The sequence below is a fragment of the Neopsephotus bourkii genome, unplaced genomic scaffold (assembly GCF_033783945.1).
Source record: "Neopsephotus bourkii isolate Nb327-2 ecotype Australia unplaced genomic scaffold, CSIRO-AGI_Nbou_v1 NB_1183, whole genome shotgun sequence".
Taxonomy (NCBI): domain Eukaryota; kingdom Metazoa; phylum Chordata; class Aves; order Psittaciformes; family Psittacidae; genus Neopsephotus; species Neopsephotus bourkii.
The window spans coordinates 2894252-3182609 of NW_026901668.1; the positions used below are offsets into that span (position 1 = coordinate 2894252).

At 40.3% G+C, this 288358-nt stretch overlaps 2 protein-coding genes across 13 annotated transcripts; one reads left to right on the plus strand and one right to left on the minus strand.

Moving 5' to 3' along the window:
- The first annotated feature begins 32992 nt into the window (after positions 1–32992).
- On the plus strand, positions 32993–41851 carry LOC133217994 (aldo-keto reductase family 1 member B1-like). Of its 2 annotated transcripts, XM_061363979.1 has the most exons (10): positions 32993–33132; positions 33856–34023; positions 35045–35161; positions 35906–35983; positions 36793–36915; positions 38611–38717; positions 38923–39004; positions 40110–40193; positions 41078–41160; positions 41497–41851. In XM_061363979.1, exons 1-10 carry the CDS (start codon positions 33064–33066, stop codon positions 41537–41539), a joined length of 954 nt encoding a protein of 317 aa, XP_061219963.1. In that variant the 5' UTR covers positions 32993–33063; the 3' UTR covers positions 41540–41851. The 2 variants fall into 2 exon arrangements, with proteins under 2 accessions (XP_061219963.1, XP_061219964.1); XM_061363980.1 differs by lacking the exon at positions 35045–35161.
- Positions 41852–43520: 1669 nt separating this feature from the next.
- CALD1 (caldesmon 1) lies at positions 43521–240988 on the minus strand. Of its 11 annotated transcripts, none has more exons than XM_061363960.1 (16): positions 240717–240980; positions 162262–162353; positions 140013–140124; positions 76246–76392; positions 72695–73745; positions 71980–72063; positions 67077–67225; positions 61384–61639; positions 59636–59776; positions 52563–52606; positions 52394–52472; positions 51044–51181; positions 49885–49980; positions 47311–47391; positions 46941–46974; positions 43521–45218 (listed from the first exon to the last, which is right to left on the minus strand). In XM_061363960.1, the coding sequence occupies exons 3-16, from the start codon at positions 140081–140083 to the stop codon at positions 45187–45189; spliced, it is 2403 nt and encodes an 800-aa protein (XP_061219944.1). In that variant the 5' UTR covers positions 140084–140124; positions 162262–162353; positions 240717–240980; the 3' UTR covers positions 43521–45186. The 11 variants fall into 11 exon arrangements, with proteins under 11 accessions (XP_061219944.1, XP_061219949.1, XP_061219946.1 ...); XM_061363965.1 differs by having other exon boundaries at positions 43521–45215; positions 240717–240979; XM_061363962.1 differs by lacking the exon at positions 240717–240980 and adding an exon at positions 199952–200010.
- Positions 240989–288358: the final 47370 nt, after the last annotated feature.

Genomic DNA, 288358 nt, shown 5'->3' on the forward strand with positions numbered 1-288358 from the left:
CTGTGCAGTAATTGAGCGGCATCAGCAGCATTTAGAAGCCATTGGATGCAGGACCTTTTGTTTTCGTTTTCAGGGCCAGGAGCCAGCTCCCATCCTAGCCAGTAAGTGTAGCTGTCAGTTGCAGAAACTCAGAACTATAGCTGGCTTAAAATAACACCCATCCTCTCAGGAGCTGGTACAGCATCATTCCCCACTCAAAAGCTGTTCACTAGCTTTGGGAAAAGAGCAAACACTATTTGTATGAACTTCTAGAATGTGGTTTAATTTATTTAATGTTTTGCTGGTCTTTTTGAGAGAAAGGGCAGCAGAACTTGTGGAAGTTCTGGAAGCATTTTGCAGTATGCGTCAGGTTGGGAATAAGCATAAGGAAAAGCTCCTCTTTCAAGATACCTCTCCTTCCTTTCTGCTATGATAACCATGTCAGCTGAAATCAAGTTAAGAAGGTATGATATAGCTCTCACAGCTGGGGGTGTTCAGATCTGAGATATTGATAGGCAGTTGCAGAGCTAAACTACACCTACAAAATCAGAAATAAGGTTCATGCAGCAGCATCCATCACTTTGGGTTATTCTGATTCAGCCTTCTGCCTGAGGATATCTTTAATCTATGATTCTAAAGTAAAAAAAAAAAAAAAAAAAGGAAAAACAGACAAGGCAGCCCCAAAGAAACATTCCCACCCATTGCTTTAATTCTTCATAACTTACTGCAAGTCTGAACTACTTTTGGGTTAAAAAAAAAAGAAAAAAGAAAAAAAAATCAATGTTTCAATACATCTGACACTTGCTCCTGCTTCCATTATGTGCACCACTGAAAAGCAAAGAAGACGTGCCAAAATAACACAAAATGACTGTTCTTCCTCCCATGCTCCCAGCAAGGCAGGAAGCACTAGCCTCATGAGAATGTGTTTTAAAAAGCAACTCTGTCTTATCCTCCACTGAACTCCATGGAAACATCAATGGAATACATTGCTGGACTGTAGCCTAAAGCTGGGGTTTAGCTCAGGTTTTTTGAATTTGTTCTTATTTTGTCCAAACAGCCTACACATCTCTGGTGCAGCTCTACTGGCCTGTCAGGAGCTAAACTGAGTTCCCAAACTTCTTTTTAAACAAGATACCAAGCAACCATGAAATGGTATTGACTTACAGTATTTGACCCGGTAACCTACAGGAGGAATGCAGGTAAAACTTTGTTGACTAATGCTGCATTATGTAAAGCCAGTATCAGTTAAGTGCTGGTATTTTTCCTATGCTTGCCATGATGACTAAAAGCACACAAAGCTTTATTTCAAATATAAATGAGGTTAGACTGAGCAATTCCTGTAGCTCTTTTAAAAATTACACAGTTGGAAAATGAATTGTCAATCAATTTTATAGGGAACAATGAATGCTAAACCTCATTCAAGGCTGTTTCTGTACTGGTCTTATTTTCTTAGTATAGAGCGCATTATTGTGATGCACATATCAGATGGTATCTTTATGCGCTGTTTTTTGAATGATTTCATCTTTTGTACATAAAGCCACAAGAGAATCCTGAAAAACCTTTTCAATTTGTTGATCTGAAAGAGTATTTGAAAACTGGAGAAGCCTAGTTATTGCATATCCTTGACTTCATTATTTTTACACAGCTACATGTGTTCCATTTTAACCAATAAGTAGGCTCCTGAAAAGTATAAATATGCCACTCAGTATGCAGGGTTTTTTCCCTGTCTGCAACAAGATGTTCTGCCAACTAATTCACATTTGCATGACATTGTAATATTTCCATTAGTCTGGCTGATGAAAGTTTTGAGAGTCTGAACATGTTGGCAAGTTAAGGAACTTTAGCTCTACCTCTTATTGAGAAGGAAAGAAAGAAAACAGTTAAAACACAGCACTGAAACAAATTTTCATGACTTAGAAAAATATAAATTTTAGTTAAATTAGCTTCTTACGTTTGTTTTAGGTAGGAGAGCAATTCAATTTTTTACTGTTCTGCTGTTTGAAATGTTTTGAGGAAGTCAACATTTGAAGTGAAAGGGGCATAAAAGTTGGTCATAAAGCCAGAAGAATAGGTCACATTCATGAGTGAATGCAGTCCAGAACTCTGCTATCTTCAAAGACAAGAAATGAGTCAAACACTGAAAGCATCCAAAGGCCAGAAGGATGAGATAAAGGATAGCAAGGAGACAACCCTGAGCAATTCCCTACTTTCTAAATCCTAAGAGTAGCTGTCAGACCTTGCCCACCGAAACCTTACCTTGGATAGGCAAATAGGGTCTACCAGAACAAGTCTCCTCCATTAAATGGCAAGAGGCCAAAGCACTAGAAAATAATGTAATACAGGAGACAATAAATAAAGAAATACATACCTCTGACTGAAAGCAGGCAGGTAATTAGGATGCTAAAGCCTCTGCTGCTCTGAGAAATAAGGGTCAAAGAAATCACATAGGCTCACAGGCTTTTCAAAGAGAAAAGCACTGTTCTGTTTGTATCCTCAGAGACCCATGTGAAATTCAAGCCCCCCCTCACCTTATCTGAGAGAGAATCACAAGCCCTGGAATAGGGAATTACCTTTATTTTGCTTCCTTACATTAGAAAAACCCAGCAAACAAAAACATAAAGGTTGAATTATAAAATATGGCAAAAATAATAAACTTAGATCAATAATATTGGACAAGAACCCACAGCTCCAGATCCTGCTGCTGGGGCGAGGGGAAAAGTATATACCCCCTAACCCTCCCATAGGTTTCTTGTTGTCAGGCAACACTCCTACATACTTTAATGCACTCATTAACCACTGATTAAGGAACTCACAATTTACCCTTAATTAGCTCATCAGCATCTTGCAGTCAGTGATGTGTGGCATACACATTTCTAATCCTACTCCACTGAAAACTAACTTGATCCTGCAGATTATTTTGTGCATCACTATTCCTCAGTGCAGGCTGTTTTCAAAACTGATATTATAAGCCTTACTATGTGGTAGAGCTGGAGGGTTTTCTTCTCAGGTTTACACTGAAATAACATTTGTGGCTTCCAGAAATGTTACACAGATGAGGAATCCAGCCTATCTCAGCTCATAAGAGCTGCTTTTTGATTTGTTTGGGTTTTTTTTTCTTTTAACATGTTAAGGAATAGACATTCATAAAGTCCTTTATTAAAAGTCCAAGTGCCGAGTGCTGCAGGACATTATTTACCTGCAAATTCTTGTGCCTGTGTATTGCTCCATGTAACATTGCAGAACCTCAGACAAGAACAACTGAACCTACCACACTCTTGTGTCTTATGTCAAGCAGTCTCTTTGAGCCTGAAGCCATGTTTCAACTCCAGTAAAAATGTTAATGGTCTACAAAGCTTCCTAGCCAGTGGAAGAAAGCTTTATTTGCTTCTTTTCCACAGGCTCTCCATTATAACTCTCCAGCTGTCACTGGGATCATCCCAGGGATGACTGTGCTGCTGCTGCATTAAGTCCTTTCTTAAGGGATAGGAATAAATGCAATGCCTTCACTTGGATAAAAAAGCCACTGGCAGAAAAAGCAGGATCCAGCAGATCTCTGATTTGTGGTCCTGCAAAACCTCCAGTAGGAAGAAGTTCAAAGACACACATTCTCCTCATGATAGGACAATATAATGCTCTTGTTAATTAAAGCCACCTTAACCTTTGGGTTCACAGTTCCTCATGATCTTGCCACTAGCTTGTTCACACTGTTCTTATGAATTGAAAACAAGCCTTTGAGGGACCATTTCAAATGTCTTTACGTTTCCATACCATAAAATCAGAGCAAGAATAGGTCCAATCTAGCTAAGTGCAGTCTTGAAAATCTGTAAACAGCAAGTGAGAGCGAGCTGTGCCTAATGATCCTCAGCCCACTAGAACATATGTTTGTCAGTACCACAGACTAAGTGCCAGGATTTATTATGTAAATTATTGTACAGCCATTTCTTAGGGCTCCAATACTAATGGTGTGGTGTGAAAGCAGATTACATGCAGAAAAGAAAAATGAAGAAAGAAAACACATTATTCAGATCTCTGTTTCTATTTCTGCCATTTCCCATCCGTTCTCCAACATCAGCCAGACTGGTTCTTGAGATAAATCTTTTAATCCAGTAGTGACTGCCAACGAGTTCCTATGTTTGTGTCTGCAAAGGGGTCTAATAATAGTAGAGACATTTTGACACACACTGAGAACCAGAAAGGGAAATGAAAAAAATTTGACCCAAAAGACCATCTTACTTTGTACCCTTTGGATTCCACCAGAAAGTCTGTTTACACAATTCATGACGGTTGCCAGCATTTTTGTGGTTGGTTGTGTGTTGGGGTTTTTTTTTTTTGTTGTTGTTTTTTTATTATTATTATTTTTCTTTATTGTTATTATTATTTGTTTTGTTTTGGGTTGGTGTGGGAGTTTCTTTGGGTTTTTTAGGTTGCAGGTTTGGGTTTTTTTGTTTTGTTTTGTGATGAGGGTTTTGTTGTTGTTGCTGCTGCTGTTGTTGGTTGGTTTTGGTTGGGATCCCCCCCCCCCGATAATAAATAAATCCTATTAAAAAACCAACCTGGGACTCTGACGTGGCTTGATGCTTCATTGACTGCTGTTCAGAAACTTCCTCTTCAAATATCCCAAGTTCTGTCACGTTCTGCAGCCTTCTGAAATGATTGGCCAGAAATAAATGGTTCAAAATACATACTTGCAGCACCAGTCCTTCCACAGGTGCATAAAGGTAGGTATCACGAACAACTATGGAAAGAACACTTTATAGTGCCACAGCTCCTTGGGGTGGAGCCAACCCCTCCCAGAACACCATAGTCATAATTCTGCATCAGTGAGTGCCTAAAACAAAAACCACCCTTTTTTTTATTGTTTCAGCTTTGCAGTAAAGGTCTCAGTATCTGCTGTAAGAACAGTCCCAGTTGCCTTTCCTTTAGTTTAAAAATGGAAAAAATAAGAATCCTTCTGACCTCTCTCAGAAAGACCCATTTTTCAAGTTAACAAGTTACCTTTCAAGAACATCTTAAAAGTGACTGACAGACAAGCAGTCCCCAGCTCCCTATTAACTAATTTTAGGCACTTGAGGAGAGTTACCCTGAGCATCCTAGGAGATAATGAGGCACTTACTGACAGCAATTGAAATCTTAGTGGTATAAGCAGCTTGTTTCTCTGTACTGACTACAGGGGAGACTTGGGACAATTATTTTCCTAAGTGAAGTGCCTCAAGTATGTACCTGAAGTTAGGCTAGATGAATGCAGACCTACAGAGCCTAACATTTACAGAGAATCAGTGCACCTAAGGTGCTTCTGTGGACAGGTCGTTCCTTTAAAAGGTTTTTAAAGTGTTACATTCTTAGGTATGTAATTTGCACTGAATTCACTCGAGTTGGTGAATAAATACTTTCAAAAGACTCTTCCCCGGGCACATTTGAAAATATTACCTCTGTTTTTCACCTGTTTTGAGTGGCTGTGCACATCAACAAGGCAACTGAATGCCTAAGAACGGTTATGAAGTCATGGGAGGAGGTACAGTTGAGGAAGAGAAAAAAATTGTATAGCCTTGCTGTTATTTCTAGCACTTCAGAGGCTACTGCAGAATCCTACCACCTTTGTGTGATCAATGTGATTCATGAGGGTCAAACTCCATGAGCAGCAGCCATAGCTGATGCCACAGCTGACAGCATTCCTCTTCAGTGGGAACACATAGGGGCATGAAGCAGTGACAGCATGCAGAGTCTACCTCTGTGATATGCACCACTTTAACCCTTTATAAAAGCATGTTTAGTAAGGACTTCTGTATTTATTACAAGATAAAAATACCCTTATTTTAGCAAAAAGAATCCATTACAATCCAAACAAAACCTTCATTAAATGTAAACAAATGGAGCCTCAAAGGAGAAAAGCAGCACACACATGAAATTGCTTGGTTTTATTTAGCATGCAAAAAATCCAAAGAGAGTTGAGGATTTGCCAGAGCAGATCTGATAATATCCCATATGTAATCAGAGAAAAGAAAACAAATACATCAATGTATCTAGCAGACCTTCACTTCTGTATGCTGCAGGAAGAAGTAAATTCTTGTCTCTTGAGATAAGCCATTTAAACCTGAGATACGTCAGTTGTGTTTTAACATATTTTCACAATAAGATGCACAATACAAAAAACTGAGAAATATAGGCAGACAAAATTAGTTAGGAACCTCCACCTCCACTCTTCCCACTGCTTCCATCATAAAAAGAAGAAAACACTTGCAGCACCAACCCTGGATCCTTTCTTATGACTGACTTTGAGAGAAAACAATACCCCATTGGTGTTAATTTCCAATACATCGCCACATAATCTGCTCCTTAGTTCTAAAATACCCAGTTTCCAAATGCCAGGCTTCTGTTCAGACACAGCTGACAGAATTGCAGGTTTTACATCAGTACAATCCTCTTGCACATAACATTACCCAATGCAAACCACAGGCTTTCTGTCTGCTATGTCATCCACTTGGTCCATTTTTATACAGCTAGTGACATGGCAAAGTTCATCTTCCTAAAACTAAGACAATATTGTTCTGCTTAGAGGAGGTACTTTCTTTTTCAAAGGAGTATGTGGAAGAGTCAGCAACAGTAACAGCAATCAAGGTGGACAACATAGCCCAAATACACTGTCATCAACAGTTTCCCACTAGTTAACCCATCTTACTATCATGGACAATTATTTTACCAGTGGTACTCATGTCATTGCCTGCTTCTGGTATTTCCTACTACACTGTGCTCTCTGTGATCACACAAGTACCTCCTAGATCAACTCTTCAATCTGGCTTTGTCATCTTAGCTGCAGGCCACAGATTTGCACATTCAAAATGTTCCATCAGAAATGTCAACCATCATGAAGAACGGAAAGGAGTGAGAAAAAGAAAAAACAATCACTGGTAACATCTAAACCATGTATTTTTGACTCAGATCAGTGCTATTAGTAACTTTAAAAATCTGAGCCTACTTAACAAGGTTTTGATCTGTTGACTACACCTTAGCCAGACATGCCTCCTGTATAGGGTACTAAAATGGGACTCTACTGGGTAACATGCCCTAGATCACACTGCAAATCAATATGCAAGGTAACATGGATGGTAGACTGGAAAACCTCGAATAGCTGTTGCCAATATTCACTGGTAAAAGTGATAAATAGAGGATTTCTATGGAGAAAAGCCAAATTTGTATTACATAATTTTTCACAAAGTGTAATATAATTCATTTACTCTTATCTAGGACACAGCAGAATACACTGCATTGGGTACACAACTAAATGGAGTGAAAGGTGGAATGGGTATCTTCCTCCAGTTGAGATTTTATTTAATTATGGTTTTTATTCTGGATGAAGCCAAATTCCTGCACTCAGCCACACTGCAATAGACTTCCTGATCCTACCACTGTAGCATTACAGTGAATATGGTTTATAAGAAGCTCAGTGAACATCAGAAACCTGTGTCAGCTCCAGAAAAAGAGTACTGCAGTGCAAGGCTGTTCACTGTATTAAATAAAGACTGAAATTTAAGACAGTTGTGGTCCATTATCTTCATTATAATATATGTGATCTCTGAGCCTAGTGAATAAAAATGCTATAAAATCTCTGGTCCAGAGCAGGTTATGCTTTTACAACAAGAATTAATATTATCTAATAATCTGTGAGTCGGTTAACCTCTGGACCTAATATTTTCACTCTGTGAAACAGAGATATTGTATATTACCCTCACAAAAAAAAAAAAAAAAGTCACTATTATGATGAAAAACATTTCTTCTTCCTTCTTCCCAGTGAATATTTCATTTTAGAAAAAGATAAAAACCTGATGGATACATGAGCTTGATATAAGCAACATTTTCTTTCGTTACAGAAGGCATGAAATGTATGCTCACATGGGACACAGGTTAAGGCCTTACTTCTAGTTTCTCTTCATAAATTTGCTCTCTGCTAGAAATTAGATGCTTTTTAGTTCTTTACTGAGCTTTGTCGTGGCCTCTAGTGGTGGCTGTCAGGATGGGACATTTCCCTCATTCCAGACTGCCAGGCTAAATTATGGCTATGAGCAAAAAATTTGTGTTGAGAGTTTTGCCTCCCACTCTTTCATGCAAAAAAGGTGGGAAAGAGCTTGCCAGCAAAGCTCTTGTATAGATGACATTTTGGGATGACAAATATAGACTCTCATATTGGGAAGAAATAACTCCGTTTGCTCACCAACTCTTTACAACCAGCTAATATAAGCCTTTACCCAATATTTCTTAATGTTTCAGCCTAGTGCCCCAAAATAGCTCCTCTTTCCTAAAGTTTGCCTCAAAGCCTTCAGTATCTTTGGTTTTTAAGGTATGCCCAACTTCACTCTTGGTCCAGTGGAAAAGAAATCTGAGAACAGTCTTTCCTAAGGGGGACACACAGGTTAACTTTTAACACCCTTGGAACACAGTCTGTCTAACCATGCTGCAACAACAAGAAACCATAATGGCAGTTTTAGGATCTGATTTTCTCACAGAAGAAATATTTCTGAACTTCATTCCTTAAACTGTCTTTTGAATATTCCTCAGTTGCATTTCAAAAGCATGACACTACCCCCTGTTGAGGGAAGCATATGCATTTTTCCTCACATACAAGAAAAAACTTCTGCCTGCTATGTCAGCCGTAAATGGCTTCTTTGCTAGCTGCCATTCATCATTTTTACCCACCCCAAAATCATTCTCATAAAAAGACTTCATCATCCAAAACCAAGAGTCTTTGCGAAATACTGCAAAAGTCTTTTAATGGTTTCTGCTTTTCTTCCTACTCCTCCTCCTTCAGGTCCAAAGACCAGACCTCACTAACATGAGAGGCCCTAAAACGAGCAAATCACTGACACAAATGTGTAGCAGCAATGGCAGCATTAACTTTAGATGCCACATTATCTGTGTTTAATGGATATGAGATAATCAATTCCCAGCACACTTACCAGCAGAAACCAGGCTTTGCAGAGTGCTTGTCAGAGATGTTTGAACTAGACATGCTCAGGAAAGGCCAAATGAAAGGTGAATCTATTTAAAATATGTCGTCAAGGTCTTGTACAGAATTCTCCTTAGTTTTTAGTTCCATCTGAAACACAAAATCCTGAATAGCCAAATAAAATAACAACATCCATTTTCTCATTCAGGTCTTCAGCTGGGTTACCAAAAGAAGATACAGCCCTCAATGGAGGAGCCCACAGAACAGCTTTGAAGTGAGTGCTTACATGTGCTGGGAAACTGAGGTACAGATAGAAGATCACACAGATAGGACATGACAAGGTCAAAAGTAAACCCCGATTTTCCCAGTTCCTAGGACCCCATCCTAATGCCTGAACACATTCCTTTTCTTGCAAAGGGCATTTCATAATGAACCATTAAATCCCACCACCGATCTCATCTTTCTCTGGCCAGTGATATCACATGTTGCTTTCATTATTAGCTTGTGCTACCCTTTGGCTCTCCCGCTCCACTCCAGCTCTCTTGGCTTGGCCCACAATCTCATCAAAAGCACAGTGCAAGTATTATTTCTGTTTCATGCAAAACTCCCCTAAATTTGTGGCAGAGAAAAGGTTGCAGAAGAACTGTATCGTGTGACTTCCCAAATGAAACCAGCTGCCTATTATTTACATGTCTGTAACTTTAGACAAAATTATGTGAGCTGGAAAGCTAATCTTTGGCCACCCTTTGACAAAGAGAGTTCTTTATTTTTATTTATATTTTGTACTGTTAGCATAGAAATTTGATCACAGTTGTGACCTTGTTGTTATCTCCTCTCAGACAATTTTGCTGCTAAGCTAATTACAGTAGTGATATGGGATAGTTGACTTGATGTCTTTAAATTGTAGCTGCCAAGTCTACTAATAAGAGGCCAACAATAAGTGACATCAATTTCCACAGGTCATCAATGTCCAGGTGCTTGTGGCAATTCATAGCAATTACAAAGCTCTCTTGCAGTCTTTAACCTGCTTCCTGACAGGGTGTAAAGACTTCAGACCAGGTTCCGTGTGACTATAGACTGTCCACATCTGTTAATCAGAACACCTAACCTAGAGCTAATTTGAGAATACCTATAGAGGCCTGCGTAGGTATAACTTTAGTTTAGAGCAGAAAATCCATAGAATCATTGAATAGTTAGGGTTGGAAAGGACCTTAAGATCATCAAGTTCCAACCCCCCTGACATGGGCAGGGACACCTCACACTAAACCATATCACCCAAGGCCTCGTCCAACCTGGCCTTCAACACTGCCAAGGATGGAGCATTCACAGTCTCCATGGGCAACCCATTACAGTGCCTCACCACCCTCACAGGAAAGAATTTCCTCCTTATATCCAATCTAAACTTCACCTGTTTAAGTTTTAACCCATTACCCCTTGTCCTATCACTACAGTCCCTAATGAAGAGTCCATCCCCAGCATCCCTATAGGCCCCCTTCAGATACTGGAAGGCTGCTAAGAGGTCTCCACACAGCCTTCTCTTTTCCAGGCTGAACAGCCCTAACTTTCTCAGCCGATCTTCATATGGGAGGTGCTCCAGTCCCCTGATCATTCTCGTGGCCCTCCTCTGGACTTGTTCCAACAGTTCCATGTCCTTTTTATGTTAAGGAAACCAGAACTGCACACAATACTCCAAGTGAGGTCTCACGAGAGCAGAGTAGGGGGGCAGGATCACCTCCTTCGACCTGCTGGTCGTGCTCCTTTTGATGCAGCCCAGGATACGGTTGGCTTTCCAGGCTGCGAGCACACACTGAAGCCGGCTCATGTTCATTTTCTCATCGACCAACAAACTGTCACCATGGTCTTACCAAGAGTAGCTGAGAGTCACTGATGCCATAAGCTTATCTGCAAGTTGAAGATTCCATACCTTTCAAAAATCAGTTATCACACTGTGAAACAGTGAGTGCAGAAACTGTGTCACTTTTAAGCCTATATATTAATGAGCATTCATCTTTGCAGCTGCCAGCGGGGAGGAATGCCTTGACTTATTTTACCTCAAGCATTTCAGAAATGACGTTCAGTCCCCTAAGCTTCTTTATTCTTGTGGGGAGGCAGAGATCAGGAGAAATTGATATTTTTCTCATATTCTTCCTGGCTTACTTCCTACAATCTTTTCATAGTCATTCTTCCTGCTTGAGGTCTTGCAAGTGAAAACACCTGACAATTAAGTGGCACTGGTAAGTATATTTCCCAAAGTCAAGCTCTAGTGAGTGTGAGGGTGAGTGCATAAAAGTAGTCATAACACACTTAATGGTTTTAACCAAAATGACAATTTTAGTGCATTCAGAGCATCTCTTCCTTGAACATCATTGACAACCAAGCTATCATACGTTTTACCCTATGTACTCTTAAGTGCAGATGGACTGTGTTTATGGCGCATCAACAACATCTAATCTGCTTCTGCATTCTGGGTTTAGATCTTTTTTCTCCACTTAATATTTCAAAAACCAAAGTTCAAAGGCCCACACAGTCAACCCTCAAAAATATAAAATGGCTTATGCAACTTATTGAGAAATACATAACTATTTTCCTGAATAAAGCAGCAAATTTCATAGAGCTCTTGATAGAGATGGTACATGGCATGAGATATCTTCTTCCTTTGGAGGAACTGATGATAATGCTTCAATGGAATATTGTGCAATAAAATATTTACCACTGATATTATGGAAAATCTGAAGATCCAAAAATAGGAGGTGGCAGGAGCAGGATGCGTCAGTGCCAGGTCTGAATTCTTATGGTCTATTCACAGCCAGCATTTTGAGGCTCGGAACAAATCCTACAATATACCTTCTTCTAAAAAGAATTTATGGTCAGGAAGAAAGCTGACTAGTGGTATGAACTCACAGTAAAACAAACACATACACAAATCCTGGTACTCTTCAAAAGGTAATAGATTCAAACCTATTTCCATCCAATTATTTCTTCATTTTCAGAGAGCACAGAGGAATGAAAGTATTCAAGCTTTATCTTAACCCTGCCAGATCTGCATAGCAGAAACAGGCTTGTAGCTTAAGGCAAACCCATACTTATTTCTAGAACCTTTGGCTCTCTGGCAGCACATCTCATGGACTGTGAGGATCCCACACATCCTCAGTTTGCTTAAGTCTCCATTTTAACAGATCTTTAGTGTAACACATTAATGAAAAAACATTAACTAACCAACAAGTTAGGTATGTGGCAAGTTCACTGTCTCTTTTGACAACAATGAAGTACATAAGATGTCATTGGCCTTCCCAAAATAATTTTCATTTTTTAACGTTGAGAAAGTTGCTTTTATTTCTGAATTTAATTCAAGTTCAGGGCAATGGCAATTATGTGAAAATCCTAGATCTTATGCAACACTAGTCTAACCATGTCCACAGCTTTTGTCTTACAGTGATAACACAGAAGAAAGGTCCCAGCTTTTCATAATTCTACAGATTTCATTTTCCTGTATAGTTTTGCAGTAGTTAGGGTTTTAGAATTTATTTGCCAGCACATGACTCTTTGGGATATTCTGCATAATGAAAGTCCCCCTTGTAGTTTTAAATTAATATATGTATATTTGCACATTTTTCTATATGTATATATATTTACCTAAGTGTCAACATAAGCTGATAAATGTCCAAATAATGGAGAATGTAAATTATAGCATGCATGTAGCAGAGTCTGTTATATTTGGGTTTGTCTACTGATTTTCATTTTAATTCCTTGCTCTTACATACTCATTACTTCTAAAAGACTTGCTTTTATTGTTATTGTTACTATTTGATGTTACAGCAGCACTTATTGGCTCGTGCCTTGTTTTTGTAGGTATTATGTAATAGACAGAAATGTTCTGTGATTATTTTCAAAGGTCTCTCAGCTCTTGACATGATCCATAGTCTGGCTGAGCCATGTGGGTTAGCAAAACCCCAGACAACCCTTCCTACTGGCTGTGCAGACAATGCAAGGGACAGAAGCATGGTGAGGCGTTGGGATTTTGGCAGCTTACAGTACCTAGAATATACACGCTACTTCCAGATTCACGGATTATTTTAAAGGTAATTTCCCAAATGCTTCTAACTCTGATTTTGTCCAAGTACAACTTCTTCAACCATTTAAGCTTGCTTAGACTTTCTAAAATTATTCCTTTATGCTTCTTTTTATATCTTGAAAAAATCATAGCAAGTCTTTTAGTTAAAAAAATATAACACATAAGTGGCTGAAGCAGAAGCATTTTTCATTACAAGTTTGCAATTACGAAACACTTTGAAAAATCAGGATTTGATTTACAAGGTCTAACCTTGTATAAGATACTTGATTTCTGCATGGAGTGTAAGGGCCCTTTCTTCAGGACGGATACAGTGTTTTCAAGTTTTGAGAGTGACTTTCTAACACACTTACTTGGCCATTACTATTTTGACTGCCACTGGGAGTTTACTTAGGCTAAAGCTACTCTAAATAGCAGTAACTTCTAATATGTACTTTTGTGTGTATTAGCTCTATCAGGGTTACCAATTTCATTCACTGACAACAAATTATAAAGGTCATGAATCCCTGCTTAATTGTGATAATTTTGGTCTGTGAGGTTAGAGGAACTGATCCAGTTAATAAGATAAATTTGCTCAGCTAATAGACTTGCTTCCTAAACCTTAACTCACCTTTGACACATAGCACATTAAGTGTAGGCAAATGCAAATCTATCCTGGTGTCCTGCTTTGCTGTTGCTCACAGCAGAGGCACTCAATTTGCATAACAATCAGACTTTGATAATTACAGGAGGAAGCTTCTTAGTATATAAATTACAAGCTGATGATCCAGATGAACTCTCTTACCCAGCAGTCAAACTCTACCTCAACATGAAAAGAAATAAGTCCAATTTGTACTTACTACATAGAGGAGCCACTGCTCTCCTCTGGTGCTGTAGTGTGATGGCGGGAGCTACAGAGGGTCCATATGCCAAATTGCATCGTATATAGTTGGAAAGGTTAGGAGTACTGGATCTACCTATTGCTTGCTTCAAAGACAGTCTCACTGCAAACATTTCAAGAGAGTGTTTGACCACAGTATTACTTAACTTGAAAACTCTGGCCTTGCACTTATCATCCCAGCCAAAATAACACTTTAGAAGAGACAAACTTTTAGTTTGATGGCTTTGCCTAGAAGTGAGATGGAAGCAATTTGCTGCAAATCAGTTATCAAACCCAATTTCAGTGAGACTGAGATATGCAAAGTTTTAGATGTATTATTCTTCTGCATCACTCCACATAGAAAGGTGGACACTTGTTTTTTTCCAGGTTCCTTAAGGAGAGAAGGAATGCTTTTCATTTTTTGCACATGCTATAACTTTCTCACATCTACTCCTCATCAAGACCTCAGGCTTCTTGCCCTCATGTAGCCGCACAGCACTACAAAGCACTGTTGTTTAGAGCATCTCAACAGAATCATGGAGCCAGGGGCTTTGGCAACCCTAAGTTACCTAAGGGGTTTTGTGCCTGCAATCACTTAACCCAACCTTTGCAGCAAGATGCCTTGGTGAAGCTTCACAGCAGAGGTGTTTTATTGGGTTTTGGTTCTTTGTTTTAAACTGTAGTAACAATCAAACTTTGGTAAGTATGAGAGAGAAGTTCTCAGTATGTGACTCACAAGCTGCATTTTGGGCGATTATGTGTACTTTGTGAGATCTTTTTTCCGACTGGAGAAAAGCACCTCACTATTTTAGGCCAGAGATTAATTGGTGACTGTGGCAACACAGAAATCATAGCCCATTGCTGCACACAAAGGTGGTGGGGCAGTTTCTGATAACTCTACTACCCAAGAGAGGGTAGATGTGAAAGGAAGACGTGAAAAGAGCACTTTGAACTGTTAGGACTCAATAGCAATTTGAATGCATTTTTCAGTTTGGTGTGACATAATACCATAGCATCAGCACAACTCCAAATCAGCAAGATTCCTGTATAGGAATATTTACTGTAAAGACAAAGCAACATAGGATAACAGCTTTTATGGTAGTTGACACAAAGAGGATCAAAGTCTATATCCCAAAGATTTCTAACTTAAGGACAGAGAGGGAAATAAAATCATTTGGTGAACTTAACTGAAGGATTTTCAGAGAGCAGCCACTGTCTATTTTTTCTTGCCATGACTACTAAAACAGCTTGGGATTCTATGCTGATCATGTCTGAAAAGATTAATTTACCCTGAAAATTAAGATATTTATGAATTACATGCCACCTCTTTAAAATTATAAATAAATGGACAGAGTCCATTTTACAGCTATTACGTCTCAGTAAAATATGCTGGAAAAAGTATGAGGTTTTGGGTGAAACTTCAAGCTACCTGAAGATGTCCATTCACTTAACAAGGCCAAGTACTTCCTCGTTTCCAATTTCCTTTTATTACTATTTTTTAATTATAATTTTCTACTTCCCTTTGAGCACACAAAACTACTATATGTGTTTTTATCACAAAAAAAAAAAAAAAGATTGCAGCACTGCTGAAATCTGCAAGAGCAAGTGGGCATGGAAATGCCTTTTATTTTTTTAATAAAAGTTTTAATAAAGATGTATATACAAGCCTTGCAGCTTTTCAATAACAGCCTGAGCCTGCATGTTGCTTTTAGACCTCAGCTTCCCCTGAAGCCAGTGAACTATATTTTTTTTTACAGGAAAAAATCTCGTGCCAGCCCTAAGGCAATGAACAATATTATCTAATATATCTTTTCCATCTTGAACTTCCATGATTAGGTTTTTTAACTATATCAGAGAATACCTATGAACACAGGAGTGCAGATACACAGATCCCAGCCATTTGCTCTCCTGGTGCAAGAAGGGGTACATGCTCCCTCCCAGCCTTGCACAGTGAGTGTTGGAAGGAAAGAATGCTCCCAGGGTCCCCAACTGCTCTATCTTGCCATGGCCCTGGGGCCAACCAGAGGCCCTGTGCTGCAGCAATGCTTCAATTGCTGGCTCTGTTACAAGCATATAGCAAAGGCCTTTATGGCCAAAAGGTCTGATTGCCAGCAATAGGGCTAGGACCCAGAAATCATTGCAGTCTCAGAGCTCCTTGGTGTCCAACCACCAGCACAGGCAGCTTGGGTACAGGTATTTCCAGCACAATGAGCAACTCTGATCAGAGCAAATGTTGGAACAAAATCTAGTCCCCTGTTCCTGACTTACAAACACATTCTGTTCAAAATGCAGCACTAGAATTTTCAACTTTCCTTAGACGGCTTCTCTGAAGCATCTTATTTCTGTTTGTACTCAAAAATGTGCTCAGAGTTGATTTACACTGTAATAAAGAATATAATTCCTTTGGCAAATATTACAATTACTTATATATTCCAGTGAGAACATTGCTTTAATGAAAGCAACAACAGTAAGAAAAGCATACAAACAGGTCTTTCTGCCTGTTGAACTGTGACAACAGCCTTGCCTCCTATCCACCCTCATTAACAGTGAAAATAGTTTTCCCCAACAAGTATTTGTAATAAAAGATGCAGGCAGTTCCAAGTTTGTGGAGATTAGCACTTTGAATTTAATTGCAGAAGCTTTCAGATGCCTGCTATGGGATGCATCCAGTTAAAGAATAGAACAAACCACGAAACCAGCTGTTTGCCAGGAGAAGGGCTGATTCTGTTTTAATGCTCAGTCACACTTAACACCAGTATAAATAGTACAATATACAGACTTACAGATCTAGGAGGGCAGACAAAAAGTATGGAACTGAAACAGCAATTGACAGGAGATGGCATGGAGACACACACACACACACACACACACACAAAACCAAGGACAACAAAAAAGAGAATGAAAGAAAGAGGAGTAAACTCTAGCTGTCATTCCATTTCTTCCTAGGAGACCATAACAAGACAGAGAGTTTTGCTGCCTGGCATTTTCTCAAGCTGCAGGAGCACATAAAGGAGCAGAGCTGATAACACATTGGGACAATAATGAAAATGGATTTTAGAAGCAGACCGGCCCAGCCAATTGCTTGCTGCTCAAGTCACTCACTCAAACAGCCACCATAAACCAGGCATACTTTGAGGTGCAAGACAGAAACCTGGAACTCTGTAGCTAGAGAGGAGCTAAAATCACTTTTGATTAAGGCACAGGAAAAGTTACAGAGACTTTAATTTCTAAAGTCTGACACAATATGTAACAACACATCTTCCCCACTTTCTCCTTTGTGTCCCAGTGTTACCAATACTCCCAAATGATCAAAATAGCTGAAACTGCAGAGAAAGCACAGAACAGTTTTTATTAGGCTTTCCACCTCTAACCTGACCTTTTTTTTCAACTCTCTTTTGATACCCTGCATCATGTAACATAGAAATTAAGTCCTGTTCAGGATACTGGGCAACAGGACAGAAGACAGAACCAAAAAGAGTCTCTCAAGTCACCAGCTCCTTAGTATCTACTCTCTGAAGTCTAAGAGGCAAAGTTACAGACAAAAATTGAAAAGCATTACAATCCAAAAGCTGTGGCCAGAAGGTATCATACCATAATAAATGGTCACACTAATAGGGACAGATAAAAACCCAGCATTAACTAGAAAATTGCTACCTATGCACTCTGTCTTCCCTGAGCTATGTACCAGTTAGAAAACTTATCTACTATCCAATATAAGCTGAAAAGGCTTGTCTACTTTCTGATACGGGATTCCTGCAGCAATAGTTCACCAGCCGGTACATCCACTATACCCAGTTTATGGGTAGGAAGATGCTTGTGTCATGTGTGAGGTTTCTTTAAACACAGTAAGTCAGCCCAGAGTATAGAAAAGGTATAGCTATTTTATGAAATATTATTGGAGATAAAAAAGAAGAAATAAACAAAGAACTACTTAACTGAATTGTCAGGATCCTGATGGTAGTAAAAAAATCATGCTGTCCCTGACCAACCTAAGCCATTAAAAGCCATATGCTTAAATGGGAGGGGTGGTGGTGTAAGGAAGGCCCCAGGTGAGGCTGATCAGAGCAACTAAGGCTTACGTGTGCTCATAGAGCCCTGACCTAAATGTCTCAAATGACCAATTCTCCTGCCATTTGGTGTATCCTAAGATAATTGCAAAGGAACAAGTATTGCCTTGAATTTCTGAAACACAAAATCCATTCTGTATTACAGCAGAGAAGTCCCTGTGTTCTCCTGATGTAGGAGTTTATTTGAGCATCACAGTTACTTAGGAAAGAACACATTTTTACTTGTGTTGTGTGAAAAAAACACCCATGATACATGTTAAGTTACTTTTTCAGCTCTGGTGACTCACAGCAACAGGGACTGCAAATGACGCATATGCTGAGGCAATTTGGATCTTCAGAGCCACAGCAGCCAAATGAAAGGAAAACAATGCCCACTGGAGACCCAGGCCAGTAATCAATCTTTAGAAACATTCAGCATTTCAAGTAAGTTTGATCTAGAAGATGACTAATTTCTCAGGTGTTTCTGCAGAAGTGCAGAACAAGACAGAAAGAGAACAAGAATATGCCAGAAAAGAGAATTTTCTGGCTGCTTTGAGTAGGAAGACAAGGCAGGGCTTGATCTCCCCACAACTTGTGTCTTCCAAGAGTGAATCTACTCTCTCAGAGCCAGGCTCATAACATGACCATCTCCCTGCTTTTACTTTTTCAAACAAACAAACAAACAAACAAAAAAAAAAAAAAACCAAAAAACCCACCCAAACCAAACAATCAAAGCTGGGGTATTCATTTCTGGCACTACTGCTTTTAATTAAATCAGTGGAAAAGCGTATGATACTGATTTCCATTGTGGGTAGGAACAGAAGACTGGCTTCATGATCAAAGCATCAGTTTTATGGCACACAACATATACTTTCTGTTAGCTGTGTTGCATTATAAAGCTAAAAGAAGCAGAAAGTGAGTCCTGGGCAGCAAAGGTGAAGCAAATGGGACTAGAGGAGGTGAGGGCAACTAGTAGGAGAAGGAAAGTGAGAGGAGGTAGGCAGCAAGGGGGAAGGCTAACAAAGGGCTGTGCTGGTAAGAAAAGCGATACGGCTCATGGGAACTAACTGCAAGAGTAGGCAATAGAGAGTCTAATTCCAAGGGTACCTATTCCCGCCAACTGACAAGCTCTTCACAGCTGGTTTGGATGCCCCCCTTATGAAAACTTCTGCATAGGAAGGGCATGTAATTACATACAGGGTATGTAATTAAGAGTGTTAACCAAAGTACGAATTGAGAGGAAAAAGAAATTATGCTAAAAACTGGGGTGAAAGTAGCCTGTTTTAAGTGGCAAGAAAAAGGTTTGTATTCTAGAAAAAAAATCAAGGAAGGACCCTGATCACCAAGATTATTTAGTTTACCCTCCCCTGAAATGAAATTTGAATAGATTGGGAGTGACCCTCTTGTGTAAAAAGAAAATGCTTTGAATGGAAGCTGCAGGCTGTGCTGTAGTATTGTGGATCTAGGGATCAAGAAAGACTCTTACTGACTTCAACTAGTTAAGAATCATTTTCTCCCTCACCTTACTTACCCATCTACCACATGGTAGTTGTCACCTTTGCAAATAGCTGGCTTGTGTGCGGTGTTTCACAATCAAGGTTGCCATCATTAGACATGAAATGCACAGATTTTTTTATATTCTCTATGGGTCTGACTGCAGGGATTTGGACCAGACAAATATTTAAATAAATAGTAATAATTTCATCCTGGCACATATCATGAGTTCTTACAGGAACACTGGAGAAACCTGGAATGATTTTCAAGGGAGCGATATTAGCATTAAAAAAAATCATTCTGCAGTTGACCATAGTAAGGCAGATCGTATAGATACTACAGAATTATACTTTAAGCCATTAGATCAAAGAACACATTAGCCAGGAGAGAAGATTTGTGATTTATAGTGACAGGGCAAGAATTTAAAAACAGTAAGTCCACCACAATAATAAGAAAGGAAGACAAGAAAAAGGCAGTTTCAAAAGTTTCTGTAAATTAAAAACCCAGAGTCTTCCTTTCTGTGTGCATTTTCATGTGACTATGAGTAAAATTCAGATAACCAGGCTATGAAAATCAGTGAAATGGAAAATGTAGTAACGTATACCGCAGGTAAGATACAACAGCAAAATAACAAGCACAGTTATGGTGATGTGGTCAGTACTTTAGAATCACATTAAAAGAGAATCCATTTACAAAACGTCACACCGTCCTCTGCGTAACATACATTAGTGTATGGATGTTTTCTAGAAAGAAACAAAACACTTGGAAGCAGTCAAGTATTTTATGTTGGCTTAGTTTCCAATTTTCTTGTGCATGAAAAATTAGCAATCTATTTTGTTTGTAAATTAGCAGCAGAGAAGAAATGAATTTCACATATAAACTCAGCTAGTGCGAAATAAAGACAGCCAAACAAAGCTTTAATGAAACTGCATCCAGCATCTGGGGAACTATTTATGGAAAAGATAGACAAGCTTCTTCACAAGAATCAGCAAAATATCATTTGTAATGCTCTGATAAAATGTGAAGAACAGTATAATCTTCCTTCAGCTTGCTGGAGCATAAACCAGTAACATTTTTAAAAATCATTATAATTTCAACAGTTGATAGTAAGGAGGCTTGTAAGCATTGTGGGTTTTTTTAATTGACATAAGTTGTTAAGAGCAAGATGGAAGTTTGATGAGGATGCTAGTATTCAAGTTACTGTCTCTACTATCAAGACAAGAGGATACAAGAAAAGCCTCCACATCATCTGGCAGCAGCTCAGTGGAAACAAGTTCTTCTCAACCCTGCCAGAGCACACAACTGAGACCTCCCATTCAGGTGATACTCAGGAGTATCAGGGAGATAAGACACAGAGCAGATCTAAATATTCAGACCATTTGCATGCACTCTGCTTATTCCTTCTGTTTTGTTTTTTTTTCCCCTTGAGCTGCATATGAAGTGATGAAGCAAATGGCTTCTCTTTCACACAACAATCTTTTCCTATGGAGTTACTAGAGTGCATGAGAGAAAAATTATTACCATTTTAATAAGTAAAATCTATTTTAAAGATGTAGCAAGGCTGATTCCTATGCAGTGTTCAAAACTTGACAGCTGTGAACTTCGATTATTCAGAGGGGACATAAAGTACCAGCATGGGTAAAGGCAGCTTTTCCTTCAAAAGCTTAAGTTTCCTCATTGGTTTTTAGAAAAACTCTCAGTTGATACTGGTGGTTACTTCTGCTGAGAAAAAAAAAGGTATTGTGTGTGATGGTTGGAAGTAAACACGCCCAATCTCTTGTCCTTATCTGAAGACAATACAGAGTTTATATTCACAAACAGATAAAATATACTTCATTCTAGATAGCTAGTTCAGTGTAAAAAATCGGTGAAAATTAAAACCTGTGTTGCTTTTATGTGAGCTATTTAGCTAGGATAAGATCTACAAAGGACATGAAGGTTTATACTGACTCTTTGACTGAAGTGAAAACTGCCATCTGCTCTGCATTAGGATTTTACCACCCAGTCATTCTGAAGTTATTTTTTTCATTAGCAAATCCACTGCCAAGGGGATTTTCTCTCTCTCTGCAATAATCCAGTTTACTTCCTCTCCCTCAAGTCTGACAAACAGCTAATGATAGCTACATTTGAGCATATATTTCAGTTCATCTGATCATTGCAACTGGACTGACATCTACTTGCTTTTGGGCTACTCCCTTTTTGGACTAGTTGTTGAAAAAGAACCAAATAACTTTATTCAAAAGCTGTCCTCCAATAAACTTTAAGTTAATAGTTATTACTCCCTCCCTGGCATGTCACTCAGTTTTATTTGTCTCTCTTTGGATTGCTTAAAACAGACGGGGTCTGTAATCTCCTCTAGTAATACAAGTCATGCTTCCCACATCTTCTTCGACTTGATTCCACTTGGACCTTTCTAAGCCCAGGTGACTGAATGTGTAGGTAGTGTTTCAGATAAGGACTTACTGTGCTCTTTAATGGCATTAATACTCCTTCAAATCTTAATGAAAATACCTCACCCAAAACATCACAGATTTTATTTATAGCCAAAATGCATCGGTGAGTATAGACCATACACCAGAAGGCTAGTGAGAGGATTCCAAATTAGCAGAGAATTGAGATAGTGAAGCCTAAAATTCTTCTTTGAAGGGCTTTTACATTTAAGAAAAGATACTGAAGCCTAATGCAATCTTTATTTTTGAGAGTATTCTCTCAAAAATTTTCCCAGAGAAAGGTCAAATTTCACCTGAGACATCAATGGACATCAATACAGATGCCATGATGTAACTCATCAATATGTTTTTTGTGCATTAAGAAGTCCAGGTGGAGAGAGAATCTTAAAGGACCAGATTGGCACAGGATTGAGTTGCTTTGAGCCATCTTTGATGCTACAGTAAACAAGTGAAATTTCTGGATCTGAGCGAAAGCATATTCAACACAGTGGAAACATTTGCCCTGATTTTCATAGGGTTTCAGTCAGGCCCAGGGAGAACTAAAACTCAGCTTCAGATAAGCCTTGTAACAAATGCAATGCAGATGTTTAGGAGCTGCTGCATTTTCAGCTTCAGATACCTGTGAATCTGTTTCTCAGAGAGCATTTGGATTCTAAAGTTAAACAAAAATGAAAGTTTGGAAAAATATTATTGTAGCTCTGATGAGAAACCCCTCTTAATTCCTTTTTTTATTTGGTGAAGGTTTGAATATCCTGATATTATTAAAATTCATAGGTATGTTGTGCATAAGAAACACCTTATAAGGGTTTCAGCTTCTCTTTATGAGGAGTCATTGGTTCACATAGCCAGAAAGAAGCATTCTTCATTTAAGGAGGACAAATTCTTCCTTTCTTTCTTTCCCTCTCTGTCTCTAGAGATAAATCAGGAGTTTGGTCCTTCTCTACACTCAATTCTTTTCTGCAGAAAGAGCCAATATTATTTTAATTTAAGATGATGCTTTATTCATTGAGGATTTGCCTAAAGCCCTCATCTGTATCAAAGAACAGCTCACATGGAGGATGACCTGATGTATCTAATCTGAAGCCAATGAAAGGATTTCAGGTGTCTAGAGCTTTCAATATAATTTCTTTCACAAAAAAAAAAAAAAATTTAAAAAAGAGGCATGCAGCAAACTTCTGTTTCTTTCCTATTAAAAGATAATGAAACTGAAACCTCCTAGAAACACAATGACTTATTAGTACCATTTGTAAGTCAGAAGCTAATCACAGCTACTACACCAAACAGAATAAGCAATCCTGTTCTGAATTGGTTTCCTTCACCTCTGAAATACATCCATTTATCTCCTATTTCTTTGTGAAACCATGAGGAGATAGCAAAGTGGCAAAACAAGACTTTTTATTGACAGATGGGCAGAAGGAAGAAAGGTCCAGATCCATAATGAGAAACTGGAGATTCCCAAGTGCATCTCTGCACTCCCTCTTCAGTCTCACTTGGGCTGTATCAAAACTCTGATCTGTGGCTGGAGAGATGCTGACTTATTTCTATCAGCACTCCACAGGGCTTTCTGCCTTGTAAGACAGAGATCCGTGCATGTGCCTTCCCTCAACAGTGTGTGGTCAAAGCCTGGAAATTATGATTCCCTGTATCACTTTCTAAAGTAGAAACTGTACACACACCAATAAATCTTCAAAACACATCACAGTTCCCTTGATAAGAGGTTAAATCACTGATATAATTTCCCTTGCCCTAATAGGTGTTAAATAATTACAGGAAAATAAAAGTTGGCGAAAATTAATGATGATATGGAAGACAACTGTCTAGAAAGAAGCAGGGGGTATTTGCTTCCTACTTTTTAAGACACTAATAGTGTCCTGTTTGCTAATAGAAATTAAATGAGAATTGAATGCCATTTAAAAGAAAAATCCTCCTTCTCTCACTCTGACCATATATTGACTTTGCAGGCTGCAGGGTCCTGGCTGAAATCTTGCCTGGGTTTGCCTACCAGAAATATTAGAGCTTCTTTCACTTCTCATTCAGCGAAATGACATTTTAAAAATCCATTTAATCCTTTCCATTTATCCAGTGATTATTGGATATTGCACGAGCTCTACTTGCCAGAGGCAGAGTGACACTTTTTTCCTAAACCAGCTATTCCTGAGTGGAACCAGTGTGAAACTGTGCTCTCCTTACAGAGCCAGCATCCTGCAGGCAGCAGTTGCATACGGGAAGGATTCTACTGCCTTGTAAGAATTGACATTATCTGCATATACAAGAGAGCCCACATACAGCGCTGAGTAGCTTATATGGGAGGTAGAACACAAAAGCTAAAGTTCTTAATGAAGCCAGTTGTTGGAGAAATGCAGTATTTAAAAGCCTGTCCACATTTTGTGCTTGACACCTACAAAACTGAGTCCCAGAGGCACCGCCCTCCACAAGCCCAACAGAATTTCTTCTACGCATCATTATAAACTATACAGGCACGAAATCTGTTAAAAATCTTACACCTAAGGAGCCTCATCATGCTCCCATTTTAGTCAATGTGCTTTTTAAAAATGAGTTTAACAATCTACACAGTGACATGTCTGTGCTTATAGCTGCCATTAATAACACTGGGGCTCCAGTTGCAGCAGCACTTGTCTTACATAAGGTTGCCTTTGCAGGGCCCTTCCCCATTCATTCTCCTTCATAAACACAAGTGACTATGAAACAATGGGTGTTTTTTCAAATAGTCAATTCACTGCAGGACCACCACTTAAAGTACCAGAAACCTCTCTGCTTTTATAAATAATTTCTCGTAAAAAGAGCTTTGTTGCTTTAAGTCCCTTGGAGGGAGCACATTTGGAATGGACTGCAAATTAAGACCTTTATTTTCCTCTGTCTTTTTCAGCAATCCCTCATATATCTTTTTTTTATTTTTAAATTCTTATTTATCCCTGTTACTAATTTCAATTCTTATGGATGTCAGGTTGTCAAATTTGTATGAAACTCTATCAGTCTCTTTATTAAAATGATACATTTTTAATGCAGAAATGAAAGAATCAAAGACATCAGCAAAATGGACTAAAACAAATGTGGTACTTTTTTCCTCCTGGCAAGGCCCTCCATCAATTCTCATGCCTTAGGATACATGAGAATAAAATTAATGCTGTAGCCAGATTTCTAAAAATGTTAGCTCATAACAAAGGATATTATGATAATATTTTGAAACAATAAATTGTCCTACATACAGAGAAAGGCTTCTCAACAGCAAAGATAATCCCTATGGCTTCCTTCTTACTACTTTGAGCTCAATAAAGTCTTAGTTATTACACTATTGATACAAACAGATATTAAACTTTCCCACCAGATCAGGCTGGAGTTGTATCAAGCTCAGATCTTTTCATTCCACTGGCCCTGCGTGCCTCATCACTGCTGTGGGAGGGTCCATACCAGGCTTCTGCACTGCACCAGTTCCTTCCGACCAGCCATCCCTGCTACCCATATTCAGGACACAAGCCAAAAGAAATGCTTTGCTACTCAGGGAGGTGATTCTCCTACAATCTCAGCTTGGCATGTAAATAAATCTGAAGGCACTATTTTATTCTTCATCACTTGTAGCTTTATCTTAGGCTGTATATAGGCTTTCCCGCATACTCCCCTAACCTGTGATTAATGAGCAAGGAAATCTGCAAAATAATTCCTTGATCCTAAGGTCTCTATTACCTAATGTGGCATGGATTACAATAAGGTCTATCATTAGTGTTTCTTCCAGGACACTGTATTGCATTGCATGCCCCTTTGAGTAACTGCACGTTATTACAACTGGGAACACGCAGCTTTCCAATCCTAGGAGGCCACCATATTGCAAAAGGGTCAGCAGCTACTCATAGATCTTTCTCTAAATTATTCAAATATAAATATCCCTGGTTTATAAGAAATCTGCAAATAGATACATATTAGGCTCCAAGCCCCTAATCTTTCATTTGTGAAGAGTAGTACTCCTCTTCCCTATCAAATCATATCACTGAAGCTGTGTTCTTTATCAGATCTAAATCTTGTGCTTGAAAACAAGAGGGGCATTATGATGTTGACACAGCAATTATAATGTTATCCTAATATCTTCAACTCAAACATCTTATTTACAATTAATCATTTTCATCTTAGAAAACTGCATGTACACAAAGTTATTAAAAATTTTCAAACATAAATTATACTATACTAAGCAACAAGTTTTGAAACTTCTGACCAAAAGAACTGCAGTGGCTACATATCAAAAATTATGAAATTTTTCAGAATATCAGAAATATGAATTTTTCCTCATACTTTGCTATTTTCATATCAATTTATAGTTTTATAAGAAACAATTTTGTTAGGTATCAGATAGGCAAATAATTCTTCGCATGTAACAAATTATTTCTCAGTCCTTAAAACAGAAGCTGAAACACACTATCAAGTACATGTTCACCCTTATTAAGTAAAGCTTTAAAGCACCTCTTAAGTGCTCTCCCTGGGACACAAGCCAAAGGGAGTCGTTAAATATCCTTTAACTTAATATATTTTATAAAAGACACAAAAAGATCTATCTCTCTCCTTCTCACAATATTTTGTTATTAAAATCAGTTTGTACAGATCTATCCTTTAAATGCAATGGCTCAGCTTCTACTGCCTTTCAGTGGGATTAGGGTTAGGCTCAAGGAGATTTTTCTATTCTCTCTGGTACAAGGAACTGCACTAGACCTTATTTACCATAAGGATACCCAGTTTGCCACTTGATACCCATGTTGATTTTTTTTTCCATCAATCCAAAAATTACATATAAACAGGTCATTGCAAAAGAAGTTTTTGTCACAACCAGAAAACTAATGTAACTTGCGGTAAAAAGAAAAACAAACCAAACCAAACCTAAACTACAGAAGTCTGTCTTGACCAAATACAGAAACCCAAACTTAAGTGTCCATTCATTCCTACACAAAGACTCATCATGAAAATCTTAACAATCCTAGAGGCTGCTGTATATCCACCATATTGTAACTCTCAAAAAAATCAGCTGAAACCCAACTCTTTCAAAGCTGGAATGGAGCCAACTATAAAGTACAAAACCAAAAACAAACAGAAAAAAAACCCCACCACAAACCCAACCCAATCAAAACTTCTTATGAAAATGGAAAGTTAGACAAGTTGGACAAGTTTTACCACCATACTCTAAAAACTTTCCTGCACCTCCCTTGCCAGGTATTTTCAGTTTGAAGGTTTTTTCCTAGTAATAGTGTTCTAATCGAATAGTAGCTAAGTATGTGTTTTGGCTTGCAGAAGAGAATGGCTTTTTCTCTAATCATTGGCTTCACACATCCTCACATTGAAGACCACTGGTAAATCTGTGAAAAACAGTGAAGAAATCATAATACTGTCTCAGATGTTTTATTCTGCTCTTCTATGTACTGTTTAGATCATGTGAAAGTAAGATGTGTAGCCAAAGCCATATAGTTGGCCACTTACCTCCACCATGCTCACAGTGTTCACATAGAAGTCTGAAGTGCAACAGAAAACAAATAAAAAAAAAAAAAACAACAGAGACAATGCAGAGGAAATTATATTATCAGCCAAGAGAAAAGACAACAAGGGACCAAATAACATTAGGCTAGAGAGATTGGCTGAAGCTATAGGCTTAGACATCGAAGAACAAAAGACTTCTGCAAGTGAAATGGCAGTAGCCGTTCTTGCCACAACAAATACTTCCTGAGTAAATGCATAAATGCTGCTGATAAAGTGTTCCCACAAATTATCAGAGAAGTAAAACATACAAGGAGAATGAAGAAGTAACTCAGTTTCTTCTAAGGCAAGTTTCATGGAGATTTTGCACCCTCTGCAGGTCCAGGAAGATATAATGAAACCACAAATATATCCATCCTATAATAAAATACAGTAGCTATGGGCATAATTTCAAGTTCCAGCAACAGAGGACTTTGTAGGGGTTTTGAATGTGATACTTATGAGTTCTGCATTTATGGGGGAACAGCTGTTTCCCCCTTTTCAGACCTTCCTGAGTGCTCTCCGTCAAGAATTAAGCTGTATATGATATTTATTTTTCCTTTTTCAGTCCAAATGAGAACAGAGCACTAACCTGCTAGCTGGGTTCAGGACACATGCAATAACCACAAGGTTTTTTTAGTCAAAATCATTTTGTTCATTATTTGGAAATAGTAAAACGAAAGGGTTTTAAAATGACCAAAACCTATAACATATTCAGCCTCACCTAAACACAATCACCTTGTACTTCAGTATATATTGTTAATCTTTCTACTTGTACTTGTTCATATTCTTTGAGTTTCTCTGCATGAGACACTTTGTACCACACATGCTAAGATTTAAAAACCGGTAGAAATCATACAATTTTTTGTAGAGAGAAGATGATTTCAAGTAAAACAAAATTTGTTCTGAAAGGATTCAACAGAAAGTTATTCTGTATTTTAAAAAATGGGGGTCAATATTGAAAGTTAGCAATATATCAATGTAATAATGTAATGAAAATAAATGGTGCAAAAATCATTCAACCTAATACACTAGCACAAAAATCAATATCAATAGAAGAAATTAAATCAATGAAGTTTGGAATTTATTTCCTCAAAAGAAAGTCATCCTCTAAAACGTTAAAAGAGAAAAATCTTGACAGTGGCTGACAAAAGAGCAAAATAAATAATATTGTATTTAAGAGGGAAGTGAGTTTGATGGATTTAGTAAAACCAGTTATATATTATAGTGCACCCTTATCTGATACATCTGCCCTACTACATGTTACACTGCAACAAATATAAACAAAGTCAGTGATTGATGATAAAATTTGTGATGAAAAGACATTTTGGACTAGTATCAAGTGTATTCCAGGGAAAGACTGTATACCACTTCTCCTGATGACTTCAATATGTATTTAAAAGAGACAGCTGCTTTCAATTGATTTTGAAACCTCCATTGACGTCAAGAAAACAATGTCAGCAAAAGATCTGTGATAAAATCTGATGAGCTTTAAGACCAACTGTACTTTTGGTTATTTATTTTTTAAGTACTTCGTTGCTTTCAGTGGGACTCTGATGAAAAACATATTTAAATTTAAGAGTATGTCACCCTACTTTCCCCACCACTCTCCTTTCTTACTACAGCTCTCATTTTGCATATCTAATCTCACACCCCGCACCTCCTACATAGTTGGCTAACCAGGGAATGACTGGTTTCCCACCAGTTATACTTCCATTTCCTCCCCAATTTACTAAAGGTCAGCAATAAAGCATTGTCATCCCAGGCACAGCTACTGGTTGGGTGGAGAAGTGATTCAGAGCATCCCTGCAGAGACCTTGAAGCTGGTGGATGAGAAACTGAACAAGAACTGAACTGAGCTGGCTTTAGTGTGCGCTCACAGCCCAGAAAGCCTACCGAATGCATCAAAATGAGCGTGACCTGCAGGTCAAAGGAGGTGATCCTGCTCCTCTACTCTGCTCTCATGAGACCTCACTTGGGAGTATTGTGTGCAGTTCTGGTGTCCTCAACATAAAAAGGTCATGGAACTGTTGGAACAAGTCCTGAGGAGGGCCACAACGATGACATGAGGACACGTGGGGGCCTTGAGTACCTCCTGTATGAAGACAGGTGGAGAAAGTTGGGGCTGTTCAGCCTGGAAAAGAGAAGGCTGCATGGAGACTGCTGGGTATCAGTCACTCAATGGTGAGCAATTGTATTGTGCACCACTTGTCTTCAGTTTTATTCATCTCTCTTTTTGTTATCTCCTTTTTCATTATAATTTGTATCAGCTTTATTAATATTAGTAGTAGTATATTTTATTTTATTTCAATTATAAACTGTTTTTATCTCAACCCACAGGTTTTACCTTTTTCTGATTCTCCTGCCCATTCCACTGGAGATGGGGGGTAAGCAATTGCATGGTACTTAGTTGCCAGCTGGGGTATAGGGGAGGCTGAGAGACCTGAGGCTCTTTAGCCAAAAGAAGAGAAAGTTCAGATGTTATCAATATATATAAAAAACTGAGAGGAAGGTGCAAAAAGGACATATCCAGGCTCTTTTCAGTGGTGGCCAGTGACAGAAGGAGAGGTAATGGGCACAAACTGAAACAGAGGAAGGTCTCTATGAACATCAGGAAATACTTTTTGACAGTGAGGGTGACTGAGCACTGGCATAGGTTGCCCAGAGAGGTTATGGAGTCTCCCTTCTTGCAGATATACAAAAGCTGTCTACACATGGTTCTGGCCAACCTACTTTAGGTGGCCCTGCTTGAGCAGGAGAGTTGGTCAAAGTGACAAGATGTCCCTTCCAACCTCACCCTGCTGTGATTCTGTGGGTATGGCTGTCTTCACCCATATTGAATTCTGCAAGGATGCCTAGGAGGCTTTTAGACTCAAAGGTTAAAAAAGGTTTCATTAAGATACAAGTGACAATACTTGCCTTCCTGCATTTGTTATTTCCGTATGCTGCAATGGAGAGTATTGCACCACATTTTACATTTCCACTCTGACACAGCTGACCCGACACATCTTTCTTAAAAAAAAAAAAAAACAATCCACAACCAAAATCCACATCCAGAACACATTTCTGATCCCCTTCCCTTACTGCATGTAGCTATTCACTTGGTCAGCCCCTCATGTTTGCGACAGGCTCCTTACTGTTACTTCAGGAAAGTAATACATATTGCTTCCCCAAGGAACACTAACAGCAAGGGCTTTCTAAGTAAGTACTTTCATCTGAACAAAACTATTCCCAGTAACACTGGACTAGTCACAGAAGAGACTTGCTTTTTTGTGTTTCAGTACCTTAACAAAGGCTAACCATGAAGGAACACCACTACCTTCTGGAAGAGTCACTCTAAAGTAAAGACAACTCAGAATCAGACACTAATAAACATCAAGAGAGGTGATAGCAATGCTTGCAAAACCACGGCCATGCTTAACAAAGTTGCAGGCAAGTCACCTCCTGCATCTGTACGCTCTGATTCATATAACAGTGTGGCAAGGTGCTCCTGGGAGCTGCAAGGATTTCCAGGGAGTAAAATCACTGTGACTCAGCTAAAACACTGAGGTGGATGGGTCATACCCATCACCCACATTGTCCCCACAAAAGTAAAAAAAAAAAAAAGGAAAAAAAATAAAAAAAACCCTTTCAAACTCCCATAAAGTCATAAAGTCAGGTTTTATACAGCTACAAATGATGATAGTCATCTTTCTCCATGCAGATAATGAAATCAGGTAAAAAAAAGAACAGAAACACCCAGCCAGAAAAGCCTGTACGTGTAACTGTGTCCTTCCAGCACATCTTCCCTGCCAGCCCATTCTGTGGTTCATCTGTCAAAATCTCTCCCTGCTCCCCCCTGGCCCCCAGGAAGTTCACTCCAAAATCATTACTGTCTTAGATGAAAGGTTTACAGGGAGGAAAACGGTTGAGGATTGTTTAAGCACCTGGTTAAAAAAAGGAGAAAGAGACAATTATGGTTAGGTTTTATACCTTTCACACCAAGGTTTGATATTTTTAAAGGTAATTTGTCACTCAATCTCAACAATTTCTAGTCTGTTCTTTACATTATTTTCGTCAACTCCTACTGCTGCAGCACCCAAGCAGCTTTAATAATGAAATAAGCAATAAGTAGATGTCATAGGCTTGGTAAAAAACTTTGTCAGTGTAACAAGAAGTCAGCTCAGAAGAGTAGTATGGTGCTTTCTGGCCTTAAAATCAATGTACCATTATTGTTTTTACAAAACCTCTACAGATTTGTTTCTGTCTTTTTGTTGCAGATCTTGCTCTCTCTTTTGTGTCAAGTTTCTCACATCTCTTGCAGTAGCTTTGGGGTTTTTTCTTTTTTTGGGGGGGTTTCTTGGTGTATTTTTTCACCTCCTCCAGCTGCTCTTGTGTGCATTCTGGTGTTGTCATGTTAGCCTGAAAAGATGAGCAGAAAGATGACAATGAAGCTCATTCAACCGATGGCTTAGAAACCAGATCAAGCTGAGCAAGAAGAAGTTTTGTTCAAATGCAAAGCCAGGACATGAATCACCCAATCAACTGAAAATACTGTCCTGTGAAAGCACCTTGAATCATGCAGATACACAAAATATTTTAACGTAGCACATCAAACATTGTGATTAGAATGCACTAGTGGCACAAAAACTCACAGCTGCCACTGTATTTTGACAGACAAACATTATCAGTCCAAGCATAAAGCATTTGCCTCTCACTCTCACTGTAGAACTCACAGGATGACACCAGTGGAACCTGCACAACATGCAATCATGGTAGTCAGGGGTCAGCAATGAGCAAGGAGGACTTTACAGCAATATAAGCAAAATTAAAAAAGAAGACTCAAGAAGCAGAGAATCCCTACTCTGATAAACACAAAGCCTAGGCTCTGTGACATGTGAGATTCCCAAGGTAGGGTGTGAAATTACACCAGCTTCCTAACATAAAGCACCTTTTCTTCAAGACTGCTGTCAGCCAGCTATCCCAGCCCTTCCAAGCTTATGGCTCTTGATTTCTCAGCACTATCTTCATATAAAGTTTTGTGCAGCCTTTAAATGTCATCCCTCTCAATGTATTTGATCCTACATAAAACGGTGGGGGATTATTCAGAGTAAAGCACTACCTGTAGACAAGCTGTGATCACAAATCCGTTTTGCAACCTCTGACACCCTACTGATGCTGGCTGACATTTTAACTGAGCATTAGGAACTGACGCTTTCACACACAGTGCTACAACGTTCCTGCGGAGAGCACACTGAGCATGCAAAGATGGGGAATGCAAAATTGATGTAAAGCTAAGACTACATCCTCGTTTTTACTTACTCTGCGAACAGCAGGTGAGTGTAGTATTTTCTAGGGTAAAAGGTGAAAATTTCAGTCCATTTGTCACCACTTAAGTGTAACTGAGAAAACGGCCCAGGGAACCTCATCATGCAAGTTTCCTGTCATCCTTCAGGCTCTCTCTGCTGCAGAACACATGAAAAGTACCAAACCCATCATCACTGTGGCAGTTGCTTTTAGTTTATTCAGTGCAAAACCAAACAAACTCTCTTAGTATCATGTTTCTATAACAAACCAAAATCTCTCAATCACGGGCACGTTGTGTCTCACACGTAATGAAACCCGGCGGAGGCGGGGAGGGATGTGAGGGAGGGGGGTGAGAACGGACGGACGGCCCCAAGCCTTTAATCGCCTTCTATCCGCCTTGAACACGCACAGACAGACGGACACCCGCGGACAGCATGGCGAGCCCTTGCGTGGAGCTGAGCAACAAGATGAAGATGCCAGTCCTGGGGCTGGGCACTTGGCAGGTACCGGGGCGGGCGGGAGGACGCTGCTCCGGCGGCCGCTGCGAGCGTGGAAAGGAGAGAAAACAGACGAGCCGTGACCACAGCCGGGGCTCCCGCTGCGCGGCGGAGGCTGCCGCGGACCACGGTTTTCTGCCCGGGGACCGGAGGTCCGGTCTCACCGCCCTCCCGCAATCGCGGCCGCTTGTATAACCGGGCGGGCTGCCAGGCGGGGCCGGGGGGAGAGCGGGGCTCGGGGAGCAAACAGCAAAGGGAAAAAGGGCAAAACAAAAGGAGGAGGGGGTGAGGAAGGTGGAGGGAGGATAAAAACAAAAGAGGGGAAGCAAAAGAGGAAATAGACAGGAAAGAAGCAAAAGTCGGTTACGAGAGGCTGCCTGGGTGCTGACAGTTCGCAGCCCGCCGATCGTGCGCGGACAGATAAGACTCCTGTACCACGGGACTGCTTTCGTGGACAGGGTTTGGCAAAACTGCTGGGGCGACACTGAGAGTAAAGGGGAAATGATAGTGGGCACATGCTGCCGGAAATAGCAGAGTCAAGATGTGTCGCAGGAACTAATTCCTTTCTGCTCTGTGCCATTTTCCTACCAAAATGCTGTTTGCTTGGAAAGTTGAAACTCGGGAAAGTCCATCGGCAGGTGGAAATGGGGACTGTGCAGAGCTATCATAGCAGTGAGCAGTGGCAGAAAACCATGGAAGAGCTCATGGTTTGGTTGTGTTTGCTTTCAGGCTCCTCCAGGAAAGGTGGAAGAGGTGGCAAAGTGTGCTATTGATGCAGGCTACCGCCTCTTTGACTGTGCCTATTTCTATCAGAATGAAAATGAAATAGGGAATGCAGTCCAGCAGAAGATCAAGGAGGGGGCTGTGAAACGGGAAGACCTCTTCATTGTCACCAAGGTACAAGGATGCAGGATTATTGGGATATTTTGCTTTTCTCAGAGAATGCACACTTGTTCCATTTGTAAAGTAACATGAGGACCTATTCCCTTCTCTGACCTTCACTTCATGGATGTCATGCGTGCTATAAATTCTGTCCTTCAATTGTAATTTGCACTGAGCCTTATTAGGAGCCATTGAGAACTTAGGAAATATAGCATGGCAGTTGCTAATCTAATAATTTCCTCGTGTCTATTCAGCCATTTAATTACACTGGTGGTTCATTTGCTTGCACCCTAGAAAGAACAGGAAGAAAAAGACAAATCAGATGTCTGAATTCAGAGGTGTTGTGCTACTTGTATTCAAGACCCTTGAAAATGGTGTCATGTACAAAATGTAAGCCTAAAAGGAAAGAGATATTAAAGTATAACTCCACTGCTTTCTCTTCTCCACTTGCCTCAGCAGTGCTCTTTACCAGAAAATAGGAACACTTCAACTAAAAATTATTAATTGGGGTTTTCATTAGCAACATGGTAAAACTTTGAGTATAAGTAGGCTTTTGCACATACTCTTCATTTTTGTTAAAGAACAGGTTTTAATTTCAATAATACTTTCAAGTTCTATTTAAATGACTTGGATTTTAATTTCAGAAGTTAAGTAAAATGGACAACAGTTCTCACTGTGGGCAGTAAAAAGGGACAGAACGTGGGTAGCTGTGAGCTGCTTAAGACTCAGAATTTAAGCTGAAAAAGCAAAATCTAACACTAACAGCCCTGCTGGGTCAGATACACCTTGTAAATATTTGTTATATTTATTTCTGAGAATCTCTTTTCATAAGTAGGAGTACTGACTGCCCACCTTCATGACTGACTCCTTATTTGTGGTATGTTTGTCCTGCCTTACCATGAAGATGTTGGCATCCTTGTCTTCAGTGTGGACTGAGTAGGTGGGGAAGGAGTTTTCCTCCCAGACCACCAAGGGAGAAGCTTCTGTCCCCTGGATGGTGGAAACTGTAGAACCACAGTTGGGCTTCTTCCCACAGTTATGGAACACGTTCCACGAGAGGTCCTTGGTTAAGGTAGCATGCAAGAAGAGCCTCACTGCACTGCAACTGGACTACCTTGACCTCTACCTGATACACTTCCCTATGGGATACAAGGTAGTACCTACATCCCTCTTCTCCTTATCTGGCTAGAAGCATGGTGCATTCTCTCATCTGTGTTGTGACCATCTTCATCATGCAGATGGGATATGCTGTGGTTCATTTGGCTCTTCCCTTACCCTTGTGGTAGCAAGAGTTCAACCACTAACTAGCTGGTAGTATGTTTTAGCCTGTGGGTCTGGATTTACGCATTTGTTGGGGTGAGATAGTTGTACATATGAACACTGCTAACAAGCCCGCTGGGTTTTCAGGGAAACTGTAACCAGCACAGAATTGTGCAGTTTGGGATCATGGCCTTCTGCTGGGCCAGAACAGTGTGAACATCTCAGCTTTTGGAGATGCTGGCTTGGTTTGGAGTAACCAACAGTGGGGGATGAATCACAGTGCAGCAGCCCAATACTTTCACCGCCTCCACACACTCCCCTCTCCCCCCCGAGTCTACACCTGTATAAAAAATAAAAGCTCTAGAATAAAGAGGAAGGGGATGGTATTTTTTGCCTTCTGCCTAGATTTGCCTAAGTTACGTAATTACTGCTAATTCCCACTTTTTGTGTGCAGGGTTTGTTTTGTAGAAATATGGCCCTTGTCCAAAAAATATGAGTGTTTGTTTTTTTCAGTTATGTAATATGTTTTAATAACCTGCTAACTTGCTGCCTATCAATCCAGTCAGAAGTGCTAGTAAACAGTAGGAAATTCAGCTCTTAACAAAAAGTATATGCATTATCTGCCTTGAAATAACAGGCTGGTGAAGAACTGAATCCTGTGGATGAGAAGGGTATGAGTATCCCCAGCGATACAGATTTTCTGGACACATGGGAGGTAAGTTAATGTTTGCTCTTGGGAGCAGGTGTCACCACTAAAGATGGAGCAGAGATCTGTGTGCACGGTGAAATTAAAGAATAGGTTTGGGTATGGAGGACAGTCACAAAAAAGTTGCATTTCATGATCAAAGTGAGCAGAGCTGCTGCTATCTCTTGTTTTGAGGAGCAAGAGGGGGATGTCTTTGCTAAGACTGAAGAGGAGGAAGCTATCAGCACTGCAGGTGCTGTCATGAAAAGTTGAATACATGCAGTGGAAGAATCGAAGCCTGGATTAATCCGGGTGTGGTTGTTGATTTAGTGGGTGTTTCATACAGGTATGGAATTCTCACGCTTTTCAGTGTTGGCTGTCAGCACTTCTGGCTGTCCTTCAGTCCTCCTTTCGCTGTGCACTGGGGCCTGCTCCTACTACCTGCACCTCCGTGATGCTGCAGCTCTGGGAGTTAAGTTTTCTCTGCAGCAGCAGACTATAGGTGCAAGGAAGTATTTTGAGGTAATTGAGTGTAAGCTAACATCCTCCCTGCTATGTTCTGCCAAATCAGAGGCAGTGTGCAGGTAAGGGAGGAAATGGAGGGTCACCCTTGCTTTTTAAGCTCTTGTAAAATGACCCCCAAAGAAGCCTACTACAAAAGGGTTGGCCAAGCCATTCTTATATTACTTTCCAATCTGCACTGTAAAGCATACAGATAATACAAGTTGCAATCTAGTATGAGTTGTTGATTGGTTTGTCATTAGCTTTAGAGTAATAGAATAATGTAGTTGACAGTATTATCATCTCATAAACACACATTTGTTGACTTTACTCATTAGGCCATGGAAGAGCTGGTGGACTGTGGCCTGGTAAAAGCCATTGGTATCTCCAACTTTAACCATGAGCAGATTGAAAGAATCTTGAACAAGCCAGGACTGAAATACAAACCAGTAAATAACCAGGTAAGATTTTTGTTTCTGTTGATGTCAGCTAACCTTGAAACACTCATGCTACACTTCAGCTCTAAAACTGACTTCTGCCATGATCTTTGAATAGCTTTGGTGCCATCAAAAGGTCTGGCAAAGCCCTATGGATACCTCTAGTTGTCTGAAAGACTAAATCAGTGCTGCCTGTGATACGTAAGGGTTTGGTACAGTGTCAGTCTTAATGGTGTTTAGTTGACAGGGATGTCAACAGAAATTTTTTTTGTAGACTTGTGTGTATATATGCAGTAGTGATTTGAGAGCACTATCATAGAAACCAGTATGGATTATGCATATCACAGTAATATCAAACACATGAGAATGTATCATTTTTAGATAGTGTAAAACAGTGAAAATATCCATTACCTTCTATAAGACCTTGTGTTTTTCTGCTGTATATCCTCTGTCAGACTCTCAAGTATGACTTGGACTTACATGTCGCAGCCAAAGTTGCCACAGGCCCATTTTTTTCAACCCTGGGATAACAAGCATAATCCCCACTGCGAGCACAGGCATGGGCATGTACAGAAGTGCTCTAACTCATTCACTGAACTTGGGCACAGAAGGGAGGGTTGAAGTATGCAGTTACATAACAAATTCTTAGCACATACCTCATGAATGAAAGAAATTGCAGGACAGCAGTGGCATCAGGACCTTCTTCCATATAAGACTTCTTTGCACACAGCTGAGGGTGCTGAATACCAATCTCTGCTGGCTTTCCAATATCCAGGAAAATCCCCACACTGGGTCCTATGCAGGCACAGTACTGCCTGTGCTGTGATGCTGGGCTTGGGGCTAGCGTGTGTGCCAGCCAGGCTTAGGACAAGGGGAACACAGAACTTGGAAAGATTTTGTTGAGGGTTATAAAGTTCTGGTGGGTAGGGACCCAACTATCCCCATGTTAAAAGCTGCACCAACTTCAACAGTTTAAAGAACTTCAGGCTTTGACTTCAGTTTGCTTCTTGATGGGTGTGCCTGTGCCACACGCTGTCTTTGCAGTAGCAGCCTAATCTAGCTCAGGACTAGATAAACTACTGTACGTGGATTTCACATCACCATACCTGGTAGCAAAGCTATAGCATTTACAAATAGGTAAGTATGTGCATGGCGCCACGTTATGCAGTACAGACATAGCCCTGTGGTCATACTATGGCTTGTGGCAACTTGAGCAGCATCCCCGTATAGGCTCTTTTTGTTTCCATTTAAAGGATGTCTTGCCCAAATGGCTGGTCACAACATGATCTGAGCTAACCTAGGGAAACTCAGATTCCCAGGGTTCTTTAGGAATCAGGGAGACTCCTTCAGGAGAGGTTGGGTGACTTGGAGCAGAAACTAAACTTTGGGTATCCTGAGCTGCTTCTCTGAAGATGCAGTCCTGCTCTGCAGTAGTTAAGGAAGACTGATTTCCTCAATTGCTGACCAGATAGCACTTTCACTCTTCTCATCTATTTCTCACTATCTTAGCATAATATGGAGCATGAGGAAGCCCTGTTCTCTGTGCTAGGCCTCTAGATACTGCTGTGAAGTGAATGCTGTTTTTATAAGGTAATTTTAACCATGATACTTGGAGTCTTTCCTTCATATTTTCTGTGACCCAAGAGGAATTAAAATGTTATCCTCAGGAGCCCAGTGCAGTCTGCCTCTGTATCAACCACCATGTTTCTGTGCTTGCAGATTGAATGTCATCCATACCTAACCCAGGAAAAGCTGATCAACTACTGTCAATCCAAAGGGATTGTTGTGACTGCATACAGTCCTCTTGGCTCTCCTAACCGCCCTTGGTAAGAAAATATTCTTCTGAAGCCTTTCCATACACAAATCCATGCATTTGCAACTTGAATCTTTGAGCAAATGATATAAATAATGTAGGTATAATTGGAAAAGTATTGTTCCTTTGCTGCAGATTGATTCACACAAAATGTCAGGCTTCCTGCAGGAAAGCTAACATCTCTCTATCATGAATATCCTGGCTTTTGTTTTTAATAGGGCCAAGCCAGGGGAACCTGTGCTGCTAGAGGATCCCAGGATTAAAGAGATTGCAGTTAGACACCATAAAACCCCTGCCCAGGTCAGTGGGTCTGTCAGGGCAAACTATTCCTCCTCCTCTGACATCTTTACATGACTGATGGCCAGTCTTAGCACATGCTGCGTTCTCTAGAGATACGGTATGACAGAGCTGAACTGCACTTAACTCCTCACACTGACCAGCATTCTTACCAGCATTTGTACGAATTATCAGGTATCTTCTAAGAGGTCCTGACTCTGAGTTTGGGGGTTGGAGGGAGGCGCTGATCAGCAGTGGTGCATGCTTACCTCAGGTGTTCCCACTTCTGGGGAGATTTCTTCTGCTCCCAGAGAGAAGTGCTCTCTGCCAGAGAACCCCTTTCCCCTGAGATTTGCCTTCAAATCATCAAGCTAACTTGTCATTCCTTTCTCCAGTTAAATTCACAAAGTTATTCTTCAGAGAGTCCTGGAATTTGCAGATTAATTGATTGCTCCCCTTTTGCTTGTATTTACAAAGAACCATTGAAAGCTTCTTGATTATACAAGATGATTTTTTTCGCTGTTACTTACTAGTCACACAGATGAGTTCTTGCCCAGGGTGTGCAGAAACTGCACTTCAAACAAACCCACAGGTTCACAAGCAGCCAGCCACAGTCCTATTTTAAGACAGGCAGAGCAGCACAAAAAAAAACATACTCAACAGTACTCTTTTGAAGGGACACACACACACACACACACACACAGTGTTTAAAGTCTATAAGTTTATTTTTCCTTTTAAGGACTTCAGAAAATCTTAACCCAGGTGAAATACCCGTGAGACCGAAATTATCTGCATGATTATCACTGGGGTCTGAGCACTCAGATAATGCAAGCCAGAAGCATCATCATTTCTCTCCCCTTCTATCTTAAACGAAAATAAAATCCTGGAGAAGCCAGGATGAAGAAACAACATAGGCCAAAAACAATTAGCTTGTCAGTAGACCGCAAGCAAATCCTGGCACATCAAACTCCTGTGTACAAACTGGTAGAGTCTTCCAAAGAGTGAACATAGTTGTAGAAAAGGAAATTGGTTTCTGAATGAAAAAATAGTGGTAAGAGAGAACACAAAATCCATTTTTAACAGATTTCTTGGTACCTCTGTGTTCATGCTCCTCCTTGTCCTTTGCTAGGTCCTGATCCGGTTTCTTATCCAAAGAGAAGTGGTTGTCATCCCCAAGTCTGAGAAACCTCAGCGTATTGAAGAAAACATCAAGGTGAAGTTTCCACTGGGAACTGATGCTACTTTTTTACACAGGATAGGCACCTAAACCCACATCTCCTCCATGTTTCCATGGAGCAGCGCTTAAGAGGCATTAGAAAGGGAGTGCAGAGATGTAAAGATGAGGGCTCTGCGCTACCTAAGCATCCTCACTTGTTCTCTGCAGAAAAGCATTTTGTTCCTGTCAGAAGAGAAATGGGTTACCCCAGGGCAGTCCAAGCTCTGCAGTCCAGAAAGGCAATCCAAGTTTTGGACTTGCTCCCTGGGAAATGCTTAGTGAGCCTCTCTTCAGGATGTAAGGAACAAGTTATAAACACCAGACCCATTACAGTTTGTCTCACTTTGAGGCTGTGCTTGCCCTTGGCAGGAAAGTTCAGGTAGACGTCTCCTCATAAGGCCTGGCATTCTTAAATGATATCTCTGTGTTACTTTCAATTCACGCTGCTAAATTTTGGACTTATTTCTCCTATGAACCACCAGCAAGAACTCTTAGATAAATGACTGAGGCAACTATTTGCAGTTGGTACCAAGTAGTCCTCTGTTGTAGCAGAAATATTTACCACTGGTTCTAGTATTTGAAATACATTGAGTAATCTGCCCTTGGCATCTTAAGTTTTTGTTCTGTGTATTACAGCACAAACTGCATTCAGCCACCCAGAACTGTAAGACATTACTATGAACAGCACCTCAGAGAGAAAAGGGCTATCTTGATTACTCCAAGGGTAGATTGGTATTTGGCTAAGAAATAAGAGGATTTCTTAACTGCTTAGTGTGGATGCAATATGTTCCTTTCCTCAAGTCATGAATACCTGAAGCATATTAGTAGCTAACTACTCATGAACCTAAGTAAAAAGGGCTGTTCTTTTGTTTCCTTGTTAGGTGTTTGACTTTGAACTGTCTAAAAAGGAGATGGACGTCATCCTCAGCTTTAACAGGAACTGGAGGGCAGTTCCAGTGCCCCAGTAAGTTCCTTTTTATTGTTGTTATCCGCTAAGCCTATCTGTATTTTCACCCCCCATGTCTTGAAAATATACATGACCAAGACAAGGGAGAGCTCGTATCTTCAGTCTTGCACCACAGGTAACGATGTCCTGGAACTGATGTCAGAAGGGAGACTGATTCAGGACATTCTCTTCAGCATCTTTGTGTATTATGTGCTTGCTCACAAGACTATGTTAAAATTAATGACAGAAGCAAAACTTTAGTACATTGGCAGTGGGGCAGGAAGACTGCAGTAGGGAAATGCTGCTGGAGATACTTTCTACAATACTTAAATAACCAGTTATTTTTCTTCTCAGAGCTGTCAATCACAAGGACTACCCATTCAAAGCAGAATATTAATGCCAGTGGTTTCTGCAAGACCTCCATGTAACTCCTTCCAGATTAGAAGATGTACTCTGTAGCTTGGTCTTGATTTCTTCTTTTGTACTTGACTGTCATTATGAGCAGTTACTTCTCCTTTTTTTGGGAGAAGGCCACTAGCTGGTGTAAGAATGCATCAGTACGGATGGAACTTTTGTAAAGACTGTTAGCAGAAATCTGGTTTTCATTAAGAGTAAAAGACAATGTCTCTTCATTTCCTCTTTTCCTTGTTTTCCTTAATTAAAGACATGTTTAACAGAAAACTCTGGTTACATGATTTTTTTTATACATTATTTCAAGTGCAGTCAGTCATACAGGCTCATGCGTTGCTGTAAAGGAATGTTCTCTTTATATACTTTGCTTTTTACATAATTGTGATTTTTATAGTGTGAATCTAATGTTTTGGAATTTTATATGAATTTTGAATAACAACAATCAGTGCAGTGTTTAAATTGTTTCATAAAATTAGTTATGAAAACGTGCCTGATATCTGTTGTTTTTTAATCTCAATACGGACAGAAATGGGCTTCTATAATTCCTGTACAAGAACAACACATAGAGACTACTTTGTGGCTTAAGCATCAAACCGGGTTGTGCTCTAGCTAATGCTAAAGAACAAAGTTGTACCTGTTACCTCATGCAGCTGTCTTAGAAGACCTAGAAACTGAAGTCTTGAGTGATTACTGGTGAAAGGTTGAAGACAGCGCCATATACAATGATAACACACACCAAAATCAACCCCACTGAATAAAAGGACTACCTACAAAATCAGACAGACTAGCTCTAGTAGTCTCAAACATAACATTAGGTTTCTGCAGTTCTGCTGGCAGCATTCAGAACAGCCTGTCCAGACAAGGGTTGGCTTTATCTAGGGAAAACATAGAAAATATTTTCTTTAAAAACACCAAACCCAGAGGTAGACTCACATTTGTTTTAAGTTATTTCCAGGGAGGTATTGCCAGGCCAAAGCAACAGCAGGTTTGAAAAAGGCTGTTGTGTGGCACTCCACACACGGACACAAGAAAGCCTGGCTAGGATGCTGAGTGAACTGCGGGACACCATGATCAGAAACTAAGATGACAATTTGGTATTGTCTGAAAAATTGTCACCTCATAATGGTATCAAAATGGCAAAAAACCTGCTGAGTCTGCCACTAGGGTATTTGTCGTTAGTGAATCCTGCCAGGAGGTGGTGCCAGCTGGTGGGAACAAACCATGACCACACCACTTCATGGTATTAGGGTATTGACCCTAAAACAGCATGTTTTCATGCTCTCACAAAAGGCAGTAACCAGGAGCAGAAGAAATTTCTCTACATCAGCAAGGAAAAGTGTCACTTCACGTGAGGCAGAACAGGCACACTTCCAAGCGTACAAGATCTTTTCAGGTTAAATTAGGCAGCGTCTGATTATTTCTTCCCAGCTGCTTGTTGCAGCCTTCCCATTGCTTCCTGTGGAGCTGGCAGCAGCCTATGGGGCCTCTTTCAGATGACCATGACCAGGTTTAGAGTAGGGCATTACATGCTATGCTGCTGTTAGAGCAAAAGTAAAGCACATAGGAGCCAGTAGCTCCCAAGGCTTGGTCCCTGTGATCATGCAGAGCCTGGAAGCACATCATGCTGAGGTAGACAGAAGAAACAGGCTGGTTTTCACACAGAAAACGTTTTTTGAAACAGGGAAGCAGAAGGCTGTACTGCTAGGTCAGAACTTACTTCGACAGGCAGTCTGGCTTCTGGACGATGCACAGCTCCCATCGTGTACTGATAAGCAAAGCAACTAAGTTTTTATTCCCTCCCCCAAGAATACGTAGGTTGAAATTGCTAATTTTACCACTTGGTTGCCTACTGTAGGATAGTGGATCAGGAGAGACACCCTTTGAGCTTCTTGTCAATGACACAGCCTTTGCACTATTCCTATCCCAGTTACAACTGGCTCATTCCTACTCATTAAAAAACAGGGGGCTGCTGATGGAAATATTCCATTTATTGTGGATGCAGTTTCAGAATACATTGTTTGAACAAATCATTTTTATTGCAGCTATCAGATGTATTTGAAAGACTCAGAAGAGTGTTTACAAAACCCCTAAACAAAAAGCATGACAACTCACAGACAATGTCAGGCACAGTTTCACCCCCTACAGATAACTACGTGCATCTCTATATGTAAACAGGATGTTTCAGACAAGCAGGGGATCTCATCTCTGGGTTGAAATAAAACATTATTCTTCTTTAGGAAGGAGTCAGATGCTGTAAGAGATGGAAGTGGTGAAAAGGGAGATCCTGGTAGTTCTGGTGCACAACATAGCTGTTAACGATATGCTCAGGGGCTACTTCAGTTGCTCAGTTTATGCCACCCATACACTGTAGGATGTAAATGCTGAACTGCATGTCATGTAAATTCAAAACAAGCTGATGTCTTATAGCTGTGTGTTTACTATATACAAATGAAAACATCTGTAAATAAGATATTTGGGAGAGAGAGTTAAAAAGAAGCACTATAAAGATAGAGGTTTACTTCATTTTCAGTGGACTTAGTGTACGGCACTGATGGATGGCAAGATCTAGTGTACAGTCATTTGAAAGAAGCTCCAACTGTGGTTAGGTTTTTTTTCTTTTTCATTATGGTAGCTTTATATAAATTAAACTACAACGTTTTATACAAGTGACCTATTTTTGACCCTCTATACCCTTACCTTTTCTTCTTTTAAAAACTATACTTTCTTTTTACTTACCCATTACTGGGCAACTGACATTTAAAATTTTTTAATACTTATCTCACCATACCTCTAATGGCAATTATGAAATCTTACTATAGAAAAGTGTGTGATTCTGTCTTTATTTTTTTTAAAGCTGTGATATTGGCTAATTATGTATGTTTATTACTAAATATAATACTCTAGCACGTATTAAAGCATTCTACCATTAGTAGTGCCTTTAGGCTAAACTTTGTAAAGCTATGTGTGTATATATTCTAAATTGCATTCAATTACTAGTCACTAACAACAAAAAGAAATATCAGTACCGCTGTCAGCTAACATAATCATCCAAATTTAAGTATTAACTTAAACTAGAATGGAAAAATTGATGCTTAAAAAAGTATAAAACAAAAAATTAAAACATGTTATTGATGCAGTATTTCTCATGACATGGGCAACTTACAGAAAATATTACATTGTCAACTAAAGATATTTCTTCCATGCCTTAGTCTAAAGTGCAGAAAGAAAAGACTTCTGTATTACAAAAGTAACCGTTGTTTTTATAGGTTTACTGCACACCTTTCTTAAGCAACTTCATTTTACACACATTTTGGGCTGTCTTCTTTTGCCAGTTGAAATCACTGTTCAGATACATAGTTATGACTATCAGTAGGAGAGTCTATATATTTCACAGCATGGGTTTCTTTAGGAATAAAGATCTTTAGGAATAAAGGCTCTTGTGCAAAGGCAGTACTATGATGATGAATGTCTAGACTGATTATTAAATACAGTGCTAATATACATGGTTTTAACTGGGATAATGCAAAAAGACATTTTGGTAAATAAACATAAATATAAAAAGAACAATTTAGCACTTTTTCCTTTTTTTTTTTTTTTCCCCCAGCTGATTGGTCCAGCGTCTTTAGTGGCCTTCTACGGTTCTTTCTCAAATTGTCTCAAACCTGCTGAGAAAGAGAAAGATTAAAGACCATTTGAAATAACCCAAACACACCCCTAAAACAGAGATGGCATGGCTCTAGATTAACACCATGTAAGAAAGCAAGACACAAGCTGGATGGTGCTGTGGGTCACGGACTGGGCTTGCTCAGAGCTGGCCTCCAAGAGGACATGCAGGATTTCACCTCTTTCACCTCCAACAGCCCCTGGAAGCAGCTCAGGAGCTTCCCACTCAGAAATGTGGTGGTTGCTGCACCTAGTGCTCAACCCAGCTGCATGCAGGCGGCTGCTGTGCTAAGGTGAGCTGTGCTGCAGTGCTTGACGCACACACTCCGAACCCATGACAAGTCTCCTGAGAGCCTCTTCCTGCAAAGCCCTCATCTCGCTCAGGTTTTGAGTGTCTGAATCACTCAGCTGGGTCTGCAATGACACATGACTGCTGGCACCTTCCACAGCAGTAGAGCTGTGCTAACACTGAGTGAGCCCGAAAACCCCTCTCCTAACACCTGAGTTTGAAAAAGGAGAAGGGCAGGGGGAAGGAAAACTATCCTGTTCTGCATGACTCCAAATTGATGAGTTCACAGGTATACCATACCTCCGGCTTCACATACAGATGTGCACTCATTTTTCTTCACATATTAATGTATAGCAAACCAAATGTTTTTCTATATTTTATCATGTCATTCCTAGTGAAGAGTCAAGGGATGTTGCAAATCATCTATAATGCTATTAAATTAATCAGTAAATTTCCATTCTTCCCCACTGCTCCTTAGAATCATAGAATCAACCAGGCTGGAAAAGACCTTTAAGATCGAGTCCAACTGTTATCCCACCGCTGCCAAACTCACCACTGAACCATGTTACTAAGGACCTTGTTTACACTGTTTTTGAACACTTCCTAACACATAATTCCTTTAGTTTGATTTGGAGTGGTTTAGATTAAAATACAATTTAAGGAAGCTAGGAGGGCAATTTTGCCTATTTCTTTCTGCACAACTAGGTTGTCTTTCTTAAACTAGCAGTTTTAAAATGACAGTAGTGTGCCTTGTGAATACACTAATGCACAGCTTCGGTAAAAACAGTGCTGCTGCTGAGTGCATTTGAACTCCAATGCAGTCTGGGTGTGCAGGAGCACATGGGGCTCACAACCAGCCAGAACTGTTTTTCAGAATCAGCACTGCTGAGTTTTCATCAGGCTTTACCATTACCCAGTGGCAGTGTTCAAAATCAGATGCAGGGCTCATTCTCAATAATAGTGCTGAGATCTTCCATTTCTGCTTGAATAACGTTGCTGCAATAGCCTCATTTTCTGGGTTCTCTCTGCTCATGAAAGGCGTATTAATTGCTGCTGCAGCCTTAATAGAGCCTTTCCCAGAGGCCTTGCATTTGCTGTAGTTAAATGACCATCCCATTTGTCAGACCTCACACAGTTTAACATTACTCTCCAGCTACAGCAAACACGCTATGCATGTAACTTGAACAAGGCTTTGCAATCATGGCTGGAACACTGCTAACCCTTAGTCTCCCTAGAAAGGTGATTTAGGTTTATTTCTCAGACATTCATGTTTTGATGATATTGCAGTGGAGCTGTTGAAAGGCTAAAGACAGAAAGGTGTGTGGGGGGTTGCATCAATATTAACAGCTATAGGGTTTTGAAACATGGATATGCCTGTGTGAAAATACGGCAGTGTTTCTATTTAACATGGAGGTGTCTTATCAGAATTACTTACCATTAGTCTCTGATTTTTTCCCCATAGCTGATACCTGTTCGAAAAAGTCATAACCCATTATTAAACTTGAATATGTGAAAACAAAGCTATTTATAACAAGAAAAAAAAAATCAACTCCATGCAAAGGACTGATTTCCACTCACAACACAGCCTTAAAAGAGCTGCTAAATAGGAATGAATATAAGAGTTATATGCTGCCCTTGGCTTTCTGTATGTCATTGTACTTTCTTGTACAGATAAAAAGGCAGGATAACAAACAACATGTAAATGCCTAATTCCAACTGACTGACCATATGGAGGTAAAAGGCACCTTCCTCCTAGAAAGCACCCTTAAAGCTATTATTCTCTTAACAATACACTGAAGTGTTACCTTAGAAGAAGGAGCTGGCTTTTCAACTGACTGCTTCTCCCAGAGGTTGCGTTTGCCGGACACGTCTCCTGGTTTTAAATCCTGTATTTTAAAATTAATGTCAGAGAACAGAAACCAATATTAGTTCAGGTTTACTTTAATTTGTTAGAGAAGAAGTCAAAATGTGACTTCCTTATGAAAAAATTTGAGGAGCATCCACAGAGTCTACCAATGACACTTTACATAATGACTCCACATGCTTTATGGCAGAAAACAGTTCTGCTGCATCTATTCTTAGTACTGCATAGGCTGACCACAACTTATTATGTTCATCCTAAGGAGTAGACTGAAAAATTACTGCACATTTGGATCTTTAAGACAGACAACTCCAACTTCTGCAAATGAAAAAGATTTTTCTTAATATAAAGAGTATTTCTATCAAGGGAGAATTCAAAAGCAGCTTGCCTCATTATTTTAGATCAGAAATAAAACATTTACTTAAAAAAAACCCTGTAAACCAATGTTGTAGGAATTCTCATACCACAGAAAAGCGGATTCTCCCTTGCAGTCTTAATATAGGTTTCAGGATTTAACACTTCAGTCCTTCATATTCATTTGAATTTATAATGTATCCTTTCAAACCTTAGCATGTACCAATCACTAGCCCAACAGAAAAAAAAAAGCAGGTGAATTAAAGTCATTAGTAAATAGTCTCTGAAAATTAGTGTATATGGAGACTTTAACCAAAACTTGATGAAAACGTCAAACTGCTTGAGGAACAGCATGGCTACAAATCAAGATGCCATATGCTAGGCTAGTAGCAATGCATCTGCTTAAGGACAGCTGCGCTGATATCTACCTCTGTGGTTAGCAAATAAAAAGACCCTGAAAACAAATTTAGACATGGGTACTCTCCTTTTCAAAATGTTCAAATCATGCACAGTTTCCAACTCTTGCTCTTGCCATCCATAGATAGGTAGTTTTCTGCACATAAGAATTTCTAACTTGGGATAGAAAATGCCCAGTGATGAATGGAAATGTGATTTCTGCAAGAGGTAGAAATCATGCAACCAACATAGATGCTCTAGACTTGATCATAATATACAGCCAAAGAGGGTTGCTGATGGTTAAGACTTTAAGCCAATGTTGTACTTCAAAAGGAAAGTTCAGCAGTAACAGAGGAAGAAACCAGCAAAATTGCAGTGGACCATTCCATAATCCTGTAATAATTTGGGATCTGTGATATAGGTTCATCATAAAGGTACTTGAGAACTTTGCTCCCTCTACTTTTAATTGAATGTTGTTCCCAAACACGTAAGAATCTTGATGGTCATAAAAACTTCAGTTCTTTATTTTGGTGGTATGTGGTGGGGTAAGAATTTATTTGCTAACTAAGAAAATCTAGGTTTCCATTTGATTCATCCTGGCAAAGAAAAAAAAAAAGAAAAGAAAAGAAAAAAAGTACAAATCACACATTACAGATATATGTCATTCTTCACAGTCAATTATAAACAGGTTTACCTGACCAACTTAGCAAACACACCCTCAAAGAAGAATAGGAGGAGGTCAGGTTCCTTCAAGCAGACATATTGAAAGAAGAAAGAACAATCTATTGAGAAAGAGGGAAATGAAGACATAGATAGAAACAGTTGGCTGAGGAGAAAGCAAGATGTTAGTTTTACATTGCTTAAAAGATGTAACTTAAGAGAGAGGAAAATCTGGAGGCAGATACTGTGCCACAATGACTTCTGTTTTTATATTTATGTCCACAAGGGCACAATCTCCATATAGCTACCAGTATATACCAGCATTAGGGACAGCACTGCAAATCTCAAGTTCCTCTTGAGCAAATAGGAGTGTGAATTAGGAAAGAGTTTTTCAGGCTGCACCTTCTATAAAATGCAAGTGAACTGGCAGAAAAACACTACACAAGGATATGGGGAAGAAACCAGTTCTTGAATTAAATCCCAGTTAAATCATTAACTTGCCATTCTCCAATACTGGTATCTTCAGCTCTCACTCCTCATCCCCAGCCTTCCATTACAATCCTCAGAATTAGCTGTTCTGCACCTTTCTACATCCACACTGCTGCTTCTCAGGCTCCCATTTTATTGCATTGATAACATTTTCTGCTTTGAGTCTTGCTGAAGTAATGGGCATGCTAAAAGGCCTTCATTAGAAATCCCATTTAGGTTCTTAAAGGATTAAAGTATTGTGCTTAAAAATACACTTGAAAGATATATACAGGCACGGGTCAATCCACAAGTATTTCACCCAAGGTCTATGGCTGGTAATTTCTAAATCATTGGCGGGCCTTTCACAGGTGGTAGATTAACGCACTTCTCTACCTGAGAAGTGCTAAAAGAGGTCTTTTTAGAGCACCTCTAAGCTTTAAGGTGAGAACTGCCTCGCTTCCTCTCCCGCTTTTCTGACTATACAGGAGTCAGCAGCCAGAGGGCCTCTGTGAGCTTCCAAGAGAGGACATGCAGCAAAGTTCCTCCAAAGACCATCAGCTGCGTGAGGAAGCACCATCACCGCCTCTGCTGCAGGAGAGAACCCACTTGCTGAAGAGACTGTTGTTGTAAGTTTACTTACAGAAGGTTTTGGAGCAGGTGATTTGTTGCTCTCGGGGGTCTTGGTTAACCACTCATTGATACGACTGGAGACACCAACCTTCAGTCCAGCAGTTTCCTGAAAAATGATAAAATCTAATCAGACTTTCAGAATAGCTTCTGCTATGTTTTCCACAGCTTAGATTTAAAAACAAAGCCAACCCTGAGTTTAATATAGATGTCCTCACTGAGACTATGGCTAGATAAGTGTCACCCCATGTATTCTGAAGATATTGTCCCTATAAACCACACAGTACTACTAGCCTCTAGTTTTCAATACTGATAACTGTGAAATGACAAAATTATTTCCACTTTAGTGCTAATCCAGGAATAAACATTAGACATAAACTTGCTGTTTCTGTCATAACCCCAAATTCCAAGGAAAAAATAAATAATCTTTAGCCAACAAGAAAAGACTCCAGTCTATTTTTGTTTTGCTAAACTAAAATTAAAAGAAAAAAAAAAGAAAAAAACAAACCCCCAAAACACAAGAATAACAACAAAAAAAAAAATAAAACCAAGAAACAAACAACAAAGCCACACAGTAGAAGAGTTAAGGAAGTTAAGTGGGCTAAATTTTAAATCATTAAAATAAAACTTTAAAAGATTAGTACAAGTTACTGAAAGTTCATGGTTATCTGTAATAACCCCCTTCAATCCATGGCTCAGTTCTTTGTTTCTGATAAATGATTATCAATTCACATAAATTTCTAGAAAGGAAACGTTGCCTTAAGAATTCACATAGAAAAAATAAAAGTCTCACAAATGCTTCTATGCATTATCTATAAAAACATCATCGTTATCTTGCCTATATAACTCTCCTCTGCCCCCCAAAAGAATGTTTCCCAACACAAAGGATTTCTTTGTACTCTGCTTGAACTACTCAGATATATTTGTCTAAGACACCTGATGTGGCTCTGGAATGTCTCATAACTTAGCTCAGTATGTCACTAAATTCTTTCGTTATACTCAGTATTGTAGCCACATCATTTTGTGGGTTTCTGAGGACCTCAGGATCCTTTGGGATATTCTTTACCAGTGATGTTAACAGGAACAGCCAGGCTCATGAACAAGAACATGAAAGGCAATGTAAGGCACATAACATAATTCTTTGTAATCACTATGTAAAATTAAATACATACCTTATTTGGTGTTCCAGTTCCAGAGGGTGATGAAAAAACATTCCCTTTCTCCCACATGCTCTTGATATTACGGACACCCTCAGCTGGAACTGGAAGGTCAGAAGCTGCTGGCTTAGCTGGTCTTGCAGCCTTTGTGCCCTGCAGAAGAATTAAGGCCAGTTGATTTTGGTATTAAGAGCTGGAGTTGCAGAGTGGTTTGACTCTGGGCAGTGCTGAAGAATGCAGCAGTTATAAGTGGTTCAAACAACGATCATGGGAAGGAGTAGCCAGCTCAAGAGGTGCCACTGAGACTCTTCCCAGTTTGATTTGCAGTTATACCCTTGACATGACCAGCTATGAAAACTGCAATCACTCAGATTTTTGCATCTAAGTGATTAGATTTTACATCTAATTTTAAGGCTTATTGCAAACCACAGCTCAGCACACAACTGCTCCAAGGCTTTAATTTGTCCTCTTCTAAGTCTTAGCACTTGCATCCTGTGCTCGTGGCTCTTTCAGGGACGCTGCTAAGGAAATCCTTATGCAGAGACAGGGGGAAAAGACTGCTCTGTCATTCAGCATCAGACTCTGATTCTTCTGTCACAGACAACTTCATATCACAACTCATGATTCTAGGGGTAAAATCCAGCAGTTATAGTATATTTTGAATGAGGTAGTATTTTAAAGAATAGGGGACTAAGCTACATTACCTAGTAGCTTCCACATTGCCTATACTCACTCCTTTATGAAAACAGTTTAAAACAAAAAAGCAAGCATCTATTTTTGTTTGGACTATGAAAAGAAAAATCCCTCAGTTTTGTCTTCCAGGCACATTATTAGCCACAACTTGTCAAAATCACCTGGGGTCAAATTCAGCATTTTGTTCTGACTCTGTTTTTTCTTTGTCACTACTTATATCCCTAGTTTACTGAAGTGTCTTTCTTTGCCAAGGAATTTCACTCTGAAGTGGTAGCCAGCAACACAGGCCCAGTTCATTGCTCTCCTAAATAAGCTGCTAAGTCAGCTTTGCTCAGGATGACTATCAGCTCTCTGCTGATAGTACTCTCAGCAGCCAAAAAGAGGATGCAACTGTCACTCAAGAGATGCTGACTGAGTCCTTCAAAAGCTGCTCCAAGCTTACAAAGCAGAGTAAATTATAGCATGAAAGGGAAGACAGGAATCTGAGGTTTTATTTAGATATATGCCTAAATGTTAGTTATAGGTGTGCCTCAAGCGTTTTGTTCTTGAAGTCACATTGAAAAAGGGCTTGTGACCAAAAATGCCTGCAATTCTTGAACAGTAAAACATAGGCTGATGAAAATCTCAAAAGCCGTTACTAACTAGAGCCATCAAGACCTGGAATTAACTTACCTCAATTGCGCTAGTGTATTGCTCAAGCCTGCTGTCAATTTTTGAGACAACTGCAGTTGTATGGGTGGGTTTCATACCACTGTACAAGTAGAAAAAAGGGAGAAAGAAATATTAATCCCTCCAATTGAACACTGCTGTTTTGACTGAACTTATTGTTTCATTGCGTTACCTCTTCTGAGCGGATTTGTTCAAAAATTCTGCTCGCTCCTCTATCTAGAAAAGAGAGAAACAAGAGCTGTATGGTTAAAGTTAACAAAAAGGCAGCCTGTTCAAGGCCAGGCTAAAATGTCATTTCAAATGTCAAAAGGCCAATCTGAAAGAGATGCATTCCAACAGAAACCACCACAGACACAAACACAGGATTTATAGTTAGGAACCTGTTACGGACATATTTTCTGCATTAATTTTTTGCATCCTGCATATTTCTTCAGGGCCTCATTTGTAACAAGAGAATAAATGACCAATACAGAAAGGAGAAAAGAAGTTCATATTGTGCAAGAGGTTGATATTCACAAAATCTATGTAAAATTTCCTCATATCTCCCGCATTTTCTGAGTTGAGCCATCAGAGTAGGCCAGGTTTGGGGGTTAGCTACATATCCTATCTCATGCATGTTTTTGCAGGATACTGACAATTGAATTTGAGCTCTAAAAAAAACAATCAGACTGTACCCTGCTCATATTCAAGCAGGGTCATTGCTGAGTCAATATTTACCAGCTGTTATTATACAAACTACTATCTCATATTTCATCATTATTTTCTAGTCTGTGTATAGGAAAATATTGTCATGTTTCCAGGGAAAAATAACCATGAAGGTCTCATATGACTTAGGGCAAATGTCTCAATCATTTGAAAACAAAAAGACTCCATCCCTGAATAAAGTTTTAAAATATTTAATGATGAGGGCAGTCTATTCGCAAACCTCCTCAAGTGTCTTCCACATTGCATTGTTCCCGTTCTTGTCCCAGGATCTACAGTTCCACTTAAGAGTAAAATATACAAAAGCAGCTCCTGGGGATAGAAATGACTATTAATTAGCCTGGCTGGTTTCCTGGGGATTCCCCAGCCTCAGTATGTGTTATCCATTTACAAGTGACTTGAACAGTGACTGCTGAGGCATTCACGCTTTTAAAATTAGGCAATGACAGCCATTCCTTTAAGTGGCTCTCCTCGGTGCCTTTAGCACGCTAATACCAGAATACTAAATCCCACAGTAGTCCCATCAGTGCATGTTTTATTTCTCAAGCCTGTATAAGCAAAAACTCCAGCAGCTCACTTCAGTGCAGAATTTGGCAAACAAGCTCACTGGAGGAACTCCAGCTATCATCTGTCCAGCTCAAGGGCACCTCTAAAGCACCAATACATGTATACACACAATTTACAGAGTACTTTACATTAACAGTTTTAGTTACCAATACCTGATCTAAACACAGCCGTGAGTGGAAAGAGGGGCTTTGCTCGGGTGTGTACCAAGTGCCTCTACGCACTATTGTCACAAGGCGGCAGCAGTACACTAGGCAGGAGCTGAAGAGCCGCCATGCACACAAGTCGGGATCTGCGGATCTTCTGCCAGCTTCAGCAATTCACAACTTAGTTTCACCCAGAGCAAATACAGTCTTCATTGCCATAAAACAAGCAAGTTAATTATTAGATGAAAAGTGACTAGGCACATCTAACTTAAACTAGTCACCTCTCCTCGAATATGGTATAGGAGGAAAATTTTCCCACAACACTGAGTTCTGGGCCACAAAAAGCTTAGAAAAAATCCTCATTGAAATGATGAGTTATACCAACAACAAAAGTCACTGTTTTCTCCTGCTGTGTATAAACAGGTAATTCCCCAGCTACGTCAATGAAACCCTGGCTGGCAGCAAGAACAAACAATATGGATTGACTCAAAGGACCTGGACTAATGGTAACTAATAATTTATTGACAGTATATTATAATTCTAATGAACTGAGAATCCACTTGAAATCTTACAAGAGGGACAGCTCTTCAGAGGCTAACAGTAGACTCTTTCTAGTCTTTCTATGTTAAGGAGGGAGAGATGTCTCCACACAGCAGGAAAATCTGGCTTCATTAGGCATTGGTGTAAGAGGGGGATAGGTTGTGATGAAGAGGGACATGTATTCTTGGGATCTTAGTAAAAAGAGATGGGGTCATTTTTATCTGCTGGAAACAGCAGCTCTCAGAGCACCTGCCCTCCTGAGTCATTTTGGGAATGTGTCATGGATTGTTCAGAACAGGAGAATGAGGAAGCAAACCAGAAAATAAGTTAAAGAGGAAAGCAGAGTTAGGAAGCGACCCCCAGATCTGAATCAGGTGCCTTGTGTGGACAGATAACACATTTTCTGCACATTTATATGAGAATCTGTTCTGGAGCATCTTCCTCAAAATACAGCATGAGTGAAACAGAAGCACACTTTGAATGCACTTAGAGAAAACACACCTGTATACACACATATATTCAAAACATAGGTCGACTACACTCAGACTGCACAGCAACATCTAAAGGTCATATATCTACCACACACCACACAAACTCCATGCATAAACTTTAAAATGTTTGGCACATACTGTAAAGAGTATTACAAAATAGATCTGTAAGAGAAACAGGCAAAGCAAGGTGGTTAGTGCAAAATGAAAGATATTTTCTCAATTTGAGACCAGGAAATACAGATTATTTTTTTTAATGCATTCATTTAAACAGGATCTTATTAAAGAGCTTGGACTATGTTTTTTCACCATGGAATTATTTCCAAACCACTGACACAAGACACACATACTCCAAAAATGCAGCCTCTAATTAAATTATGACCAGAGAGAAAAAGCACAGGATCTTGGGCTGCACGTCTCCCACGTAACCTGAGTTGCTTGAAAGTTAAGCATTTAGTCAAAATTACTCATTTTGGTTCCTTTTGCAGCCAGTGGAGAGGCAGAGAAGCTCACCTCACCCTAGGAAATGTGGTGTTGCTTGTCCACTGAGGGTGGCTCCCACTCTGTTAACTACTGAAGAAGTTCAGATTAGACAACAAAATGCTTAGATGGACAGGTACCCTTCTGCTGGTAAAGTCAGATGAAATGAAACCAATGGTTCAATTCTCACACCCAATTACAGCCTTACTCTGCAGGGTCAGTACATATAGATGGCAAGGAATAAATTAAGCAAGATGTTATACAGAGATATATGTATGCATTTATCCACATTCAATATTGCACAGACATGATTTGTTCACTGATTGTGCAAGAAATGCCTTGCCTATTAAAAATGCAGTTGAAGTGTGGTTCTCAAAGAACACTGACTTCCATCTGTATATTCTCCAAGAACAGACACAGAAAAAGGAATGAATTAATACACAATTTGAGCCAATGTCTCAGAAAACTAAAAACATCTAGATATTCCCAGTAAAACTTGTTTCATACAAATGTATTAAATGATTCTTGGGACTTTTAAACTGATTGTTAGCTGTCATGTGACAGAAAGTGTTGTAAACTGATACATAATAAAACTCTTCTTAAAAAATAGGTCAAGAATGAAAAGGAGTAAGAAATGCACACAGAAAACAGAAATCCCTCTATTATAATTTTGCCTCATGCCCAACACGCGGAAGAACCTAATGGAAAGCCATTTGTAGTGGCAGTACCTAGGAGTAAAGAGGCTTTTCCTCCCCAAGTGGCTTATGTGTTCTTTTGCTTCATTAAGCACAGTTGGGCTTTTACCTGCGATCAGCAGCACCTGTGCAAGAGTGCACCAATTTACTCCAGTTTACCTGGCAGACTAGAGGTGCTGCTGTCAGCATCGAAGAGGGGGAAAAACAAATGTCACAAATTGTGTTCTTACCACTCTCTCTTCCCTCTGCTGCAAGAGTTGCTCATCTAGAAAGAACTGATTGTGTGCAGTCTCTTTCCAGTCACTGCTCCAGCTGTCAGGTATCGAGAGCATAATGAGATAGGACAAGACAGGTCTCTAAGAAAAAAGAAATCTCAAGCCCTGAAAGGTCCTATCTTCTGGCCCAGCTGTCAGCATTGCCTTGCAGAGAGTGCAGGCTGCCGCATCAGCCCGCTTCCCAGGAGACTTTTTCTACAATGACAGGAGATACCGCAGGCTCCCACCGTCCTGCCGTGCTTCCCCTCCTCAATGCCTAACGGCTTTTGCATTTCTGTAATGGTGGAGCTCGCCCCCCAGAGGAGACAGTACTGAAATATCCTGTGATTAACCTAGAGAATAGTTAGACAAGTCAGTAGCTCTTCTTCTCAAAGAAAATATGAGGAATGAACTTGTCTAAAAAGGAAAATGAACAAAGATTATGCAGGAAATCTCATTCTTCTACTGCAGCACCATTTGTGTGAACTAAACCAGTGAAAACATGAGCTAGAGCAGGATGGGAGAGCAGCAGATGTTGTTCCAGTCTTTGTCCTTATAAAATAAACCAAGAGAGAGGGCAGAGGTTGAATAGAGGTTTGGTACTGCTTCTGTTGCCCACAGGGACCCCACCAGTCCTGGGAAATCCAAGCTACTTCTGTCCCTGAGCCAGTGATGAACTTTCCATGCTTCCTTTTCACTGTGCCCTCAGAAGGCATCAGCCCCCATGCTGTCACTGGGAAGACTTCATGCTGATGTGATAGTTGTGCTGAAGTAATGTCTCAAGTTTCAGGGAAATACTGTCTTTAACAGTTAAAACAACAGGACTTGTCAACACTGTGTAGGCTGTGATTTATTAGAGGCCTGGAAGTAGTTCTTTCTAAATATATGCATATTATGCCTGTGTTTTTATACCTACATTTATATAGGTACATCCATGAGCCATGCAGTACATGGAGATGGATTGCACATCTTGGTCTCTCAATTCTGAGTCTGCATGTCCTGCTGGGCCATGCCCTGCCTGATGGATAAATGCAGTGTCCATAAGATGTTAATATGCCACACTGCTTTTTAGTTTATCTCCCTTTTTTCCTTTGTTCTTCTAGTTCACTTAGTAAACAGCATGCCCTACTTTCCTTATCTAAGTTAATCCCAGGAACTTCTTTTTCTTCCCCAAAACTTATCACATCAGGAAGGACAAGGAAGGAGAAAAAGATGCTCTGCCAGATCGTGATCTAGAAGAAGTCAGAATGTGCACATGTATCATACAATATTTTAATACTGAGCCTCCCTTTTTCATTATTAATTCCACCCACCCACAGTTGTGCATATAGGGCTCTCACATGACTCATGACACATCTAACCAGATGATAAATTCATCAAGAGAGAAAATATGTGCCAGATGCTTTACAAGTCAAAAGATAACTTGGGAAGCGCATAACAGACAATGAGAAAGCTGTGCACCAATCAGGTTAGACCAGCCTGAGAAGTCTGTCCAAATGAAAGGTAATGAAATATCCTGTCTTTTAAAAACTGAAGTTTGACGTTAAATTTGACATTAGGTTATTAAAATGATATTATTCTCTCCTGAGCGATTGATCACAGAAGGCCAAGAAACAGTTTAGGGTGTGAAGTTCAACAGCATTACATATCTATTCTGGCCACCCACAGACACTGGAGGAAACACATATAGTGTGACCAATTTCCTAGAGATAGAAACACAGAAAAAAATGTGTACAGTTGCATGTATCAGTTTTTGTAACAACAACCTTCTACCTAAAAAGCCATAAAGCCCAGCATCAGTTATCACCATAAAAAAAAAAATGGACCTTGGATGTTTAAAGACATTTGGAAAATTCCAGTTTTCCTCTAAAAAAAAAACCTTAGAATAGTAGGATAGTATAGCACTGGTCCAAACATTTTCTGAAAGCTATTAACCTCCTGCCAAATCATGTTTTTCTCACTCTCCCCAAAATTATGATCTATATATTACATGTTTTCAAGTATCATTTCCTTTCTTATGAGTCATCTGTGAACCAGAGCTCCAAATATATGTCATAAATGGCATCTAAATGAACAGAAAGAAGAAAAGAAAGCCTTCCCAGGAGGGTTGGGAAGAAGCTGTACATTTATAGTGTCTGTTATTGACACCATCTTTTGCAACCAAACTGACAAGACCATTTGTTCCTATTATCCAATAGGAGCATGTTATAAAGCTTGGCAATGTTCATTTAGAGCTATATGCATTTTGCCATTGTATTTCAGGTTCGAATGTATCTGAGAAGTCAAAGGCAAGTTCCGGTCAAAAGCATTTGGACACTGACTGCATTTGCTAGAACTGAACCCAAACCAGCATGGGCCTGAAGCTCCAGATTGGTTCAAAGTGTAGCTCACTGTTACCAGAAATGTGATTTTGACCAAATGCAGTCTGTCACTCAACAAATACAGTTCTTAATCCCATGGAGATCCACTTCATGATTCAACGAGTTCCTACTTGACAACCTCCTGCCTGACTCCTTTTTCTCATCATGCCCACAAAGGGGCCTTTTTTTGACAAACACTCTGGATTCTTAAATGATTAATGACACAAAATGAGAAAAGGAAAAATAGTTGAAAACAATTAATAGATCTGTAGTTAGAGCTTGAGCTGAAAAGGCAAGTGGACTGAATACCAAAACAAAGTTCCCAGTAATTTCAGTGGGGCCAGGATTCCTCTTCCATGCTGAAAGGCCATTTAATTGATTTATCTGACTTTCAATATAATACAGGCCACAGAAGACCACTTAGAAATTCCTGCAGCGATAGAAGTTTTGGGATTTTTTCCTGTTATGTAAGAAAATGAAATCCAGCCCAGTACTTCTAGATGTTATTTTTAGAAGAATTAAACATAAACTAGAACTCCCACATGGGGCAGTTTCAAATAATGATGATTAGGCTGCATGCATTTAAAGACAAAGTAAGCTGGCAAGGAAGAAAGTAATTATGGATGTGGAAGGAGAGTGAGAACATTTGTGATCTTTATCTACTCCAGCTCATAAAGTACTCCTATAATAAATTAACATGGAAAATTAACACAGTAATACAGCTCTAAGTTTCCAAAATAATTTTATCTTGAAGGTAAAGATCCTTTCTTTTGACATTTTTCATCAACAAGAACAGGTAAACAGTCTAGATTCTGTTTTTATCAAGGATCTCTAATTTTCAATCATCCCAGTGAACGAAGTCTTTCAGCAAAACATTTCAGGCTAAGGTTTATTTCAGAGCATTGTCTCAGATCTGATTTCAAGTATTTCCACACTGCTTTGATTTTTGGCTGTTGGTTTGGACTGCAACCCCCATTACCTTTTATGTACTGTATAGAAATTAGCGGGGAGGTTACCTTGAGAGATGAACCTTTAGGACTGAAACATTTAAATGGCTTCTTGTCTTCAGATACACCATCTTCTGGCATTTTTTGACGTTTCTCAGCAGCTTCAGCCCTTCTCCTTTCAATTTCTTCCTTCATCCTCCTCTTTTCCTCCTTATAAAAACATGAAAGGTCACTTACTCTTTCAGAAACTACATTACCATTACACAGCTTTGTAGTCCTGCAAACATTTGCCACATTTTCTAAGAACAGATTTTTATGCCAGTCAAAGAAGTTCAGTGATCTATCTAAAACCTAGCAATGTATTGCTACTCATATATCGCAGCGTTAAGTAAGTAGGAAAGACAGCTAGTCGGTGCTGCTTTGGTGTCTCCTCACAGTGAGGTCACCACATTTTTGCGATGTAGTGCTACCAGTGCCATATAAAGAGATAAAAAAAGCACATTTATAAAACCACTCAAATTCAGTTTCTCTATATCCTCATGTATCATCACTTTACTGTTCTGTCCATCTACTCTAGCACTTGTGCCAAAGTTAAGAATATATCACAAGGAAAAATCAATCAGTACCCAAAAAAAGTGAAGACTAAATGCTTACATCTTTTCTTCCAAAGACAGAACATTAATTTTTACTTCATAACTACGAGTCAAACCACAAGCCCTCAAAGCATAACCTTTGTAACCAGTGGCCAGCAGGATCTGACCCGCAAGGTACAGTTTTACTGCAAATATCTTAGCATATTAAGAAACAATTGGCATTCAGCTGCCAAACACTATTATTTTCATCTACTATTTGTTTTTCAAACAACTGAGATTCCTAAATGATGCACCAGAGATTTGGAAATCCTATTTATAGGGTCCCTTGGCAGAGGAAGTACAAGTAAACAGATGTGCTTGGGTACTCAATATTTAAATAGACAAGAATGTCTTCCTACTGAGATGTAGCCCATCATACCTATATATAACATTGGTATTACAGCTCATCTGCAGCAGATAAACTTTTATATGTGCTTTGTAATTCGATTTGTGTAATGTCAAAAAGACACCCCAAATAAATTAAGAACTCTGTGGCTATAACACTGCTCCCGACATTTTGCAACCCTGATAGGATAAAAAACTGACAGCTATCACAGATTAAATCCTGACTCATGAAGACATATATTAGAGCCCTGTATTTCCTGAAGCTAGAACTGTTAAGCTTCTTTCTACCCTGGATGATTGCATGTTTTATTTTGGGTGTGACTCATCTATGTGATGTGGTCACTTGATATCAAATATGGTTTACATCTAGTTAAATCTGAAGGTTAGAAAACAGGATGGTTTTAATGCTGGGTAGTATATTCAAAATCAAGGTCTGTTGCAACAAACCATCTCCTGACAGATGCTAAGAAACAGCAATGCTCAGAAGGGAACAAAATCCAGAGGGCCCAGAAAATGGGTACAATTTGAACTAAAGGTTCAGCAGCAGCTCCCTACACAGCAACATTAGAACCAAGAAGCAGCAGCACACTTTGGCCTGTACGCATGGTTGTGTTTGGTCTTGCTTCCCTTGTTCCACGCTCATTCCTTGACCATGAAGAGTCTCCCGTGGCCTCATTCTGCCCTTTTGTTAAATACAGACCCATTGACCTACAGCCCCTTCTTTGCTTTAAAGTGTCTTTAGACACTGCTGTAGTGTTACTAACTAATGCAAGGCCAGTGGAAGTAAAGCAGTAACGAGGGAATAAAACCAGAATCCAGTACTTCATATTTTATACTTACCTCCTCTCTGACTTTCCTCTCAGCCTCCTCCTGCTTCTTTTTCTGCTCCTCTTCCTCCAGGATTTTTCGGCGCTCCTCCCGCCTTTTCTTCAGTTCGTCCAGCTCTGCTGCCGCCTCCTGCTGCTTCTCCTTCAGCTTCTCAAGCTCGTCGTTCTCGCCTCGGCGACGGCGCTGGTCTTCTAGCCGCTTTGCAACCTCAACCTGAGAGCCCAGCTTTGCTTCCTCGGCGTTTGTGGTCCCTTTCAAATTGGAACGTCTGGGAAAAAAATGAAATGGAAGGTGATGCAACATGGGTTTTGCCTTCCTCTGGCCAGATCCACCCGCTGCCATGCACTCAGAAACAACATGAGAGCCTGTCACTCAAAGATATTGTCTTATAAGACCTTTTGTTCTTTGCAAACTATGACAGGCCCCAAACATTTTCATCGGGAGTTAGTAAGCAGAGGTACTGAAAGGAGCACCTCTGCCACCCACTGCCAGTGAGGAAAGAGTCTTTCATGTGTTTGTGTGCACAGGAGTTGCACCACCCTGCCTGAGAGCTCAGGCCAGCTCCATTTTTAGGAGAATTCAGTAACTGAGCTTGAAATAATTAACATATCATGTAACTTCAGCAAGAGGAGTTGTATCTCATCAGCATCTCTATGGTATACAGTAAACCGTAAGTTTCACACCTTTGCTGTGCAGTACACAGAAGAAACACTTGATGTACTCTAGGTTACCCTGCTCTTGCAGGGGGGTTGGACCAGCTGATCTCCTGAGGTCCCTTCCAACCCTTGGGATTCTGTGATTCTGTGAAAAGCCTATTACACTCCATACAGACAAAGCAGTGGAAAGCTATAACTCCTCTCTGTTGATTTTAAATGAGATAAATTTACATATAAAAATCACATAGCAAAAATATGCTATGTTCTGTGTGATGAAAGCCACACTCACTAATCCTTTGCTTTCAAAAGTGAGTATTTTTTTATAAACCCTGTAAAAAAAGAGAAGCATCTTTGGGGATGAACAAGTTACTTGGGGAAAGCAGGATATAAGAGCAGGAAGGGAATCTTACAGCTTCAACAATGTTTTTAAAATCTAAAAAGGGTCCTCCCTAACCTGTAAAAATCGCTCTAACTCTCTCAGCCTGTATGAACAGAAAGGCTCATCAAACATTTTCCAGGGAAAGTATGACTTTTTATTAAGGAATTGGAAATTATTCATTAATGGCAACTTTCTACAGGAAAAAACCAGAAGTTTTCAACCAGCTTTAATATCTGAGGCAGAAAGAATGAATACCTAAAAACCTAAACCCCAAAGAACTTAAATAGGTGAAGTACATACTTTCAACAGAGTCAGATTGCATCACCTAGTTAAATAATTACCACACCAGTGTTTAGGCAAATGGCTTCTCCCTGACTGTATTTAATATACTGCTGACAAGGAGATAGATACCTAAGAGACATCAGCTATTCACAAGAGAGAGAAAGCGAATGTACTTATGGATTAAAAAACCCCACTTTCTTCTCTGTTCTGTTAGCATTTGAAAAAGCTGGATATTAATGGCTTCATTAATGCAACCAGAGGGTGGCAGAGTATAATATCACAAAATGGTACAAATTAAGCATTCCAACAATAACAATAACTTTCAGAGACAATCAGATTAGAGATGACAACACGAAGAACAAATATCATACAAATTTGCAATCTGGTGAATCATACCCAATCCTACAAAAGAGCTCTTCATTCAGATAGATACCTTATCTAGATGGAATTAACCATAAAATACAGGCTGTAGGACCAGAGCTGAATTACCTGTGTTTTTTATATCACAATAGAATATACTAACATAGAGTTCTTTGCCCCCACATGGTGTCACCAAATTGGTTTAAATTCATTTCTAGCACAACATGCATGATTTAGGAATTTTATCATTAAAAAAAAATATGGCAAAATAGCATAACCAGATTGATGCTATTATAGAATTCTGCTGCTTTACTTCAGCAGTGCAAGTTTATAATTTCAGTAGTAGGACCGGGCAGTTATTTTGCAATGTGCTTACTTTGTTTTCAAAGTCTTTTCTATGCAAGAGTGCAACATCACAAAGCAAAGCTACGGAAAAAATTGGTGCAGAGGTCTGAATGTATGTACTTATGGATTAAAAACTTACCTCGAAGGAGGTGATCCTGCCCCTTTACTCTACTCTTGTGAGACCTCACCTGGAGTATTGTGTGCAGTTGTGGTGTCCTCAACATAAAAAGGACATGGAACTGTTGGAACAAGTCCAGAGGAGGGCCACGAGGATGATTAGGGAGCTGGAGAACCTCCCATATGAAAATAGGCTGAGAAAGTTGGGGCTGTTCAGCATGGGGAAGAGAAGTCTGTGTGGAGACCTCATAGCAGCCTTCCCGTATCTGAAGGGGGCCTATAGGGATGCTGGGGAGAGACTGTTCATTAGTGACAGGACAAGGGGTAACGGGTTAAAACTTAAACAGGGGAAGTTTAGATTGGATATAAGGAGGAAATTATTTCCTGTTAGAGTGGTGAGGCACTGGAATAGGTTGCCCAGGAAGGTTGTGAATGCTCCATCCCTGGCAGTGTTCAAGGCCAGGTTGGACGAGGCCTTGGGTGAGATGGTTTAGAGAGAGGTGTCCCTGCCCATGGCAGGGGGGTTGGAACTTGATGATCTTAAGGTCCTTTCCAACCCTAACTATTCTATGATTCTGTGATTCTACTTCCAGTACATTTTTATGCCAAATTTCTTCACTTAGAGTTACAAGTACACAGTATGTATTTCCCTAATATCACCTTATCACAATCCATTTCTGCTCTAGGTCCTATTCCCAAATGTGTTTTTGCAGTGAAATCACTTGAAACATGAAAGCAGAACCTCAGGATCACCCTCTGTCATAAGCATCAAGTTAATTTAAGTGGCCATGAATAAGAGCTTGCATCAGGTAATGACACCTAATTAAAGAAAGGAACTCATGCTTTTTGGTGAAAAATACATATACAATTAACTAAATCATTGCGAGAAAACATTCAAAACTTAATTTGAAATTTCATTTGGCCCATTCAAACACAAAGTGAGTACCAGTACCTGAGGTGTGAGGTATGATTTTTGGTGTCCAGCCTGAAATACCTCTGATTCGGTTTGCAGAGGTACTGAGAAACCAAAATGTTCCACAAGCCTCTAATAAAGCACTAAATATTTCTAAGGTTCCAGTGCATCTATCCTTCACAGGCCATGAGAAATCCCTGGCTATTTTAAGGCCTTCCTGATTCATTGCAAGGGAATGGTCTTTATAGCAAACATCCTAAGAACTTCATTATCCTTTTTCCTTTTTTTTTTTTTTTCTCTTGGTCTCTGAAATCTCTGTTGCCAGCCCAACCAGACCTGCAAGATCTAGGCCCAAAGAAGATGCAAGAGCTCACTCCTGATAGACATAATGATATCTCTGGTGAGAGCAAACACTCAGCCTCAGAATTAAGAGAACTAAAACCATAAGATTTACCAAGACTTTCTTAATAAATAGCCACCCTGGTTTATATCAGCACAGAAAAAAGGTTAGTCCTCAGTGACTTCAGTGCAGGCAACCTCAATAAAATTAACAGCTACTCTCAGCTTTCTACTAATGAAAGCCAAAGGTAGAATCTAGTCTTAACATTTTTGTTTGGAGACCTCAGGTCTTACAAAGAAGGACATTTAAAGTTTATAGCTTATTTTATTCTAATGCTGCTTTATTCTCATATTTTATTCCCAGGACTTCCCCTACTGCTTCTGCACAAGCCAAAATAGCAAACAATAAACTGGCAGTAATTCTCTTTATTTTCCTCCACCTCCCAAACTCTTATGTTTTCAACAGATTCTGGGAATCTCTGTTCTCTACTGTAGACATTGGGAAATTAGTATTGAGATGCTGGGTGGAGGAAGAGTTTCGTAAGCACCTCTTTGGTGCTAAGAAATAAAGTTGGTTGCCAGCTTTCAGACAAAGAGGAAAAGGAAAGAAGTGGTTTGTGGGAGCCAAAAATGTTGTAACAATGTGAAAAAAACATGTTACATCATATTTAGGACTTTTGCGGTGCTGTATGAGAATAGGGAGGAAGGCAGGTGGGAGGGGAGATGGGAAGGGGAAGCCATAAAATGAGGGTTTATTCTGTATTTCTCTTACTGACTGACGTATAGAAACAAGACACAGATAAGAATTTTCTCTAGCCTCCACTATCCTATTCAGTTCTTAGTTCTCACCACTGAGAGTTGGCCAAGTTACATGCTTCCTAACTAGTATCTGATACGTTCATGTAAAAACAAGAAGATAGTTCCCAACAAAGCCCAGCGACGTGGGTGCCAGTCATTAGAAAATAAGCCAAGAGCCTTAATTCATACCTAATAACACAGCAAACAGTAGAGCCTCTGCTGATGTTGCCAGCCCAAGCCTTCTACTCAGATGATAAAAGGCTATTAAAAAGGCTTCTTCCCACATTTGGGAAATCATAGAAGAAAAACAGAAAAAGGAAAAAAAAGGAGTGGAAACTCAAACCTGCATGTTGCCAGTAAGGCTTCTCTCCCACAGGAAGTAAAGCAAACGAAAACACAACCAACATATTTTTAGAAAACCATTCTCATGTTATTGATGATGTGACCCAAGTCATGAAGCAGGACAGTTCTGAGCAAGGCAAATTTCCTGCTCTTCCATGTCTATCTCTGTCTGTCTTCTGGCCTTAGGTCATGGTATCTCCAGGGACTTTTGAACTGCATTTTATTCTGAGAAAGTTTGTTTTCCCCGAAACAATCACAAAGGGAATGCTGAGATACAACAGCAAATCCCATGCGTAGATTTCTCAAAGTCTCTGGAGAGCTTAACCTTTTCTTTGCCTCTGTCAGTGTAAAAAGAGGGAGAGAGGTGCAGAAAAAGAAAAAAATCATATCTCTAACCTATTCTTTCCTGGTTTTCTGCTAAAAATAGGAACTTTTGCTCTGCTTTGTGTATCCCTTCCTTTTTGCAGGCAGAATCTTTCTTTAATAAAATTTTCACAAATTTGCTCCCTTCATTGAATTTCCCAATATAGCCATAAAGCCATTTTTTTTTATAAAAATAAAAATCAAACTGTGATAGATCTTATAAAAAGACAGAAATTAGAACATTTTGGCTAGGATAGGATTTCACCTAACTGAAAAACCACTTCTATAGAGAAGCCATTAATTGCAAGTTTTGCCTTGAAATCAATAGAAAAGCTCTTTCAGGTGTTAGGAACTGAATTGTTCTCCATATTGATATGAAGTCTGATTAAAAGCAGGTGGGAAACTGGAAATACTTTATGTCAGTAAAGGTTGAGATCTGACTTAGAAAGTTAAGAGAGCACAAAATCTGAGCTGTTGTCATTATTGGCCTCTGTGAAGATATTAGAAATAAATGTCCTTCAAGGAAGGAAAACCACAACAGAGCAAAAATCAGACAGTAGTCTCTACTGAGGGAGCAAGGCTATTCACATCTGCTTTCTGTACTTCGTTTTGTTACCACAGCAATGTGCAGGCAGTTCATTATAAAATAGGCCAAGAGCCTTACTTCATACCTAGCAACCCAATGAACACTAGAGCCTCTCCTGATACTGCCAACCAAAGTCTTCTACTCAGCAGCTACAAAGCAGAGACCCAGAGATGCCCCCCTGCCCTGATATAGCATAAGCAAGACTAATGCTTACTTGGAACTTACCCAAAAGCATTCTCAGTAGATTTAAGTTTTGAGGCAGTGAGTTCACGTTCTCCATTCTGTGCCTTTTGTTCAGGAACTCCCTTCTTACGATCCCAGATGCTTTTAATTTCTTCTTTGGGTGCTTTTCCTTTATCTTTGTCATCTTTTACCTGCTCAGGAGATACCATGAATCATAGAACAAAAACAAAAAACAAACAAACAAAAAGTCACAATGAGGCACTCTAAATAAGAGCTGAGGAATACAAGTTTCTTGGTATTAATGATTAACTAAGTGGATGTCTTTAAGATGTTTATGGGGTTTATGGCAGTAGTAGTCTGTAAAGCTCTAAACTGACCAATCACCACCCTGCTGTCCTGATCTGAATTCAAGATGTAAACATATTGAATAAAATAGTCTTCTGGGAATATTTATTGTGGCCATGGGACTATGCTACGGTATTGCTTCATGCTGTAACTGCACCCCACTGTGGGAACCCAACCATCTTCCCTTCTGCTGCAGCATGATTCACTTGTTGCCTATTAAGATTCTGCATTGCAAAGTCTTTGGGACTATGCTTGCCCATACACTCTTGGTGCAAGTTTTAGGGCACTGGTGCAACAGAAATGACATATAACCTTCACCAATTGTCAGGCTTGCTCGACAAAGTTCACACCCTTTCCACTGTCACAGCAGATGGATACTTCATTATTGCACGAAGAATGGTCAAAACGCAAAATTATCTTCACATCATAGTAAAAGTCACTGGCAGAATCCACAATCCTACCATGGGCCAGCCATGGATAGTAAGCTTTTTCCTATAAGTCTTAATAGTAATCAAGTATTAGTGCCTAGATTTCACTCTCCAGTATTCCTTCAGAGTTATGAGCTTGAAGTATTTACAAATGCAACAGATGGCCTGATCCAAGCAGGATGAGTCACGACTAGATACTGATAATAGGAGGAGAATATGGATTGATTTAAATTCTTTATCCTCAGATGGAATTATTCCCATTCAGACTACTAGCCTAAATAAACTTTCAACAGCAGCAGATGAAACATTTACCTCCAAATTTATTTTTTTTACCTATATCTGCCATGTTGGAGGAACATTCCACCTGGCAAGCAAGAAATACCTTCTGGGAAAAATCATGTGAAGACCTTTAGAAAAAAATAAACAATTTTTTCCCTTGCAAGTCAGTTGCCATCCCATTTGCTAGCTAGAAAGAGAATGAACTTCCATAACAGTCCTATCTGCAACAAGAATTTCTGGAGATGTAATATCTTTACCAAGAAAGGATCAGTTCAAATTTGCCAAAGTCAGTGTCCTCCTCAGGCTCTAAATTAAGCTGCTGAGTGAAGTTCCAGAGTCAGTCAGAGGTGATGTGACAGACAATGCCAAAGTGGCACGCACTACAAGGTCATACTGGGTGGTTAAACTACTTGAGCAAATTTGCCGCTGCTGAGGGATGCTGGACACAACTGACAGAAGCATTTGCTCTGTCCTGAGAATCTGGTGCAGATTTTCCCCACCCTCTCCTGCCAGCAGGCTTTAGCCTCGACCTGGCAGAAGCACCCTGACAGACAACAAGGGAGTTCAGTTTCCATGACCGTGCATTCTTTGGCTATGATGCTGTAACTGCTAGCAAATAAGGCCATTATTGCTAGTAGCCTCAAGGAATGGTTTTCTGTTTTCTAGGAGCTGGGCTGAGACAACCAGGGCTATTCATCGGGCCTAATGAATGCCATTAGACAGCAACATCTTTTGGGTACTCCCAAATAGGGGCAAGATTGCAGCTAGTCATCATGTTCATAGCAAAAATCTCTGCTGCCTGTTAGCAATCTCCTAACCCTCCAGTCCCAGTCTTGGTGATACCGAAACCAGCAATGCTGACTGTTGCAAGGTTTTGCATGCCAGGATGTCTGTGTTGGGATTTTGAGAGCATAGGATTTCCTTTGCTGAGATTTTCATCTAGACCATTCTAGGTCTCATTAAAAAGCCAATACTTCCAGCTGCCTGATGCATTGAAGTCCACTGGGGAGAGCCATATCTCTTACATCTTGATTGAAATCAGTGAGAAAACTAATATTAAAACAATATAGCTTAAAAAATAACAGTTTAGGAAATAACATTTTAGAAGCCAGTAGGACTTATGGTAATGTGTCTGCATTTGAGAAAATAATTAATACAGCTTGGCCTCTTTGTTCAAAAAGATCATAAACCAAGATATCTCAGAAACATTTCACAGCTTTTGGGCCCAATCTGTCTACTAAATTTAATGTCAAAACAGAGATTGGTTGGCACAGAAGCAGAAACCATTATGTCCCATTCCCAAGGCAGGCAACAGAAAAAGTCACTTCCCTTGCCTCAGTGTTTCCTTAAATTAAAGGCTAGTTTAGCAGAAGCTGCATTCAGTAAACAGGACTAGACTGACTACCATTGGAGTAGACAGGTGGTATTACCTGAACTGAAGACAGTTCATGTGCTCTCACAGGTCTTGACCATCAAGTCAAGACAGAACATGACCAAGATCATGTTTAGCTAATTTCCACCTTTATCTATTTATATTTTTATCTTTCCCTACACTGCTTCTTTCCTGTTATGGTGTTATGCTAATATTTGAGAGTTGAGATTTCTGAATCTAGAATTTGAACACCTTCAGACCACAGTGAATCGGTTACTGAGTTTGGGGCCATTTGGCAAATTTGTTTCTTTATTTGGGCTCAATTACTTGGTGACTTAAAAGATGTGGGCATCTGGGTCTGGGGCTTCCATTTAGAACCAGCTGCCATACCCAGATACCATGAGAAAAGCAACTGCTGCAGCGCGTCTAGCCAAACTGGAAGCAGGAAATACCAGGAGTCTCACATCATGAGAAAGATTGTTCTTATGAACTTTCCAGGCCACTTTTGAGAACCAAAAATTGTGGGGCAGTTTAGAATAGGAGACAGATTTTACTTGCTAATTTGATAAAAACCTGAATTTTGAGGGCCAGATTTTGGTCACATTAAGAAAGGACATGTGCTTGTGCTGCACAACTGCAAAAGCAAAATCTGATTATGTAGGTACATTGTGTCCCCTCAGGTTCTTGTTCATGAATACTGCCATTCTTGTGACTGCACACAAGGTTCAGAAATAGGCCTCATTGAATTTGTATGTCCTTGAAGAGGTGGAAGGAGTGGAAATGGGAGCCTGATCTTGACTTGGAGCCTGAGGTTGTCAGTTTTTCTTCACAAGCCAAGAAGCAAAAACTGAGATTTTCAAAACTGAGCAAAACACTTTGAATGCTCAGTTTGATGTGTATGTAGATTCACCTTTCAGTGGATGGGTATTCAGCAATGTCCTCAAAGTGGGACTTTTAAATTGTCTCAGCTTGAGCAACCAAAAATAGAAGCACTAAAATAACTATTAAAAATCAGTTTCCTGGAACAATTTAGCCCTGTTGCTTCAGTTTTAAAGCATGATGAGGGCTCCAGTGAGGGTTGACTGAGCTCCACATAATCACAAGCAGGATGATTGTGTCTCAGGTGACCCCTAAAATCAATATTTGGGGTTAGTTACAGCCTCCTTTTTATATTCAGTTCTAATATTCAAAGATCCTGTTCAACAGTGAACTGAACTGAAATGAAAGCCAATTCTGTCTTACGAAGAACTCTTAATATAATCCATTCCTTATTATTTGCACAGCTCTTCTCTCTGCTTTTGCAATTGGCTTAATTTAGAATGATTGCTTAGTTTTTCTAGTGGACTGTTCTGAAGCATCTCCATTAGGTCTTACAGGTCTTATTTAAATCCTCCCCTTTCTAGAGTAATTTATTCTAGTACTCCAAATCTCTCTCCCTGTTCATTTAGGAACATTTATTCTAACCATCTTCATGACTTCATTTGCCTTTTCAACCTCACGTGTACCTTACTCAAAATATGATACTTGGATGATCAAAACAGACAACTTGACATAAAACCTTGTGACACGATTTGTCCTCATCACTCGCTCAGGGTGAGCTAAGCATCTACACCACTTTCCAAATTTATCCCAAAACTAAAGACCCTGGACCAGATCCTCTACAACCCTCAATGCTCCCAAGCAGCTGGACAGCCAGCAAGCTGCTCATTGCTAGATCTATGTACTGTGGCTCCCTTTATGCTATACAGACCTGGCTGAACACAAATGGGTCTAAACCTCCGAAAGCCTGACCAATCTGTGTCTGATTAGAATCAGGGAGTATTTTGATACCTGCTGCACTGAGCCAAAAGCACAGTTGCTACACAATATCGAATATAGCTCCCTGTATCCAGCTGCAACCTGAAGAGTAAATGGTCCCCAAATCTTATCTACTTACCATACAGTAAAACACCATGGCACCCGCTCCTGCGTTTACAGTGGAAATGCAATGCAGTAATTTTTGTAGGTTTTCTCTTTAAAACAAAAGAAGAATCTTGGGTATGCACAGTTTGTATCATGGGGCATTGCAGTTTTGGGGGAAATCATTAGTTAAGGTAGTCAGGTAGCCAAAGGACCTAAATTTTATTATTATTATTATTATTATCAGAGTAGATCTCAGTCATAGGGAAAAAGTTCACAGTAAAGTGAAGGAGGAAAACCAGAAAGGATGATTAGTTGATAATAGCCTTGAAAAAATCATCCCTAGGGTGCAAACTATCCTTGCATTATTGACCAAACTGACTTTCCTGAAGTATTTGTTCTAAGACAAACAGGACTGGGTTCTAAAGTCCCAAAAGAATAAAATACTTAAGCATTTACTTCATTTTAAGCACATAAGTAGCTCCATCCCTATTTATTTCAGTAGATTTACCCATGTCTTTGGAGTGAAGCAAATGCTTAAGTACTTTGCTGGACAAGCAACTTACTTATTTTCTTATCTCAAGTTTCCCTTCAACACCTAAATCAAAGGTTTACAAGTTACCTGATCTTTTTTGGAGGTAGGTTGGAGCTTCTCATCTGGCAACTTTTCCTTTTTATCTTCCACTTTAACCTCTTTTTCTTCCCCCTTTGTTTTTGGGGTTTAAATAATTTATTTCTTTTAATATGAAAACATAGCTTCTGTTTGTGCTTCTGTTTCTCCACACTGTGTTCATATACCAATCCTGTGTGCACATCTTCATCATATGCTGCTGTGTCCACATCTCCATGTGCAGTTGTGCTCCCCCCACCCTCTCCAAATGCTTCCATTCCCCCATATGGGCCTTTCTCCCTTGTGTGGCATCATGCTCACATGTCCCAGCAGCGCACCCTCTCTTGTGATTGCATTTAGCACACACAGTTTACCAGGTGCTCGTAGTATTCTGTGCCAAGATGTGCCTGCCTCCATTTCGTGTGTTACTGCATTAGGCCAGTTTATAGCAGCTGAGAAAGAAGGCAGCAAACATGCAAAGGTCTGAACATGCAAGGCTTTCTTTCAACAACGGAGTGAGGTCAGGCACGTTGTGCACTACATTACTGGAAAGCAGAGGTAAGGAGCTTATTTTAAAAGACAGATAGCACAAGTATTAGTCATTTCAATGCAGGAATAGATCTGTGAGGAAATTCCAATTCAATCTTTTTTTTTTTTTTTCTTTAATTTGCATTACATTTCTCACAAGCCACAGGTGTCTTATTTTGGTGCAAAATGTTTACTGTACCTGTTTTCTTATCAAAGCTGCTTGAGGTTTTTCCTCTTGTGCTTTCTTCTCTTTTACCTGTTTATCCTCTATTTCCTTTTCTTCCAACTTTTGTTTTTCATTTAATTTCTCTGCTTCTAGCTTAGCCTTTTCTTCAGCTGCCCTCTTTTCCTCTTCTGCCTTAGCCCTCTCCCTTTCCTCAGCTGCCCTCTTCTCCTCTTCTGCTTTAGCCCTTTCCTTCTCTTCTGCTTTAGCCCTCTCTTCAGCTGCCCTCTTCTCCTCTTCCGCTTTAGCCCTCTCCTCAGCTGCCCTCTTCTCCTCTTCTGCTTTAGCCCTCTCCTCAGCTGCCCTCTTCTCCTCTTCCGCTTTAGCCCTCTCCTCCTCTTCTGCCTTAGCCCTTTCCTCAGCTGCCTTCTTTTCCTCCTCTGCTTTTAACCTCTCCCTTTCTTCTGCCTCAAGTTTCTCCCTTTCTTCTGCTTTCTTCCTTTCTTCCTCAGCTTTTTCCTCATCCCTAAGCTTCTCTTTATCTACAGTATCACTTATACTCTGCTCCCCTTCTGATACAGCGTTTGTATCATTCTCTGCTTTGTGTTCCTCTGCATTTATAGCTAGACTTTTTGTTTCTGCTACCTCTTCTTTATCTGTGGATTTTTCTGCTGTCACATCTACCTGATTTTCCTCTACAGAGGCCTCCTTTGGTTTCTCCTCCTGTACCTCTTCCTTGACTTTTTCTTCTTTTTTTGTCTCGTCTTCCCCATCTTCCCTCCAGTTGTTCCTTTGGTATGATTTGGTAACTGTTTCTGTTTCCTCAATCTCATAGCGCCCTCGGCGTGTTTCAGCTTTTTCCTCTTTTCCCGTGATCTCGTTTTCTTCCACATTGTTTACTTCTCTCCTGCTGGGCAGTGACAAGCTCCCATCTGTGACTGTGGGATCAAATTCCTTTTGACGTTCCAGGGCTTCCTGAAGGCGCTTTTGACGTCTCTCCTCCCGTCTTGCCAGTCTCTCCAGCAATGCAGCTTCATCATCTGCTCCCCTTGTGGTTATGGTACTCTTGGTTTCCTCTTCTGCCACACTACATAAAAGTGATAACTTTGCATTAAAAGAAACCCAACAATAAAACACCTTTCTAACAGCATAAGCATTTAGCTGTTTCTAGAAAATCAACTTGCTGTAACATCATTCCATGGTTTGAAAACACAATAGGTTGCATACTTTGAAATTTAGCAAAATGCTTCTGCAGATTAATTTTGGCATTTTTATGTGTATATGAACCTGGTGCTTCTCAATGTCAGAGCCTGGAAAAGCTCCTTTCCAGGCCATATCCAACAGCTACTGAAGCCCCCAGGAGTGATACTGAACTCAGTAGGCACTGGAATAGTCCTGACACTTGAAACATCTGAAAGATGAACAGCCCTGAAAACTTCAGCCTCCCCCCTGCATCCTGCAGCAGAATACTTGGAGGACTTCAGCTTGCTTTAAGCAAGAAGAAGCTACTCCTGTTCAGCACCAACATCCATAGACACAGTGCATAACGGAATAAGCTGGTCATTAAGAGTGCAGTGAAGTCGTAGTTGTCCGTACAGAGATAAAGTCTGTTAGAAAACTGAGCGAGCATAGCACATAATTTCAGAGATGCTATTCAACACCTATAGGTGCCAGGACTGAATCCCTTTCTCAGTCCCTGCAGGGTTTTTGACTCCTTCAGAATTCAGCTAATTCTCCTGTGTGCAGGTTTCTTCCCTCTTTTTAGCTTCCCCCCACCCCACCCTTGTAAAAAAAGTTTATAATCTACAATGGGAAATGTTTCTGTTTTCCTGTCTATACCCATTTTCCTTGTCTTTAATAGAATACTACTTGTGCTCAGTATTTATTAGCTTGATACCACAATGTTTATTTTTAGTCATAGAATCATAGAATCATGGAATAGTTAGGGTTGGAAAGGACCTTAAGATCATCAAGTTCCAACCCCCCTGCCATGGGCAGGGACACCTCACACTAAACCATCTCACCCAAGGCTTCATCCAACCTGGCCTTGAACACTGCCAGGGATGGAGCATTCACAACCTCCCTGGGCAACCCATTCCAGTGCCTCACCACCCTAACAGGAAAGAATTTCCTCCTTACATCCAATTTAAACTTCCCCTGTTTCAGTTTTAACCCGTTCCTCCTTGTCCTGTCACTACAGTCTCTAATGAAGAGTCCCTCCCCAGCATCCCTATAGGCCCCCTTCAGATACTGGAAGACTGCTATGAGGTCTCCATGCAGCCTTCTCCTCTCCAGGCTGAACAGACCCAACTTTCTCAGTCTGTCTTCATACAGGATGTGCTTCAGTCCCCTGATCATCCTCGTGGCTCTCCTCTGGACTTGTTCCAACAGTTCCATGTCCTTTTTATGTTGAGGACACCAGAACTGCACACAGTACTCCAGGTGAGGTCTCACAAGAGCAGAATAAAGGGGCAGGATCACCTCCTTTGACCTGCTGGTCACACTCCTTTTGATGCAGCCCAGGATATGGTTGGCTTTCTGGGCTGCAAGCACACACTGAAGCTGGCTCATGTTCATTTTCTCATCGACCAGCACCCCCAAGTCCTTCTCCACAGGGCTGCTCTGAATCTCTTCTCTGCCCAGCCTGTAGCTGTGCCTGGGATTGCTCCGACCCAGGTGTAGGACCTTGCACTTGGCATGGTTAAACTTCATAAGGTTGGCATCAGCCCACCTCACAAGCGTGTCAAGGTCCCTCTGGATGGCATTCCTTCCCTCCAGCGTGTCAACCGAACCACACAGCTTGGTGTCACTAGCAGACTTGCTGAGGGCGCACTCAATCCCACTGTCCATGTCACCAACAAAGATGTTGAACAAGACCGGTCCCAACACTGATGCCTGAGGCACACCACTTGTTACTGGTCTCTTCTATCAATTGTGTTACGGCTACTGGGAATCTAGATATATTATTTGTGATTATATGAAACTGAACAAATGATGGACAGACTGGAAGGCCAGCTCTGCCCACTCAGCTTGTGACAAGTGGTGTATCACTCACTCCATATGTATTCCTGCTGTTTATAGCTGTATGACGCAGACAATGCCCTTACCCACGTAAGGGCTGAGGTCTAGCGCTTACTCCCAAGTCCTTGCAGGCAGGTTTCAGCTGCAGCTTGAGGCACCGATCCCACATGCCTTGACATGGCATGTCATCATGGCTTCTATACTATAAGTAGGCCAAAAGATGTAGAGGCTTGTGAGTCCAGATGCAGTCAAGCCTGAGGGAATCCGACAGCAGGATGCATCAGAAGTATTACCCTCAATGAGCCCCATCTAAGTTACCCATAGACCATTCTGAGGATACCCTGGGGATGTGTCATGAGCATGGCTTCAAGCCCAGCTTCAGTGACACTCCCATCCCACTCTGTAGACACAGCCATTTGTGATCCTCACTGTGCTAGGTCCTTGTCAGAGCAAAGATGTCCTAACCTGGTGCTTAGAATTTAAAACAGACCTCTTCAAGATACTTCTCTACTCTGAAAAAAAAAATATTACTGCTGACTTGTCAGTAAACAACTTCAGACGTTTACCTGTTTTGGGCATTAACTTCTGATTTCTCCGTTACATCTCCGGATAGATCTCCCTCTTCCTTTTGCCGCAGTCTCTCCTGCCGAGCCCGTCGGCGACGTTCCCTGGCGGCCTCTTCCTCATCATCGTCATTCCTCTGGTAGGACAGCCTGCAACAAAAATAGGGAAACAAAATAAAGGGGCTATAGCATATAGGATACTGCCACTGAAAAATTACAGAAAGCAGTTGAGCAGGGCACAGTAAGTGTGGCTGCAGTGCCTGCTCCATATGCTGTTTAGAAAATATGCTTTGATGTTGATATGCATAGTTTCAAAGCTTGGTTTTGTTTTCTTTTTCAGAAATGAATTTGACAAAATAGTCACAGTGAAGGCACCAGCCATACCACACTGTCAGTTTGCTGCTACAAAAAATACCAAAGCCATAAAAGCTCTGTAGCTGAGCAAACACCCAGCCAGCCAGCCAGACTACACCATGATCCTGCCAGAATGCACACAGCAGCACTTGAGCAGATTCACTCAAGCCCATAACTGAAATAGGACTTAGCCTAGAAGCTTTTCATTAGCCTCTTCTAAAAATCACATGCTGAAAATGGTGACAGTATTCTAAAACTGAAAGCCTAGAAAGCAGAGAGACATAAGTATGACAACAGCTCTCAGTTGTTGATTCTGAGTGCCAAACATCTGACACCTACAAAATTTTTGTGATCCCAGAGCCCTGCCATGCCAAATCATGCAAGATCACTGTTGTGATGAAAGCCTACAGCTGAGAACCCATTGTGTTCATCTAACCCAACAGATGATTGCATTTAGCTTCATCTTACTTGAAAAGGAAAGCAAGACATTACAATCCTAATAATCCTGTAGCCCATTCAAATCTTTGCTGAAGTGCATTGTTACTGTGTGAGATAAATGCAAAGGCCTGCATTCCTCTTACCTTTTTGTGCAGGGAAAGTGAAATAGAAATCTAACATGTCCCAGACCTTGTCAGGACCTTCATTTACTTTGCTTATGGTCTGATACGTAATGGTTAAGAAGTCACCCTTCCATAAGTAACGTTTAAGCTGCACAGCCATGCGTGTAGAGAAAAAAAGAGCTCTGAACAGTGAAAGCAAGCACAGTTAAAGCCTCCATTTCAAGGAATTTTTTAAAAGTAAGGGCAACTAAAATAGTCATGAATCTGGCTCTTTGGGTCAAAGACTCTCCAATCACCTTTTTCTGGTACTACTTTTCTCCTTTACTGAGAGAAGGGTGAAAGTACAGGTTCAGCAGACATTCAGTTATCACAATTTTGCTTTAAAAATTTAAAGTGCATGTTAAAAACAACATGGCTAAGCCACTTGCCAGACCTAGAGTGCCATTTGCATCATCTCTGTACTGAAGTATTTCGTTTTCTACTTCCATGCTCCACTTCAAGAACTTGCAACCTTTTCTTTGTAGAAACAGCTTCTCTCAAAGAGGGTGAAACCCATGAGCAGCATGACCATGAAGGATCACAACAGAGGGAAGAAGAAGAAAGGAAGAAGAAAATCAAAAGCACTACAGGTGATGCAGGGAAGGTAAGGAAGAACACTTCCTGTCATTTATAAGGAATCTAAAAGGGATCAACATTTCATTTAGGTCTAGAACAGAAAGCATATAAATACAATAATAAACCAATAGGGTCTTTGATTTGCAGAAGAAAGAGATACTCTGGAATAAAACTGCATTAGCAAACTGACCACTGAAAGCCCACTCATTAGTAAGATGTTCTGGCTGCAAGAAGCCTATGATCTTTTTAGCTCTGAAGTCCAAAAATAAGGCTGCAGAGAGAGGGCACACTGCTCCTAGCCTCTGGATAATGGCCACAGCTGATTCAATTCCCAGTGCCTATGATTCAGGATTTGTCTTTGCAGGGACACCACAGGAGGAAGTAGTTTATCCTGCTCTGGTTACCCACACAGAACACTCCTACACAGCAAAGAGAACAACCTCTTTTAAGAACCTCTTTAAAATGCCTTCTTAAAACCACCACTTGCTCAGAAAACTAAAAAAGGAAAGAAAAAGAATACCCTAAGCAAAAAAACTCCCTCAAAATGGTATCCATTAAATATAAGTCAAACGAAAACAGATATGTATTTCCTGTTCTTGGACACTTAACACATAGATCATCTGATAAGAAAACTGACAATCTTTCAATATCCTTTGAAGTATATCCACTACCTTACTGCATATCATAGCGGTTTCTTACATTGAGCAAGTACAGCAGGTATGGGTTCCATCCTTAGGGACCACCTTAAATATTCAGTTCTATGCACCAGCACAGATACATGAAACATCCCCCAAAACATGGAAATAGTCATATCAACAACTAATAACAGTATTTTATGGATGTGCATAATACTTTCTTTACAACTGTGGTAACACTACTTCCCAGATTATACTTCTACAGGCTTGTTTGCTTGCCTTGGAAATACAAGCTTTGCTGGATGTGCCTGACTAGCCAACAGAAACTGACAACAGTGGGCTGAAAATGCAGATTCAGGTTGGCTATGTTAATTAACAGGCTAATGACCATACTGTGAGCAAATTGACAGCAAGATCATTTATGAAACAATCCAACATGATCACCCCAACTGCCAATGACTTTGCATAAGAAATTCAGTCAGAAAGATAGTGCAAGTTAGACAAATGCCACTTCTGCCCATGAAAAATACACTTCTCTGACTACACTGTTTATCTTGCTACGCACTCAATCTTCATACACTGAGCTCATTCACCCTAACTCACCTAGCACATCACTCCCTTCTCCTTAGTTGTCTAAGTAGCTCCTCCTCCTTTGATGTCTAGGATGTCCAACCAATTTCATATAGAAAATAAACTACAGGCAGTAGTTTACATGCAAACATGTAAACTACTGCCTGCAAATCCATGTAAACATGTAAACTACATGTTTTTGCCATGCAAACATGTAAACTACAGCATGCAAATCCATGCACCCACCTTGGGAATGGGAAGACTGACCCTCATTCTCCTACTGTTAACAGCTCTGCATAGCTATGCACCACAAGCAAAATGAATTTGGGAGCTCTTAAGAGCTTATCTTTCACTTGCCTGCATCTTCTGACATTCTTTAGACCAAGAGTAAACAAATAATAGAAAAAATAACTCCAAGATTTCTGCTCTCTATATCAGACAGATGGAAATCTGATGAACCCCATTGGCCTGCGTTGTTTTTCCACCCTTGGAGAACAGCCTTGCTGCCCAGCATGCATACACACCCCACAACTAAATTAAACTAACCTTACATCCATTTTTCACCTTCCACATAGCTGTTCGATGTCTTTACAGGCAAGTGTCTCTCTATAGTTAGGTGTTCCAGCTATCTCAGGCAATGAGAGCACAGCACAGCATGATCTTAAAGTGGTATGCCAAGCCTTCTGATAAATGACACCTCTTATTAAATATTCAGATGAAATGATGATGACTTGGAAACCATCCTACACCTTGTTACCAAACACAACATGCTCTTGGTCTAAATTTCAACTAGAATAAAAATAGAAGAGTGTTAGCTGCTTCTTCTATTACCTTCTCTAGGTTTTGAAATGAGAAAAAACAGCATAACCTCTATGCATCGTTGGTAAATTGTCCTAGTAAAGCATTAATGCTGAGTTTATCATACTTCCCATGCAGCACAACTCAAGTACCAGAAACTGAGCATGTCATCTATGTGAGAGGACATTTCCCATCATGCTAGGTAGGGATAACAAGTAACAACAGACATTCTGCTCTGTTGAGTGGTTAGGACAGATTTGTATCTCCAAGACTGAAATCTCAAACCTCCTGAAGTCAACAAAAACTTTCCTGATTATTTCAGTAAATCCAAACTGAACCTATCCTCAGACCGAATGGGGGGTATTTTACAGCCTAGAGTGGAAAATAGCTCTTCTGGGTTGGGAATATAGCGAATGAGGCCCTTTGCCTCAGAACTTCTTCAGAGAGATTCAGCATTTCAGTCTCTATTTTATGTCAAGAACTGAATCTGAATAAAATTATAACCCAGTAAAAAACTTAGCAATAGCTAGGATGATTATGGGGCTGAAACCATTTCATACAATCCAGCTTCAACTGGTTTCCATTTGAAACTGCAAATCAGTTCAAACATTATCTAACACACTTTGGTTTTAGAGTTTCTTGCCCAGTACTACATTATTATTATTATTCTTGTCTGAATTACAGCAGCACTGAAATTTCCTGATCAAGTTCAGGGGTTTGCAGTGGTAGGCGTTTCATAAAGACAGGGGGAAATCTGCTCCCTGTTCTAGACACTTTGCTTCCTGATTAAAGAGAAACTGTATAATCTGTAGCACCACATGCTTTAGTTATAAGATAAACCTGATGAACCTAATTTTTTTTTCATTTTTCACACACATAGAAAAAAGCAATGCCTAATTTAAGCTGGATCACACCACTCCATTCTAGAGAAGGCAGGGAGAAGGAAGAGTTGTGGATGGGAGTTTTGACTGTGCCTTAAGAGTGTCAGAAATATGTGAAAAATTTCCAAACAGAACAAAAAAACTTTGAGTAGATTTTTTAACTTAAATAGGCAGCCCTGATCTGCTTCTTCTTTCACCCATGATTCATACAAATGCCAGTCTATCTTCCCTTTCCCCTGTCTGAGAAAGGCCTTGTATTTATAGCATTACCCTCCCAATACGTAGCTCAATTAGATGTAATTGTAGCTATTCAGACAGCTCTTTTCCACATGGTTTTGTTATTTGGAAACCATTTCCACCTATTACAGATTGATTTTCTCCATGGTCCATCCCAAGAAACAAGGTCATTCATCCTGTATCAAGCTGCTCCACTTGCAACCTAACCTACCTCTAAGACCTTCATCCTTCATTACCTAACACCACAGCAGTTGAAGTGACATCTGCTGATTATTATATCTGCAAATTGATGGCAGATGGAGGACGTCAGTAAAATGTCCTTGATGACAAATTTCACTGCCAGGCTCAGCCTATAGAAGCTGCATTTGTTGGCCTCCTGTGCTCTTAGAATGCTTTTCTATTTACCCAGGCTCTTCCTGAAAGGATGGGTGGGGTGAGGATGGACTGTGTTATAATACCCACTGGGGAGTGCTCTTTGTGTCACTGTTGATATTCAGTCCCTTGCTATTTATGACTGCACATGTTTTTAGTTTTCTTATTGTTCATTTAATATGTGTTATGATAGGCATGCTTCATAATGTGGATATAAACAACTGATCAATCTTCACCTCAAAAAAACATAACAAATGCATGTGCTTCTAGAGGATCATGTCTCTATCAAGCTTTGCGTGTCAAGTATCATCTGTATTTTGTTCAAGTCATATCTAAAATGTGGTGAATGGTGGGGGGCAGTTATGGGGAAAACTGTTTCTGCTAATCATTCCTCCTTAATTCAATGACAGCTGCCAGCATTCTGCTCAGACCTGCTCAAGAAGATTCATTTTTATGAGGGAATGAGCAGAATTTCAGTCCAAAATGTTCATGTTTCAAAAAGATGTAGTGAGTGAAAACAGGGCATTATGCTGGAGACATGCAGACATGCCACAGTGTTCTCAGTCCAATGTTGTGCATGAATGCTGTTATTAACACCCATAATTTTCACATATTTCTCAATTTGACATGCACCATTTTTTTTCACTTTGTATGTAGGAGAGACAAGTGGATAAAATTAACCAATGGCTGGAAATTAAACCCAGGCAAATTAAAACTGGAAATGAAGCACATGTTTTTAACAGTGAGGGTGATTAAATATACAAGAACTGATGGAACATCCATCTCGTGAATCTCCACATTGAGAAGGATGCCTTTTTGGAAGTTATACTACAGTAAAATACGAATTTGGAGGCTCATTATAAACCCAATGTGGTGAAATTCCGTTATCTCTTAGGTGTGGAAAGTTAGACTACATTATACGGTGACACCTACCGGATTTAAGCACTACAATCTTCCTTTTGAGAAGGTACATTACTTCTCATTCATGCTCCTCAAAATTTATCTCTATCTTACAAATATTTTTACTCTTTTCACCCACAAATTCTGCAGAGCTACACAGCCTATACTTCTGAGTGGGAAAATTACCCAGATACACACACAATTCTTTGGGAAAAATAAAGACACTGGTATTCAATGTATTCCCTTCTCATTTACATAATTTTCATAGTGTATGTTTCTAATAGCCTTTCTTGTTTTTCATAACTTGAAAGAGTTCAACTATTATTTTTCTCCTGGGTAGCCACTTATTCAATGAGTTAGAAGAAGAATGTTCTTTCTGTCAAATCTGGCATCCTTCATTTCCTACCATACATTTAGAAGCCTTTCTCCTACTTTAAACACAGATCTAAAATGCCTAAAAGATAAACCAATGAGCATTTTAATAACTAGTTTTCGTTTCAGCTGAGGAAAATCTTTGGATTGTTTACTCTGGTTAAGAATCTGGCTGTAAGATTGCTATTTTGTTTGCATGACAAAATAGTTAAATATGGGAAAGAAAAGTTCCTCTGAGAGGTCCAGCTTGTGAACATTTTTCTTTATAGCTTCTTTCCTTTTGAAGTTTTTGACACTTAGGTTTTTTCACAGGTAAGAAAAGAGCAGTTACACTTATCCTTTTAATGGTTTGGCTCTAAAAAAAATAAGGTGCAAGCAATCCATATTGAAGAATTAAGTATAAACAGTTATATGCAAGCCAATAACCACAAGGGAAAATGACTCCACAATTATGACAAAAATACTTGTTGACTACCAAGTAGTCCATGCCAAAGGTAGCCAGGGATTTTACTGCATTGCTGAAGATGGCACTGAAGCCTTTAGGACAGAACCTGGCTTCCCAAATTACTGGTTTCTGTTGAAAATGTAAGTTTCAATTGCTTAGATGTCAAAGGTTTTCAATACCTTTTCTTAACGCCAGCACTCATTTCTTGCAGTTTTCTGCTCATAGTAACACCATTACTTTGGTTTTAGATTCAAGCCCTAAAACCTGGGCCTCATAGTTAGAGCCGGTCTGTAACACCATGGCAGCATTCTGCACAAAGGCAGAATGACTCATGCATGCACCTATTTTGGGGGGGTTTTTTGCTTTCCTCATGGCTGAAAACTGATGATCTGTTTCGTAATATGAAATGCAAGCAGATTCTCCAAGCACATTCAAATAACTCTGCTGAATCGCCTCTGAGTACCTCAGCATAAATCACACGCAGGGATGCTAACATAAAGGGTAAAAACCTTCAGCTACTGAAACAATGTCAAATTTGTCTCTGACATATATTATATTTAGATAAAAGCACTTGTTGGAAATGTCCCAGGGAAAAGCATGTAATTCTCTCAACATGTGAAACCTGTAATGCTCTGCAATTTTACTTCATCCACAATAGACCTGACATTGACCTGTCGGTGAGCAGTGCAGTACATTTAACTTGTTTAATTTCAAAGTTTCACATGAAAAGAAAAGAAAAAAAGTAACTGGGAGAAAAACAATCACTGGCCAAGTGCCTGCTAGCTGATAACTATTACTTTTTTACTGCTTTCTTTGAAGCTTAGTGGAATTCACTCAGAATTCTGTTTCCCTGGCAGATGAGAAACATCCAAAAAAAGTGTACAAAATAAGCTTAATTTCTCAAACTTGAAAAAGTGGGAGCAAAACCCAATCGCTGTGCATGCCACTGTGGTTGATTTGGAATTTGTTGACTTTGTAGCAAATTGCTTTCTGCTTGCTGCCACCGCCTTCAGTTTCCAGTGCTTTATTGCATATAAAATCTAAAATAATTTATGCCACAGCTTTACCCAGTAATGTTTCAGACATATGACTTGAGAATAATGGGCATTTTGCCTAGCTGAGCCATAAGTAAGGACTTAGAGGATTTGCCTCAGAATATACAATCCACAACTGCTATAAAGCCAAGTCAGAAATCTTTCTTGTGTTTTTGGGGCCCTATACTCGATATGGCTTTCAAGGCACTTCTATACCTCAAATTGCTAGCTTACTGAATGTATGCAAAGTTAAGATCTAACTCCTTTTCTTCTATATTTCATTGTAAATGAAACTCCAACTGGCATAACTAAGAGATATACTTAAGAGAGAAGGAATTAAAAATGAAGACAGACATGAGCATTTGTGTCATAGTTTAAGCATAAAATACAATAGATTTAGCTTATTTGTTAGACTGATATAAGGACCTTCTGGCTGAACTGCACTTCTGGATTTCATATACATAGGATTAGGGTGCAGTAGCAACTTCAACATCTTTTATGCCAGGCTTTTTACATCGTTTCAGGTTTTTTTTCCAAACAGTTCAATTCTAAGGGCAGCAATGGCAAAAAGCAGATTTTCCAGACATGCCTCACTACTGTAATCACCACATCAGCTAGGTGAGCTAAAACCAGATTTACAGGACATGGTGCTCAGAGTACAGACCACCTTCACCCTAGTGTAGCTATAGCAGTGACAGAAATGAGGGATATTTTAGCAAGATTTTGCTATAAGCAGACTGGATGGAAGGAGAATTGGCTTTCACTCCTCTTTGCTCAGTGTCCTGTTTAGCCCTGTAATTGAAGCATGCAATGTTTTCTGAAGAAGAAAAAAAAAAAAGTTTTAAACTTTTTCCTTTTTTTCTATATTATTTTTGGTGTTATTTTTTATTCCAAAAGAGTATGCTGCATCCTCCCAAACTGGCAAACAAGAACAAATCTACAATTCCAGGAAAGCACTAACTGAATTATTATAAATTATGCATGTATCATTGACCTGGAAACCTAGCCTTCAATTCAATCTGCTTCTCTACTTTCACCCTGGATACCTGCTTTGAAAGCTTGCTTAATGCAGCACATTAGGAAATAGAGAGCCTCTTAACAAATCAACGCTTGCATTTCATTCCCTCCACAAAGATTAATATGATTGCTGCATTTTAAGAGCACTGCACAGTAAAAGGAAGTGCATAACCATGAGGATAGATCTCAGGCACAGGAAGTTTCTTGGGTTTCAACCCGTAATTGCTCCACTGAATATCTTCTAAGGACAAACACTGAAAAAGTTAACTCAGAAAATCATTGGATTCATTAACATCCAAACCAATCTCAGTCACACACTGTAATCCTCCACCACCATGCCCAATCTACTCGCAATCAACTCCCAGCATATATGTATTCATCATCTACCCTGCCAAAACAAGATGTGAAATTTGAGATGAAACATGGCTTTGCTTTTCAAAGCTGACAAATCTTTATGAGCAAAATCCCCTTTTGCATTTGTAGTTTTTCTTCACTTGCCTGCCAGGTTTTGCAGGGTGTAATGAGGAACCAGGTGCCAGGACTCTCCAGTGCATGAATCCTAACAGGAAGTTTATGGCATCCCATTGATTGATATCAGGAACAACACACACTAACAGTGTTGCACCCATTTTGAAAGGAGTTAGTTCATCTCTCACTGAAATGCAGCTGCACCCAGGGTGGATCAACATGTAGCCTATGGCTATGACTCCATAACCAAAACATCAGCCTCTGATTTAGGACTGACACTGAAACTGTTTATAGATTTTAACAAGATTGGGACAGAAAACCAGTGAGGCAGGAAGAAGTAATGTGGAAGCATAGATCAAACAGGGACCAGGGCCATAGGAAGGGGCCTGGAACAGGACATCTTCCTTGGGCTGGTGATGAGGGTAAAGAGAAAACAGCAACAATGGATGAGGAGCATCCTTCCCTACAGGGCACAAGATGGAGAATGGAGAAAGGTTTACAGAGAAATATTCAAGGACAGGGAAGAGGAAAAGAGATCCATTGGAGAGTAGCAAGGACTGAGAAAGCACCAGGACTGGGTAAGTGGCTCAGCCGTCAATATTTAGCACCAGAACAGGTTCACATGCTGTCCAAAGCCTGGCAAGCCAAAACCCAGCATGACTTGACAGAATGGAAACTCTAAGAGAGCAGGTCATGATTACCTGGACTACACATCACTCAGGAACTCCTTTGATCGTGCATGAAATGTTACATGATCTAAAATGCCAGCAGTTAGAACCTGCTATTTTTATTGGTCGATTCATCAAAAGTGTGGGTTAGTGTTAGCCTGGTCTCTGTGAAGCATCAAAACTCCTCTGTATTTCCCAGGGGATTAGAGATTGTAACTAAATTACTATTGCTCAGAGACAGACAAGTCCCTGAAGTATCTATCAAAGCCTTCAGAAATAGAGCAAAGACTGTGCTGATGAACAAAGTACAAGGCATGTACTTACACAGAGTAAGCCTGCAAAAATAGTTTTACCAGATAATCATTCAGATAATCATAGAATAATCTTTTTTTATCAACTCTTCCCAACACAAAATACGCAAGAGAAGGACACAGCCTTAACATAGCTCAGCAGACTAAATATTGAAATAAATGCTGCAAACAGGAAAACAGCTGAAATGCAAGAGCAGAAAATGCACCAAAACAGAGTGGGTTGTGAAGCCTTATGCTAACTGAAATAAACCACTTTAGGGGGGATATGACATTACAAATACATCCAGTGCTGTGCTACAACATATGGTGAATGGGAAAAAAAGTAATTAAAGTCAGATGTCTCCAAGTTTTCTGGTACCGATTCCCCATGCACACAACTCATGGATGCTGTGCAGGTGTGGATTTGGTTTCAAGGGAAATTCATGGCTGTTCACTTTTAACATGGACAAGCATCTGTCTCTTTCTCAGGTGTTTAAGAAACCACCTGTCAACAGCCAAGGTGATTAGGAGACATTTTCAGTGAGACAGCAGAGGAATTATGAGTGCAGATCCTGTCATTTGCTAACAGGATTAGGGGCAGACACAGTCCATGCATCTCTCTGAAAGCTAATCCCAATGTGTCTTTCACCTTCATGAAAGGTAAAAAGCCCTTCCATAAAACAGACCCATACAAATATGCAAGGTCACGTACAACACTTTGAACAGCATGCTCGTGTTACAATGATTTGCAGACATCGTATAATGGTGCTCTGCAGTTTAAACAGCTGGAAGTCTGAAATGTGACCGTTGCAACTACACCCACATAAACACGAAAAAGTACCCTGGCTTTACCACTGTGATCCTTATTCCAAGAGAAGTTATTTGTAAGAAATGACCAAACAACTCAATCAGTTTAAACTATTGGAGAAAGCCTTTGGAAAGCTGACTGAATTCATGAAAGCTGGTCAGTCACACTGAAAATGTAAATCTAAAAACCACTGCTCTTTAAAAAGCATTGAAAAAAACAAAAACAAAAAAAAAACCAAACAAAAAACAAACAAAACAAAACAAACAAAACAACCCAACCCCCCAACTTTTCAATTTCAAAGACTCGGTAACAAATTATCTACAATTTATGTTATTCAGAACAGAAAAATACCCTGATGAAAAGTAGGAAATGGAAGAAGATAACGATTTGCTTATCTTAAAAGTGCTTATGGACTTCCAATGGGGTATATGCAGCTGTCAGAGGCATAAGGCACCTAATGTAAGCTGCCGCAATATACAACATGTTTCCAAATCACAGCAATTATTATGGTCTCTGTTGGGTTGTTTTTTTTGGTTGGTTGGTTTGGTTTTGTTTGGTATTTGTGTGGGTGTTTGTTTGGTTTCTTTGGTTGTTTGGGTTTGTTTTTTTTTTTCCCATTCTGGAATAGCCAGCTCCACATAGGGAGCCAGTCTGTAATAACTGTTGGAAAATGCTTTATAATGTGGCATCCCCACACAGATATGTTCTTCATGGACACAAGAAGCTAAGTGGTAGTGCCATCTGTACATTCACGGCAACTTATTGATCAGGTCCTGTTGTTTCTTTGGCAAACCATCCACTGACAGTCAGTCATCCTCCTCCCTATCTGGTTAGCCACCCCCCACAACGCCTCAGTCCTCACCCCAGCTCCAACCTGTCCAACAGGCAAAATACATTCATGATTCTTCTGCACTGGCATCTGGGTTGCAGGAGAGAGTGAGCAGCACTAACCTGGACTGGACCTATGAGCTCTGAATTGATTCCAGAAAACAATAAGTATGCCCTTGTTGGAGAGCATAACATTATGTTGTGTTGTGATTGTTCTTGCCTTTGCACACCATAAGCAAAGCAATAGTCCACAAAGCAGCGATTTGATGACACACAATATACACTGGCTTTTATCTGCACTTTATCATACTGCTAAAAGAAATGGCAACTGAGTCCAGGGAAGCACAGGTGAAGGAGCAAAGCAGATGGGACTATGTAAGAGAGGAGTGTGATCAGCTGTAGAAGGAAAGTGAGAGGAGGTGGCCAGCAAGGTGGTAAGGATAGCAAAGGGCTCCTGTGGCAAGAAAGTGATATGACTAAAACAAACAGAGTGCAAATGCAGACACAAGAGAATCTAGTTTCAAATGTTTGAGGAGACAAGAGATGATAAGTTTTCACCACCAAGAAGAAAAGCCTTTTTAGAGATTCAACTGCCATTTTTAAAGAGAATATAATAAAAAGAAAAAATCAAACACACACATACAAATTGTCTGGTATAATCCATTACATTCCAGTAGTGAATGCAGACCAATGGTTATTTTCCCATCATTGTTACATTAGTACTTGGCACTTGCTAAATTCATTCCATTGAAAGATCTCAATGTGCCTTACAAATATTTATCAATGTTAACGATCCTTGCACCCCCTTCTGACTTCTGCATGGTGGGTGTTATTACTACTATAATGCCAGTTAACAGGATACAAAACAGAGACATAGATGAACAAACTTCTTTTAGCCTAAACTAGATTAGGATTAGCAGATAAGATTCTCGTTTTGGGTGCACTACTTCATGCCTGCTCAAAAACCTGTTGAAGCTACCAGCTGCATCGTGCTGACTTCCATCGCTGCGCCCGAAAGCGTGTGAAAGCCACTGGCAGAATTTATTATCCTGGGACCTTTCTTTGCTGGCATAGTGAACAAAGACACATCCTCCCCTGAGCTCTCTCTGAGCAAGTGATAGCCTGCCTCTTCTCTGTGTAATGCCCCTGTTGCTAGGTACTTTCAAATCAGTAGTTTACATTTTAAAAAGGGTTATGCCTGCTGGGAAATGAGAAAGGAAGGGTGAAAAGCTGGTTTAGCCCAGGGAATCCTGCAGCTGTGTCACTATGAAAGAACCTCAAGCTTTGTGCAGGGGTCAACATGCCTCAACACAGCCTGGCACCTTTTTGAAGCACTGGGATGTGAACTGATATAAACTTAGGTGCCTGGAAGTATGGAAAACAGGGTGCAGGATCCTCACCCTACCATTGGGAGACAAGGAGTTAGCTTCTTGTCAAACCTTTCTGTTTCTCAAGCTTCAACAGGTGCAGAAAGCCAGCCTGGTGAGGTGCGACTTCCAAAAGGTGACTGAGAAAACACCAGCTGTATACCAGAAAGATTCTAGTCCTAAAGGAACTTTAGACAACATCACATGGGAAGGTTTCTGTGCACCACAACTGTTTGTACCCTCTTCAGTCCCACAGTGTAGATGGCACTGACCTCAGTGTCAGCAACCCTTCCAACACTGGCTTTTGCAGGACTGTGTTGATTCAAAGTCAAAATGTTTCCCATCTCACCTGCACTGCAAGAAGACTGCTTTAGGAAGCCAAGGAGACTCCTATAACAATGCATTTGTACAGCAGATGGTTCCTTAGAAATAACACCAGAGAGCAGACTTTAGTCTTGATCCAAACATGCCACTTGGTTCGTCCAAGTATCCTCTTCCCAGTAGTCCATTGTAACTATTCATACATGCACTCCCAGGCAAGGAAGATACAATTCAATTTACCCTTTTATGAAAGTTCTTACAAAATTAAAATATGCATCCTGGAAGGCACTGGAAAGGGCCAAAAACCGAGTACTAGATAGCAAACCTGTGTTTAATATACTTTTGTAAATATACAACATTTGGCAAGCAAGGATTTGGCAATGTAAATTGCAGAATATTTGGTATGATAAAGACTTAAGGCAAGCATGAAAGAATTTGAATTCCTGCTCACAAAGAGTGTCGTCCAACCTGCTACCAAAACTCAATCTACTGAGATCAGTGAGTAAGAATAGGGTAATCGTGTTTGAAGAAGATTAGCAGCAGGTAACAAAAAGGTCTAGAGATCAGCAATCCTTCAAATTGGAAAAACAAGTTAAGCCTACTTCAAGCATGACAGTGGTTAGGTATGAGATGCTGTCCTAGGTTCAGCAGTAGCAGTCATTTTTCTCCTTCTTAGTAACTGGTACAGTGCTGTGTTTTTGACTTTCAGCCTGGGAACAGCACTGATAACACCAATGTTTTTAGTTGCTGCTCAGTAATGTTTACTCTGACCAAGGACTTTCTGAGTCTCATGGTCTGCCAGGGAGGAGGGGAAGCCAGGAGGAAGCAGAGACAGGACACCTGTCCCAAACTAGCCAAAGAGGTATTCCATACCACAGCACATCATGCCCAGGATATAAACCAGGGGCAGTTACCCAGAAGGGTTAGATCACTGCTCAGGTGGGGCTGTGTATTGGTCAGCCGGTGGTGAGTGGTTGCATTCTCTCCCCTTGTTATTTCCCTTATCATTATTAGTATTGGTGGTAGCAGCAGTGGTTTGTGTTATACCTTAGTTACTGGACTGTTCTTATCTCAGCCCGTGGGAGTTATATTCTTTCAGTTCTCCTCCCTATCCCTCTGGGAGTGGGGGGATGAAGTGAGGGGAATGACCGAAGGGCTGCGTGGTACTGAATTACCGGCTGGGCTTAAACTGCGACAGATGCTTAAGCTCCCAGGTGCATCAGTTCCCACCTGACTAATGCACAAGAATGTTCAGTGAAAAAAAAAAAAAATGCATTTGAGGGAACCAGAGACTAGCATGATGAGTGTTAGCTATATTAATGAGGTTTTGTAAGACTAATAAGTCTAATGCATGCATGAAATTTAAACACTAGCAGTCCTTTGCCAATCTCATACTTATAGGTGCTTCTGCCTTCTCAAGATGAGTGTAAGACAGACACTGGCAGTGTTAGTGCGTAGCTATAAGCATATATAAACATTTTTTCTGGACCTTTGCCCGAAGTTTGCTCAAAATAACACCCACCAAATTCATCAAATTACCAAAGATCTGGAAAGCTCCAGGGAAGGTCCCACAACCTACTTTATGTTACAGAGAAAACTTCCAAAAGGTTTTCTCCTCTATTTCAGTTCCACAGAAGCTTTTCCAGTTCCTTCTCCAGTTTCTTCTTGCATTCTAGGCAGTCCCTGTTATTAGCCACCTAATGGCATTTTAATGGGTGCCTCCATCTTCTTTCTCCAAACCTGCAAGCCCTGAGCCTTACATTCTCCCAAGACTGAACCTCTCTACTGCAGTGATGTCATGCATATTGAGAAGTGCTGGAAGTGACTGGAAGCCAGGCACTAAGCATTAAACAGCAAAACCTCTGCTAGCTTTAATATTGTGAAAACCATAATTATATCCTTTTTCTGGGGAAAGTAAGCACATTGGCATGATTGCTAGGGCAGATCAGCACAAGAAACAAGTAGCACACGGAGAAACATAACAGAAACAGGTACTGTTTCATAGGTCCAGAGCATTCACCTTCCTAAATTCAGAGGTTATAAGCATAGGACTGGATGGGAGGTAGCAATAGTACCTCCATGGATGTCTCCTACCTGATCACTGGCAGCGTGTTGGGTGAGTTTAAGAGAGGAGAAGAATCCAGGAAATCAAGCAAAGAATTAACCTCATGGCTACTCAAAGTGGCAAAGGACCAAATGCAGTTCTCAGATATATATCTCAGAATGACAGAAATATTTGTCCTCAACTTGATGGGCTGCAAATTATGCACATGCTGTCAGTGGGAAGCTTTCACAGCCATATAGATAGGGACTGACAGCAATACCAGGATAGCATTGCTACAGTGTTAAGAGAGCTTTTTAACATGTTTTTGGTCTTGAGGGAAACCTGCAATTGCAATGAACTTCAAAACTGCTTTCTTACAGCCTTTATGGCAAATTAATTAGAGGAACCAGAAGAAAGTTAGTCCTCAGCCTTAATCTTTCTAACTAAAGCAAAAGTTCAGCTAGCTTTGGAAGCAGATGTAACCTCTGCTAATTAGGCTTTGGGGCTTTGTCAAATCCTGAGAAAGAAAACTGCTGACACAATGTGCCTGACCACTCCTGTTCCAGGAGGAGGCAGATGACTAAGGCCAAGATGCACACCACCATTGCACACACCCAGAATGATGCCAGTGATTTCCCTTCTGCAGGAGAAGCGTGATCCTAAAAAACTTCTGCTTCACCCAGGAAAGATGGGTGTTAGACAAAACGCAGAAGGCTGTTATTCAACATTAATTTAAAAATGGAGGTTTATTTTGAAGAAATTGGCATGTGAGAGAACATGTGGGGTTGGAACTTGCTTCATTCAGGCTTTACAAAACCTCATACAATACAGTAGCAAGAGAAAGCTGAAAGGAAAGAACAAAAGAAATACGGACAGGAGCCACATGACAAAAGTGAGGCCACTGTAGCTACAGAAACTGGAAAGCCAGGAGCAACTTGAAAATGAACAATGAGACTACAAAGGTACCACCATGGCCATGTCAGTGTGTGAGGATGGTCCACATCATTTGTGGATGCTGAAACATACAGTGTATTGATGGTTCAAACTTAAACAGGGGAAGTTTAGATTGGATGTAAGGAGGAAATTCTTTCCTGTAAGGGTGGTGAGGCAATGGAATAGGTTGTCCAGGGAGGTTGTGAATGCTTCATCCCTGGCAGTGTTCAAGGCCAGGTTGGACGAGGCCTTGGGAGATATGATTTAGAGCGAGATGTCCCTCACACTAAACCATCTCACCCAAGGCTTCATCCAACCTGGCCTTGAACACTGCCAGGGATGGAGCATTCACAACCTCCCTGGGCAACCCATTCCAGTGCCTCACCACCCTAACATGAAAGAATTTCCTCCTTACATCCAATCTAAACTTCCCGTTTCAGTTTTAACCCGTTCCTCCTTGTCCTGTCACTACAGTCTCTAATGAAGAGTCCCTCCCCAGCATCCCTATAGGCCCCCTTCAGATACTGGAAGACTGCTACGAGGTCTCCATGCAGCCTTCTCCTCTCCAGGCTGAACAGACCCAACTTTCTCAGTCTGTCTTCATACAGGAGGTGCTTCAGTCCCCTGATCATCCTCGTGGCTCTCCTCTGGACTTGTTCCAACAGTTCCATGTCCTTTTTATGTTGAGGACACCAGAACTGCACACAGTACTCCAGGTGAGGTCTCACAAGAGCAGAATAAAGGGGCAGGATCACCTCCTTTGACCTGCTGGTCACACTCCTTTTGATGCAGCCCAGGATATGGTTGGCTTTCTGGGCTGCAAGCACACACTGAAGCTGGCTCATGTTCATTTTCTCATCGACCAGCACCCCCAAGTCCTTCTCCACAGGGCTGCTCTGAATCTCTTCTCTGCCCAGCCTGTAGCTGTGCCTGGGATTGCTCCGACCCAGGTGTAGGACCTTGCACTTGGCATGGTTAAACTTCATAAGGTTGGCATCAGCCCACCTCACAAGCGTGTCAAGGTCCCTCTGGATGGCATTCCTTCCCTCCAGCGTATCAACCGAATGCCAGTTAGGAATTATTTTATGAATAAGGTTTTAAGGTGTCTGGAACAAGAATCATCTTTTTTTTTTTTTTTCTGCAATACAACCACCTTTACCTGGAAGACCTACAACAAGACCAGATCCTCCGAAGCAGTAGCGTAAAGCAGACTGAAAGTGATCTGAAAAAGATTCAGAGTTCAGAATCAAAACTGCCTGCACGGAGTTAATCCTCCCTGACTGGCATGCCAGGTTCTGCTGGAGTCATTTTTGCTCACAAGAATCTGAATATTTCTCACTGTTTTTTTAGTCAAAGTACATGCAAAAAACTGTGGATGGAAATTAAAAAAAGAAAACAAAGTTAGCCAAGTCCCTGATCTTCAAGAAGGGTTCTGACTTTGAGGAAGAAGGGTCTGAATACAAACAGGCATTAGACAAAGAAACCCTACCAAACCCATCAAGAGTGGTTGCGCAGCAAGCTTTCAGGAGTAGCCTACTCCTAACAGTGCACCTATACATTTTGTTTAATGTGAACTGGTACATCCAATTCCTGTTACCAGTGTTGTTTGTTTTCCTTTTCTGCTTTATTAACATCAAACTTTATCTTTTTCATCTTTTGCCTACAGTAAGCTAACCTCAACAATAACAGGATACGTACTCTACAATAATTATGGGGAGTTGGGAAAGGGAAAAATTGCTTCACAAGTGACATAATCAAGCTTACAATACTCAGAAGAAAGTAAATAAACAAGTGACAGAGAAAACTGGGCATAGTGACTAGGTTAACTGTTATTTCTCCTACAATCAAAGAACTGCACTGGAGCACTGGGTGGGAGGAGGGCAGCCGCTTTATGTCGCTTCTGATTTTGTGGTACAGCATAGACTGAATTTAAGCATGGACAATACTTGGCTTGATATTTCAGTTATCAAGAGGCAAACAGCAACTGAGGTAAAAAAGAATTTAAATATCAGCTTCTGTCCTCTCTTGAAATTTTGCTCATTGTAACTCAGTTTAAAACCCAAGAAACTTCATTGACTTCAGACCCAAAGCCTGTATTTAAGCCTAGAATGGGTTACTCATCTCTGGAATTCAGCATGTGCCTTCAAAGCACTTTGAAAGAAAAATAGCTGAGCAATATAAAGCATCAACTAAACCTTGTAGTCGGTACTTTTCTTCAATAAAAGACTGAGAACAGATCATATACTTTGGATTGAAGTGTGATTTTTCCGACAACTTCACATGATGTTTAAATGCTTTAGATGTAGAACAACCCACATGGATCACTGTGTTTCAACTTGTCCATTGTTCCCTAAAAAGGTGATTATATTATGGTACTGATAGACTTCCGTAAGTATCCAGTTTGTGTGTCAGTGAGATTTCATGGCAACACTTACGAAAAAGAGAAGGAAGAAGGGAGAGAAAGGCAAAGGGGGTGTAAAGGGGGAAGCCCTCTCCGACTGTCTACTCTGCAAAGGATATGAACTGCAGAAAAGAGGAACCATGTCAGCAAATGCCAAACCAATGTGATACCTGCCAAACCACACCTTATCCTTCTCAATCAGCAAAAAAAAAATATCCGCTGCCTGATTTCTCTTACCTCACCAATAAAAGGCTAGGCTTTTTTCCCTTATTAGGACAGTCTCCATGCTGTAAAATTCTGGCTCTAGTAAGTGGCTTTAACAATATGTGCTGCACATCAGCACAAAAAGAAAGCAACTAATAAAAATAAAACACAGGAGGAGAATAAAAGGGCTGAGTCCTAAATTAAAAGGGACGACATCAGCTTAGTTTGAGCTCCAAAATTTGATCATAGATTTTATGAAATGGAGAATTAAAATTGGAATGGATAAATGCATGAAGGCTAACATTATACAGATATATAATTATAAACTTGGCCTTGCAGCTACTTATACACGTAAGAAGACTTGCTGAAGTCAAGGAGACATTTTTACTACACAGTTCAAAACATACATCAAATTTCAGTACATGAAAGCAGTGCAAAGAAAGGGGGGGGGTATGTTTTCTTTAACAAAATAAAATGTGAAAAGTATGAAAAGTTACACTCAGGTAGGTAACCATGTTTCAGTTATTTCAACTGATTTGTGGAAGTGGTTTTCTTGGTTGGGTTTTTAAACATATGGTTTTGGATTATCTAGTTTACCGCATCTGCATTATACGGACATATATGCATATATATGGCCAGAAGAACACAGAGGGCCTAAAATAATCACCAAAGAATTGGTCCTTTTGAATCTCTTTGTTTTACTCTGAACTGGGAACCGAGTGAATGGGAAGGCCTGGGACTGCAGGTTTGCAGGAAAGGGAATGACAAGGGTATGAAGAAGCAGGATGAACTTCTGCCACCCCCATCCCACACTAGTTGAACACCTATGCCAACAGTGTGACTGTGGAGGAGCTATCTGAGTTTAAGATCTGCACTAGCAATGAATTCTGTAGTTTTGCTGAAGCAGAAGAAAAATCCCTTGTCAGTGTGAAGTGGCATGGAAAATGTCCAGAGCTGTTTTATTTTAATACAGAGTGAAGCAAGAAGGCAAATCCTACAATATTTTTTTTAATTTTAACTTTTTTCTTTAAAATGTAGGTCGATTTGAATCAAAATATAAAAAAATAAAACAGAACGTTTTATTTCAAATTTTAAAGTATTTCCTTTTCATTTATAGAGAAACCTAACATGAACTCCCAACCAGTTCTGCTCTGAACTCCCAATTCTGCCCAGAACTCTGACAATTTTTCTTGGTTTTGCTAAGTTTACCTTCAGTCAGAAACATTTCCCGTAGCTCATTTCAGGTATTTAGATTACAGAAAGCAGTACCAGGTTGAGTCTGGTATCTCTTGCCACTGTCCTGGCTTGAACCAAGGCTTGCACAGGGTAGTCAGGGTTTTCATTAAACTCTCCAGAGTCACTTGTTTCTGACAAAATACTAGAAATTTGATTCTCACAGAGTCATGACTTCAGGTTCAGGTGGATATCTAAAACCTCACACAGATCAATCCATCTTCATGCTCTCAACACTCAGTGCCTTCGTTATGCTGGAAGAAAGAAAAGCATCTTTCACTGTGGTAAGAAAGTTGTGAAATCTCACAGATGTTTCCTTATACATCTGTCCTTTCTCTGCCATAATGTTTCTTTCACTGAAGATAATCTCACTCAAAAATGTTTTAGTTTTTCCACTAAATTTCTTCTGATCCATAAGAAGAAAGTTCCTAAATCTAGCAACAAAATCTCGAACTGGACATTCAGTCTTCAATAACCTCTGTTTCTGTTGTTGTGTAAACCAGACACAAAGCACATGCATTGCATTCAGGTGGTGACAACTAATACATAAAGAATGCTTCATATACATAGAATATTGTTGTTACAGTATTTAACATAAGTATGTGGGTCCACCCACAGACAAACATATTTTCATCAAAACCCCTCACCATCCCAAGTGATTCAAACTTCATTCCAAGACAACAGGCATTGAAGTGCAACATGGATATAAACATTACAGCTCACAAACGGACAGGGCATTGTTAAGAAAACTGCCTGTTTCTTGACCCATGGCACACTTGTCACTGTTGGGGAAGTGCCACTTTCAGAAATTGACTGAGATTCTTACCTTTCAAAATGTAGACAAATAGGGTCACTACAGGCCTTGTGCATCTGGTCTATAGTTGCATTATGCCCATCTTATATATATCAGTAATGTAAGTAAGCTTTTACAAACTAAGAATTCAGGCCATTGCCCACTGGGAAACTGAAATGAAAAGCATGACCAACAGAGAAATCAAGAAAGAAGGAAAGAAATGGCTTCAAGTGAAAAGGAAAAGCATCAAATTTTGAATCAGAATTAACCAGATAACATACTATCACCAAAACTGCTGCTGTCTGTGGAAAAGTGTCCCCTTCAACACTTCTTCTAACAAGACCTATTTGGTTATCCGTATTGAGCATCCAGCCAAAAACCAGAAAAGATAACTTACATCATAATGAGAAGACTGAACTTCCGACAATCAAACTGCCCATGAATAACCTGTGAAGTCTGAAGGAAGGTTCCAATTTGCTGGGAGAAAACATTCTACCTGTTAGCAAAGACAATTCTGCTTTCCCTAGAAACTTGCACAGTAAACACTTTAGTGTCCAGCGAAGTGAGCCAATTCCATCCCTATACATTTATTAAGCAGTCTTTAAATTTTCAGGCCAACCGGAATGATTTCTTGGCAGTGGTGAGAGCTTCTGCTTTTAATTTCTAGTGTATCAAATGCTAACAGGATTATATCCAGCTATTAAGCAATTACAAATTTTTCTACAAATACTTTAAGTATGCTGAGAGCATAGAGAGTATCTTTAAAGGATGCAGCTGAAACAGTCATATAAAGGGGCCATTAGAGGACATTTGCAGAAAGTTAGCAATCGCATTGCACCTCATTCAAAACAGTGCATAACAGCCTCCTCCTTTTCCTTGGAGAGTCTTCAGAGAGTTAACTTATAAGGATTTTAATACTCCTTTTCTTTTCCATTACAATTTCCTGAGAAGACATGAGCACTTGGAATGATTACGTTATGCCTCAGCCTGGGAAGGGAGGTATTTCATCATGTATTTCACTGAGCAATGCTTTGAAGAAGCCTTTGTGGGTAATGCTAAAGGTGTCTTCCCTGCTTTTGGCCTGAGGTCACAGAGATGTTTGTTAAAAGGGAATAAATCAGTTTCCAAATTTTGGCCACACATTTGATTTCTGTTAAAGAGTCCTACCCAAAGAAAGCCTTGGTTTTTTTTCCCCAAATATGCTGCTGTGAGTCTTGACAAAAGAAAACACATATCTGATTGTCAAGGTGTGATTGCTCGTTTAAAAGTTGCTACAGGACACAAATCTCCCAAGGTACAGGAGACCAACTATATAGTAGTTAATCATGCTTCTAGAGAAGAGGATTTAATTGTTTTCACTCAAATATAATTTCACGGACTGCAGTGAACTCAATTCACATAACATAATTGTGAGTGTAACAGTGTATGCAAGCTAGGGCATTCCCCGTAGCACTTGCTCAATGCTTCAGAGATACACTAGGCATAAAGTCAGCACACTGCTGGTTACCTCTCTCACCCAAAAGGGAGTGGAGGAGAATCTCTCTCAGTAAGTATATCCAATTATTTCTAATTTTTTAAACAAAACAGCCAGACCTTAACATCTAGCTAAACCAGCCCCAGTGCAGACCAGTGAAAGGGTCTGAAGGTTTCAGCTTGGGTCACTGAACCCAAAACCAGTTCCCCACTGTAGGTATCAAGAATCAAGGCTTCCATCATTTATATCAGCACTAAAGTGCCCAAACCTAGCCCACTTTGCCCTGTCTCCTCTCTTCCTTTTCCCTCACACTGGCTGCAGAGAAACTGATGCTCTGCCACGGCTGCTCCCAATTCCCGTACAGCAGTATGGGAGGGCTGGCAACTGTGGCTTGTGTCTGTATTCCACCACAAACCAACACAAAACAAACCCATTTGACACTCTCTTAGTTAAATTATTATTTATTGCCCAATTTCTGAAATCATGATGAAAGATTTCAGATTCCTGGAAGGGACTTCTTGGAGGGGCTGGGTTTCAGAAATCCCTGAGCAACCTCTCCCTCCAAAAGCACAGTATTTCATGCTGGAAAATCAAGAAACAGGCACCGAGGAGTCCCAGTTGCTTTTCAAAACCTCACCCAAATTTTAAACAAAACCCTGACATAAATAACAGCATTTTAGTGACTTAGTAGTGTCCTGTTTCCCACCCCTCAACACATAAAGCAGACAAACAAAACAGCAGCACAAGATCCAAATAAAGCAGATAATTTCTTTGGCTGTGTTACAGAGACTAATTGATTTTCTTCCACTTCCACAGTCAGAGATGAATGTGCCATGAGGACTTTTGCTCAGTGAATTAAGCAATCTCAGTTATCTGAAAGCTTACATACAAATTATGAAACTTCTGCAAACTTCCCATTAGCAGAACTCCAATTAGCAACCAGTCTTTCCAACATATCCTTCTGCTACTGAACAAAGCAATTAAAATTCTACAATTCAGGTAGGAGAAATGCATAAATGCAAAGGCTTTTCCTTTAGACAATAGAGCGCAATCTAGCAAAAAGAAGAGCAAAAGAACACAGTCTGCATTCAATACTTATTCCCCAGTTCATCCAGCTTCCCAACTTACTACACCATTCTGTTCCTGTTTCCCATCGCCAACATCCAGCATTTCCTACACAACACCAAAAGGCTAAATCCATACAGATATCATAATAAATAGGCAACTCACTTGGAAAGGCTTGACAAGTTCTGCCTGCAGTATGATCTGCTGATCATGTCTGCAGCGTATGAATCAGTGCAAACTGCTGCCAGCTCCAGGGAGCAAATGGACGGATGATCAGGGCGTGGAATGAGATAATAAAAATGCCATTATCCTTTCAGGCATGCGAGACTCATTGGATGCTCTTTCCACCCCACAGGTTAACCATTTGGTCGGTCCTGTAGCTCCCCTAATGACACTATTTGCCTATTGTCAAGATCATAATCTATCTTGTATCCTCCTCCTCTCCCTTCACTTGCCTTTGCTCTGTGATCGTATGACTCTTTTATTTGTTTTTTTTTTACTGTATTCTCTCTAATAGATCCTCTTTGCTATGTCTGGGTCCCCATCACAGAAATTCCTGCAGACTCTCAGCTGCTCAAGTTGACCAACAAATGCCTGCTTCCTGTTCAGCTTTCATAAGAAGCACTGCTGTTTAGCAAGCTTGTCTGAGCACCAAGCAGCCTGAGCAGACACTGCACAGAGATGCCTTCACAAGTATTTCTTGTAGGAAGCTCACATTCCAGCCTGCCAAGAGATGATGAGGGGCAAGGATCCAAATATAAAGCAATGGTCCAGGAAAGAGTCCTCCTTTTTGATCATAAGTCATTGCCTAAGCATTTTGCAGGCACTTGAACCCAACCTAACTTGTGAAAGGTCAAGCCTGATCAGATGGCTCAAAAGACTGGAGGGTGATTGCCAAACAGGAGCAAATTTAGGGAGGTGAGAAGCAGATGCAAGATCAACTGCAGTCCAGGTAAGAACATCTTGTATCTGCAAAGGGATGAAAACCAGGGCTGGAGCTAAATCCAACCTAAGAGACTCTCCTCAATGCTCTTCCATCTAATCCAGTGAATGAGGCAGGAAATAGAAATGCAAAGTAAGTAATTTAAATACAGGCATCATCAGTTACCATGATTTTACATGCTTGGCTCTCATACCCCTTTAAGCCTACATATGCGAGTAAACTGAAACAGCTTACTATGCAGTGCTGCAGCCATTACACCCTAGGATCTGATCTTGTTAAACCTCATAAATTACAAGAGTGGGTGTGGATGGATTAGTACTCCAAAGGGAAACCTCTGCTGCAAGCTCGCCCTTCTACGGGAAGGAGTGTGGGGGTTCAGTAGGTGGCACTCTTACCTTGACATGAGCGCCAAGGCAATCCTCTCTGCAGGAAACCAGGGAGGATGCTGGATGTCAAAGAAATGTCAAACTTGACAGGTTTTTTTTCTCAGAGCTTGCAAGAAACCAACATCTGCATGCTTGAGGCATTGATACTCATTTATGTCCTGCTCAAGTCCTGCAGTCAATAACCAAGATTTTTAACTCCCAAAATCTCCCTCTACATTTTCAAGGAGATAGATTTTTTGCGAAAAGGTATGAATTCTGTGCTTTATAGATAGGTGAACTATTCACATGTACAGGCTCAGTTTCTTGCACACTCAGAAACAGGTCTGAAATACTCCAAGAAGTTGCTATTTCTTCACGTAAACCTTCTGCAGCCCCAGCACCTTGTTCTAAAGTACATGCAAAAAACCTCAATTTTCTAGTGTATAAAATATACTGGAATTCTGGTCTGAAATAGTGCTGACTGCAAAGAATGAAAACCATGGATTCCATTTCTGTGATTGCAGAGAGATCTACAAGTGAGATGACAGATGGTATAGCAGGCAGGCCATCTCCATTTCTTCTTACCTCAAGGGAAAGAGGACATGTAAGGCAGTGCAAATGTGTACAGTCCTTAAAAAAAAGCTGGTGAGAGGGGAGTCATTTTTCCCTCTGGAACAGCATTAGTAAAAGAAAGATTATATTGTCCTGCCAAAATACATATTTTAATCAGATGTCAGATGTAAGAGTTGATGTTTCACCTTCACTGCGCCCATCAGTCATAAGACCCATTCAGCTGAGGAACATCACTGTTGTAACAAGAGCTATAGGGACATTTGTGATTCAGTTTGCAGCAGAACAAAGGCTCCTCCAAAGCCAACACATGCAATTTCAAGCATTAGCAGAGTTGGGTGAGGAGCCAGCAGCTCCGTAAGTTTACATCAAAGCAGAAGTGATTCCCCGAAAGAGTCTGACATAGACAAGATTTTTCTGTGCTTACCTGTGAGGGGAAAAAAAAAATAAAAGAAAAATGTAGGAGGAGGATCTGAGTCTCTCCTAGATCTTTGCACTTAATAATCTATTATTTCAAAGCCAAATGTTTGCTGTTTACTTTTTTCAGTACCTTAACGGAGAGAAATACTCTCAGTACACTGTAGCCCTGAGATGAAGGTCTTGAATATGGAGCAGGAAGAGGCAAATCACCTTCCCTAGGTCATTTCAATTATTCACATGGGCATCTAAAGTATGAAAAATGATGGGAGCAGGAGATGAGTGTCTCAACCTGCTTTCATTGTATATTCTGATGCTTCAGAGATTATTACTTGGTTCCAGGACACCAAAACCCCTAAGCAAGACACTAAAAAGAGCAACTAACTAAACTAGGGCACTTGAGAGATGCCATTCACACCAATGAATTTAAGTCAAATGGCCTCATAAGAATGTAGGCTCATCCATTACTACAAGGAAAGAAATTATAATGCCTTTCCTAGCTTCTCAACGCTAAAAGCAGCAAGATGAGGAGGAGGAAGGAGCCATGAGAGCTTTCCAAAGGAAGTTATTACTGGGAGGTTCCAACATCTACTCATACTAACAATAGGAATGTCCAGAGGTCATCCAGAGAGCCACTTAATGTTTTGTTTGTTATTTTAACCATTCCATATGCAAGTCAGACTGTTCAGTGAGCTGATCACAATGGCCTGGGAATCTTTTTTCCTTTGAGATTACAGTGCATTTAGAACCTGACAGTCACATGCACTGTCCAGCCCATACTTTTCCATGTGTAGCCTATACCTTTCTGTACCTGCTTTTCAACAGTGCATTTGCTGTGCCAGTCACTGTTTTTGCCCTGTTATTCAAATATCTTCATGCTTCTTTAGCTCTTTGTTTAGTCCTTTTCCAAGTTGAGACAGTTTTAAAATGGACAGGCACATAACTTACAGAAATATATCTGATTTGTTTCAGAGACAGTAAATAGCTCACCCTGCACTGCCTCTCCTCTGTGCCACTAGTCTGAAATAAGTAGGCAGACTTGTAGTGAATTTTGCAAAGCTACTGGCATTTTGCAAGAGAAACACAGCTCTGTTTTTTATGAAAATCCATTCTAATGACATGAACATCTGCTTCTTGTTTGAAGAATATTTTTAACTGTTCCCTCCCTGGGAAAATAAAAGATGCCACAGTCTCTTTCATGTTCTCATGGAGTAGACAAACTCAGTTGGCTTTTTTAAGGTCTGTTCTGAAATGCCCCAGTAGAGTTCATTGCAGGGAATTCAGTGTATACATCTCACAAGGCAAAAAGCGTCTGCATTCACCCTCCTGTGAGATTTCACTGTAGGACATTGGCATGAGCAGGTACTTCATTTCACAGATGAACAACACTTGGCACATTAAATTGTATGCAGCAGGTAAAGTCTGGCAACCCCTACATAAGGTCTTGGAGTAATCTCTTGGGTACTCATAAAAACAAGGCTATGTACTTCATCATTAAATAATGCTGGCTTGTCTCTTACTATGTTTTGTGTGTTTTTTTTCAAGTCCAGTTCTAAATATCACAAGTTCTAAATATCACTAGGAGATTCTGCCATTTGCCAGTGGTAAGTCTTCTATTCTCTTACAGGGTTCAGTACTAAGAAACTGTCCTATGGCTATGACATCTACTCTTCCCTTTATTTTTTAACTGTAACCTGTAGTTATATCCATCTGGATACCTATTAAGAACAGCAGCACAAAAACTTTTAATGCATTCAGTGAAACCTGCTATTCAGTGAAAATACTTACACAGCCATATAAGTAGATATCTGTATTAAAAGACTTACTTGGATTGGAATATGTAGTTGTGGGGTTGGACATATGCGTATGCAAATCACGGAGTCACATGCAAACAGAGTTTGCATGCTCACAAGGACACATTATCATGTAATTAATGCCTTAGCAGACAACAGAGCTACTTTTTGCATAGACGAGTTCTGCAGGATTAGGAACACAAACCTGTTACGTTAAAACTCAAAATCCTAAAGCCTGAAATTGTAAACACTTGCAATAATGCACTTCCAGGTACTGAAGACCCATATAGAGCCCATGCAGAACTCAAACGTATCTGATGTCTGCTTTGGTGGGACAGGCTGGCCTTGGACGCACAGGCAGAAGTTTGGTCCTCTGCAGGGAATTTTCTCTGACTGTCATCAATTTTTGACACACTAATATTATCTCGCTTCTCACATGGAAAAGTTACTGACTGTATGTATGGCTGTAGCAGTAAACAAAGCAAACTCTAAGACAAGCATTAAAATGATATTCCAAGGAGAACTTCCACTGTAAAATGAAACCTGATTAGAAAAACATATTTGCTGGTGCTTGCATTCTCTACCAGTTACTTATAGGGCAATGCACAATCCAGAAATAAAGCAGCATAATATTTCAAGGGTGTGATAGACTATTTCAACCAAAGCATAGCTTTTGTTTTATGCCATGTTTTCACCTCTTTCAAATAAATACTAAGATCCAAACGATAGCCTCCATATAACAGCCAGGATATAGCTACCTTCTGGTAATTTGAGCAACTGAAATAGAGGAAATTGGATGAGGGAAGCAATCACAAAGGCTATCTTTGCCTCCTCTCCCTATGCTCTGGCAGTGTCTCTAGTGACAGTCAGACTCTGGTCCCCTCCTGCTCTGAGCAGGAACCCATTTCTCTCCATGTGCCAGCAGCAGCAGAGTTAAAGGCCACCATTTCTCCATTCACTTTTGCACCCATTCTTTCGTGCTTTGTGTATTTCAGGGACACATGCCAATACTCACAGCAATAAAAAGCAATCTATTATTTTGGCTGGCAATTTTTAAAATTTGCTGTCTCTCTTGTGCCTAAACTGTAGCTTGCTTGGAGCGATAACTGCTATTAATAAATTTCAGCTTTAGCAATGCTAAGGATAGTACCCAAAGCTCAGAAATGCATGATTGGAGTTGTAGGAATTCTCCTCATAGCAATGTAGGATAGCACTTGCAGAGTCCACTTAGCCACAAAGGCCAGAAAAACCCACAATGTGGCAAGTGTGATACAAACACAAAGGATAGATGCATCTCTAGCTGAAAGAGGTTATGCCTTAATTTTGCTGCTGCGCAGGCATAGGTAAAAGCCTAAGCCAAAGCTCCTTAACAGACACCCCAGTAAAAACTAGTAAATTCATGAAGTGTGAAGCATGGGATCTATTCACCCTTGTGTGTCACCACACATTAGCAAGAGCATCCACTGTCTCACTTCAGCTTGAAGCTGTGGTCCAAGTCCAGGCTTCAAGCCTGATCCTTCTCTGCTGGAAGAGTTTATATAAATGTGTGTACAGGCACACATGCACGCAGCTCTGGAAAGAGAGGAGCATTTCCTGCTGGGCCAATTTATGGACACGTTCCTGTACCAAAACCTCCTATCTTATGATACTCTGAATTTTACTGGTGAACAGCATCCAAGCCCTGCTCAGGATCTCACTTCACAAACAACACAATAAACTGAGCTAACAAAAGCCATCCGAATTCCACCGAAGGCAGCGACTGTTCAACAGCTTATGCCACTTGAACAGCTCAGAGGTATTCCAAATACAAACCTCAGCTAGAAATACTGAGTTTAGGCCTTTCTTATCTCTGAATTTAGCTAAAAAATATTAAGTTGGAGCCTTGACCAGGACCCTGCCTCATGCAGATTGATGATCAGTTATATCCCTATCTCATTTTTCATATTTGTTTTAATGTCTGGTAACGGCCCATAGCTGTTTTGGAAGGGGCTTTATTTCACTAGTTGCACAGGGGTTACTGACTAACCGGATGCTCCCAGGAACTTTTGGAGAGCAAACAGTGTCAGTTTATTTAATAACTTTCAAAGTGAAACTAAAATCTTGTCCAAATCATGTCTCCTCTGATTTAATTAAAACGCACCACACATACTGCACTGCTCTGTTAATCATTAACAAAGTTAATTCAAGGCAGAAGATGAGTCTTTTCTTTCCTTCAAAAGCCTCCAGCCAGAAGAAAACTTCAAAAAACGTTCCAAAAAAAGGACCAGTACAGTATGATTTTTGTTAGAATGGTCAACACACCAGTGTGTTTCTTCCCCCTTCCTCTGTATTTCTGATCCCTATAGGAATGCATGTTAGAAAGGCTGGTTTTTTCTTGCTTGGAAAATACCTTTCCTGAATTTTCTAAATATTGCCTGGTATTTGCGTCAGTATGACAGTCATTGGGTTTGACAGGAATCAGATTGCTGAACCCACACAAAAATGCTTTGGAAATTAGGGGCTAGTTATATGTTCAGTTTCATTCAAATTCACTTTAACAAATTGGCAAGGAGTGAATCTGAACCATCCCTGTCACCCCTTCACTTCTATGGTTCATACAGAGGCTTCTTCAGCATGCTAATCTCTATCCTAACTTTTAGACTCACTCACAACTTCTGCTGTCTGATAAATCTCCTTAGCACTCCTGTCCCAATCCATTTTCACTTCCAAGATGACCTAGCAACCCATGAAAGTTATTCTCCCTGTGCAGCAATCCTTTCCAGTTTCTTCCAAGGAGGAACCAAATAGGAAATGAAATAGTGTTAGAAGTGTAACATTTTGTTGACTATTCAAGAAACAGGATACATCCAACATATTTTTCCAACAGATCTCCTTTTTTGAAGGAAAAAAAAAAAAAAAAAAAAAAAAAAAAAGAAAACAAAACAGAACAAAACAAAAGGAAAGGAAAGGCTTTCTTTCTTCACTTTCTTCTGGTCTTACGGAAACCTAAACACAAAATCTTCCAGCCTCACTGGTGCTGTTGTTACCTAATGGGATTTCCCTCTTGAAAGCAACAAAGGATCAAGGCTGAACACTTCCACAAGGCCTGTCATATCAGATCAGGATGGCATTCCATCAAGGATGGATTCTTGCCTCCAGCCATGGCTCACGCCTAATGGTTTAGAGGAAAGCAATGGGGAAATAAAAAAAGGCAAACCACACTGCACCTGGTCCGCTGAGCAACGATCTCCCTCTCACAGCAGAATTCCCTCTGCCCCCTGCAGGCAGGCAGCTGGGCCTCTGATACATACAGGCACTGCTGTCTGCACTGCAGGCTCTTATTGTGGGGTAACACACATAAAAGGTTATCAAGCAGTTAAAATTAAATCCCTATAGATGTTCATTATTCACATAACAGCATGTGCATAAGGACATAATGATGTGGGGACTTAAATTACCCCAGCGTAATAAAAAACCCAGCTAGATTTTTGTTATTTTTCTGCATACTCAAGTGCTAACACTTATTTCTGCACTGAAGTACCTGGAATCTATCGGGATTTAGTAACAAAGACACTGTATATCTACTTCCTAGCTCCTCCTGTGGCTCTAAGGTCACACCTTACACTATCAGGATAGGCCAAGCCTGAGCAAAATCTCAAGACCATATTTCTTCCCATTTACACTGTAAACCTCCCAAGTCCGCATGAAGGGGCTTGACCTGTTTGCAAAAGGACAACCCAGTGTGCTTGAGCCTCCAGACTTCACGCATGCTACCCAGAGGCCCTGGGTGAAGACAAGTGCATGCACTGTTACAACCATACCCCATCTGAGTGCCTCCTGAGCACAGCCCAGAATGGCAAGAAGCGAGCACCATGGATGAAAAGCCTTGTACCAGAGGCCTAAATGCTTTAGCATCTGAGCTCTTAACCAAACAGGTGAAACGATGTGAAGAAAGCCTTTCAGCTCTGATCTTCTGCTGAGCACGCTCAAGCCCCCAGCACCTATGCATAAGCCCTGGGCTCCTCTGCCAGCTCTAAACCTTGAGCAGCTCAGGAGGCAGACCCACGGGAAGAAAGAAAATGGGCAGATGAAACCCTTTACACTGTACATGGGTTGGTTTTTTTATTTTTATAGGTTTGTTTTAATTTTTTAACATCTTATTAAGGTAGCCATAATTAAATGCATTTTTAAACAAACATCTATGTAGATGAAAAGTCTGTCTCAACTCTTCGCCATTATTGTTCATGGACATAGGACAGCATCGTCATCTGCTCAGCAGCCAGTGACCGAGGGATGAAGCAGCGCCATGGGGTGACAGGTAAAGTCCCCAAGCTGTAAGACTGCTTATCACAGTAGGGTTAAGTTCCTCCTTCAAAACCTACCCATCCACCATCACAACATCCTAAAGATTTCTGGGCACAGACTGGGGAGATGGGTCATATGATGAGGGTAACCTCAGAGACACGTGAGCAGGGATAGGGTGGCATGTATTCCCCATACCTTCTTTTCTGTGGGTGTAACACAGGAGCTCACATGAGGGCTTTAAACATGTGCCTAAGTAAACATCCAATCAGTTTATCAGTCAGCTCAGTAAGAGACTGAGAAAAGCCTCCCAGATTTGATAGTAGGAAAAGCAAATAAAAGCATTCACTTGTGTTTAAGGGAAACTTATGAATACAGAACTATTTCCTTCCCACCATCTTTAAAACTCTATTGTTGGACCACTCTCACAGGGATTGGCACCCCTGTACAACTGTCCTGGATCTGTCATGTCACTGCACAGTGTTCACTGAGGCTTGATTTGGGTATGAAAATACACTTTTCCTAAATTTGCACTACCCAGTCAATTTTTTCAGCATGCTGCAAGATGCAAAGAAAGGGCCTGAACCTCACCTATTCTTTTGCTAGGCAAAGAACAGGCAAATCTTCTTTGACATTCCTGAGCACAAAAGAAGCCTTTACCAGCTCACATTGCTGGGGTGGTCTTGCATCCTCTGCAATATACCACATTTCCCATTCAATTCCTCATATTATGATGAAAAAACGGTCAATAAATGGCTTAAGAAAAATGTCGCCTTTTCCACCAAACAGCTGGCAGACTTGTCATAAGGAGATTTAAATATCATAGCTATCGAAAGGGTCAGTAATAGTCCAACTTGCATAGACAAATATCGACCACTGACTACACAGAAAAATAATTTTCACTTTCAAAAGGAAAATCAGCTCTCCAGATCTGCCAAAAGCTGCAGCCTGGGATCTAGAGCTGTGGCTATAGTTTCATAACAATGTTTTGTGCCCTTAGAGAAAGCTTCAGAGCATCATGTTTTATGAATAAACTTCATGGGATGGGAAGGGTTCCAGGAACTCCTTCTCCACAGGCTTGTATGGGATTTAGAGGTTCTGAAGAGATTAATGCATATGCAGTATTACAACCTTCCTCCTGAAATAAGTCATTATAACAGGGTCTTACCTTTCTAGTCTAAACAACTTACATTTGGAAAGTAGGCATTTTCATCATTCCAAAATGCAGGCAACTGGAGATAAACCCATTCCTAGAGCACCATCTTTGCATTTACAGAGCTTCTGACCAACATTTCCAGGTTTTCAGAGTCATAACTACCAACATCACACTAAAACGGCCACTAGACACTTTTATTCACTAAAACTCTTCGAAACTATTAAAATAATGTTTCCAATAAACATTGCAGAAAACTGTGAAAGAGAGAAATCAGAAACATTTTCAGAAACTTGGCAGAGTTTCAAACACTTTTAATACTTGAGAACAATCTTTTTTTCCTTTCAAAAAAGGCTTGCAAGCTTTTTCACCAGCATTCATTCATTTACACTGAAGCTGATGTGAAATTCTAAGCTTAAGACTAAACAAGGACTTCAGGATTTGTCCCTGTAGAAAGCAGAAAAATCCCATCAGCTCCAAATGCCAACGTAGAGCCTAAAAGCAGAATGGACACATTAAACAGAATTTGTCACAGTCTGCCAACAAGTAAGCTAACTATTGATGAGATGTTCTGTGATAAAACTGAGCTCTTTTTTAAAGTTGGAGTTCTTGAGAAGACTGTTTCAGGTGCTGATAAGCCAGATGCTATCTTAGCAAGAGCTTCTAAAGCCTCCAAGTAGCTCAGAAATCAATCAAGGATCTTTGGACTTTCCCAACGTGTTTAGAGAGGAGAAAGGGAGCCAAGATGCATACTTCTGATACGCTCATTTAAACTGTCAAGGACACTGATACTTGTTCGAAGTACACTGCATAATGAAGTCCAAATCGATCTTGTGGTGGGTGGTTAATGGGTTCATGTCTAGTATAGTGACAACATGGGATTCATAACAGGCGACCAGGTTTCTTCCTCATGGCCAGGTTGGGCAGCCTGTCTGAGGTCAATGGTGTAACTGAGGTGGTGATTACAAAGGGATGCTGTTCACAGGGCATCCTGCTCCCCTCCTCCTCACCCACGTGTCCCATCCACCCATCCTTATATACAAGGAGGACCTGACAGTGGTGTGTGCAGTTCATGTGGCAGCAAACCAGCACCCTGAGCCACACGATGGGAGTGTGGGTGCTTAATGTAACTAAGACAGATGGGAAATACGCAACTACAAGAAACACATGTGGTTATATGGGTTTCACCCTGCACTGTGGCTCCATGTGTCTCAAGCAAGCCTCAGCAAGGCACCCCTATGCACTGTGGAAGAGACCAACAATAAGTAAGTCCTGCCTGGCCAAGCACCATCAAGGGCAAGGATTACTTCTGCATCACTTGATAGGATTTAAATGTACATCTGTAACACTTGGGATCTTATACAAAACTAGCTGGCCTAGACCAGTTCCGAACCCAAAGAATAGTGTATAACAGACATTTTGGGGGTGTAAGAAACTATACAGAAAAGAAACAAGCATAATGTGATCCTTCAATGGTATTTTATTCCTATCAGGATTATTTGATAATACATTCCTCATAAATGCAATCCCTTTTCAAAAGCCAACTTTGTCCACACCCTTCTATTTGAATCCCAAATACATTTTTAAAAGCGTACTTCTCAAACCCCAAACCCTAGACACTCTCAAATAACCAAATCAAATTATGGTATGTTTTCTTTCTCCATTCTTCCTTAGGAGGAAAAATATGAATAATAATAATAATCTCTAGACAGGAGAATATTTTATATTTACATTTTTATAATTCACAAAATCAAATAGGGACACTTTTTGAAACATCATAACATTTTTGTTATTTTTTTCCTCTAAAATCTTCCCAGAAAAAAACTCATCTACAGTAATACATAACATACAAAATTTCAGGGGATACAAAATTCTTTAGAGAACGTCAAGGGAAATAGATTCAACTGGGAAGATAAGCCTGATCCTTAATTGTGACCTGGCTACTCCTGATGCATGTGACAAGGCTTAAGAGGTTAAATGTGGTTCTGACAGGAGTACAGTGAGTTTTTGTTTTTAGAAACTCTACATTTAATTGAAATGAGAGATAAAGAAAATGATTCTTTGATGAAGGATGAACAGGGTCTGGCTTTAGGCATTTTCTTATCAAGATGGCCATGTTCAGAACCCACCCACCAACATACCAGAATCCACTGTTGGCAAATGCTACATGCAAAGGCATTTCCTGCGTTCTGACTTTCTAGCTGAGTGCCAGATGCTTCATGATCTTTCCTTAAAAGCACAGTTAAAAGAGTGGGTGTTCAGAGCCTTGCCCAATCTTGCATGGCCTATGTAAAGACCAGGCAGCATCCCAGCCATATGCTCAGCATCAATCAGACAGTAGTCTCTTCTTTATTCTCAGGAGTTCCCTGGCCCAGTAAAGAGAGGGCCAAAGGACTACTCTTTCTACCTTACAAGCTGCATTTGTAGTTTGTAAACTAAACCTGATAAATTAAGTAGCAATTATTGTGGTCCCCATCCACGTGATGTGCCAAAATATCACAATGAAAGGAAGAACAAACGTTATTTTAAATAGTAAACAGCAGATGAAATGCCTAGAGAGAGCATTGTGGTTTCCTTCAACCTACAGTATTCTCTACCTACACCACTTCCAACAAGTTACTTCCAGCTTTCTCTCCTATTACCTTTAATATGTGATAAGATAATTACTAATGTGAAATTCTCCAAAAGCACTTACCTTCACTTAATAGTGGAATACTGTTTCAAAAGTAGGAGTTAGAACCTACATAAAAGGTTTTCTGTCTAAACACTTCTACAGGCAAAAATTACAAAAGCTATAAGTATTCAGTCCCTACCCAACAAAACAACCGAAACAAGCACAGGCTAGCAGTTTTGAACCTGCTAATACTGAATAAAGAAGGATAGCTTTCACCCAGAGGTGAAACACACAAAGCTCAAGTGCAATTTGCATGAGCAACTTAACAGACAGATCAGAAATAATTGTACAGTATGGCTGGCTAGCAGTATAACAAGCTCTTTTCATATATATATACAAAATCCCTACTTATAATAGTAGCCTTTGCACGCACATTCCGTATTATTTTGTGTCAATCTGACATATGTTATTGTACATGCCCATCTACAAAAATCAAGCACATAGAAAAGGAGAAAAACATGTTATGGTAAGAATATACCTCCAACATTCCAAAATCAGTTTGCCAAAGCCTCCTTAATTCTGCAGTCTTGGCCCTATGCATTACAGTCGTTTGCTACCTGATGAACCGAGATGCATGCAGCATAATGGATTGGAAGAATCAAGACTAAGGGAAAGACATAGCTCCTCTATTCACTGCCTTTCTATGGCAGTGTAATTTAGAACAGGTTTTTCACAGAAGTTACCTCAAAGCAACAGCTTTTTTCCTTAAGACATCACTGAGATCAGAAAATAATGCACTCTAAACAGTGACTGATCTTGAAAACAAATAGGGAATGCCTATCAAATTTTTCAACAATATAATTAAACTTCTGCTAAGGAAACTAGAAACTCTGCATAGAAAAAACTAATTTGTTCCCATCTTTCGAATGCGTCTAAGCCCCAATATCTTGGCTGCATATGGCCAAGCTAACCAAAGGGAACTGCCTGCAATAAAGACATCATTTGATCATTATTTATTTAAGTGTCCTCTGTTGTGGGAATTGCGACACTAAATCAGGATTAAGGGAGACAGGACCAAGATATAAACAATGAGCATAGTATTTACTACCTTATGTTAAGAGTCACTATTTGTTACCTCATAAGAGGCTTAGACATCTCACATAAATTTAGAAAAGGTCCATTTTTTAAAACAAGGGGAAATATTTCCCTATACACTGCTTTACCTTTCTTCATTTGTGAACAGCCTACTCACAAATACAGGTTGGGAAAGAGAGACTGCTTGAGTAAATCAAAACAAATTACTTAGCTATCTCCTCCCATGTGAAGTGGCTCTTCCCTAAAAGGTACACTGGACAAAGCCATTTCCAATCCACCTCTCCACAAAGCCACAATTATCAGTTAGATGCCATGCCTTATTTCTACGTGTATACACTACTGTATCTGACAACCTCCATTCAAGAAAAACATACCTAGTGCAGGTAAAATAAAATAACTGATACTCTTAACAGCACACAAAATTTGCTTGGACTGTTTACCAGCTGAATAAATATATGACACTAAAAAGTTAGGATACCTACACACACACATGTACATTTTGTCCCAGTCAGTCCCAGAGCTCATGTTTAGAGGCCACTACCCACTCTACAGTCTCAGACTAAGACCTAAGAATAGCAACTGGGTTTCTCTGCTCTATGCATTCGTGGCAGGAAGAGCAACACTGCCAGCTTCAGAAAAAGAAAGCAGAGGATGGCCTCATCACCCACAGATATGCACATCAGCTCAAATCCTGCCAGCAGTGATAGGGCTGAGAGCAGTCCCAGGTGGACTGCTGCTCTGGTCTGGGTGAATGATTTTATCACCTCCCTACCAGCCTGAAGGAGCACACAAAGCATTTTACTAATTCTGTAACTTCTGTTTATTCCTCTAAATACAGCAATTTCTCTTGGTCTGTTTTTAAGAATGTGTTATTGATGGGGAAGAGCAACATGAAGAAAGGTTCTCTAATTCGGTCTATATTCCACACCTAGTGTTAGCAAACCACCCTGCAGTAACCAGGTGCTCCAGCTCTTGTCTATGGGTCTATTTAGCCCCAGTTTAGACCTCATGTACACCTCTAAATATTTATACAAGCCACATGCCCAGCACAGGATTGCTACCTCCAAATGGTATTCTCAGAAACAAACATCACCTGGTGCTTATTCCCCCTGAACCTGGATGACAAATGTACCCAGAGTACATATTCTGAGAAGTGTACACAAACCTGGGATCTCAAATCACTGTTTGTGTCCATTTTCTTCCTTGTATCTGCAGAAGAAAAAAAAAAAAAAAGCATCCTTCCTTTTGTTGCTTTGTTTTTTTGTTTGGGTTTTGGGGTTTTCTTCCCTTTTTTTTTCTTTTTTTCTTTTTTTTTTGTGCTAAAGTACTAGCCACTCAAACAAAACAGTTTTTGATGGACAAGCAGTTATTATTATTCCATTGCTGGTTTTTGCCTACATCTGCCCTATACTGATCTTGGCTCCAGCCACACTCCAGCATGAAAAAAAAAAAAAGGAAGCAAGAGTTAAACAAAGATTCTTTAAGTACTAGCAAAACATTTGGATTCAGACTCTTATTTGTGCCCTTTAAAGCAATTCTTTTAAAAAATGTCTATGCAGCAAAGGCATTTCTCCTACACATAAAAATTCTTGAAAAACAGGAAAAGGAAATTAATGCTTCCTTCGAAATTAACCACTGTTGGCACAGCCTTGAGTCTGTTACAGTGATACTCTACTGTGTTTTTACCTTTGTCCATACTTACAAGATCTGGCATTTAATTTTGAAGTTAAGCTACCCATAAGGCTTGAAGTATAAGCCCAAGTATTTTTACTGATGTCAAGCACCTTTTTAAACTACCATCAAATTACACAGACTATTATAAGCATTTGTAGTCACCAAGAGTGTGTCTTCAGAATTTAACCCAGAATTTTAAGAAATTCGCAGGGTCTCAGCAATGCACTAGGATGGCACAGTCAGGCATACCTTCAACATAGGCCAGTTGGCAAAATCTCTTTTGTTCTGGCAGCATTTCTATTATCTAGCAATTTCCATCCACTGCATAGTATGCTTCCATCTTGCTGTATTATGGGAAGAAGACTCTCCTCACCTTACGCCTCTTCTAACATACCTGTGTACGAGAAATCATACACCCTCCATACTTCCATCAGTTGAATTAAACAGTGCCTATCTTTATGAATACAGGCTGAGCAGACTAAAATTTAACTCTAATCTTGCGCAGATTTCCTGCAGAAATGCAAGGGGACACTTCAAAACCACTCAGGCCCCAACACAGTAAAGCTCTTCAAAACTCCCCTAAATCCTGTTGATAGTAGTGGGTGTGTATGTGTCGAAGCGGTGTAGCCCACAGAGACAGATTAGAAGCCACCATATAAATTCTGAAGGCATCCTTAGCCAGGGAAAACATGGTAATGATACTGACATTTCACAACATTGCAATCCAAAGATGCACACATCTACTTCTGCTATTAAATGCTGGTATTTTTACAAGAGTAAAAGGCTCCATCTGTATTAGCAACAGCAGTAGAAGAATTCTAACAGACTTCTAGACTGTGCTGATGGGACCACTGCTACGTTGGCAGTGAGAACAGAAAAAAATTGCAGGAACACAGCTGTTACAGCTCATTCTAAAGAGATAACACTAAAATAGCAAAAGACTTCTCTTTGCCCTTCTCCATACAGGCTGGGCACAGAATAATACCTGCAGCATAAATTCTTCCCCCAGAAGTGTTATATCAACTATTAGCAGCCCTAATTGCTCATGAAGTCTCTAAACAAAATGGTTAATTTCTTGATTAGATCTTTGGCTATATTTTGTGAGCTCTTAAGTGTCTGATGAAGTCTTCAGCAAGCAGTGATGCAAGAATGTCCATGACAAAGACGAAGCCAAATTCGATCTTTGTAGAGCTTCACTGGTGTCGGTGTCTCCAGGTAATCACAACCTGTGTTCATTTCACTGGGGGGAGCCCATAAGCAACAAGTGAATAGACACGGCTCTTCAATGTACATTTGAATATAGAGGACTTAGTTACAGTCATGACCAGAGAATGACGACTTGCTTGAATAGGAGGTCCCTTTAGTAGCAGGATCTTCATTCAGTGAATCTGTGCAAAATTTTTGTCCTGACATTCTCTGAAAACAGTTATGTATGGCCTCACAATTTTCAAAGACAAAATACTTTCCCAGCCATCCTGAATAGAGGGCAAAGAATATCAGGTATAGAAAAATATGAATGATGAAAACGCCATGAGTTTTTCAGCTGGTCAGCTTTCCCCTAGATCATCATTCCTCCACCCACGGTGAAACCAAAAGCACACTGAAGCTTTTCCTGTGACATGAATAATTCCTGGGAGGATGACTGAGAACTGGAAATGGAAGACTCTGTTGATGAGAAGACAGTGGAGAGGAAAGAGAAAGAACTCAAGAACAAAACATCTCTGAGAAGATTCTGTACCCCTTCACATACACTTATTTTTTATTTCATGACACTTCAGATTTAAAGCCCCTTGACAGTATGTACAGAACAGCAATATCAAAGAAATTATGCAGTCCATTATGCTCTGAGAGAACAGCCCACGTACCCTTTTAGTTCTACCTTATAACTAAAAAAATGAAGGTATGAAACAGCTCAATGCAATGAGCCTAAAAATGGCATTATCTTTCATGGACCAAGTCTCAAGGAATGATGTGTGCAGTAGCAAAATCCTGCAAAAAGTCCTGCTGGGTCATTTTTATTTCCATCAGTGCAGTCCTACTGAGGGAAACAGATTCTGCTATGATTACTGTGACCCTGAATATTATGTAACTACAATCTGGGACAGATTTTATTGTTGAAAAAATCTTCACGTAAGAAGAATAAGCCACTAATGTTCATGACAGAAGGGGGAAATTTGATCTATCTGCATTCTAGACAACAGAGAAAAGCGAAAAATACTAAGACTGAAGCAAGCCCCAGTTTCATCAGATAAGAAAAGCAAGGTAACTGCGAAAGAAATCTTTTCACTAAACCCCATAAACTAAGAACGTGAGAAACTTGGTGGTCTCCAGCCAGGTTTTTGTGGACACATTACGCCTGGCACCTTTACAGGCTAACTCAGCAAAACCGCCTCTCAGTGAAGGCTACAGCACATGCAGAAAACTTCCATTCATGACACACCCTGCCGTCTTTGGCCTGGGAGTTGGGACATCAATGTGGCTGCAATCCATCACCTTTCTTCTTGCTGACCTCCAATGTTTATTGGCTTCCTTGCTAGAATAGCATGGCCAGCACTGACGCTGGGGTAGCCATGAAACCAAGTCTTTGTGCCCATCTGATTGCTGCTGTTCCCCCTCGGTTTTGTTTACACTGGGCAGGAGTACTCCCAGTGTAGCTGAGCTTACTGCATACTCATTGTACTTCCCAGAGCTCTTTCCCCAGTTGATTGTTAATGGTTTTCAGCAAAGACCTTCCAAAACTACAAATAGCTGCCTGGGTAGGTTATCAGATACCTTTGGGCAGAAAAACCCAGCCCTTTTGCCTGGATACCTGGCATATACCACATGTTTCTCCAGCAAGGCATATCTAAGGATTCAGCCTCTCTCCACTCACCAAGCAGCAAGAGGATTTCCCTAACATTTACATAGTCTCGAAGGTCAAATTTTCTGTTTAATAGGAATGTTTAATAACCTGTGATCTTCAGGCAAACAACACTGCAGATTGGATATTAAGCTCTGATCTTTCTGAATATTACATGGTTCACTTGACAGATCAAAGCAAGATGCAGTCTGGACTGAAAAGGGTTTGTGTGAATTTTCCTGTCCTCCCAATTTCTTCTCTCTTATCATTAACACAGGGAGTGGGCTCTGTGGCTGCCAGCCCTAGCCTCATATAAAGCAATGTTTCAAAACTACATATTATGCATACACATCTATCTCCATATTTTTGTGGCAAACATGAACATAATAGCCAAATTAACATTAACATGAGCTCTCAAAAACACAAATACAATTCCCATGAAGTGAAGAGCACTGTTTTACAAGAAGGGTGGGGGTAAGCTACAAACTACAAATCCTGTCCTTATCAACTCTACAAAGCTATCCATCTTTCACCTCCAAAACCACCATCCCTTCTCAAAGGGGTAAAAGGATGCTCTGGGGCTGCTGGCAGTGGCAGGGAGCTTGGGTGACATTTTTGAGAGCACTCACAGACTGGCTTCTGCAGAGCCCCAGTAGAGATCAACACTGTCAAAGACAAACCCACAAGGTATTGAAAAGCTTTTTAAAATCTGGATCTCCAGTCAGTACATATCTCATCTAATTTTAGCTGTGGAATAATTAGCTAAACTTCACCCTGATTATCTAGGGTTTCACTGTCTAGAAGCTGCCTAATTCCCATTGACTGTGATGCTTTGCATGTGTCAGTCACTTTCAAGATTAAAAGCCGTATTTTTAAGAAATCAAGCCCTGACTAGATTGCAGGTCAACTGTGAACTTCTCTCAAAGGCTTCATTTTAAACTGTGTCAGCTTATACCTCTTTTGAATGTGGCCCACAGTCTACAAAGTTAAAACAGTGTTTGATGAGTTTGTAGATTGAAATTATTTACTGACTTATGTGAGAACAGGCTTTATTGGGGACTGTATTTTAAAGTTAGAAGTATGGTTCAGCCTACTACTTTTTTTTGTCCAGCATTAACTTGAGTATTGGTACAAGTAGCTGCTCTCACAAACTTGCCAAAAAAAGTGGAATACTTTCTCTGGGAATATAAAATAGATTGGCCACTGTTATTCTAACAAGCACATTAGTTCAATGTGCAAGAGAAATAAAGTGCTCATTCATTACCCAAATTACGGTGACAGCTTAGTGAGATATCTCGCTTACATTCTGATAGCCCCATGAAATGAATTCCCACACAGTCGCAAAAGGCCAAAGTTAGCATTTTCCTTAAAAAAAATAATAAACTCAAGCCTGCCTCTGGAGCAGATTGGCTGTAACCTTGAAACATGAAAGAAATGAGAAGGAGAAAGAAAGAGAGGAATACATCATAAGAGGCTGTGGAGAAAAACTAATAGCATCGGGAATGGAAAATGTGGGCATTAAAAGAATTTCCTATTCTAAACAATGTGCAAAGTTAAAAATACCTTCTCCTGAGATTATCCTCAGCATAAATACTCACGATGGCTATTTATAGCTGTCTGGTAGTCTACGACAAAGATTTTTATTCCAACAAAGGAGCTGTATATGAATGCAGTATCTGTTTAAAGAACTATTAAAATGGAAAATAAACCACTCTTGCGTCAGCTAGCCATAATGGTACCTGTTTCCATTGCAGTCTAAACATGGTTTTCCTGGATGCTGACAATTAAGCATTAAGTACTAAAGGGAGGGAATTAAAAAAAACTTTGGTACATTTATCACAAGTCAAATACCCATTCACATACAGGCCAGCAGCTGAAGACCTGCAAGGTGAGATGCTAAGCTGAAATAAGGAGTGTGCAAGTTGCTCATCACCTCCATGGGTGCCCCTGGGCACCCACACAGCAAGAGCCTAGAGCAAGAAGTGCCTAGGACAACACAAGGAGGGATGGACTGTGCTGGGGCCGCCGTGTGAGCCAGGTGCCCTGGGTAAAATCCTGCACCACTGGAAAACCAACTGAGGTAGAGTCTTGTGGCACAGTTTGGCAGCAACTCATCTGATGGGAGATGTTTTATAAGTTTATTCTTTTTCCTAGTCTGTTCTTCTATTTTTAAATATTTCACTAATGTTGGTCTTTGGGAGTGGAGGGCTGAGAAATACGTGGAACATGTTTAATTTAGAAGAAAACAGAACACAAAGCACCAAACATCTTCAAAAAGGTGAAGATGGTCATATAAAAGTAAGCATTTGCTGGCTCATGTGGAGGGCTTAGATGCTGCTTCTGAGAGTCCTGAGTGGTTTTGATATTCAAAACACAATGGGAACAGAGAGGAAGGGAATGGCAGGGATCACATGCAGAGCTTGAAAGAAAGAGGAGGCTGATTACTCCCAGTACGCTCCAGCATATATTCTTACTGTTTTGGTAACTTGTTAATATACTTTTGAAATCCATGGGAGGCTTTGCTGAGATATGTTATGATATCAGATTGCACATAGTGCTAGTATGTTCTTTCAAGGTAGGATACGCCTGTGATACGAACGGGGAAGCGGTCTGTACACCCATCACATGCACATGATAAAGTGCATGTGTCGCATTCGATGAGTCTAACAGGATGACCAATGGCCAAACTCTAACATACCCCAGGAACTATATCCTTTCTTTTTATCTTCTGGTCCCAGGTAACCAGTTGCATCCTGGGGAGTCAAGGCAGGTGAGAGAGATCCTGTTTTGTAAGATCTCCCTAAGAAGTTTGTCTTTCACTGCAATCACTGAGAATGGGTCACATATGCTGATCACTACACAGTTAATTAGCTGAGTTGTGACCACAGTTGGTGTTAATTATAATTGCCTGACTATGTTCTGCAACTTCTCTGTCAATCAGCTGTGCATACCCTGTGTTAATTAAGACTGCAAGAATTTTGGAGCAGAGGCTTTTCTCTTCACTGCATACATGTAAGAGACTTTGCAGTACAGTTCTAATCATAAAGTTCAAGTAATGTATTATTTCTCAGCTCAGATTTTTTTACTTCAGTTTGGCTCTTTCTGTTCAAGATTTGATTTTAAAAGAGGTGGTTTAAGGTAACAATTGGGACTGAGCTGCAGTTCAAGAAAAGAATAAGAGCTTAAACTAGTTTCGAGTTCACATTCAGCTTAAATCTTTGGTTTCTAATTTTTTACTCCAGCTAGTATTGAAACACTGCTGATTTGAAGTTACATACACCTAGCAACAAAAGAGGAGTTGCTAAGCAAGATTTAGCTAATGCAGAAGAGATCAGCCAAGCACCAAAGCAAAATTCATATTGCAGCAGCACATTTCACAGTGGTAACATAGACTCCTGTGCCCCCCACTAGAAACAGAAAGCATTCTGCCCTGCTCCCCTTGCCTCTCAGGACACTCAAGTTCACAGCTCACTACTAGGATGCAAGGCCTTTACCATTATTTCTTAATGGAACAATTTACCACTTCAGAGAGTGTTCTCCATCTGGAGAAAACATGGGCTGTTCATTGTTGCCTTGAAGGAAATGTAGAGCTTTTCTTCTTTCTCCTTCTCCTCCTCTTCCTCTTCCCCAGTTTCATTTGTAAAAAAGGATTTGGGATAAACTTTCTCAGTTTCAGCACTCTTTTTTAGCTCCCTGTCACCAAAAGTTTCTACCAGTACAGGTTTTCCTGAAAAATGTGCATACAAGCATTTCAGCCATTTTTTTGTAACAATTAAATCAATAAAATTTTGCCCACAGAAGGAATAACAAACAGGAATCTTTGACTGCCTCAGTGACAAGACTCTCTCCACTTGCATGCAACTCTGTGTGGAAGCAGAGAAAAGTTAGCACAGAAAATAAGCCATTTTGAGACATGGAATTTTAATTGTAGTTTAATCTGTTGCACATAGTTTAGTGACATAATGAGAAGCCTATAAACCACACAAGTGCTACAGACTGACATCAACATTTCAGTCATTGTATATGGTTTTAGACACAGCAACAACCATAGCTGGATAGTACAGTACATTCTGTTCTACCAATGGCAACTCAACAGCTTCATCTACATCTGACTCTCATTCTTTCTGGTATCCAGTATTACAGCTTTTGGAACTGGATAATAACTGTTATCCCACCCCATCCCCAATTCTGTGGTCAGCAGCTCTAGCATACTCAATTGATAAATAGTTAGGAGTGGGGCTAAGGGGGAAGAAGTCTAGAAAATGGAGTTATGTTACATAGGCAGCATTTTTTTCTTCTAAAAGTCTTAATTTATTATCTGCTCACAATATTCACTAAATGAACAAGCTCGGCTGCCACGTTCCCTTCCCCTGCATAAGCAAGGTGGCAGGAAATTCTGTCTTTTGATGCTCATATTGCTCTTTATTAAAAGGTGAAGTTGCATTTGCCCTAGTTTATAAGATGCTTAAAACACAGCTTGCAAGCAAATTGCAGAGCAGGCTGCTCTATAAGAAAGCTCACAGCTGTTCTCTGCGTTAGAGAGATGATGCGGTCCTGTGGCTGAGACATGGCTTCTATTCCCAGGTCTGCCACTAAGTGATTAAAGATGGAGCTTGAGGTAAAATATGTTTTGACAGCCTAAACACATGATGACAAAGGCACATTTACAAGAAATTTGGATGTGGTTCTGGTTTAAGGAAAAAGAAAAATAAAATAAGAAGACAAAAACAAGGAAAAAAATATAAGCTGATATGGCCATAGCTGCTGTTCCAGATGGTGAATCTAGTTCACAAATGGCAGAAAAGTACCTTCAGTCAAAGGCTCTAGTATTGCTCCTGTCCTATTTTCTGACTGCTTTCCCAAAAAATCAGCATCATGTTTGTTAGTTTTGGCCAGAACAATTCTCCAGATGTCTTCCATGTCCTCTCACACAGATGCTCAGCAAAACATTAAAGTTCCCTATCCACTGACCATCCAAGATGTGATTCTAAAGCTTTCATAGGCATCTGAAAGTCTCCTAAGTCTACCCTTAAACAGAAGCTATACCAAGTGAAATCTCAAAAATCCAGTGGAAAAGGGTTATAAGAAGGTGCTATTACACCTCTCCGGCTTCTGGGAAGTGTTTATTGCACTAAGAACAGAGCTGCTCTGCCCAAACCCTATAGGTTGTGCAAATCAGCTCATGCCATCTCAGCACCAACTGCCTAACTGCTAACAGGACCAGCATTATCAGGCTGCCCACCTAATTATCTTCTCTTGCCAGGGAAAATCATCAACACATGCACTGCAGTATCTCCATACCAACACCTGAGAGTCAACAGTGAGTGCGTGGCAGAGAGAAACAAAGCCTCCACATCCAATTTGCTATGCAACAAAATATACACAAAGTTCTTACTGAATGTAACCAACAGAGGTGGGACAACTTCTGATCTAACGACCCTAAAACTTATGCAGAACGCTCCTCCTTCTAAAAATGTCCATACCAAAATGTTAGTGCAGAAAACTGGGCCTGGGTAATTTCTACATCACTCTCCAAATTCTGTAGCTTGCAGCTTGGAGAAGATCTAATAAACAAATAGTCAAACAAAAAGGATTCATGCATCCCCTCTGATAGGTTTTTGGGGCATCACTGAGTCCCTCTTCATTCCCTGTTAGCAAAGCTAAAGGAACAGCACTACCAAGCTACAAGGATGATGCAGGGATATATACATTTAGTAAACAATTGACAAGATCTCAGATGCTCTGGTTATGGGGATGAGCAAAACAGCTTATAAGAGTCACTACAGTAGTAAAGGCAGAAGTAAAAATCATTAAAATGGGATACTATTCCCAACAGAAGTTATGATTTTCAGCTTCTGTTCAAGCAGACTCCTCTAGCCAAATTTCTTTGTTTATGCCCTTATGCTTACATCTTTACTTCATCTAATTAAGTACTTAAGGTTTAAATAATCTGCATTCTCCTTAACATGGAGATTATCCTATTATAAAAAGTCTTCATTTTAACCCCCTTCTGCAATTCTGTTTATCCTGCCCTGCAGAACAACTTGAAGGCACTGCAGAAGTGGGCCATGAACCTCCAACCCATCCCCTGTAAAAGCTGACAGTCCACATGATAATAGCTTACATTTACAGTATCATCTTTTGTTTCCAAAGCGTTTTACAAACTAGAGACACACATCTCTAACAAAATGCAGTTACTTCTTGAATGAAAGGTGGCAGCCTACAAAATCATTCACTCCAGGAGGACAGAGACACTTTAGCTATTAACTCTCAATGTTGTCCATAAAAATGACATATTCTTTACCTCAAAGCAGTGAAGACCTCAACATTTACCATATGTAATCCAAATAAAGAGAACATTCAGAATATTTTTATTAAAAACAATTGTCTTGAATACAAATGGCCCAATTTGCAGTATGTTGGGTAGCTGCCGGATGTCGGTTGAAAATGAACATATGCTGTGTATTCAGTGCTTGGTAATTAGGAAAATGTGCATGTTTCCCATGTCTGCTTCTCTGTAGGTAGGCCTAAAGGGCAACATTATGTCATTTCCCTTTGCGCAGGACTCCCTATTGACTTCCATAAAGAATTTGGCTTAAAAACTGATGACAGAGTACAGCCCAAGTTGAGGGAAGAGCAACCAATAAATAAAGGAAGATGGGTTGGTGACGGAAAAGTCGTTCCTAGTCACCAAGACATCTTACCAATATTTTCTTCCGGCAGTATAATGAGGACAGGACAGCTGATCTCTGCTTTCAGTTATACCAACCCTTTAAATACAGAGTAATTGCTAAATGTGCACAACCACTGAAAACAGAATTCAGACTGAAATGAGTGAAAGCAAGCCTTGAAACACTGAATGCAACATAACATGGGACAGCTATGAAGGTATGACACAGCCTGTTAAATGGGTCCTCCGAGTTTAACTGGGGCCCAACCCTTTCCTCCTAGATCTGTCCTGCTTTAAAACATATTCATTAATAAATGTTAGTACTTCAGAATTTTTCTGTTATCAGCAAGCATTGATAAGAGTTTAAAAGCTTTCATCAACCAGACTGCATGTTTTGCGATATTTGTTCCGTCTGTGTATTTATGCCTTTATATCCTCAAAGCAAGATACTCTATCCCACAAAACCATGCAGCCAGAAGACTCAGAAGTCACATTCTCTCCAAAGCCAGAATAACCACAAGCATGCAAGACCTATAATGATATCAAAGTCGGTACATCAGGATCTCATTGTAAGTATGATGTGAGCACCATAGGTAAAATCAGGATGGAGCCAGTGAAGAAACAGGGAAGCAGATGAAAAGTTAGACTTTAAAATGTGAGTCACCACAACAATACCTTCAAGCATTCTTTTTTCTCAAATAGCATCATAGCTGGTGACACAGTTAAGGCTTTTCATTGTCTTCGTAGATTATTAGGGACTGTATTAGTCCACCTGACAATAATCAGTAAATGAAAAATTAGATTACAGGCCTATTGAATATGCTCACACATTTCTGGTTTGCCTTGAAGATATATTTTCTTCATTCAATTTATATATATCCTGTACATATATTTGGTCCTGACAAAACACGATGAGATTTTCACTACTTAGTACGGGTTTTCCTCACATTAATCACCAATATATTCCTTCTCTTTAGAATATTGAAATGACTCAGCCATTCCATGAAAAATTGTAAAAAATAGGACAATAGCCCTGAAGGAACTTATGCAACCCTCCAGAATAAAAAGATTACATATTAATGAGAGAAAAGACTCACCAGCTTGAACAAGAGAGAAGGAAGGGAATCAGACCTTTTCCCTAAACAAATTCATCTTGTGGCATTCCAGCACAGACAACCCCTCCAGCCATCATAACTCACTGGTTTGAAAAGGTCATTAGCACTCTATCCCTTTTTGTTAGGAGAATGAAAAGGCAAATTCACAGGCATGACATGAAAACTTGCCCTTGGTATTGCTGTGGGATGACCTGAACCCTGAAACCATACTGAGGAGTTTCTTAAGGGGCATTTTTCATGAAATATCCACCCAGCACAAGCATATATACTCTCTACATGGTATTCACAACTACATCCAGCAGCCACAGTGAGCACAGCAAAAGCATTAATGCAAAATGCACAGCACTGCATGCTCTGCTTTATTCCCCTCTTGCTACATTTCCCTACCCAGCTATTTCTTATTCCTGCTTCTCAGAGCAGGCTGAACATGTGGCACGAGACATGTGATGCCTGTGCACAAAAAGTAAGCTGCAGTGGGAAACACTTTGTTATCCATGTTGCTGACCTTCAGAGGAACACCCCACTGTGCAAGCTGGACCATAAAAGGAATCCATGTGTAGACAGTGTTTAGAAAAGCCATCTCCTTGTCTTTCCCAGCTATTAGTGCCTTATTAAGACACTGAAATAGTAGCTGTTGGAGAATCTCGGGAATGTTCCAAGCAACAGCGCCCAGAAAAAGCTCGTCATTTTGTATGAGCTGACAATGAACTCGAAAAAGCTGTGAGACCTCTGCAGCTTAGCAGCTGCAGGCTAGTAAAAGAAACCGATTCTAAAGAAACTACAGTCATGCTGCTCCTATGGAAATACACATTATTTCTTCCTTTCAGTCCAGCCATAAACATTTTCTGATAGGAAAAAGTGAAAAAACAAATTAGATTTTGAGAACCTCATCTCAAGGGATGGCATATAAATGCAATCTGTATACAGATAATCAGAAAGGCTTTCTTCTCCAGTCTCCACTGTGCTCTGGTCCTCTCACAAGATGATAAGCATTAAGTGGGAGGAGCAGAGGCAGTCTTTTGTGGTTGTTGACTTCCCATCTGTAAGCACTTTTGTGAAAATCTGATTGCTAGGTTTTGCTGAAAAGCTTTTGAATTTACATGAAGGCCACAAACAAATTAGTGAGATTTAAGACTTTTTTTTGGTTGGTTTTTCCCTCCCACCAAAAGGTCCATTTCCCTAAAAGCCGATGATGCCATCTTCTTCCTTTTCTCTGCTCAAAAATACAGGTGTAAAAGTTCTATTCTTTATACTAAGAAAGCATTCTATGCTGGGGCAAACTTCACCCACACTTCTTTCTCACCACTGTTTTATAATGATGCCTTTCAGAAACACTCAGGATTGATACATGAAGTATCTGATGTTCTCCTTATGACCAGAGGGCTGTCAATTTTATAAATGAAACCAGCTTGCTCCTGTAAGCACTGTCTGCTTGTTTGAATTTTACTCAACAAAATCATCTCCCTTTCCCCAACCCAAAAAACCGTATTTTTGAGAATTAAACCATTACACAAAGGAGCCCCTCTTGTAGTAAGAAGCTGTATGTCTTGTGAACAAGTAACTACATATTCCCAGATACCTTTGCAGTGCTTTTCTTTCTAGTCTCTCTCTTTACTCATTTTCACAGGATACTCCTTCACAGCATCATCTTGATCTTAAGGTACTCTAGTTCCAACCCCCATGCCATGGGGGGACATATGTAATATTCCAAGCTATTACAGGAATCCAGCTGCCAGGACCAGGAATAGCTGTAGCTGCTTCATGACTCCACAGCAGCTTGCAGTGAGTTCTGAGCACTCTGTTCCTTCACATGTGGTCAGTAACAGTTGGTGGATGTATGTAACATGATTCACCCATCTAATACCAACCTTACCCTGATCAGTACCTGACCTCATTAAACACGTAACATGTAGGGATTGAAGACAGATCAGTGTCCAAGCTTCCCTGTCTATCACCACCTGTCTCCCAAAATTTCACAGAGCCACGTTAACAACAGAAACAAGCAGCTGTCAGAACAGGCTGGATTTGCACAGAAAGTAAGATCAATAGAGATTCCCCATCAGGGAGACCAGCACGAATGGACCTCACCACAGTCACCAAGTCCTTGTCTGCACACAGAAGTCACAGAAGTTTATCTCAAACCTGGTTTGAAACCAAATGCCTTGAATCTGTGCAAACCTCCCAGTTCAAACATATACGGGCTTACCCTTCCATGCTGTTTCAAAATAAGATATCTCCCTTGCAAGAGGTTCAGCTGACAAGCAGTTAATTGATTCATGACAATTTGGTTACTTTCCAATGTGTGCATTTCATTGACTTAAAAATTTACCATGATATACATCAGGTGTAAATCATACAGAGGGCTCACAAAGAAGGAAGCACTTGTCCAAGTGAAGCAGTTTAAACGCAAGTAGCTACGATATTGTCTCGTGCTGGCAGAGGAGGGAAGTACTCATGCGGAGAAATAAGATAAGACCTTTGAAGAAGCCCTACTTTTGAGTACTATTTTTCAGCACTTCTCTTAAATCCTCAACACAAAAACAGTCTACCTAGAAGATAACCTCTTGCTAGAGCAGCCCTTGTAGTTTGCTTAATGTCCACATTGAAAATGGGTCATGAGCTACCTTAAACAAAAGAAAACCAAGGAATGTTTTCAGAAAATGTCAGAGAGAGAAAAAAAAAACCAAACAAACCAGAAAAGACAGTGACAACTAGCTAAGTGCCCTTGATTTTCTGTGTCAGCATGATGAACTTGCTGGCAGTTTTTCAACAGGCTATCCAGCAAAGACTATTAATAAGCAAGAAGGAAGTTTACTTAGTCCAACCAACGTAGGTTGGACATAAATGGGAGAAAAACAACACCTCTTTACATTGTCTTAATGTCAATCAAGATGAAGCTAACCTTTAACTGCCAAATACACTACCTACTGGTTTATACTGTCCAATAAATGAAAAGCACCCTGCTTACTTTTCAGCTTCCCATCACTCTCACTGCTCTGCAGAAAGAGAAGGCCTCAGCTGTAAATATGACACAACTATTGTGTCAAATCTGTGTCTAATCTGAAGCTGTACTGCTTCTGTTAACCTGACCCTCTGGTCAGGCTGAATGCCAGCTTCCCCGGGGACTGGGCCATCACTAGACTTCATTTCTAAGGAACAGTTGCCCACTGACTATTTCTGGTCAACAATATTTCTTGAGCTGTGTGCTGATGAAATAAGTTGTCCAAGAAGCACATCCACCTGATGTCTCCCTTCAGTCTATGAAAGACCTTGATCACACAAGGACAATCTGCTGTCAAGGTGGATTTTCTTCATTTAACATTAGCTAGTATGTAGGTTATGGTGAGAGAAATAAAGATCATAGAATCATAGAATAGTTGGAAAGGACCTTAAGATTGTCAAGTTCCAACCCCCCTGACATGGGCAGGGACACCTCACACTAAACCATATCACCCAAGGCCTCGTCCAACCTGGCCTTGAACACTGCCAGGGATGGAGCATTCACAACCTCCCTGGGCAACCTATTCCTGTGCCTCACCACCCTTACAGGAAAGAATTTCCTCCTTATATCCAATCTAAACTTCCCCTGTTCAAGTTTTAACCCATTACCCCTTGTCCTATCACTACAGTCCCTAATGAAGAGTCCATCACCAGCATCCCTATAAGCCCCCTTCAGATACTGGAAGGCTGCTATGAGGTCTCCACACAGCCTTCTCTTCTCCAGGCTGAACAGCCCCAACTTTCTCAGCCTATCTTCATACAGGAGGTGCTCCAGTCCCCTGATCATTCTCGTGGCCCTCCTCTGGACTTGTTCCAACAGATCCATGTCCTTTTTTCATTGAGGACACCAGAACTGCACACAATACTCCAAGTGAGGTCTCGCGAGAGCAGAATAAAGGGGCAGGATCAGCTCCTTCGACCTGCTGGTCACGCTCCTTTTGATGCAGCCCAGGATGCAGTTGGCTTTCTGGGCTGCAAACGCACACTGAAGCCGGCTCATGTTCATTTTCTCATCGACCAGCACCCCCAAGTCCTTCTCCACAGGGCTGCTCTGAATCTCTTCTCTGCCCAGCCTGTAGCTGTGCCTGGGATTGCTCCAACCCAGGTGTAGGACCTTGCACTTGGCATGGTTAAACTTCATGAGGTTGCCATCAGCCCACCTCACAAACGTGTCAAGGTCCCTCTGGATGGCATTCCTTCCCTCCAGTGTATCAACCGAACCACACAGCTTGGTGTCATCGGCAAACTTGCTGAGGGTGCACTCAATCCCACTATCCATGTCAGCAACAAAGATGTTAAACAAGACCAGTCTCGACACCGATCCCTGAGGGACACCACTCATTACTGGTCTCCAGTCGGACATTGAGCCATTGACCACAACTCTTTGTGTGCGGCCATCCAGCCAGTTCTTTATCCACTGAGTGGTCCATTCATCAAATTGATGTCTCTCCAATTCAGAGACAAGAATGTCGTATGGGACAGTGTCGAATGCTTTACACAAATCCAGGTAGGTGACATCAACCGCCCTACCACTGTCCATCGGTTCTGTAGCCATCATAGAAGGCCACCAAATTGGTCAGGCAGGATGCTTATAAATATTTCTCTTCAGTAATTAAAACTTTGTTTAAAGGCACAGAGCCAAAAATGAAGGAACTAATTGACTAAATGAATTGCTTCTGCAAGTTGAAATCAGTTTGGAGTTTCATCCACAAATCACATTTTTCCTGTATAGTTCTTTGAACTGAGCTGTGAAATGGTGACTTTACCCAGCCTGCCAGCAACGTGACAGTGTTTACACACTCTGCTTATTCATGTGTAAAAATTGTTAGCATTTGACTTCATTTAATCTATTATCCCTGCAAACAAATTGGCTTCAGCTTTTTAAAGGGAAGCCTAATCTTCTAATTATCTGGTTTAATTTCAGATATTAGATCATAAAGATGTTAATAAAATGCAAACTCACACTGAGAAGCAGATGCTCCTAGAAACCCACCAGCTAAACTCATTTCCATGTCACTCCTTAAAGAGTCTCTTAGTTGGGTAAAAAATGCAGATTCTATCATGCCTAATAGCTTCTACCATTCTGAGCCCAGAATGCCCTGAAGAATAGTGACCACAATTAAACAGCAAGTTCAGCCATGTTGTTACTCACTAAAAAGAGCGCATTGCAATGTAACAGCTAAGAGATCACACCCATTCAAGTCTGGACATCTGCTGCTTTAGAGTCTGCTTTTAGTTACTTTCTTCTGTTCAGGCACAAGAGCAAACTAAACACCATCAGTGCTCTCCTTTTGCAGCAGCTTCTACTCAACACCTCCTCCAGACACCATGTTGTATCACCACGTGAGCAGAGCAGTTCACACCTTGATAGCTAGGTTCAGGATCCCCTTCCCAAGTCCAGCCCTGGATGGGCTACCCATAAGTAGATGCTTGACCTCTGGTGTCAGGGTACTGGTGCAGGGCAGCCCTGCTCACTTTGCTCCTGCCTTCCCTCTTAGGCAACAGCAAGGAGGGCTGCACTAGCAATCAACCTGCATGGTAGGGGCTGTAAGAAGTAACCAGCTACTTGAGAAGCACTTGATGACCCTCTGCCTGAGAAAGCATAACCCCATAAACCCCATCTCAGTGTGAAGGCTGAACCACCAGAATATATGCTATCAGCCACTTGAAACAAACAAATACAGGCTACAGAAAATATTATTGCAGATGAATATATCAATGCACAATGTATTTTCCTGAAAAAATATTTTTGAACATTTTTTAAGATACAAGGATATTGAACCATCGCTTTGTTTGTATGGGAACAATGACAGTATTTTATACAGAATTAAATTTGTTGCAGATTATTACTATTAATAATACAGGTTTTTTAATCAAGAGAAGAAGGGTTAATGTAGAATTTTCAGACAACTATTTATAAGGATATACATTTGAGGTATGCACAGTCTTACAGCCTGAAAAGGCTTTATACAATTAACTAAATTAATCCTGCCTCTTGTGCTAGTTGTGGGTATCAAGAACATGGGAAGTAGCTAGGCACCTGGGGACTCAATCACATACTTACTGTCCAGAAAGAAATACAGACCAACTGTTTTTTTATGAAGAGAGACTGGGTTAGGAAGCTAATAAGGTTTAGCAATGGATCATTTCTGACAGCTGACAGCAGCTGTCCAGATCAATGAGAGTGGGGGATTAACCTGCCTAAGAGAGAGTCCTCCTTTATTCTGGGTTGGTTTAGGACAGTCTTCGATCTTTTCCATACTGAGTTAGGTGAAGATAACCTACATGAAAGGGCTGATGTAGGGACAGCAAATGTTGCTGGAGAAACTGAGGGGACGTGTCTGCCTCCAAGGGGTATACTTACTGGTAGTCACAAGCACCATACTGTTCTGCTGTGGCTGGTACTGGAAGTTCAAAGGCTCTGTGCCTTCATAAACCTTAGGCCAATGCTTAGTTACTGCAGCTTTTTGCCTTTCAGGTTTCCAAAGCCTTTCATATGAGAAAATTCTGAATGGCAGGTATGATTTACAGTTATGTCAGGTGCACAGATCTGCAAGAGTGTTGCAGGCTACCTTTAATAGACTGCATACTGCCAATTTGCACATAAGATATTAAAGAGATGTTATTTTTTCAGTGTAAATGTGAAAGTACAACCATTGACACATTTCTACTATACCTGCTACATTCCTTCAGCCTCATGATTTCCTTTGTGCAGTGCCTATGCTTCGCTCTAATTCTGAAAATCATGATAAAATAACATGATGTATTACTCCTCATATGGTGCCCTTTAAAATACACATGCTAAAATTGGCTGTAAGAAGCACCAAAAGGTGTGCCTCAATACCCATATTTATTAGGCATTTAAATAAGATCCAGTTCATCAAGGACTTCAGTCATGTCGAAGCTAATAAAAACACAGCAGGAAACAGAAAGGCAGGCCTCCCCCTTTGGTCGTAGGTGGGTTACCTGCTTATAGGCTTGGAGGGGGCACTTTTCATCCAAGAATTTCCCAAACTCCTTGGTGCTTCCAAAGTAAACCTACCACTCTGTTGAAAGAGGTGAAAGGCGCAGCATTTTGCCAGATGTCTGGGTGCTAGATTTGGGCTGTCTTCCTAAAAGCTTGGCTGGTATAGTAGATGTAGTACAGAGATTACAGAATGATCTTAATATAATGTGGGATTAATATATGAAATACTAAGAAGCTGATTTTATTATCTGCTTAGGAATTACACTGGGGTTAGCTTAGCAAAGTTTGTATTTTGTACGTCTAGCTATTTGGAAGAACAAAGCTTCTTTTATAAAATATTTCTCCATGATGACTTTAAAGAAAATATAATATGCAAAACACACAATGGCTATAAAATAAAGTGGTAAGTTCTATTCAGTTTTGCATATGTTTGGTTATCTCCTCCAGGGCATCTGAAATGCTACAATAGCAAAGATTTGTCTAGTATCCACCCTCACTTGAGAGTGACAGCAAGTAGGGTCACGCTTTTCTGTCTGGGTTAAGAATGTGCTCCACTGTAACGTGAAGGGCCAAATTCACCTCGAAAATCCAAATATGTCCTGTCAGCCCTGGAATTCAAGGTAGCTGTGAAGACAGGATAACAGCTGGAGCACTTTGCCTCAATTTGTTCTCAACCCTCACGCACTTCTAATCTTATCTATTCATTGTCTTAATATGTAACACCTGGGCAGAAGATGTCATGTCTCAGGTCTACCAGAATGTGAGTATGTACGGGCAGGCAGAAACCCTCAAAGTATTTGGAACTTCAGGATATATGAAGTTCATAGAGAGATAAAACCACTGTAGCTCTTGTTCCAGTTGCAAAAGATGCTTGGAGCAGGCGAGGTCACAGCCCTCAAAGAACAGTTCTGAAATAAATCATGAATATCGGGAAACAACATGTTAGGCATATGCAGCCATATTCTTTTATGTTTAAAAAAGCACTCCTTGAAAAATTCTATTAAGATCATATTCCGTTACACAAGCCTGAATTAAAGCATAGTCTCTGAAAACTCTTAATAGAAATGTACCTAGACATTTAGAAACAAGACATGGGTAAGTCCTAATGTTTCAAGAAGTAAGGGCTAATTAAAAAGGAACCATCTATGTTCATTCCTAAACCCTCAAAACTGTTTAACATTCGTTACTGATATACATACTATATCAAAGTCCAGTGCAGGAATGAGAACCAATTTCAAAAGCTATTTGTGGTCATTCAGAGTAGATCTAACATGCACACTGACTTAGCCTCACTGTCCTGGACAGGAGAATGGAAATTGTTCACTTTCTGTGGCTGACAAAAATGACCTTTCTTTGTTTTCCAGAAGCATTAAGATGCTGTGGCAACAAATGTGCTGTCTTACCCATCCAGAAGATAAGCAACATGTTTCTCATTAAGTCTTGCAAAGATGCACCCTGTCTGATACTGCTGGTTTTATCTTCTTGGTGAATCAGACCTTTGTATGTTTACCTGAGCTACACCAGCCTCAACAGGAGCACTGAAAGAGCAAAACGAATGTTAAATGTCTTACTGGTTCTGTACTTACTTTCACAGGTCTGGACTGAAATTCATTTGACTTCTTTTTCAGTTGTACCAAAGTAAATTTAGGGATTAACAGTGTACCCTCTTTTAACTGAGATTGCATTGAGCAAGTTACCACCCCCGGAGAATTTCAGCTGGTTGCTGCCATCCCCGACCTGCAAGCTGAATTACTTCTATGAGCATTACACAATCTACACCTATGAGCATGAACCACATGCCTTATAAAACCATTAAAATGACAGACTGGAGAGAGTTTGTGATTGAACTGTTGGATGTTTGGGGTTTTTTTTAATAAAAAGACTCTTTACCTGCTGCCTGTAGTAATTAATGCTATCAAGAACCATAGAGCTTAACACCTGTACACCTCACCCACAATCCCTTTTTGGGTATGTTTAGTAAAATCAGGTTTGTCTGCAAGAATATGAGCCCATTGGTCAGGACAGCTTTGGCCCCTGTCAGGAGATCCTACACAGCATACGAAGTAGCATGGTGGGTTTAGAAAGTCTACAAGTGACTTGTAATTTGATGTTAGATAGCCATTTCTCTTTGCTGTATTTTTACAACAGGGTGACCCAGTACCTCTTCCTCCCTGTGAAATGACCTGCAATCCCTTCAGTGAAGAGCATTTCACAGGGCAAAGCTGTGGTTCAAAGTTAAGCTTCAGCTAAATGGAGATCAGGCTAACACTGACGCTAAGATATTCCTGAAGTCTGCCGTAGTGACGGTATGGCAATGAAGCTAATTGGATCAGCTTTCCAGTATGTTTTTTAGGAGAGCCCCGACACCAGGAAGATGTGAAAATACATTGCTGGGGCAATGGCAAGCCAGCCAGTCATAAAACTGTGGGTTAAGTGCTAAAAAGATTAACCCAAGAGCTATTCTTTAGAGAGTTCAAGGGGCCAATTTTTGTTCTCAATTATGCTGGAGTCCAGGAAGTAGAGTCTATTGTGACTCCAAGAGGTATTTCACCTCAATTTTTCACTGCAGCTGCATGCAGCTGTGACAGGCCGAAGTGCATGAGCAAGATATTCACAAAGCACCACCACCCCTCCAGACACACATGCTCTACCCAGCCCCAGGCTAAATTCTTCCAGTGTCTGTTATAACATCAAAATGACAAAACCCAATTGTTTTGTTCAAGAGAACATCTTTTACTGCCTAGGATGAGGCATGAACCAGCAGGTGGTATTCTTATTTTTCTTCCCCTGTTGAAAGAAGTCACTCTCCTGTGTTTCAGTTACACATGGGGTTTTTCCTGACAGTTCAGCACAACTCATTTCTGTGACAGCCCCAGTACTCCAGCACAGTATGTACCCTGTGGCTGGGAAGGCAGAGTGTTCATCCAGGTCCTTCAAGGCTGACACTGAGACTTGTCTCATAAATTATCAGGCTGGAATAACTCAGGTAGGACTTAATCCAAAACCCATTGAAATCAGGGGAAAGCTTCCCACTGACTTCAGTCAGTTCTGGACCAGGACCTCAGGGCTTTATACAACCACCATCCTAAGGACAGGATTCTCTCTGCCTCTAAGGAGCAGGATAAAACCTTGACTTTGCTGCAGGTCAGTCAGAGACATAGCATATCCCATCACCCAAATGGCTGGTAGGGGACTATTTTCCTTGACATCACCCCTGATCAACACAAACCACATTAAAAATGCTAGGAGACATGCATAGTTAACACTGCCATGCTTTTCCCTGGTTTTCCCAGCCTATGCCTGGAAAGCCTTGCTCTTCCATGAGGTACAAGCGCATGGGTCTCTGCAAGCGTCAGTGCATGTAATACATCATAGAATCATTCAATGGTTTGGGTTGGAAGTGATCTTCAAGATCATCCAACCCCCTGACATGTGCAGGGACACCTTCCACTAGACCAGGTTGCTTAAAAACCCATCCAACCTGATCTTGAACACTGCAGGGATGGAGCAGCCACAGCTTCTCTGGGCAACCTGTCTCACCACAGTAAAAAATTTCTTCCTAATGTCTTTTCTAAATCTACCCTCTTTCAGTTTAAAACCATTCCCCCTTGTCCTCTCCACATATGTCGTTATAAAAATACTTCTTGTAGACCTCCTTTAGGTATTGGAAGTCTGCTATAAAGTCTCTTTGGAGCCTTTTCTTCTCCAGGCTGAGCAAGCTCAAGTCTCTTCTCAGCCTGTCTTTATAAGGGATGTTCTCCAACTCTCTGATCATTTCTGTGGCTATCTTCTGGACTCACTGTAGCAGGTATATGTTCTTATTACATTGGGGGCCCCAGAGCTGACAGGCTGGGGGAAATCTGACAGGCTGTGGGAAAGCTGGACAAAGCCCCTTATGCCTCCAGCTGGCCACATCCACCCTAAACTGGTCCGCACTGCTACTACAAAACATGCTGATAGACCTCCAGAGAACCCAGACAAACAGTAAAAAAATTTGACTGAACAAAATCTGAGTGGATGCAGCAAGCCCATGTGGGGAATTCAGGACATGAAGGATACCTTGAAATAATAAAAGCTTAAATGCAAAACCTTTACTAGCTTTCTGAGTTGGTGGCAATCTATATGAGAGTTGCCACAGCATGAATGACTAGCCAAAGCATGTGCCAGGGTGAATCACACTGTTGGTCTTTAAAAGACAAAACTAGCTTCTCCTCAGTATCAGTCCTAAGCATATCAATGCCAGGGCTACACAGCACAACTAAGCGTCAATTCCAACAGCATTCTAATAGAAAGAAAACAAAACACAAAACCTAACATCAGCCCACAAGCATTGAACTTGCACTAAACTTCTCCACAGATGAGACATCAGTGGCTGGACATCAGTGGCACCAGCATGACAGGCGTATCCTGACCAGTCCTCATATAGCCTCTGGCCCCTGGGGAAGACACAGTAAGGTCAAGCCACTCCCTCTCGGGTATGTGGTGCATGACTCCATGCTGCTACAAGGCATCTTCATCCCTCGATCTCTTTTGGACACAAGCATCTGGCTGGAAAGACAGGCTTTCCATGTGCCTTTATCCCAGGAACTTGGCAAAACGCATCACTGTGGCTGGCTGACTTACAAATATTGCTGTTTGATATGGCTGCTTGCACTTCTGAGTTTACTGTTCAACTCAAAGAAGCCTAAACAGTGTCTAGGAAGCCTAGCAAAAATGTTACAGCCTACACATAATCATCTATCTGTCCATCTCCCAGTGGACATGCTTACCATCAGCAGTGGTTTCCCCATAGCAAGGCTACAGCCCACTGATAGGAGCACACAGGGAAATTCCCTGTGCCCAAGCGGCAGGTACTGGTGCTCAGAACACTTTCAGCCCTCATGCAACCCTTTAGGACTGCATGATTCACCTGATCAAACACCTGAATGTGTTCAGACAGGAGGAGGTCTGGCAACCAGACTGTTGTAACTTAAGACATGTACACTAACATTTTGTAGTCCTGTTTTTACAGGTGAAGATGATTTCCAAATCCCTAAAAATCTGAATTCACCAAAACCAACCCAGCATGGCATAATCATTTTCTAATAACTGTCCAAATGCTGTTGTCCTTAGCTCGGTATGAGCAGTGTAATGCAATGGAGTGGATGCTCAGCTCCCCCCTGGTTTTGCCCCTGCTGGGGCAGGTTTCAGTGTATCCAAGCCCCAGAGTTACATCTGAACTTGAGAATCAGGCTCTGTTATTGTTGAGGCAAACCAAAAATAAAAAGGCCAGACTAAATTATTTTTAAGACCTCAAGATTTTTAAAGCAGTCTTGTGACTTTTCAGGGGTCTGACTCATGATACTTGAATGCTTGAAGCTGGCAGCAGCAGAGGGAGTACAGCAAGATTTAGCGTACAGCAATTTATTGCTAAAAGCCTTCAAATGTGTGGGAAAGGGCACAGAGTGCTTCTGCAGCGATTCAGCAGACAACAGGGATGCGGGCCCAAGCCCTTCTCCTCCAGCCAGGCTGTTGTGGAACTCGCCTCCTCCACAAAGGTTACCACACAGCATCCCAGCAAAGCCACCCCGGATGTGGCAAAAACACTTCCCAAAATCAGGTGCGGCTGGTGTGGGTAAAAGGCTGTTTCCCATGTCAGTGGCCACCACTCTCTGGCCCAACCACTTGGCTTCCCCATCATGCAGGGGCAGGACTGGCCATCATCCTGCAGGGCTCCCCTGGAAGGGTTTCTTTGAGGGACACGGGTGAGTTGCTGGCTGCAGCTTTTGCCTCCTCAGGGCTCTAGTTTCCCTATGAGCGATCATGGATCAGAGGTGGGACCAATGCATAAGACTGCAGGCTGTATGGTGACATATGGATACACATGAAGTCCTGTCCTGTATTCCAGCTTCCATGGCAGCAAGGGCAGAGCCCCTTATCTCCAACCCACTGTGGCCATCACTGTGTCTGCAAGCTGGCTGCACTATATCACTGATGCCCAGACCTCTCCACAGCCTCTGCATACCCACGTAAGAGCTTGGATGCCTTCACAGGAAGTTCCAGATGTAGAAAACACCTCCCAGACTACACACCCCAGCATCCTCCACAGGCCACCCAGGATCTCTATCAGCAACAAACCCTGAAGTCTCCACCTTCCCTTAAGAAGATATTTTTTAAAGCAGAAGTATACTAGAAGTATATAAATAATACATGCTATACAATGCATTGTGCTCTGGAATCCCTCCCAATCTGCCCAAAACCCATACACTGCCCCAGGCCTGTAGGCAGACCTGGAACAAGAAGGCAGTTCAGTGCCACTGAACATTTGCTCCTCTGCCTTATGGGGAGGTCACCAACAAGGTGAGAGCTGCAGTTTGCAAAGGGAGGCTGGCACCTTTGGCTACCACAATTCAACTGGGTTTATTCAATCATCAGGCAATACTGCTGCTTTCCAGAGCCCAAAGTTTCAACTTAGAGCCTGATGAGAGCTCACATATCCAGTTCTGCATGGCAACACTTCCTTCAAAAAGAAAGCAGGATATTGCTTCTCTTCAACCTGGGATTCCCCCCACCAGGCACCATGAACTTCCATTAGAGAGCCCTGCTGATGTAGCAAGGCCTTATTAGAAAACTCAAAGCAGGCATAATAAAAAAATGTATTTGGTATTGCATTCTGCTGACTTCCGCTTAAGACTTCTCTGAAAATGTATTTTCTCCTACAGCATCCAGAACCCAAAACACCATGGTTTTGTGAACACATGGGAAAGACCAGAAATAAAAATTAAGCCCATATGCAAAATTAAATACAAAATTAAGAACAAAATGTGCTAAAAACTAAGTTCAATTTTTTAAAAAAATCACTGCAGTGACTAAATCAAATCTTTATATCAGAGAAGACATTACAAAAAATAAACAAAGCCTGACTTCTTCCCTGCTTACTCCAGTGTAAATCATGGGAAATTCCATTAAAGCAAACAGAACTGAAAAGATGTAAAATGGGGTTAATGAAAAGTCATTCCCAGTATTTTCATGCTGCTTCTTTCATAAATTGCCATCATCGTACCCACATCAAGTTCTGTTCTCATTCACACCAAAGTAAATCTGTAATAACTGATAACAAATTCTACCCTTGGTGCCCACAACAAGTGACAAACAGGACAAATACAACAGCAATTGCACAGTAACAGCAGACAATTCAGTTATGCTATACTAATATACCAAACGCTATCTCAGCTTTCAATGGATATCATTCTATCTCCATGTCTGAAATCCCTTTAGCGTATCACTCACTCACATGACATCTAAGCATGAGTTTTCCTATCAGTAATTTCTTGTGGCCACAGTCCACATTCACTGTTTATATTTATCCAGACAACAAAATAACTAGAAGACATTTAACATTTACCACAGCCTGAGAAATTAGACAATAGACACTCCTTACTTCCATCCTCTCTCACAGTATTAACTAAGGCTATTTTATGGCATATATTGTTAGCGAGGACTCTTTGGTTAACTATAGCATACTTTGGAATTTAGAACAAAAATGCTCAAAGCCACTGCTAATCAAAGGCAAGCCACCGGCACCATTTTCCACACATAATACCTCACCTCTCTGCTTCAAGGCGCATTTCCTCACGCTTTTGCCTCCTGAGTTCTCTGCGGCGTTCAAAGTCATCCATGGTGGGTGCTCAAGTGTTCAGAGCTCTGGGAAGATCCAAATCTAAAAGGGAGATGACAAGTTAGATGAGAGAGAAAATACAATGGAAGCATTTAATCAATCGAGTCCATTTAGTTTTCTTTTGCTTTCTTAACTTTGCTGTAACTATTTTCTTTTTCCATCAAAAAAATTAACTTCCTCAGTTTTGTTGAGCTAAACAAGATTAATGAAATGCCTTGTAGGATAAACATAGCCCATGCCTGCATTTAGTTTCCTAGCTAAAATGAAATCAACATGCTTTAAGTAAGGACTGTATATATCTGCTAGCCGCAGACTAGCTAGTTGTAACATCACAGGTCTTTTCTACAAACTAAAGCAACAATTCAGCAGGATTTTAACATTAAGCTTCCAGTTTTTACTGGAAGCAGTAATAACGCTGCACAAGAGATTTCTTATTTTCCTCAGCTGCGCAGATAACTAAACGTTTTGCAGAAGTAAGTTCTCATCTGTCCGTTCCCACCACCCTCCTTAAAAAAAAAAAAGGAAAAAAAAAGGAGAAAGAAGAAATGAGAAAATGAGGAAACAAAGAAAAAGAAGAGGAAGTTAGAAAAGAAGAGCGAAGGTAAAGAGGAAAGAAAGAAAATAAGCCACAGCTTTTAAATACCACCCAGGAGGAGCCAAACTATGTATAAATCCTGCTCAAAGAACCAAAAGTAGCAATGTGGTTTTTTTCCTGTAGTTTAATCCACGCGTTTTCCCCGTGCCCTACCTTCTTTTTTATGATTTAGTCCATGAAATATTTTCCCCTTTACAGCTCTTCATATACAAAGCCTTTCCAGCCTGGGTTTATATCCCATCAAGCCAAGTATTACAGAATTCCCCTGCAGCCCCCAAACCAAAAATGACTACCAGAAAAGGGAAAGCTGTTCTCTTTTTGTCCCTGCTTTGTTTACAGAGCTGTCAGTGGTTAGTTAAACTCTGCCTGGAATCTGGCATTTAAGGCCTGCTTTAAGATTGCTTCCTGTGCAGGGCTGGAGGCCTCAGCTTCCTCTGCAATCCTAGCCTAGGCGCTGCACTCAGAGGATTTCCACCCCCCCAGACTCCCCCCGCACAAAAAAAACCCTTTTCCAGCCTGTTTAAAGACCAGCCATTTACACTGCAGAGAGAGCTAGCATGCAGATGCAGACTAACGTTTTCAGAGGTAGCTTATGAGCTGCTTGCATTTTGAGAGAAACAAAGCCAAGGTGCATTTGTAAATTATTTGAAATGCTCTGTTTGCAGATGCAGATCTGTCTTGCGGCTTTATGTTCCTGCCTGCCGGTGCAGCGTCCAACCACCCTCCCCATAAAACCACTGGCAGTAGCAGAGCCTCTCATGACTTAAGGGAATCTGTGGCTTTTTCTGCCCCCTTTTTTGGATTAAAACACTGCTGAGGGCAGGGGTTTTGTGAAGGTTATTTTATTAGTTTACTTTTCCTGGGGGTGTTTTTCTTTCTGATTTGTTCCTGGATTGGGGGATTTAAAGTTTTGTTGTTGTTGTGACTTTTTTCGCATCTGGCTGGCTGGGGTTGTTTTGTGGAGGTTCGAAGGGAAAGTTCATTTTGCAAACCTGATGGTGACTGTACAATTGCTGCTGCCCTTTCTTCTCTTTTTTAAATGTACAGGTAGAAAATATGCATAAAAAGCAAGTTGTAACAAGACCTTTTTCTCAAATCTTGTGTTTGTTTACTCTCACCACAATGTACCCCCTGAAGAACAACCAACAGCAAATCTGCTGTTCTCTCACAAGAAGTATTTTCATCCCAGCCTACGTGTGCAAGTAAATCCTGCCTTGGTTCCTTTGCTAGAGGGCCCATGAGTTGCAGGGCCGATGTGTTTCCCCCCACTGGGAGACAAGAATCAAAGGAGGAATGGTATACTACAGAGAGCAAGTTGGAAGCAGCATGCTGGGTTTCTGTGCACAGAGGGCAGATGACAGTGTCCACAGGAGCTAAAACTGCACCAAGCACCAGCATTTAGTCTGTGGAGTACAGCTGTCATCTGGGATTTAAAATATAAAGAGCTGACTGTCAGGCTGACACCTCATATGCTAGAATTGAGAAACTCAAAGTCTGTCTTCCACTCTATATCCCCAAAGCAGGCACGCTTTGACATCTGATTTATTTGCACCTTCATCACTTCCTATCCAGCCAGGTACATCCCTCTCTCCAACTCTTCTGACTAAAGTACACTCCTTCCCTGCCCTCAGCTCCAGATTCCGGGCACCCACATTTCCCCCATGCCCCCTCCAAATGTTCCAGCCAATACCTCCATCCCTTCCCTTCCTGCATGGTCCTCAGCACCACCTCTTGACTGCAAAACGTTAAGCTCTCTTCAACTTGAGGAAAGCCAAGGAAAACAATAATAACAACCCAGAACTATTTCTGTTCTTCCTCCCCTCTTTCTTTCCCAGGAGCACAAGGGAGGTTGCACAGCAGCTATGAGAAGTTCTGTAATCTTTCTAAATCTTTCTCCATCTCCAGGGTGCTTTTCTGTTGTTCAGTGAAGATCAGATGGATGGATGTCTTGGGAGGATGTTTAGGGTTTATTATAGTGTCTCCTCTCAAAGGACTGAGGTCCAGCCCCTCATGGTATTCAGATGACTTGCAAAGTCAAACCTCTTTTTCAAAAATGAGGAAAGCGCTTGGGAAATGGAGGTCAGGTCAACAGCAGGACCTTTAGTTAGGAGAGCCATATCAGTGCAAGAAAATAAGTCACCAGCTAGAAGATCTACTTGAAGAAGTCAACTATTCAATGCTGTTCACTGTCTTCCCCAAAATGATTTGTTTTCTTTCAGCCTCTGGAAACTGCTTGGACAATAGCTTCATAAATCTCTCTAAAAATATTTGTTATTTCCACAGAGTATAAAATAGCTCCTGGGAGTGCTCTTGCTTCTCAAAATATTGGAAAATTGCTTTCCTTATAGATAAAAGTACCAATTATTTGAAGCATTTTCTACAAACTATTTTTGAGAGTATGCACATTTTGATGCTTCATTTTTTCTCTGAATTAGAATTGTTCATGCGTGAAAACATCCTGGGACTAAATGTAACACCACCCAGCTCCACTCCAGGGGCTGCGTTTAGAGCCAAATGTGAAAACCTCTCTGTGTGACCTTCCCAGGTGTACAAAAAAATTACTGGTTTACTCTTTTATTGCGTCCTTTTTTTTTTTCCTCTTACACATTTTTAATAATTTGGTGCCAGACCAAAAAAGTTCTGTTTTTCTGGAAAGAGAAAAACTGTCCTAAGAAAACTGTTTCAGATTACAAGTAGTGATTCATTCAGCTTAAAATAAATAAATAATATCTCTAGTTTTATTTTAAATATAAAAATTTTGGTTTTCAACCCTTACACAACTGAAAAAATACTGAAAGAATCTGAAATGAACTCTCAAGAGTTTTCCACCACCAGAGTCAGAAGAGGGACCTATGGAAGAATATTACAAATATCTTTGACCTTACTTTTATTTTTTAAATGCTTTCTAGAAACTACTGCAGATAGCTCTTGCTCAGGACCTCAGATTTTTCACAGCCTCAGATACAAGAGTCTTCTCTGAGTCCCTACTTCCTTTAATTCTGAGATTGAAACTTTAGAGATCATATGTCTGATGAACCATGTGGTCTTCCTGAAGACATGCAATGAAAGACTAAGAGAAGACATATAAGTAACTTATCTACATTTACCAGTATTGCCCCATTACTTGAATCAGAATCATAGCAAAGCATGTGCCCTGCAAATACCATCTCCCCACAAAACCACTCATTTGAAAAGCAGCACCAGTTATGATCCCTCCTTTTAAACTCTGCACTTCGCATAATGCCTTTGATCTTCATTTGACAATGGTTTGTTGCTAAGATTTGTTAAGCTTTTCTCTGTCTTACTAAAAAGTGCTTCCTTCAAGGACAGCCATAATTAAACCCTCCTGGTACAAAACACACACATGAAAATCCCACTCCTCTTTAAGTTGCATCCCATGAGAGAGTTTAAAATTTTGTCTTCTTTCAGCTTTCCTCAAGGTAGAAAAATCAGAGGAATGCAGAGTAATTGTAAATATATGACAAAATACTTTAATAGCAATTAACTTGAATATGCTCTTTGAAAGCAAGTAATAAATTGGCTAGGTAGAAATATAAACACAATCACACATCTGTGTAATTCCAGTATGGAAAATAAAATAAGCTCCTACTCTGACTCAGATTTAATATTATCCTCACCCTGTTCCCATTACTGATTTCAGAGACAACTCAGCACCTGGGGGGCTTAAAAACAGATGAGCTAGACTGATAATAAGCAAGTGAAAATGCAGACTGCTACTCAGATTCTTAACAAACAGACATGTCTTTCTTTCAAGACTTACCCGTCACCTTACCATTGCACTGAACAAGCTCCCAGACTGCGATGTTTATGCTGAGCCTCTGCACTAGCTTCCACCTAGTTGAGCCAAGAAACTTCAAGCCATGGCATATTCCCTAATTTAGCATGGCTGTGTATTGCACAGGGCTCTATGCTGGCCATGTCTGGTGGCAACATTGTGCAAGCACATGCCATCTTGTTTCCTTTCCAGTACAATGACACAGTTACAGATTTCCCCTTGGTGACCTTCAGGCCCAAAGAGGATGAAAGCCGTGACTGTTTCCTCAACACGGGATCACTCACTGCTCCAGCATTGTGAATACCCAGGGCAAACTTCATGTAGACAACTGCTAAGCAAATTGCAAGTCATCATGACTGCCCATATCATGAATCAGAGCTCTTGCCAGACCCTTTCTCAGTAGTTTGGCCTATTCTTCATTAAAGAATTAACTCTAACCCAGTCAAAACTAGCACATGGCAGAGCATAGCTTCATCCTGCACTGTTGTAGGACTCCAGTTCCATGGGAGGTAGTAGAAATTTTAGGACAGGAAGCACAGAAAAGGGCTAGAGCAATTATAGTGGGTTGACTGTGGCTGGACATGAGGTGCCCAGCTAAGTGGCTCTGTCACTCCCCTTCCTCAACTGGACAGGGAAGAGAAAATATAACAGTTGTGGGTTGAGATAAGGGCAGGGAGATCAGTCAGCAGTTACTTGTCACAGGCAAAACAGACTCAACTTACAGAAATTAGGTTAATTAATTACAATAAGAAGAAATAAAAAATAAATCTTAAAAACATCTTCCCTTCACCCCTTCCTTCTTCCTGCTTAACTTTACTCCCAAGTTTTCTACACCCTCCCCAATCAAGGGGTGCAGGGAAGTGGGGAACAAGGGTTCTGGTCAATTCATCATGCGCTGTCTCTGCCACTCCCTCCCCTTCAGGAGGACTCTTCACACTCTTCCCCTGCTCCAGCATGGGGTCCCTCCTGCAGCAGGCTGTCCTCCATGAACTGCTCCAATGCTAGTCCTTCCCAGGGGCTGCAGTTCCTCATGAACTGCTCCAGTGTGCATCCCTTCCGTGGGTGCAGTCCTTCAGGAACAGACTGCTCCAACATGGGTCCCTCCAGGGTCACAAGTCCTGCAGCAAACCTGTGTGGACTCATCTCTCTATGGGGACACAGGTCCTTCTTGGAGCTTGCTCCAGCATGGGCTTCCAATGGGGTCATAGTCTCTTTTGAGTACATTCCCCTGCCCCAGTCCTGGGTCCTCCATGGGCTGCAGGTGGAGATCTGCTCCACCAAGGACCAGTATGGGCTTCAGGGGGACAGCCTGCTTTACCATGGTCTGCACCACAGGCTGTAGGGAAATTTCTGCTCCTCATTCTTCACTGAGCTTGGTGTCTACAGGGCTGTTTCTTCTCTCATAGTCCCACTTCTCTTCAGCTGCAGTTGTGCAGTTTTCCCCCCATTCCCAGAGGTGCTACCACTGTCACTGTTGGGCTCAACCTTGGCCAGTAGTGCGTCTGTCTTGGAGCCATCTGGCATTGGCTTTACCAAACATAGGGGAAGCCTCTAGCAGCTTCCCATAGAAGCCACTGCTGTAGCTCACCAGCTACCAAAACTTTGCCATACAGATCTAATACAGTAATTAAAAGGACAATGCTGTGTTTCTTCTTGAAAGAAACCGTGTCCAGTTCCTAGCCTCCTCCTCTCTTGTTTCCTTCCTCCTGCAACCCGAGCAGCAGGAGACAGGAGGGGTGCAAAGAGAAACAGTCTCAAGATTTGCAGAAGTCAAGTAATAGTGCAGAACAAGGAATCCAATGACATATCATGGTCCAGTTCCTAACATTTGGGGTGATGCAGCAACCCGGCAACTGGGAATATTCCTGCTTGATTCTACCTCCGATTTACTACTTTGTGGCCTTAAGAGCTGAGCCTCAGTCAGTTTTAATCCCACAAAAAGGATCAAATGTCTCATTAAAGCTTGACATAAGCAGACACTAAACAGTTTTGTGAGCTGTACTCCATTAATCCATATGTCCCATTTTTCTATCTCTCTCCATGTGTCTCAAAGCCCTGGTGTAGAAGTGTGGACCTTTCAAATGTCAGTGCCATGACATCTGCTGTATCCTTAGGACTACCATTATCCTTTCTTTCTACCTCCTCCACCTCAAAAATGAAAAGAGAAGCTCTTCATTGCCCCTTTTGCAGCTGAGAGTAACTCAGCAAGCAACACTCATTGTTTAAGTGTGACTTGTTTAATCTTGCACTCATGAAATGCAGGTATGACAAGAATTCTACTGCAATATCTGGGAAAATTAGAGTTCCTTAATCTATCTTTAGTCAGAACAAATAAATCTGTTTTCTATGAAAATCTGTCAGAAAACTTTCAGAAATTGTTTTCCCAGCTCCCCTTTTAATTCCACATGAGAAGTATTCAGTGCCACTCAGATCTTTCAGAAAGAGGCACAATTTCTTTTAATTCAAAAGGTGGGGTTCAATGGATTGATTTGCCCATTGTCCCACCTCATTAATCTGAAATGTTGGGTATAGCTGGCAATCATATAGTACCAATAGTAAAGCTTACGTTTAAAGAGGCTCTTCTTTCCTCCATAAACTTGTGTTTAATTGTTATGTAAAATCACATCTGCAATTGTTACTGTAAACTTGGCCAAGTATTCTTGTTGACTGCAGATAATGAACTCTTGTACACGCACACGCGCACACACACACACACACACTTGTATTGAACAGCTTTATTCTTTTCCAAACAAAGTTTGGGACTTTATGTAAAATAAATGTACTGGGTCATGTGAAATGATTTTATTCCAGTCTAGCCTGGCCTTGTTTCATCTGACTATACTTCTTAGGACTTCCAAGGAAAATCCATCAATGGCAAACCAACCAAGTGCAGTTCATACTTAGCAACAGAAAATCAAACTTTGGAGGTTGCTCAAAGTCCAGTTTCGCTTCTCAGAACATTTCACTTCCATCTACATGTGTATGTCCAAACTACTGACTATGAGAAAGAGGCAAAGAATTACCTAGTATTTTGACAGGGTACCCCAAAAAAAAACAATTTGTTAAAGTTTCTGTGGCATTAGCTATGTTTTCCATGTCACCTTTCACAGGAATAAAAAAAGCTTATGTACATTGGTTAGGCATTTCCAAACCTGATTAACTTATTGGTTAACATCTCTGTGGCCTCCTGAGCAAAACTATATAGTAATTACACAGAACAGAGATTCTCAGTTGATGTTCTGCAAACTAGTGGTCCACAGCACCACACTATGGTCCAGGTTCTCAATCCAAGTATATGCTGAACAGGGTTCCCTCAGCCTGGCTACAGCACAGGTTACCACAATGAGTGCCACACATGTCCTTGCAGGTGCCAGCTCCTGCTCCTGCAGGGTGAACACATGGAAGTGTTGACAAGGAACTTTTTATAGGACATTGTCCCTGCCACTGTGTTCATTCCATGGGTCTGCAACTAAAAGATCCAAGGCTTTAAATACCTCCTCAGGTCCATCTCTCAGAGCCATGATCTAATTCAGCACTGAGGAAGAAGCGTTACAGAGCTACACCATCCCAGAAGTGTCAGAAAACATTTAGCATGCTGCTGCTAGCACTGCAATACACATCCAAGCATGCAGCAGTAGGACCTATCATTGCAGAGCTAGTCAACTGGAGTGGAAAGTCCCCATTTGTCTTTATTCCCATGGCAAGGCTGAATGTGGGTATGCCATTTCCACTCTTCCTACTTCTTTCCTTATCTTTCTCCTACTGCACATCAACATAAGGGCCACGCAGAGCTTATTCTTGACATTTGGATTTGCATATACTGGTTCCACCCCTGATCTCTATGACATTTGTCTATCATTTCCCATTAGCAGGCAAAGGAAGAAACAAGACATAGCCGGAAACTGCTGGCACAGCTATTGGTTCTCATGTTAGAAGGATTGACCCTTGACTCTCTGCTTCAAGTGTCCTCTGAAGTATTTCAAATATGTTCTCCCCAAAGATCAGAAGATACTGAAATATTTTTCATATACAGAATAGAGTTGAAATCCTGGTCCTGTTGGAATCCCTGGCAGAATTCCCAGAGACTTCAATCAGGACTGGATTCCACCCTCACAGGCCAAATTCATCTAATATACACTACCAAGGATAAGTGAGCTCACCCTGCATGTCAGAAACCAGTTTGATCTCAGATAATGCCAATATAGGCTACTTCCTCTTCTCATACCTTTGTGCACGCACATGCAAAGGCAGAATTTCTTTCACTCTTGCAATGCTTACTTGTGAGAAACAAACTATTTTTACTCATATCATTAAGAATGATGTAATACTTAGCCTTTGTCATAGAAAAAAGGGCAGCTGAAAATACATTGCCTTGTACTGCTGTGTAATCATAAGTGAAAATATCCCAGATAATGACAATGAGGTCCCCGTCTCAAAACACTGAAATATAAGGGATTTTGTAGTCCACAAAGCATTTTGTAAAAGTGTTTAGTCCCAAAATAAGCACTGACTTGCATTCACATTTTCTCTGCATCCAAACACTGGGAAGCTGGCTTGTAGGATATCATTCACTAGTTACCCTTCTCTCTCATATGCTTCTACCAGTGATTACCTTCAGCTTCATCATGTTAATTTAATCAGAAGAATGCTCATATCATGCTTTCATTGCACCTGCACGTTTGTCACAAATTTGTGCCCTGGCTTTTGGCTAGCTTCACCTCTTGCTGAAATCAGTGTCCATGCCAACACCTTCCAGTCAGGTGCTATTTGTTTCTTAGCAATAGGAAAGGACTGACAAACATCACTAAGAAACAGATTAGGCCCACCTCAGATGATCAAGCCATATTAAAGAGGAGAATGCATTTCTTCTTTTCCTATACATCATAGAATCATAGACTGGTTGTGTCTTAGAACAAAAGATTATCTAGTTCAAACTCTCTGCCATGGGCAGGGACACCTTCCACTAGACCAGGTTGTTCAAAGCCCCACCCAATTTGGCCTTGAACACTTCCAGGGAGGGGGCACCCACAACTTCTCTGGGCAGCCTATTCTAGTGCCTCACCTCCCTCATAGTGAAGAAATTCTTCCTAGTAACTTATCTAGATATATCTTCTTTCAGTTCACCACTCCTATTGACCTTCATGCTTACATGAAATATTTCAACAATATGTTGTCTGAACTTATTTGTTTCCGATTAGGTTTTCTGAATAATTTATCTCCCTATTCACACTTATTCTCTGTGTTGCCCAGGTCTTGAATTAAAAAGCTAAGGTAATGCCATTAAAAATAATGAAATGTACGAGCAAGTCTACGGTAAGGCTCCAACAGAAACATTCACTTAGCCAGACTTCAAACTCCGCATGTTTTCTGGAATGCATTTCAAAATACAAAATCATGATATATTAAGCTACATAGTCAGTCATAAAAAAGTAATAGAAAATAATATAAAGATACAATGCAGCCAGCTTACAGTGCCTTATCTTTGTATTTTCAACCCTATTTCTTTTCCTGTTAAAACATACGGCCCTAGGATTCAGCTCTGCCTACCGCTAAGCATCACAAACTCTAATGAGAACTGAGGGGTCTCTTTCGTGCTCTACTGAACCAGCAATAAGCAACAATACCAAGTTTAAGTTGTCATCCCTGCATCTTTAAAGAAAACATTAACACTACAAAAAAACCCACCCCTAAAGTCTTTGGTTTGCTGATTTTACTAGTTCTGCCCTGAGAGACACCAAGTATTTTGAATCCAACCAGCTCCTTAGAAGAAATGAATGATAAATTTTCAAGGTCTCGCCTTTTGCTCCTAAACTTCAATTAACTCATCTTCCCCCCCCAGTATCTGTATGCTTTCTTTGCACAAAAACAATGCACATCACCATGATAGATACACTGCAGCTGAAAGTCCAGTTATTCAATGGCAAAGCACCATGGAATTCTGTGGAATTCTGCCAGGAATGGATCCAGCTGCAGAAAATTCTACTGGGTTTTTCCAGCTCACACTTTGAAAGTCACTTTTACAAATGAAACCCAGATTGGTTTTTTACCAAGTAGCTATATCAATTTATCTCTAATGAGCATCTATTCTGTGTCATTTTGGTTGAAAATTGAAGCATGAGGTCAGCACCAGCTTCAAATTGGTACAGCATGGCAGCAAAAATGTGAAGCCTTTAACAGGACAGCTTAAATAGGGTACTGCAAAATAGATGCTCCCCAAGCCATTTGTAAATTTGAAGTTTCTATTATAGACCCTACTTGATGCTAAGTTTAGCTGAAAGTAAGGAAACACTAAACACAACACCACCAAACCAGAAGACCCAACAGCAGTAGGGCTTTCTTACAACAAAAAGACAGTAGGTAAGATGACACACTCACATGCTGTGCATGAACCAGCATAAAACCTGACATAGCAAGATTAATATATTGCCAGCTTCCCTCAAGAGACTTGCACAGAGGAGCTGTTAAAAAATCTGGATAATAATCTGACTGCTATCTAGACATTGAGGCACAAACACTTATTGCCAGCAAACACCTTGACAGCAATGCATCGGTACATCCATAACTTCATGTGTGACTGTGCGCGGCTTCACCCTGCAGGGGACCATCACTGCCAAAACTTACAACAGAGCCTGGCTCAGAGTCAATTAAACAAGACAGGTGGCGCTTGACAGCATCCCATGTACTTAATACTGAAAGTACACAGACATACATACTTTCTTTGTATAAATGTGACTAATGGAGGTTAAAATTGAGCACTGTATCAAGCCAATAAATGGCCTGATTTTTTGGGGGAACAGTGCCTCAGACAATGTCTGTGTGATCCAGAAAAGAAAATGTTTCCTTTTTCTTCAAAAAATAAATGGAAAAAAAAAATTAAACAAACCTCTGCGCCATGCCTTATCTGCTACCTTTCCCTAGGTCCTCTTTCATAAGGATCCAAAACCCCTGTGAGGTCTCCTCCAGCCTCCTTTGTTGCCATGTAGGGTCCACTCAGCTCAGAAAGAGACACAGAGCACACAGGGCCTGTCACAGTCTAAGTTCCGGGCACCAAAGGCATATGGAGCAATTTTTTTCCAGTCAACCCGCAGAGCAGGGTCTTTGTACACAAGGTATGTGTACAAAGTGTTGGCCAAAACTAGACAGACAAAGGTGGACAATTTCCGATCGTTTTGTAAATGGTCTACATAGGAAAGCTATATATACTGTGCAAATAATACTTTATAACTCAGTCACCTCATCCTTAGCTGGAAAAAAACTGTTGAACTCAGCCTTCAAATGTTATGCGTTCTTCAAAATGAAGAAAGCAGAAATTATTGCACTTATGACTGGCATGTGTGCACTGAGGCCTCCTGATAGTGGATGCTTCACAATTCACCAGATCTGATGGCTTTACAGGAGTGAAGTGTAACTAGAGAGACAATCTCTGCAAGGATACCCTATTAAATATATGGAAAAAAGCATTAGGAAGGCAAGGTAACAGAGGCAAGAATGGTAAAAGCGGTCTGAATAAAGAAGTAGACTCTGGAAATGATGTACAGAGAAGGATCAAACTAAAATCACAGACCATAATGCTTGCAAACTTGGAGGATTTTTACAATCCATATCCCAGAAAAAATACTAAAAATAGCTTGCACCCTTAAGATGAACAAAGAAAATAAAAGCCGAGTAAACTAGCCAGATTTTTCAGTGCTTACCTGGACCAAGTAAAACCTTTACAACTTGTAAATACTGACAAGTGTTACTTCAGATATTATTAAAGGATTCCCTAAATATAAAAGGTTGGTCTGCAGTTATATTTTTGCCCCTTTGCTTTTCCAATATTAAAAGTAATTGAAAACAGAAGACATGCTTCTTGATGTAGCCTAACATTTAGGAACAGAAAGTATAAATGTTAGATATACGGCTGACACTGCGCTTCAAGTTTGCACTCGCTTACACCCATATACCTTCACATGAAGCATGAACACTTAAAGTCACATAAAATACCTGTGCAATATACCCTAGAACACTTATTAAGTGATACTGCTTTCAAGACACTGCAAATAAAAATCCACATATAGATGACACCAGCTCTTCTCCTGGCCCACAGTGCCGAAGAAGACACAAACTCCTAAGGTATTTCTTTCAAATAAAATGGTGTCACAAATGACATTATAAAAATTCTGCCCAAAGCAAATCATATGTACAGGGAATACGTATGATTTCACATATCGGAAATCTATTTACTTACTATCTTTACAACTGCTTTAATCCATATTATTTTGGTATTTACATTAAAAAGCAGACAGGAATATCTTTGGAGATGACTAAGCAGTTTCTTGATTTCTGTTAAGTACCAAAAAACAGTTCTGCCAATTTATTAATACTGAAGTTTCTACAACTTAATATAAACTTGGTTCCAAGAACTACATTGGTCTCCTTAAACTATGTGTAGCAAGAAGTCAGCACTGTGCCAGCTGGCAGATTAAACAAGCCATCAAAGTAGGCTCCTACTGAATTTAAAGGATTGTTTTTCATCTTTTCCCTCTCTACTTCTCTACATCCAGATGTATTATTTAGGGAATTTTTTCCAGTCCCAGTAAGAAAAGTGAAAGAAATGCCCTTGGCACTTAATGAGTTTTTCCTCTGATGTGGTCTCCTGCTGCAATTGGAATTTATTCCATTACTGTATGGCTTGCAATGGTCCCAAAATACTTCTGACTACATGAAAAGACAAGGAAAGTGTGTTTGGGGTAGGTATGGTTCTTCATTCAAAAGCAGGGACAGCCTGGGTTGATTGATTTTTAATGGACAACTTCATTCAGACCACCATTATCGTGGTATGCCACCCCACAATTTATGCCCTGCAGCCCCTTGTGCAGGAGACCAGCACTGCACAACACAGTTGGGAAAAGCAGAGGACACTAGGATTAAGAACAAGGAGCAGGCTGGCAGAGCAGCTTTTTTCTCTGCAGTCCCTGCAGGATGTCAGTAATCAGAAAAAAAGTCCCGTGGTAAAACACTGTGCCTTCACAGAACAGAGGCCATCAAACATATCATTTTTCCTTCAGAGGTTCAAATCAGAGTTGTATCTAATCTCTGTGGACATTTCAGACTGGTTGGAACTACAGGCACCAGAAGGAGGAGCACTGGCTTTTGAAATGCCTGGAAAATAATTTTATAAAAATGGAAATAGAAATAAAAACACCACTTAGGCCTCCCTCAGTATTTCAGTTCTTGGGTAGTAAAATCAGTTCAGTCCCATAAACTTGCTACTGAACTAGAAAACAAAAAGGCCTTAAAACCAAGTATAGGCACATAGCCAGCAGCTGAGACAGCCAGCTCTGGAGCTTGACCATGACTCGGAGCATCTTCTTCCCGAGGAGTGAGAAACCTCTCCAGGCTCCCTCTCAGACCCTGTCTTGTCCCACAAGGCAAGCAGACCTCTTATTCCCAGGCGGACTCCACAACCATCTTAGGCCATGGAACAACTGCAGGATTTGGCTCAAACAGAGTTTGTTTTGCCAACATTGTTCAGGGGGTTACAAGCATTCCCTGCCCCCTTCTTAAAGGGCAGTTTAATTTTTAACTGTATAAAGCTAAAGTGTAAAAACTGTATTTCACATGTATTCTTTGTTTCTAATACCCATTATCCATAAGGGGACTCCCTTGCTTGGCTAGAAGTCGGGATTCATTAGACATTTTATGATGATTCTTTCTGTTGTGCAGATATATGATGAATCTCAGATGTTTAAATAGCATATAACAGTGCCCCATTGACCTTGCTCAGTACAGTTGGAAGGAAAGAAAGGTAATTTTACTCAAAGAAATGTTAAAAATGTGTCTACACTACAGCACAGATGCAGAGGATAAAGAAACTCCAGAGGGATTAAAATATTTTAGATTAATTTGGAAGAAGGCCACATTGTGTAAAGCCTGGTTAGTTGGGCCTTTCCAATTCCATGCCATATAAACAAACCCATTTAAACTGCATTTGTTAGAAGGAATGTTTTAAAGAAAAAAAGAATCCCCCCAAGCAGTTGTAACTCAAATGACCTCCAGTTCTGTATTCTCTTCTTACTGCCTAAAGAACAAACATATGTACAACATATTCTAGCCAGAGCTAGTGCAGTTGCTGCATGATTCATACTGCTTGAAAATTAAGTCATTTAAAGTAAAGAGATTCTGGCTCCCTCAAGCAAGGTTTTAAAACTGAAGCAAGGCTCAATCTGGTTGGTTTTGCGGTTGGTTTTCAAGCTGGCTTTCATACTATGGACAAGACCACTGCTTATAGATCTCTGCATGGGGCTGGGTGGAAGGAAGAAAAGGAAAAAAAAAAAACCTGAAAGGAAGAGACTAAAAAAAAAAAAATTAAGAAAAAGAGGGAAAACTAGAATAATCTGTACCATTAAGACAACTATATAAGGACTAACTTAATGTTCAGTTTACCACTGCCTGGCAGAAGCAAGTTTTTAATGTTTACTCATTTCAAGGTCAAATTTTGCTGCTTTTACTCACACAGAATGGAGTTTTTGCTTTCTAAAAAGACAACTCACAGAGTGTGGTACTAAATAACCATAAAATGTAAAAGGTTGCTGACCCTTATGAGTTAATTAAGTTGAGACACAAAGGAATAGGAGGGTAGCAGTGAGCCATCAAGAGGGATAAAAGCGTGAAACACAGTCATTATGCACGGTTAGCATCTACAAAACAGAAGGCACTTTAAGTAAAGGGACTTTCCTTATCATAAACCATAAATCCTGGAGTAACTTAACATGAGGAATATCCTCTTATCTGCCATGTGAATGGAGAGAGTTTTCCAGTGGTCCCAGGCCTCCTTGAGTTCTTGAAATGGTACCCAAGTATTTGACCATAACTCTGCCACTGCACAAATTTTTCTCCCCTTGGGGAATGTGAGGCAGCTGACCCAGCTGAGGACAACATATTGGCCTGTTCTCTCTCAGATACCCAAAGGAGACAACATAATTTCACCACTGAATATAACCATCTTGGAGGGAAATATGGCATCTTGACTAAAGTTTAGAATACAAAATGAGGAAAAATGTGTTTTTCATTAAAAGTAATGTACTTTCAAAGAAAGAAAAGCCCAACTTAAGTTCTGGGATTTGAGGTCTAGCACCCCTTCTCTTATGAGAGTTATTATGAGATGTTCTGAATATGGTGTTGTAAGAGGCTATGATGTTTCTGACACCATGGCCATAAAATTCCATTGTGAGGATGGGTTCTGCAGCTATCATACATTTGATAACACATCATTTGCTTGCTACAATGCTACTGGTTTAAGTTTTCCATGTGACCTTTTTCTTCTTGATGGTTTCTGCACATTACAGATAAACATGTTCTCCAGCATCTCCTGCACATTTTTACTTTGTCTGCAGCCATAGCCAGCCACGTGCTCCCATATTCAGCCTGGTTTCATGAATGGAATGGATACATTAAGCTCTCTTGGAGAGACTCAAGTTTTGCAGGGATATAACCACAACCAGAAAGCCGGATTTTTACATCAACAAAAAAATCAGTTCAGAATGTAGAACTTCTTGTGGTTGGGTTTTGTCCATCGAATGTCATGTATGAACCTTTGTTTGCTGACATACCACTCTACACATTCATGAGAACAAGATGTTCTCTAGTCCCTTAGACTATCATGGCAAAGCATTTTAAATAAATACTTTCACATAATTTCAGAAACAGATGCTAAACAGTAAAATTGAATGTTTCCATCAGAAACAACCAAGACCTATTTATTAGTGCTTAGAAATTGGTATTTTGTGCTTCACATTATCACCATCAATACATGAAAAACACAAAATCTGTTACATCCTAACCTTTCCTTTTGAACTCTATTTTTTAAATTTATTCCAAGAAATTTATAAGTAGCAGTTAGTATTTTTCAACACTCTTACCTCTGCCCTTTCACTCATATGTCTGCTGCAATTCTATGTTCAAATATTTTTCTCATCTCTACCATCTCACATAGCGGCTTTTATAGTGGTTTCTCTGCTCCACATAGAAAGACTCACAGGATTTGTATGACAACTTCTGCCATGGCCAAAACATCATCAAGTCATTCTAACTTCCCCCTGTCTGAAAAAAATCCCACAATACAGGCCTGAAAAGTAACTCTTTTGAGATGCTTTCTTTTTCACTTTAGCATCAGAACTGGTAACCATTGACCTGAGAAAGCTTATAAGATATTAAGCCTAGATTTTGAATGTCTTAGTAGTTCTAGCCTCAGTGTAGTACTCCTAGTTAGACACTAATATACTAATAACATAACTCCATTCTTAAGATCTCCCTATTCCCAACTGATTCAAATGGAGTATGCAATAAATTTTGAAATCTTACTGGCTCTTAGTCAAGTGGCAGGAGCATGATTAATTTGACTGCCTAATATATCACATTGTTTCAGTTTAGTTAGGTGCTACGGCCTACTTTATGTTGCTTGAGATAGTCAGGAGATATGTTAAGGTCATATAGATTGACAGTGGGGATGCAGGTATACATTAATATAAAGCTGCCCAAATGGCTTTGCTTAGAGCCATTTCAGTTTATGAGTGGGCTTTATGAGCTCTGGTAACAAAGAAACTCCCAGGCTACTTCCAAGCAAAGCTCTTCAGGTGCATCAACTCTGAGTTTTTTATCCCCTAGGTTCCTTGCACCCTCTTCACTCAGGCACTCAACATGGTGTGGAAGCTGCACACAGCTAACTAGCATCAGAAATGAGTCAAGACTCAAGGAGTGACTGCAGAGAGCTGGCTTTGGTGCCCATACATCTGCCTCAGGACTAATCTGCTGACTCAATAAAACTACTCAGTTAACACTGATGGTTAGTTTGTTAAAGACTTAGTTTGGAAGGAATAAAAATCCCTGCAGGTTCTGGTAAGAAAAAAAATATAAATTGGAATCAATTAATAAAAATAATTAATTAAATTAAATTTTATATTGAGATTTGTGATTTCTTTGTTGCAGCATTGCCACAGGTTTTACTATTCAATATTTTCTTTATACTTGGAAGGAAATAGCAGTTAGATTATCCTCAGTTTTAAGACAAGGCAAAAACATGACAGAGATTTGTCTTTTGGTGATAAAACTAGCAAAGATAGTACACTTATGATAATCTTGTCTTTGAAAAACATCAGTAAAAAGCCCCCCAAGCTCTATGAATATGTTGCAGACAGCACATGTCACGTAACTAAGGACTGTGATTTCTTGCCTCAGGCTCCCACATTTAACAAAGGGAAACACTGCCTTCGACAAAAGATGCTATTTTAGTTATGTGCCCTTTTACCCTGTCAGAGAAACAGCTGGTATCATAAAGTCACAGCTAATTTGTATCATGTCTGCACTAACAGTCAGATTCAGTTTGTATCAAACTTTCAAAGTTGGACTTAATACCAGTTGATGGATGACAGCTTTTCTTGCCTCTCCCCTTCTCAAAACATATTTAAACATCACCTCCCACATTAAAAAAAACCACCTAAATACAAATGGAATCTTTAACATATTTCACATAAACAGAATATATTAAAATGTTTAAAACTCATAAATTTAAGATGTCCTAAAGAAGGTGAGAGAATTATAACAGCAGTTTTGAAGTTCTGCGACAAATAAATAGTGCTTTCAGACAGACTTGTGGGTACCAAGTGCAATGGAAAAAAAAATCTCGTAAGAAGAAAGCTAAAAAGCCCATAACTTGCCCCAGGTAATCTCTTGCAGTTTGGGGTATCTGTTCCCTTAAAAAAAAATTCAGTCTGCCTGCAGAGACTTTAAAGGTTTTTTCAAGGTCAGCACTCAACAATTTAGGGAAGACCAGTTTCACTTTTTTTTTTTTCAAGGGACCTGTTTCTCATTTATGCTATTAAATGTCATCTATTTTCATTTTAGCATCCCCAAAGCAGAATGCCTGAACTGTGTAAAGGGACGTCAGTGAAAGTGAGAGTCAGGCCAAAGACCTAACAGCTCCTCACCCGCAGCACTTTTGTGAGAAAGAGCTGCAAAGATCAGGCTCTTCTTGGAACCAGGCATGGTAGAACTTCCAGAGGCTGGGAGTTCAAGCTCAGTTCAGATAAGCATCTAACAAATGCTGGTGCACTTCTGAGCATCTCCACAGCACCTGAGTCTACAAACGTTAGGTGGAGACAAGATATTCTTTTCAGATTTTAGCTACTTCCCTCTTCCAGATGGTGTAGGAGTATTTGACTGAGGCTCTTTCATGACCTGAAAGCATCATTGAAACATAATCAAGGGAAAATCTCCTATTTTTTTTAATGCTGAGCAGTATAGTGATTATTAGTGTTCTGAAGAATTGGCCCCATTTATCAGAAAGAGATTGGTCTGCTCTGCAGATTTACATACACCAAGTGAACAGTGTCCCTGGGAAGTTCAAAGCAGCAGTATCAGTAATTCAGTTTTAAAGTGACACGAGAGCTTATTGTGACAGAACTGAGAAAGCGCAGTTGTCAATGAAGACTGAAGAATCCCATCTCCTAGCTATCTTTCCCTCAGCACACGCATTTCCTGCCTTAGAAGGTTAATATTGTGCAGAAGACAGAAAGATATAGCTTCTGCTGTGCCTAAGCTGTGCTTGGCACTGCTCTCTGATGGACTCCTTGCCAGTGAACGGAGCCAAAGCGCAGCATGCTCCTGCCACATCCTCTCCAGCAAACTATATCTGCTGTCTACCTACTGGGAAGATGCAGATAATCAACTCCACTCCCTTCACTCTGAGCACAGCAGTCACTCTGCCCCTACATATGATCCTTGTACTTGTTCAGATTTCTTCTTTTTTTCTAATGTTCTTAAGCCTGTGTCTGGCAAGGCATGGTTTATTAGAAGCAGATTTCTCTTCAACTATTCAGTGTGTCAGGTTTACAACTCCTAGGTGGTGTAATTCCTGGAGAATAAAAAATGTTTGTCATCCAACATTTTGGATGAGTCACAGCAGGTTTACATGTTTTGGTTCACCCTTAAATGAAGCATACGGGTGCTCCATTTAATGCTCTAGTTTTCTTTGTTTCGGCTGCCTGTTGGCTCCAAATTTCTTACAATAAGATTTTACTTGCAAAAGATGACCACCAGTTGGGGTCGGCAGCCAAAGACAACCTTACATTTTCATGGGGCTGTGAATTGCACCAGTAAGAACTACACTACTACTTCCCAGGCTTGATCCACTGGTATTAAACTAAACAAAACTCCAAACAGTTGTCTTTAACACCTCCTCAGGAATTCAGCACAATGCAAAAAGCACTAGGTTCTCATCTCTCACACAAGAGCTGTTATCAGAAAGTGCCCTGACTTCACATAGAGGTCACATGAAGTCCTAAAGCTCAGGGAAGCTCAGGCAAGATTGACTGCTGCACTTCCACTTGCAAGCAGTAGAAAGAATAGATGAGAGAAGGAAGACCCTATGCTCATTTTGATTTAATTCATAAGAATAAAGCCATAGAAAAATGTCTTCAGAAACTCTACAGAAATGCTTTCGGTCTTGAATATTTAAAAGAAAAGCTGACCAAAACAGTTCTCACAGAGTATTTCCTAATGGCAAACATCTTGACTTTTAAAAAGTATATATTTCCTTTCAAGGAAGATAATCAGTCATCACTAGCCAGTGACTTTGAACCTGAACCTTATAGGCTATCACTTATTTCTTAAAACAATTTCTATGAGCATTTCTCAGATTGTCTTCTGAAGACAGATGTGGCTGTACTTAAGAAATAACAGAAGACTTACAGGACTGTCATGATAATACTAAATTGTATTACTGCTTGTTATACTAAGATAAAGATACGTGCCTAGTTTCCTGTCCTTTACTGAGATACCGCTTGTTTCTTCATTTCTAACTGAGTGTATTGGTCCGCAACCTTTGCTTTCAGGATTTTCTAAAGGCAACTTTAAAAACTGGCCTTTCTCCTGGTATTTTCATTCATGTCCCCTAAAACCATCCTCCTACTTGGCCATCTTCACAGTGTGAAAGAGGAGGTTTTAAGTGTGGAAAGTATTATCAGATTTTGCCTTTCCTCCCCTTCGTGACAGAATTCTTCCACCACTGACAAGCGCTGGGCAAGCACCATGGGGACTTCAGTACGAAACAGGTGACACTCACCTGCATTCTACACTTGGAGTAGGTGAATGAGTCCCTGAAGAACAGATTTACAGATGCCATTTATGCACCACAAGACACTATCACCAGCTGAGAAATGCACTGAAGCACAGTCTTAGTTCTGAGGGACTGAAGTGCCTTTTTTCAGCACCACAGTCTGCATGCTCAGACATGTCTACAAATAGAACTCCAGCTGCTCAGCTGTAAGAAACTCTGGAGGGCAGTCACTGCTCTCTCTGAACATCCTATCCTAAGCATAGTGGCAGAGCACTTGCATTTCTGATCCCATTTTCTTTTGGGCAGTATGGCCTCTCTCTCCTTGGGTCAAATTTTAAAGGAATTTACATACCTTATAAATGGACCATGCAAAGAAACAATAGAGAACTTAATTTCGGTGATCTCACTGGGAGAAGTGTTTCATGAGAAGTTTTAGAACACTTAGGCTGGTTATGAATCAGAAATAAATCTTAATTTTGGAATATCAGCATTTCCTACAAACTGGAAATCTCAGACTGTATACGGCTTCACCCTTAAATATTCTCCCTGCAAAGGAATGAAGGTAATGCAGAACTCCAAAATGGCAATCAGGGCAGACAACAGCCTTAAACCATTATCAGCCCATTCAAGCACTTATACAAACCTTCTCAGAAGTGTAGGCAAAGTTAAGAATTATCCTCCCCAAGAACAATGACAAAACCAGCTAAAACAGGCCCAGACCCAGCATTTCTGATGTGGGGGAGAAGGCTGCTGGAGATTAAAGGCAACACAACCAGTGTTCAACCTACTACCATGTCTCTCTCCTCCACAATGCTCTTGGTAAAAGGAGGAATGAAGGAAAGATACAGGGGAGGTCCAGGCACACAGAGAAAATGGTCACTCATCAGTGAGAATAAGCAGCTTATTGTACACTGAATTAACTGGAGATGATAGTATCTAAGGGAGTTGCCTTGACCCTGGTGTGATATTTCTGACCCCATCAGTCTGCTGTCATAGGCACTGCTCAAACTTAGAACCAGTTCTCAGTTTGTCTCCAGCCTGGAATTTCTCTATACTGGGGGGCTAAAGTTTACACACATAATAAACACTTCCTTTAAATAGTTTGTGAGGCCTTACTTGCTCTGGCAGTGAAAGAACAATGTTTGTAAAAAATGTTTAAGACTTACATGTTGTAAATAGTCAGTAAACATGGCTACTTAGACTCTCAGAGGACTCCTCAGAGCCTGCTTGCCCTAAAAAGATGGCACAACACGACAGTACCACACCAGCACATCAACTTAACAGAAATAAATATGATTTAAGACTCCCACTGGAAGCAAAAAACTTGTTGAAATCCAGTAAAGAAATAAATATAGCTATTAAAAGAATAGCCATACACCCACAAACTGATTACAAAAAAAAGTCGAATATTTTTATCTAAAGATAAAATTCAAGATAAAATCCTGTAACTTTACCATCAGTTCTGAAGAAAGTAAACTCTGGTGACAGCAGTCTCAGAGGAACAGGAGTCAAGGGTCTGACTTCAGGGCTGTCCACTGGTTTTCACAGGGATTTGAGTCAGCCCACTAGAAGCAAGCAAGTACACATGGGGGTAAAAAAAGCCTCAATACAAAACCAAAAAAAAAACTGATACAGGAAAACCTTTCTGAATACTACAGGCAAGGAAATCTGAGGTATTTTGATCCTACTCACAGGAAGACAATCAGAGGAAATATTCCAAGCTTTTCAGTAACAAACCAGCTACTTAAAAATCCAAAGATGACTCCAGAAAATAAAGGTGATCACTGCACAGAAATAAAAAATTTGGAACTTTATTTAGCAGTAGCACAATTATTGTGATTTTTTTTTTTTTAAGTCTTCTTTAACAACACTCCTATAAAGTTTTTTTGAAGTATGGAAAAAACAGAAAAAATTTGCAAGACGCCAACAAAACTCCCATCAACATCTCTATAAATCAGATTTTTACAAAGAAGACTTATTTCCCAAAGTCTCTCTACAAAGCCACTTACTAAAACCTCTTTAAGAAGTGAAGCGATACATGTTAAGCTGAACATTCTCTTGTGATTAGCAGGAGATGAAGCAAAGCATCATCAGACCCATGGTGAGTTTTCACAAGAGACCAAAGTTTCTGGAGTACCACCCTAAGGATCTATACTGAGACCTGTAGTATTCAACATATTCATAAAAGTACTCTGCAAAAGGAAATTAACCGTGAGAAGATAAAGTCTGTAGATGACACAAAACCACTCATTATAACAATTATAATCATTATAATACAAAGAACTGGGGGAAGAGTTCATAGTAATGAATTTCTATGGGCAGACTGAATTCAACATTCACAAGTTAAGGTACAGGGGAAAAAGCAAACCCAAAACATATCTCTCTATACACACAGTGATGAATTCTAAATGAGCCAACAACATTCAGCAAAGACATCTCAGCATCTGAGGAAAAGCTCTCTGGAAACATTAGCTGACTAGCCAGTGGTTGTCAAAAGCAAATTAAGAATCAGTAGGGAAAAACCCAGGTTCTCTCTCAGTCACACATATAAGTGTATGCATAACTATGCTTCCACATTTGCATGAAATTCTGCGTACCCTTTATCAAGATCTCCATAAAGGAGTAACAATAACAATAAGAGCTATGGCATGTTCCAATCTAAGAATCTAAGAGTATGGCTCTTCCATACTCTTATAATCATAAAATAAGAGTACCGTTTGAAAACAAGAAATGATTGAGGCAGGAGATGAGAATGGATTTTAAATCGTAAATATTGCTTATTTTTGTGCAAGAACTGTAACTCAAGAAGGAATCAAAAAATCATGGAGGGTAGTTTCATCAGCTATAAGGTAGGGTTAGTTCAGATGTGACTTCTAGCTTAGAAAGTCCCAAAGCAAAGATTGCCAGACTCTGGGAAAGCACATAAAAGGAAAAGCCATTCCACACTCACAAGGTTTCACTTCATTTACCCTAAGCGGCTGCCTCAGTCAGAGAAAGGATACTAACCCAGATGGACCCTTGTTCTGACCCAGCATGACAATTCTATAAATGTCAATTCAGAGAAAGAGCAAATGAGCTGCCACCCTTATACAAAGACAGTACAATTTCTGTGTGATCTAATAAAAACTCATAATGGATACCAGGGGATACAGTAGGAACCGGCTTCATTGAAATGGGGTATTTTTTCCCTGAAGACTCACTCTCCTTCAGCTACCACTTGGTAATATACAGACCTACCAAAGTAAAAATAAAACCTGTAAGCTTTCTTTAGAGAGCCTCATACAATCCATACCCTTTAGACCCAAGGACCTTCATACTGCCTTCATACTGCCATATTGCAAGGAACTTCCTGCTGCAAATAGAGGAGATGGATTAGTTAAAAATCGCTGAAGTAGAATTACTGAAAATAGCGTGATCATAGTGTGATCATACTTGCATTAATTTCCATTATTCACTAAAAACTCAGGCTTTTGAGGACTTTTATGGGGGAACTCGGTGTAAATGACTATTCAACAATCTTGAAAACAATTTTACAGTCTGGTCTCTAGGTTTTATAGGCACCAGTGGTTTACATTACTAAAGACTCCGGGGTGACCAAAGCCAAGATCTTGATTTATCTGTTAGAAGTTTCAGTATTAGACTCCAAAGATACCTTAATCCGCTTCTGATGCTTAGCTTTACTATGCATGTATCACATTGCAAAAAGAGAGCAATGTAAGAGGACATCTCTAATCATCAAGATCTGAAAAGAGCAACCAAGAACTCAAACTGATCTTTCTCTCACCTGCTTATACCAAGAACAGACTGGGATTTAACAGTTCACAGATCTCCAAATCACACGTAGCATCAAAGTCCTTTCAGGTAGCTGAATTAATTCAAACTTTTTCACTAACTTGGAAAGTTGACTTTGCCCACTTCTATTGTTTAGCATGCCCCACTTGACTCTCAGCAAGCATAACTGTGTGACATTCAGACCATGTATTAGGAGGATCTTGGGTCTAAAGGTCTTTTTCTGCTTCCAATCCTTTGCTGTCTTTCAGTCTCTTCAAGATTATTTCTTTTTTTCAAAGGAGACAACTCCCAAAAGGTTTTCCTTTTCTTTCCCACAGTCACAAAGCCCTCTTCTGCTATTCTCCTTGTATTTGCTCTGCCCTAAGCCACCATCTTTCTGAATTGAGCTTAATGTAATTTTTAATATCGATAAAATGACTGAAACATGCTCTCACTATTTGCTATCCTAAAGAACCTCTGCCAAACATAATTCCACTCTGAGCTGACTATGAAGGGCTAAGCAGAATTTAGCAAACAGGAAATTTCCATACAACTTAACCATGAAGGAAGTTCAAGTCCAGGTCAAAAACCAGACTCCATAAATCTAAACCCTCCAATCCAAGAAACATCACCAGGCTTTGCACACATTTGGGGCTGCAATCTTCAGTGGTAAAATTGGCACAATTTTTAGTGATTCTTCAGTCCTTCAAATTCCCCTGACCATAAACACTGGGTTCATTTTCTGTTCTCATTCACACAATGGCATTAACAGCATTGCAGACCTAGGCACACAACTAGCGCTGGACGTTCAAGCACAGCGCAGAACTCAATTTCCAGCTTACACAGGCACTAGAACCTCAGGTAATGTGAGCCAGTATCCATTAAGTGCAATTTTTAGTAAAAGAAATGCTTTTATCAGAAGTTCTTGAAAATGCATCTATCGGAAGTACTTTATGACTTAAAAATTAAGACTTTGTTATCTTGATTACAGAAACTACGGAAACTAAATCACATCCAAGGTCATTCAGAAGTTGACCTGTGACATTTTAATGTGTTCTATTAAGAGTATATGCACACACACATAAAGAAAAGCAAGTTTCCACTCCCCTATACTCTGTTCATGAATTTAGTTTCATTATAGCAGGCAGCTTTGAATGGAAATAAAGTTATGGAGCCCAGTTACCAAAACTATGTGCTGCAAGTGCTCCATTTTATCCAATAGCTCAACAGCTAAGATTGTAACAGGGTTTGGATCTTGTCTCTTTTCTTAACGAGTTTAGCCTACATCTCCCAAAAGACACTCTATCATGAGGATGTTCTTCCACATCCTTTCCTACGAAGTGCTGGTGCCAACAGTGTAAGAGGAACTATAACACACCACACTAAAGGTCTGACTAGCTCTGTATTCTGTCTCTGGCAGTGGCCAATAGATGTTTAGGGTAGAAACAACAGCAGGGCAAACATATAATGATGCTTCCCACAAATATTCTACAACACCTTGTGACTTCCAGAATGCCTGACAGGAAGGTGGAATCTGTGTATTTACTGATCTCCATGGCAGCTTTTTTCCATTATTATTTCCAGTAGCTGCCAGCCCTCAGCAAAATCCCATAACAGAGAGTCCCACAACTTAATTATGTGCTATGTGAACATACAGTTTGCTTTGGGCAAGTAATTAAACCTTCATACTGACTCTAGGACTCAGCTGTGTCACTTCCCAGCTGAAGGCACACTCACCTAACACACAGCTACATAGGAAGTATTCCTCATTGCATCACATATAATGGAGCAATCCCAAAGTATCCAACAGCAAGGTAGTTAAGAAGCTGTTTTGGAAATAGCACACCTGGGTTTCAGTCCCAATTACATATTTGATCATTTAGGACAGTGAAATAACACCAGTAGGGAAAGAGTAGGAGCACCATAAAGAATAGTTGGAAAATACGCTTTACAGCTCTTTTGGACAAAGGAGGTAACCTAGTCTACATACCAGCTTCTGAATTAGCAATCTATTAAATAAAAGAAGGATTCCTCCTCCAATATTTAAAAATAGCAAATCATTTCATAGACTCATAGAACAGTTCCAGTTGGAATGCATCTCTGGAGATCTTCTAGTCCAAATTGCCTGCTTCGAGCAGGCTGCCCAGGATCATATCCAATTGGGGTTTGAATATCTCCAAGGATGGAGACTCCCCGGCCTTCCTGGGAAATCTGTTGATCACAATAATATTTTTTTCCCCTACATTTTAATGGAATTTTCTGTATTTCAACTTGTGTCCCTTTTCTCATGCTCTTTCACTGGGTACCACTGAGAACAGTCTGGCTCCATCTTTTTTGCCATCATTGCTCCCCCACTCCCATATTTACAGAGTCACAGTGTGTGACAGCCATTTAGTGGCTGCTAAACTTGAATCTCATTCCGGCCACTGCTAGGAATTTCTACCCATAGATTTTTGTATTGGCTCCTGTGCATATTATTTTGTTTTCCTTCAAGTCATGAGAATGAGAACCAGAAACCACCCTTTTAAAAAGCAGTCTAGGTGAAGTGTTTCTTTGTTTACGCATTTCTTCCAGAACTCTTCTTCTTTTGATTTGTATGTTATCAGGGTTCCCATGTAGTTTATTTACTTAGGAGACATTAGAGAGGGAACACTTACATAAAACCTCTGCTCAGATGTGCTATATGCACATTACAGTGTTTGGCAAGCAAGTGTTGCCAATGGAAGTGGGGAACAGGAAGCCTTGAATTCATTCGCTGCTATCTAAAGAAGGTACCCAAGGAATGTGTTTTCTAGGATGACCTATAAAGGGGAGGTGTGTTGTCTCCTGCGAAGTTCTCGCCTAACCACTTACACTCAGCTAATCAGCACAAAACATCAGCGTTCAAAGTAAATTGAAAAGCCTCCCATGCAGCAATACACTTAAGTTAGAGTTTAATTTAAAAACCGTAGTCAAAGCACTTTGACTTCAGGCTAAGCACACATTTGTGTGCTCTGCTGAACATGGACAGTTTGTTGTACCTGAGTTCTACTTCCCAGAGGGCTGCAGCTGTCTCCTAGTTATCAGTTTTTCTGTCAGTGTTAAGAGTTCAGTAGTATCGCTGAGCCCCAGCTTTCTGAGTGCTATACAAACAGTAAGGAAAAATAGGTTGTTCTCACTCCCAGAGTTTATTATCAGGTAGAGAAGGAATGAAACTACATGTTAGAAATTTCTGATCTAATAGGTAATTACATTTAATATATTATTATGTTATACATGTTAATATTATTAAAGAAAGGGTTTAGAGTTCAAATGCCATCTTAACCTCAGCTGAATAACAACCATTAAGGCACAGCCCACAGGTCTTCCAGGAAATACTTCCACCATTTAAACATGTAGCTACATGTATATACTACTGTTATCTTTCAAATGTTATTAAGTACTCAGTCAGTTATGGCTTCATCTTTCTGTAGCTTCATCTGAAGAAGATTTCAGAGATGCAGAGAAGTATCTATAATGACAGATTCACAGGCAGAATGTGATCTGTAGGAAAAAGTTTCCTATCCCATTATATGTTTTCTGTTTGAACCACAAAGGCTGCATTACATACAGGGCTGATAGTCCTGATTGTCCTGATGTGTTCAGAGTCTGGAGGTAAAGAGTCAGGGAGAAGAAAAGCATGCCATCAGCAGTGACTTTTCCAGCCCAGCTGCAAAATATATTGGATATCTGAAGAGCAGGGAGGAAAGAAATCCTTCTCCAACATTCATCTGTCCGTTACAGTTCAACATGTTGGGAAGCCACTGGAGCTCACCTTCAATCCACTCCCAATGCCATATGTGTAGCAGTACACAGAATGGCTCTCCAGAGCAGGACCTGGGGGTACCCTGAGCACACCCTATGCCATGTACAAAGATGCTCAATGAATGTTCTTAATTACAAATTTGAATCAGAGGTTATAACCATGATTGGTCTTTAACACTAGACAACCATACACATCAGGGAGAAAGTCTGTGAAGGAGAAAAATGCCCTATATACAGCCTTTCATCCTGGCATAAGACAGGATGGAAAGAGAACTGCTGGCCAAGGTTAAACACAACCAAAAAAAGGACTAGCTACTGCCCATACTGAGTGGAAGTAAAATGCAAGATCTTTACATGATTATTCTTGAAATTAGAGGCTAACAAATAAGCAAAGTATGTGTGCATCTGAGCAGATGTGAGCTGGAACTTCATCCTCAGACATGCAAATATAGCACTTGCTTCCTTCTTTGGCCACATTCATGCTACTAAGCAGAAACCATTTGCTAACCACACAGCAGTGGCATTCACATTAGTAGAAAACCAGACTCCTCATCAGTTCCTGCTTTGATCAGCAGTTACTAACCACAGGAATAAACAGAGGGTTGTGTTCTTCACTTTCTTCATGCAGGCTCTGCAGTTCTCACATGGACATCAGTGGCAGCAAGAACAGGCCAATCCTGTTTCAGAATAGCCATTTGTCCTCATGTAAACTTATCTCCCTGATAGAGGAGCAACATACATGGCAAGGAAAAGACAATTCAAAGAGGGTTTTCCCCTTTCAATTTGTGATCTGGAAGAACAAGCATTTTAAAATTTAAAAAACCAAAGCTTGCCATATCCCTTTTTGATCATCTGGAGATGGAACATAGGCTCCCCTACATCATCAGCAGTGAATCCAGGCAAGTCTGCTACAGAACATGCCACTGAGGGAAACCATTTACTGGTAATAACAAGTCCTCAGATCCTTGCAAATCCATTGTGCATTTCATAAAAGGGTTAGAGAAAACTTAGAACTCTAATCTAAATTATTAATAATCCATAAATTGTACTGCATAATTATCCAGAAAATAGTCACTTGCAACAGACAGCAAATGGAAACTTGCTGCTGTAAAGCATATTTTGACAGCTGTTAGCATCATTCAACATGACAAGTGAAAGAATTTGCCCAGAACAAGCAGAGCAGGGCAGCTAAAATAAGTGCAATAACAAAAAGGCTGCCTCTTGTGAAAGTTATGATTTTCTCCTCTCCTGTATCTTCCTTCATTTTTTGAGCCTACACACGCTGCTGGGCTGGGTGTCAGGAGAGGAAGAGCTGAAGGGAGAATTCTGCAAGCTGTATCCTTTTCAGGGAAGTTTAACTAATGGTGTTTCAGAAGGATTCTGATTGACAGGATTAGTGTCAATGCTAAAAATTACTATTTGTGGATACTGGAGCTTACAGCTCCCATAAAAATAAAGCAGTCCAGAACAGAGTTTTGTGCAAATGAAGGCGTTCCCTCAGCAGGGAAGGTTCATGTGAACCTCTTCTGTGGCTTCCCTTCACATGGGTTTTTCCATGGAGATGGGATAGCAGAAAGTCCCTGGAGAATACCCTGCCCTGGGTGCAGAAGATTGATTCAGGTTTTTTGGTTAGCCCTTGGAGAAGGTTTTTATAATGAGCCAAAAGGAAACTCTAGGAGGGAACGTTCCCAAACTTCACGGAGGGGAACATTTAGTTCCACTCTCTTTGCTTCCATATTTATTTTACATTTGTGCTAAATACCTTTTTCTTTTAGTTTTCCAATTCATACCACCTTCCTACTAAGATAACCTAATATTCTGCTACTGACACTCAGCCCAAAACACAGTTTCGCTGTTCTAATCTCTTATAAGGACGCGGGACAGATTACTGATCACAACATTGCATTTTATCTGATTATTGTAAAGTCTTTCAGCAGTAACCCAAGTAAACCATCTTTTAGAAGGATAAAGCATTACATGCCAAAACTAGAAACTGGAAATAAGCCAATGCTATGCCACTGCAAGAGCAAAAGAAGGACTGCAGCATCCCACTTCACACAGGAAGCACCCACCTGTTTGCTGAGCCATCTCCCAGAAACTGTGAAATGGAACAAAAAAGGTGATTCTTTCCACTTACCCTGTCCCTCTCAATTAGCCTCCTCAGACAGGATAACAAAGTAATTCAATACACCGATCTCTTCTGAGCAATTTTCAGATACCTCATTTGCATTGTACCTTCACTTTCTTGCCCCATGTTTTATCCACGCTTCTCCTTTTCATTATAGAAATTACCCCAGAAATCTCCAATCTCTCTCAAATACTTTTTTGGCCTTTAAAGTACTTGGATAACATTATTTCTTCAGATTATAACCATTCATATGCGTTTGTCCTTTCTGGCTTCTAACTGAGGCAAGATGAAGCAAAGCTAAACTTTCACAGAGGAAAAATATTACAGTGCACCAGAATGCTGACACTTACTCAGGAATAAACAATGCAAACTGTTTTTTCAAAGTGGCTATATTATATATGGAAAGCTTGAAAATTATACATTTCAAAGACTGTCCCAGTAGTAATATTATGTGTTATTAATACATATAGTTATATCTTTTTCCATGGTCTGGTTCCAGTGACCCAACAAACCACTACTTTTCTTCTAGCTACTATATTTCTGCCTGGGAATAGCTGTAGCCTTGGTGCTGTCAGCACCAACTGCTGCTAATTTCTGGTATGGATGATTGGTATGTCAACTGGTATATCTCAACTTTAGCTTAAAAATACCTGCAGAAATTACCAGATACACCTGGATATTCAAGGGCCTTTAAATATCCACACAAAACATAAATTTTAGTCCACTCAGAAAAACAGATTGATTGTTACAGATTGACAACATCTTCTCCACTATATAAGTAATCAACTCTGTCATGACCTGCTGAGAAATGGATCATCACCCTGATTTCTTTGTGTTCTACCCCACAGACCGAGAAATGAAGTTACTGGAGAAAACATGGCAAGCATGTCTATTTTCTAATTTATCACCTAATGTGCAAACACAGAAACTGGCAGCTGGCAATGGATCATCAGAAGAAAAACTACCAAGGCTGTTTGCCAACATTCAGATACTACCTGTGCTCTCAGTGACAGCAACTCTGCCAAACCCACTCCATTCATTTTAATGAGCTACAACTCATAAGTTCAATATGCAGTTTAAATCTGTCCTCACTTGGCTGCCAAATAAACAGCAAGGAATGTGCACATTAAAAAAAAATAAAGTTATCTTGGTCACACCTATTACTTTTGCAAAAGGAAGGGCATGCTCAGATACTGCAGATGAGAATCTAGATGACTGAGTCCCAGCTACTTGTTTAGACTGTTAACCTTGCTTTCAATGGTAGGAAATATTACATAAAATCCATGTAACACATACATGCTAAGTGCAAATGATGAAAGAAATCAACAAGGGAAAAGAGGCCAGAGAGCTGTTGTGATGGAAGAACAGCAGCTGGGAAAACTGAAGTCAACTCAGCTATGTTATTTTTTAATTAAAAATAAACATGGGTTTTGTTGCCAAGGGATTGGTTAGCATTCCATTTAAAAAGAAGAAAAAAAAATTAAGATAGGAATTTTGTTTCACTCTCATTCCCCTCCTAACCTCCCTCCTCTCTTCTGCCCCTTCTTCCCCCAAAAAAATGTATTTATAGATTTTGCAGAAAAAAAAAAAAAAAGCCAGTCATAAAATTTAGGTCAGTATGCAGCATCTCACAGAGCCACCTATTTTTAAGGCATTCTCTTTCTCTCATGTGAATGCCTTCTTGATTAAAAATCATCAGAGACTATCATTTTAGTATTGTTAATTATTTCATCTTCACTGCCAACCTCCTTTCTAGCTGTAAAAGTATGCATGACTGCACTGCCTGAGACTGCATTTACTGTGTGTAAATGCTAGACACACTTCGGACAGCCCTTTTAATGAAGGTTTCCACAGACCCATGTTAAAGCTTCCAAGTTCAGCCTTGCTTCTCTTCAATCAAATAATAAAGCAGCTTTTATTTATGCCTGGGTAAGGGTTTATCCTAGGCTATCTTTATGGAATTTGCTTGTGTCTAAGACCAAGAAATGTCTTACACTGGGGTTCTAACTTCACAAAGAGGAATATGAAGTCACTAGCAGAGAAAAAACAAAGAATCTAAAAGGTTCAGTTCAGGCTTTTAATACACTCCAAGGACCCAAAGGCCAGCTACTTTTAAAGGCTGACTACCTCATTACCCTCTCTCCACTATGTTTTTCATTCATCTGTCTTATACACTTTTGTGCTTTTATTATTCCTGACCTTAGAGAAACTTTCAACTACTGAGGTGTTAGCCACAAACCAGCCTTATGACAACTATTTCTCTGCACTGCTTCCATATCATGTTTCAAAATCTTACTTTGATTCACCAGCTTTTATCTTCTTTCTTCCCATGTGCTTTACTTGTTATTTACATTTTGCTTAAGATGCTTTAGGCCATAATTCATCTGAAATACACATCCAGAGGCAGTTGCAATTGTTCTGATAAAGCATGTAGGAGCTGGTGGTGCAAATTTTCCCCAAAACAGATCAAAGAAATAGAAATTTTCTACTGAAATTTCCTTCTTCTACTGAATAAAAGTATCAGTTCTGGTTGAGTCAAAGAAATAGTCACTGAGTTGACTGGTGAGAAAAGATAATTCAGCTGAAGTAGAAATACTAAAGAAGGCCTACAGGAAATCTGGAGAGGGACTTTTTACAAGAGGTATGTAATGACAGGACAAGGGGGAATGGCTTTAAACTGAAAGAGTGGAGATTATATTAGATGTTAGAAAGAAAGTCTTCACTATGAGGGTGGCGAGACACTGGCACAGGCTGCCCAGAGGAGCTGTGGATGCCCCATCCCTGGCAGTGTTCAAGGCCTGGTTGGACAGGGCTTGGAGCAACCTGGTCTAGTGGAAGGCATCCCTGCCTATGGCAGGCGGGGTGGAACTGAATGATCTTGAAGGTCCCTTCCAACCCAAACCATTCTATGGCTCTATATCTCCTGTATCTCTGATAAAGACCATCATGCATAGCAAGTCACCAGCCTAAGGGCTGTTCTGGAATAGGACTTGCTTGCATCTAACTGAATTCATTCCAGTTTGTTTTTTAAAAGTCCATGGACAAGGGGAAATACAATATTTAGCTATTCAGTGCAGAGCAGCTCTAAAAATAAATAAAGAGTCCTGAACAAGAATAGTGCAGTATAAGATGGTCAATGCACCCACATTTTCAGAACAGAAAGACCCAACCTCCATCCCAGCTGCACAAAGTGGTATTTGAAACTTCAGCCTTGCAAGGACAGAGAGCCAATGGATTAATCTGAAAATGTCTCTCTGCCTGCCTTTCTACCTTATGAGGTCTTTTTGTGCATCTGATTGCATTTCCAGAAAGAGTCTGAAATTCTGAAAACATAAAGACAGAAATAATTTCTCCCCAGCTCTGGTCAGTATCTGCTGATTCATATCCAGATTCCTCTCTAGTATCTGAATCTTCCATTGGCTCCACAGAAAATCTGTAGTTGACCATAGATCATAAGGATAGCTAACTAAATAGCATAATCCATACTATTTGTGATGCAACAGTAAGCACAAGAGAAAGAGGATATTGGGTTGCAAAACATTTTTCTTTATGCTTTGTGTATTTTTTGGAAAAGGAAAGAAAACCACATTAGGCAAAATGCATTTGTTTTGACTCAAAGACATTGGCTCACACAGAAACATTACTGCAGCTAGTGAGAGTTCAAGACTTTGTTGCCCAAAACATGTTAAAAAAAAATAAAAATATTAAAAAGCCTTTGGAAATCAAATGTTATTCCTCATCCCAACCAAATGTAAATAAATTCAACAGCTTAGTGACCAACAGTACGCAACAGGATGACTTTTCTGGGTAATTAAGCATCAAAGCAGAGCTGAAACATACTAAGAATATTCTTCTTTGGCAAGACAAAACTGGATTCAACATTAGAAAGTAAGAGAAGGGGGGAAGAATAGCTTGGCACTGACAGAACCAAAACGTGCTACATTTCAGTCTCCTTAAGTTTTACACCAATTTCCATTTAGGAATAGAATTTAGTTGAATTAAACATCATTGGAGGGATGGTTTTATCTTTCAGATGGTCACTTGGTGTTTGAGTCTAAGGGTTACATGAAAACAGAGAAGTCAGAGAGGCTTCTCAGTTAAACTTTGCCTTTTCCAGATAGGGTGACTATTTGACTGTCAAATAGTAGCTTCCTAATTCTGACTACTAGATTTCCATCCTTCCCACAGTATTTTTGTTTTTCTTCAAGATCTGCAACAGCTCAATCTAAAAACTAAAACAAAGCAAAAGCTTTTATCCATTGCCTGTATAATGGCAGGGAGGTAGGTATAATCACACAAATACTGAGAACAGGGAAATCAAAAATACAAATGGAAGACAACAGATCCTGTCTAGTGGGAAAGAGTTGTAATAAAGTCACTTAAAAATGTCATCAGCCTTTATTCACAAGAGCAGTCTTATCAATGAATAATAACTCAGTGACTCTGCTTTGTTTTAAAAGGCTAGAAGTCTCTTCTTGTCATACAATAATAGCACTATTTTGTCTTTTAAACCTCAGAGCAAGAATCTAGGCCACTGAAAATACAAGCATGTACCCAAATGGTCTAAACATTTAAGACCATCCACATGTCCCATCTTCATCTGGCAAACAGAAAATGAAATGCTATTTACAGCCCTTTGATATTTCTTTGTTTCTCATGGGAAACTAGTTGATGTTGTCTATTGTCAGCTCTCATTGTTAACAACACTCATGAAGAGTTTATTAATTTTATGCCTTGATGCCATCTGTCCAAAGCAACCTTTCAATGAGGGTCACATTAGACCAATAAACAGCAAAGTATCATACAGACATCAGGATTCATTCACTAAGTGGAATTCAAGAAGGCTGACATTAAAATTTCATATATTTCTTATTTTAAAACATAACTTTCTTGTCAGCCTCAGGATTTCCTTAATCTTTAAGTTGTAGAAATACACAAAACTAAACAATAGTTTCTTACTCCACTTATTTCTTCTGTCACATAATATATGAAACCAAGTTCAAAGAACATCCCCACTGGAATATGTTCCGTCTTCCTTTCTTGATCCTATTGAAAATCTGGGGACGAAGCAGTTTATATGTGAAATAATGCTTAGTTTCACCAATTCAGTGGATGTTAAGTTATGATTTCTCGCAGTTGAGAGCAGCTTTTTTAGCTGGAATTGAAGAACCCTATACCATCAGAATCCATGGCACATCATGGTATCACATGGCACATCATGGGACTCACTTTGAAAAGCCTGGTCTACTGGGAATCCACCTGTCAGAGAAGGGAAAGAGCATCTTCAATCATAGGCTTGCTAGGCTGGTGAAGAGGGCTTTAAACTAAACTTGCCAAGGAACCTTAATCCACCCCATTCCTACCAGTTTGATGGCAAATGCCCAGAGCCTGGAGGGGGATCACAGGTCTGCAAGCAGCACAAAGGAGTTTCTGCCACTCCCTCTCTCTAGCCAATAAGTCAGCTTCATCAGAGGCCCAACTTAAATGCATCTATGCAAACACACATAGCATGGGGAATAAACAAGAGGGGTTAAGAGGCATGGTTGCCTACCAAGCTACACTCTAATTGGTCATGGAGACATGGTAGGACAGGCAGGGGCAATGAGGAGGGCATGACAGCCTCTATTTCATTGACCAGCTAGAGTGGACAGAGTTCTGCCTGGGGATGGATGAGGAGCCAACGAGAGTTTACAGGTCAGGATTACGGGAGGGCAGGGACAGGTGACATTTTAGTGGGGGTCTGCTACAAATTGCCTAAGCAGGAAGACTGCGCAGCTGAAGCCCTCCTCAGGCAGACAGGAGCAGCCTCACATTGACAAGTAGCCTAGAAGAAATACAGAAAAATTGTCTGGGCAGCCAGGGATCAGGTTAGGAAAGCTAAATCCCTGATAGAATAAAATTAATCTGGCCAGGGATCTTAAGGGCAAAAAGAAAAACTTCTATAGTTTCACCAATGATAAAAGGAAGACTAGGGAAAACATGGGCCTTCTCCAGAAGGAAACAGGTGACCTGGTTACCTGGGTTATGAAGAAGGCTGAGGTACATAACTTTTTTGTCTGTCTTCATTGGTAAGTGCTCCAGCCACACCAGCCTAGTCACAGAAGGCAAATGCTGCAACTAGGAGAATGAAGAACCACTCACTGTAAGAGAAAACCAGGTTCAAGACCATCTAAGAAACCTGAAGGTGCACAAGTCCATGGGACCTGATGAGACGCATTTGCAGGTCCTAAGGGAACTAGCAGATGAAGTATCTAAGCCACTATCCATTATATCTGGGAAACTGTGGCAGTCCAGTGAAGGAAAACGTAACCTACATTATTAAAAAGGGAAAAAAGGAAGACCCAGAGAACTATGGTTTTGTGAGTCTCACCTGAGTGCCTGGCAAGATCATGGAGCAGATCTCCCTGGGAACTATCCTAAGGCACGTGGAAAATATGGAAACGATCAATGAAAGCCAACATGTCTTCACTAATGATAAATTGTGCCTGACAAATTTGATAGCCTTCTATGACAGGGCTACGGCACTGGTGGATAATGGGAGAGTGACTGACCTTACCTCCCTGGACTTGTACAGTAGCTATATTCCAGAGGGGTAGCTATAGAAAGAAATCTGGCCTATGCTTTAGGTAAAAAACATACCCAAGACACACAACACAGGGAAGGAAAGGGGACATGGAAAAATAAAGCAATTGGGAACCAGTTGTTAAAAAAAAAAAAAAAGCAACAGTGACACAAAAGCATCAAAAATGAAGATTGGGACAGAAATTGGCACAGAGTGAATGAGACCAACCAGAGAAGTGGTTAGCAGGTAAAGCTTAACCATAGGCCTGACCTAGCTTCATTACACTAGAAGTTCAAAGCAACTCTTACAGCTCCTCCAGTTTAAGGCTAGGGCTTGTTGCAGAAGCATGGTGTCACATTCAGGACCAGTATCTGAAGGGGGCATACAGGGATGCTGGGGAGGGACTCTTCATTAGTGACTGTAGTGATAGGACAAGGAGTAACGGGTTAAAACTTAAACTGGGGAAGTTTAGATTGGATATAAGGAAGAAGTTCTTTACTGTAAGGGTGGTGAGGCACTGGAATGGGTTGTCCAAGGAAGTTGTGAATGCTCCATTCCTGGTGGTGCTCAAGGCCAGGCTGGACAGAGCCTTGGGTGACATGGTTTAGTGTGAGGTGACCCTGCCCATGGCAGGGGGGTTGGAACTAGATGATCTTAAGGTCCTTTCCAACCCTAACTACTCTATGATTCTATGATCATCACATTATACTTTTATATGTATTTATAAATTCAGTGGTGCTTGTCCCTTCTACCTAGAAAAGAGGCCCACACACCAACAGAGAAGGAATCCACACAGAATTACTGTCAGATAGGAGGAACACGAAAAACAGCTTTACAATAATACTTCACGAAGCAAGGCTCATTCTACCTATCTTACCAAAACCAGGAGATTAGAAATAGATAACCAAAGACTTAAAAAAAGAAAAAAAGGGGGGGGCTTGGTGGGGGGAAGAGGGGCTTTGAAAAGTTGTATGGGTAGTGTTGTAGCTCTGAGTTTGATCTACAAAACAGCTTTCATCTAAACAATTAGATTGCTCTCCTCCAAGCTATTCATCATCTCATATATTTTTCTAATTTTGACTTCTACCCACTAGAGAGCAGAAACCTTCTAAATAATTATCATCTAGGGATTCCTCAGCTGGAATTTGGACTGGCCTATGAAATTCCTCCAGATAATGCCCCTTGACTTTTTCCCATAGACCTCACTATTGCAGTTCAATGCTTGGAATGCCAGCTTCACGCTGCAGAAATTAGCCTTCTGCGCAACAATTGTCAAATTCACTTAGTACCAAGACTGTGAAAATAGTATGCTCCAACTTTTGTGTTTGAACAATAACTTGCTTCTAGGATTACTTTGAAGGAGATAGGGGGCAACTAAAGAAATAATTACGAGGTTTTTTTAAGGGTTGTTAGATTAGCAGTCTCAGAGAGTGAAGTCTTCCACTGGTCTGCAAAGCCGACCAGTAAATGGCAGCAGCAGCCGTGTCAGCCCAGTTAGGTACCAACTGATTTCCAGTTAATATTTAGCTACTTTGCATTTTCCGTCCGGGATGTCAGAGTGGGACAGTTGCTTTAGTGACTTTTCTCGTAGCAAATCACTTACTCCATACACATCATTGCCCGTCAAAAAAATTTCATTCCATCATGAGGAACATGTTTGAAACTCCACAAGGGGAAGGCTTCAGGTATGGTATTATCTCTTCCCCTAGCCAAGTTTGCATGCCTTCTTGCAATACACAAGCACAAATATATCTATAATCACTTTTAGTCAACATTCAACCACAGTAAAGTTTTGTTTCTTTCTATGGTATGCATATAATTTCCACTACAAGACTAAGTGATTCAGTTTTCAATCTCACAACAAACCTATGAAGGAAGCAGTAATTTCTGTTCTCATTTTACCATAGGCTGATTGTAACAAAGGGAAAATAGCTAATTTGAACAGTCACAGACATTCTGTGAATGAAAATCTTATCTGGGGGCCTCCTAGTGTGTCAAACATTGTTTGTGTGCTGGTTTTTGCATTGGTTTTTGCTTTGAGTTTGGTAAGGCTTTTTGGTTGGGTTGTTTTATTTTTCCTCCCCCATTTGATTTTCTTGTTTTCTTTACAGGGAAAAGAGAGGAGACATAAATAAAATAAAAGGCAACTTTTTCTGTAAGAAATAAATGTTTCATTTCCTAGAAACACAGAACGTATTTCTGCCAGATTATTTCAGTACTATGCTCTGAAAAGGGAGAGGAGACAGTGACAAATGTGGCAGTAGGTGATAAACTACTGCCCTCTTTAGAAATAACAATTCTGTTGCTGTTGATTTCCTTGTTTGAGTCAGAAACAAAGCACATGTTTTACACAGACTGAAGGGCCTCTTTATACATCCATAAATGACATACAAACCATTAAAAATAATGGGAGGAGGAGGAGGAAGGAGAAAAGAGAGGAAGCTTCAGACAAACCCTACGTACTGTTTTGTTCTAAGCATACAAAACAGCAGAAGCATCTTTAGTGCCCTATTGGAACTGTAAGTAGGATCACTTGTGCTTGGCAATTGGCCAGACATCTGTGAAGATTCTACATGGTTTTAATAACTCCATATAGTTAACATAGAGACTGTGATTTATAATCCCCCAAACTGTGCAACACACATCAAGATAGATCTAATAAAATTTCATATAGACATTCAAGGGAAAGCCAAATTATTTTCTATAATCAAAAATTTCTACTTGCACGCCACAGTCTTATGGGTTCTTGCCTAACTGGGATTCTTGAAATTAGGATGCAAAGCTTAAAATGTACCCACTTATTAACTTTCTTCATTCTTTTTAAGAGGAAGATATTCTCTGAGTGCTTTCAGAAGTCATATGTGGTATATACATCTACACCCTGACATGAAACCTCAAGTTGTCTTGAAATATGCATTTCTTCCATGAGGTGTTCATGGCTTAAGACTCATGAGCAGACCAAACAATTGCAGACCAAGTTCTCCTAGTTCTAAGTTCAAACACTCATAAAAGTTATTCTCAGAGGTGCAGATTTCTCTGCAAATTAATTTGTCACCATTTTCAAATACGTGCCTCAATACAAAGACATTTGGTTGCATATAGCAGTCACAGCTTTGTTTTCTCTCTTCTGGTGCTCCATGCATCACTTCCCTGGTAACATGTCCACAGCCAAGTAATTATGGACCACACTAAGTAAACTTTCATACTAAAGCAGAAAAGTAAAACAAAAATTTAACCGCACACACCCCTAAACTACAATTTTACCAGTTCAATCTTGTCTTTACAACCGCAGCCTTAAGCTGTTATGAAAACGGCTTTTTCCAGGAAATAGAAAGCTGCACTACTTCAATGAGAGATACAATTCTGAACAGATGCAGCTAAGTCCTTACAAATCCCTGGGTAGACATAGTTATTCAGTTTGAGAGGTCAGAGTGTGGCTGGGAGTCGAAGCATTCTGAAGATGGTGCAAATCAAAGTAGCTTTTCCTTCAGCGTGGTGATTTCTCCTACTTGGAGTTCCTTCTGCTTTGAGAGAATGGACATAAATCAGTCTCTCAAAGCAGTATACACTGTTCACTAGATTGTGTGAAGTACTGTTCTTTTTGTAAGATGCTTTTTTCCTCATGTCTGCTGGTACAGCTTAAAACTTGTTATAATGACATGGTGCTGGGTGACTACTTGGCTGTAGAACATAGACAGAAAGTCAGCTTCTTTCCAGTTTAAATGCAAAAGGAAAACTTGGCACTGTGGTATAAGGGAAGTGTGGTGACACATGACAAATACTCTTGTACCCACAAGCATGTGCCAAAGGTGGGGTTTTCAGTATGTTTTTGAAAATAAGACTGTATGCTAAAAGAAAAGTCATATGACATTTCTGCCTCTGCGCTTTCTGCTACCTCCCCACCATGCTCATTAGTGCAATTAGATTATTTGCTCTGTTCTCTTTGGGGTATCTTTATATGTCCCGTGTGAAGATGGCCAGCCCAGCTACTTGTACAAAGGTCATTTCAAGATTGTGAGCAGTGAGACACAGCTGAAGCACCACTCAGCCTTAATGAGAGGAACTACCATGGCCTTAGCTGCAGCAGGTCTCCCACAAGAAATAATGCTGGGACCACTCTGTACTAGAAAGAAACTAAGCATTTTGCTTGCTGGATTGGTGTGAAGGATGAGAACAGGTTTTTGATCTTGTTCTTTTAAAGTTTTACCCTACTCTTTTCTCTACTCTGAAATACCCAACACCAAACAGATGTAGCAACATAAAAGGCTTGTCACACACCGCACATTGTAAAGACTGATTTTCAGCCTCTGAATTGTAAGTAAAATCTGTCTACGAGACATAACCTGATCTCCATTTATATAACAGCATCCCCACTGCAGGCTCTATGTATTATAATATTCACTCCTAGTAACTAAAATAACAATCACTGTTTATGCCTACAAATGGCTGCATTAAGTAATTAGATATTTTAAAGGAGACCAACACCAGGGTAACCATTGATAAGATCATAGAATAATTTAGGTTAGAAAGACCTTTAAGATCAGCAAGTCCAACCTACTTCACCAGAATAAACACTCAATGTCAAGAATTTCATTCTGAATGCATGGTAATGTAATAGAGAGCAAAATACAGATAACACTCATAGCAAACATTAAGAAACAAGCTACTAAGAATTGTCAGGATTCTAGTCATAAACAGTTTACAGTGGAATAGGATATATTTGTAAACAAGAATCAGCACATTAATGGGATGTTTGTTACCGTGACTAACAAACCATCCTATTTTCCCCCAATATCTATAAGATACATCATTCATATCAATAACTTGACTTCAATTTCCTGTGATCATTTGTCATCCCTTTATAAAATAAACTTGGAAATAAAGTACTAATATGATCTTAATGAATAGAGAAGTTTTTATTACAGAGCCCTGGAAGAGGTTCTTCAAGACCGCAGACTACCCTTTCCTTGCTCTCAAGATCCAAAATGAGTTCTGACAGACAAGCACTTGGCTTGGCCAACACGCGTATTTGTAGGAAGACACAAAATACAGATTTCTAAAGGCATAAATAATAGTTAAATGCCCAAGTCTCATAAGTTTTAATAGGACTTATGAACATTCTACCTTTTAAAATCCTTTTAAAAAAGTCTATCACCTTCAACAAAGACTGAAAAGAATCGGGTTTAGACAACCTATTTTTCACTCCTATTTACATTTAAATGTGATATAATGCTCCAAGCATGGATAAATCAGTCTAAGTTTTTTAGATTATTTTGAGATCAGTAGAGCAGTGGATGTTTTTTACATCAACTTTAGTAAGGTTTCTGACATTCATCTCATAACATGTAACATCCACATAGATTAACACAGAGATGGATTGAAAACTGAAAGAACTGTCAGGCCCAGAGGGCTAAGAGCAGTGTTTCAAAACCCAGTGAGGCTAGTCAGTAGTGGGTTACACCAGGGTCAACACTGGGACCAAAACTGTGTAACATCCTCGTTAATGACCTGCATAATGGAAGAGTCCACCATCCACAAGTCTCTAATCAACATAAACCTGGAAGGAGCAGTTTATACACCAGATGGTTGTGCTATTCAGAGGGACCTTGGCAAGCTGAAGAAATGGTCCAACAGGAACCTTGTGAAGTTCAAGTTTCCATCCTCAGAGGTATTAAAAAACTCAACTGGACACAAGCATGGGCAACTTACCCTAGTTGACCCTGCTTTGAGAAAAGGTGGGAGGGCTACAAAATCCCCAGAGACTCCTTGCAACCTCGTCAGTTCTGCAGTTCTGCACCTACAGTAGTTTCAGGATGACTGTACACTGATGCATCTTGCAATATATGTAGCATAAAAGTACAGTATACAAACATACAAATCATACTAACTTCCATAGTATAAAAGTATAACAAGGCCAGTTTCTTAGGTAATAACTTCTCTGTGGAAACTAGTCCTATGCACATCCATTTGCATCAGTTGAATTTATGAACATTAACAAGGTTTTGTTCTGAAGAGTAAGTGCCAATTGTACCTTGATAAAAATGCTTCTACCAGAACTCTTTTTAACAGCTCAGCATCTTACATGAAACTACTCTAATCATTGCCTTAATCAACATCATAACTTCCAGTACAACTTGCAATTAACATATGGTAAATAGCATCCGCCAATTAGACTATCATGTGCACTGAACATGTGATTCTTGTTTTCACTGGAATGCAGCTATTTGTGCTGGATCTCATCCAGGGTCTCTGCTTTGGCCTCTAATGCTCTTTGGATGAGCAACCCTCAACTTTCTGCTGCAGCTAAGCGGAAGACAAGATTCCTGCATATATGAATGAGGTCATAGATATGAAACTTGAAAGGAGATTCATTAGTCATTTTTAGAGCTTCAATACTTTAAAGTAGAAGCAAATAAATCACAGAACACATCCACTTCATCACTGCATACCATCATCACAGACAACAAAGTTAAATCTACATTAATCACATATATCCCACCATTTCTCCTTTTGTTCCATGTCCATCTTTTCCCCCTTTTTCTTTTTAAACTTCATGGCCTAGAAACAAATGAAGGTATTTTTATTGTTTTACATAATCATTCAAGATCACATCTCTGCTGTGGCTGAGTGTGTTCTATGGATGGCTAAAGATTCAGACTTTCCAGGGCCACCTATAATTGCTCAGCATCTGTCAGGACTAGATGGTTTATCTTGACAAATAATCAATTTATTATTAGTGATCTCTTTCCTCACATGTGCAGCTTTCTCTAGAACAAGGATTCTTTAGTAGCAACAAGTGACTGCTTCAAAGCTGTATACATATATAAGCTAAAGGACTGACTTGCCCCATGCACAGTTTTGTAGAGAGATCACAGCCTCTGCTCCTGACAGGTCTGCAATACCCAAACACAAAGTGCGCAGCAAACCACAGAGCAGAAGTATCAGATGTGAAGCCCTTAAATCTTCTGCACATTAAAAAAGCAGTAGGCAACTAGGACTTCTAAGCAACCTTACAATCAAAACATGAAGGAAGGCAGAAAGCTATTCGTAAACTTCCATGTGTTGCTTTGACTTCCAAAACCAACAAAGAAACACGCTTCAAATTTTGGGAGAGAAACCTGATTCATAGAAGGAGTTTCTACTTCTACCTGCCTCAATAACTGCTGCTAGAGTTCCAAAACAATATGAAAAGATTGGCATGGTGACAATTCTACTTAGACCCCCAGAGGAGAACTATGCTAAGGAGACAGCCACTGTCACCATTATCAGTCAAGGTAGAAAAAACTGTTTAAGCCTTTGAAAGACACCCTTTTACCAACAAAAGAGAAAGCTGTGACCTGAGACTCAAGACAAGACTTATCTGCCTAACTCTACCATGTGATTTGAGGAAAGGTTTTGGGGTGAGATTGGGGGCAGGAGTTTGCCTCAGTGTTTCTTCTTCCCCTGCTGCCCTTTGATTCTCATCTGGTCAGATTTTAAGTCTTTGAGCTCTTAGAATGCTTTTCAACATAAACACTGCTTGAGCACCTCACAAGTGTGTTATAAAACTATTAATACAGATAACAGTCTTTTGATTTCTCTGAGATAGAGAAAAACACTGACAAAAAGTCAAAGGAGGCACACAAAATTTTCCACACTAATCGATTGACTGCATGTTGCAGAGTCAAGGTCCATTATGAGCAGTGTTAAGAAGCTTTGCTTCAGTCTGAAAGGCAAAGCTCAGCTGTCATTTCCATCTGTGTAATATACATAGCAAAGGTTTATGTGAATGTTCCATCACATGTTCTTGTTGCTGTCAAATACAGAAAAGGAAGAAAATGGAAATACGTGTCACTGAAGTAATTTTCCTTCCCACATACAACCTCAGGGTGAGATGATGTCAGATTTTACAAACAAAACAAGTTTGAATGGCAACAACATTCAAGAAGAGGAAATCCAAAGGAAACCTGTTTATCAAAAAGTGGTGCTGATGATCCAATAGGCAGCATCCCTACGACAAAGTCCATAATGAATAAAGGTCTTTGTGGGATATGGGGCTGTAACTGCTAGGGACTTTTGACTTTCGTAGATCAGAGGGAAAAGGTGCTTAAGTACTATTATTTTTTCCCAAGCTAAATAAATCCTGAAGGGACTGTAAGACTGCCTTTACTCTCAAGGCATCCAATCTTTAGCTGATACATAAAAATCGTATTGGTCTAGTAACTGCTGTAATTTCTGACAGCTCTTAATCTTCTCTACTAAATTATGAATCATGTATGGATAAACTTAAAAAAAAAAAAAAAACACCAAAAAAAGTCCCTTGGATTCTCTTACTGGAGTAAAAATGGGAAGGGTGGACATGGGGGCCAGTTACACTGGCATTTTCCAGCTGGGACACTGCTTCTGTCAAGGAATTTCTCTGCAGGAGAGCTGTGGTTGTATTGTTTTTTGCACCAAAGTGGACAAAACAGGGACTGAGAACATAACCCTCAGTCCTGACCTTTCATCCCCCCTGAAGGTCCCACCATAATTTTCACAAGAATATAACTGCTTGGGAGAAATTAAATTCAAGTTCTCTTCACTCTTAATCTGTAGATTAAGACATATGTGTACCCTACCTAGATTTATGAGATCCTGGATACCAGGATTCATCTCCCTGTATCAGAACATAGCTCTGCTGCCTTCCTCCACACAGTTAAGTGGGCTTTAGCAAATGCAGATATTGGAGAGTTTAAACCAGTCAAGTAGAAACTGCTTTCCCATCATTTTGCTTTCTTTGCTACCATTTCATACACCTTCCTATTGAGTAGAGAAGCCTCCATTTGAGGTAGGATTTGAAGAGGATGAGGGAAGGGGGGCAGAGGGAAAAACTGACCCATTTTTTCCCCTTGCATATGACTTTTTACAAAGACAGGTGAGGAATGTATATGGCACCTTAGCTGATGTATTAGCTACTTTTGTCATTTGAAGGTAAACTTAGACTTGGAAAGAAATGCAGCAAGCTTGAACCACATTAAAGCCCTGATTTAGCAAAGTACTTTGAAACACATGCTTACAGTTAAGCATATGCCTAAATGCTTTGCTGAATTAGGACCTATGTTGGTAAAAGGGGCAATTGATTAATGGCTTCTGACAACCACCAGAAACTAATGAGCCACAGACCTCTGCTTTTTCCTCCAAATGACTGTACTTAAACCTGAAGGAAATTTCATTATGGAAACAGAAAACACTTATAAATAAATCATACATATCTCCTTTGCAAATATTAATTTTTATCTGCAATTAGTGGTAAACCCAAACTTCCTTTCATACGGTAATCGGAGACAGTGCCATTTGCCCTATGTAACTGGTTCCTCATTCAGACCAATAAATTTCTTTGTAGAACTGCATGGTTTACAGAAAGCTCTGTGAACCCAGCTAAATCAACCATGAAATATGTAACATCCAACATGCTAACCAAAAGGTTGACTTACTGCAACAAACTTCAGGATGAATCATACCAGCACTGTACAATTCACCTAGAAATTAAGAGTTCAGTAAAATGATGTTCTGAATCCTACTTCAAACTGCTTCTCACTGAGACACATTACAGGATGAGATCCCAGGGAATTAATACAAGTTATTCAAGCCTTGCCACATGAGAGATCGAAAAAGAGCAAAACAGTGAAAGGATAGCCCTGGTTTTCTAAGATGCAACCCAGATCTCTGCTTGCCAAGCTGTAGGCCATCGTGGAGTTTTTTTACGTGGCCATTGGTTTAGCTCATTTCATGTTATTTGCCTTTAGAAACAGGAAAATCCTGCAGCCAAGGCACATCTACAAGAGCCTTCAAGTGACATTCAAGTCTATTGTCAACCCTAAACAATCAACCCTATCACTAAACAGCTCTATTTTTCCTAGTACAATTATTATTGCAGAGCACAGACAAAACTTCCAGTATGATAAAAGCAATCATATATGTTAGTACTATGATGTCCTGATTTAACAGAGACATCTAGAAACTTCAAGAAGTTACAGAATAGGATCACTGATCTGTGAAGTCTCACTGTTATATTCAAAACATATCTAAAATGATTCTCCCCTTTTCCATTTTTTCATATGTACTTTAGTTATCTGAACCAGATTTCAAGAGTAGACTATATAAATATTTTTATTATATATGTTATATAATGAAAAATAACCTTAAAATATACTACCGATGCCATACAGCAAGACTTTAATGGGTGTTTACAGTGCTTGAAAGGCAGAGATGGAAGTATCCTTCATACAAAATGATAACTGGAAGCAGTTAATTTCATGGAATCAGAGAGTGGTTTGGGTTGGAAAGGACCTTAAGTTCTAGTTCCAACTCCTGTCAGGGTTGTCTCACACTAGTCTACATCGCCCAAGTCTCTGTTCAGGCTGGCCTGTACACTGCCAGGGACGGAGCATTCACAACTTCCTTGGGCAACCCATTCCAGTGCCTCACCACCCTCACAGGAGAGAGCTTCTTCATTATATTTAACTTGAATTTCCCCTGTTCGAGATTGCCTCCTTCAACCTGCTGGTCACACTTCTTTTGATGCAGCCCAGGACACGGTTTCTGGGCTGCGCACACACACTGAAGCTGGCTCATGTTCATTTTCTCATCAACCAACACCCTCAAGTCCTTCTCGCAGGGCTTCTCTGGATCACTTCTCTGCCCAACCTTATCTGTGCCTTTCATTCATACATTTCATTTCTTTCATTGACACACTCTTTCTTAGAAGCACACTAGTTCAGCTGTAATTCTAAAGATGAGTAAGGTAGTTTGAATTCATAACTGGTTGACCAGTTACACTTAGACTGAGGTTTCACAATCACTAGCTTTGTGCACAAATATACCACCGAAGCCCACACATCTGATCATCTGTGATCATATTTTTGTCCTATTAGCTTATGGAGTTTAAACTAGCATTACACCTTTGTACCAGATCTGTGGCCGCTTTGCAAGCAAAGACAATACCTAATCCACCAAAACTCCTGCCAGCATGAAGTCAACCAGTCGGCTTGCTCACTAGTAACAGGAATCAGTAGAGAGAACTTGCGTTGCAGTTGCTTTACACCACCTACAATTTTTCTTATAGATTACTAGGAGCCCTAATGCACAATTTACTTTATCACTGAACCATGACCTGCTGGTGAGATGTGGACTTCAGCTTCCACAGTTTCATTTAAATGTTTCTTGAATATCAATTATGGCGTTTGTAACAGAGATGAACTTTAAACACAGCTCTGGGGAAAGAAAAGTGACACGACTAACAAGCCTGAGCCTTGGGGAAATGACCAAAACCTATCAAGTCACTGGAAAAAAAGTTGTTTCAGTTCCCTAGGTTTGGATCAGATCAAATATGCACACACTCTAACAACGCCCAGAGGAAAGGGTGGGGAGGGAAAAGGAAAACGTTTTATTTTTTCTTCATAAGTCTACACAAATAAGATATTACATTACTAAGTAAATATACCTAATGTGTTTACACTTCCATCACACTATGAAGAGGAAAACAAGTATTTACCTTTGCACAACTGACTTACCAGTATGTTTATTCTAATTCAGAGACTGGCCAAAACCTACTTGAAAGCCTATTTCATGTTTTTATTGATTTCAACATTTTGTAAATGTGCAAATACACAAATTGAATTTTATTAACAGTACCTAGCACTCAGTTGAGGTCTACATATGTACTACAGTAAAGTGCACAAGATATACCTAGGTTCAGACAGAAAACTATCAGCACTGTTTCAAAAGATAGAAAAGGTGTTGAGCTTAAAAACATATGTCCTTATTCATTCAGTGCATGGGAAAGTTTGAAACAGTGGTTATTTCCTATTCCTAGCACAGCGAAAATCTACAGTGTATCAGTTATCACCTTAGAGGTAAGTTTTGCTATTTCTAAAGGTGAATAATGTAGCTAGGCAGTCCCCAGTGCAAGAAAGCTTATCCCTTTAGTAAGTCTCTTCTGAGAATATTGGCCAGATTCAGCTTGACCCTCACAGAGCCCACAGAGTTGCAGCATGGACATCTGGCCCCATACATCACACCCACACCTGGGCAAATAATGCGAAAAACTTGTATTCTTCAAAGGATTAGAGCCTTTTCTCTGCTTGATTACAGTAACAGACCCATTGTGAACTCTTACCATTATGCTTCATTACAATAACAAGCCCAATTTTATATTTCCTTAGCCTTGTATTTCCAAAGGCTGTTTTTTTCTCTACTGCATAGTTATACTGACAGACACTCTTTTTCATCCCCCCTCTCTTTTACAAAGTAGAAAAAGATGTCTTGAATTGAATGACTGGCTGAGTAGCATCAGAATGTATATGGACCTTTCCCTGCAAGGCTGCTATTATGAATTAAGCATTTTTTGACCCATGGCAAATGGATGTTAGGAACTGAAAATACTTTTTATATTGGTGTCAATGCTATCAATTTACATCTTTAGGGGATGTGTGTGATAAGTGCTGCCATTTTCAGTAACAATTGCTCATTGAGCGAGTGTCCAGGAAACCAAGCACAAAGAGATCTGGATCCCACTGCTATGGTAAACTTACTTCAAAGACTCCAAACTCTTTCAGTTGTGAGGTAACAAGGAGGACTGGAGGAGCAAGAACCTTGCCTTAAGCTGTTCATCTTATATGGAAGGAGAGTGGTTTCCACTCTTAATAACATGACATGTTCACTCCACTTTCAACAAAATATGTTTGCTCTTCTGTCATAGCATTGCCTCTTCTTTCTCAGGATTTCTTAAAACCAGATATTAAAAATTAATATGAAGCACACCCATAGGTGTTGAAGAAACTTGTCTCCAGCTCCATCCTGCTCTCCTGTTTCTGTAATTGCTGTCCTAACACTTAGAAAAACTCACTGAAACATTTTGTGCATCCATTTCCATCACTGCTCTATGGCTTGCCTCCCTATTTCAGCCTGGTTTGTTTTTCAGCCTGACCCATCCTGTGAAGCCTAACAGATTCAGCCATGGCTGAATATGCTAGGCAGATCAAGTCATTGACCAAAAAGATCAAGATTCTTCACTAATACATATTTTGCCACTAACAGCTTTAAAAGACCCGTAAAAGTTGGGAATTGCAAATGAAGGCATTATTGACTAATATCAGAACATGTAAAGCTAGGCATTTTTCAGCTTTGCGCATTCTAAGCTTGCAGGATAAATCTCTCCAAAAATCATTATAGTGATTTGGTAATTGCTCTTGCAAACACTAGATAGCAATTTACTAAATGGGGCAGTAATTCTGAGCTCTTAAAAATAAAAATAGGAAAAAACCCACCACCAAAGGCTGATAGTGAATCACACTGTAGGAAAAGTGTCATGTTGGAAAACACAGAAATTACACAGTACCTGGAGTCTTGAGTTCATCTGCAGGTATACATAACTTCAGGAAAGATATGGACAAACTGAAAGAGGACCCAGAAGAGGACAACAGAAGTTTTCAGAGATCTAGGAAACATGGTCTCCATTAAGAGGTTGGAAGGGTCAGGTTTGCTGAGCCTAAAATACATGGTAATTCTCCTCATGCATATTAAAAAGCAGAGAATTATAAACTCTTCATACCCACTGAAAGCAGGACAAGACATAATGTGCTTAATATGGAGCAATTGAGACGGATTTTCTCCCTTGACACTAGTGATTTCCTTATCAATTAAGACACCTGGGGAAGCTGTGTAAAGAGAAAGATAATTAAGCACTGTTACAGGTCAACTGAAGCAAACTGCAAAGCTCTGCATGGGGCACTTCCAGAACAGAATACACCACTCAAATTATTTTAGTAGCAATTTCTGGTTTGGGTCAACAGAATGGACTAGACTACTTGCCAAAATTTTTTTCTAGCCTACCTTCTGTATTTTATAATGCTACCTTCCAGTTTCATCATAAGTACTATATGTGTGTCTTCAACTAGAACTGCAGTAAGCTGGAGCTCATCAAAAGACCACAGGAAGGAGAAGGAAGTATTACAGTCATTACCTTCTCCACAGAAGCACTTGCAGAAAAAGATTCCTAAAGATTCAGCTGGCAAGTTAGTATATGCTTATAGCCAAAAGGTATCAAAAATCAATGACAGATGTAACAAAACCAGAACCAAAGATACTCTGACTGTGGAAATCCTACTAACCATAGGTAACAATCAAATCAACATACAAAACCCCAATCTAAAGCCAGATTGGGGTAGCTGTACAAGTATAATGAAGTCAAGATGCAGAAATATTTTTGCCAAGCATATGGTTTTAAAGTCCATTAAATCTGTTTCTTTTCCTTAGAGCAAAAAAATCTGAACCTGAAAATTTAAAGAGAAATTTTAAAGAGATACAATGAACAGTTACCAGCTTTGACTTTGACTGAGTACCTATTTTCTGTCCTTGAAACTTTCCCCTAACCACTGATATTTTCACTTGGACTTTCCCACATATTTTATTTGTTTATATAATTCCTTTTCCTATTATTATAGACCTCTGATCTGTTATTTTTGTTTGGATCATAAGCAAAACATCAGTGATGCCAGCTGTAGTTGCTACTCTACCAGTATCAGCATTCAGCCTCCAACAGCGCCTATGAAATATTCAAAGATAAAAGAAAACAAATCCACAATTCACCTACCAAAATAATGCAATAACAAGCAGGATAAGACAGGTGAATTCTTTTTCTGAATCCCTGAGTATTCAGTTCACACTCTGGAGCATAAAATCTGCTTACCTTTAACTTCATAGTCACTTTTACACATTTTATTAATCCTCATAACCAAAATCTTCTTTTTTATCCATACTACTTAATTAAATTCTTGACAAGATGATTAACTAAAATTCTGGAACAGATTGGAGGGACACAACAATAGGAAGATATTTCTCCCCAGAACACAAGTAGATATGGTAGCAGCTCTATAGCTTACTCTATTACACACCACAGACATACAGAAGGAGACATACAAAAACAAAACCAAAACAACAAAAAAACCCAAACACCCAAAGCAACATCACAATTCTGTCCCAAGAACACCACAGGTGGCCCATAGTAAAATCAGTGCTTAAAAATAGCTGCCTTTTATACACATAAAATAGGCTGGATCCAGAACATGTTACCTAATCTGGTTCTGCCAGGTAAGGTCACTTCCAATAAGAAAATTGAGGTATAGGAAAACAAAGCATCTTGTTGAATTCTTGTTGAACCTCTCTCACACAGCTCAATACAATAGCCCAGTCCTAATGGTTTAGGATTAAGTCAAGGAAAGGTCCATATGCAGATGCCAGTAACAACTGAATTAGTTGTGGTGCTGACAACAACAATACAACAACAATACTATAACAGGAAGGATTTCTGCTAAGGCAGCTTAAAGCCAGCCAAAACACATGGCTGCATTTCCAGCCAGTGCAGTGTGGGTCACTTTGGCTTTTGTGCCATGTTACCCTGCAACAATCTCGCCTCTCACTGCTGAGGATACGTTGTCATCTGGTTGCAATGGTCTGCGATTAAAACTATGCCTTATTCTAGTCAAATACAAATTCTGTGCAACTTTATCTTCATATCCTTTATAAGTAGTCATTTGGGGGGGCTGCTTAGTTGGGCTGTTGTTCTGTTTGCACATTTTTATGTGCAAGCTGGACAGTGTAGACAGGAAGCTTTTAGATCCAAATCAGAACCTCTTATGTTCCTCTCATAGCTAAAGTTGGATCAGAGTTGAGATGAAATGGTGCCAACACTTTCAAACTGCTCTCAGAAGATTTTTAGCTGGAATATCTTCTGAACAGTAGCTGTTCTTGGGAAGTCCACCTAAGGCCAAAATTCCATAGAAATGCTTTTTTGCAAGAACTGAACTGCAGCCCTACAGCACACCTCCTGTCTCTACTGGATCTAAAATGGAAACCAGCAGGAGTGTTTCTCTACTCCCTCCTCATTTCCCTTGAGTGAATTCAGAACTGAGGCTGCACTTCCATCTATTTTGTCTCAGTCTGATGTATTGTGGGAATGCAGAACATAGTCATCTAGAACCTCCTCCTTCCTGCCACAAAAGCACATGCACTTTTGCATGCCAGCCTTGCATTTTCAAACCTTTCGTGCACCTTGCAGTCCACATCCATGGCTCTGGTCCATGGCTAAAGCCTTCATCTGGCGAGTAACTCTCACACAAGTGGTTGTGTAATCTTTCAACCACCAAATTCTATAAGCAGCTATTTACAGTGAAAAATTCAACTAAGAAAACTTTTTTCAGGTATGTTTATCCTCAGCTACCTCAGAGCATTCGTTTCCAAATATAAACTTAACTTACATAAACGGATGTATTTCTAAGCCTCAAGGACCACTACTGCGAATTTTTCAACTCACATAAGCAGTACTGGACCTGATTAAAAAGACTCCCTGGCTTTCAGATATGTTACAATACTCAGAGAACCCTTCACCGGGTATATATATAGATATATAGCACCAATAAACACCAGCTCCTCGCAAATTAACATCAACTGTATGTTTCTGCAGTGAAAACTTCACCAGCTTTGTAATTCAAAAGATGATGGGCAGAGGATTGTCGGACAAATCTGCCTCCATCTGCATCTGCTACACGCAGCAAGGTATGATGCAGTTTTCTTTAATCCAGTAAATCCATACACTGTGTCAGTGAGCGGATTAACAGTCTGGGCTCAGAAGAAACATTTGTGATGTGTCATATTTACATGAGCTCAGAGTACATGCAAAAATAATATTTTATTCTCTCCATGCTCCACCCCTGAGCCTGACACACTTTTTATTATATTGCACTCATTTTGCATGGATATAAACACACCTAAACAAAAGGCTCACTTCCTTTTCTGAGATTTTTGGCTGATTGTATACTTGCTTGTGCAGATCTCAATAAAAATCAACAGTTGGGCAAAACAACAAAGGAAATTCGGACATGTTAAAACCGTGTTCTCAATGGGTCTCTAGTGAAATATGCAGACGTTACACTCAATAAAAAGTTCACCCTTTTTATTTGATTTAGTTCCGCTCTTCTTTTAACAAAGAAGGTGACAAATGATTATGCGCAAGAAGAATTTTTAATGACCATCTTCCTCAATCTCATCGAGCCTGGACAACATAAGCCTACAGGTCATGTAGTGTGGGTTGTTGCAGCCTTCTGCCCAAATATTTTACATTTCCACTTTATATTTTCCAGATCACATACAAACTTGAACCAACACTCACAGAAGCCTTACCAAAAGCAGCTATTATAGTGTTATCATCCTCTAACACATACAGACACGGGGGTCAAGAAGTCAAATGGCTTGTATAACATCATACACAGCATCAGCAAAAAGCAGGGTCAGAACTCCCAAGACCATTCAAGTCTCATAGCAGCACAGCGCTGTCTTTACCTACAAACCATGGGCACGCTTCAGCTGTTTTTGCATCTTTGAAGAATGTTTCCAAATTTTTCAATCAGGAGACTCAAATGTGAGCCTTATTTAATACTGTTACTTAGAGTAGACAACAAATAATGCATGATGTGGTATCAGAAAAAGTCCAAGCAATATTAAAGGAAATACAAAGGCAACTTCACAGGGCAGAAAGGTAATATCCCTGACACAGAGCTCTGGTGAACACACCTGGAATACTTTATGCAGCTCTGGAGAACTCATTTCCTGAATGACAATAACAACCCCAGAGGAAGATCACAAGAGAGCCATAAAGATGTTAAGCAAGCAGAGAGGGGCTGACTTACAAAGAGAGATTAAAAGCATAAGGATGCACCAACTGACTAATCCTAAGAAGGGGATGTGGCAAGTGTCTGCAAGTGTTAGAAGAGCGTTAGCAAGAGCAAAGCATCATTTCAGTGAAAGTTTACAACTACATGGAGTAGTAGTTAATCAAAAATTATGAAAACATTTATTGATAAAAATTTTAATAGTAAAATTTACTAGATAATGAGGTAGACTTGATAATTTGTTTAACCAACACTAGTGCCTCTCAACTTTTCCTCCTTTAAGAACACAAAAATTGCCAGTTAAATCCTGAAAACACCCTATTTTGAAATTTTAGGTTGAAAATGGGTTTTGAAATTTCCCCAGTGGAATATTCTATCCCTGATTGGGGAATTTCAGACATCCATAACCCTGAAGCAACACAGACATGCTTTTGAACTGCCGAAGGTGTAAGCTACAGCTCTGACTAGGAACTCCCTGACACAAGAAGACTTGCATGTACTGATAAACAATGTCCCAGATGGGGCATTTGCCAGTGGCTCAATCATGAAAATAAATGCCAGATCCTGATCTATTTGGCTTTAGGATAATTTGCAATGATGAGGGAACCAAACAACTCAATATTTAGTATTTTCTGTTTCTCCTCTGTTTTCTCAGGGAAACAGGACAGGCATGTAAGTGGACCTTGTTGACAGTTCACCAGGACACAAAAGGCTCCATTTACCAAACTCAAAGAAATCTTGTTACAACCGTTTAAAAAGTCACCAATCCGCTTGCTCACCCTGCCCCTCTGCTGGGGGCTAACCATGCCTCTGATGAGTCTGCGAAAGGGAATGGGCATGCTTGTGCCTTAGCCAGTCAGATTCACTGCACTCTGTTTTTTTCTTTCAGCTGAATAAGAGCATAATATTTACCTACTGGGCTTTTACCAGGGTCTGTTTTACAGAGTGATCAAGATACATGGATGAAAAGCACAAGGGAACCACCAACTTGTGTTATAGCAATGTCAGCTTTGGGTACCTTTGTCTTGGGAAATGCTTCTTTTGTTGCCAAACTTTAATGACAGTTTGTAAAGGGTTTTATTTGTCTTATTTTATTAAACCTGCTAGATCTTAAAAGCAGTGGCTGTCTAGTCCGTAAAATATAAGCACAAACAATAAGTACATCAAAAGCCTATTGCCTAATATGGTTAAGAAAATGTTTGACTGAAGCCCAGAGCAGAGTGCCAAACTTAACAACTCTGCAGTAAGCAGAGTGCCACAGAGCCCTCTGCTTAGGCTCACTGTAGTTTCAGTTTGGTGCAGTTGCTACCTACTCATATGAACACAACTACAAAACCCAGATATTTTTTTTCTTTCTCCCATGCCAGTGAAGATTAATGCTAGTTTCAGAGATAGAAGCTCATTGGAGTGTTTCCCTTCTTGGCCTAGCTCTATTAAGGAAATCCTGGGTATCCTGAGGATATAAAAGAACACGCACTCCATTAGGCACTCTGCATTTGTGTAAGCATCCAAGAAAGTGAGGGATTTAAAGAGCTACAATACAGGAACACATTTTCTATATCTCCTGCTAATGTAAAAATGAGATGTTCTACAATATAGAACCCAGGGTGGGTATTTTCCTCACTTTCTGTCCTGCTACTGCTGTTATTTCAGAAACTTAGCAAAATACAGTTTGCTTTCCTGCTTCTGAGTCCGCTGCAAAATAAGCCTTGCTCACCCACGTTACATATTTGCAGTTCTCTTTCAAATTTCACCAGGTTTAGAATTTTAAAAAATACTTCAGACAAAAAAGGGTGACAAAGCAGATGAATGGCATTATCAAGGCCAGCCTTTCAGTCACACTTCAGTCCTCTCACTCTTAATCGAATGTCACTGAAGTCAGTGCAAAGTCTGATAACAGGCATTTGGCGACAGAGAAGTGGGTCATTGAGCTTGTATCAGTGAAACAAGTCACTTTAGGCATTAAAAGAACAATGCTACCTTGATTATGCAAAAGGGTTAGCTGGCCTCTCCCAGATCATTTCCTATGAGATCATATGCAGACTTGAAAACAGAAGGAACTGGTTTCAGGAAGTTTGGAAGCCCTTTATGGATTATATTAACAAGGCACAGGCTGTTCCTTAAAACTGATTGTACATCAAATTCCATTATGGCCACATGCCCTTGGTTGGAATTCCTTTAGCATATATGATAGTGCAAGCAGCCACCAAAAAAAAAAAGCAGCAATTCTGTCATTTAATGCCTCTGACTTGGCTGGTTTGGGTTTTTGTTGGGTTCTGAGGGGAGAAGAGGAAGTTATAAGTACTGGGTATTAATTTTCTGGATGTGGATAGCACACAACACATTACAATGGGGTATCTGTTAGGTCCCCTAAATTTCAAAACATCCTAAAGATTCTAGCCACAACTCTAAAAAGTTAAATACCTGCCTTACATAAGTTGGAAAAAAATGCTATATTGAAAGATTATGGAATGATATCTAATAATTATTAGAGGCTGATTTTGATATTTCTCAATAACTACTAACAGAAAACCATATATCTACACAGAACCATACCAGTGCTTGAAAAATACTTTTTTTTCCTATATGAGGTCTTAGCTAATTCCTTTACTACCAAACACTTTTCCCAGTCAGTTTAGTTACCGTACGTTCGTTCTTGATATAGAAAATATAGAAAGCAAACCAGAAACTGCACTCCTTTCCTAAGAATTAATGCTGTGCATTTTCTTATATTTTAGAATTTTATGTCAGACATTATTTTTCTGGTGATGCATATGAATGAGGCAGATGCCCCACATGCACCAGGACTGCCCTGTGGTTTCAGGCAGATCTATAAATCTATAAAACACATCTCAAATGCTGTAACTCTGTTTGGAAGTACCAAGGCATTATGAAAGTACTAGTTTCAGCCTCTTTAGCAAGGCTTATGCATCACTTGGGTTTCATATTAAATCTTCGGCAGTTCATAAATTGCTTGCTGAGCTTTATAAGACCTGCCCTGTAAGAGGCTGAATTTCACTGTGAGAGGCAAGCTAATCTGTTAATTGAATTAGCTAACACTGATCTATTAATAATTATATTAGCAGATTTTTATTTCAGTTTAAAGGAACACAGCATTTTCAAACAGCAGCTCTCAAAGTAATAAACAAGTAATAAACTCTCCTTCTGTTTACAAATGGAGAAAGAGAGGCACGAATAAATGCAATTAATTGCCCAAGCCCAGTTAGTCATTCAACAGCAGCAGCTATTGTAACCCAGTTAAGTGCTTCCCCCCATCAGGATGCACTTTCTCCTACCATCTGCACTGCCCCTAATGCTAATATAATCTGCATTACTACTGCCATGGCTGGAGAACCAAGACATTTAGAATTAAGATTCACCCAGTGTCAAACCACCATCTGTTATTAGAAATAAGACACATTTTTGTTCTTGTTGGGACTGAAGAGAAATAAAAGGCACCTGAGCAGAGGGATGAAAAACTCACAAATTGATTACAATTATTCTCTATCTGCTGTTTTCTGTGTGAAAGAGGATACAACAATAAAAAAAAAAAACCATTGCATTTGCCTAGCTTGGGCAATAACAACCCCTGATACAACCTCCCAGGAATCCATCCTTGGAGCCTTGCCCATCACTATTTATAACTGAATAAATATTAGAGGATTCACATTTTTTGCCTTGAAAAAACAAAACCTTTGGCCTTAACATTTCTTTGGGAAGTGCTTTGGAGAAGGCTATTACTCTGCAACAATGTTTCCTTCCATTAAAACTTCCCCTTAAAATACATGGCCCAAAGGAGGAACACTAGACCTCAAATACACCACAAATAGGGACAAGTCTGCCTGCAGGCATTTAGAGGCTGGGAATTTACCCAAAATATTATCCTTACAGAATTAACCAATTCTGTCAGCGTTAGTTAGCAGCCTCAAAAATGTTATTCTGACATGCCTTTGCTGGGAGAGCTCACCCATTGCATGTTGCATTGCTTTCCAATGCATAAGGATTAATTGTTCCCAAGGAATTAAACTGGAACCTTTACACTTCTACATGTAAATAAAAAAGAACTGTTTGGAAGCCAATACTCTCCAACAAACTATCACTTCTAGGTTTCTATTGCTCCTGGCTTTAGCCCAGCTCACCCTACACCTCATCTCCTGATGTAAGCTGTGATATCCAGAGCTCAGAACAGCAGGCAAGCTACGGCTGACCGTACAAACTCAGTATACACTCAGGAATGCTGCTTAACACTGAGATCTGCCTGATGATCACCAGTCATCGTAAAAGGTGGACTAGAAAAATGGTGCAAGACAGGCAACATGACTAAACACAAGCCTTTATCTGCTCTTCACTCACTACAAGTTAATGTAGACACCACAGCCATCAGTTCTGCCATGTGCATGACCATAGCTTCTTGGGACACTTACAAAAGATTACTCTCACAGAAAAAGTCAAGATTGGAGCTGTGATATCCCCCATCCAAGGCACAGCCCTTGACAATGGCCAGTCATTTCAGAGAGGCATTCAACAAAAACGTAGCCATTCAGTCCCTTCCTTACCTTATCATCAAGGCTGGCTTCTGCTTATAAATCCCTTTTAATTGTTTTCCTTCATCTTCACTGTTATAACTCTGCATTGTTACAATTTTATATAAATGTCCCATGCTTTTGGAACAGTGAATTTGTTATGCATGACATCATAACCTCCCCTGTGTAGTCAAAATGATGGAGTTCCTCACTTAGAGCAATTTTTGCTAAACAGCAATTATAAGCAAGACTCCTATCAAGTGCTGAAGCAACAATCTCTTGAAAGGCAAATTTCCTCCCACCTGGCAGGCAGAATAATTTCACATGTCCCTATCAAACTAAAACCAGAACACCTAGGGGATATAGAGTCATTGACTTTGCTAACATATTCAGCAACACTATTATCTTAATGACATATAATAGTCTCCATATTCATAACCTTTCACCAGGAGAAAGACTAATATGGCCACTGAGCTGGAATAATTACCTCAGTGTGTACCATGTGTATACAGCTGATGTGTGTGTGCAAATGTGACTACATATAGGTTTAATGTCCAGGAGCCACCATAGGAATCACAAGATGGAAGAATTTTCCACTCTCTCAGAGAGCTATATTACTGTGCACATACTTACTCATAATCCTTAGCACATAAAACACTAACAAAAGGAAACACCAAGGTGGATGGCTTCCATATACCCAAGCAATTTCTTTTGACAGTCAGTTCAATCAAAGGACAACCAAAAAGTATCTTTCCAATGTGTTAAATTCAGCTGAACACTAACCACACAGAATGGCCTCTTTCCACATCAGACCTCGAGTTTCAAAGGAAACTAAGCTCAGAATGAAGTTAGTGTCTCAACTTAAAATACCTCCAGGAAAATAAAATACACACAAATATATATATATAAGAACATTACTAGCATATCTCACCGGTTATGATGCCCCTGAGCCTGGAAGATGCTGCTTCTTCAGCTCCCAAGGGATTCTTTGAGTAACCAAGCAGTTATCACAGGCACTGGAAAGACAGAAGTATTTATGAATTAGAATGAAGAAGGCACCAAAGGCAGAACTTCACAGTACCGTAGCGCCACTGATGAAGCTGACTTGCAGCTCCTTTTCTTTTTCCAGTGATGCAGGTCATTATTCCAGTGAGGAAGAAGAAAACCCCAAGCAAGAAAGGGCAAACTGCAATATGCATCCAAAGCCTCATTAAGGGAAAAGAGCTGCTTTCCCTTGCAGGGAAAACTGCTACTCCATTAACCTGATCCTGCTGCCATGAGTGTAACTCAATCGCAATGTAATGCAATTCTTAGAACAGCCCAGGAAGCATCAGCCACAGAACTGAGAATTTTAATAGCCAAACTGCACTGATTAATATAGAGCCAAACTTGATTATGCCCCCATGATTCGCTTCACAAAAAATATCTGAGGGAATTCCCTATTTGTTTTGGCTGCAGACCAGCACAGTTCCTTGACTGCTGGCTGCTTCCAGTCAAAGATGCAAAAACATTTGGCTATTTCTGCATAGCTGCTGGAATACATTTATACAGTTTTCAGTGACAGGTTGTTTGCCTGTCTTTACATGTACTTAGTCACTTTCTGACTGCTACAGTGATAAAACAGCCACCTTCAAGTAATAGTCAGGATAAATAACAACAGTTTGGGCAGTGTGCAGTGAGACTACAAATTCCCTCCTAGCAATATCTCAGCAGGAGAACACATTCAGGTATCCTCCTTGGAGTAATGTAAGCCAACTGGAAAGCTGCTCTGGGGCTCTGATGGCACCCACCCCCTTTCATCTACAGAGGCAGTGAAGAGAGAAAACTTCCAAAGGTCTGTATACTAAAAACCAAAAGGCTGATATGACAAGGTCCAGATAAATTTTATTTATCTATTAAACCAGGTGAAGAAAGTTCTCTCAAAATGAGCTGCTTTCACAATCAGTCTTTAATTAGACAAATACAGTTTACCTTCCCTGTTTCTCCACCTAATCAACACCATCAACAGACGTGTTTAAGAGTATTCATTAGACTAAGTGGCTTGAGCAGAATATTTGACAAAGCCCTGGAAAAATATAACCCACCTTTGCAAGTGACACTGCAATTTTGTGCCATTTCTTCTAAAACCCTAAGGAGTAGTGCTGGGGCAGGAGGGTGAGATGCTTATCTCAGGGAATTTTGAGGGGGTTGTTTTAATTTTGCACTGTCTGCCAAACAAGGTCTTATGAAGACAACATGTGATTGATAGGATGATAGGGGACTAAAAGCCTCCACAACACAAAGGGTACTGTGCTCCACCATGACTAAACACAACTTGTATCCCATACTTTTGCAAAAGCAAGTAACACCTATGTTGGCCCAAGAACAGACAAAATGGAAAATCACAGTTGTGTCCAGCTGAGATGTCAGTTCCTACAGAAAATTTTACCATGGACCTTCCTAAGACTGCATCAAAGGAAGTGCTGAAGACATCCACTTTTTCTGAGGTTGGCCAAATACAGGAAATCTGGTAAAGGAACATATTCCCTCTGAGCATTGCAAAGGCCCAGATTTCTGGACTATCTCAGCTTCAGTAAAACTCCCATTACAGTCAATAGCAGTTGCATGTCCTAATACAGAGAAAAATCTAGAACTACCCTTGCATCAACGAAACACAACTGCTCCAGTCATTAATAAAATTCAGTGACTGACACGCCATGCAGAAGTCCTGTAGCTACATTAAGTGATCCAGTTCTTTCAAGTAGGAAATGAGCTTTTACACTGCCCACTCAACATAAACTTCTGTAGCTATGAAAAAAAAAGAAACACTATAACTTACATATAATGAGGAAAATAAAAATTCAAAGTTGCAATATAATAAATAGCTCAAATTCTGTAACTTCCTGACTGCTGAGATATATCAGAAATAAAGCTCCATCTCAGTCTCAATTAGAACATCTCATTTCCATGCTAAGCTCACATTCACAAGGTACTTAAGTATGTTAAGCATGCTCCTCACTAACCAAAAAGATTAGTTGCCTACTTGAAGTTAGACACATATTTTTTGAGGAAGAGCCAAAATATGCATATGTATGTCCAGAACACACACACATACTTGACCAAAGACAAGATTTTTTCTTTCATGGGCTGATTTTATTCTATAGTCCAAAGCACAGCATAAAAAAAAAAATAAAATAAAATCCATTATGAGACACCTCTTCAAAAATTCCACAGTGAAACAAAATTAATAAATATATTTTACACTATTTCCTAATTCTAATGACATTTTCTATGCATAAAGGCTGAATCTGTGCCATTAAATTTATCAAAACCTGAATGCTCTCCTAAAAGGAAACAATGAAACATCTATGAAATTAAAGACATGATTGAACACTAATTACCAGACAAAATTTGAGACAGAAGAATGTTTTATCCATTTGTTGATATACTCTTATACTGGTTTATATCAATAAATACCAGTCAAGGACACCAGCAACTAAAAAGACTGAATAAAATTAATCTATTCGGTTCATAGTCAAGCAATCCCTGGATGTCTAAAGAAAAACAGAATTGTCATGCACTGCTTTCCTAAAGGAGACTAAAGTGTGATAGAAATGGATTTACCTTATTATTTCTTTAATCTTTCCTATAGATCACCTTCTCATTGTATTTACTTCTATATTGACCAACGAATTACAAACTTGGAGGAAAACAGGGTACCAAACCCAAAAAGTTGTGGAAATACAAACTTGCTCTTCAAGTTGTTAGTACTTTCTTTCGTAATTTTATAGCTAGAGATAGCTACTTCTAAACAGAGAAACAGAGCACTTACATTTTGATAAGCAAACAAAAGCACGACTTTCCATTGCCCATTTCGAAGGTGAAAATCTGTTCTCTGTAGCCAGGGGGAAATGATCATTTTCAGAAAATAAAGTCATTACAGCTTAGCTCACAAGGCATTAGTCTAACATTCTGGAGAAATTCCTTCCCCTCCATTTAACTTGACCTAATTTTGTCTGTCAAATTAATGGTACGCTACAAAAAATAAAAAACCCTGTAAGTTTTCTGAGCTAGTTCCTAAAACCTGGAGTGCCTCTAAGTTTTCCAGATCAACTTAGAGCACAACTTTTTAATGGTTTAGGCCATTTTAGTGACATGAATGAAAACAAGATCTCATTCACTATTACACTGCTGCTTATTTGATATCAGGTCAACCCGGGTGATGTGAGCACGGGCTGTAGAATAAGGCTTGAGCTCCAGGAAAGATGAGTTGCAGGGCTTCACACACATCCTGTTTCACAAAGATGGAGGCCTATGGACCAGTCCCTTCTCTCATCAGTAATAGTGTCAGGATATTACATGCTGACTGGAAATTATGTTGAGGCACTGTAGTCTCTCACAGTAGGGCAATCCTGGCAGGCCTGTCCCATGATATTACATGTGTAAACACTTAGATGATAGAGCCTGCAAACAAAAATGGTGGCACTGAGGGCTACCAACTTCAATACCCCCAGAAGTGGCTTGATCCTATTTTCCATAAGCTAAATAAGGAAACAAAATGCCTTCCTTCATTGCCACATCCATGAAATGCCATACCCTTTGAAGTGTTATTTGGCCAAAATGCTGAGGACAACTCCCCCAGTTATGGCATAAATATTTAAATACTTACGGAAATAAAAGTTTGGTTTCTGAACGTCTTTGGAGTCCTGGCTTAGGGCTGTTAAAAGAGGAGGTGGGAGCAACAGCCAAGCAACTCATTGAAACCATATCAGGTATGGCACGGACTCAGAGGAAAACAGTGTATGCGCTGAATTACCCTGTTTTCTAGCAGCTCTGGCTGCAGAGGTTCCCAGGGATTACTCGGCCTGGTTTTATTCAGTTCCTGAGATCAAAAGACATCACACCAAGTCTATCTGGGCTGCAGACATTTTAAGGGAGACAAATGAAAATATTTGTCAGTGTGCCCAGCAACACCATCTTCCACTTATGATCACCTCAAGAGACAACATGAAAACCACCACCCATCACAGGAAGTAGTTCCTCTTTGATGTGCTAATAGCAAGCAACCCACAATGCAGAACCACACACATGCACAACAACATCTTAAATGCTCAATAAGGTAGTCATCCTCAGATGCAAACTCCCAACTCTTACACCTGACCAGGTAGAAGAAGGACTGTGACAGAAAGGTGTCTGTCTGGGCTTCCCAGGTGCTTTTGGAAGTCTCCCTTAGGATGCAATTGTTCACATGATTTTTTTATTTACATTTATATATATTATATATATATGCATTATATATATTTCTATACGACTAGTTAAAGGAACATAGTCAAGATGGCAAAACAATAATTCTGCCTGCCACAGCAAGGAAACTTCATTTACACATTTATCTTACATATTAAAATAAGTCCTCTAATTTCTCCTCTAACAGCATTTAGAAGAGACCTAAAGCACTTTTGCCTGTTTTCACAGTATTTTTCACTATTGATGTGAAAAAGCACAGTTACCCATAACCTTGCTCAAAGTACAGCTTTTAGTCCCTTGCATAACTCAAACATGAAGCTGAATTTCTAACAATTTGTATTAATAACAATTTGATGGCAACTCAACATGTGATAGTCAATTATATGACAGGGGGAAAAAAGCAGGTTATCAGCTGTCAGCCTACAAAAGCACAGCATATGCATGAATGCTGCATATATAGGCAGAATCCAGTTTTAAAACCTCTGATCAGACATTTTTGGTTAAAGCTCCCACCACCCATCTATCTTACTGCTTCTGGCATCAATCACCAACAGAAACATTTGCATTTTAGAAAAGAGTGGCTTTTTTGAGGCTCCTGTAAGTCTTGAATATATTTACTCCAGAGAAGGTCATGTTCTATTTTACACATTTTATCCCTGACATTTTTGTTCCATGTTTTCCTTTATTGGAGACTGAAAGATAGAGATTCTGTACATTTTTGTGGGACAACTGTATCCGGCACCCAGCCAATTCCTAAGCCAATATCAGCAGTGAATTTATAGCTCAAAGAAAAGAAAACTTTGAAGAGACAGGGGCTTGTGGGAGAGGGGCTTTGTTTGATTTTGTTGTTTAAATCTGCAAAGCTGCTTTTTACAAGTTTGTCGTCGGGCTGACAAAGGAAGAGTGGAATTTAAGTCATCATCCTCTCTAGGATTTCTAGCTCCCAGCCACACCATGCTGAACACCTCACCCATACTCCAGCTCCTAACCTGGGGTTATTCCTACTTTGGTACACACTGGCAGGCCTATTGAGTGCTCCCTCAATGTTTAACTGACCATTTTCTGTTGATAAAAAGAGAACAGTCCAAGACAAAGCAGTGAACCAATGGCAGTGCCTTACAATTTGTTGCTCCAAAGTGGGGAAAGCAGCTAGACAATAAGATATGGCAGTGAACACACTGAAGACAAGGTATTAATGGATGTTCACACTCTGGCTGAGACCACTCTGGCCCTCAGCTCATTCCCACACATTGAGGAAAGGGAGCCAGCAGCAACTCATTTTTTCCTAAGCATAGCTCCTTATCGACCCCGGCAGCCAAACACATATATGATCATTCAGGACATACTCCCTTGTCCAATGGCCCATCCTTTGTTACATCCTTGCACAGCACAAGGAAAGCCCATGGAGCAATGGCTCCACAGAGTCAGCAGGACTGTGGCAAGCAGTCCTGCTGACACCATGCTCCTGCTAGTAATCCCCCCTTCCTGCTTTTCAACCTCTAGCCAGCATAGGTTCAATGCTAAAACACCAACTTCAGCAGAACAGCTTCTGTAGCACCTCTAGAAAAGCACACACATGCCTTCCTGTAGACTCAAAATCACAAGCAGGCAGTTCTTTCCTTGTTTGGCTGCTCAAGATGTGCTGCTTTTAAAGCACAACCTTCAATTTTAATCCTATTTGTGATGGAAGCATGTCTGTGCCAGCTAAACATTTCACATACGATCCAAAACATCCCAGAATCATTCCCCACATAATTAAAGGTACATTTTTAAAGATTTTTATCCTCTTCCCAGTAGCTACAGTGTAAATCATAACCACCTTTACGAACAAGAAGCTTCTCAAAGACACAAATTCCACTGTTAGTTTCAGACTGGTATGGTTCACATCACTTATTAATGAAACATTGGGAAATATCAGATTATAAAGTTGAGAAAGACTCCCTCACAGAATCCCACAATTCCAGGAAAAAAATTCTAAAGGCAGGCTCTTGCAACAACCAGAAACGACTCAAACATTATTCATGCAAAAGAGGGCAGCATATAGCAAATATTTTGTATTTAAATCCCACATCAAATATCTTGGGAACAGGGCAGGGAAGAAAACAGCTTTTATTGGAAAAGAGATCTACTGAAGGTTTGAGACATTTTAGATGAAACATGTTTGGGAAAAAAATAGAATGAGCCATCTGAAAAAGATGCAGCATCTTTTGTTTGTATTGCTTTTTTTATTTGGTATGAGATTACTTTATTCCATAGATTGTAAGAGATGTTTAAGATTCTGTAGGTTTAGCATTACATCACTAATGGTTCATAATGAAATTCCAGGCAGTAGCAAAAAAAAAAAAGAGATTTAATGACAGTACCGCATGAGATATGGATACGGGGCCCTTTGTGCAGATTTACTGATAGGAATGTTGAATGTGGGTTAAAATAACATAGTTGTCTGGCTCCCTTTGCATGTTAAAATGTCATGTGACAGAGCACAAGTTACGCTATTACTTGAATCTCTTTTAAAAAGTTAATTTAATTCTGCCCTTCACTGGATTTTTCAAAGGATTCATCATTTGCTATGGCTCTATGATGCCTGTTTTCATAACCTATCCATATTGTTGATGACTAATACTTGCATGGTTTTAGTAGCATGTTTAATACTAGTTGAAACTACAAGATTAGTCCCCTTCAAAGCAGTGTGACATAGTAGACAAAGCACTTGGCATCAACTCCAGGCTGGTGCTGCCACAGGAGTCATTTTTCTTTTTTGTGCTTCAATTTCTCAGACTGACAAAAGGTGAAGCAATGCCAAGCTCCTTTGTAAAGAACTTTGACATCAACACAGAAAAAGTAGTGTTTGACAGCTTGATCTCACTGCTATTTTATACTATAGAAGGAAGGTCTCTTTCAAAGATTTCTTTAAAAATAAGTAATAAGAAAGCTATTGAGCATCTTACTGATATATAGGGTTGGGAATTATTGAGAATAACCATCTATTGTCAGCAGGTAGATAACCTGAGTTTGGGAAAAGTGACCTACTGGAGTCTGAAGTATGATAAACTGGCATCAGTGTATAGGAATTTTTCTAAACCCAAAGACATTTACTGTAACAGCACTTGCTTTGGGACTAAAAGAAAGTTAAATATAGCATCTCAAATAATTGCTGCTTTGTTAATTCTCCAACAAACAATTCCTGATTAGGGTAGTTCAGTTTTATGACAAGAGTAGATAAAGAAAGCAAAACATTGCAGAAATACTGAGGAGAAAAAAAACCCTGTCTGTGGAATAATGTGTTCAAAGAACAACCTTTGCTTTAAAACACAGGAAGGGGCTGCGTTGTCAGATCTGTGACAACTCATGAATAATCCCAGGCTGACATCTGAGCACCAGCATAAAAAAAATAAGAAAGAGAGGTGAAGGAGCTGTTGAAAGTCTCCTGTGAATACAGCAGCGTTGCTCATGGGTCACTCAGTGACCCATGTTGTAAGCGTCAGAGAGACCTGAGCTCACAGCAGCTTCTTCCACTAGGGTTCTGACCATGCTAATGAGATTTGCACTGAATAAGGTGCTTCCACCCAGTGGAAATACTCCTGATCACTGGACAGTGAGGGAAATGCACAGCTGAGATTGTTACAGTGGGCTAGATCCTGTATCTCAAGCCCACACAGAAATCAGTTTCTGCTTGTGTGCATTTCAGATAAGCACGGTGCACAGGTTTTCATTATACATTATACATATAAAAAAGAGGAAATAACCCCAGCACAGAAACACATTCGAGATACAAAAAATGGTATATAGATGTGTATGAGGACAACAGAAAGAAGAACACAGATGACCCCATCTTTAGCTCTTTACATGGCACAGTTTTTAATTCTAGTTAAAAACTGGTCTGTAAAGAGAGAAGATATGAATTTTCTGCTAAGCTTATAATTAGTGCCTTGCTAGTTTTTACAGTTGAAGAAAAAAACCTGAGTATGTTTACAATTTCTTCTTTTTTCAAAAGCTTTTAATGATTTTGGGCTGCTTGTGTTAAGCTGCTGTAATAGCATTTGATTTCCAGAGTAACGACAGCCAGGTCTAAAATATCCTAATTGGACATCCAAGAATCAAGGCATTTCAAAAATAACTTGGAAAAAACCTGCCCTTTGTTTTGGCCTCTTCTCTTTGACAGAAAGAGCATCCACTTGCCAAATTGTGTAAGGAGAAATATGAGCGAGCAAACAGACCTTTGACTTATTACAAGAGCCAGACTATTGTTTTATATCCCATGACTGTCTGTGACAGTATAAAACATGAATTTAATAAGACTGTTTGGGAGCTGTAAATTATGCATGCATACTCATTCTGGGGCTCAAGATTTTTGTGTGGTTTTTTGTTCAACTGGTCCATTTTACTCTAGAAGAATGGTGAGTTTTGATTAAACCATTGCAATTTCAGTGCGTAGTTCTCAAGTCTGCCAACAATGAGAAGCTAAAATAAGTAGGTCTGAAATGTACTTGCACTGGTTGACACTGCATTCAATTGGAATCGATCTGAGATGCTGGGAATACTACAGTATGAAATGAAACACTCTGCATTTAAGCACTAAATGTTTGTACTGGATTTACAGACATCTAGTAGCCCAGGGTACAGGACATCCAGAAAGCTGGTGTATTACAGCCAGAGAATATTGCTAAAACCAGTCAACAGCCAAAAATCAGTGAGACTGCCAAATCTGAGAACCGACTACAAGTGGATAGGAGAGATGCTTTGTCATCAGTTTCAACAGAGCCAGAAACTGCATCTGTTTCTTACATGCTAACTTTTGCTTTTCTTCAGAATCACTAGACTAGTTTCATTTTAAAGGAATCACAAATACTTATTCTGACCATATATTTGAAGTTGAGGGGTTTTAAATATATATAAAGTTTGGTCTCCTAAATCTGTTTTTAAATCTAAATTCTGTGGTGCTTTACAGACAAACCACTTGGCAACCTGATCCAAAATTCACTGAAGACCTTCAATAAGGCCCTTCATCCTGCAACTACTGAGACCAAGTGCTGCCAAATTATACCCTTACATCTTTGTTTCTGTAAAGTAGCCAGGACCATCCATGCTATGGAATGGAGGGAGCTAAAGGACTTCCCTGGTCTGTGGAGTCTCAAACTCCAACTCTATTAACCTACCAACAGCTCCTTGGAGGGATTCTTCACATTGGAAGTTATGAAAATAAATGTAAAATATATGCTTACACATCATAAAACTGAGGGGGGGGGTTCCATTTTAGGCTTCAAGATTAAAAATATTATGCCATGAACAATAAAATGGAACTTACAAACCCCTAAACAATAAAGGGTTATACACTGTGGAGCTGTTTCAACTTTCCTCATAAAAAATGAAAAGTGCATGAGAAATGCAGAAAGTCAGCCTTTCTCCAATTTATCAACTTCTCTATACCCTTTCTGCATGCAGCAGCTGCATATATTAGGGTTGTTCCCTAGCTGATAGAAAAAGAAAACCCTAAAAGATCATCATGTAACTAGCCTACGAGTCCTGAACTAGGTTTCTAGTTTTCCCTTTCCCAATTCATGTATAAATTAAGACAAAATCCTGAGGTTCACTATGCCTCAGTCTCTTCTGTGTAATCTAAATGATTGGCACAAAATTCACATTTGTAAAGATCTTTGAGAACTTATAAATGAAAAATGCTTTTTTATGAAATGTATTATTAATGACATCTCACCAAAAGCAAAAGGACTCTATGCTTGAATGCTGGAAGACTATTCTTACTTATTATAAGCAGCATTTTTCTTTTGGTTTTTACCTTCAGCAAACTTACAGTCTAATTGAAAGGTCAGCTCCCACTTCTGATTCTTAAATTTCTGGCGACGTTTACCAACTATTTCAACAAGACTCTTCAATATGCTGCACACCTGCCATAGCACCTACCTTCCCCAAATGACCAATCACTTGTATCAAAACTTAACTGCCCTACCTCAAAGATAGCAGAACTTTATATGTATATATAAATACTAGTAGTTGATTCAAACGGGAATTAAAAACCAATTTCAATAGATAATTATGTCTCAGTTTACTACACACTGATGGTCTGCTCAAGAGAAACCCACTTTTTCTACTTGGAAACTGAGTTATTCCTCAAATTTCCCATACTCACTCAAGGCACCATGATATTTTTCTTACTTCCCTACTTTTAAGACAATACAGACTGACTGCTGACTTTCACATTGGCTCTCAACGAAGGAGAGCTACAATCCTAGATCATTAATTCCTCCTTTGCATTGTAGAAAAGGTATCTTAAAAAATAAGTTGTTGCTTAACTGAATTCACTTTGTACAGCAAGAAATTCCCAACAGGTAAGAGAACATTTTCTCTTGGGAGAACATTGTGGGAGGATTGCTATTGTGGCTCCATCTCTCTGTATTATAATGAATAAAGCCAATGAAACTTCCCTCTTGGCGGAAGGTACAGGATTGCCCCACTGCTGAATGAGGTTGCATCACTGCTGACCCACTGCATGTAAAACAGAGCTTGACTGCACACGACACACAGAATATGAGTAATTCACAGCAGCAGTAGTCAGTATAGAAGAGAAAAAGGGCTCAGCCAGAGAGTGTGCAACCACTCTCTCATCCCCCTGATCCTGCAGCCATGGGAGGTGAAGCATGCCAGAAGGTCAGAAGACCTCTGTGCTTGGTGCTTGCTGTTGGCCATTCGTGCTCCCCTGTAGCCATCCTTTCTACTTTACTCTTCCACAGGATGTACACAGACATTCTCATCAGGTATGGAGATACCAAAACATGAAGAAAGGGCAACTCTGGTATTCAATCACACCCAAAATGCCACTGTCATTGTGGCCATCAGCCATAGATTCCAAAAGTCTGAATCCAAGTCATTTGCCAGAGGATACACAGGAAAACTCAAAGGGAATGATAGGTCTGCCAAATCATAAGCAGTACTTTATTCATTAGGTAACATTTTCTCTGAGATCTCTTTGTTGTTGCATCTGGGGGGAAGTTAAACATTTATGCAGTTTTAGCAGTACAATTCTGTTTCTGCTGCCTTAGAAATGTTAATGTTACACATAAATCTGTATGTTTTACTAATGGCATCATATATCTTCCCAGGCATTTCTAATTCACCCCTTGTTGAGCTATCTAGGTACTTTATCACATAGGGTTACTCTGTGTCAGGTATTAATATTAAGACACTGTGTCTTGTCTTTCACAGGAAAGTACATGTTCTTATCTAAATTGCTGAAACTAATAACTTAAAACATTGTCCCTGCAAACATATTTGAGTGCTGTATATTCAGATAACTAGAGTTCTTTCTTTTTTTTTCTTCCCTCCCAGTGAGTGAACATAAATTAAGTCTTCACAGGAATTAACCCAAGAATAAGCTGCGTTCCCAAGTTAGAGGAAGGGAAGAAAGCTTACTGTAACAAGGAAACTCATGTCTCATCTGACTGGGACCACATGTCACACCAGGCAGGACTCCCAAGGGTAGTACAGTCCTTTTGTTCCCCAGCAAACCCATGCCTGCAGACACATATGCTAGGAAACAGCATTTCTTTCTCCCTGGAAGCTTCTTTGTTGGAAGTAAGCAGTATTACACATAGTCCCCATTGCTTAATCCATTCAATTGAGTATGTGCTTTAAAACTTGGATATGTGACAGTTAAGATTGTTTTCAACTGATAACTGGCCTAAGGATGTCCCTTTGCTTATTACTTCTTTGATCCACATAAGCATTTGGCTGTTTAATCAGTCACAAACCTAAAGCAGAAAGAGAGAACACTCAAAAGCCTTACAACCCCACATATTTAATTTAGCCTAAAAGCAATTTCTGGGCAGAAAGAGAAAATTTAATTAACTCTTTTCTATAAAATGTATGGTAAGATGTGTAGCAAGATCTTATGCATTCCTTTGAAGTTTGTCATACATTCCTGAATACCTTTGACAGCCTAAGAAGTTTTGTGTCTGCTTCTGATTAGATAATTGAAATAAATCTACACCAAATAAATTCAGATCTCTTAAAATAAACTGCAGAGGTACATGAACTTTGTAAAATGCATGTACTATTCCAACCAAAAGGCATTTCTGAGAAAAAAAAAAAGAAAAAAATCTATCACAAAGGAATTTATTTATCTATTTTTTTCATGCATGTAGAATGCAGTTAGCATCCAAATTTTAATCCAGACTTAATTCCAGTTAGCATCAACTACAGTTCCTATGTGAACTGAAAACCACAACAGCAGAGGGAAATGCCTCTTTTATACTTATTGCTTTCTCTGTTTCAAACCTTATAGTTAAATGTTCATTGAAAATGGGAGATACCACAGCATCATCACTTACTCCAAGCGCAGCAAATATTTGCCCACTACTTCAACTCCATACAACACTGACAAACTATAGGGAAGACCACTGCTTCACACGATAAATCTCTATTCACTACACCCAACCCAACAAACTAATCCACATCTCAGTACTATTTCTGACAGAGTACAAATCCTAGAAAAGTACGTGTCTGTAATATATACTACAATGCAATATAAGATATAGACGCAGATGGCAAGAAAATTGTATGTATGGCTTGGCAATACATGAAGAAAATGAGGAGAATTTGACAGAGTACAACTGAGTAATAGCTGGTTAAAGCCATGCAGCTACCTAAGGTTCAAAAAGAGCACACAAACATCAAAGCCTTCTGTGAAATGCTGAGAGTGACCACATAAACCTGAGCAGTGCTGATCAGATGGATCTTATCACACTCTCACCACTGAGGTAGTCCTCCCAATCATTGCGCGATTGCCTACTGAAACCACAGAGAGGAGGGACACACAACGAATGCAAGATGAATCATCTTGATAAAAATCCTCATAAACTGAGAACTTACAGCAAGACAGCCAACAGAAACCTGAACACATTGAGAGTTTCAGAGTGGCAGTCTTCCAAAGATGTTAAGACAACGTTGTACTTGAAGCAGCCAGAAGCTTCTTCAGAAACAACTTATCCAGCAGTCACAGGGGACTAATATTCCCCATGTCCTTGTTCCTGGGACACTGGTACTGCCAGATCCAACAGTGGTCAAAACAAACAAGACAAGTTGAGGCAAAGGGATGGCACAGAACAGGGCTCTGTTGAAATCACTCACAGACATCTGTCTACATTACTTAGGAGCAGGCCCAGTCCAAAGCACAACTGGTGTTGACAAGATATATGCAGACTTGTAGAACATCCCGGGTCACCAGCCCTGCATGAAGGTACATGAAGTCATAAAACTGATTAAGTGCCTGACATTCATGCGAAGATATCAAGAAATGGTGATGAAAGATGCAACAGAGAAGCTTATATGAGCAATCATTTAAAAAATATAGCTTCCAGTCACAAGAGAACAATTTAAAAATGTGTCATGGACCCCTACTCGAGAAGTCAAGCCTCATCAAATTCATGGGCAGAGAATGGAAGCAAAATTCTGACGATACAAAGATGATGACAAATTCTGCATTAAACATGGGTCCATCTGTCTCAAGCTAACCCAAAACCACTTTGATGAAAACTTACTTCTGAAGTCCCATGTGATGGCAAATCCCCCTTCTGCTACTTTACATAAGGTCCACACTTAGCCAGTAAGTCATCATCCAAGCAGAAGGCTGATGCTCTGTCATGGTGTGTCCTGCCCAGTACACCAAGTGGGACACTGACCTGAGACCAAATTCATAGTAATAGATTAAGCAATTTAGCCTGTACAACTTTCAGTACTTTTCAAAGAAAAAAAAAAGCTGGAAGCCTTAGAATTTTTTAAAGGGAGCAACCAAACATTCACAGGAGATAGAAAGTCTTAATGCTGCCTACATACACCAAGTGTGCAATAGAGGTAACACTGAACATCAGGATGAGCTCTCTTATGCTAAGGATATATAGGCACAAAACTGAGGGTAACCAGCTTCTGTCACTGAAAACCTATTTGTTCCAACTTCTTGTGTGTGACAAGCTATCATCAAGCATGAACCAGAGATGAAATTGTAATGCAAGCCCACTGTGCCATGCTCAGGTTATAGTTAGATAACTAATACCAAATGAAATTCTGACATTCAAATAATGACTTGCTCCACTGGGTGAAGGCTATCCCAGACTTGCAAAGTGTGATTGCCTCCACTCCTGCCAAAGCATACAGGTATAATGCACTGGCAATAGACTGCAGTTTACAGAAAAGTACAAGACACAAACCTACATTATTAAAAGATTGATGATGAGTGGGAAGATAGTGTGTATAATCATCAAAAACTTTGGGAGAAGAGTACAGGGAAGTTGGATAAAAGCATATATCTAACACCATAGAAGTGTCTTGCACTTTTTTCCCCAGGACTGGACAGTATTATTTGGTTTTGGTCCATTAAAATAGGGTGTATTTTTTTCCACTCAGAATCACTTTCCACCATCAGCTATGTGGAGTGTCCACACTAAACAAGAAAAATGCATTTTCCACCAGATGGAACAGTGCCACAATTAACAAAATTGCTACTACTGGGCTACAACATACTAAATAACATCACACCTAAACAGAAATACAACAGCCTTCAAAATCTGTGCTACATTTTGTCACCTCCAGTAGAGCTCAGAGCTGATTTTTTTTGATCTCAGCTTCATGACTGTACCATTCGTATCACCTGCTCATCTTCTGTTCGTGCCTTCCTAGCCTTTATTATACAGCATTATTTCAGACCAATTCTTCAACAACTGCACCCATCTTTCTTGTTTCTGCCTGTCTTCTCTATCACTCCTGACAGCTCAACTCTCCTTCCTTTCTCCCAAACTTGCAGGTACAATGTTATCTTCATTTTTCCTCACCTTTCCTCCCAGATTCAATAGTCACTAAATTCCACTGCCATTTCCCCTATTTCTATTCTCTTAGTCTTTCTCAGGAGTATGAATGCAAACTTAAAAACTAAACAAACAAAAATAAAACCCAAACCAAAACCCCACAAACATTGCTGGATCTTCCTAACAGATGTTTTTCTTTGCAACCTTCCCAATCACTTGGGATTATAAATGCCACAGCAGAAGTAGCTTTCCTTCCCACAGGCACCCCCCATTTTCTGACCATATCACCCATGAAAAAACTTACCAAACTATGCATCCACCGTGATCTCTGCAGAAAAGTTAGACACTATATAAAGATTCTAGAAGAAACTGGTTTTGGTTTTCTGTTTCTAAGTCGTGCCCACATTGTCCTATAGAACTGTTAATCAGCAGTCACCAGTTGGGTCTAGTGATAAACACAGTGCAAAATAGTAATACTTAATTCCTAAAACTAAAAGCAAAATTAACATGAAAGGCACAGACAGCTCAAAGTAAATTCATTCCATTCTGTATAACTTGTAGATTAAAGTAAGTATTCAAAATCTTGTTCTATTATGTACTGAAGTACCTACTGACTACTGAAGCATTTCATAATTAGAGATGAACTCATTCCTATTTATTAAAAAGGATTGCTCTCATTCTGGAGATGCAGTAAAGCAGCATATCCCACATAATGTTGCCTTTCTCTAATTTATGTGAGTCATTAATGTGAAATTGTGTCTATAATAAATTCCAGTTTAAAAAAGACTCATGAAAGCACCCATTCAGAAAAGCCTCGAGCATGTACCTTGCTGGTTGCTCCCAGTTTCTGATTCCCTACTGCAGGACCTCTAAGTCATTTTGCAACAGACCAGTATCAGCCTTTTATCTTTGTTTTGCAAGAGCTGATTATTTTCCATGCATTGTATTTTATGCGTTCCTTGTCTTTCCAGACATCTCTGGACAACTTTTCTGTGAGAACCCCAACACACTCACACTTCTGGCGTGATCAGAAAGAATCTAACTTATCTAGCAGAACTTGTGACCCTAGTGCACACGTAGACCCAAAATCAGTTTTTACATAGCACATTTAAGAAGACTACTAAATTGAAAGTAAGAAGAAAAACCTGAGAGACATTGCAACATAAAGCAGATGTCACATGTTAACACCAACTAGAGATGAAGAATCAACCAAACCTTATTATTCCAGTGGTTCATCACCCTGAATGTAAAAGTGTGTGTGTCCCTCCAGAAGCTATCAGAACTGGCTACCTTGGGTTTGGAGAAGGCTGAGGTTCTTAATGACTTCTTTGCCTCAGTCTTCACTGGCAAAGACTCTGACCACACCACCCAAGTCTTGGAAGGCAGACATAGGTACTGTGAGCATGAAGACCCTAGGCCAACTGTGGGAGAGGATATGGTTTGAGACCATCTTAAAAACCTGAATGTGCACAAGTCCATGGGTCCTGATGAAATCCATCCGTGGGTCCTGAAGGAGCTGGTGAATGAAGTTGCTAAGCCGCTGGCCATCATATTTGAAAAATCATGGCAGTCAGATGAAGTTCCCAATGACTGGAAAAAGGGAAATATAACCCCCATTTTCAAGAAGGGGAAAATGGATGACCCGGGGAGCTACAGACCAGTCAGTCTCACCTCTGTGCCTGGCAAAATCTTGGAGCAGATTCTCCTGGAAGGCATGCTGAGGCACATTAAAATCAACAAGGTGCTTGGTGACAGCCAGCATGGCTTCACTAAGGGGAAATCCTGCCTGACCAATTTGGTGGCCTTCTATGGTGGGGCTACAGAACTGATGGACAGGGGCAGAGCAGTTGACGTCATCTACCTGGACTTGCGCAAAGCGTTCGACACTGTCCCACATGACATCCTTGTCTCTAAATTGGAGAGACATCAATTTGATGAAGGGACCACATGGTGGATAAAGAACTGGCTGGATGGCCGCACACAAAGAGTTATGGTCAGTGGCTCAATGTCCGGCTGGAGACCAGTAATGAGTGGTGTCCCTCAGGGATCGGTGTTGGGACCAGTCTTGTTCAGCATCTTCGTCGCTGACATGGACAGTGGGATTGAGTGCGTCCTCAGCAAGTTTGCCGATGACACCAAGCTGTGTGGTTCGGTTGATACACTGGAGGGAAGGAATGCCATCCAGAGGGACCTTGACACGCTTGTGAGGTTGGCCGATGCCAACCTGATGAAGTTTAACCATGCCAAGTGCAAGGTCCTACACCTGGGTCGGAGCAATCCCAGGCACAGCTACAGGCTGGGCAGAGAAGAGATTCAGAGCAGCCCTGCAGAGAAGGATTTGGGGGTGCTGGTCAATGAGAAAATGAACATGAGCTGGCTTCAGTGTGCGCCTGCAGCCCAGAAAGCCACCCCTATCCTGGGCTGCATCAAAAGGAACATGACCAACAGGTCGAAGGAGGTCATCCTGCCCCTCTACTCTGCTCTCGTGAGACCTCACTTGGAGTATTGTGTGCAGTTCTGGTGTCCTCAACATAAAATGGACATGGAAATGTTGGAACAAGTCCAGAGGAGGGCCACGGGGATGATCAGGGGACTGGAGCACCTCCTGTATGAAGATAGGCTGAGAAAGTTGGGGCTGTTCAGCCTGGAGAAGAGAAGGCTGCGTGGGGACCTCATAGCAGCCTTCCAGTATCTGAAGGGGGCCTATAGGGATGCTGGGGATGGACTCTTCATTAGGGACTGTAGTGATGGGACAAGGGGTAACAGGTTAAAACTTAAACAGGGGAAGTTTAGATTGGATATAAGGAGGAAGTTCTTTCCTGTTAGGGTGGTGATGCACTGGAATGGATTTTCCAGGGAAGTTGGAAATGCTCCATCCGTGGCAGTGTTCAGGGCCAGGTTGGACAAAGCCTTGGGTAGCATGGTTTAGTGTGAGGTATCCCTGCCCATAACAGGGGGGTTGGAACTAGATGAACTTAAGGTCCTTTCCAACCCTAACTATTCTATGATTTACTCTGCTGGCTTCAAATTCCAGCTATTATATAGGAGTTTCTCTGCTAGAATTGTAGAGTCTTTTAGTAGCCAGTGTCTGAAACCAAGGAGGTACCAAGTTTCGATTTTTATTAGAGTCTTCTATATTGTTCATACACAGAAGATACAATCCCTCATTCTGTTTTTCTTGTTTCTGGATATATGATTTGGCTTTTGACCATTACCACAATTTATCTGAATAGACTCACTTTATTGAGTGATACAGATTACATTGTACTGCTGCCTTATCTTCATCACTACTCACTATCCCCCCACCATCCCGATACTGGTATCATCTGTGCTTTTTATCTGAATTATAAGTAGTAGCAGCTGTGGTATCTCCCAGTAGTAGCTCTCCTTAACTTTTGCTCCTTGCTTCACTTTTTCCTGAGGTTTACAGTTCTGGTGTGTTATCACAATAACCATTCAAGAAAGACTAGCATGTCTGATACATGTTTCCCAAAATCATGTCTGAATTCCTGAGGGACCATCTGCTTTAAGATTACCAAACAGAGCTACTGTCAGAAAGAGCCAAGCCTCCCCTGCTAACCCATTTTACTTGAATAATCCCACCAGAGCTGTGGTACTTTTCATATCGGAAAGGCGTGTTTATGGGTGTTACGGGTTACAGAAGTAGACCTACAGTATATTTTGTTGAAGTTGGAATATATCCCACCATTGATTTTATGTATAAAGCTTCCAAGCCCCACTTCTCCCACACCCCCACTCTGCAGAACCTTTTTCATTATGTGGCATGACAAGGAGATCACTCTTCTCCCTGTTCCAGTGTGTTATTTTTTCTTAGTTTTCTAATGAGTTATTTTTCAACTTAAAAAGTAACTAGGCAAAGCCCAAAAGTTGTAGGTATGGGACAGGGCAGACCACAGAATTTCCACAACCACCAAGTAAGCTCAGGGAAATCTTTAAAATATCATTCTGCAAGTGATTTGCAAGAGGGTGGGTAAATGCAAATATTTGATAAGTACTTATATTTTTCCCTAAGGTTTAAAACACAATAATGAAACTGTAAGCCTGGAGAACTTGGAGCATTCCCAGTGCCAACTGGACAGTCTTAACCTCTACACTCTTAACTATATAAATGTGTAGCGTATTTGCTGAGTAGATATTTATATGCACTTCCTGTTTCAATGCTAACTTTTTAGTTATTGGAAAAGAACCAGAAACTCGCTATTCCCTTGGGAATCATTTTCCATTAAAGAGGCTTTAGATAGACTATTTGTTTTTTCAGATTTGGAAAGAGAACCCAACGGAAAGTGTATTTTGAGTATCTTTAGTCTTTTTACAATAACAGTCAAGGGCTAAATGGCTGGAAAGATTTGCAGATTTATTTTTTCTAATCTACCCCATGACACCTGATGATGCTTTGCACCAGTGGGACATGATTGCCTTAGACTCAGTCCTGACAGTTTTTTACTTGACCAGAAAAACAACTATAGTTGTTATAAATGAGCTGCCCTACTGGCAGTGTGCATATAGAAGGCCAACCATTGCATAAGTAGGAAGTCTGCATACATCCCTTTCTTCTTCCTAACAGCTGGGCTGTTTCAGGGCAGGAGGGAAGTTTGATAAAAGCTTCTGTTTAGGCTATCTTCTTCTAGAAACAAAACTAATTTCATTTCAACACAGTTCATCCAGTACTTCTTATAAGCAAACTTCCATGAAATTATATTTTTAAAGAAACACGATACGAATGATCATGCTGAGTACTGAGGTACCTTACCATTAGCATGTTTTGCCATAAGGGAAATTAGAGGATATGGGACAATCAAGTACAGAGTGAAAAAGTAGCTGCTTCTTTTTATAACTGCCTTGGACTTGCCAACAATCAAGAATCACTGCAGAAAGAATTGAAAAGCTAAAACTCTTAGGAAGGATGGCAATGAACCAGCAGTCTAAAATAACTGCAGGTATTGCTTTAAGAGAATATTCCAGATCACAGCATTCAGAATCTTTCTTGTGTGGCCAGGATTTCAAAGGGAGGGTAAACTGAAGGAAAAGAAGATAAATGAAGATATGGGCTGGTGATTTAAGAATCCCCATCTGTACCAATATTCTGGCTTTGCTTATTTGAGTACAGATCCAGAGTAAACTGAGTTTTAAAACATGCATCTGGATTTCTACCAATGAAAGCAAAAAAAGAATGTCTGCTTTTGGTAAGGTGTGACTTCTGAAAAACCCTGACTCTGCACCCAAAATGCCACTTCACTTAAGCTGGCTCACTATTTTAGTAGTATTTTCAGGAATAATAGCACTACCTGCAGCTGGATCAGGGTGGCAATTTGCTCATTTAAAAATCTGTACCAATCATATATTGGTTATCCATAGCAGCCATTTAGCTTTAGATTTTCTTTACCCTGCCAGTCACCATTGCGCAAAAGAAAATATGCAAGGCAGAGAAAGACTCAGATAATATTTGTATATTTTAGCGGAGTGTAAAATTTGATCAACAATGGAAAGTTCGGCATTTAAAGGAAGTAGTCCAAATGACACTGCAGAAACAAAAATCAGTAAGTTGCTTCAGAAGTAAAGAAGCTAGTCATATCCTATGCAACAATAGTCATTATAATGCACAAGAATATAGATTATAATAAACTCTTCTCTGTAGGGGACCTCCCTGACTTTATATTGCTGTTTCATAGCACTACAGGCTTCACAATTTCAGCCAGTGTTGAAAACAACCTCATTGAATATGCATGCTTCAGAGGTTACTGCAACCTGGCAAATGGAGTAAACTCAGTGCTGATGACAGATGCTGGACAGACAGACCTGAAGGTAAAGTCCTCTACCTAGAAGAAGTTATGGCAGAGGCTAAGCAATGCAGATTTGATTATGCTTCCCTAAAGACAAAACTAAATCCTGACCTATAATCTACTAATGATTAGAACGACTATAATTGGGTGTAGTAGAAGAATATGTCCTAAGAACTCAATTGAAAAGCATTTCCTGAGCATTGCTGGAATATATTTCTTTGCATTCCTTAAATCACTGTATAGCTGTCAGACAACAACTTTCGGTAATTTCTCTGACACCAACTGAATGCAACCTTAAAACTGCATCACACTGTGCCATTCACTCTCTAGAACTTCAGATCATGTAGATTCATTCAGTAGATGTGTCTCTAAAAATGAACCATCCAAGTAGAGGTCAGGAACACAATCAAAAACCAGTATCTAATTACAAGTTCCTGGTATGTTACAGTATAGAAGCACAGAACTGTTAGGGTTGCAAGAGACCTTTGGAGATCACCTAGTCCAGCCCCCAAAGGCTACTAAACTGTCATCATTCACAATCTTAAAAGATCTCAGGAAATCTATTCATTTTCTTTTAGTTAACCAAATTCAGTTCAATATTTTTCAAGATCAAGAGTCATCATCAGAAAAAAAAAAAATCGAACAAATAAATAACCCACAAACAAAAAACCCAGTAAAGATTCAGTGAATCTGGCTAATGAGAGTTAATTCAAATGTAAGACCCTTCCATGAAGCAAAAGTAAAGTAACTTCCACTTTTTTGAATATGCTGTGCTTTATAATTGCTACTCCTGGAACTTAAATAATTGATTCTGCTTTAGCTGAAGTCAGTACAATACAGCACAAGACAAATGCCTCAGCCCTTGCGAAATGGCTTAGTCATACTCCAGTTTTTCCCCCATTGCCTAAACACTAAAGGGAAGAAAGAAAGTTTGTCAGGCACTTATTTCATGGCACAGAGAAAGCTCACCATGCCATGCAGCACTAGCTGAGTTTAGGGAGGGTGGAGAAAGCCACTCTTCGCATCCTGTTAAAATTTCTCTGTAAGTAATGTCACCACCAGCTTTGGATGCCTTCCACCCCAAAAAAATGAATGGGTACATGCAGTATTGAATTTGAATGCATTTCCAAGTAACGTTTTGCTTTCTCCTCTTCCATAGGAGAGAAATAATTTCACAGTAATTAATCTCAGTTTGAGTGCAAAGCTGCCTCTCACCCCACTCTCCCCACATTTATCTGACCAAACTTAAGTGGATAAAGGAAGATTTCAAGGGAAAGATGAAACCTTCTATCAGCCCAAGATGCATAGCCATGGGGTTTGGGAGAAAAAAAGCCAACCTAAACAAACAAAAAACTTCAGCAATTCTTCAGGTCACTTGTTAGGAAGCTTGCGGCAGACAAACAAGGCACTTCAAACTTAGGGCCTTTGTCCCCAGCAGACTTGCAAAGAGATAAAGAAAACTTTAAATGAAAAAGTGAGAGAACTGAAAATACAGAGATTTCTACCAACCACTGCACTTACATTGTAAAGCCACCACAACCTATTGCCAACTTATGCCAGCTGAAGTGCTGGCCCTCAAAATCTTTATATTCTGAACAGCTGACTCCATGCTGCAGTCAACAGCTGTATTTTCAACTGCATCCCTTATCAGCTTCAAGCCACTCTTTATTGCCTCAAGGACAGAACATCTAAAGGAGGAAAAAATAAGCATTCCAACTTCTTTTAAATCAAGTATAACAGTCAAAAATATCCATTTTAACAGTAGCAGCACAAACCCACATCTTCTCAAGGTATTTCTACAAGGGAAAACCAACTCAGCCTACGTGTGCAAATATAATTTGGTTAATTCTTTAATTCAAATTTTTACACATAACCCCACGAGGCAGAACATACTGCTATGTGACTCCTGGTAATACTTGGTTTTAAGACACTCAGCTTGATAAGCATCCACATTCTAGCTTCTCCTTACATTTAGAATGCTTGGGGTCTTTTAGAAGTCAGACTTCTAAGGGGACAAGCAAAAGGAGAAGTCACCAACCATAGTGGCTAGTGTGCATTCTTACAAGATCTAAGATACTTAAGATTTCCTAAAGAACCATAGGGTTTCAGGAGCACAGTCCCTCTTAAAATTACACTTTTTAAACTCCCTTTTTAAAAGCCTTCTTAACATTCATAGGAGACTGAGAAGTGAATTTAAACCCTTTGTAATTATTTTACTACTTTAACCCCAAACCATTCCATTTTCTGCTAATTAGGGTCAAAAGTACCATCCAAATTCACTTCAGAGTTATGCTACATGTTAAAAATTTGCAGCCTAGATATAATAAAACATAGATTAAGCAATTTGTTGCTACAGATACCACTTTTCCGTATCTACACACTCAAAGAGTTATAATCACGCAAAAGTGTGACTAGATTTATTGAGCTTCTTTCAGCAGGTATCACCAAGAGGCAGATTTTTATCCTCCCTGCTACTAGAATGAATTCTTCATGGTCCTTTCAGATGGGAGGACCTAAAGAGCAATAAAGTATCTGTTCTAATGTCACATAACTATTAACTCCCTGTCTCCTACCCAGAAAGCCTATCTTTTTCCAGTTTGGCATAAAAGCAAGCTCTTTGATGAACAAACTTCAATAAAGCCACATCACTGCAGAGGAAGTGTTCAGGCAGAGGTCTTGGAGGCTAGACATTACCCCATTTGCCCATTTTATTAATTTTATTATCTTTTGCTTAGGGCAAATGATACAGATTAGAACTTTAATAGTTTGAATCCAAGCTACTATCTATCAATGTAACTTCTACTAAAACCCATGAATTCATGCATCTGGAGTGATTAGGTTTGTGTAAAATTAAAAACAAACCAGATGCCCAAAAGATGTAAATCAGTAAAGACCTACTGATGCCAGCAGAGTTACAATGATTTATACAACTCAGAAGTTCAGCTTAGAAAAGCTTTCTGCATTTGGCGTTCTCAGAGCACACACCATTCTCTCCCTTCGCCTCCTCAGATTCCCATCAAATGCAGCCCTGTAACAGAAGTGCTCTTTTCCTTACTTGGCTTCAAGTCATGGCAGCAGCTCTCAATAGTATATAACCTGTCAAGATAAAATATATTTGGGGACATACAATCTCTACTGAGCATTTTATTGACTTAACTCTACCATTTCTGAAAGGCAGCCAAAATTCCTAAAGTTTTTCAAAGGACTTTGTTTTCTAAATATTATCCATGGACAGATATAAGAACACAAAAAAAAAACTCATTTGTTTGTGTAGTTTGAATTATGTGCCATGTATTGGCCATATTGATTTTCTTTTGCAAGGAAATTAAACAAATCTCAGCAACAAGTTGCTCAGAGTTAGGGACCATGTACAATGCAGCGTACCCTGGGGACCATTTGAAGCAGGAATTTTGCCCACATAATGTCTGCAGGTAATTCAAAAACTACAATTATCCTACATTAAAAAAAAAAAAAAAAAAAAAAGGAAAGAAAAAAAAAAACTAAAGAAAAAAAAAAGAAAGCTTACCCAAAGCAAAACACCAACAACATTTAGACCTCCCCTGCAGCTTTTTTCCCAGATGCTGCTCAAGAGGCAGGGGGGGTTACAATCAAGATACAGAGTTGCTATTAATGCCACAAAACACTCCCAGTAACATCTCACAGGAGGAAAACGACCCTCGGAAAGACCAGAATATGTTAGTACAAGAACTATGTCACCTCTCAGCAAGTCCCACGTGTACTGTCTCTTTGCTAACTCCCCACAGAGTAGCCCAAAGAGGGATGAGCCACACACACCTCAACTATAAAGCAACAGAAACTAAGTTCATCCTTGTCTTAGTGCCAGAACTGGAGCAAAGATGGAATGGTAGCTACTTATGCACCCCTAAATCAGAGACAGAGAACCCCTAAGGACTGTTATTGCCTATGTTACTGCCACAAAAGACTCCTCAGGGAAAAGAATTACTGTGGGGGTAGGAGATGAGCTGGCTGCAGCTCCTTGCCACCATGCCTCAGTATGGACCACACACCAGGAATGATGCTTCTCCCTTGCAGTGCAATGCTGAGGGATAGTTACACATCTGTCCCACAAGAGTACAGATGCTGAGACCACAGCTGCTTCTTGCAGTGGTTCCTGATTCCTCTTTTCTTGTAGCTATCACACCTCAGCTGGACCTGGCTGTATATAGAGATCCTCAACTGGTTTAGATCTGACATTGTTTTTCTAAGGAGGAACGGTTAAAGGATGGAGTAACTTTGTTATTTTATTAGTAGTCTTGCACTGTAACTTACACTGGCTACTCAAGGCAGTAATTTCTAAATGCTGTTAAGACTCCCAGAATGCAACTCTAAAAAACCCAGTGCTATAAGTTGAGACTGAAACAGTAAACCTAACAATTTACTCCAATTGTTTAGATTGGTGATCTGAAATCAGCTGGTCCATGTTACTTCACCAGCGCGCATTCTTTGCAAGGGGAATTTAAAACTGCTGAAAAGAAGGAATTATAAACTTGCAAGATCAAAGAGCAGGAACAGAAAAAGCTGAGTAGCTGATGATAGCCTTATCTAACCATTAGTTCTGTGGGCATCACTTTAGTTAACAGTATCACAATGCACTTATTTCTTCCAGGGCACTTTTCATTAAAAGACCTCTAAGCACTCTGTAGACACTAATTAAGTCTCAAGTCACAACATTCCTGTGAAAAACAGGATTTCTAGATGTCCCAAAAGGTCAGAAAATGAGTATACTTTTGTAGTAGGTGAATAAGGTCCTACCCACAATAGGAAATGATGCAAAAGTTAGTTGAGAAGAACCTGGAAAATAATGAAGAGAGCAGCACCCATGCCAGCAGTGCTTTCTGCCAGTGGTCTGACCAGGGAGAAGTCTTCCACAGCCTTTCATGAGCTTATTGTTCTCATCATAGCTATCCCTGACCAACACTGAGGTGCTTTGCTGCAGCCAGACCATTAGCCCTGTGCTACCACAGAAATCTGAAATATGTGTTTTATGAATAAGTAAACAAGGCAAGGCCAAAAAATTCTGCTAAAGCAAAACCAAAGCAGCACCAGAAATGGAGTGCAACAGTCCCATCTCCTGCTCTAGCACACTACCCCCTTCAAAGAGATCAGTGACAGCTCTCAGATGCCTTAGGTGTTCCTGAAGATTTTATCAAGTGTTCAATTTCAAAGCAGTCCACTTAGTCACAATTTTACCAGAGCTTTTGAAATTAAAAAAGCTACTCTCACCAAGATGCTTTAAACAGAAGAAAATAGTGGGAAGAAATGTCAAAGGTCAGAACTGCAACTCAGTTTACTTCACTTTAATGTACATGCAGAAGAATGCAAGGCAATAATTTCTCTCCTACATTCTGTCTGCACAGCACAGCTCAAGCCACCACCTCTGCCTTCTGACACTAGTCAGCTATAAGAAACAGGTATCTTAATGTTAAACCTGGCCAGCTGCAATACATTTGCTAAAGTAATTACATTTATTTTTACAGATTACATGTGCTTAGGTTTCACTTACTGATGTACTAGAAAATCAGAGGTTTCAATTTTGCAGACAAAGTTCACCGCTGTTATAATCAAAGACAGCAGCCAATGCTTAAAGCTGCTAACCATAAGCACGTTCAATAAAAAAGATATACTGTAGCTAGCATGTACTATAGGATCTATATCTCTTATCTGCTAGCTCAAAGTACCTTATATTGCATTCTCCCTTTCCTCATCACATTAACAAGGCTATGATAATTAGACAACAATAACCTAAATGTCTACATCTTTGGTCTCCTTGAAATGAAGCATTTTTAATTCACATAATTTTGTGCACAAGCAATGACATTATTCTGAGTAAGCATCTGAGGTCCCTAACAAAATTCTGGTACTTCTGGCATTGACTGAATCACCCGATGGCAAAGCAATATTCAAAATGAAATTTCAGGTCCTGCTCCCCTCTACCATCAGTCATGAACACATCTACAAAGTAGGAACTGCAAAGCCACTGACCACATTCAGATGGGTAAAAGTCAAAACTAGGCACATGCTTCTTTGTGCAGTCTGCAGCAGCTATTGGTAGGAGAAGAAAGGGTGACACAAAATTGAACAGGCATTAACGAAAACCCCCAGAGCAGCCAAAGAATTGCTCTTTTTGAAGAGTAACTCCCAATCCAAATGATAACAATTAAAAGTCTCTAAAAGCCCTGGATTGGGGAAATTAAGATTTTATTTTAGAATAGAATGATTACTTCCAAAAGCAGTGGGAAATACCATGTCTTAGAGTATAAATAGAAGAGTACCCACCACATCTGATGTGCAACACTTCTAATATGGTATTTCACTGTCTACACTGATCATCTCCGAATAATGTGCTGGGGATATTCAGAACAGGCATTTTTCTCTAGCAGACTCTTTTGTACTCTAGCAAACACAATAGCCTGTTTTAATCTTGAGGGAGAGAGGAAAAAATTGCTCTTTTTACAGGGCTTCCAGAGATGCATTCTGTAGTATGACAAGTGGTTAGAAATCAAACAAGCTTCAACAGAGGTAAACCTGGCTCAAGATTGCTCAGGTTTCAAATGCAATAAGCAGTAAAACGCCAGAGTATAATTGCCCAAAAGCTACGTAAGTTCACCAGAAGCTTTATATTGCTGTGATCTTATTAAACCAGAAGTAATATCTGATCAATAAAACTGAAGCAAAACGCATACAAAGTAAAGCAATCAGGTAAAAGAGGATGCAATATGGGATAGTTTTATGACCAGTTTTATACAAACCAGCATGTCTGAGACTTGATGCCCTCTTGGCACTGCTGGCACAACCGAAAGTTTTGAATTGACACCCTTGCTTTGTTAGGAAGAAACCTGCTGAGAGCACACCTGCCTCCCAGAAGAGTTTCTAGGGATCACTGAAATGAAAAGGTGAATGGTGGGCAGTGATTTGACTTCAGTCTTTGGATTTAATACAACAGTCTACTTCAAGATCTAATCCTTTATAGTTGCAAATACTATTTGACTTCCATTTAGTTTCCTCCATCCCTAACCTTTGCAAAAAAATTAAACAAACCAACAAAACCGTTCCTGGTATCACTTAAGGAGCTTAATTCAGCTTTACAAAACATCATATTTGCATTAGGAATTTGCACTTAACATCGGGCATCCCACTCAGATATCTTTTGTATAAAGTGTTTTGTAGGGCACATTAAAACAACATGCAACGGGCTGGAATAAGATTCAGCTGATGCTATCCATACAGACATTGTAAAACACTAATTGCATTTCTTTTTAATGAAGAAAAAAAATGCATAAACAACTTCCATTTGCAAAAATCAGTGATTTCAGCTGGGTGGAATTCTGCTTCTCTTCATCAAGCAGCCGAGCCGGGGAACCACTACCAACTTTATGAATAGAGGCATTATGTCCTTAGAGAAAAAGCATATGAGTAAGGAGGACAGGTCGTCTTTTATGCACACAACAAGACCACCATCACAAGTGGATTATGTTTGTTTTCTACCACTCATGTAAATGTCAAAATGTAATTTGTATCAATGATATAAATGAGACATTCCATCTCCCATAAAAATGGCCCTTCATTTGAAGCCAGTTGCACCTGTATAAATGCAAAGTCACGTGTGGTACACAAAGCATTTCTTTCTGGTATTTCAGAGATACCTCTATGCTCCTTGTGCAGCAGGCAGCATCAAAGTTGCATGAGGAACACAGCTATTTCCATGTAGCCTTCTGTCCTTTCTGCCATTAATGTTTTTCAGCATAAAACTGCAATTATTCATTTCTGACAATGGTCTCCACCCCTGCTTCTTTCAATGACTTTCCACACAACCTTAGTATTCAAACAAGAGCTCTCCCACTGGAGTTTCTCTCTCTCTCAGCAGCATTTAATTTGATTAGGAGGAAGATCCAGAGAGGACTAAAAATATCATCACAAATCCTCTGAGCAATAGGACCCCTATGTCATGCTTTCCACTGTGAATCTGGCAAAATACTGCAGCTAGCAGAAGTCATTTCTGCTTGATGGCAGAACAGCATCCTACATGAAATGAGTTGGTCATCTCAGACCAACTCTGTAAGAACACGTTTATGCATTGCTACTGGGAATAATTAGCAGTTGTTTGAACCACAGGACCACTAGCTTGTGCTACGCTTTTTCTGCAGACAATATAATTAACTTTGGCTCAAACAGTGAACAGTAAGAATGTTGTAATTCTGACTGAGAAGAGATTTGTAACCCCACTCCATAACAGCTCCCTTTTAAACAAGCAGATAAGGCCATTTAAAACACTACCTGTGCTTTATTGCCTCCCTCTCCCCTCAATTTTGGCTTACAGATCAAGCTTAATTACCATCATTCTGCTTTCCTTTAATACCTTAAGTAAAAACTATAGTTATAACTACATAACTCCGTAGTCTTTAAAAGTTTTCCCTCCATTACTGGGACTGTAGAGCATTACACTGCTAAACACATTAGAATGAACCTTTACGCCACACACCTGTAAACACCACAATTTCAAAGACTTGAGTAAAGCAAAAAGCATCTGAAAACTGTGTTTACACTGGTGGGAAATCTGGTGCTAAAAATCAAGGGAGCCGTGCTAAACTAACCCTAAAACACAACATTCTCAAAGCATACACTGAAGAGACTGGAGATTCTGTTTCCAGATGTGCCTGTGCCTCAGGTGCTGCTGTGTGGGAGAGGCAGCAAGCAAGACCACTAAAACACAAGAATCAAAAAACCAAGATGACAAAACCTCTCCCCCTGGTCTTTCTTCACTCTTAATCAATACCTGTCACATTTTCAACTCTATTTCCTCATACACAGAGCCACAGCAAAGTCCATCTCAGAGTTGCAGACGGTGCTGTCAGCACCCAAGCATCCTGCTTTTAAATAATACCTCTGCTAGTCTTCAAGGAGCTTTAAAGCTCTTCTCCCTTTTTGAGACCAAAGAAACAATTTCAATGGAGCACAGCCACCTTCCTACAATTTTGCAAGATTTAGCTAGGCTGGAGTCTGAGATTAAAGAAGGATGTGATATTGCACAATTTTAAAGAGAGGTTTGACTCCAGATATGCGGTTCTTATTTCACTGCTTCTTTTGATAGCTTCAAGGCAGAATAACTGCATATGTGGTGGTTTTGTCTGATTTGGCTTCACAATAGCCAACACAGCTCCTCTTTTAATTTGATATGGTTGAAATTAAGTAGCAAATAACCTGAAATTCCCTGCAGAACACTCTTATTCTGCTGTGTTTCCTTACCATCTCCTCAAGGAAACATCAGAAATCCAAAAAAGAAAAAACTCAGCCTAGCACTCAGAAAAATTAGATCGTCCCTGGTACATCACCCCTATGTTTCATTCTGGGTTTACACAGCGACCGTTGAAACCAGAATTTGGTCCCTTCTCTCCCAGGTGGTCCAACACATTTACTGCAATGTGCAGCTATGACCATATATTTTCTATGTATGTAAAGCACATTCCTCAAACTAAAACACTCTCCCAGAGAGTGTCCCTAGGTCTCTGCCTGATTTCGGCCTCATTTACTCCCTTCCAAATGAAAAGCAGCTCCACTGAAGTCAGTGAGGTAACACTTGTATTAAACTCATGTGAGATCATGTCAGAGCCACGGTTCATAATAAACCAGCTGCAGTTAGCTCTTCTGCAAGTTTCCATTCATTAGGGGATTTTTTTGCTCAAATTCACATGAGCAATATCCATGGGCCAAGAAACACATTTTAGAATGATAGCTATTTCCCCTTGCTAAAAACTAGAAAGTGCAGCAAAGTATCCCAATCCTCACTGAATAACTACAGCTGATTGTATTTTGTTAATAAACAGAGGTGTTTATGGACAAAACATGTGTGAATATACTTCAGGGAATCATCCTGCACTACCTAGAGGGTAGGGACAAAAAGATCTATATATGTCTTTCCCAGGTTTTAATTTTTGGTTTAGTGGTGGATTTGGAGGGGTTCAGGGTGGAGGCAAGGTGTTATATATGCCTATAGCTTCTGGTATTTAATTCTAAATGGGGGAAAAACCTTGAATGTAAATATTTAAATTCAGCCTTACAGACCTGTAAGCACTGTACCAAGATTGATGAAACCAGTCCTATGCCTGCTAATGCCAACAGCCTTTCCATCAGTGACTTTCCATTGCCTTGAAGGGTCACAGGAGAGACAGAAATAATGTACTCAGATTATAATGTTTTTTCCAGTTCATCACACCAGTCTCCAGGCTTTCAGAACTGTACAACTGTATTTTGTCATAAGTCAGATTCATAGTCTGTCACCACCTCAATCTGTTCATTTATAACAAAATATATTTCCTACACATATACTAAATTCCTTTCATTTTTTACGAAGATGAACTGATCTTTATCAGATATTCTGACACAGAAGGCACACATACCATTACTCCCTCCCCTCTTGTTAATATTAATTTTGCTATATACTGACTCCAAGAAAGGGGCTCACATCCCTTACAGAAGGTAGTGAATAGAAAACAGAACAAAGAAAATGCTGTCTATTTTGGAAAAACAACTGGGTTGTTGGCACAGATGGCCCAGGAATGACAAACTAACTTTCTGGTTTGAAAGGTGAAGCAATAAACATCTTTACTGACCATAGAAGTCCTTTAGTAGACAATGAATTGAAGCTTTAAGGCAGTTCTCGAACACTACAAGAGGGAAGAGTGATGTTCTAAAAAACATTAATGCAAATCAAAAAACTTATCTTGTAAAACTGTGATTCTGACATCCTTTATTGAAGGACCCCAACAAACAAAGGGAAGTCCCAGTTGTGGTCAGTGAAGAGCAACAGAGTGGAACATGAACTTCTGCAGAGGTTCTCTACAGGTAGCCAGAATGAGACTGCACAAACATTGAGCTTAGCCACAAATGAGGGGAGGCAATAGTGGTGGAAAAATTAAACCAAAGCATGCATCATTTACACTTTCCTCTTTTAAGAGGAAAAGCAAAACAGTCTTACATCTTCCATTTGGAAAACCAAAGATGGTAAAAATGGAAGAAATTAATTTTTTTTTCAACCAAGAAATCATACTTATTGTATTCAATGTGCTTATTATTCAAGGACTTTTCCCAGATGATCCAGATGCTGTTTAAGAAGCTGATATAATGCAATCCAAGTCCTGAATGAAGAAACATGAAGATCAGATATCTAGTTATTTTGGTCTCCAAATTGGCTACCCCTGATCCTTCCAAGAGCTGGAAACCAGAAGTAATCTCATGAGTTCCTACTTCATTACCCAGCTGTCACAACTTGACAGTGCTGTGCTTCTTTTGGCCATGTTAGGGTTTCTCAGTGGGCATTTCTTGGCATGACATCATGATAATGGTCAAATGACATCTGAGAATTACTGCCATCAAGAGATGAAAATCATCAACATCCCAAAGCAGTCCTAATTTACATCCTCCCTCTTGACCTTTCAGATGCAGATGAGGGAGCCAGTTTCACCTTTAACAAAATAATAAATAAATAAATAAATAAATAAATAAACACCTGCTGAAAAAAGGCAGCAGGCATAAAGGGGTACCAAACAGAATGGTCGGTTTTCCTTAACACTAGAACCAGAAGCAGTGCCATGTGTCAAAAAGAAATTTACTGAGAAGCCAAATCACTTGCAGGCTGCCAGTCAATAGCTAACCTAAACTGCCAGTTAAATCTGTTATCACCCTATGACAGGTCACCCCAAGAAACTCTGCCTTCCTGACATGGGCAAAAATTCATATTACCAGTTTCACTTATTGAAAAATGTAGATGTGCCCAGTTGTATATGGAAATAGAAGCTGAAATATAACCTCTGTCACAGAGCTGTGGTCCTTCCCAGGAGGCACGACAGCATTCTGGAGGAGTGGAAGACTGGCTTCAAATCCAGTCAACCTATCTTCTGGCTTACTACAACATCCATTTTAACCATGTCAGCTTAAGTGGCTTCAAAATGAGAGTAACTGGATATTGCACAATGAGGCATGCGTCTGTGAGATCAGACTGATCAATCAGCCCTTCAGGCCACAGAGATGTGGGTTTTCATCAGATTTCACATAGGGGTAAGATCCAAGGCATAATCTCTAAATCTGCAAATATTACACAATCATATTTCTTACTCAATGTAACACAAACTCTAAAAAAATCTCCAGCAAAGAACTTTATGTAGCTCCACTCTTCCTATGTAATAAAATGCAACCAAACTGATTTACCCACAGGATTTTGATGGCAGAGAGAGTACTGATCCCTAAACAAAATAAACTGAAAAGCAAGAATGTAAACACAACTGTGCTCCAGTGACTTAGCATCTTAATGTCATCTGTGTAGGGTTTCACTGCAGTAACTGATGTGGTGGAAGGAAAGCCCATGAAGGGTATGTGGAGCACTGGGGACAGCTTCCTAAACCCCCATCCAAAGCACGTTGCTCCTTTCTTTCCCCAAAAGTCATACCTATTCATACATACACCCATTTCCTATGTGCTTCACTTCTGTGGTCCCATCGCTGTCTCTGAAGCCCTGGCATTTAATCATTGCTTTTGCTAAAGTTAGTGCTTTATGCCTATTGAGAATAGGATTTCGTCTGCTAATCCCAGCCTTTAGTCATATAAATCCACAACAGATGCATTGAAGACAGAGGAGCTACATCTATATATACTGGTAGAGGAAATGTCTTTTTCTTGTTTGGGTTGTACAGGGGGAAAGAGAGGAAATAAGCTGGTGTGCCTGGTTTTATGGGGGAGAGTTAAGCGGCGAACCAAACTGACTGCAGTTTACAGGGATCTAAATAAAGGAACAAGAAAAAAAAAATAGTTATAGAGCTTTTAATAACATAGAGCAAACTGCAAACAAACTACAAGCAAAAGTTGCTGCTTTTCCTTTTTATTGTCATAAGGCATTACTTCTTGATTGTACACTGTGTCCAGTGAATAAGCCGTTTGTGGTTGGAGTGAATGAAGCACAGACCTTTCCCATATATGGCAGGCCTTTTAATCACCAGGGAGCAAACGAGCAGTGGAATTTTACTGGCTTTCTGGGTTTGCAGTGCCCTCTCTTGTATGAAATACCGCTTCCCAGTGAGTGCTTATTACTAGGATTTTGACCCAATTTCCTGCTGCCTTGTCCTTTAGGGATGTGCAGCAAGCCAAACAAAAAGAGTTAGTTTCTGATAGCAAGCAGTCCACTGTGAATTCCGAGTAACTCAAAGAAATCAAACAGATTTGCACTAAGGTAACTGAGATCAGACTATATATATATATATTTACATAAGTATAAAACAGTATGGTTTACATCAGTTATGTTGTAAAGCAGGATCAGAGTCAGGTCAGCTGATGCCCAAGTTAAAACTTCTCCCCCATTTTCACCAATGCAACAGAAGACAGACAATTGATGTTTTAAGTTACTGGCATAGCAGTAGGGAAATTCTCAGCTGGCCTGCTTTTGTCAGTGTAACATACATTAGCCACAGAAATGCTTGGCTCAGTATCATCTGGATTGCCTAAACACTCTTATTCGTATTTATAACAATTAAAATGCTGCACTTCAGTCTTCATAATTCAAGTTTTGTTTGAAGTGGCAAAGCAACACCTATGGCTTATCAGACATCTGAATGAAACCCCTCATTTTCATAGCAGGGGTGTGGCCCTGTGCGTGGGGCTAAGCTGCTCCTGAAGCCATGCAAAGCAGCAAACCCTCTGCTCTCTGAGGACCCAGGGTGCAGCACTCCATAGCCTCCTATGAAGGATGCTGACTAGAGCAGCACCAATGGGTTAAAGCTATGCAGGTAAGCAAGAGCTGACCAAACTCTTCTGATCTCAGAGCTAACCCAGCCCACTCCCATTTCCAACCATTGCAGCCAAGGTCTAGGAATTTTTTTCCAAACCTAGGCAAGATCAAAGCCAAATTCTGCCCTGGCTCAATGGCTTTTGAAATTGTTAAGGGAAAGCAGGTTATCACTAGGTCATTAGGAAGATGCAGACTGAAAGTCCTTAGAGCCTTTGGTCCATCTGCAGCTGACCCCAGAAGACTGAGCAGAAACTGTCCTCGGTAAAACAATTTGTATTAGAAAGTGATGATCTGGGCTATCACACAAGCACTGCTAGGTCCTCTAAAACATGGAGGAGTTAAAATAAGGTTCTGCATTTCTTTCTGGAATGAGAGAGAGATTTTACCGGACTGAACACTATGGCTCAAAAAAAAAACTGGGAAGGGAGGAGGACCATTTCACCATTAGAGAGCTCACTGACAAAGAGAAGAATGAAGTGGGAAAAGGGTAGTAACATGCCCTGTGGCAGTCAGAAAGACAACGGGAACATCAAAGCCTTGCAAATAAGAAACAAACAAGGGCCTGATCACAGACTGCTTTCACTTGGGCAGAGCTCCCTTTGAAGATGACTGGAATCCAACTGGCATGAGTCTGCAGGACCAAACCTTGGCTTCTGAAGGAGCACAGGAACTGCTCCTCCTGTGCTCACTTCTTGCACAGCTTCTCCCTAGCTGGTGCCAGCTGCCTGGGAGAAGGACATAAAACAAGCTGCCAACAAATTTCAGGAGCTTTGTTTACAGAGCTGTCATTGGTTCAGGTTCCCTTAGCGATCTGATGAATCACAAATGCTGGGTCTCCCTAGCTCCAAGTTATTTAACTGTTAAAAGCGCACACAGCAATTTCCATGTCCTTTAGATCTCTTCATCCTAAAAGACTGAGAAAGTCAATGCAGGTGGAGAGGGATGTGCGTGCACACACGCACACGTACAGGCACATCTACGTGCAATGGAATATTCTTCCTGTGTTTAGCAATACTCTCAAATCGGTTGGCCTACAGTTACTTTTCTGAATAGATCAAAACCCAGAGCATTTACAGCAAAATTTTATCTCCAGAAATCTATTTATAAACTTTCTATGAGCAAAATCCCAATTATTTTTTTTTTTTTTTTTTTTTTTTTTTTGCCATTTAAGGACATAAACCAGAAAATGTGCAAACGGGTGGGTTCCACTTTGCTTCACACCCTGGACAGCAAGTCTCAAGGGGAATGCTCTTTATTTGTATTCTGTACACAAGAGGGTGTGGAAACATGTAATGTTGTTTCCATTGCCTGAAATCTTTCCCTAATGTTTTCCCCCACTGCAGCCTGGCCTGACCCCAGGAGTTACAATTTCAAGTGCTCTCATCAGTGTGAAACTGGATAAGCAGATAAGGTTCAGCAGCTTCTCTACCCAGGTTATGCCACTGTGCAAACCTGTAAGCAAACGCTGTCATCCCATGTTTTTGTACACACATGACAACTTCACAGGAAAGCTCTGTCTCAGCTGCACCAAGCACAGTTAAAGCTGCAAGCACCCAAGAAGATCCCTTCAGGTACGTCAGCGCAGTGTCACTGCTGGCCCATCTTCCACCTCATCTGCTGGGCTTCAGTGGTTTTATACCCACAATCTAAAGAAATTACTTCATAGTATAATACATATTTGTGTGGGAAAAGAAACAAAACAAAACATAAAACCAAACACACAAAAAACCAAATAAAAACCCCAATCATACAAAAAAAACCCCAGAAGTTACATTTTTTGCTGGGAAATCTATCAAAAATAAGGTTTTAACCAGTGCTTAAACTTGGCATTTGGCATTACAAATTCTTTACAAACACTAATGAATTAATCCCCAGCAGCCATATGGGCTAAATACAAAAAGGTACAGATTACCCTTGGAGATACAGAAACAGACACACAACCATTAAGTGACTCACCAGGTATTTATGACCACAGGAAAAATTTCAAAGGAGAAATTACCCCAGTGGCTTAAGATATGGCTGCGTTTTTCCTTTCTCTCTTCTCCCCTTCCTCAGTTATTTGCTCCTGCCCCCACTGCAAGCCAACAGGACCGTCCCCAACAAGCACTTCAACCCAACTGGCTTCAACCCAGAGTTGCATGGGCACTGCTATAGGTAGGCTCTTCCAATCAGGAGGAGCCCCTGTGCTTCATAGACAGTGTTTTCCCTCTTCAAAGGGCAGACACATGGGGCAGGGAGGGAGAAAGAGGCATCAGTTAGTGGTGGTGGTTCCTGGCCATAGGTGCAGGAGGTGGGTGCCCCAGCTTGGAGCCACCCGCCTCTCCACTGGGAAGCCCAGCACGCCTGGCCACTGCCACACCTAGATGCACAGCAGCTCTGTGAGACAAAGCAGTAACCAAGAGGTTTACAAGTGAGAAAGTCCAGAAGGCTGCATTCCTCACAGAGGTTGCTAGCTGGTGCTTGGGAAGAGGGACACAGTAGAGATCACACTGCTAATGCTGGTATCTGCTTGGCAGCCAGGCTGCCAGCCCCACACCACTTACAAGCACAGTTCCAGAGAAAAACACACATGAAAAGAAGCACTTCACTATGCAGGATGTAAACCATACAGCTAACATAGCAGAGCTAGCAGCTAAGTAACGGTGTTACGTGCCCTAACCTTCATGGTTAATCAAATCTGTTTCAAGAAAAGTAGCAGCAAGCTCCCCAGGGGTGGGAGGGATCCCAAATTACAATGTACTGAGCGCCCTTCCCCACTGGGCTAGCTGAGCTGTACAAAAGCATCAGGAAAGGCAAAAAGAAATTGTTCCATAGTTCAACTGTCCTATGACCTCAGTGTTTCATGCAGAAAGGTCAGATCTAATCTGATCTTCAATGCCTCCGAGTCAAATTTCAGCCTTAGCCAAATCCTCAACAAACCATTTGGACACATTCAACAGCTACAGCTCCCCAGCAAGCACCACCACCTGAAGAGTAAGTGCCAACACACAGGGAGGTGACTTGCTTCCAGAACAGTTGCCCCCAAAATCCATTCTCACCAGGTTGTGGGGCTTTAAACCACCCAGGAGCTACAAACAAACCCAGCAAACCAGCCCCTGCACATGCACGCTTCTGAAGGTGAGAGCTCTAATAAGAAGGAAGCAGCTTTCTTGTTACAAGCTGCCAGGGGGAGTTACTAAGAAGAGACAATTTTTAAAGAATGAAAACTTGCTTTGAAGATAGGCTCCCACTCTCTGCAGTCACAGTGCCTCAGGCTTTGTACACCTGGAGCCTGATCCTGCTAACTCCTCATAAAGCTCCTCTCAAAGGCAATGAAAGGTTCACGGGATTGTGCTTTTCATTCTGCCCTGTTAGTTACCTTTTTTGGTGCTTTCTCTGATACCAAGTCTAGAGAAGCACAGCAGATGAACAGCTAATTTTGCTCTTGACCCTCTGTTTCTTAGGTGTATATGGTTTCCTGTCCCCCTTTCCCATACGCATCAGGGAAATGTACCAAGTTGTACACTTGGCAGACAGGAGTTAACAATTCCACTGAACTGTAATACAAATTAAAACTCATGCAGCCAACAGCACAGGTCTCAGGTAGACAACTACTATTTGTCCTGCAGGAAAGGAATCCTACAGGCTGTCATTTTCTGCTATAAAAAAGATCACCCCCATAGGCAAGGCCACTCCAACTGTAGGCAGGGAAGGGTGTAAAAAGGACTTCCAGCCAGGCCCTTGATAGATCCTCCCTGGCATTTTTCTCTTCATATGACAGAAGCTACCCCCCAGCAAACCAGCAGGAAAGCCTTGCCTTTTCCAGTGCAATAAGTGGCACTGCATCCTAACCCTGTATGGGTCCAGACAGATGCTGACCAGCGTGCATCCATGCCATGTGTAGTCCAATGAATGATACCTGGAGTAAGAAACCTTCCCATCTTAATGCACTTTAATTTTCCCTCTAATGCTAGCCAGAGGAACTTACAACCCCTCTTTCCTTTCAGATCACATAGATTTCAATGCCATTATTGCATCATCTATCAGTGTTGGGCTGGAAATAAAAACACAAGGGAAGTTACCCCTTTCTCAGGCCACTCCATGTCCGAATAATGTTGTGAGTGCATAAAGTAGCAATTGTGGAAAATCCCTTATTTAGTGCTTACATGCTTACATCACTCACTCTCAGAGAGTATTGAGACTACACAGGACTCCCCTTGCATCAGAGCCTGCATCCATTAATGACTGTATTGATTACACCAACACTAATCTGTGAATGAAGACTGTGGAATCGATCCTCTTGTCATTGAATGCTGCAACAAAGGGGAGTTTTCAGGAAATGCAAATTATTTCAATTTAGTCTCCTGTTCACAGGCATCTTATCCAGAGTGTCTCCCCTCCCATTGTTACTTAGATATTAACATGTGCATGTTTTACTGATGAACAAGCTTGCTTATCAAAAAAGTCTCCCTTTTTTCAAATAACTGGAGAAAAGTTCAGCCTTCAGCCTTTACCTTACAGTCAATTTAATTAAGAAAATGGACTGCTTCCTTGAACCATCGCTCCATTTGTAATTTATGTTAAAACAGCCCATTTCATTTGTTTTGGTGCATGGTATATGTAGTTTTAGGATGCCATCCTGTCTCTCAGTGGCAGGAGAAAAAGGCATGAAACTTGTCTGTAGATGCATATGCTCACAGAGAACCTACTGCTACATTTAATGAGACAGAGACAGAAGGGAGGTAGGGTCCCAGGGTTGATGACAAATCATACAAGCACAGTCACTCACAGCATGGTATCTAAAATAGACAAATTATAATAAATACACAGTTCTCACAAAAGAAACACTCTGCCTCCTTATTTTCTTTGAGCTGCTGCCAAGGAGGGAATGTGTTATTTTCACAAATTATTCTCTTGTATGCCTCTTAGCAAGAGAAACCTTCCCAGCAAAGCAAAATACCATTGAAACTGCATACTCTGAAAAGAAATACTCCTCTGAAAACAAATTATATATACTCGCCTAAAAGTAATTGTTCAAAGTTATCTTGCCCATTTTTCCAAACAATATGTATGAGAAAAATCAATTCTGTCGCTGCAGGTCTGGCCAGAGTTTGGTCAATGTCTGCTGCTCCCAAGTATCCGTCTGCTGCTAACTTCATCCCTCCCTTCATTTTTTCTCAGCTCTTTCGCTGAGAAATTCCCTGCTATGCAGAATATCATGCTATCAACAGCCAGCCTTGCACAATGCTTACAAACTGTCCGAGCATGTCAAAGGAGCTGGGAAGCAGAGCCTGCTTGCTGGCTCTCCCCGGCAGCACTCTGACTGACACAGATGCAGACTCTTAAGAGCTCCAGTCCTACCCAAGCGCATTTTTCTCTCCCTTTTAACAGAAAAGACAACTTCACAAGAAACATTCTGGCAGTACACTGCTACGCATGTTGAGGGCTGAAAACAAAAACGGATGCCATCTATTGTCAACAGTACTCCTATGAAAGGCTGCCATGACAGACATCTGCTCAGCAAGGATCTGATCAGTTACATTAACCAGAGCTTTACTGTATCTGTATCAGTTACAGCAGGAAGACTGCCTTTACAGTCAGGCTGCTCTGAAAGTCCAGGTATTAAGTTGCAAAATGAAAAACATTTCATCAGCCATTACTACATTAAGAGCTTTTTCATTGCAATTCCTTTAAAAAAAAAAAAAAAAGAAAGAAAGGAAAAAAAAGGTGTGTGGGGGGAACACAACACACAGATTACTGCTCTACTAACAAGCCTGCTGCAGGAGTGGGACCAGCACACATCCTGCCCTGCACCCAAAGCCTTTGCTCTCAGCACCTTGTCATTACGGTCCATTTGGGTGGGCAAGCACGCACCCCCTCTACCCACCCAGCATAGATATCTCCCTTAGTTCACCTCAAACATCTGGAAAGGGGGGGCACAGAGAGAAGAGGAGAGTAAAAATAGTACCCGACACTTTCGCACTGTTCCCACAACTGGTTAGATTTCGCATGCTGCTTAAACTCTAGCCGTTAACGCAAATGCAGTCAGACCAGCTCGCTCCCAAACAAATACATATCTTAAGTCCTTACCTCTGGCTGAAAAGTTTTCAACTAGTAGGAAGGAAATGAATAACTGGCTGCTTGGGCAGGAGCACAGCAAGAAAAGCACACCAGCAGCCTCACACACAGCCCTATTCAATAAAACTACAGCTTTTCCTTGGCCCCTCCCAAAAGTCAATGCTAAGTGAATACATATCCCTTATGTTTACAATTGGCAGGCAGCGGTATGCATTGTCCTCAATTTATTCTAATAGGCAGCCAATGACTGTGCACAAGCCAAGGTGGGTTCAGCCTGCCTGCAGAGATGCCTGTCATTCCCTAGGCATGCTCAGGAAGCCACTCATCAGAAAACCAAGACCTAAAAAGCTCCGAAAATTCGTGCAAGCTGCCAAAACTGTCTTGCTACATGCCCTTTTTTGGTTATCCTTAGCAGGGCCTCTGAAAGTAAATCCTCTGTCAGGAACAATCATAAGAAATGTTAATCTTGGAGAAAGAGGTTGTCTTGTTGGACACAAATGGAGCTTAAAAAAGGAAATACACTGAATGGAAAGGGACACAGTAAACATATTTACTTTTTGCACCAGTTTTTTTAAAAGCAAATAATTTCACCACAGCTAAACTTTGTTGATTTTTTTTTTTTTTTTAACAAGGACCACATGTAAAAGGGAGCAGAAATGCTCTGCAGTGCAAGCTTGATTCTGCAGAGAGAGACACCAGTGGGAAAGGCACATGAAAGATGAGTTGGCAGGCTTCACAGCCTGTTTCCATTTCAAATAGTGCAACAGAAGTTACATATAGAATATCCATGTTCTGAAAAATTACTTTTAAAGGGATTCAAAACTTTGATGATGATATTTAGCAAGTTGGACTAATTGGATACAGAGGTTTAGTTTATGAGTACACAGATGTTTATCTAGACATTAAAACTGTGAGGATAGCCCTACATCTACATATTGTGACCAACACTTTTCACTGCCTTTGAATACCATAACTAAAGTAAGTTTGCATTAGTTTTTATATTTGTTTTGCTTTACCGATTGCACACTAACATCCCTAATTATGCAGGCAGCTTAAAAGAAAATGAAAGAATAGATGCAGACTGATGTTGGAAACAAAAAAGCTACAGAAACTAGTTAAAGTGTGAAAATAAATGTGAAAATTATTGCCTAGGAAAACAGTGCAGTACACAGCTCCTGACGTGCGCATGTACCAGCCACTAAAACAAGGCTGCAGGAGAACTGCTGACTGCTCTAAGGGAACAGAATTCCAGACCAGGAGACATTCTGCAGATTCATATTTGACAATAATATGTACAAAACTGGTTAGGAGGAAAATATGTGTAACATGACTTCGCAGCTGAAGGGGCTAAACTATTTTAATGCCTTTCTGGGTCTTTTTTTTTCTGGCCACTGGGCCCCACAGACATAGTCACATGTATAATGCAAGAAGGATTCAGTCCACAGACAGTAAACTAATCTTTACAGCACAAAAAAAATATTCAGAACACCAAATCTATGCCAATTTACAGCAAGCAGCTATAATGATTCTAGTGTCACTTTAAATTTCACAGTTTTATTAAATTCAGTAAAAAATGGTGCTTGTTTTTAGAAGGCACTTTTTTAATTTTAACAACCCTTTGGAAACAACTTCTAATGCCAGACATCTCCCATGATGTGGCTGTGATGCTTTTAAATATTAAAAGTAATACATACAGCATATATGTAAACTTGCTTTGCGTGATTTACTAAAAAAGGAAGAAAAAATCCTTGCTCTCAGATCATTCTATTAACTATAGAAATTATCCTATGTATTAATGACCAAATAGAGGTACTCACATTATTTATGATGAAATTACAATTCTCCACTGGATCTTACAATCCTTTAGATTTTCAGAACATAAACCACTGAAGAATTCAGGCTGAGGTGTAAACAAGATTAAGGGATGCTGATGGTCAGAAAACTGAATCATAAAATAGTTAGGGTTGGAAAGGACCTTAAGATCATCTAGTTCTAATGCTCCTGCCATGGGCAGGGATGCCTCACACTAGGCTATGTCACCCAAGGATCTGTCCAACCTGGCCTTGAAAACTGCCAGGGATGGAGCATTTAAAGCTTCTTTGGGCAATTCATTCCAGTGCCTCATCACCCTCACAGTAAAGAATGTCTTCCTTATATCTAACCTGAACTTCCCCTGTTTAAGTTTAAACCCATTCCCCTTTGTCTTATCACTACAGTCCACGATGAAGAGCTCCACTCCAGCATCCCTATAGGCCCCCTTCAGATACTGGAAGGCTGCTGTGAGGTCTCCATGCAGCCTTCCCTTCTCCAGGCTGAACAGCCCCAACTTTCTCAGCCTGTCTTCATACAGGAGGTGCTCCAGCCCCCTGATCATCCTCGTGGCCCTCTTCTGGACTTGTTCCAACAGTTCCATGTCCTTTTTATGTTGAGGATACCAGAACTGCACACAATACTCCAAGTGGGGGTCTCACAAGAATAGAGTAGAGAGACAGGATCACCTCCTTTGACCTGCTTGTCATGCTCCTTTTGATGCAGCCTCTTGTTCCATCATTGCCACCAACCCCTGCTAATCTCAGTGTCCACTGCAACAGGAACCTAGAAGGTATTACACTACCTGAAAGCAACTTTATTTTTTGGAAGAGACTTACTCTGAGTTCAATGCTCCCATGTAAAGCATGCCAAGCTCTGTGTTCCAAGTCATTTTGCTATTAAAATTCTGCAAAAAGACCAATTTTGCTTTGGGGAAATGGTATTATGAAATGTAAAGCTTGAGCTGAATTTCACTTAAACTTCTGGATTCCATGACTTGAAATTTCAAAGCCAATGAACTGGCATGGATACCATAGTTTTCCTGAAGATGTTACTGAAAACCTGAGCTATGAAGGACTCAGAGTTAAATTCTACTGGGTGCCCCTTTGCATCCTAAGACTAGAAGCCACCTGTAAACATGTAATGATAAAATGCCTAAATCCACAATTGCAAGAATTTGGGGAACTACCATGGAACTGCCCCTCAGCAGCAGGGCTGCCACCCTAGCCACGCCTTCCTATCCCCTTTAACAATCAGGCTCTTTGTGTCATGGTGCAGGGCTAAAAACCTTCTGGGGAGCTGAATAACCCAAATCCTGGTTTATGATTGCAAATATAAGATATAGAAAGAATAGTACATGCAGAAATTAAACCCCCAAACCAAGCACAATTTCAATATCTATACCTTATCATGGTAAGCAAGGGCCCTGCAAGTGCTCATTGCTAAGCCCTTGAGCTCCGTAACTCAGGGCAAGGGTGGGACTGCTTGCGATAAGAGCCAAAGCGCTTGTATGTGCTGGGCTGTTAGTGCGTTCTTTGAGACCTAAGCCCGCAGTTCCTCCCTCAGAAGAATCATGTTAGAAGTACCTGGAAATCTCTGTTCAGACTGTGGCTCTCATGGGTTTATCGATTTTTCCTGCAAAATTTACAATCTAAAGCTGAGGTAAGTCTGTGGCCTAGAAAGTACACTGTAAATCATCCCCTGGGCGGCAGGTCTCGTTGCTGCTTACAGCCACTCTTGAGGAGCTCATATTGTGGCACTACAAAGTCTTCAAGACTCAGCAGGGAGCAGTGGCCAAAGGCACTGCTTGGATTATTGCCATTCTAGTCCTACAATTGCCTTCTTCTTAAAGCAGTTGCAATGGTAGAGTTGTGCTCCCCACCTGGAAAAAGTCTTTGGGATATTTGTGGAGAGATGATATTTTGCTTTTCAAAATGAAGTCACTTTTTATGACTGAGCTTCCCAAAATTATTTTTCTTCTCTTCATTTGACATGGTGCCTGTGGCCATTACTGGGTAGCACTAAGTCTTCCACCCCTGTCCCTGCAATGTCTTCAGCTGCCATTTCAGCAATTAAGAGCAAATATGTTCCTCACACCTATTTTCCCACAGAACAGCAAGATAAATACAGAGCATCAAATACATCATGGGGAAGGCCATTCTTTCCATCTGTACCCAATTTGCCTCACACACCTAACATCTAATATTTTTTTGCTGTCTCCCACAGCTAACAGTGGGTCAAAACTACCCTAGTGCTCCCACCATAAAGACAGAAGTCTTTAGAAAGGAGCTTCTGTGATGCAACTAGCACAGATGCTTCATGTTTAGGTTGGGAGACCAAAGCTCTGCTTAGGAGAATAGCAGTAGCATGGTCTATGCTAGGAGCAACCAACCCTATTCCCTAGCACACAGACGGACACAAAAAGGCAGGCTTCCTCCTGCACCAGGGTAATGAAGATGTGTCGCTCAGCCTTTCTGACAAGAAAGTGGTCTTTATTTCCAGTCCTGGTACCAGCAACAAAGGTGTGACACGCTGGAGTGCTAGTTTGGGGCGCAGACACAATAGATAATACTGTCAGCAGCAACAAACAGCATCCGTTGAGTCTGGCAACCACAGCTACAGCTGAGCACTGTTCTCACTCTACCAAATGCCCTCTAACCTAACTGGCAGTGCTTTCATCTGTCATATTTAGGTTCCCTTCACAGCTATGCAGTGGAACTGTTAATTGTAAGTAAAAGCCTGCCACTCTTAGTCTCTGAGAAAGACAGGGAAGTGAGTTTTAACACTTCCAACAACAAAATATATCCCTGGAGGTTTGCACGGTTGCATGTGGCAGGGGCAGACCCTTGGTCTAACCCTGTAAATCCTTTAGGGAGCTAAAGGAGGTATTGAAAGACTACATTTTGAGGAGATAGGACTTCCTTCCCTGGCAACATTAAACATCCTGCTCCTCACTGTATATTGAAACATTCAGTTGTGTTGAATATCTCCAAGCACCCCTAAAATACCAGGCACAACTGCATCATTCTTCACTTTCAGCCCTCCAGAATGTAAGTGATCTTTAAGTTGCACACCAAAGATGAGGGGAGCTGTTGTGAGATCATACAAGATGCCCAGGCTAGCAATACCTTTCAGGAAGCCCTGTTGCATATACCAGTGTATGTGGAACTTGTGTTGATTACATGGGCAAGAAGAAAAGGAGACTATACATCCATTGGTCACCAAAGGACACAACTGCCCAAGGAACTGGGTTGGATGAGCAGCATACCCAGAGGAAATTCAGCACTAGGAGCAGTAGAGGAGAAGGGAAACCAACTTAGATGATACGTAGAAGCACTCCCTTCAGCAGACTTTGCTTTTTCCTCCCTTGGTACAGTGGAGCAGCAGGCAGGAAATGTGTGTGCACCCTGGGCTAGCTCACACCTCCCTCTCTTGCTCCAGGCCAGAGTGGAAAGCATGGTTTGCCTCTGCACATTGTCTCATACCCCCTCATAAAGAGACCACAGCTTGGGCTCTCTCTGCCCCAGCAGATGATTTCTAAATGATGCTATGGCTGTGCTGTTTCCACAGCTCATCTGAAGTCAGCCTAATCTTATATACAGAGGATACAGCCCAGGTGGTGGTGCTCACAGCTGTGAATGTCTGACATGGAGGTGAGTCAGCTTACACTTGTGAGCAAGCCACCCAGCTGGCAGTTCTGTCTAGGGGATTGCTTCGAAGGGTGTGAGGGAGAAGCCCACACACCGTGAGCAGATTTGATCACCCTTATGATTACCTCCTGGGTACAGACAAGCTTTTCTACATTACAGAAGCAGAGGTAGCTTTTTAGGAAAATTTTACACATGCTGCTTCAGGCAATATCTTTTGGCCTGGAACAGTTCAATCCATAGGACTTCAAAGCCTCCAGTGTGCTCAGAGAGGGTGTAAAAGCTACCAGAACACAGAGCAGAGGAATACAAGCACTTCTTCAAACACAGGGCTGCGTGCAGTACAGTGTCAGTCAGCTGGAAATGAGAGAAAAGCTGGTGCCAATTACACACAGTAACAAGCACTAGAATGTAGATACCAAGAGAGATGCACGTCATTCTTAACACAGATGCCAGCCTCAGTCTCTCTCAGACTTGTGTATATCCAGTGGAAGAGACAGAGCCCTCCATTTGCATTGTGGATGTTTAGCATATGCAGAAGAGCTGCACTGACAAATGGGAACCCCAAGGCACTAGGCCTCCCACCCAAAGTGCCATAAATCCCCCACGAGTGGCAACAGTTGTGTTCTCTTTCTTCCCTGAAAAGCATTATGAGTCTTCTGTATGCAAAAATGCTTAAGGTGTGGGAATCATAAAGAGTGCCATTCACCAGTCCACCCTGTGATAAAGAAGCAAGGAATGAAGGGCAGAAGACGATACCAGTTCCAAATTGCATAAAGGTACTGGGAAAGAAAAGACACACACACCCCCCCCCCCCAACTATGGAGAAGAGTGTCTTTAGCACCCTGACAGTAGGAATCAATCCAATGCTACCAAAAGCAGCATTTCCTTGCACTGGATTAAAGAAATTAAAAAGTAGGCATATAATTATGTACAATTGCCATTCATTTTGGTGTGGCATATATGCCCATTTCTGATAAGTGTGATATTTTATTTCTCTTGGTTTAGCCACCTAAATATATGCAAAGCACATTTATATACTAAAGAATCAAAACAGAAAAAGTATCCTAAAGCCTGCTGGAAAGAGACATTTTACCCACAATAAGAAAGAATTAATCAGGGGCACAGTGACTTTACCTTACTAAAAGCAAAACAAACAACATAGCGGTCCATTCTGGTGCCAAAGAAAACAGAATACCTACACTTTTCCACTACAGGGCTAAGCCTAGCTACATGTACACAGTGCCCCCCAAAGAACAGAGACTTCACAGCACTTTTACCCATTAGTAGAGGGGATTGCTTTGGAAAACAGGACTTTTACACACTTTTTCTGCAGGCTAGCATATGGTAAGGGAACTCTGCCCTCAGGGACAGAAATGGGCATGCTCTTCCTGAAGAGCATATCCACTTCTCTTGCAGAGTACAAAATATGAACAACAGATGTTTATCTTTTTCCAAACACCCCTGTTTTCCATCGCCAGCCATGAAAAATTAAGTACAAATGAAATTAGTGGTGCCCAGAAAATTTGCACACATTCTCAATTTGCCTTGGTTTGAGAAAAGTCAGCGTATTTGCTCAAAACAATTGCACTGTACATGCCCCTTCTTTGTGAATTTGTCTTTGAGTGTTGTTTTCCAGGCAGAAAACATGGTGCCATCACCTACTTTTGCAGAGGAGTTACAAATTGTACAGCTGCTGGTACAGGAATTTTGAGGGTGAGACATATTCCTTGGCCTTGATTCTCCTCTCACTTAGACTGGGGTAAACCAAATGTCAGCCTAATCAAATCAATATTCTCTGATGTAGCCTATTGTTACAGCAATGTGAGAACCAGGTCCCTTTGTGCTCCGATGCTAACAAACTATTCAGCTTCAGCAGTTTGGCTCAGGCAACAAGCAAAGGTTAGGTCTCGGTCATTAACTCTGGCTCAAATGAAAAACACAACTTTAGCAGATAAAGTCCATCTAAGTCCCACACATGCCCATGTTTGCAAATAATCTTTCTGATCCCCATTTAGGTCTCCTGTGCAGCTCTGGCTACTACAACAGAATTCAACACTCGCAGCTGCTTTTCCATGGTCATGTCCCTAGGGATGGCAAGCCACAGAGAGAGAAAGTCACCTCAGGCAACTGAAGGCTCTGCTTACTCAACAAAACCAAGTAGAGCTACTTGGTAGGCTGCTGGTAGGAATACCTAATTCTGCTGGTGTTTGCTTCAAGCAATGAATCTGCTACTGTCCCCCTTTTATCCATGCAGCACATGCATGGAATAGCATCAATAGAGTCACAACTTTCCAGCCTGTTCATGATATATCTTATTGTTATATATATCCTTATTATCTCCTACAGATCTGAAGAAGCTATAACTAGTTCAGGCCACACTCCATGCCTATAGAGAGGACTCAAATTCTGTTTCTGTATAGTAATGGACTTCAGCTCCAAAAAGGTAAAAACCAGAAGGATAGAAAGCAAGCTTCCTTTTTGAAGATGGAAAGCAAGGTACTGAAGAGACCAGTGTAGATCGACAAAGGTATATTCAGACATCCAACTCATGTTTGCACAGTTAATAAGTCTCCCACCATTTAAGACTTTAGTCCAACATAGTCCTGGCTCTCAGTGACTTAGAATCATGGAATCATAGAATAGTTAGGGTTGGAAAGGACCTTAACATCATCTAGTTTAAATTGCCCTGCCATTGGCAAGGACACCTCCCAATAAACCATGTCACCCAAGGCTCTGTCCAGCCTTGTCTTGAACACTTCCAGGGATGGAGAATTCACAACTTCCCTGGGCAACCTGTTCCAGTGTCTCAACACCCTTACAGTAAAGAGCTTCTTCCTTATACCCAAACTTCTTCCTTATATCCGTTGCATATAACATTATATCCATTGCATATAACATCATGCATCCTGCATGATGTTATCCTTGCATAACATCATGCAGACAGTGTCTGGCATAACCAAGAAAGGAACGCAGAAGTTCTCTACCATGATGACCTCCCTAATTCAAGAGGGTAGACCTCCCACTGAAAGACCAGCTGTGCCACGCATCTCGCACGAGGTTACCAGCACATAGCTTCACTCACAGCAGGAGAGCAGGGCAAGCTGGAGAGCTGAAAGAGGGTGAGGAAGGACTATGTTAGACAGAAAGAAGCTACAACACTGTAGGGAACATAGAAACAAGAGGCAGCAGGGTGCATAGCAAAAGACTGGAAGACTTGTTAGACCCCATTACACATGGTACTAAGAGGAGAGAGATGATGAACAATAAATGAGCACCCAACCTCTACTTTCACACTCCTATTGCCATTAAGTGCAGAAGACAGAGCTGAGCTGTCCCAGCTCAGAATGAATTAACCAGTTACACTTTGTGCCACATGCTGAGCAAGTGCAAGCACTAGGGAAAAAAGTTGTTTAAAATGAGATCACTAGTGCCCTGCATCACACCCTGTCACCTTGTGTAATGCAATGGCAGAGACACAGCTAGAAGCCAGCTAGAGCTAACTGTGCCTGTGTCAAAGTAACATGGTGGTTCTGTGAAAGGGGCTATGCATCAGTCAGAGTATATCCCTCCCTCAGTCTTACAGCCATGCAGTCCCCCCAGACAGAACCAGCCTTTGCCACCTTCTTGGAAAAGACAAATTTCTGTCATTGCCACCGACAAGGAATCTAAAGGAAAGAGGAGCAGGCACAGCAGATAGAGCCTTGACAGCAGTTCCAGGCATTTTACTAAGCCAAAACCTCTGTCTGCCCTTGGGTTTATCCAGTGGATGAAAGGGGAACTGCAATAACTGCCTCAAAATAAAATTAGGAGGAGAAAATGAAGAAACATTAGCTATACAGCTTATGTAATACTGTGGACCAAATTTGAGAACTGGATATAGGAGCACACAAAGTCCCTATCAGTCATTCAGCAGCACATGCTCCCAAGCCATCTCATCCCAAAGCTGAGAGAGGCACTGAAATAATGACTATTCCCGTTGCAACATTGCCTAGTAACTTCAGTCAGGATTCCAGCTTTCATGAGGTGGTCCTTCTGTTTGCACCACAGTAATCGATTGTGGGAGATGCTTGTTCTGGTGGAATTTCCAAGTATCAGACTGTTTGTGCACAGGCAAGACTCCATGCTAGCAATCCTGGGAAAGTATGAACTCCAGCAGGCTGTTTCTCAGAAGGATGCGGCATTTAGTGCAACAGGGGACATAGCAGAATGTCTTTCCCTGCCTGCTCCCGTATGGACAGAGAGGGATAGTGGCTTTTTCGCTAAATATTGAGCATGACATTTGCTCCTCTCCAAATTTAGACACACCCAGCTTCCTCTGAAGAGCTCTGGGCAACATCTCCTGACAGGCAATTTCCTGCAGCAGCTTCGTTTAAATAAAAAATTCCATATAAATTTTAGAACAGGGCCAGTTCAGAAGCCTGCATGCTACGTATTTTGAAATTACATTTCATTCTACATTTCCTATCCTGCAATATTCCCAGTGTATCTTCATCGTTTGTATTGATGAAGGAGCATGACAGAATTTCTCAAGGGAAAACTGTCAGGAGGCAGCTGGGGTTCTGAACTGCAGGCAGCTATGCTATTTGTCTATATAAGCTAAATCACTGGTATACATGATGAGGTAACTACAGAAGTATACAGAAAAGAGGATTAACAGCTCATATTTTTCTCACAGTTCCAGTCTCCAGTTCCTTCGCACTTCAAAATGACCTGTGCTTCCAAGAGATAAAATCCCTGTGCTTTGCCCTGCAAGTAGTCTAGCCACAGTTTATGGTAAAATCGAGGTTGATTTAGATTGTTGCTTCCTGTTTTGAGCATATTCTATCAAATCTACTTTGGCCTGCTGTCTGCTCAGAAGGTAAAACTGAAAGCGCTAGGTTTAATTCTCTAGGCAGGAGTCACACATAACCTGAAAAAAGTTAATTTGTGATCTTCTGTTTCTCCCATGACCATGAATTTTATGATTGATTCATCAAATACTTATTAAAATATCTGATCGCCTGAGTGGCTTCGATTTCTCTTTGTCCTTTTCCAGAATGACCCATGTTCACCTTCTGTGACAAGCTGTGAACTTCTGAAGTTTAGTGTAACCCCCAACATATTGATATTTGCACATTCTGTTCAAATACCTTATCTTTTCTTATTATTTTAGATTAAAATCTTTTTTCTTCATGAATAATTCAGGCTAGCAACTGAGCACTGAGTGCCAGCTCTATGAAGTACACTAGTAGCAACTAAAAATACATGATGCTGGGGAAATAATTCCATATTTTTCCCATTCATTCCTTTGAGTTTATATTTCAAGTACTTATAATGATCTTCCTCCAATTCTGTTTCAGGAATAATGGAAATGTGATACTAATGTTCCTACCAGGTTTCTAGAATTCTTCTTTTGTAAATCATGGTATCTCCTCAGATACCGCTTCCTCAAGCAATCCATATAATGTCAGGGAAGACTGCAATGCTCCTGTGTCTTTCTGCAGTGATAACAGCAGACACAAGAATCACTGGAATAACTGCTGTAAGGAAGTTGCTTATCTTCTGCTTATCCTTGTTAGCAACATCACTGGGAACCTAATAATGCAAGCAGGTCACAGATTTCTATGGGTATAAAGCGTGTTCTTTGCCGTTATGCATACTCTGTGCACTGTATTCCTGGCTTATATTTTACCACAACAAAATAACATGGGGCTGCCCATGCAGTGCATGTTCAGCATATCCCTCTCAAAGTACATCTCACAAGTTGGCTTGATAAAATTGAAATGCTTTTAGATTTGAAATGTTGCACTTTTCAATATTAGATATTAGATTAGATATTTTCAATATTAGATACTGAAAAGACATCTTTAAGAATATTTGGCTGAGCATTCATTAACTTTTTCTATGAAGAAAATAACTTATCCTTCCATTAAACTCTCTAGATTATCATATACTACCCTTTATTAAGGCAGCATCATCACCACATTCTTCTCATTTCTATTACTGAGCCTCACAAGTCATTAAAAGCAATTCCCAGTGCTGCAAATTTAGATACCAATGATGTAAACCAGTCACCAGTGGCTTATGGTTGATATCTTTATTATTTTCAGCCACAAAGACAACTTCCATAAACAAAAATAAACATATTCTAAGCACAAATATGGAATGAATTATGCCTGCCTTTACAAAAGTCTTTTCATCTCTGTTAAATAGTTTTGGGTAAAAGAAAGGGATGCCCTTGCCAACATCTACCACATATGATATCAACCACCAAGATAAATATTCATATGCCTCAAGTTTGAGCTGCTTCTCAGCGTTAGAATGCATGCATGAATTCCTAACTAATAGCTATTGTTTGGATTCATTAGAAGAAATATCATGAGTTTGATTTTTTCCAGAGCCTTGCACACTATAACATCACAGGCAAAGAAATCATAGCTGATACATTTTCTAATGAACAGCTTTAGTTTTTGAGACTCCAAGTGGATCGTGGGTCAGGAACACATTCCTGCATTTAGGTTGCTACCTACAGGATCCAATTAAGATTTAAATATTCCATATTTCATTGGAAAACTAACACTTGTCTTATTTATCTTGGCTTTTGAGCAGTTATATGTAATTGAATGCTTCCTCAAAATCACAAAGGGTTTCCTTATACAGATGCTTGGAATGCAAGTATCAAAGAAACAAACAGCATGCCTAAGTCCCTGCACAGTCTGATTGGCAACACTTCCCATCCCTGATCTTATCAAAAATAAATTCACCAGCCTTCACTGAGATACCAGCCTCCTCTCTGACAGACCCTGAACCAGACTACAAGACAGTTAAATTGCTGACTGCATTACTAGGCAGTAGGTTAGTTATACACATTTGAATGTGTAGTTGTATATTTCAAACTATTGTCATCCTGTGTCTAGCATATGTCAGGAGCTCCTAAAATCACAGTGAGAGGATTTGCTCATTCTCCTCAGCCCACATAAGCAGGGCTTACTCCTCAGCACTGCACACAGCTGCATTCCCACTCGCATTCATTGTGCTCAGCACATGCCTGAAGCCATGAAGAACTGTTGTGAAACGTAAATAGTGCAAAAGAGCCATACCCTCCCTCACATTGGATGCAAGCTGTCCTATCCCATACCTGTGCCAGAGGCACGCTGAGCACAATACTTGAGCAGTGCTATGAATGGGCAAAATTCTACCCAAACACACCTCTGGGGTGGTCAAAGTCCCGAAAGTCTGTTTCATGGTAAGCTCCAGCAACTCAGGATTATCCTTGTGTTCATTATTTAATTGAAAGGAAGAAAAAAATTTTCAATTAAATGACATTTAAGCTGTACCTTCTCCTGGTAATGCCAAAGGACATTCTAATTCCCCACTGAACTTTATATTAAAGTATCAGAAATAAAGATGAATGCTAGAAAAATGTGCCTCAACTGCTCTATGTTTTTTTCAATAACACTCAAAAAGAGACAAAAAACTCCTGCAAAACACATTCCAGTGAAACTCAGAGAATATGTAAAAAACCACTCCAGTGGAAAAAAATTTAGTTCCTGCTGTAATATTATTGATTCATTGTTATCTTGGTCTTTTTTGGAAGCCACAAAGGATACGTGAAGAAGCACAGAGTAATATCCAGGAAAGTGTTTGTCTTAAGCTTTTGTTAGGGTGACCAATTTCCCTATTGCTTTTTCAATTTATCTTCCACATTTGTTGTGATTGATTATATAAATCACACGATAGAAGTTCTGGCTTATGAACACGCATTTCACACGCTCAGAAAGATTAGCAAAAGAGATTTTGATTCTTTTTTTTATAATCTCTCTGTTCAAATACAGTTAGAAAAAAATATATTGGTGGCTACATACTGCAACAGTATGGGAAATTGGACCACTAATTGTTTCAGGCCCGGGCCACCCAAGATTTGAAAGGATTTGGCAGCTTTCAGAATATATCACATGAGAGATTGGTTTGACAGACAAACAAAACAAAAACAACCCAGATGGCTGTGATTCCCTCAGTTACAAGGCAATGCCATCAGAGAGGCTTTTACTCACACAGAAGCATTTTAATTTTTAAAAGGTCAGATATTTTTTAAATGGCTACCTTTTCAAAAAGATTTGCCTTGATTCTACTTTTACCAAAACTTGTGTTTTTCTCATGTTTTCAGTAACCAAATTTATGTGAATTCTATAGAAAAATCCCCAAAACACCTTGTACCAAACAATTCCAACCCCACAAGATCTCTTTCCAGCCTCTTTTTCATTTTCCTCTGAGATGTATCAGATGCAGGAAAGTGCAAATGCATAATTTGCTGAGCTAGCCCAGTTTACTACTTTAGGGTAGTTTACTCACCAACCCATCTCTGAATTTTCCCATATCATTAGTTTACTGTCTGCTGGTTTTTTTTCCTAGCTGTATTCCCCCCCTCCCCCCGACTCATTCATAGAGGAAAAATTATGAACATCAAGAAAAGTACTGAAAAAGAGTCTACCATTTTCCACAATATCCCCTGATAACAACCATTGTGACTTCCAATGTCAGTTTGCTTCCTAGCCATCCACACAGCTTCAGTGCACCCTCCCTGTTCAAACTCATACCTTTACAAGCATCCTTTTCCTTCATGATGCTACAGGCTCATATTCAAACTCTCTGGGCAGCCTTTACATACGTACAGGGCTGGAACATCTGAAATATGGCCTCAGAAGGAGACTCAGACTTTTTACTCAGAGTAATGACTTTGGTACATGAACACATGCCATAAGCAATGGCTTACAGTAGTTATTTGTTTTGAAGCACAGATTTACCCGTTCCTGATTATTTCTAAACAGTGCTAGTAATTTATGTGCAACGATGCTTTCCAAACATCATCACAGATGCTGCACTTCTTTTTCCTGTTGTACCCATCTGCACGTCCACAGATACGCTCTCTAACCTGAAATTTCATTCATCTTTCTTTGTTACCTTCCCTGGCTTTATAACTCATAAATATTCTCAAACAACCACTCTCTATAGAGACAGGATCGTCAGGGATCCCACCAACTGAAATAATTTTTAATCTTTCTGGTGCTTGTATGGCAGTCAGGAATATTAAGTTTACACATGACTAGGAATGCGTGGATGGAAAAAGACACTGAACAAAACTTCAGCACCTGCTAAGGCTGCAGAAGACATCCAGACTACTGATATTAAATGACATCCTGTCCATTATATTACTGTCATGATGTGTGCAGCATGGGCACAGGAGTCAATCTGAGTGCTGGGATCTGTGGAAAAGTAGATGAGGGGTGCAGATGGCCCAGTCATTAAGTCTTTAGAGAGCAACAGCAGTTGTCAAGGGCCGTTGTCTGTCCCTGCTCCAAAGAATCCACTGGCCTGCAGCCCTTGTCTCAGTAATGAAAAAGTTCCAGCAAAGAGGTGCAGGCTGAAGCAGGTTAAGCATGATCGATCCCCAAGAGGGTTGAAGAAAAAAAAGTCTTATTATGGCTGTTTAAAGAGAAGGTAACAGAAATAAGGATAGAGAAGGAAGAGAAAGGAGGCAGCCATACTCCCTGGCTGGACCTGCCAAGCGGTTGGAAGTAAACAAACCCAAGGTTGCAGAGCAGTATTTTCTTTTTTCTGTAGTTGAGCATTTATCACAAACTTCCATGAGTGCAGTGTACACATGGTTTGAAAGTACCTTTGCAAAATACCCCTGTTCCTTGCTCTCACCATTCATCATAAAGTCCTCACAGGACAAAAACAATAGCCCAAAAAGAACAAGAACAGAGGCCTGGAGATGGCACAAAAAGAGAGATCAGTTTGTACAGAACTGAAAGAAGCTACATGTCAGTCTCGTATCTCCCCAGAAGGCAACTGGAAACAGATCCTGAACCCAGAAGCTTACTGAAAGGCCATGTGTGTGCATACAACCCAAGAAATCTGAACACAGCCCAGGAACAGCAAGTTTTAAGGTCAATGGGCTTCCGAAGCTCAACAGAGCAGCTAGATGTGGAAGAATGTAGGTCAGTTATTGAGAACTAACTAGTTATATAGTGTATTGTTGCACAGTGTCTCCAGTGAATACAAGAAAGAGTTTACAAATACAGTCTTAGGCTTCATATATAATAGGAATAAATCAAATGAAGTGATTTTCCTTTTTAATACACTCAAGCTCTACTTGTTAAAGTACCTTAAAATGCTGTATTTTATTATTGTTGTCATCGCTACAAAGCCACCATGTCTCTTTCCCTTTCCACAAGGGCTCAAAGCTTTCATATTAACCGTTTAAAATCACATAGTTCTGATTCTTCTGTGTTGCAGGCTTCCTCTGGATGCAACAAACACCTGGGAGATCTTTGCAGACCCAACCAGACCAAGGATATTCTATATACAGCACTGCAAGTAAATGAAAACATGTAGATAGCAATGTGCCTCAGGCCACAGTCCTTAACGAGGTGTCAAGTACTTCAGACCTCACACCTAGCCAAAGCTCACTGGCTCACAAACCAAGGCTACCCAGTGTGTATTTTCTGCCTAGAGAATAGCAGCAGATACTACAGCCAGCAGGCTTTGCTCAGCCAAGTAAACATATAGGAGTGGAGTTAATCTCCCTGTACGGGCTTTTGTGCTCCCCAAACATACTAACAGTAAGTCCATCTACAACACAGGGTGTTCAAGGGAAGGGATGCAGGTCTGCAAGTATATGTCAGTGGGAATATGCACAAAAGGGCAATTATCAGATGAATCATTTCATTCAGGAAGCTTAAATTTTTATTTCCATTTAATGCTGTTGGGCTTCCTCTGTGTTACAGGAGAAGTAAATCTCTAAACCTGACCTGTATTGTAGATGAGTGTAGTCTAGTCCCTACTCTAATTAGCTGGGAGGAATCTGGCAAGAACTGGGACCTGAAGGAGGACAGCAGAGATTTGAACCAGTCTCTCCCACATCCTAGTACCTTAGCAACGCAGTTTGTCTCCTCTAAACAGCACTTTCTGCCAAAAAGGAAATGCTGCAAAACTTTGATGCAAAATTATTTTGTGCTGGTAGAGTCCAAAGCACAACCAGAGGGGGGCACCAGGGTCAGAGATATTACGTGCTTAGATTGAGTAGTGCACCATATGATTTATTTCTTAAAAACAATGGCTATTTTCTTGCTCCACAGATGCTGATAGCTCAGCCCCAGACACCTATTCTGCAAGTTAAACAGATGTTGTGAGCTGTTTATGCTGGTCACATCCTCTGTGTAAAACTTTATTACTTTCTTAGCTTTTTATTGTTATGTATTTGGCTATTGTAGTGCTCAAGTGTGGCTAGCCCACCTTGAGCAGTGTAAATCAAGTGGGACAGTAGTGAGTGATGAAGGATTTTACAACTCTGAGGAACTGGCTGAACTCTTTCCCTGTTGTTTTAAGGCGTTTAAGTTCCCTTTTCTGAAGGCGTAGAATATTCTGAAGCACATGGAAAGCTGCATTTTTATCTTGCCCTAGTCCCTGTGCATAGAGCCTCCTGAGATTATTTTCAATTTTAATTCCTTCCTTAAAAAACATGCAAACAAACATGACAACTGCAGAGAGCACCGATTCTAATTCTCTAGATACAGTATCTTCTCACTCCTCCTCCTGCTAAACCAACAGCAAATACACTTTTAGGCTGAGCCACTCTAAAACTCACATTGATGAGCATCTGTGATTTACAGGACTTTTCAGGTGGTTTCCCATCCAGACATTAACCACACTGAAACCTCATGTGGCTTTTAAGAAAAGGTGCATCCTGCCCCGGCAAAGATCAGCTCTCTGAACACCTTCAATTTTACTGCATACCGTCCACCATTTTTTATCCTCATTGCACTTGTATCTCCTGCATCACGTCCGGACGCGTTTATACACATGCAGGCCCCAGTAGGACTCTCCACAGTGCATGAAGGAAACCAGTTACACATCACAGAGTTAGGAATTCACTATCAATTTCAATTTCTCTAGAGCATCATTCAGGCCTTACAGGGAGCCTCTAGACTCAGTAAGTCTCTCTTTAAACAGGAATTAAAAAAACAAGTGTCTACACTTTGAGATTGCAAAGAAACCATAACCCAAACACAGCTTCCATTTGAGCTTGCAGAGCCTGGACCAGTTTTTTAATTATTGTAAATTTATTCTGTTAATAAAAATTTTGTTTCTTATGCTCAATCCCAGCACATTGTTAGCTCTTTCACACCTATCCACTGTATTAAAGAATCAGTTACTAGAGCAACTTATTTTACCATCTTGAACATACAGCAATGAGAAGTATCACAGTATGCTAGAGATTGGAAGGGACCTCAAAAGAACATCTAGTCCAATCCCCCTGCCGGAGCAGGAACACCTAGATAAGGTTACACAGGAACGTGTCCAGGCGGGTTTTGAATGTTTCCAGACAAGGAGACTCCACAACCTCCCTGGGCAGCCTGTTCCAGTGTTCCGTCACCCTCACTGAGAAGAAGTTTCTTCTCAAGTTTAAGTGGAACCTCTTGTGTTCCAGTTTGTACCCATTGCCCCTTGTCCTTTCATTGTTTGCCACTGAGAAGAGCCTGGCTCCATCCTCGTGACACTCCCCCTTTATATATTTATATACACTAATAAGGTCACCCCTCAGTCTCCTCTTCTTCATATACAGACCCAGCTCCCTCAGTCTTTCCTCATAAGGGAGATGCTCCACCCCCTTAATTATCTTAGTTGCCCATCTAAAAGAGAGTAGACATTCTAAGAGGGAAGTGAAACCTTCATGGAGATATCTAGCTCTACTGAGCTCAGGAGATGAGCTGAACCTAAGAGAGACAAGTGCAAAACTTTCCATGATTAAAGAGCTACAGCTTTTGGTGGGCAGCTGTTTCTGCTTGGCTACACCATGTTTTAAGTGGATGCACAGCTTTTAATGTGAAGCTTGCACTGCGAAGTCACAGGCCAGAAAAGCTTCTTTCACTCTCAAACTGTTCTTTATTATGTAGTGAACTGAGAGGACTTGTTCCCAGATCAGTCTGTCAATCATTCGGCAATTTATTATGACCAATTTTAAATCATTTCTTTTTGTAACTGGAAGTTGTACCAAAAAAAAATAAATAAGAAGCACGCTTTCATCTAGGCTTGATGGTATCCTACAGATTTTTACCCCTTCCTACATCCTCCTGTGTCCTTAAAGTGTGGACGAGTCACTGTATTCCTGCACAAGTAATACATGACGCTCAGAAGCAGCAGAGAGAGAAAGCCAAGACTTACCTAGGGTAGTGATAGGAATAAACTAGGAGAGCTCTCATATTAAAAATATCTTTACTCCTGACTTTTATAGTTTGAAAGTTTTAGCAAAACTGGGTCATTGTTTTCTTATTCCTCTCCTTCCCAGTTGATATGCACAGGGGATTTTGCACATCCACTGTCTATGAGTAGTCTTTTGCCTGCTGTTGTAACCCTTCATGTATGTTTAAATACTTTCATTCACTCTTGCTAACCTAATTCTTCCAAGTGTTTGGGAGGTTTGGTATTCTGGCACACTACAAGATCTTGTTGGCTTTTCCCCTTCTTTTTCATGTCAAACCAATTGTTAGGATCTTGATCTCTTTGGCTTCAGTTTTCATTTCACAATTACGGGTAGTACTGCATCATGGAAATAATTGCTTAAAAGGTTTAAGTCCTTTGCCCCTTACAAAATAACAAACCCTCTTTATTTCCAAATTAGAAGAGTAACAGAGCCTTTATGAGTCTTCAAACAAGGTCTAAAAAATCCCAGGAGTAACTGTGCTGGGAAAAATGGCCACTGTGGGCACATGGTAGAGAAACTATGTTATCTTTTGTGGTGCAGAAGTGAAAGAAAGAAAGAGGGGAGAAGCAGACATCTGAAAGCCTGTCTGGATTACCTGGCAAATAACATATTTAGCACCTCCACACTACCCCAGGACCGTTTTCCTCCTCTCTAAGAGCTGCTCCTCTACCACCACCTTCCTAGGTATGCTGTCCAGTTGTGTGGGAAGCTGCTGAGGGGAAATCTAAAGGCTTGGACCGTTCATTTTCTCAGGATTCACAGGCAAGAGCTTAAAGAGGTTGCAACTACAGACTGCTAGCCCAGAAAAATAGGCCACAAAGTCTGTCTCATCATATTCCTCAAGGTAAAAAGGATGATGCCATTCTTTGAGAGTAATTGAACAAAGTCAAAGAATCAGAGCTGGCATTTTACATACTGCCTCAGAAAAATAAAATCCTTTTGCAGAATCTGAGTATTAATTATTTCCCCTGTCATTAACTTCAGAAGGTCCCACTTGAAAATATGCATAATTTAAAAAAATCAAAACTAAAAAGCAACAAGCAAAAAACCCTACCAAAAACTAGCTTATAAATTCTACTTTTAGCTTGAAATTTCATGTAAAAATAACCTTGGTGACAAACTGCTGCTTGTACAGCTTAGATGGGAAGCCAGAGAATAAACAAGCCACCCATGGCTTTACAATTCTATATACCAGTGTCAGCTTCACATCTAGCTCATCTTGCACAACATTTTCCATTACAGGACACCCCCTTTGCCATAGCTTATAACTTTGCTCCATATTAACTGTTTGACTAGAAATTTCCATGCTATGCATTTGTGTCATGCTACCTGATGACAGTTTTTAGGTTGGTTGGTTTATTTTTTTTTGGGGGGGGGGGGGGGTTGGGTTGTTTTGCTTTTCATAAAAATAAAATAAAAATAAAATAAAATAGTCTTGTTTCCAAAAGCTTGAGGCAAATATTGGACCACAACAAATGTTTAGACCATGAAAAATGGTCTTACAGCTATTTCACAGAGAAGCTCCAAGCTTCAGAGCAGAAGTTTCATATTTGATAAAACAACAGACTCCACATTAGGGCTTTTCCCATCTACATAGGAAATCACCCTAATTCAATTCATTCAGTCTCTCAAGGTCAGGGCTTGACTATCGCAGCATGGTGTTAACATGAAACTGACTACATACAGGAGCTCCTTCAGATTGTCTCTGTGAAAGAGATGAGATAAAGAAACCAGTTGTGATCACTTTCACTAGGCACAAAGCATAGTTTCTGACAGCCTGGCCTGAGCTTCACAAGCACAGAAAAAGCAAAGAAATTATAACTCAAGTCTCAGAAAACCTGTGCCAAAGCTGTTATGCTCAAACTATGATTAACGGTAATAACTTCTTCTTCAGTCCTCATTCTCAAAGTCCGTCTCCTCAGGCTCATAATCAAAAGGGGATTTTTTGTTTGATACCTTTGAATAAATTCCATCTTCAGAGATTTCAAAGCATGAAAGCTGCCACTTTCCCATATCCATCCCTTCCTGCTTTGCTACCACAGGCTGCTCTAGGCTCTACCACAGCCCAGCACACGCCTGCTGGCTTCCTGAAGGCATCTACTTTGCCCACATCTGAGTCTTGCAGCATCAGCCCCTATCCATAAGCTACTGTGCAAGCTTAGCAATCATCACTCTTCCAGAGATTTTAGGTTTCTTTCCCCTCCCAGGAGAAAGAGGTCTGCTCCAAATGTAAATCATGGAACAGTTAGAGTTGGAAAGGACCTTAAGATCATCTAGTTCCAACCCCCCTGCCTAAGCAGCATGGAGCAGAGCAGAAAGGGAGAAAAAACACAAACTTTATTTCTTGGACCACTAATCAGGAATCTTAAATTATGAGTTTGACAAACCCATCCAGCCTAGAATAAGATCTGCAAATAACAGTGAAAGGAAGCCTTTGACTGCATTTGCCAGATGTAAGCATTCGCTCTTGTTCTTCTTGACCAGCTTTCAAAATCACTTCAGCTGCAACTACAGGGCTGCAAATCTATACAATTGCATACTTAAACCAGTGTTTACAGTGACTGGGGAGATAGAGCTACAATCTGTGGTTCATACTTCTTAAACCAACTTACAGAGCACGTGTCCCAGAAGCATGTTTTTAACTCATGGCAAAGCCAGCTATTCACTGATAAAAACCTGAAATACTAAAAGAACTGTCAGTATCTCGAGTTCTGTCAACATACATAGGTGCAATTCAATTGACTCAAGGCCCTGAAGATCAATTATAACCTTTCTTGGGTGTGAACAGACTGGCCAACCTCAATTCTTCCAGCCAGCCTGGCTTTTGCTAGGCTTAAACTGAACTTGTTACCAGAGTCAGCTAAGTTATCTGGCTGGGAAAATAAGAGTATGGATGGGATCAAGGTGCAGCCATCAATACCAGGGAGCCATACTTTGTTTTTCAGTATCTCTGAATTATGCCTATCTACTTACAAAGAAATAACTTCTGTAGCTTCCAGACAGATCTGCACACATACTTTGGGTTCAGTAATTCAGACATTACAAGCATTATCTTCCTAAGGAACCCAAGCCTTGGCCTCTGTGTACAGCCATACAGGGTAAACGCCATCTCTAGAGACATCCCTTGTTCTGTGAAACTGTTTTAGGTCAGCTCAAGCTACAATTTAAACCAGATGCACCGGTGAGGTTTACACGCACAAGTTGGCACCACTTCATTCCAGCCCATTTTAAGGTTCCATTTGCCTCCAGTCACACAAAAATGTCGCTGCTGATGTCATCTAGAACAAGTGGAGGTAGTAAGCTGCATGTCTAGCAGGCAAAAAATCGCAATGGGAATAGCCTGGTTTAAGGCTAATGCTGCTGCAGAAATCTTTCCTTTCACTTCTGCTGGCTGTTTAATGTTTAAACCACACAACCCTAATTCTGTGTTATGTTTTTTACAATATATTTCTGATTTGGAGAGTAAGCAATGAGCCTGTTCCTTGTTTGGCAACAATACAAAGTCACTTTGAACTAACAGCATATTCTGTAAGCTAGCCTCAGGTATGAAGTTAGCCACTGGTTGGACATAAAGCATGTGTCTGAGCAGTACAGATCTGGCTGCATAGTCCTGATCTGCACTGCTTTCAAAACAAACACAAACGTGCCTGTTTCTGCTTCCACATACACCTGTGCAGCTCCCCTGAGCTCAGAGCATGTGTAAATCAGAGGGCAGTCTTGAACCCACGTGGCCTGCACAAGAACTGTGCCTCCATTCATTCCTCCCCCAAAGCCTGGAGGTCCATGCTGGACTGACATGCTAAACTAATTTTCTGGAATCTGCTTCTGTAGCCAGGCCTGCAGAGCAAGCCTGGGCTCTGGTCAGAGTGCACTGCTGCTGAGCTGACAAGTTGAGACTAAATGTTAGGGGTCCTGCCTACAAATACTCAGTCCCCAAGCAAAAGAGCAATTTAAAATGGAGGGGAAAAGATACATTTTTGTTCTTACTATATAACAAGCTGTATTAAAGCATCTCTAGGCTATTCCTGAGTTTCCCTTACATATAACACTGAAAGTCTATGGTAAAAGATGTATCTATTATAAAAAAGTGAAAAAGTATTTTAAACACCTGAACTTACTTGTAGATATCCTTTTCCTTGTCTCCTTTACGCTGGGCAGATTCTTCAGAGACTTCAGCACCAGTATAAATTAAAAGCCCATTTTGATCTTGAACTGCAATTCTCACTACCATGTGATGCCAGACATTATGGTTCTTGCTGGTTTAGGGTCCTCAGGAGTTTTTGGATGACCTCAGACATTTTTCAAGTCAAGAAAAAGCATCTCTGCTAGTCTGTCCTGGGAATACTCTCTGTACATGCCTCTGTGACTCTTCTCCATGGAAAGCCTGAATATTTCATTATCACTGCACACAGAACCACCATCATTTCCAAGCTATTTTTTGTCAGTTATTTATTTTCAGGTAGGGATTAAAAGCACTAAAAAAGTCAGTCCGTAGCAGAGGGTCTTTAGGCAAAAGAGGATCCTCATAGTTTCTGCCAAAGGAAGACTCTTAACTGGGGTGCAAAAGTTTCAAGCATGCCTAGTCTTTTACACCTCAGACTATCAACTTGCCTGCACTGAAGATTTGGAGTACAGACATCTAAGTTTGTCTGATACTGTGTTACCTCCAGGTTGGTGGTAAAATATAAGGTTGTAATGTATTTTTACTGCCTTTTACAGTAATACATTGATAATTATATGTTTCCCTCAGATTCTACTGCACAGCTATCACCAAAAAGTATCAAAATACTGTCCACATAGACTTCCCTCTGTATCTTCCCAACTTTGTGGATTCAGAGAAACCATCAGTATCTCAGGCTTACAGTCAAACTGATTTCCCTTTTCATTTGAAAATATGCTCAAAGGAAGAGTCAGCACTAGCAGACTGTACTGAAGGCTTCCTTCTCAGGCCTCTACCTTGAGGTTCCAGTTAACAGACAGAGAAAAGAGCCCAGCCCAAACTTACCAGGTTTAACTTCTCTGTAGGTGACAGACCCTTCGTGCTTGCAGAGCAGTGGCTCCCTATATTTCTACATGCCACATCTTTCCTGGATATAAGGTCTTTCCTAATTACGTAGCACTAGAGTCAGGCATTGTTGTTTTGTTTAGTCTTAAAGTGATTCCTCGTTGAGAAAGTAATTGATATCAAATATTGCGGTTGTTTTTTCTATGAACACTGGGTAGGCTTTTCTCCAATTCCTTCTACGAAGGACAGCAAGAACTTGATGCACACATCACTTACTCAGCAAAAATTGCTGTACATGTGGTTTTATTTGACCAAAGACCAGTGATGTTGGACAGTTAATACTATCTTCTTAAATTGTTTACTTTTGTTTGTATAGAAACTGTCTTCAGCCAAGAACTGTGTGGAACTTCCCGTAAGCCTTAACCTGAATACTGTCTGTATAGTTCTATTTTTTCATCTCACACATCTCAACACTTTGCTTCAGTAAAGACAAAAGTAAAAACTCCAAAACATTTCATAAGTTCTTTGAAGAGAGAATCCATTCCTCACAGATTCATTTAGGATGAATTCATCTTGGAGGCACTGGAGAACATCAAAGCCCCTAAGCTTTTAGAAACTGTTTCATATTTCAAAAGATGAGTTACATGTGCACCAGACAGTTTTGCCCAATGTTTACATTTTGGTGCATAGCTGAACTGCTTATCAGAAGTTCAAATGCTCTTTGTTCCCGATTTCCCACTATTATTCACACTGCATGCCCTATTCAAACGCAGCGACACCCTTTGGGTATGAGACCCAGCAATGCTTCTGTCTCACATGGAGTAGACCAAGGAAACCACCTTAGCATGCCACAACACCAGAGTATACAGTGATTTTTACCTGTCATTTTTATCTTTAAGCAAGACTACATGCAGAGCAATATAAACTCTTATATTCAGGGAAAACATGTGAGCACCTTCCCCAGAATTATGAAGTGCCTCACCTTGGTACCTTAGTACTGGAGAGTGGCTGAAACGCTTCTGTGTATCCTGATCCACCCTGCAGCCTTTCACTCTCTTCTTATGGCAAAGCTCTCACAGGATTTTCCTACCATGTGAAATCCCAGACATGCTCTCTTCTTCTCCTCCTGTTTCCCATAGGATGGCAGCAATCCTAGATTCAAGTTTAAGAGAAAGATAGGCACCTCCAGAGGAATAATTCATCCTACTTCAGGATAAAGACTTCCTCTGGAAGTGATGCTGACTGTAAAGGAATGACTGAACAGGAAAGACAATCTAGATCCTTACTTGGGCCTGGAAGTTCAGGAAGATGAACATCAGAGTAAGCAATGGACCCTATGCTACCAAGTGAAATGAAGCATCGACCAGAAAAAAAGTTTCACTATTATTTATTTTTTTTTTATTTTCTGGGAGGGACAATAAAAGACAGTAATACTGGTGATTTTGAGAACAGGCATAGCTTCTGCTGCTTCATGACAGTAACCCAAAGTGGTGCTTAGCAGACACAAACCAAGAGAAGAAGCACCAACTGGGTAAAAAACAACACAAATCAGCAGCTTCATGAAGAAAGAGACAAGACTGGGTATAAAACATTTTGTAGTCCTAACAAAAAATGTTGTTATTGTGGGTGATTGTTTTAACGTGGAAAATTAAGAGGAACAGGAAATTGATATAACAGCTTAGTTTTGCAGGGAAATTAACATAGCTAGAACAGAAGAGGTCAAGTCAGCAAGTATCAGCAGGAAATATGAAATGCATATTAATCATTCTCATTTCCAGACATAATGTAGAAATAGTCTATGAAAATATGTCAACAAATTATTTGCATTTAAATCACCAAAGCCACAGTGACATGAGAGGAACTCCCTCCATTTCTTCCAACAGCCCATAAAGGCAACAGACAGGACCATCTCCCTTCCAGGGCTTCCGACAACATTTGCATGAGAGAGAACAGACACTTACTGCTCACCCAGGAAAGGGTTTTCTAGGATTAAAGGAGTAGGGTATCAGAGGAATGGAAGCTGCTGACAACTGACATATCTAGAACACGCTTTCTTAAAGCCAGGTTGGAGCTTTTTCCACTGCCTTCTTATACCAGAGATAACTAGAAGTAGCTCTTACCCCGGTCACACATAACACAAACCTGAATCATAGAATCATAGAATATTTAGGGTTGGAAAGGACCTTAAGATCATCTAGTTCCAAACCCCCTGCCATGGGCAGGGATACCTCACACCATGTCACCCAAGGCCAGGGATGGAGCATTCACAACCTCCCTGGACGACCCATTCCAGTGCCTCACCACCCTAACAGGAAAGAATTTCCTCCTTATATCCAATCTAAACTTCCCCTGTTCAAGTTCTAACCTGTTACCCCTTGTCCTATCACTACAGTCCCTAATTAAGAGTCCCTCCCCAGCATCCCTATAGGCCCCCTTCAGATACTGGAAGGCTGCTATGAGGTCTCCACGCAGCCTTCTCTTCTCCAGGCTGAACAGCCCCAACTTTCTCAGCCTATCTTCATACGGGAGGTGCTCCAGTCCCCTGATCATTCTCATGGCCCTCCTCTGGACTCGTTGCAACAGCTCCATGCCCTTTTTATGTTGAGGACACCAGAACTGCACACAATACTCCAAGTGAGGTCTCACGAGAGCAGAATAAAAGGGCAGGATCACCTCCTTTGACCTGCTGGTCACGCTCCTTTTGATGCAGCCCAGGATACGGTTGGCTTTCTGGGCTGCAAGCACACACTGAAGCCAGCTCATGTTCATTTTGTCATCGACCAGCACCCCCAAGTCCTTCTCTGCAAGGGTGCTCTGAATCTCTTCTCTGCCCAGCCTGTAGCTGTGCCTGGGATTGCTCCAACCCAGGTGTAGGGCCTTGCACTTGGCATGGTTAAACTTCATGAGGTTGGCATCAGCCCACCTCACAAGCGTGTCAAGGTCCCTCTGGATGGCATTCCTTCCCTCCAGTGTATCAACCGAACCACACAGCTTGGTGTCATCGGCAAACTTGCTGAGGGTACACTCAATCCCACTGTCCATGTCAGCTAGAAGATGTTGAACAAGACCGGTCCCAACACCGATCCCTGAGGGACACCATTCGTTACTGGTTTCCAGCTGGACATTGAGCCATTGACCACAACTCTTTGTGTGTGGCCATCCAGCCAGTTCTTTACCCACTGAGTGAGTGGTCCACCTATCAAGTTGCTATCTCTTCAATTTAGAGACAAGGATGTCGTGTGGGACAGTGTTGAACGCTTTACACAAATCCAGGTAGATGACATCAACTGCTCTACCCCTGTCCATCAGTTCTGTAGCCCCATCATAAAAGGCCACCAAATTGGTCAGGCAGGATTTCCCCTTAGTGAAGCCATGCTGGCTGTCACCAAGCACCTTGTTGATTTTCATGTGCCTCAGCATGCCTTCCAGGAGAATCTGCTCCAAGATTTTGCCAGGCACAGAGGTGAGACTGACTGGTCTGTAATTCCCTGGGTCATCCATTTTCCCCTTCTTGAAAATGGGGGGTATATTTCCCTTTTTCCAGTCATTGGGAACTTCACCTGACTGCCATGATTTTTCAAATATGATGGCCAGTGGCTTAGCAACTTCATTTGCCAGCTCCTTCAGGACCCTTGGATGGATTTCATCAGGACCCATGGACTTGTGCACGTTCAGGTTTTTAAGATGGTCTCGAACCAGTTCCTCTCCTACAGTGGGCCCAAGGTCTTCATTCTCACAGTCCCTGCGTCTGCCTTCCAAGACTTGGGTGGTGCGGTCAGAGCATTTGCCAGTGAAAACAGAGGCAAAGAAGACATTCAGAACCTCAGCCTTCTGCAAATCCTGTGCAGCTAGTTCTCCCAAGAGCTTCCACAGGGGGGCCTATGTTCTCCCTAGTCTGTTTTTTATTTGCTATGTACCTGTAGAATCCCTTCCTGTTATCCTTAATATCCCTAGCCAAGTTTAATTCTAACTGGGCCTTAGCTTTCCTAACCTGGTCCCTAGCTTCCTGGACAATAACCCTGTACTCTTCCCAGGCCGCCTGTCCTTGCTTCCACTTTCTATAAGACTTTTTTCATTTGAATTTTCCTCAGCAGCTCCTTATCCATCCAAGGAGGTCTCCTGGCCCTCCTGCTGCACTTCCTTCTAGTTGGGATGCAACACTCCTGAGCCTGTAGCAGGTGATCCTTGAGTATCAACCAAGAGCCTTGGGCCCCCCTGCGCTCTAGGGCTATAGCCCATGGAACCTTACTAAGCAGGTTCCTGAAGAGGACAGAGTCTGGTCTCTTGAAGTCCAGGGCAGTGAGCTTGCTGCACGCTCTTCTCACTGTCCTGAGGATCTCAAATTCGACCATCTTGTGGTCGCTGCATCCAAGGCTGCCCTGGAACGTCACATTTCCAACGAGCCCTTCCCTGTTGGTAGGCATGTCAAAGGCTGAGAAGACACTGTGATTTACCTGTGGAAATCAGACATGATGACCAAAGCAGCTCTATATGGATCTACAATCTTTTCTTCCTACTTTAGTTATCCTTTTAGTCACATACTGCCATGAGTAGAGAACAGCCATCCTGAGTTATTTTGGCTTTTTATTATTTCAGCAGCTTAAGGTATCTTAAGGGTATCTTACTGCGTTCAACCATGAATGACATGGGAGGAAAAACAACAACAAAAACCACTGAAGAATATCTTTACAGAAAAGGTCTTGCCTTTACAAAAGAAGGCAGGTTTAATTTTTTCTCACTGATCATGACAGAAGCTGACTACAGATTCAAAATCTTTATCTTCCTTGAGCTTTGGAACAGACTCTGTGGGATCACAACTGCATTCATATCCTTCCCTTCAAATTCAAATGCACAACATACTGAATTTATCAAGTCAGAGATCTGATCCCATTTTAGCTACTCTCTTACTCAGTTAAAAGTCAAATACAACTTCTGATCATTATAAAGCTTTTAAACACTAACCAACATAAACAGTGAGGGAAATATTCCTGACAGGAGTTTACTGGAAGGAATAGCACATATTTGTAACTCATCTAGAAAGTACAATAGACAAGACAAAATGAAGGCAGCAACAAATACAAAATATCTCTTAAATCAGGACAGCACAGCAATGGGCTTTCAGAACTTGCTCAACTAACAAGTGTTGAACTGGCAATGAATTTGTTATGTTGAGCTGTCAGTAAGCCTGTGGACCTCAGGGGAACCATACGAAGTAGCAGGACCCATCAACTTACAAAAAGGTCACTAAAGGGCCAGGCCCCAAATTAAGTCTTCAGAATTCTAATAATTCCCTAATTGCAATAATTAAGAGTTACAGGGCAAACAGGAGTACCAAAGAATGCTGCAAACACCGAGATAACTTTCCCATAGGACTGGTAGCTTTTAGCACTTTCCACCATACTGTCTTTAATTAGCTCCCCACAAAGGCTTTTAAGCTATATTTAGACATAGCTAGAGCCACCAGGACTTCTAGCACATCTTTATTGTCACAACATCACTTTGATGCATTGTCTCTCACTCAAAAGAGATAATAAAGTGCCTCTTTCCTTACTATCCCAGAACCAGAATAGATTATCCCAGTGTTTCCAGAGATGAGAACTATGACAAATATAGTAGAAAAAAAGCCTGACAGATATATATAAACAGACAAATAAGAACCACAGGCATTACACCGGGTATGCAAAGAAGGAGGGGAAAATGGTGAAACTGTAGTCTGGATAGAAATATAAAATCCGTCTTAACCAATTAGATTATTTGTTGGATGGTGGAAGATCCTGCTTTAGACATGAGTGAAGTTTAGGCTTTAGGTGAGATAAAGAAACAAGTAGAACAACCCCATCACTTTTTCGTTGCTGAGGAAAGATGGTGGTGGGGAAACATCACTTTTGAACTGTTATAAAGCAGAACAAGCTACCAAAAAAGAAGAAAACCTGGATGCTGAGGATCAGGTGATAACAGTATCATCCCAAAGAGCTTACCAGGAGGGCAAAAAAGGCAAAACATACCAACATCATAGAATTCTGGAAGGCCAATATATAACAATATCAGTTTTGAAAAATAACTTGTATTTTGCAATGATAGAGCAGTTTCCAGAAGAGCTTATTCTCAAGAGCAAGCAGTCTTGGACAGTTTCCTAACCTCTTCAGAAAGTTTTTCCAAACTTTCTAGAAAGTAAAGATCCTACTCCCATTTTGCAAATAAAGAACTTCAAATACTGAAAGAGCTTAAAGACTACTCTTTAGGTCTGTAATAGATACGGGATCAGGCTGCCACTTTCCTAATTAGATCAAGCTGCCACTTTCCTAACTAGTGTACCATGACAATGATACTACTCATTTCTTCCATTAAAGATAGTAACAGACTTTCATGGGTGCCCGACTCAGAAGAAGTTGCAACAGTACTGGAAAAGCACAAGACATCCAAGCAGTCAAGACTAAGAAGCTCTAGAGCAATGCTATTTGTAACAACAACCAGATTTTTAAAAAAGAGCAAATTTCTACCATCATAACAAGAAAAAAATTAAAAACAAAACTAGACTAATGGATGGGGTTACAAACTGTCTAATATAAATGGCTTAAATTATTTATTGGCATTGCAATAAAGCAAATCCACTTAGAGGCATACGAGTAGAAAGGAAACCCACAGCTTTCCAGACATATTCTCCAGACAGTATGTCAAGTTCCCATAATGTTGTTCTACACTTTTGCAGTTCCTTTTCTACCTTCATATTCAAGGATGTATCTACCCAAAATACTGAGGTAGTTTGATGTGTCAATTTCACGATCTTTATTGGGAAGAAACTGCAGAAGTAGCCATCAGGGGGATTTCAAGGTGTAAATGTATGCATTGTCAGCTCTGCTCATCTCTGGAAGGATGGCAACTGCCACAGATAAATGAAGTTTTGAAGTGAAATCACCACTGGCATTTCTGCAAGTACACGGTAACATTCTGGGCTGCAGAAGAGTTATGTCAACACTGAATACTACTGAAGACAGCAAAAATTGTCAGCACTAGGAATCTTGCCCCAACTATTAAATCATCCTCCAGCAATTTTATTTTCATCAAAAATACCCTGACTGTCAATCTCTTCCTGAAGCCTAACTTGGCAATTATTATACATCCCCATCCTTTAACAAGTTTTTATTGCTTTTCTGACTCATCAGATGAAAATGTTCCCTATGAGACTCAAAGGGAACTAATACTCTTTTTTTTATACACAACACTGCTGCACAACACAATTCTTTCTACATTTAAAAGAAAAAAAATCACCACAAACCCAGGAAACCCCTTGAAACCACATAGCCCAGCAAATCTGGAGAGGAACAACAGAATTCAAACAGTGCTGAGAAAGTTGAGAAAGCTGTAATTAACACGCAATGTTATCAGACATTTTTGGTAGTTAAGTATATGATTCCTTTCCTTTTTCTGCACTTTAGAGAGAAAAGCAAGCTCCACCCCTCTGCAGTCTCCCAGACATCACAAAGGTCTCCTGACAGAGCACACACAGGCCGAAGTTAACACAAAGCTGAATTTCTGCACTTAATTGATTTTCCTTTAAAATAATGACCACAGGGGTGGGAGACCAGCTGGCTCAGGAGATTAGTAATGCATATTAAATGTTTCCACCCTAAGTCAATGGTTCCAAACCAGTCCAAGGCAGCACATGCCTTGAAAGCCATTGGATGACCCATGTGAAATGAGCTGATAGTCTCAGTAAAACTCCTGCTAGCACATGCCTATGCTACAGTTTACTTTGTTGTTTGAGGTGTCTCTTCCAAACGGAAATAATCACTGACATGTAACTGTAATGTACATAATGGGCATTTGGAGGACAAGGAACAAAAACTGCTGTTCAAATCTGAACAGCATAACAGTTTGAATTGCTGGAGTTTTTGCATAACAAGGGAGAGGTTACCTGTTGAACTGAAAACATCGATAAACTATTCTGAAAACATCTTGCATTAAACATTACCTATCACTGTAGTGAGTTTCAAGGCATTTCAGATACATACAGGAACTCATCAGCCACCACTGAAACATATTTTTTTGTGAAAGAAATGTTCAGCAAGAGAGAACCAAAAAAACTGGGTACAAAGAGCACAGGGAGGAGGAAAATGCAGGAACAGTTGAGCTAGGAAAAGTGTAAGTCAGTGAACTGGAGTTTTCTCCCTTCTTCGAGACATTACATTGCTATACCAGAGAAAAATTTTATAAGCTCAGTTTTACAACTCTTTCAGCAGATAGCTTCTCCCCCAGCACCATATAATACGCCCTTCCAACAGTCTGATTTAGTCTTTCCCAAAAAAAAAACATACAGAGACACTCAGTTCTGAGATGGAAACCAAAGTATTATCTACCGACCAAGACTTCTTCCTGTAACTTTGATGCCTCACATCCAAGCAGTTTCAGATAGCCCCTTTCTGCTAAGTTTCTGAATAGCTGAGAATTGCAACACCACCTAAAAGACCGGTAGACAAATGCATTGAAGCCTTCAGTAATAAGGAAATATCACTCTAACCATGAACACTCTTACTCCTCTGTTTCCACAGAGAAAGAATGCCGTCAGTGGCAGGCAGCAAGTTTTTCTTTCTTTGTGTGGGGAATCCTGTATGTTAGAAATGAAGCCATTCTTAGGTTGCCAATGAAGTTTCTCACACAGCAGTATGAAACTTCTGCTCCACTGGGGTTTGAATTCGCCAGCCAATGCACCAGACTCTTCTAGAGTCACCCACTCAGCTGGAATGAATGAACATCAGTACATCTGGCTTTTAAGTTAGAGCTTTATAACCAATATTACAAATTTTACAGAGGCCATACTTCAGGATTGTAACGTATTTGATTTCTGTACTTACAACACTGCTAACACGGAAGAGGTGGCTTATGAGATATTATCAATGAACAAATCTTTTTTTTTTTCCCTGTAACCCAAGCACATGAACTCCTCATAACATCTGGCCGCAAAAACACTCTTGCCTTCGAAATGGATTTCTCCTTAGTGTAGCATCACAAGAATCATGTGGAAGGAAAGACAAACTTTCACTACAGCTATGATACCCCCTTTGTGTTTAAATAAATCAAAACTCCAAAGCTTGGGTCAAATGACAGTTGCTACCATTTAGTTGCCCAGGATTAGAAACAGTAGTTTTGATAAGAACATACAAAGTTTATCCCTGGTGTGATCCAATCATGTCCATGTTACACTGTTGAAGGTCTACTTGACAGTTACAACCAATCTTCACACTGTATCATGCAAAACAAAAAGGCACAGGCCTACATGTGTCAAGGAAGTCATTTCTTCACACATGCATTTGAGTTCTCAGAACTCTGAAGTCTGACTGCCCACAACAAAAGAGTCCTCATGACCAACAAGGCTCCCCTGAAACCTCTCTTACAGCAATATAAACAGGACAAAAATAAGCCAAGTTAATTCTCAGAGAGTAAATTTTAGCTTTCTCGTACAAATTGGAAATACAACAACAAAAAGAAAAAACAAATCTTCAAAGCAAACTTCCGAAGAAAGGTCATCCTTGGAAGTTTTATTTCAGCTAATTATCAACAAGGCAATTGGGTTTTCTCCCATCCCTTTCTCTTGGAGGACCACTTACCCCTGCAACTTTTCACTTCTTTGGTCATGGAGAGCATCCCCACAACAGCTCAGCAGAGCCAGCACGATCTTTACCCCTCACGCCTTGGACAAAGAGTTAATTCTCCCCTCATACCAGCTCTCTTCCTGTTCTTTTTGCTCAGAGAAATTTCACTTTGAATAGCTGATTTATATCAGCAACGGCTTTGAGTATTGTATAATACAGAAATCCAGTCCAAGGAAGAGATGTACATCTCCTTCCCAGGCTTATATGCCTGAGAGGGACTCTGTTCAGGGACTGTAGTGACAGGACAATGGGTAATGGGTTCAAACTAAAACAGGAAGTTCAGGTTAGATATAAGGAAGAAGTTCTTTACTGTGAGGGTGGTGAGGCACTGGAACAGGTTGCCCAAGTAAGTGGAAAATGCCCCATCCTTGGCAGTTGGCCAGGTTGGACAGAGCCCTGGGGATATGGTCTAGTGTGAGGTGTTCCTGCCCATGGCCAGGGGGGTGAAATAGATGATCTTCAAGTCCTTTCCAACCCTAACTATTCTATGACTACCAGAAAGCTCTCCAGGATCATATTTCTCCTCTTCCTACAAGAGTCTCTTAATTTCCATTGCATTCTTTACTTGGCACATTCTTTCCAGCTTCAGGCTCTTTTGCAAGTTACAACATCCTCAAGACTGGCAAACTTTATAAAACATATACCAGAAGATGTATCCATTGTACATATGAGTTATGAGAATCAAAGCTTTTGACTTGCTTTTAGTTTTCAGAGAAGCCACACATGGTGTACTAATAATGTAGCTGTAAGACTTGACAGTTACAGCATTTTCCCCCCCCCCAACTTTGCTTCCTGTTTTCATTTGGGATCATATTGCAGAGATAGATTTGTCCAGGAATATTAAGAGAGAGAGAACATTAAAAATTACAGATAGTATTTCAAGTACGTGAAGCTTTATCAAGAGTTAAACCTTTATGCCACTTTTTTTTCCTCTCCAGTCAGTGGCTCAATGGTATTATCCAAGAATAAGAGAAATTAAACTGATCTTAACTATCAATCAGTAGCAGTAATGGGATTAGGACTTTAGGCTTCTCAATTTTCTTCTTGTGATAATGAATAATTCCACATTGAAAAACTGGTATAGAACATTGGGCCTTCAGCAGGACTTTTATTTATTATTTTTTCCACCATGAAAATCACGTTTTCCTTTGAGAACTGCTAACTTTTTTTGCACCAAAAAAAACCACAAAAATAGAATAGACCTAGGTCCAAACAACTTCCCTTCAGAAATGCTAAGACATTGCTTCTCAAGATTTCGAGGACAAATACCTTAAAACTTCACTCTTTGTAGGCCAAGTTTTCCCACTGACTGGGGCTACTCATGACATACTGCATGATGGCCCAGCTAACAAAAAGGCTGAACTACATCCTGAGGTTGTAAGGGACTGCAGGAGCAGATGGCAGCAATCAAATTTTAAGTGAGAGCTTTACTTGTCACATTTTTTATTATTTTACTTTATTTAATTTTCTTGTTAAGAGTGAAATTGTTTTCATTGTCATTAGCATTTTGGGGACTGGGAAAGAAGCAGATTACTAAAGGGATGAGCATTTTCCAAGCACCTGTACTCCCTATCATATGTACCCATAACCAGAACCAGCAAATGTCTAGATACACAAACACTGCTGCGAGTCATGAAAACTATGCATAGCCCATTTTTTTCTCAATTGCATTTCACATTTAATGTTCAATGCATTTAAAGAAACACAAAGAATACATTTATTGTTTTATTTCTATTAAGGAACATGCCACAGACTACTGCAAAATAGTAGCAATTCTTTAGACAAAATCCCAATTGTTTTAAAGTCAAACTTAGGCCTGAGATGAGTTTCAGTGATATGTCCTCACTTGCAAAACTAATGAGGAAAAACATCTGTCCTTTTCCATTAAAGGCATGAAGGCACTAAGAGCAGTGAACTGATACTGCAATGGTGAGCACCAAAGAAGTGCCTATAAATAAACTCAACAAATACATTTTCCTGGAATGTATACAGTGGAGGAATAGATCATGAGTTCCTCTTCCTAACCATGGTGTACTGCAATAAGTACCTAGAGTGATCTAATGCAGACTTTGTTTTATATTTATTCCTGCAAGTCACTTGCAACGCAAGAGGGATTTTTCCTTGACTTAAACCTTCAGGATTTTTGGTGTTTGTCCAGAAACTATTTTCAGCACAATTTCAATAGTGCCATGTATTGAGAAGCCTGAGTGCTCAGTACCTACCAGGGATGAGCATGCACATAGGGCCTCCACCTGTTCGAAGAAAAGGTTTGGACTTTGTACCTTGTGCTGCAAATCACAACAGGAGAGGAATTCAGAGCAAACACATTCTCAGGCCGTCATTGCTAAGCAAAAGAAGCAGAGGCAAAAAGTCAAGTTCTAAAATAAGTTTTAAAATTTGAAAAAAAATAAAATAAAAAAAAAACACTGCCCAAAAAAAGCCCACAACCAAGCAAAACAATAAAACCACCAAAACCAAAAAAACAACACACCAACACATCCCACAAGAAATAAAAATAAACATCCTTTTTTTTTTATTCTGAAAAGCAAGTTTCTCCCTATATAAATATATTTTTTCAATACTTACTATCATAGTCCACTTAAAAGAGTACTTTACAAAAACTGAACTTTGATATCCTGTTTCAGGCAAAGCACTGCCTTTCTGCAGGATTATGCCCATTACATTTAAAACTAAATTGACTGGCACCATTTAAGTCAGTAGCAGAACTACTCTCAGCTTGAAAAGTGGGCATTTCCTGAAATAGCACTATACCAACAAAAAAAGAGGAGGAAAAAACAAAAACAACAAAATCCAGCCTGCAAGCAGGGATTCAACATCAATTGAACCACTGCAGTTAATGCATACTAAAAGACAAAGTAATTTTCCTTATGACTTCCAGAATTCCAATTTTATATCCTGATAATAGCCATTTGCATGAAGCTGGAAAACCAGCAACATTACTACAAAAATCACACCACACTTTCACAGTAAAAACAATTCCACCCAAATTAAAATTGCAAAGAAAAATGCCATTCACTAAGGCGCAGTTCCTACCCTCCGAAAGGTGGATGTGCTGAGCTTTCAAAAACACCTCTTTGACAGTGAATTTTCCCACACTCCTGTTTTATTTAGGACTGTACTTAAATAAGTACCAAAAACAAGAGATACATCTTAGTAACCTCCCAATTTACTCATTTTCTCATTCTAGGATGCAATGCAATTGTTAAAGAGTGACAAGTTACCTAAACCAGCTAGAAAACATATTTAAAGGGGCATAAATGGATCCATAAATGGGCCTTAAGAATAATTACATCCATTTTAACATGACTTTGCCTCACTGGAGGTGTGTCCCACCAGATTTTTCTATTGAGACTCATCCCTAAAGGGTTTTATTTCTGCTAGTCATGGTGCACATTCAGAACACACTGCAGCTCTGAAGATACCAGGTTTTCGGATAGACTGCTGCAACCAAACTCCAACACCATGGCTCAAATGCCACCTGGACCATTCTAAAAATGACCTCTTTCAAATACACACTATGCAAATTCCAGTAAGGCTCTGAATAGTTAAACTTTCCATTTTCAGCATATCTCCAGGACTATTTTAATTAGCAGATAGACCACCATTACCTTATCTTTGTTATTCATACTTGAAAGAATTAAAACTGAAAGCATAAATCTTCTTAGGTTCTCATGGTATTTGTTTAGCTTCTGCACTTCCTCTGGCTTGGACAATTATAAGAGGCTGAGATTTGTTTTGTTTCCCAGGTCTGTTTCACTTCAGGAGCATATTAATTTTTATCAGTGTTTCCAGTGAAAAGAATTTAAGAATTATTTCTACAGTGGGCCATATTCCATGAAAGCTAGGAGAAAGAAAGAGAGAGAGACAAAGCTTGGATGCAACCCATCAGATCCTTAATATCCTGTTTTCCTTTTGTTTAACCTACAATTGTACTGGGCTCCAAGTATGTCAGTTAAAATGATAAATTAGTGTGAATATTAGAAATGGACTTCACCCAGAACCTTCTATTTCAGCACTCAAATACTGTGGGGGACATCAGATCTCAGCCTCAATTATGGAATTCATTTTCCCAACAACACTACAATCAACTGAATTAAACTCCCTAAGGCCAAACGTTAGGGTTAGGTTCCATATCTAATTACTGTACATGCTATACAGAAGTACTGCTGCTCAATTTGGCATAGAATACAACTTACAGACACATCATAATCAGTGCACTAAATACTCTGCAGCTCTCACATACCTTTGAGGGTTGAATGTAAATTCAACATAGTAATATAAAGGCATTTTGAGGAAGAAGCTTCAGAATACCTGCAGAACACCTGAAAGCCCAGGAGGTTGTGTAGCTGGAAGATATCACCTTGTCACTTTTCTCATGCAGTTGATAGAAATCACCAGCTGGCCAAAAAATATTAAAACTATTTAAAAAATTTAAATTATAAAATTTTAAATTTTAAAAATATTAAGCTATTAAAAACTAGCTTTTCTCCTTGCCTGTATTTCAGATAAATTGGCCAGAAGCTACCTGGTTTTGTACCTCCAGAAGGGAGTATTTGATTAAGAACCCTGTCTGGGTTTTCAGATTAGAAATATCAGACATTTATAGATGCCATTTTTATTCTTTGCCCCATGAAGGATTTTTTTTGCCAAGGTAGTTATTTTGCTCAGTAATTCTTTGGTACCATTAGCATCAACCAAAGATTATGGTGAAATATGACTACTAGGTTTTAACAAAGTGCTGTTATGACCTTGTACAAAAGTACTTAGCATCAGACACATAGGTGTATGTTGCTAACCTCTGAAAACTTGTGTGTTTTTTTCTTAAGAGCTTATTCATTTGACAATTAATAAATCATACATAGGTTAAGCCTACCCCATTTACTATAAAGTTAATGCTCTTGGGGGAAGAAAAAAAAGAAAATAAAAACCACACATACCTGGTATTAGACAGTCAAGGCAACGAGTAACTCTGCAGAGGGTATTATGGTCAGCACATACCATATACCCCAGCAGCAGCTCTGGGCAGCAACTGATGCTGCCCAGAGACTGCCACCAGAGCGTCAGTTTCATCTGGGCCAGTATGACAACCCAACCATGAAGGACAAACATAGAAGGTATAAAGCAACCTTAGGGGATAGGAATTACCATCCAAAAAAAAAAAATGTATCAGTTTCTCCTGTTCACAATAAAAACAAGTCCCAGTTACCAGTTATTAGTAACTCTTTGAGATGATCTAGTTGCTTTCAAGCTGATTAGTGGTCCATTAAGTGTCCAGGCTAAAGATCCCTGTGCATGCTTTGGGTGACTTGGTGCATCTCCAAGCATAAGCATGCAGGAAGCAAAATGAGAAGTTGGCACATCAGCCATCTGCAAGCAAACGGGATCTTTTTCCATGTGTCCAGTACATCATATGCCTTTATTATTGAACACAGAAAGAACTTGGCATGTTATTCATTAGCCTTTGAAAGCTTCTGGGTTATCTCCCTGATAAAATGATTGCATTTTCATGGCACCAATAAATTAGAATATATATATATGTATATATCAGAGAACAGGCATTAAGAGTACTCATAATTTTATACAGTCATCTGCATATGAAGTCATGACATCAAGTGACTTTTTACAAGTACTGTGAGAATAACCAGGAGGCTCTGTTAACTTTACCACACAGCCTCATTACAACTTTCAAAGTACTCAGCAGAATAAAACTATAGTCACCATGAGCTCTCCAGATCTTGAACAGCAAGTACAGAAACTATTGCAGCCTGTGCAAGATGGAAAGTCAAGGGGATGGAATACGGAAGGAAATGCCTTTTAGAACTTGGAAGTCATACACAGTTTAATAGTACGACTCCAGCACAGAAGACAGACAGCATAATATGGCTAATTGCAAAACAGCACTCAGTTGAAAAACCCTAAGTTTTGTACAAGTTTCTCAAGTACCCTTATATTCCTTACAGCCCAAAAGCAAAACTATATATAGACGCTTAAATTGGCTACAAACTAATCTTCAATTCAGGCAAAACAAGGCTCAGGTTTGCTTGAAAACATGCACAGATTTATGCTGTAAAACCCCTTACTACGAGAAAACACAGTTAGGGCTTTTCATTAAGGGGACAAGTTCAGAGCTAGCTGAAGCAAGTTTTCTGTGCAAGTTAGGGAGTTAGGGAACTTCTGGACCATCTAAGCATTCAGCCTAAAGACAAGACGTAGCTTCAGGAAGCAGCTATATGGAAGTTTAGTGAACATCTGCAGTTCCCAAAGAAGTAGAATTCTACAGTCAAGCTGTAAACAGAGTAAATTCACCCTTAGCTCTCCTCTCACAGCTACGATAATTTTATTTAATGTTACATGTTTGCCATGCTACATGTTTGTAGAGGATCACACAGATGGAAATCCTAATTGCCTGGCTATCACTTCCCTCATAAAACAATAACTTGAATTCTCTAGATACGATAAGGAATGTGCTGCTGGCTGCTGATTTCAGTTACGTTGCTATTTGGGTCAAAAGAAAAAAAATAGAAATATCAAATAGCTACACACAGATGTCAGAGTAAACCCTAGTGAAATATGGCAGGCCTTTTGCACACTTCTATGTCTTCCTTCAGCTTTCCACTTTCATTTGACACCACAGTAGAATTCTTGGGAAGCAGAGATCAGATATCTTAATCTAGTTGAGATTTCAAACCTTTGCAGCAGGGACCCTCTAATGTAATACGTAAGGAGATTGGCATAAAAGCTGAAAGTACATCAGCATAAATCCTACTCCAAGTAAAAATTATGTCATCACCATCATGAAACAGAGATAAACTTCCTAAAATGAACTCTTCCATCTTGAACTGCTGTTGGATTTTCTGTCTTCCTGAAGGGTTCATCTAGGCTGTAAATTCCTGAAAGCAGGAAACTTTATATATTCAGTAGTAAGACAAGACTCCCAAGCACACAGTCTGTGTTAAGTAATACATACACTAAGCACATATATGTATGCATGTCCACCACATCCAACCAGATATACTATTGAATAATGAACTCTTCTGAGCAGATACGTTAAAGTTTTGCTATTTTCTATGCAATTTCCAAGCAGGATTTCCAGCAGGGCTTCCAAGCAACTGGCTTGTTTCCAGAGCTCCTGGAAAACCCTTTTCTTCCTGCATCATATCAGAAAGCACTTCAGTATGAGCATGAATTTCCCACAAAATAAGCAGGCAGAAATGGAGTACAAGAAAACTAGAAATTGCTAACAGTGAGGGTCACAAGACTGCACAATATTCTAACGGCTCCAAAGAAGCCCTTTTGCACAATATTTGCAGCCCAGATGAAGTGGGTGAATCTTTGGATAAACTATTTGATTCGCTAGAGTCAGATGGGGTTTGGAGAATTTTCTGTTTGTCATGGGTGTGAGAATCTACCAGGAACACATAGGAGTGCAAAAAAAGACTGAGAGCGTACCTTATGACATACTGTAATAGGTCAATGCATTGGTTCCCTTTACCACCTATAAGAGGTTTTGGGGAAAGCCTTCTGGGGCCTTTCTGTAGGTCAGCTAGGCCTAGGGCAGCAAGCCAGGAAAAAGCTGTATCAGTGAGGAGGAAGTGTCACAGGACTCTCCCACAAGACTTTGAAAGATTATTTTTTTCCAGATCACACCACCAAAGAAGATGCCCCCTTCCTGTCCTGATTAACCTGGCAGAAAGAATATACAGCCTTGTAAGAAACTTTAGACCTGCTTCAACTAGGTCTGGGTGTGAACCTAAGGCTTTTGAGGTGCATCAGCTTTACTGCATGCATACAGCAGCTGTTTTGAACAGAATCAATAGTTCTCAGTACTTCCAGAGCATCTGCCTCATTGCATAGAAGCCATGCAGTTGGCCTGGTTTTGTGCCATGGAAGTGTCCACAGCTTCCAGATACAGCATGAGGGCAGCACCGATCAGCAGCTCTGGCCAAATATAGGAAACTCTCAGATTACACTGAGGTTTCCAAGAAGGCAGAGAATGAAAGAGCGGATGAAAATACGCATGTATGACAGCTCATACAGTAGCTCCAACTGGAACTCACATGACTTTTCTCCCGTAAAAGTTACAGTTCTGGTAAGTTGGGGCTTCCCTACAAATCAAAGCATCTACATTTGGCTGCCTTTTAGAATTTGCATTCATTATCATTGCCACAGAACAAGCCACAGGGCTGCAGATAAACCCCTGCCTATCAGGTTATCAGTGTTAATAGGGCCAGACAATCCCCAATTTATGTTCCTCTTGTCTCATGCATCCTTAGCCCATCCACAGACCCTCAATTTGTGCCGATGGCACCTAAGTTCCCAGGCAGGTTTGTATATCCAGGCTGTGTTGATTTGCAGGCTCAAATGAGTTTTTATGCCTTAAGTTCACCACTGTGCACACAATGCACACAAAATTGCACAGGATGTTATGCAGTAGCGATTACATCTAAGTTCCCTGGCTCCTGCTTAATATCAAATCTAAGTTTGTTTTCTCATCTTTTATCATAAATCACCTTGAGGTGACTGCCAAATTAAAGGGAACACTGCAAAACATACAAGAACACTCACCAAGGAAGCTAAACAAATCTTCATTGCAATTAGACTAAAGCAAGGACACACCCAGAACAGTTAGCAATTCCCCCAAGCAGGGCTTTTCTTTCCATGCAAAGCTTTTTCTTCAGCTAAGGATTTCTTTAGATAGGGCATTCCCAGTTAATTTAGCAGCCCTCCCCTTCATCCCTCCTCCCTCAAAAAGAATAAAATTCCTAAGGTTTTAAAACATTTTTCGTTTTCACAGCAGTTGCAATTATTTAAACCGTTCTCCACAATGCTTTCACTAAATGCAGTCTATCATTCTTTCTTTCCTGCTTTCTCTGCTGCTTGGGGTTCAGCTCCTGTATTTTCCAGAAAGGAGCCACTGGAAGCAGCTCCTGTGCTGGCCACGCATGGAAGTGTATCTCTCCTTTTAAGCCTTGTCTTTGGCCTAAAGACTCAGTTGTAATGCTATTTAATGGCATCATTGGATGAATTGATAAACACCATTGCAGCGCCCATGCCTTTTAAAAATTGCATCAGAAGGGCTCTTTATCCCTCCCTAGTTAACAAAAATCAAGCACACATCTGTTGAAAATGTAAAATCATTTATTCTTATATATATATATATATATATATATATATACACACACACACACACACACAAATCTCCTAACAGTTAAAAGTAAAATTACTTCTCAAGTTCAAACTTGAAAACTGATGACAAGTCCAGCACTGAGCATCTGATAAAGTTTTGGTAGCACAGCTAAAACCACTTATAAACACTGTTGTGGGATCCTTCTCTCACCCACCCCTGCATACTGGAAATTCTCTGAACTAAAACTCCTGAAGTTCTCATCCGCCTTTTTTGCTGCCATTGCCTGGTCACATTGAGGGCTTGTTTTCTTTCAGGACAGACGCTCCCCGCTGTGCTTTTCCTGGTTTCAGACTATTTTTAATATTTACTTTAAGTTGCTACAGCAACATGGAATCACAGATGGTAAGAGTTAAAATTATGCCACAGGAGACATTTATCATCATAGCTTTGCATAATGTGAGCTCTTGTTCTCTGAAATTTTCCTCATGCTGGACACTCCCCTGTTTATTTTATGATGGCTACACTAATGAGTGAATATGCCTAATGAATAATATAAGAGTCTCAAATTTATCAGCACATGTTTGATGGGATACAGTAATGGCATTAATGAGAAGGTGGCAGTGTTTACTTCTTTTCATTTCTCACTACTACCAACAGAGCCAGATTTTTTATACCAGATTTCATGTTTACCTCAGTCCACAAATAAATCACATTAATTTCAGTGGTGCTAAGTTGAAATAAGGTATTTAGTACCATCAAGGCAACTGGAATCCAGACTGGGTTACATGAGATATATACGAGCACTTTACGCAACTACTGACCATCAGGTGGATCACATACATGTCCAGTAATCTAGTCACTCTAGAAAGGATCCAATAAAGGTACAGCCACTAGTAGCTGAGAAAATGTGGTATGCACATGTGAGACCCAAGTCTGAAAGGTGAAAAATAGAGGACCTGTGGTCACCTAACACCTCAGAACATCAGGACAACTTTCAATACTGACTTTGGAAAATACTGACAATTGTTATTCTGCTTTTCATGAAGCTTGGGCCAGCTGAACCAGTTTCGGTTGTCACTAACGTGGGAATGTTTGGTGTAGGAAAAAGAGGGAAATTAGAAACATTTGGCTAGCAATAATGCTAACATCTTCTCCCTATAAGTTCATTATACTAGCAAGTATTAAACAAAAAAAAAAAACCCTTCAGTTTTCAGAGACCTAGTTCCTTTCCAAAAAGGTGAAAGGATTACTGAGGGCAAATCACTAGGCAAGATCACATAAGTTCACCTGTGCCAGACACCCCGTGAATCCTCCCCATCACATCCTCCTAAGGCAGACGAGGTTGATATACAGAGAAGTTCCTTGGGTCTCCCCGGCTCAGTCAGTTGCTATGGTTCAACACAAACACAAATCACAGGTCAAATTCTCCCTTTGGGACTTGGCAGCTGGCTGAAACACAGCAGCTTCAGAATAAAAAGAGAGCTTTTGATTCATACTACCTGAAGTCCCAGATAGCTGAAGCTATGTTTGGTCTCCTAAGGACACAAAAGTCACAGAATATCAAGCAAATTTCACAGGGTCAGCAACCTTAAAGACGTCTTAACATTTACCAATGCTCACAGTTTAATGAAACAACTCCAACAAAAAATGCTCATATACATAGAAACACAGAATGGTTTGTGTTGGAAGGGACCTTAAAAATCCCTAGTTCCAACACCCATGCCACAGGCAGGGACACCTTCCACTAGACTAGGTTGTTCAAAGCCCCATCAAGCCTGGCCTGGAATGCTTCCATGGATGATGCATTCACTACTTCTCTGGGCAACCTGTTCCAGTGTCTCGCCACCCTCATAGTAAAGAATTTTTTCTAAGTGTCCAATCTAAATCTCCCCCGTCCATCAGCTTAAAGCCATTCCCCCTTCTCTCATCACTACTAGCCCTTGCAAAAAGTCATAGAATCATAGATTAGTTAGGGCTGGAAAGGACCTTAAGATCATCTAGCTCCAAACCCCCTGCCATGGGCAGGGACACCTCGCTCTAAACCATCTCACCCAGGGCCTCGCCCAACCTGGCCTTGAACACTGCCAGGGATGGAGCATTCACAACCTCCCTGGGCAACCTATTCCAGTGCCTCACCACCCTAACAGGAAAGAATTTCCTCCTTATAACCAATCTAAACTTCCCCTGTTTAAGTTTTAACCCATTACCCCTTGTCCTATCACTACAGTGCCTAACGAAGAGTCCATCCCCAGCATCCCTATAGTCCCCCTTCAGATACTGGAAGGCTGCTATGAGGTCTCCACGCAGCCTTCTCTTCTCCAGGCTGAGCAGTCCCAACTTTCCTGTAGGACCTCTTTAAATACTGGAACACTGTTATAAGGTCTCCCCTTAACCCATCTCAAGGCTAAAGGCCAATTCTCTCAGCATGTCTTCATAGAAGAAGCACTCCAGCCCTTTGATCACCTGTTGCTGCTCCTCTGGATTCAAAGAAACAGGTCCACATCCTTCTTAAGCTGGGGGCCCAGAGCTGAACGCAGCACTGCAGGTGGAGTTTCATGAGAGTGGATAAGGGGAGAATCACCATCCACAACCTGCTGGACATGCTGGTTTTGATGTAGCCCAGAATACAGTCAACTTTCTGGGTTGCAAAGCACAGGTTGCTGGGTCATTAACTGAAAATCTTTGAGTATAAGCATCCAGGCAATTCCTTACTCACCACATGGTCCATCCGGCCAATCCATGTCTCTCCAGTTTAGAGAAAGTATGCCATGAAGGACAGCCTCAAATGTTCTGTACAAGTCCAGGTAGACAGCATCAGTTGCACTTCCTTTATCCACCAATGCTGGAAGCCCATTGTAGAAGGCCACTAAATTTGACAGGTACAATTTGCCTTTAGTAAAGCATTATTGTCTGCCACAAATCACCTCCTTATTTTCCACAGAGCAGATTTCAGCTGTGCTTTTTTAAGCAAACAACTTTCATTACCCAATCACCATCACTTCTGTTTAGAGCTCACTGATGTCTGACAGACAACACCACCTCCACAAAATGAACTAATCCAACAAAACACGTAACTGACCATTTGAGTGGCAAATATACTACTGAAGTATGCTATTTCACAAACACATGCCAATTCAAATGTCTCTGCATATGGTTACAGTCCAGCAAACCTGTAACAAGGCAAAATCCACAGAAACAGATCTATTAATCTCTTCACAATTGTAACCATTAGTGCTAAGACAGTGTGTTCAAATAGGATGCCCAAGAAAGATGGAAAGACTCAGCATGAAAAAGGAATCAGACTAAACTCGTGTAGCTACAGCTTTGAGCAAAGTTTATAGAAATACAAAAATTAGTTTTTAAAAATAAACATGTAACAAATGTATTTTCTCTGTAATAACATACTAGCTCAGACTCCAGAAGTGGCTAAAAGAGTTGAAACTAGAAATTTCAATAGAGCTCTGTTCACTCTAAAATAAAGTTACATGGCTACAAAGTTAATGGCTTACAGTTCTCAAGCTAGAATTATATCCAAAACAAAGATCAAACACAGAACATGTGCTGTGTAAGAATGCTAAAATCCTTAATACAAGGATTTGTCCAGACTTTGACTACTGCATGTACTGCTTCTCTTAAGAGGTTTGAATGATGTAAGAACTAAATGGGAAAAAAACTAGCCATTGCAAAACTGGAAACAATCTGGAATGACAGGAATTATTATTGAAAAGCCATAGACGTTATTCAAAGGCAATAAGAAGAAAAAAGAAACAAAAAAAAAAAAACAAAAAAACCCAGAAGAATGAACCCATACCTACAAAACCGGAATAGAATCATAGAATAGTTAGGGTTGGAAAGGACCAGTTCCAACCCCCCTGCCATGGGCAGGGACACCTCACACTAAACAATGCCACCCAAGCCTCTGTTCAACCTGGCCTTGAACACCACCAGGGATGGAGCATTCACAACCTCCCTGGGCAACCCATTCCAGTGCCTCACCACCCTTACAGGAAACAATTTCCTCCTTATATCCAGTCTAAACTTCACGTTTAAGTTCCAACCCGTCACCCCTTGTCCTATCACTACAGTCCCTAATGAATAGGCCACACATAGGTTGTTTTCCAGAATAGACAACTTTGGGTGATACCCACACTGCCTGCTGGGACCAACCAGGTACAAAGGGAAAGAACAAGAAAACAACAAAAAACAAACACATGGTGGACTATTTGGGGATCATAAAAAATTGATTTTAACAAAAAGAGATGCTGCAGAATCTTTACTGCTGCAGATCCACAAAAAAAATAATGTAAACTTTGGTTTCCATGCTAAATTTGGCATATAAGCTCTGTAAAGCACTTTATTCCTACAGTCAAAGCTACTGGTAAAAGGAGTTGCCATTTGAAGTACTTGAAGTGCTTTCACAAAGACACTCCTCAGAGTGGAACCACTGCCTGAGCAGGTGGCACAGTACAGGCAAGATCCAAAAAGGGAACCTGCACATCCCTCTGGGTAAAGGGCAAACAGCTTTGAAGACAAGACCAGAAAGAAGAAACAAGTTATTACATGGGGCAATTGCTCCCTTACTTGATTTAGTGGCAATCCTGCTGTACAGCAACACAGGCATTACACAGATTACCACAGGGAATTTGTATATTATCACAAATGTTTTTAGAAGACCTCCATCCAGGCTGATTCAATTCTTTCCGGTGTCTCATTCTTTGACTCTCCATCTCATGCGCTAAATCCGTGTGCTAATCCGATGCAACAATCCACCAAATCAGACTCCCCCTTGCACTAAACAAGACACTTGGTAGTATCAATTCAGACACTGATGTTCATGTTCAGACCACTGCTAAGTTTTCTGCCTTCCTATCTTCCAACAAAAGATCCAAGCAACTGACAGTGGGGAAAGTGCACACATAACAACATTGGGCAGAAGCCATTTCCATTATTTTTGGTCAAATTGTTGGGCTATGCCTCAGTCTGGGTATTTAGGCATGAAAGTAGCATGAGGTAATCCCTGTACTAAGTGGTTTAATTGAGGGTTTAAAAAAAAAACAACCTCATTCTGACTAAAATCAGAAAAATGAGATAGTAGACCGGTTTTAAAACATACAGTGATGTCAACTGTACATTGTGGCCCTCTGTG

Coding starts and splice junctions, on each gene's coding strand:
- CALD1 (XM_061363964.1), bottom strand. CDS start 140,083: ATGGATGACTTTGAACGCCGCAGAGAACTCAGGAGGCAAAAGCGTGAG. Junction 52,473..52,562: donor AACAAATCCGCTCAGAAGAG/GTAACGCAATGA, acceptor CTACTTGTACAG/TGGTATGAAACCCACCCATA. Junction 47,392..49,884: donor CACCTGCTCCAAAACCTTCT/GTAAGTAAACTT, acceptor TTTAAAATACAG/GATTTAAAACCAGGAGACGT.
- LOC133217994 (XM_061363979.1), top strand. CDS start 33,064: ATGGCGAGCCCTTGCGTGGAGCTGAGCAACAAGATGAAGATGCCAGTC. Junction 35,984..36,792: donor ATTTTCTGGACACATGGGAG/GTAAGTTAATGT, acceptor TTTACTCATTAG/GCCATGGAAGAGCTGGTGGA. Junction 41,161..41,496: donor AGGGCAGTTCCAGTGCCCCA/GTAAGTTCCTTT, acceptor TTTTCTTCTCAG/AGCTGTCAATCACAAGGACT.